The 288358-nt window shown below is 37.5% G+C and overlaps 4 protein-coding genes, 1 long non-coding RNA gene, 1 other non-coding gene and 2 pseudogenes across 10 annotated transcripts; 3 read left to right on the top strand and 5 right to left on the bottom strand.

Annotated features, from left to right (window-relative positions):
• Positions 1 to 24632: 24632 nt before the first annotated feature.
• LOC143689436 (UPF0669 protein C6orf120 homolog) lies at positions 24633 to 25186 on the bottom strand (annotated as a pseudogene).
• Positions 25187 to 31768: 6582 nt separating this feature from the next.
• On the bottom strand, positions 31769 to 31931 carry LOC143643086 (U1 spliceosomal RNA). The gene has a single exon (XR_013156126.1). It is a non-coding gene; the product is annotated as a U1 spliceosomal RNA (small nuclear RNA).
• A 64151-nt stretch (positions 31932 to 96082) lies between these two features.
• LOC143689434 (uncharacterized) lies at positions 96083 to 98140 on the top strand. Its single transcript, XR_013178785.1, has 3 exons — positions 96083 to 96253; positions 96396 to 96510; positions 97786 to 98140. It is a non-coding gene; the product is annotated as an uncharacterized LOC143689434 (long non-coding RNA).
• Positions 98141 to 157158: 59018 nt separating this feature from the next.
• On the bottom strand, positions 157159 to 157844 carry LOC143690356 (P2R1A-PPP2R2A-interacting phosphatase regulator 1-like). The gene is made up of 2 exons (XM_077168172.1): positions 157293 to 157844; positions 157159 to 157227 (listed from the first exon to the last, which is right to left on the bottom strand). Exons 1-2 carry the CDS (start codon positions 157842 to 157844, stop codon positions 157159 to 157161), a joined length of 621 nt encoding a protein of 206 aa, XP_077024287.1.
• A 21126-nt stretch (positions 157845 to 178970) lies between these two features.
• EGLN1 (egl-9 family hypoxia inducible factor 1) lies at positions 178971 to 258465 on the top strand. 3 transcript variants are annotated; one of them, XM_077168339.1, is made up of 5 exons: positions 179022 to 179988; positions 248263 to 248382; positions 252747 to 252883; positions 255488 to 255555; positions 256656 to 258465. In XM_077168339.1, the coding sequence occupies exons 1-5, from the start codon at positions 179056 to 179058 to the stop codon at positions 256718 to 256720; spliced, it is 1323 nt and encodes a 440-aa protein (XP_077024454.1). In that variant the 5' UTR covers positions 179022 to 179055; the 3' UTR covers positions 256721 to 258465. The 3 variants fall into 3 exon arrangements, with proteins under 3 accessions (XP_077024457.1, XP_077024455.1, XP_077024454.1); XM_077168342.1 differs by lacking the exon at positions 252747 to 252883 and having other exon boundaries at positions 178971 to 179988; XM_077168340.1 differs by lacking the exon at positions 255488 to 255555 and having other exon boundaries at positions 179016 to 179988.
• A 9537-nt stretch (positions 258466 to 268002) lies between these two features.
• Positions 268003 to 278740, bottom strand: SPRTN (SprT-like N-terminal domain). Its single transcript, XM_077168338.1, has 6 exons — positions 278619 to 278740; positions 277982 to 278364; positions 276842 to 276941; positions 274701 to 274829; positions 271827 to 272094; positions 268003 to 270386 (listed from the first exon to the last, which is right to left on the bottom strand). Exons 2-6 carry the CDS (start codon positions 278200 to 278202, stop codon positions 269593 to 269595), a joined length of 1512 nt encoding a protein of 503 aa, XP_077024453.1. The 5' UTR covers positions 278203 to 278364; positions 278619 to 278740; the 3' UTR covers positions 268003 to 269592.
• Positions 271626 to 271712, bottom strand: LOC143643035 (U6 spliceosomal RNA; annotated as a pseudogene).
• On the top strand, positions 278316 to 284561 carry EXOC8 (exocyst complex component 8). 3 transcript variants are annotated; one of them, XM_077168337.1, is made up of 2 exons: positions 278316 to 280666; positions 284067 to 284561. In XM_077168337.1, exons 1-2 carry the CDS (start codon positions 278867 to 278869, stop codon positions 284148 to 284150), a joined length of 1884 nt encoding a protein of 627 aa, XP_077024452.1. In that variant the 5' UTR covers positions 278316 to 278866; the 3' UTR covers positions 284151 to 284561. The 3 variants fall into 3 exon arrangements, with proteins under 3 accessions (XP_077024452.1, XP_077024451.1, XP_077024450.1); XM_077168336.1 differs by lacking the exon at positions 284067 to 284561 and adding an exon at positions 280745 to 282193 and having other exon boundaries at positions 278349 to 280666; XM_077168335.1 differs by lacking the exon at positions 284067 to 284561 and having other exon boundaries at positions 278352 to 282193.
• Positions 284562 to 288358: the final 3797 nt, after the last annotated feature.

Raw genomic sequence — 288358 nt, 5'->3', positions numbered from 1 at the left:
ATTCCCCTCCCAAATGAACTCTCTGTTGAATGCAGTATCATGATGACTCTGACAGTTGCCACAGTGGAGCAAAAGAATCACCTAGCAAATCCACAGAATAATGAAAAATATAAATTTCTGTTAGGCAGCAATAGATAACTGATACACTGGTCTTCTTTTCTTACACTTGCCCAACTTCAGTCATTTCTCCACACAGCATCCAGAGTGAGTTCATTAAAATTTACCTCAGATGATGGCATTCCTCTGCTTAAAACTCGACAAGAACTTCTCATTTCACTCAGAGTAAAAGTCAGAGTATTTCAAGGTGCTACATAGTGTGGTGCTAACCACCAACCCACTACCTTGTTCTCATGGTATTTGCTGACTGCTCCATCCTGTTTGGCCTCCTATTACTCAAAGGCCTTACCAACTGCAGTTCACTGTGCTTGGATTACTTTTCCTACAGGTTCCTGCATAGCTTTCTCCTTTCTTCCTTCAAATCTGAAATTTTCATTGAAACGTTTCATGGCAGACTAATAACCTCCCCACTCCCACCCCCAGCCCCAAACATGTCTACCTCCTATTTCTCAGAACATGTGAGTATGTTACCTTGATGGCAAAAGGGACTTTGCAGATGTGATTATTGGTTTGATTGGGGGAATTATCTTAGATTATTGGAATAGACCCACTGTAATTACAAGACTTTCATTAGTGAGAGAGGCAGGAGAGTCAGAGAAAGAGATGAGATGGTGATGATACTGATCTGAGTGCCACATTTGAGAACCACTGACATATGGTTTATAAGTACTCGTTCAAAAGCAACGTGATGTGTGCAAATATATACATTTGTATGTGTACAGACATACAAGATCCTCCTGGAATCACTGTTTATGATATTTGGAAAGTGTTTAAATGTCCATCAGTACATTAAATAAATTAAGATACACTCATACAGTGGAATACTATACTACTATACTGAATTTGAAAACAATGAGTTAAATTTTAATTTTTACATTAAAAGATACCCAAGATATACCATCAGGAGAAAAAGACAAATTGAAAAACAGTTTTCAGAATTAGATCTTATTTTATAATTTTGTTATAAATTTAACTTAGGCTACGTGTAAAAATTATAAGGGGTAATATACATCAAAATGTTAGTGGTTATCACTGTGAGTTGTGAATAGAACTTTCATTTTCTAAGGTATATATATTCCTCTAATGCTTGGATGTTGCAATAACTTTCATGATATAAAAGAAAATACAGATTTTTAATCTTGTTTAAAGACTTGAAACATGTATGTATTACATGTATGAGATTATGAGAATTTTTCTTTTTTTTCTCATTTTCCAAATTATTTATAATAAATATACATTATGTTTATAATAAGGGGGAAATGTTATTTAGAAAAATATTAACAGTATCTTTGAGTGGTGGGATATGGGATTTTTCCTATTTTCTGTATTTTCAAATTTTGTATGACAAGTTTATTGCTCAATGTATAATACCTGGGGTAAGCATTTGTTCCTTTGTTCTGCCCAGCATCCCTTCTTTGCTTGAATCATCCCTTCATAATCCAGTGATGAATTACCCTTCCACCTGTCTGGTGGGACTGCTATTTGGAGGTTCGCCAACATTCGGAGCATAGGCTTTGCTGGTCAAGAAGTGACAGTTTGGAGAAGTGCATTCACCAGGAGCACTTATTGGGCTCGTTTCTTTGGGGCTCTAAACCACTAAACCAATGGTTCTAACACAAAGCGATTTTTTCCCCCTGAGGGGACGTATAGCAATGTCTGGAGACCTTTTTATGGAGACCTTTTTGGTTGTCACAGCTGGAGGGTTGGGAGTAGGATTGCTCTGGGCACCTGTTGGAGGCTAAACATCCTACAATGCACAGGATAATAAAATACCAACATAATTGAAGTTGAGAAACCTTGCACTCATCTTTTAGTGTGTGTGTATATACATAATACATAAACACAGTGCATGGCAAATAAGTAATTAATAAATATTGAACTAATCCATACACTAATTAACCTCTACCCTCAGTAGAACGTTTATGGAGACAGTTTGATAGATCAACTTGAGACAGCCTCGCTAATAATCACAGATGAATTCTGCCTGCTGTAAGCCAAAGGAGATCTAAGAGCTTCTCTCCTACAACGTTTTGAGAACAACCTGCTTCAAACCTGGCTGACACTATAAACACCTGGGAAGGATTAAAAAAAGAAAAGCTGATGCCCAGGCCACACCCCAGATTCTGATTCTGTTGGTCCAGGGTGGGGCTCTGCACATTAAAAAATAAGAAGAAGAAAGAAAGAAAGTAACCCTGCATTAAATAAACATTCACAGAGAATGAAAACAAAACCAAAAACCTGCAAGTTGACCTTGATTATCAAGAGGAAATAGGATTGCTGTTTCACACTGGATGCTGAGGGTAGTGCAGTTGGAACACAGATCCCTAGGACTCCTGTACTACATATCATGTGCAATGTTAAGAGCATCAGTATATTTCCCCACCTGGGGAATTCCTTATATTCTCTCAAGCAATAGGGACTCCCAATTTAATAAGCCAAGCCCTTGATCTTGAGGCTTGCCCTTATGAAACTTATTTCTGTAATTGCAGAGCTAAGCCTACTTCTAATTATGTCTAAAAGTCATCCCCAGAGAACCTCTTTTGTTGTTCTCTCTCTCTCTCTAAGCCAAACTCTGCAAATAAACTTACCACCCTAACACCTACATAGGACATCACTTCCAGGGGTGTAAGTCTCCATGGCAACGTGGGACATGATTCCCAGGGACAAGCTTGCCCCTGGCATTGTGGGATTGACAATGCCTTCTTGACCAAAATGGGGAAGAGAAATGAAAGAAAATAAAGTTTTAGTGGCTAAGAGATTTCAAATAGAGTTGAAAGGTCATTCTGGAGGTTACTTGTACACAAGCTTCAGCCAGATATTGCAAATAGCCAGAGTAGGCCAAGCCCCACCCAACAGTATTCCTGAAAACCCTAGAGAATACCCTGGGCTCTATTTAAGACTCTGTAAAAGCTTTATCTATTAAGTTTATATTTTCAAAAAATTAAAGCCTCCACATGGCTCCAATGACAGGTAAGCTGTAAAACCCAGAGGTATTAGTCTTTCTAAAATCACCAACTAGTTTTATTCCTCTACCCATAATGTTAAAACTCTTTTTCAGCATGAAGAAGTTAGGATGGTCATTACCCAGATATTCCTGAAGAGTGAGAGAATGAGCAAATGAGAGGGAGGAGTTATAACTGAGAAGTTAGGATTTAATGAATGATTATGGCATTTGGCTCATTATATAGATATTTCTTTTTAGTTTTTAGTGTGTTAGAATAGCCGGAAGGGAATACCTGAAATTGTTGAACTGTAATCCAGTGGCCTTGATCTTTGGTAATGGCTATTATAACTTTTTATCTTGTGACCATGTGATTGTAAAACCTTATATCTGACACCACCTTAATTCATGGGTAGATGAATAATTAAGTTACAGTAAACTATTGCAATCCTTTACAGGATCCAAAGTCCTCAGAAATAAAAGATTTAGTTGTCCCAACATGCAAAGAACTTCAACCAATTATGGTGCTAGCCAAAGATAGGCAAAACATGCAAGAGGTGGTAGGTGAGGAAAATACCAGTTATAGACTCAAGACCAGCTGCAGAAACAAGAACTGTACGCTCTACCTCTTATTTTCTTGTTAGATGTATCATATATAAATATAAAATTCCTTTCCTTTCCTTTACCTATGCCATGTGTTTTGGATGTAATAGTGGCTGTTATATATATTGTTTATCCGCCAGTATGAAGAAGGTATTGACCAGGAACTAGGGTAGAAATGAGCTAAGAAGATTCTGAATTCAAAGCAGTGGCCCATAGTATCAGATGAGATACTCTTTATTCCTGGTCCTTTTCAAGTGGTCCCAGAATTAAATTCAAGAGAATTTCCTAACAAATCGAAACTCCCTAATGCCTAAGAATAAACATCACAAATTCTGGATGGAACAAAAGTCTTTAAATGATCTGCATAGAGAAGTTGATAGGCACAGAGAATTAAGGATCTTTCTGAGGGCTATTATAGCAACTGAAAAAAAAGTAAATGAAACCAGAGCCAACTGGGAGTATGTCTCCCTTTTGAGGAAATTATTAATAAAAAACGGATTTTACTTCATAAATTTGTTTTCCCATTTGGAGAATGGAGGAGTTGGGGTGGGGAGAGGACAGCTAAGAGCTGCATTTTCAGCATAATCCCGAAGTATGAAATCATGTAAGTAGATTTCAAGGGTTGTATTTGATTTAGGAGCCGGTCCAAAATCTGTTAATAAATTCTTTTTTTGATAAAACTAGTTAGAATGGATTCTTTAGTTGCCATGAAGAACTCTGATTGATACAGGAATTGTGTGGAATAGTCACAGGCCACTGACCCTTAAGGAAATAGTTGTTGGGCTTGGTTGGATTTGAAGACACTGGGATTCAGTGAGTGTTACTCAGATAGACCATGGCATGCAGAGGCAAAAGAGTCTTCCATTATTGCCTGTGTCAATAGAAATAAAGTATTTGTTGGAGGAAGGTTTTGGAGGACAAGCAGCTACAGCTTGGTTCCTTCTTTCTGTGCTGAAGAGCTTAAAGAAAGCTCGGCTTAAAATAACTTTTTGGCTCAGAGTTTGTCAGAAGCTGTTTAATTGTGCTAAACAAACTTTCAGGATGCTAACCTCAGAACTGAGGTAGCCTAAAATCAAACTCAAAATTTGATTCTGTGGATTGCAAAATTGCAAAGTAATTTGTATTCACAGCATTAACAAGGCTCATATAAAATTAAGACACTGATTGGAGTAGAATAGAACTCAAGAGTTGAAATTGGGGAAATAGAGGAGAATTTGGATGACGTGGGTACCCCAAATTCCACTGAGCATTCCTCACAAGCAGAAATGGAATCTCCCACCCCAACCCATCTGATGAGGCTATCCCTGCTTTGCTTAGAGATCTTACAGTTTTGCCTCAGACAGTTACCTTGTAAGAAGTAGCTTAATTCCTCATGCCCCATTTCTACCACTTCTTGTTTGCCTCTGAACCAACAACTAGAGTTAAATCCCAGAATGCTCTTAGAGGTCAACTACAAAGTTAAACTCTAAAGGAGAAGTCCCACAGAACAAAAGAATTATTGTGTTCTTTAAGTGACAAAAACCTGAAGAATATCTGTGATAATGTATTCTGAATATTAAGTTAGGGAAAGAATGATTTTAGATAGAGTTGAACTTATTGAGAGTTGCTGGCTCAAGCAGATGGGAGTTAGCTCTGTTTGCTTATTCAGTTATCTGAAACTGGGGCTCATAGGTGGCCAACATTAAATGGAGAGAAGTTGTAAGAAATACCTTTTTACTTTTTTAAAAAAGAAATAACCTTTTTATAAAGTAGAGGAGGGAGATAAAAATGTTGGAATTAATTTATCAAATACCACCTGCTCATTCATTTTATTTTATTTATTTATTTGTTTTGCATGGGCAGGCATTGGGAATTGAACCCAGGTGTCCAGCATGACAGGCAAAAACTCTGCCTGCTGAGCCACCATGCCCCGCCCTCATTCATCTTTAACTATGTTCAATAAGAGTACTCAAAATACATTTCCTGCACTACAGCATTGAGAAATAAATTATGAAGGATATTTCTGGATTTTTTAAAATGCTATTTTCAGTAGTCTGGTGTCATGGTCAGGTTCATGTGTCAACTTGACCAAGTTTGTCTGGTTGGCAAGTGCTGGCCTGTCTGTTGCTATGAGGACATTTCACAGAATTAAATCATGATCACATCAGCTGCATCCATAGCTGATTCCATTTGTGATCAGTCAATGCATCCATAGCTGATAGCTGTTTTGAACAGTGAATAAAAAAGTATTTGCAAAGCCCCCTTCAGGAATGGTGAGAAAGGGGGAAAATTCAACTTCCCCAAGTTGAATTCTTGATATTCTCACAAGCAATGTGGACAACCAAAGCTGTAGGCTGAGCCCCCAGTCTTGGGGTTTGTTCATACGAAACTTAACCCCACAAAGGATAGGACAAGCCTACTTAAAATTAGGCGTGAGAGTCACCCCCAGGAGAACCACTTTTGTTGTTCAGATGTGGCCTTTCCCTCCAGCCAACACAACAAGCAAATTCACCACCCTCCTCCTGTCTATGTGGGGCATGACTCCTGGGGGTGTGGACCTTCCTGGCAGCGTGGGACAAGGATCCTGGGGTGAGCTGAGACTCAGCATCAAGGGATTGAGAAAAACCCTAGAATGAGCTGAGAATCAGCATCAAGGGATTGAGAAAACCTTCTCGACCAAAAGGGGGAAGAGTGAAATGAGACAAAGTGTCAATGGCTGAGAGATTCCAAACAGAGTCGAGAGGTTATCCTGGAGGTTATTCTTATGCATTAAGTAGATATCACCTTGTTAATCAAGATGTAATGGAGAGGCTGGAGGGAACTGCCTGAAAATGTAGAGCTGTGTTCCAGTAGCCATGTTTCTTGAAGATGATTGTATAATGATATAGCTTTCACAATGTGACTGTGTGAATGTGAAAACCTTGTGTCTGATGCTCCTTTTATCTACGTTGTCAACAGACAAGTAGAACATATGGAATAAAAATAAATAATAGGGGGAGCAAATGTTAAAATAAATTTAGTTTGAAATGCTAGTGATCAATGAGAAGAAGGGGTAAGGGGTATGGTATGTATAGATTTTTTTTTCTGTTTTCGCTTTATTTCTTTTTCTGAATAGATACAAATGTCCCAAGAAATGATCATGATGATGAATATGCAACTATGTGATGATATTTTGAATTACTGATTATATATGTAGAACAGAATGATCAAAATAGGAATGTTTGCATTTGTTTGGCATTTTTTTGGTATTTAAAAAAATAAAATTTTATATATATATATATATCACCATTCGATTCTTCTAATCCTTTGCTTGTACGAAGCCAGGCTCTGGGGGATAATGTTTTTGACACCTTTACGGAGTTTTGTGGAAATCAGAGGTATTGAGATGCTGGCTGGTTGTTGTTAGATACACTGGATATATTAATGAGTGAAAGGGATAGGCCTAAGGCTTCAAACAAGAAGCTTAAGAACCGTCTGACAGATGTGGAATTTTCTATGAGTGTCCTAAAGGAAAATCTTATTTCCTGTAGCTGTAAACTTGAGGTCTCTGAAAATCAGCTCAATATCTTATCGTTAGAGTAGCAACTTTATAACATAAACTGAAATCTCAATCTTGCATGGTGTCTGCTATTAAAGTAAGGGCATTGATTGGAAAGGAGTGGGACCCTGAAAAATGGAATGGCAACATATGGATTGATAATGATATTGTGGGTGAGACTGAAACCCTAGGTCATGCTGAGTCTTCTAGATAACCCTGTAATAGTCTGCCCTGAGGACATAGCTGCTCGCCCTCCAGCCCACCTTGAGAAGTTGGCCACCCAACCTCTCCTGAAAGGATTAGCCCTAGAGTGATTAATCCTGTTTCACCAGATGAAACTGCAAATGAAGGCCCTGAAGCAAATGGCTTCAAAGATATTTCTAATTCTTTTCTTGGCCTACCCCCACCACTCCTCATTTCTTCCAGACCTATAACTAGACTACAGTCCCAACAGGCCCCTAAAGGTGAGGTACAAAGTATCACACATGAGGAGGTACATTATACTCCAAAAGAACTGTGTGAGTTTTCCAATTTATATAGACAGAAATCGGGAATATGTGTGGCAATGGATTTTAAGGGTGTGGGATAAAGGTGGAAGGAATACAAGGCTGGATCAGGTTAAATTTATTGATATGGGCCCACTAAGCAGAGATTCTGCATTCAAAGTTATAGCTCAAGGGGTTAGAAAGTTAGAAAAGGCATTAACAGTTTATTTGGATGGTTGGTTGAAACATGGATCAAAGGGTGGCCAACATTACCTGAGGTTGAAATGCCAGAACTGCCCTGGTATAATGTAGATGAGAGGATCCAGAAGCTTAAAGAGATTGGAATGTTAGAGTGGATTTATCATGCAAAGCCTGCCCTTTTTACCCCAGGAATGTCTGGAGAATTCACCTTTTACCACAACAGTGAGAAATAAATTTGTGAGACTAGCACCATCATCCCTGAAGAGCTCTGTAGTTGCACTTCTCTGTAGGTCAGATATTACTGTAGGAACTGCTGTCATTGAGTTGGAATCCTTAAACACAATGGGGATGACCAGGTCCCGAGTTGGCAGAAGCCAGGTGGCAGCACTTAATCACCAAAGACAGGGTGGACGTGGCTATTATAATAGACAGCAAACTCAAAGCAAGAGTCAAAATAAACTGATTTGCAGAGATTTGTGGTGTTGGCTAGTAAATAATGGGATACCTAGAAATACAATAGAAGGGCAGTCTACTAAATTCTTGTTGGAGCTGTATAAACAAGAGTTCTAGGTCAAGTGAACAGAAGTCTAACCTGAATTACAAAAACACAGAGTCATGGCCCCTTAACCAATTTCCAGGCTTGAGACAGTTTAAAGACCCAGAGCCCCTTGAATGAAGGGGAGGCCAGTTCCCTTTGGGGAGAACTCTGTTACACTGCCACAAATTTATACTGTTAATCTTACTCTAAGCCTTCCCCAAGGAGATCGATGGCCTTTTACAAGGGTTAACTGTGCATTGGGGAAAAGGAAATGATCAGCTATTTCAGGGATTATTAGACACTGGTTCAGAGTGACATTAATTCCAGGGATCCCAAAATGTCACTCTGGTCCACCAGTCAGAGTGGGGGCTTATGGAGGCCAGGTAATCAATGGAGTTTTAGCTCACGTCCATCTTACAGTGGGTCCAGTGGGGCCCCAGACCCATTCTGTAGTTATTTCCCCAGTTCCAGAATGTATAATTGGAATAGACATACTGAGCAACTGGCAGAATCCCCACACTGGCTCTCTAACTCATGCAGTGAGGACTATTATAGTGGGAAAGGCCAAGTGGAAGCCACTAGAACTGCCCCTACCTAGCAAAATAGTAAATTAGAAGCAATACCAGATTCGTGGGGGGATTGCAGAGATTACTGCCACTCTTAAGGACTTGAAGGATGCAGAAGTGGTGATTCCCACCAAATCCCCATTCAACTTTCCTATTTGGCCTGGCAGGAAACAGATGGGTCTTGGAGGATGACAGTGGAGTATTGTAAACTCAACCAGGTGGTAACTCCAATTGCAGCTGCTGTTCCAGATGTGGTATCATTGCTTGAGCAAATCAATACATCCCCTGGTACCTGGTATGCAGCTATTGATCAGGCAAATGCTTTTTTCTCAATAGCTGTTAGGACCACCAGAAACAGTTTGCTTTCAGCTGGCAAGGTCAGCAATATACTTTCACTGTCCTTTCTCAGGGGTATATAAACTATCCAGCCCTATGTCATAATGTTGTCCACAGGGATCTTGATTGTTTCTCCCTCCACAAGACATCACACTGGCCCATTATATTGATGATATCACGTTGATTGAACCTAGTAAGCAAGAAGTAGCAACTACTCTAGACTTATTGGTAAGGCATTTGTGTATCAGAGGATGGGAGATAAATTCAACAAAAATACAGGGGCCTTCCATCTCAGTGAAATTTCTAGGTGTTGAGTGGTGTGGGGCATGTTGAGATATCCCTTCTAAGGTGAAGGATGGCTGCATCTGGCCCCTCCTATGACCAAAAAAGAGGCACAATAGCTAGTTGGTCTCTTTGGATTTTGGAGACAACATATTCCTCATTTGGGTGCTACTCCGGCCCATTTATAGAATTATGAAAAAAGTTGCTAATTTTGAGTGGGGACCTGAACAAGAGGAGACTCTGCAACAGGTCCAGGCTGCTGTACAAGCTACTCTGCCATTTGGACCATATGATCCAGCAGATCCAATGGTGCTGGAAGTGTCAGTGGCAAATAGAGATGCTGTCTGGAGCCTTTGGCAGGCCCCTATAGGAGAATCACAAGGCAGACCCTTAGGATATTGGAGCAAAGCCTTAACATCTGCCGCAGATAACTACTCTCCTTTTGAGAAACAGCTTTTGGCCTGCTACTAGGCCTTAGGAGAGACTGAACACTTAACCTTGGGCCACCAAGTTACCATGAGACCTGAGTTGCCTATCATGAGCTGGGTGTTGTCTGACCCACCAAGCCATAAAGTTGCATGTGTGCAGCAGCCCTCTATCATAAAATGGAAATGGTATATACGAGATAGGGCCAGAGCAGGTCCTGAAGACACAAGTAAGTTACATGAGGAAGTGGCCCAAATGTCCATGGTCTCCACTCCTGCCAGTGAATTGACTGAGGAAGAGAAAACTTAGTTTTCTGGTTTCAGCACAATATGCAGGTACAACCCAAAATTGGACAGCTGCAGCACTGCAACCCCTTTCTGGAGTGTCCTTGAAGGACAGTGGTGAGGTGGAAATCCTCCCAGTGAACAAAACTTCTAACAGTGCACCTCATTGTTCATTTTGCTTGGAAGGAGAGCTAGCCAGAGGTGCGTTTGTATACTGACTCATGGGCTGTTGCTAATGGTTTGGCTGGATGGTCAGGGACTTGGAAAGACCATAAGTGGAAAATTGGTGGCAAAGAGGTCTGGGAAAGAGGTATGTGGATAGACATTTCTGAGTGGGCTAAAAACATGAAGATATTTGTGTCCCGTGTGAATGCACACCAGAGGGTGACTTGAGCAGAGGAAGGTTTTAATAATCAAATGGATAAGATGACCCATTCTGTGGATACCAGTCAGCCTCTTTCCCCAGCAACTTCTGTCATTGCTCAATGGGCTCATGAAAAAAGTTGTCATGGTGGTAGGGATGGAGGTTATGCATGGGCTCAGCAACATGGACTTTCGCTCACCAAGGCTGACCTGGCCACAACCACTGCTGGATGCCCAATCTGCCAGCAGCAGAGACCCACACTCAGCCTCTGATATGGTATCATTCCCCAAGGTGGCCAGCCAGCTACATGGTGGCAGGTTCATTGCACTGGACCACTCCCTTCCTGGAAGGGGCAGAGATTTGTTCTAACTGGATATGGGTTTGCTTCCCCTGCATGCAATGCTTCTGCCAAAACTACATCTGTGGGTTTACAGAGTGCCTTATTCATCATCATGCTATTCCACACAGCATTGCTTCTGATCAAGGAACACATATCACAGCAAATGAAGTGTGGGAGTGGGCACATGCTCATGGAATTCTCCGGCCCTACCATGTTCCTCATTCATCCAGAAGCAACTGAATTGATAGAACGGTGGAATGGCCTTTTGTAAACTCAATTACAGTGCCAACTAGGTGGCATTACCTTGAAGGGCTGGGGTAATGTTCTCCAGGAAGCTGTGTATGCTCTGAATCAGCATCCGCTGTATGGTGCTGTTTCTCCCATAGCCAGGATCCATGGGTCCAGGAACCAAGAGGTGGAAATGGGAGTGGCACCACTCACCATTACCCCTAGTGATCCACTAGAAAAAATTTTGCTTCCTGTCCCTCGACCCAGAGCTTTGCTTGTCTACATGTTTTAGTTCCAAAAGGGGGAATGCTTCCACCAGGAGAAACAACAATGATTCCATTGATCTGGAATCCAAGACTGCCACCCAGTCATGTTGGGCTACTCCTGCCCTGGATCAACAAACTGAGAAGGGGATTACATTATTGGCTGGGGTGATTGACCCTGACTATCAGGGAGAAATAGGACTGCAACTATACAATGGAGGTAAAGAAGCATTTTCCTGGAATATGGGCGATCCCTTAGGATGTCTTTTAGTTTTACCGTGCCCTATGATTAAAATCAATGGAAAACTGCAACAACCCAATCCAGGCAGGACTACCAATGGCTCTGAAACTTCAGGAATGAAGGTTTGGGTCACCCCATCAGGCAAAGAACCATGGCCAGCTGAAGTGCTTGCTGAGGGTAAAGGGAACTTTAGAATGGGTAGTGGAAGAAGGTAGTGATAAATATGAACTACGACCACGTGATCAGTTACAGAAATGAGGACTGTAATGCTGTTTTATTCCTGTTATACTATTTAAGTTGTAAGATATCAAGTTTAAGTATGAATATTACCCATGGACTTGCACCCTATTCTGGAGAGAGTTACTGTGTTTCCAGTTATATGCAGGGCAGTTGAGTATTGTTAGGTGAAAGAAAATATGTTTTATTGTTTTTTTATTTAGACATTGAGTATGGTTTAAGGTGATGCGTATAGCTGCCAAGTTGACAAGAGGTGGACTGTCATGGTCAGGTTCATGTGTCAACTTGGCTAAGTGGTGGTACCTGTTTGGTTGGGTGCTGGTCTGTCTGTTGCTATGAGGACATTTCATAGAATTAAATCATGATCATGTTGGCTGCATCCACAGCTAATTCCATTTGTAATCAGCCAAGGGAAATGTCTTCTGCAATGAGTGGTGCTTAATGTTCAGAAGAGAGAGGCTCTCTTCCTGATTCAGCTGGTGAGCCTCTCCTGTGGAGTTCATACAGACCCTCCATCAGAATTGTCAGCTTCACAGCCTGCCCTACAGATTTTGGACTCTATGTTTCCATGGTTACGTGAGACACTTTTATAAATTTCATATTTACGAATATGTCCTGTTGATTCTGTTTCTCTAGAGAAACCTAACTAATACATCTGGGGATGCAGAAAGGTGATTTTGCCATTGAAATAGGCTCTCTATTTTTAATGGGGGTAATGAGATCCTATGCAGCAGCCAGAAGCAGCACTTAAAAAGCAAGATGGACAGTATTATAGGAATAATAATCAGAATAGTTCTACCCACAGGGATTTTTAGCAGTGGCTAATTGGTCACACAGCCCCTAGAAACAAACTGTCCACTAGGTTTCTAGTGAATAAAGGCTTCACTTACACCTCTATGAAAGAATGTCTCTGCCATCACTTAATTCCCAACCTAAATAAATCCACCAATTTAGAGCTCCTTGATGAAAGAAATAAGATACTTTAGAAGAAGACACCAGCAATAAAATCACTAGTACTTTCTGTAAGTCATCCTCATGAACTTCCCCTAAGGGACTTGTGTTCATTTACCAACATAGTAGAGTAAAGATTAACTGGAATTCAGAAGGCTACTGTGGTCTAATGGTAGGTGTATGCGTTTATGAGGCTTAGTGATGAATAGAAATTTTATCTGAGCATCCCTTATGGCAGGCTCAATGGGAACCCTAATCAATTTCCCAGTTGTTTTCAGAATAAACAACTGTAAAGTTGGAATACAACTGGTAGCATTTTCACACCGTCTCTCTGATCTGTGAAATATATATTAAAAATGTAGGAAGGGCCAAGTGGAAGTCTTTGAAGCACTTCCTACCAAAAGGCCACACCTAAGCCATACCACATCCTTTCAAAAATCTGAGACTTGTACCAGTATCAAAGACTTGTAACAAATAGTTAGTATAATTCTTAGAACATCCTTTTTTTTTTTTTAAACATGGGCAGGCACCAGGAATCAAACCCAGTTCTCCAGCATGGCAGGCAAGAACTCTGCCTGCTGAGCCATCATGGCCTACCCAGAACATCCGTTTTTACCTTCTTTCTCTGGCCAGGGCAAAATGGGTCTTAGATAATAATAAGAGGGAATTATCATAACTGTAATAGGTGGTGGTTCGAATTGCAGCTGCTGTTCCAGATATGATCTCTTATATAAAGCACGACAAACAACCTCAAGCATCTGCAATTATAGCTGCTGCTCTGAAATGTATCTTTCTCTCCCCAAATAAGAAAAAATCACCAGAAATAGTTTATTTTCACCCCACAGGGACATCAGAACATGTTCACTTCCTTACCTCAAGACTATGTCAGCTCTCCAATTCTGTGCAGCAATTCAGTCTGCAGAGATCTTGCTCATCTCACTATCCTATGGGGCACTGCTCTCATGACTCAGTGATACACTTATGCCTATTGGACCTAAAGGAACATTTAAGATGTTTTCAGATAGATGTTAAGAGTTCCATCATCTATAATGGAGTAAATCATGGAGTTCTCTAAATATCCAACAATAAGGGAATGAACCAAATCATGGTCCACCTAAGAAGTGTAATGTGAAATAGGTATTTACTGAGTTTGAGACACATTTTCAAAATGTTTATATTACTGCGCTAATTGAATAAATGATACAATGTGGTCATATTTATATGTTTTTTCAGCTATGCTCAGAAAAAGACTAATATAATCGATGGTAAGGGTCCAGCAATACAGATACTAATATTGCTGATGCAAATGTAAATTCTATAACCTTTCTGAAAAGCAATTTCGTCAATATATTTCAAAATGTTCATATTACTTCTTCCAACAATTTCATTCCCAGAAATCTCCCCTAAAGTTATTCAGAGATGCAGATAAAGCTTTAGATACAGAAATGTTCAATGCAGAATCATTTCTATTAACCAAAACTTAGAAAAAATGTAATACTTTCACATTTGGAAACATTTGTATTAGTTAAATTATAACATAATTATGGATAAAATGGAATATTATACTCCATTTAGCTTCAAAATATTTTATAGCTTTTGAAAAACGTGATATGCTAATAAAACAAGATATAAATTTACATACAATAGATGTTACTTTATTAAGTAATGAATTTCTATAGAAAAACTGATTCAGAAACATAGGTCAGCATAGATATACGGTCAAGGATTTTTTATTGCATATCTTCTTGTAATAGTGAATAATCTGAAACAATTTAAAAATCCATTGGTAGGATTGGTTCAATAAATTATGGTATAGCCATTCAATAGAATAATATAAAGCTGTTGAAAAGAATGAGGTCAGAACTACATGTATTAACATAGAAATACTTCCAAGATACAAAGTTAAGTGGCATTAAAGTAAGACTGTATTTCAAGAAGGAACAATAGAATCCAATTTTCATTAAATTAATAATGTACATTTTAATATATACATTTTTAAAAGTGATGGAAAAATATCTCAAACTTTTAACAGTGATTATCCCTGTGAGTCTGAATTATAGGTAATTTTTGTTTATGTGGCATTTATTTCTACACTATAACCAACATATATTAAGTTTGTAATCAGAAAAAAATTTTAGTGAAAGAATGAATACACCAAATGTAAAGATTGTTTATATCTGCATGTTTATTGGTAATTTCAAAATTTATATACCGTTTGGATTGTTCCAAATTGTCTATGGTATTTTTTGATCTATTGAAGAAAATGTTATTTAGAAAAATTCTAACAGTGAATATCTTTGGTTACTAGGGCATGTGGGTTCCTCTCCCACTTTCTGAATGTTTCAGTATACCCCAAAATGAGGTTGAATTGGAATGTATTATTACAATGTGTTTCGTCTAATACAATTTTATTGTATTAAATAATATGTTGCTTCACTCTGCCCAATATCACTTCCTTGGGGCACTTGTTCTTCTCTATGACATATATAATCCTAAATCAATCGGATCCTCTTTTCCAAAATTTGACTTTGAAACAGGAACACCCCGGTAGGAAAGGTAATTTTAGCTACGTCATTTGTAAATCCATGACTTCCCAATGATGAAATCCCTGAAGCTGCACTGGTTCTTATCCTTTACAAGGACTAATTTTTCATATTTTATTTGGATGCTGCCTGCTCTCCGGAACCTCAGATTCTTTTTTCTTGCTTAAATTAGTAACAGTCAACTTCTGTTGCTTACCACATAAGAACTTTTATGATTCAGAAATGTAAGCCAAAGAGTAGATTGCAGAGAACTATGAGGAGCACAGTGTTGGTTATGAGGATAAGATGAAACAAAAAGACAGAGAATCCTGCTTTATATTCTCTGATGGGAAGTTGCAACCCATATTATATAGTGGTAAAATGTTATTACTTGTGACCATCCAGGATAATGCACCCTCTGAAAGTAAAGTTAGAAGAGATCAAGAAGGTACCGCAACAAGCTAAGGGAATAAAGAAAAGCAGGATCATGGAAGGTTGTGTGGTTGTTTTTAATGGATGTAGATAGTTTAAGAAAATAATAGGAGCACATTGTTTTCATTTGATGGAGTAAGCAATACACCTTTACTATTCTGCTGAGTATATTTAGCTCTTGTCCTTTGCCACAATGTGACTCCCTTATTATTCAGGGCAGCACACTGACTCACTGCACTATTAATAGCATGTTGGTAGGATCCAGACAGTTGGAAAAAAACAGGCATCTTAAATGGCGTGCATGACATGTATTTTCAGTAGAAGAAAACATAAAAATTCTTGAAAATACAAGGTTCTGACACATTATAGAAGTTATGCCTTTAATAGACTTAGAGTGCATCAAGATATTTTTACCGATGTTACAGAAAAGTTGTTCCATCTTTTGCCTACAGCCACAGGGAAGAGGTACAATTCTTGGTGGGCCTCTTTGAGCCCTGGTAGCAATATTTATCATTTTCTGCTCCAATCCATTCACTGAGGGACTGAGAATGACTCCAGTTCTGATTAGTGCCTAGAACAGAAAGGTTCCCTAGCTGTGCAGACTAAAATTCAAACAGTTTTGCTATGTAGCTCTTGTACCTCAACTTATGTAATGCTTCTCAGAGAATCTGAGCAAACTTGGATGCTGTAAGATGTCAGTTGCAAGTCACAACAGGAAAATCACAATGCAGGCCCTGAAGATTTTGAAACAAGGTTAAATCTCTTTTAGCAAATGACTGTTTTTCTTGAAAGCATCCCCCACTTAACTCACAAAAATTCAACCTTCTTTTATAATGTTTGAATTCAATGATATAAACTATCTTCTAAGTATCACTTTAGTTACATTTTCATACATGATCTTTCATTTCTTTCTGTCTAAGCATTTTTAAATTTCCAATATTGTTTCTTCTTTGACCTGTTTATTTTTAATGTACTTTTTCTTTTTTATTTATTTTAATGTACTTTTAAATTTCAATATGTATGTGATTTGTTTTGTTTTAGCTATCTTTTGATATTATTTTCCAAATTAATTGCAATGTGCTCAGGTGGTGTTTACTGGATCAATTCTTTAAAATTCATTGAGATTTATTTTATAACCTAATACACCTTCTGTTTTTATAAATGTTTTGTATATTTTCCAGATGTTTGGGAATAGTGTTCTACACAGTGCAGAATTCATTGCAACTAGCTTATTGATTGCTTTGTTCAAATCTTCTACATCTTTATGTTTTACTTATTTGGTTAGTTGCTTGGATGGTGTACTGGTTTGAAAGTATGTATGTATGTACCCTAGAAAAGCCATGTTTTAATCCTAATCCCATTTTGTAAAGGCAACCTTTTCCTCTAATCCCTATTTAGCACTGTATGCTTGAAACTTTAATTGGAGTATCTCCCTGGAGATGTGACTCAAACAGGAGTGATTGTTAAACTGTATCTTGTGGAGACGTGTCTCCACCCATTCCAGGTGGGTCTTGATTACTTTACTGGAATCCTATAAAAGAGAACAAGAAAGAAAGCCAGAAGAATCTGAGAGAGTAGAGAATGCCACAGAGCCACGGAGCAGAGAGTCCACCAGCCAATGACTTTCGGAGATGAAGAAAGAAAATGTCTCCCAGGGAACTGGAGAGGAAGCTAGCAGATGACACTGTGTTCACCATGTGCCTTTCCAGATGAGAGAGAAACCCTGAACTTCCTCAGCCTTCTTGAATCGAGGTATCTTTCCCTGGATGCCTTTTGAAAATTTCTATAGACTTGCTTTAATTAGGGCATTTTCTCGGCCTCAGAACTGTAAACTAGCAATTTATTAAATTCCCCTTTAAAAAAAAAGCTATTCCATTTCTGGTATATTGCATTCTGGCAGCTAGCAAACTAGAATAGATGGTTTGTCTGTTTGACATTTCAAATACCAGGAGAATTGAGGTAGAATCTTCCTCTGTGATGGTGGATATGTCATTTTATCAATTTTGTAGTTTTGTGAAATTTTATTTTATTGATTTTTAACATATGTAATTGGGTGAATTAAAAAGTAAGAACTGTTATGTTCTCTTAATGAAATGACTTTTTGTCATTACATGATATATATTAAATCATTGTATAGATGCTATTTATGCCTAGTAATTCCTTTTACCTTAAGTCTATTTTGTTCAAAATTAAAATAGCTAGAACAACTTTCTTTTGATTTCCTTAGAATATTTCTTCATCATTTACTTTCCATCTTTTCTCTATTTTTATGTTTCAAGAGTATACTTTATAAACAAACAAACAAAAAAGGAGTGGCTCTTATAACAGCAAAGAGATGGTTTTAATTTTTTAATCCAGGCTGGCCACACATGCAGTTTGTACTGGTTTGAAATGATGTATATACCCTAGAAAAGCCATGTTTAATCCCAATCCCATTTTGTAAGAGCAGCTGTTTCTTCTAATCCCATTCAGTATGGTATGTTTGAAACTGTAATTAGATCATCCCCCTGGAGTTGTGATTTAATCAAGAGTGGTTGTTAAACAGGATTAGGTGGTGTGTCTCCACCCACTTGGGTGGGTCTTGATTAGTTTCTGAAGTCCTATAAAAGAGGAAACATTTTGGAGAAAGCAAGAGATTCAGACAGAGCACTGCAAAATGACATAACCATGAGAAGCAGAGTCCACAGCCAGCGACCTTTGAAGATGAAGAAGGAAAATGCCTCCTGGGGAGCTTCATGAAATAGGAAGCCAGGAGAGGAAGCTAGCAGATGATGCTGTGTTCGCCACATGCCCTTTCAGATGAAGAGAGGAACCCTGAACTTCACTGACCTTCTTGAACCAAGGTATCTTTCCATGGATGCCTTTGATTGGACATTTCTATAGACTTGTTTTAATTGGGACATTATTTCAGCCTTAGAACTGTAAACTAGCAACTTATTAAATCCCCCTTTTTAAAAGCTGTTCTGTTTCTGGTATATTGCATTCCAGCAGCCAGCAAACTAGAACAGAATTTGTACTGGAGAGTGGGGTGCTACTGCAGTTTGCAAATACCACACATGTTGGAACGGCTTTTTAAATGGATAAGGAGAAGAATCTGGAGGAGTTGTGAGAAGCCTGATAGAGAAGACCTAGAATGCTTTGAAGAGACTGTTGGTAGAAGTGTGGACTCTAAAGCTACTTGTGATGAGGCCTTAGACAGAAATGAGGCATGTATTATTGCAGACTGGAAGGAAGGCGATCCTTGTTTTAAAATGGCAGATAATCTGGCAAAATTGACTAGTAGCTTTGGCTGGAAAGCAGATTTTAAAAGCCATGAACTTGGATATTTAGCAGAAGAGATCTCCAAATTAAATGTTGAAAGTGCAGCCTGGTTTCTTCTCATAGCTTATAGTGACATGTGACAGGAGAGAGATAAGCTGAAAACTGAATTCTTGAGTACAAAGAAACCAGAAATTGATGTCCTGGAAAATTCTGGGCTTCCAGGAAGGGAGACCCCAGAGAATAGTGCTCCATGTGAAGATTTGACCAGATGAGGAACCAGTCGGCCATTCCAGAAAAAGCCAGAATCGGACATGGAGTTTTCCAGGAAGGATTTGTGGAAACTCCTTATGTCTGATGGGCATGATTCAAGGCTACTGCATAGAAAGCCAACGAGAGTGCTGTGGGACTGTGTAAACAGAGCTGCTGCCAGTCTGGATCGAGGGGTTCAGAGAAGGGACACATTGGAGGAAAAATAACTTCAGAGGCAAAACCATGGAGGCTGAGGTCTAAAGTCAAGAAGCCTCGGGCCAGGAGAGTGGACCCACCCAAGCTCGAGGAGCGGGTGAGTTTGCCCTGAAGGCAGAGGATGGGCCTTCCATCTAGTTGCAGTAGAACAGTCATGCTGCCTCAGGCCTTGGGGAAGGTGAAGCACATTCCTTAGGGTTTGGGGAGATCCTGGCTGCCATTACATGGAGGGGTTGAATGTGTGCCCCGGAGATGGCAGAGAGCCCAGGTGCGGCCCCAATGCTTGGAGAGAGTAGAGCGGAGAGAAAGGTGGTCACCCCAGTGTCCCCCAAGGTTGCATTTGGAGAGAGGCAGGCCTCTGCATAGGCCTTGGAAAGGGTGGGACTGCCGCTTTCTAAAGCCCTGAGGATAAATGACTGTCAGACTTTGAAATCTAATGGACTTTGCCCTGCAGGTTTTCAAAACCGTATGGATCCAGTGACCCCTGTGTTCCTTCCTCCCGATGGAAATGGATATATGTATCTTACGAATGTTCCTCCTTTGTATATTGGCAGCAAATAACTCATTTTGAGTTTTTATAGGTCTAGAGCCAGAGGAGAATTTTCCCTTAGGACAGACCATACTTGTAACTAACTGAGATTTTGAACTAGTTTTACCCTTGTATTGCATTTGATTGTTACTGAAATGCTTTAAAGTTTTTTGATATTGTGATGGAATTCATGTATTTTGTATATGGGAAAAACATGTATTTTTTGGGTCCAGAGGGCGGAATGTGCTGGTTTGAAATGATGTATGTACCCTAGAAAAGCCATGTTATAATCCTAATCCCATTTTGTAAAGGCAGCCGTTTCTTCTAATTCCTATTCAGTATTGTATGTTTGAAACTGTAATTAGGTCATCTTCCTGCAGATGTGATTTAATCAAGAGTGGTTGTTAAACTGGACTAGGTGGAGGCATGTCTCCACCCATTTGGTGGGACTTGATTAGTTTCTGAAGTCCTATAAAAGGGGAAACATTTGGAGAAAGATAGAGATTCAGAAAGAGTATAGCAGAATGCTATAGCCGCGAGAAGCAGAGTCCACAGCTAGCAAACTAGAACATTTAACTGAACATTTACACCAATTAGGATTACTAATATGGCTTGTTTCTACTGTATTATTTTCTATTTGTCTGTGTGCGCATGTTACATTTGGCAGTTGAAACTTTAGAAAAAAAAGGAAGCCAATTATCTCAGAATGAAAATTTTTACATTGAAGAAGATAAGGGGAGAAAAGAAAATGGTTAAAAAGTTGATAAATAAATTAATCAAGAAAAAGGTAATTGTTGAATTATCACAGGATCAATACCCATTATAAACCACCAACAGTCAAGAAAAGAAGTATTACCAGCACTTAAAAAGCCTTACCTAGTGCCTTCTCCCAATCACAATCTTTTATCTCTAACAACTATAACTAGTAGAGTGACTTTAACACTGTAGCGTAACTTTCTAGAGTATTTTCTTCTTTTATGTATGGTTTCTGTGATGCCTTGGAGTTATGTACCCCCCAAAAGAACCATGTTCTTAAATTAATCCATTCCTATGGGAATGAATCCAGTGTAAATGGGATCTCTTGAATGAGGTCACTTCAGTTAAGGTATGGCCCAGCTGAGTTCAGATGGGTCTCAATCTAGTTATAAGACGACTTACAGAGAAGGCCACAGAAAGGGAAGGCATGCGAGCAGCCAGAAGCTGGAAGTCAACAAAACTTGGAAGAGAAAGAAGACATTGCCACGTGCCTTCCCATGTGACGGAAAAACAAGGAACACAAAAGATGTAGCCAGCTGGAAGATACTAACCCAGGGAGGAAGCAAGCCTGTTAGCCTCTGAAACCTGGAGCCAATAAATTCCTGTTGTTAAGCCAATCCATTGTATGGTATTTATTTTTAGCAACTGGGAAACTAAAACAGCTTCTTTCATTCAACACTATATTTGTGAATTTTGGCCATGTTGATGCATGGAGTCACGGTTTTTCTTTTTCATTGCTGAAAATTTGTTTAACCATTCTACCGTTAATGTAAATTTGAGCCCCATTCAATTTTTTAGCTACCACATGTAATGCTGCTGTGAACGTTCTTCCTTAAATCTCTTGGTACATGTATATAGCATGTGCCAAGAGACATATATTTTATACAGAGCATACTTTTATACAGAGTAGAATTGCTGGGTATGCATAAATTCAACTTCATCAGAAGTTTTTCAAAATTATTGGACCAAGTTACACTTCTACCCGCAATGTGTAAGAGTTCCAGTTGACTCATAACCTTACCAAACTTTGGTACTGCGCTGGTTTAAAAGGCGGTGTGAACCCTAGAAAAGCCATGTTTTAATCAAAACCCCATTTTGTAAAGGCAGACTAATCCCTATTCAATACTGTATGTTTGAAACTGTAATCAGACCATCTCCCTGGAGATGTGATTTAATCAAGAATGGTTGTTAAGCTGGATTAGATGATGACTTGTCTCCACCCATTTGGGTGGATCTTGATAAAGATCCTAAAAGAGGGAACATTTTGGAGAATGAGAGGTTCGGAGAGAGCAGAGCAGAACGACATAGCCACGAGAAGCAGAGTCCACCAGCCAGCAACCTTTGGAGATGAAGAAGGAAAATGCCTCCCAGGAAGCTTCATGAAACAGGAAGCCAGGAGAAGAAGCTGGCAGATGATGCTGTGTTCGCCATGTGCCCTTCCAAATGAGAGAGGAACACTGACTGTGTTCACCATGTGCCCTTCCACTTGAGAGAGAAACCCTGAACTTCATCGGCCTTCTTGAACCAAGATATCTTTCCCTGGATGCCTCTGATTGGGCATTTCTATAGAAGTGTAATTGGGACATTTTCTTGGCCTTAGAACTGTAAACTTGCAACTTATTAAATTCCCCTTTTTAAAAGCCATTCCGTTTCTGGTATATTGCATTCCGGCAGCTAGCAAACTAGAACGTTTTTGTCATTCTGCAAAGTGTGTAGTGGTAATTCATTATGATTATAGTCTACATTTTCCTGGTGACTAATGATGTGATATTTTTATATATTTAATGGCTGTTTGGATATCTTCTCATGTAAAGGAACTGTTCAAGTCTCTTGACCATTTTTTGTTTGTTTGTTTGTCTGTTTTTAAAGCCTTCATTTTTATACATCATCTATCTAGAAACAACAAAATGGCCACTATGTCTTTATACATTTTAAACTAGATTTCTACAAATTGAAGCAACATGACAATTCCAAACTACTTTAGCATGAACACAGAATCAAAAAGTAAATCATAGTAATTGTACTGTTTATTTTATAAAATGTTATACAAATATCTGTGTAATTGTAGAACTTATTTGCATTGTCAACACTGTAATACACCATAAAATATAGGTCCCAATAAGCTACCCAATTAATAGCTTATAGTTTTATACTAAGTCAGATCAAGTATAATGTACAATTTCTCACTGTACTATTAAGTATTTGATATGTTTTAAAGTGCTGTGTCAGTCTAGTACACTGGGACCTCAGAAAATGCTATTAGACACACAACTGCAAGTGAGCAACAGAGAAAAAGGCTGAAAATAGGCCAAATTTAGCAATGAGTTTTACATTACAATTTCTATTATTGAGCTAAGTATGACAATTAAATCTCAGACAGAATTTTTATTTTTTAAAGATCTGTGCCGTCAGATGTCATTGCTCCCTTACCCTCACCTCTGTGACTCCTGCACTGAATTTCCCATGACATGGATTAATTATTCTGTTTTTTTTTAAGGGAAGTTCATTTTTCTTTCCTTAAATTAAGGAAGTCCTTATGGTCCTTCTGATCCCAAATCCACAGGGGAATATAACTATTGTTATCCAAGGAAGGAGAGCTTAAATGGGTTTAAATTTCAGTCCTGTAAAAATAAAATTTTGTTGTATTGTAACAATTTTTTTCCTAGGTCAATGGCTTTGTGACTGTTTTCAAAGAGCTCCCCCAACACCCAGGAAAGTGGGCAGAAGGGGGAAAAACAACAAAGAAGGATAAAATAGTTTTCGACCCCAATATTGTTATATATATTTAAGTGAAATATCAGGTGCCAGTTTATATACAACATTCTCAGTTTTATGCCAATAAAACATTTTTTAAAGTAACAATGTGCTTATAATTTGCAAATTGAGTTATTTATGTGCTAAGCTGATTTTACCCTTGAAACTAATTCCAGGTAGAGAAATGGTCAACCTCCAAAAGATTTTTCTCTGTTAGTACTTTGACTAGCTCTAAAAATTCGGTGGGAATATTTAGCAACTTAATTTGAAATACTTAACCTATTCCTTCATTTTCATGAAGTTTTTCTATTTGTATTGTTGTTTCTGGCCCACCATAAGTAGCATGATGAAATTTACTTAAAGAATTTAAATGAATAGTTAGCCCAAGGTGATAAAATTACAAATGGCCTAATAAAATATGATGCATCTGGATTTAGAATTGTCATTAGCTGGCAATAGCACAGGAGTAAAAAGTAGAAGGTACCATCCCTACTTGGGATATAGGCTTGGGGTTTTCGTTGTGGCTAACAGAAATGTAAATAAATCCACCATCGCTACATTTCAGACTTGATTTAAGCAACCCTTTAAAGCTGACACATTTGAATATCATTTAGAACTTACTGACTTTTTAATCTGATCTGTGTAACTACACAAGAGGTTGCTCTATTTTGATTTCTTCCGTATAAACCTAAATTACTTAAGTAGTATTTTTTTTTTAGTCACCTGGTAAACTTCAAAATGGAATTTAAACATTTTATTTTTTTTAATGCATATTCCTTTTATAGGAATTTTGATCTTTAAAACAACAAGCAGTGTGCTTGCTGCTTTCCCTACTTTGGGCGTAACTGAGGTAACAAAACTATGTATGACTTTATACATAGTTTTGTATAAAGGTAACCAGAATCTCAGACAAGTAAAAGTAGCAAGATTCAAAGTAAACTGCAATCAAATTCACAGATTAAGGTTATTATACTCCAGAATATGTCCAATGAATCAAAAAAGAATTTCAAGTACCAATTTCAAAATACTAATTAATGTGGTCCAAAGAACGGATTCCCTATTGAGATGCATCTTCTGGGGCATATGCATGCTTCTGACTTGAAGTTGTACCATCTAAAGAAAGAGCAGAGTCTCACCAAATGGATGCTGTCCAATTGTTCTATCCTAATATTCTTTCATTTCAAATTCACTCTTGTGGAGAGTTGGATGTCCATAGACACCTACTCCCACGGGGCGTTAGAAGTATGCTGGTAAAAACACAATGTCCTGGCCATAAGTAATGAATTATAATTCAAATTCTTCAAAGCTTGGGTGAGGAGTGCTGTCAGATACACACAGGTCTACATCATTTCTTAAGCTCTGTATTTCAAGAATTATCTTTCTCTCATGATTTAATCTCAAATAGCTGTAATTCCTAGCTCCTACCTGATCCCAACATGCAGAACGATCCATTCTTCTGGAACTTCCTCCTCTTCAAAGCATTCCTTAGGGACACAGCTTGAGATGCTAGAAATATCAGAAGAGCTCTTCTTCCAAGGAGCTGCCATAATTGCTTTGTTACCTTCCTCATTCATAAATATTCTCCACTCTCTGGGCAGTATCTGGCCCAGGGCCCCGGGGCCACCTCTTGATCATTTTTAAATCAAATGTTCTATGCTTTTCCTTCTTACTCTAGGATTTTATTTTTGTATACTCTGCACACAAGATCTTTGCCAGCTATGTGTGTTGAAAGTATGTTTGCCTGCTCTTTGAATTGCATTTCCACTCTCTTAAGGGTGTCTTTTGAAGAACACAAGATCTTAGGTTTATTATAGTCAAATCCATGGTTGCTGATTTTTGTTTCACATTTAAGAAATCTTTCCCTATCACAAAGTTATGAAGTTATTTTCCCATATCATCTTCTAGAAGCTTTGTTGTTTTGCCTTTCACACTTAGAGCTACCATCCCCCTGAGATCAATTATTATGTTTTCTGGAAATGTAAAATTTCATTTTTTTCCGTTTAGGTATCCAATTAAAGCACGGTATATTTTCAAAAACATTCTTTCCCCATTGTTCTTTGGTCATCCTTGTAATAAATTATGTTTCTATATACTACTCCATCTAATTACCATAACTTTATTTTGTCTTTTTATGTACATAGCAAATGTTAAACCAAGCTTGCACTACGTAAATAAACACAAATTTGTTGTGATCCATTATCCATTTAGACACATTTGGATTTGGTTTCCTATTGTTTTGTTTTTTTAACTTTTTTATTGTATAGCATAACATATATACAAAGCAAAGAAATAAAAAAGCAATAGTTTTCAAAGCACTCTTCAACAAGTAGTTACAGAACAGATCCCAGAGTTTGTCATGGGCTACAGTATGATCATCTCAGATTTTTCCTTCCAGCTGCTACAGAATACAGGAGGATAGAAGGCTTAAATTTTTTTTTTATCATCACTTGCGACTGTTTTGTTTAAGATTTTTGCATCCATCTTTATGAGAGATTGTCCTTCAAATTTCCTTTCTTACAATGTCCTTATTGGGTTTTGGTATCAAGATGATGCTAGCCTCATAAAATAAATTGAGAAGTGGTTCTTCTTTCTTATTCTTTTTCTCTGGGAGATTTGTATAAGATTGACATTCATTTCTAGAATGCTCATGGAATTTGTCACTGAAATAATTGGTCCATAATTTGTGTGTGTGTAGGTTTTAAATTATGTATTCAATTTCTTTAATAATTATAGGACTATTGAGATCTTTACTTCTGATTTTGTGTCCATTTTTGTACACCGTATTTTTCCAGGAATTTGCCCATTTTCCAAAATTTTCAGCTATTTAGCACAAAATTCTTCATAATTAATTATCCTTTTAATGTTCATAGGATTTTTAGTGAGGTCCTCTTTTTCATTCCTGGTATTGATTGTTGAGCTTTTATTCTTTATTTCCTCATCATTCTTACTAGGGGGTTATTAATTTTATTAGTCATTCAATGTCTGGCTTTATTGATCCTCCTTATTGTATCTTTGTTTTTTATTTTATTACTTTCTATTCTTTATTATTTCCTCCCTTCTGCATTATTTTGAGTTGTTTTAATGTTCTTTTTATCTTTCTTGAAATAGATGTTTAGATTATTTACTTTTAGCCTTTCTTCTTTTCCTATAGCATTAAAGGCTATAGCATTTCCTCTAAGCATGGCTTTAGCTGCATCCCACAAATTCTGATATATAGTATTTTCGTCATTACTCAACTTAAAATATTTTTCAATTTACATTTATTTTTTCCTTTGACCAGTCAGTTATTCAAAAGTATATTTCTTAATTTCTAAACATACGAGAACTTTTTATTTTTTTTTCTTATTCTAGTTTGACAGCCTTGTAGTCAGAGAACATACTTTACATGATTTTAAAATTGGAGAGGCATTTTTTTTGACACAGCACCTGATCATTCTGTTAACATTCCTTGTATTTTTAAAAATATCTCTGTTCTGTAATTGTACATGTAATGTTTCATACATAAAAATTAGGTCAAGTTTGTTCATTGTGGTCACATTTTTGTCTGTTTATTCTACCAGTTATTGAAAGAAATATATTAAAATATCTTTCTTATATTGTGGTTTTGTCTATTTCTCCTTATAATTCTATCAACTACAAATATAATAGCTAAATAAGAAGAAAGATAGATATCTTTTTAAATTGAACCATTTTCCTTTAAGAAGGGAACTTCTTTATCTCTACTTACTCTTTTTGCTTTAAAGTCTATTTTTCTTACATTAATATAGCGCAATCAGCTTTATTTATGTTTTTTTCCTTTAACTTTTCTGTATCCTTATACTATAAATATGCTATGTATAAACAGCATATAACTCAGTTTCCTTCTTTTATTAAGTGTCTATCTTTGTATTTTAATTAGGTCAGTTAATCAGTTACATTGAATGTGATTACTGATCTATTCACCTTAAGTATATCACCTCACTATTTTCTTTTTATTCATCTTATCTGTTCCCACATTTCTCCTTTCTTGCATTCTTTTGGATTGGCTAAATATTTCCTATTCTTTTTTTCCTCTGGCCCTTCCCACATATCCTCATTTACTATTCTATTAGTGGTTACTCTAAAGATTAAAATATGCATCCTAGATTCATAAAGATCTAAAATTATTTGATACTTTTATCCACTTTTTGAACAATCCAAGTACCTTAGAATACTTTAATTCCATGTCTTCCTTCTGATTTATATGCTATTGTTATCATGTGCAAAACTGTTCTATGTATTGTAAGCCCCATGAGACATTATTATTATTACTATTAGTTTATATAATCAATATTGATTTGGACTAACTCAAAAATTCATCATTTTCATTGTTTTTTATTCCTCCCAGATGTATATGTTTTCCTGCCTGAATAACTCCATTTGGCATTTCCTTCAGTGCAGGTATCTCAGGGCAAATTCTCTCAACTTTTGTTTTAATTGACATTATTCATTGTGCTGGTTTGAAAAGAAGTATGCCCCCTAAGAAAAGCCATGTTTTGATATAAATCCCATTACTTAAAGGTAGAATAATCTGTATTCAATACTGTATGTTTGAAACTGTAATGAGATCATCTTCCTGGATGATGTGATTTAGTCAAGAGTGGTTGTTAAACTGGATTAGGTGACGACATGTCTACACCCATTTGAGTGGGTCTTGATTAGTTTCTGAAGTCCTATAAAAGAGGAAACATTTTGGAGAGAGAGATTCAGAGAGAGCAGAACGATGTAGCCATGAGATGCAGAGAGTCCACGAGCCAGCAACCTTTGGAGATGAAGAAGCAAAACGCCTCCCGGGTAGCTTCATGAAACCAGAAGCCAGGAGAGAAAACTAGCAGATGATGATGATGCCGTATTCGCCATATGCCCTTCCAGCCAAGAGAAAAGCCCTGACTATGTTCGCCATGTGCCTTCTCACTTGAGAGAGAGACCCTGAACTTCATCGGCCTTCTTGAACCAAGGGATCTTTCCCTGGATACCTTAAATTGGACATTTCTATAGACTTGTTTTAATTGGGACATTTTCTTGGTCTTAGAACTGTAAACTAGCAACTCATTACATTCTCCCTTTTAAAAGGGAGAATATTGCATTCCAGCAGCTAGCAAACTAGAACACTTGTTGAAAGATATTTTCTCTGGGCACAGAATCTGCTAGTAATTATTTTTTTCCTGCTGTTTAAAAATATTGTTTCATTGTTTCCTGGCTTGCATTGTTTTCAGTCTAATTGCCAGTCAATCTAATTACCACTCTTTATTATTTTTAACATATTTTAATAATCCTTAATTTTTGTTTCTTGTCTTTTGAATTAGATAATAGGAAAAAAGAATAATGCACGTGTTTATTCACAGTCCCTCTGTAAAACAGTGGTCTACACTAATGACAGACTTTTAGGAAAAGGAGACAGAGGGGAGACACTAGTTTAAAATGTGCTATTTTTTTTAAGGTATTACATATTTTTTTCTATTTGAAACCATTTCCAAATGGTATACAGTAAATAAAACTAATCAAGTAGAAATATCTCTCTATTGTTTATATTTCAAGAGCTGTAAGAGGTTTTCTTTATTTGTGAACCTTTTTTATTGTTATTTTTAACCACAAAACAGTGCAAAAATCATACAGTCACTTTGGAAGACAGTTTATCAGTTTCTTACAAAGCCAAACATTGTTTTGCTATGTGATCTAGCAATCACACTCCTAAGTATTTACGCAAATGAGTTGAAGGCTTCTGTGCATGCAAAAACCTGCACATGAATATTTATAACAGCTTTATTCATAATTGCAGAAAATTGGGAGCAACTAAGATATCCTTCAATAGATAAATGGATAAACAAACTGTGATGCAGCCATACAATGGATATTATTTAGCAATAAAAATAGATGAGCTATCATTCTGGAACAAGATATGAGGGGTGTGTGGTGGGGAGTGACCTTACATATTGCTAAGTTAATGAAACCAGTCCGAAAAGGCAATAAAGTGTATGATTCCAATTATATGACATTCTGGAAAAGGCACTAGGGGTTCAGGGGAAGGGAGACAGAGATGAAAAGGTGGAACACAGGGACTTTTAGGACAGGGAAATTTTATGATACTGCAATGGTAGCTACATGTCATTATGCATTTGTCAAAACCCACAGAACTATATAACCGAACGTGTAAACTGTAATGTAAACTATGGGATTTACTTAATGCATCAATGTCAGTTTAATAATTGTAACAAATGTACCACACAAATGCAAAATGTTAATAATAGGGAAATTGTAGGTGAGTGTTGGGAGGAAGAGGAGGTTATGGGAACTCTGTACTTTCTCCTCAATTTTTCTGTAAACCTTAACTGCTCTAAAAAATAAGGTCTGTTAATTTGTTTGTAAGTGTGGAATGGCTTATTTGTTGAAAAAAAAAAAAAAACACTGGATCATTTTTCCTGTAGAATTTTCCATAGTCTGGATTTTGCTGATTATCTTCCCGTGGTATGGTATATCACATTCTTCCCACTTCATATTTTCTATGAATTTGTAGTTTCTGAGATTCAGGTTCTTTTTTTTTTTTTTTTTTGGCAACACTACTTCAAAATAGGTGTTATGTTCTTCCATCAGGAGGCAATAATGTCTAATTGCCTCTTTTTGTGCAATCAGCCATTGATGATCCATTAATCTATTGCAAATGAATGATATTCTGATTCAATTATTTCTTCTTCATTTCTTAGCTGGGATGCTTCTCTAAAAAGTAACTTCCTCTCATCTACTATTTGGTTACTCGGTAGTAGGTAAGCACAGGAAAAGCAAGATAAACATTTGACTCTTAACCCTTCAGCAGTTTTCTACATGATAAGTTGGTTTACTAGCATTCTCCAATAGTGACGTATAAGGTTTTTGGGGGTGGGGGGTGGGGGAGTAATTATGAAATGTGGGTTTAAATATATTTAATATATTTCAATCCATTGCAGTTATTTTCATTAATCCTCAAATTATCCCAACTTTAACTTATCCTATTGCTTAACATTCTATTCTTCCTTAATTCTCAGGTTTCTATTACCATTTGATTAGTTTCTTCAAGCCCTCTGAATATATCTTTAAGCCCAGATGTTTCCTCAGAGTGAATTTTATTCTGTGTCTTGGTTTCTTAAAAGATTCGTTTGTTTCTTTGATCATCTAATTATAATCTGACATCTTTTTGAGACTTTCTTTTCTTTCAAGTTATTTATAAACTCCTTACAAACTATTGTTTAGTTACTTGATGCAGCTTCTATTCTTTATAGAAAGGAACATTTCCTGGAGGAAAATGGCAAAAGAGCCAATTCTAAACAAGGCAGTAAGAATCTGAGCATTTCATAAAAATCAAACCTAGGCTAAAATCCTCAAATACTTTAGTATCTAAGGATATTTTCCCATGAATTCTTTAACTCTAAGAACATCTGTCTTCACAGCCTTTAGATTTGGTAACTCCACTGTATTTCTTTTTAGTTGCTCTGCCTTGTCTTCAGAAGTGTCATCTGTTGCAGCTACCTTTTGACATAAATTTTCACAAAAATTACTTCCTTGGATATTTCAGAGATAGTCATGCCATCTTCTGAGGTGCTGATGTTTCTGAACTCACACAGCTCCAAAGAACTTGCATCTTTCAACATATACATGCCTTCTTCAGGGATTTTCATTAAAAACTTCCTCTGCCTTCTCTGGAAGCTTCTTTTTCCTCAAAACTTTTGCTGGGAAATTCATTCATTTATCATTTAAGTTCAAATTTTATTTCTTGTGTTCCACACATCTTAGAGAACTTTCACCTACAATTTTGGCAGTGGCCTGTGGGATACTTGTTTCCATTGAAGAATGTTTATGCCAAACAAAATAGAACAATTTTTGAATTATCACCCAGCCCAGCAGCCTCTTTATTATACCTACTGTGAATTGTTTTTAATTCTCTGTACTTGAATTTTGGCCATTCTGGAGTAAAACTTTGTCTCTTCCATATCCAGAACATGTAGCTACCAAAAGTGAAAGACTGATCTGGCTTTCCTCTAATATCAGCTTCAACTTGGGTCTGTGGTATGTAACATGACTGTAATCTGAAGGAGATCCTAAAATCTGAAGTACTTGAATTTTTAAATGCTTTTTTTTTTCAGAGGAGAGCATGAACACAGTCTCTGCTACCACAAATTATGCAGTCAAGTTTCCCACATTTGGGGAAATCGCAGGGGTCAGCAAACCCAGAGTGCAATGGACAAGCCTCACCCTGGGAAAACCACCTTCGTGATCATGGTGTCTCCCCTGCCAGGTAAGTATTTTTAAATGCTTTTTAATAAACTTTTTATTCTGGTAACATATACATGACCTAAAAAAATGTCCCCTTTTTAACCACATTCAAAGATACAATTCATTGGTGTGAATTACCGACATCTATACCAGAACAGCAAGGCAGCTATTTTATGGTGATACTATTCTGACTCCACAGACCTCTTCGTGGAATCTGAAGGACCAAGTATCTCTTATTACATTTTTCCAAAAACTTGTTTTTAAAATTATTATTAAAAGAAGTATATTGGTTAGAATCTGTTTCAATTTTTAATGACAGAAAATACAGTGGCTTAAATAGAATATAAATTTCTCTCACACATATATATTTAAAATATGATCTAAGAGTCTCTGTCTTTAACTGGTGAGTTTATCCCAGTTTTACTTAGTAGTATATTACAACTTATTTCCCAATCAATTCCATTTTTTCCCATTAACATCCCCCTTTTTTCCTCCTTTCCTACATTCCATTAGGTAGACCACATTATTCTATAGGTATAAAAGTTATCTATACTGTATTTTTTTCCTAACAATGGTTGCCCTTATCTTAAAAACAACTGCATTTATTTCTTAGATTTATCTATCCATATCTATATTCTCCCCTGATTAAGACAAATCCTTTAGCATGATTTGACATCCCCTTTGGTCACCCCTCTGCCAAACCCACATTAATATATATACAATTTTAGTTCTGAGGTTTTGTATATTTTTTCATCCATGCGTTTTTACTAAATTGTTTTATTGTATTTATTTTCTATATCTATTGCAGCATCGTCTTCCATTTTTTTCACTTGTATGCTTCTTTGTTAGTGTTTTTAAAATAGGTTTTTGTGTGACGAATCTTCTGAAGATCCAATCTTCTAATTTGAAGATCTGAAGTAATCTTCAGATTACTGAATGTTTGACAGTAACTTTAACATCTTTAGTCCAGACATTTAAATGATAGCTTGACTGAATATAAAATTATAGGTACAAAGTGCTTCTTCAAGGCATCAAAATATTGCACTGTTGCCTTATAGTACCCAATATTCTTGTGGAAAAAATCTGTCAATCTATGTATTCTTGTTGTTAAAAAGATGGGCTCTTTTTGTCAGGTTTTTAATGTTATGTTTGTCTTTGCTATTCTTACATTTTATTATCCTGCGTCTAAGTATTGGTTTTTCCTTACTGCCCTCTTTGGCTTTCTCTGAGCCCTTTAAATCTGGAGACTTCATCTTTAATTTTGTGAAATTTATTATCAGTAGCTTCAAATATTTCCTTCCCTCAGTTTGTTTTTGTCTTTACTTTTTGGACTCTTATTATCCAGACGTTAGCACTTCTACACTTTATTTCATCTACCTTTATTCTCATCTAGTTGAACTTCTTCACTAATTCCTGATTTGTATCCATCTGCTCTTTGTTACATGAAGCCAAAATATCTCTGCTTAAGTGCTGGCTCCACCTTAGGCAATTTACTCAACTTCCTTCTGCCTTAATTTCTTCATCTGGAAAATCGAAATAATAATAGTACCTATCTTTTGTTCTCTGTGAGAATGAAATGTATTAATATAGGAATGCATGTAGAGTATTGTCTGATACATATTAAATAATATGAAAGTGCTAACTGTGATTATCCTATTTTTTTTTCAGAGAAGTTATAAGTTTATAGAAAGAAGCATGCAGAAAATACAAAGTTTCCATATATCCCCCTATTATTAACACCTTGTATAAGTGTGGTACATTTGTTACAAATGATGAAAGAATTTTAACACAATTGCATTATTAACTATTGTCCGTGGTTTACATTAGAGTTCCTTGTTTGTGTTGTACAGTCCTATATTTTTTTAAAAAATTTCATTCTAGTAACATCATGTATACCAAGTAAGACTTCCCCTTTTAACTAAATTCAAATATATAATTCAGCACAATTAATTAAGTACACAATGTGCTACCGTCACCACTCATCCTAGAGATTTTTGCATTAATTTTGATGTTCTTAATACAATGTTTCAACCCAGCACAGCCCCAAGACCAATGACATGTTATGCCAAGAATTACCCATGAGTTTTTTTTAACATTCTTAACTTTTGATCATTCCATTCTACATATATAATCAGTAATTCACAATATCATCACATAGTTGCATATTCATCATTATGATCATTTCTTAGAACATTTGCATCAATTCAGAAAAAGAAAAAGACAACAGAGGTAGAGGGGAGGGGCCAAGATGATGGTTTAGTGAGGTGTGGGATTTAGTTTGTCCTCCAGAACAGCTACTAAATAACCAGGAACAGTACAGAACAACTGCTGGGGCCACGTCAGTGACCCCACACACAGGGTACCCCAGTCTGGACCAGCTGGATCAGCTGCAAGCCCACCCAGAACCGCGAGTTCCCCAAACCATGACAGCCGGTGCCCCTCCCCCACAGGCTGCTTCCAAGAAGGGAAAAGAAAGAGCCTTTACCAGCAGCAGGGGCTGAGTGCAACCAAACACCAATTGTGGAACTAATTCACAAATTCTGACTACTAAAAATAGGCCCCCAGCTCAGCTGAACCTTGAATAAAAGCGGAGGTCGCTAGTTTTTGCCCTGGTGAGAGGGGGCAAGGTTGGCAGAAAAAGAAGAAAAAAAAAAAACGTTTTTTTTTTTTTTTTTATCTGAAAAGGTCTGGGCCCTGCAGGAAAGGAGGGGGTACATAGGGCCTGGAGATATACAGAGCAACATATCAACTTAAGCTCTTGATTGGCAAACCTGAGGAGCAAGGTCCAGCTCTGAAAAGGACTTTTCTTTTTCTATTTTGTGGCTGTGTTTCTATGGATTGATTACTCTTTGGATATAGCTGCAGGGCTTCTCGGGCTCCACTGCCCCAGGCATAGGCAGAAACAGGCTTGTTTGCGAGCTTGTCTGGAACCTGTGCCTTCCCCAGGAGAGGGGTGGGGCCCAGCTCAGGTGGAATCCCTCCCTCAAGGAATTCAGACCCCAGGGTCTGGAAAAGGGAAATGATTAAAACCAGCCTACAACTTCTCCTCTGTCTTCACCACGCCCCCAGTAAGGAGAGTCTGCTGAAGTTAAAGGTACTGCATCACCTTATACTGGTGGGACCTGCAGGCAGGAAATCGCCACATACTGGGCAGGGTAGGAAAAATGCAGAGTCCAGAGACTACATAGGAAAACCTTTTAATCTGTTGGGTCTCACCCTCAGGAAAAATTGATGCAGATGACTCTTTCCTCCTGAGAGGACACCAGTTTGGTCAGGGAAAATCTGACTGGGGTCTATAACACCTAAGTAGACCCTCCTAAGAGGTGGGGAAGAGGTACAATACAGGCAGGGCAAGAAACAACAACAACAAAAAAACAAGAACTGAAAAATTCTGATCTATTAAAGCCTAAGCTAGAGAACTAGAATAACCTGAACTGAATGTCAAAGAACAGATAGACAACAAAGTCATCCAGCAAGAAAATCCTAGGGAAAAAAAAGTGAAAACAATCTCCAGAATAAACTAATTAAGGTAATTAAATGCCCAGATGCCAGCAAAAAGTAACAAACCACACTAGGAAAGTTGAGGAAATGGCCCAGTCAAAGGAACACATCAACAATTCAAATGAGATACAGGCATTGAAACAATTAATTCAGAATGTTCAAACAGACATGGGAAATCTCATGAAAAATCAAATCAATGGCTTGAGGGAGGATATAAAGAAGGCAAGGAATGAACAAAAAGAAGAAATTGAAACTCTGAAAAAACAAATCACAGAACTTATGGGAATGAAAGGCACAGTGGAGAGATGAAAAAAACAATGGAAACCTACAATGTCAGATTTCAAGAGGCAGAAGATAGCATTAGTGAACTGGAGGATGGAACATCTGAAATCCAACAAGCAAAAGAAAATATAGGGAAAAGAATGGAAAAATATGAGCAGGGACTCAGGGAATTGAATGACAACATGAAGCGCATGAATATACATGTTGTGGGTATCCCAGAAGGAGAAGAGAAGGGAAAAGGAGGAGAAAAACTAATGGAGGAAATTATCACTGAAAATTTCCCGACTCTTATGAAAGACTTAAAATTGCAGAACCAAGAAGTACAGCATACCCCAAAGAGAATAGATCCAAATAGACGTACTCCAAGACACTTACTAATCAGAATGTCAGATGCCAAAGAGAAAGAGAGAATCTTGAAAGCACCAAGAGAAAAACAATCCATCACATACAAGGGAAGCCCAGTAAGACTATGCATAGATTACTCAGCAGAAACCATGGAGGCAAGAAGACAGTGGGATGATATATTTAAGATACTAAATGAGAAAAACTGCCAACCAAGAACTCTATATCCAGCAAAACTGTCCTTCAAAAATGAGGGGAAAATTAAAACATTTGCAGACAAAAATTCACTGAATTTGTGACCAAGAGACTGACTCTGCAAGAAATACTAAAGGGAGCACTAGAGACAGATAAGAAAAGTTAGGAGAGAGAGGTGTGGAGAAGAGTATAGAAATGAAGGCTATCAGTAAAGGTAAAAGAAGAAAAATGAGTATGACATATAAAATCCAAAAGGCAAAATGGTAGAAGAAAGTACTGCCTGTACAGTAATAATACTAAATGTTAGTGGATTAAACTTCCCAATCAAAAGACATAGACTGACAGAAATGATTAAAAAACAGGACCATCTATATGCTGTCTACAGGAAACGCATTTTAGACCCAAGGATAAACATAGGTTGAAAGTGAAAGGTTGGGAAAAGATATTCCATGCAAATAACAATCAGAAAAGAGCAGGGATAGCTATACTAATATCCAACAAATTAGACTTCAAATGTAAAACAGTTAAAAGAGACAAAGAAGGACACTATGTATTAATAAAAGGAACAATTCAACAAGAAGATATAACAATCATAAATATTTATGTACCAAGCCAGAATGCTCCAAAATACATGAGGCAAACACTGAAAAGAGAAACAGATACATCTACCATAATAGTTGGAGACTTCAATTCCCCACTTTTATCAATGGACAGAACATCTAGACAGAGGATCAACAAAGAAACAGAGAATTTGAATAATACAATAAATGAGCTAGACTTAACATATTTATAGAACATTACACCCCAAAACAGCAGGATATACCTTTTTCTCCAGTGCTCATGGATCATTCTCAAGGATAAACCATATGCTGGGTCACAAAGCAAGTCTCAATAAATTTAAAATGATTGAAATCATACAAAACACTTTCTCAGATCTTAAAGGAATGAAGCTGGAAATCAATAATAGGCAGAGTGCCAGAAAATGCACAAATATATGGAGGCTCAATAAAACACTCTTAAACAACCAGTGGGTCAAGGAAGAAATTACAAGAGAAATCAGTAAATATCTCGAGGCAAATGAAAATAAAAGCACAACATATCAAAACTTATGGGATGCAGCAAAGGCAGTGTTAAGAGGAAAATTTATTGCCCTAAATGCCTATTTCAAAAAAGAAGAAAGAGTAAAAATCGAGGAAATAACTGTCCACTTGGAAGAACTAGAGAAAGAACAGCAAACTAATCCCAAAGCAAGCAAAAGGAAAGAAATAACAAAGATTAGCGCAGAAATAAATGAAATTGAGAATATGAAAACAGTTGAGAAAATCAACAAAACCAGAAGTTGGTTCTATGAGAAAATGAATAAGATTGATGGGCCCTTAGCAAGATTGACAAAAAGAAGAAGAGAGAGGATGCAAATAAATAAGATTAGAAATGGAAGAGGAGACATAGCCACTGACCCCACAGAAATAAAGGAAGTAATGACAGGATACTATGAACAACTTTATGCTAATAAACTCTACAATATAGATGAAATGGACAGCTTCCTAGAAAGGCATGAACAACCAAAATTGACTCGAGAAGAAATAGATGACCTCAACAGACCAGTCACAAGTAAAGAAATTGAATCAGTCATTAAGAAGCCCCCCCCCCCCCAAAAAAAAGTCCAGGACCAGATGGCTTCACATGTGAATTCTACCAAACATTCCAGAAAGAATTAGTACCAATCCTGCTCAAACTCTTCAAAAAAATTGAAGAGGAGGGAAAGCTACCTAACTCATTCTAAGAAGCTGACATCACCCTCATACCAAAGCCAGACAAAGATATTACACGATAAGAAAACTACAGACCAATCTCTCTAATGAATATAGATGCAAAAATCCTCAACAAAATTCTTGCAAATTGAATCCAGCAGCACATTAGAAAAAGGTATGCAAAGATGGTTCAACACAAGAAAATCAATTGATGTAATACACCATATCAACAAATCAAAGCAGAAAAACCACATGATCATTACGATTGATGCAGAAAAGGCATTTAACAAAATTCAACATCCTTTCTTGTTGAAAACACTTCAAAGGACAGGAATAGAAGGGAACTTCCTCAACATGATAAAGGGAATATATGAAAAGCCCACAGCTAATATCATCCTCAACAGGAAAAAAAGTCCATCTGGTCCTGGACTTTTCTTTTTGGGGAAAGAAAACTTTCCCCCCTAAGATCAGGAAGAAGACAAGGATATCCACTATCACCATTGTTATTCAACATTGTGTTGGAAGTTCTAGCCAGAACAATTAGACTAGAAAAAAAAATACAAGGCATCAAGTTTGGAAAGGAAGAAGTAAAACTCTCACTGTTTGCAGATGATATGATACTATATGTCGAAAAGCCTGAAAAATCCACAGCAAAACTACTAGAGCTAGTAAATGAGTACAGTAAAGTGACAGGTTACAAGATCAACACTCAAAAATGTGTAGTGCTTCTATACACTAATAATGAATAATCTGAGGGGGAAATCAAGAAAAAAATTCCATTTACAATTGGAACCAAAAGAATATAATATTTAGGAATAAACTTCACTAAAGATACAAAAGACCTACACAAAGAAAACTACAAGAAATTGTCAAAAGAAATCACAGAACACCTAAATAAATGGAAGGGCATACCATGTTCATGGATTGGACTAAATGTAATTAAAATGTCAATTCTACCTAAATTGATTTACAGATTTAATGCAATACTAATTAAAATCCCAACAACTTACTTTTCAGAAATAGAAAAACTAATAACCAAATTTATCTATCTGAAGGGGCAGGGTGACCCGAATAGCTAAAAATATTCTGAGAAAGAAAAAGGAAGTGGGAGGCCTCATGCTACCTCACTTTAAGGCATATTATCAAGCTACAGTGATAAAAAAGCATGGTACTGGCATAAAGATAGATATACTGACCAATGGAATCAAATAGAATGCTCAGATATAGACCCTCTCATCTATGGACAATTAATCTTTGATAAGGCAGTCAAGCCAACTCACCTGAGACAGAATAGTCTCTTCAATAAATGGTGCCTAGAGAACTAGATATCCACATGCAAAAGAATGTAAGAAGATCCATATCGCACACCCTATACAAAAATTAACTCAAAATGGATCAAAGGCCTGAACATTAGATCTAAGACCATAAAACTGTTAGAAGAAAATGTAGGGAGAAATCATATAAATCTTATAATAGGAGGCAGCTTCTTAGACCTTACAACCAAAGTATGAGCACTAAAGAAAAAAAGAAAGAAATGGGAACTCCTCAAAATTAAACATTTTTGTGCATCGAAGAACTTCATCAAGAAAGTAAAAAGACAGCCTACACATTGGGAGACAATATTTGGAAAAGATATATCAGATAAAGGTGTAGTATCCAGAATATATAAAGAGATTGTTCAACTCAACAACAAAAAGACAGACAACCCAATTACAAAATGGGCAGAAGACTTGAACAGAGACTTCTCAGAAGAGGAAATACAAATGGCTAAAAGACATATGAAAAGATGCTCAACTTCTCTGGCTATTAGGGAAATGTAAATCAAAACCACAATGAGATATCATCTCACACCCACCAGAATGGCCATTATCAATAAAACAGAAAGCAACAAGTACTGGAGAGGATGTGGAGAAAGAGGCACACTTATCCATTGTTGGTGGGAATGTCAAATGGTGCAAGGAAGGGTAAGGGCTTTGGTATGTATGAATTTTTTTCTGTTGTCTTTTTATTTCTTTTTCTAAATTGATGCAAATGTTCTAAGAAATGATCATGATGATGAATATGCAACTATATGATGATACTGTAAATTACTGATATATATGTAGAATGGAATGATCATATGTTAAGAATGTTTGTGTTTCTTTCCTGTCATATTTTTTTAATTTAAAAATTATTTTTAAAAAGGCAACAGAAAAAAATTCATACATACCATACCTCTTACCCCTCCCTTTCGTTGATCACTAGCATTTCAATCTAAATTTGTTTTAACATTTGTTCCGCCTATTATTTATTTTATTCCAGATGTTTTACTTGTCTCTTGATAAGGTAGATAAAAGGAGCATCAGACACAGGTTTTCACACTCACACAGTCACACTGTGAAAGCTCTATCATTATACAATCATCTTCAAGAAACACGGCTACAGGAGCACAGCTCTACATTTTCAGGCAGTTCCCTCCAGCTTCTCTATTACATCTTGACTAACAAGGTGATATGTATTTAATGCATAAGAGTAACCTCCAGGATAACCTCTTGACTCTGTTTGGAATCTTTCAGCCATTGATGCTTTATTTTGTCTCATTTTGCTCTTCCCCCTTTTGGTCGAGAAGGTTTTCTCAATCCCTTGATGCTGGGTCTCAGCTCATTCTAGGGGTTTTCTCCATCCCTTGATGCTGAGTCTCAGCTCATTCTAGGATTTCTGTCCCACATTGCCAGGAAGGTCCACACCCCTTGGAGTCATGTCCCACATAGACAGGGAGAGAGCAGTGAGTTTGCTGGTTGTGCTGGCTGGAGAGAGAGAGGCCACATCTGATCAACAAAAGAGATTCTCTTAGAGGGTAACTCTTATGCCTAATTTTAGGTAGGCTTGACCTATCCTTTGTGGGGTTGAGTTTCATATAAACAAACCCTAGGATTGGGGGCTCAGCCTATAGCTTTGGTTGTTCACACTGCTTGTGAGAATATGTGATTATCCTTGCATTCTTTGTTCTATTTTTCATACCTTTTTTAGCTTCTTTTTCTTACTTCATATTACTAAAATCTTTTCTCAGGATATTTTCTGCTTATTTTAAACTTCTCCTTCATGTGTAGCAATATTTCTGCTTCAGAATTCAGGTGGTGAATGCTATTCAGTTGTGCCGTTTTTCAAAAGACCAGTTTGCTCACATGTCCCTGGATCATCAGCTGCCCTGTTCGATAAGTATGTATTAGGGAAGGTCCAAACCCCAGGCCTAGTTTGTGTGCCTACTAATGGCTTCAGGACAGACAGCCCCAGGCACCACAAAACCTCTTTACACAGCCCTGTTTCTTGCCACTACACTAAGCAACTCTTTCAGTCAGGGGTTTTCCTTTAATGTCTTAGAAAGATACTGCTGCATTGGAAGAAGCAATCTTAGAATGTGATCCACAGGTCCTGATGGCTTGGCCCAGAAGGTGTAAATGTTGATGAAATTCTAATTAGCCAGGACCTGTTTTCATCAGGTCCTCACCTCACCCCAGAGTAGCCTCTGAGCTACACTGATATTATCTTGAGACATCAGCTGGCCTGGGCTATTGCTTCTGATCTCAGAAGGCAAAGATCCCTTCAAGCAGCATGGGAGAGAGGCAACATTAAGATATAAAAGCTCTTCCTGGAGTGCAAGGATAGTTCAGTGGTAGAATTCTGGCCTGCCACTGGGACACCTGGGTTTGATTCCCAGCCCATGCATTTCCAAAACACAAGCAAACAAAAAATCAAAAGCAAAAATTCAACAAATGGTGCTGCAATAACGGGATACTCACATGGAAAAAGAATGACATGTGACCCCAGCATACAAAAAAGAGGTCTTCCCTCCATTGTTCCTTTTCCTGTCCAGAGCCCAGGGCCATTCTCCTCCCAGGCTAAGGCCACCACTGGCTGTCTCCTCACTCACAGCAGTTCATGAATCCTCCAATCTGTAACAGGATTTCCCCAATTTTTTTCCCCAATTTTTATGTTGGGTTCTCAGATTCTTCTTTGCTTTCGCTTCGGATTTGAGGAGATGGAACCAAAGGCCTATACCAGTTGCCTTCTTGTCAGGCCCAGAAATGTCCTCCTCACACACACACAAATGTTCTAAGAACATTTTCCCTTCTCCAGTTTAAAAGACAAACTCAATTGTCAAGCACTGTGAGTTTCTTGGATGAAAAGGTAGTTTGAGGGTGGGTCACAGTGGCTCAATGGCAGAGTTCTCACGTGCCATGCCAGAGACCTGGGTTTGATTCCCGGTGCCTGCCCATGAAAAAAAAAAAAAAAAAGAAAGGTACTTTGAAAGATCTTAGTCATTTCAAAGCTCCACCTGATTTTACCCACCCTTCAAAGAACATCACTGAATTATGTTCTTTAAATAGGGCTTCATGGAATGAAGACCAAACTTCCCAGGGGAGATGCTTTCTCTTCTTTTTAAAGCACAGGGCCTTGCACATAATAGGCACTTAAGAAATATTTGCTGACCTACATTTAATTCTTGTTGTATGATGTTTACAAAGGAACTGATTAAACTATCTGTAATAGAATGCATCTGCTTTTCTTAATTTTAAATTGATGAAAGAGTAAGTAACTGAAAGCTGATGCAGGGTGTGTACGCTAGAGAACAACTCCTTACGTGAATAATCAAGCTACCTGACTTCAAACAAGTTTTATTTTTTTCTCTATTACTGGTAAATTGCATGGCCTATTTCTGCTTGGCTCAGATCATGTTTGATCAACGTGCTTGGCAAAGGTAAATTAGCAAATCCCTAAGTAAATCAACTTGTTTGGGCAAAACAAACAAATCTATTATGACATAAGCCAAGCAGAAATTTCCCCTGCAACTTTCTTATGACTATGATACATGTTCCATGTTTAGAAGTTCCACCCACTATTATGGGGAGGAGAGGAGTTGTCCCTGCACATTGAAATTTACATGAATTGTAAGAGTCTGTGTCATGCTTTGACTCAGAGCTGAGTGATGGACAGTTTAATGTTACTTTGACAGCAACTAATCTTAATCTCATATCTGTTTCTGGTTTTGGTGAAACTGCTGAGAACTCTGGGAAATAAAACAGAAATGCTCTATCTGGTATGTGAGATAAATGATATGTGTACCTTTAATTTTTAATACCAGTCTTTCTAAAGTACATAAATAAACCCATGAATATATGAGTTTCTGTCATTTATGTGTTTCTTTCAAATCTACAGAAAATATTCTAGTTTCTCATAATAAAGTATCTTGGTTCTCAGTGATCAGTAGATACTCGTACAAGAATAGTACCTCTTGGGTGGGCCATGGTGGCCCAGCAAGCAGAGTTCTCACCTGCCATGCTGGAGACCCGGTCCGATTTCTGGTGCCTGCCCATGTAAAAAAAAAAAAAAGTACCTCTTGAAAGTTCATATGTCAGAAATTCTATACTCAGATATGAATATTCGTAATCACTGATGGTCAAAGTATATTCCTGGATTGCATTAGGGCTTCTATTTAGAAGCAACATTGTGGAGTGGGAAAACATCATTTTTTTTTAATCTGATAGGCTTGGGTGTGAATGTTGGCTCTACCATCTAAAAGCTTCATGCTTTGAGACATGTATCAATCTGTCTGGGACTCAGTTTCCACATTGTGTAATGATGGTATTTAAGGGATATGATGTTTGGAAACTGTCTGTTACATAATAGATGTTTAAATGAGAGCTCGGATATGATGTTTGGAAACTGTTACATAACAGATGTTTAAATTAGAGCTGGGATATGATGTTTGGAAAGTGTCTGTTACATAATAGATGTTTAAATGAGAGCTGCAATTAACTATTCAAGTTACAAAATTCATTTAATAAGCATATTTTAAGATTCTGTGCTGATTTCCAAGAGAGGATAAAATAAAAATGTTTTCTCTCTTTCAAATGTGTCTATCTCAATATATATTTTAAAATGTGTGTAACATCTATGCATATTGGCCTAATATGTATAAATAAGTACATCACATACGTCCCACATAACTCTGAAAAGTTAAAAATTGAAGAGTCAATGAAATGGCATACTTCTTTCTGTCAGGGTTTGGAATGACCATAATATCAATTGAATATAAAGGTAAGTATTATATAGCTATATATTATGAATTTATCACATTCACTTGTTCAGGAATGCAATAAAATATTATTGTGGCATCTTATTTCACCACTTTTATTCATTCCCACCTGTTTAGTACTTTTAATTACAAATTTTAGATATATATATATAATAAATTGATTTAGACTTGTTTTAAATATGTATACATAAAGACTGTGGGAAGATGGTGGAGTAGGAAGCTCCAGGAATCAGTTCTCCAACAAAAGTAAGTATTGCACTGGTAGGAACTGCCTAATCAGCTATTTTAGAACTCAGGAGTCTAAAGAAATACTGTGCAACGTCCAGGAAAAAGCATGAAGACATTGGTAAATTGTGATGAATACTCATGAATTTCAACTCCCTACTTACCCTCCAAGTAGCAGCTACCATACCCCATCCCATAGCCAGATGGCAGGCAACAGTGGTCCCTGCAGTCCGAGCTCCTGGTGCAGCTGGACGATGCCAGGGTGGCTTATAAGGACCTAGTCTTTCATAACCCTTGGGAGTGGGGTCTGATTGCTGATCAGAACTTCACTGGATCAGCTACTGCAGATTGCTGAAGGCAACCATTTATCCATCCTCCTCAGAGAAAAGCATAAAGAGGCAGTGCCTAATTTTCTTTTTTTCTTCTTAGCACTTGCCATTCCCCATATGGGAGCAAAGATAGTTTGGAAAAGTCACCAATTGACAGCTCCAGTGCTCAACATCAATAACAACCAAAACCAAAACAAACCAAACAAAAAACTTTGAAATCCTAGAGGAATGGTAGAACTAGATTTCCAGAGTTACAACAACATAATACACAGAATGTCCTGTTCCCTAGGAAAACATTCTCCAAACAAAATAGAGATGGGAGTTATAAAAAAAAACCAAACAGAACTTTTGGAGCTGCAAAGTACAGCAATTTAAATGAAAAAAACCTCATTAGATGGACCAACAGCAGATTCAAACAGGCATAAAAAAAAAAGATCAGCAAATTTGATGATAAGACACTGCCAATGTGAGGAGCAGAAAGGAAAAATAATGGAGATAAATGAGCAGAGCCTGATAGAAGTGTGGAACACCATCAAGGGTACCAACATACATCGCTGGGGACCCAGAAGGAAAGGGTGGTGGGGCAGAAAAAGCATTTGAAGAAACAATGGCCGAAAACTTCCTAATCTGATGAAGACATGAATACACACATCCAGGAAGCTCCACAAATTTCAAGCATGATAGACTCTAAGAAATACACCAAGCAAAATTGTCAACATCCATAGACGAAGAGAGAATTTTGAAAACAGCAAGGTGGAAACAGCTTGTCATGTACAAGGGATCCCCAATAAAATTAACAGCAGAACTCTCACCAGAAATCACGGGAACCAAAAAAAGAGTGACTTGGTGTTTGGTTTGTTAAAGCTGCTAGAATGCAATATACCAGAAATAAGTTGGCTTTTTCAGTGGGGACTTATTAGGCTATAAGTTTACAGTTCTAGAGCCATGAAAATGTCCAAATTAAGGTATCAGGAGGAAGATAACTTCTCTGAAGAAAGGCTGCTGGAATCTAGAGTTCCTCTGTTACATGAAAAAGCACCTGGTGATGTCTACTGGTTCTTCTCTCCCAGGTTCTGTTGTTTTTAGTTTCCGTGTGTCCTTACTTACTTCTCCGGAGATGCCTCTATGAGCACTCTGTCTCCTACAGGTCTTCTGTTAGTGTCTCTGGGTCGTTCCTCTCTCTCTGCATCCCTCACTTGGTTTTAACTGTTTCTGTCTCTCTGTGTTTTCTGTCTTTATTTCTTTTCATAGAGGACTCCAGTTAAAAGATTAAGAGCCACTTTGAACTGGGTCAGTCACATCTCCATGAAACAACCTAATCAAAGGTCCCACCCACAATGGGCTTCCCCCTACACGAATGGATTTAAAGAACATAGTCTTTTCGGGGGTATATAACAGATTCAAACCAGCACACTCCATCCTCTGGACCCCCAAAATACATATTCTTCCCACATGCAAAATACATTTATTCCATCACAACATCACAAGAGCCTTAAATCATTTCAGTAACAATATTAAGTACCAAGTTTCATCAAAATCAATTACAGGTATGATCTATCCTAAGGCAAAATTCCCCTCTAGCTGTGGACTTGTAAAATTTAGAACAAGCTATCTGCTTCCAATATACAAAGGAGGAACTGGCATAGGCTAAACATTCCCATGCCATAGGGAGAAACTGAAAGGAAAGCAGGAGTCAAAGGTCCCAAACAGATCCAAAAACCTGAAGAGCAAACACCAGATTTCAAAGTCTGAGAGTCATCTACAGAAAAGATGTTTTACCCTCGGGGCATAAGAGAGCAGCAGCCCCACCCTCTCCAAGGGCTTCCATGGCAGCCCTGCTCTCTGCAAACGTGGGGTGAGAGTTCCAACATCTTCAATCATTGGATAGACCACCTTGTTCTTGGCCCCACCTCTTCAAGTATCAGGGCGGCACCCAGACTCTCTACCATCTCCAGGGCACAGGCTCAACCTGCTTAGAACAGTGGGCGGTGGCCAGGCTCCCCAATCTCTAGGGAATGTGCTCCACCTGCTCTGAGGCCTGGGGCAGCAACACAGTTCCTGAGCAGTGGAGTGGCCAAGCTCCCCTAATTCCCCAGGCATCTGGGGGCCCTGAGGCAGCAGCGCTCTTCCTGAACCACAGGGAGGAAGGCTCACCTTCTGTAAAATCCAGGGCAAATCACCCTCTCCTTGTGCATGGATGGTTCACTCTCCTGGCCTGAGGTTTCTTTTCTCCAGACCTCGGTTTATGTGGCTCTGCCTTTGAAGTAATTTTTACTTCAATTTGTCCCTTTTCTGTCCCTTTTAGTCTGGGCTGGCAGTGGCTCCATTCATACAGATCCCACAACAAACTTGTCCATTTCCCATGTAGAACACAGGAGTCTTAGCCATCAGACAATAAGACTTTCTGCAAATTCTTTCTGGATAATTCCATTTCCAACTCTTGTTTCTCCTGAAATGGTTGACAGTTTCTATATTTGGTTAAATCTTCACATGGGCACTGTTCTGTGGGGACTCATTTCCAAAAGCTCAGAATTTTCTAAACTATCAATTCTGGTTTCTTTGTACTCAAGAGTTCAGTTCTCAGCTTATCCCTTTCCTGTCCCATTTTACTATAAGCTACAAGGAGAAGCCATGTTGCATTTTGCATGTTTAGTTTGGAAATTTCCTGAGCTAAATATCCCAGCTCATCACTTTCAAATTCTTCCTTCCATCCAACAGAGTACTCAGTTTTCTCTGTCACTTTAAAACGGGGGTCACCTTCCTTCCAGATTGTAATGACACATGCATCATTCCTGTCTAAGTCCTCATCAGAAGTATCTTTAGAGTCCATATTTCTACCAACAGTCTTTTCAGAGCAATCTAAGCTTTTCCTATCAAGCTCCTCACAATTTTTCCAGAATCTTCCCCTTATCCATTTATAAAACCACTCCAGCATTTTTGGTATTTGCATTTCACACCCTTCTGATACCATTCTTCTGATATCAAACCTATTTTGGCTTGCTAAAGCTGCCAAAATGAAATATACCAGAAATGGACTGGCTTTTAACTACGGGGATTTATTAGTTTATAAATGTACAGTTCTAAGGCCATGAAGATGTCCAAATTAAGACATCAAGAGGAAGGCACCTTGAATTTGAAGAAAGTCTTTAAAGAACATCTGGGTATCCTCTGTTAAATGGGAAGGAATATGACCAACATGCTGGTCCTTTGCTCCTAGGTTCTGTGCTCTTTTTTTTTTTTTTTTTTTTTTTTTTTTTTTTAACAAAACAATTAGAAATCATTTCAATGTACATGTACAATCAGTAATTCTTAATAACATCACATAGTTGCATATTCATCATTTCTTAGTACATTTGCATCGATTTAGAAAAAGAAATAAAAAGACAACAGAATAAGAATTAAAACAATAATAGAAAGAAAAAAAAAAAAAAAAAAAAACAAAAACAAAAAACCTATACCTCACATGCAGCTTCATTCAGTGTTTTAACATAATTGCATTACAATTGGGTAGTATTGTGCTGTCCATTTCTGAGTTTTTATATCCAGTCCCGTTGTACATCTGTATCCCTTCATCTCCAATTATCCCTTCTCTTTTTTTTTTTTAATTAACAGAAAAAAAGAAATTAACCCAACATTTAGAGATCATACCATTCTACACATGCAATCATTAATTCTTAACATCATCACATAGCTGCATGATCATCATTTCTTAGTACATTTGCATTGGTTTAGAAGAACTAGCAACATAACCGAAAAAGATATAGAATGTTAATATAGAGAAAAAAATAAAAGTAATAATAGTAAAATCAAAACAAAACAACACAAAACAAAACAAAAACCTATAGCTCAGATGCAGCTTCATTCAGTGTTTTAACATGATTACTTTACAATTAGGTATTATTGTGCTGTCCATTTTTGAGTTTTTGTATCTAGTCCTGTTGCACAGTCTGTATCCCTTCAGCTTCAATTACCCATTGTCTTACCCTGTTTCTAACTCCTGCTGAACTCTGTTACCAATGACATATTTCAAGTTTATTCTCGAATGTCCGTTCACATCAGTGGGACCATACAGTATTTGTCCTTTAGTTTTTGGCTGGATTCACTCAGCATAATATTCTCTAGGTCCATCCATGTTATTACATGGTTCATAAGTTTATCTTGTCTTAAAGCTGCATAATATTCCATCATATGTATATACCACAGTTTGTTTAGCCACTCTTCTGTTGATGGAGATTTTGGCTGTTTCCATCTCTTTGCAATTGTAAATAATGCTGCTATAAACATTGGTGTGCAAATGTCCGTTTGTGTCTTTGCCCTTAAGTCCTTTGAGTAGATACCTAGCAATGGTATTGCTGGGTCGTATGGCAATTCTATATTCAGCTTTTTGAGGAACCGCCAAACTGCCTTCCACAGTGGTTGCACCCTTTGACATTCCCACCAACAGTGGATAAGTGTGCCTCTTTCTCCGCATCCTCTCCAGCACTTGTCATTTTCTGTTTTGTTGATAATGGCCATTCTGGTGGGTGTGAGATGATATCTCATTGTGGTTTTGATTTGCATTTCTCTAATGGCCAGGGACATTGAGCATCTCTTCATGTGCCTCTTGGCCATCCGTATTTCCTCTTCTGAGAGGTGTCTGTTCAAGTCTTTTTCCCATTTTGTAATTGGGTTGGCTGTCTTTTTGTTGTTGAGATGAACAATCTCTTTATAAATTCTGGATACTAGACCTTTATCTGATATATCATTTCCAAATATTGTCTCCCATTGTGAAGGCTGTCTTTCTACTTTCTTGATGAAGTTCTTTGATGCACAAAAGTGTTTAATTTTGAGGAGTTCCCATTTATTTATTTCCTTCTTCAGTGCTCTTGCTTTAGGTTTAAGGTCCATAAAACCGCCTCCAGTTGTAAGATCCATAAGATATCTCCCTACATTTTCCTCTAACTGTTTTATGGTCTTAGACCTAATGTTTAGATCTTTGATCCATTTTGAGTTAACTTTTGTATAGGGTGTGAGAGATGGGTCTTCTTTCATTCTTTTGCATATGGATATCCAGTTCTCTAGGCACCATTTATTGAAGAGACTGTTCTGTCCCAGGTGAGTTGGCTTGACTGCCTTATCAAAGATCAAATGTCCATAGATGAGAGGGTCTATATCTGAGCACTCTATTCGATTCCATTGGTCGATATATCTATCTTTATGCCAATACCATGCTGTTTTGACCACTGTGGCTTCATAATATGCCTTAAAGTCAGGCAGCGCGAGACCTCCAGCTTCGTTTTTTTTCCTCAAGATGTTTTTAGCAATTCGGGGCACCCTGCCCTTCCAGATAAATTTGCTTATTGGTTTTTCTATTTCTGAAAAATAAGTTGTTGGGATTTTGATTGGTATTGCATTGAATCTGTAAATCAATTTAGGTAGGATTGACATCTTAACTATATTTAGTCTTCCAATCCATGAACACGGTATGCCCTTCCATCTATTTAGGTCTTCTGTGATTTCTTTTAGCAGTTTTTTGTAGTTTTCTTTATATAGGTTTTTTGTTTCTTTAGTTAAATTTATTCCTAGGTATTTTATTCTTTTAGTTGCAATTGTGAATGGGATTCGTTTCTTGATTTCCCCCTCAGCTTGTTCCTTACTAGTGTATAGAAATGCTACAGATTTTTGAATGTTGATCTTGTAACCTGCTACTTTGCTGTACTCATTTATTAGCTCTAGTAGTTTTGTTGTGGATTTTTCCGGGTTTTCGACGTATAGTATCATATCGTCTGCAAACAGTGATAGTTTTACTTCTTCCTTTCCAATTTTGATGCCTTGTATTTCTTTTTCTTGTCTAATTGCTCTGGCTAGAACCTCCAACACAATGTTGAATAATAGTGGTGATAGTGGACATCCTTGTCTTGTTCCTGATCTTAGGGGGAAAGTTTTCAATTTTTCCCCATTGAGGATGATATTAGCTGTGGGTTTTTCATATATTCCCTCTATCATTTTAAGGAAGTTCCCTTGTATTCCTATCTTTTGAAGTGTTTTCAACAGGAAAGGATGTTGAATCTTGTCAAATGCCTTCTCTGCATCAATTGAGATGATCATGTGATTTTTCTGCATTGATTTGTTGATATGGTGTATTACATTAATTGATTTTCTTATGTTGAACCATCCTTGCATACCTGGGATGAATCCTACTTGGTCATGATGTATAATTCTTTTAATGTGTTGTTGGATACGATTTGCTAGAATTTTATTGAGGATTTTTGCATCTGTATTCATTAGAGAGATTGGTCTGTAGTTTTCTTTTTTTGTAATATCTTTGCCTGGTTTTGGTATGAGGGTGATGTTGGCTTCATAGAATGAATTAGGTAGTTTTCCCTCCACTTCGATTTTTTTGAAGAGTTTGAAGAGAATTGGTACTAATTCTTTCTGGAACGTTTGGTAGAATTCACATGTGAAGCCATCTGGTCCTGGACTTTTCTTTTTAGGAAGCTTTTGAATGACTAATTCAATTTCTTTACTTGTGATTGGTTTGTTGAGGTCATCTATGTCTTCTTGAGTCAAAGTTGGTTGTTCATGTCTTTCCAGGAACCCGTCCATTTCCTCTAAATTGTTGTATTTATTAGCGTAAAGTTGTTCATAGTATCCTGTTATTACCTCCTTTATTTCTGTGAGGTCAGTAGTTATGTCTCCTCTTCCATTTCTGATCTTATTTATTTGCATCCTCTCTCTTCTTCTTTTTGTCAATCTTGCTAAGGGCCCATCAATCTTATTGATTTTCTCATAGAACCAACTTCTGGCCTTATTGATTTTCTCTATTGTTTTCATGTTTTCAATTTCATTTATTTGTGCTCTAATCTTTGTTATTTCTTTCCTTTTGCTTGCTTTGGGGTTAGTTTGCTGTTCTTTCTCCAGTTCTTCCAAATGGATAGTTAATTCCTGAATTTTTGCCTTTTCTTCTTTTCTGATATAAGCATTTAGAGCAATAAATTTCCCTCTTAGCACTGCCTTTGCTGCGTCCCATAAGTTTTGATATGTTGTGTTTTCATTTTCATTCGCCTCGAGGTATTTGCTAATTTCTCTTGCAATTTCTTCTTTGACCCAGTCGTTGTTTAGGAGTGTGTTGTTGAGCCTCCACGTATTTGTGAATTTTCTGGCACTCTGCCTATTATTGATTTCCAACATCATTCCTTTATGGTCCGAGAAAGTGTTGTGTAAGATTTCAATCTTTTTAAATTTGTTAAGACTTGCTTTGTGACCCAGCATATGGTCTATCTTTGAGAATGATCCATGAGCACTTGAGAAAAAGGTGTATCCTGCTGTTGTGGGATGTAATGTCCTATAAATGTCTATTAAGTCTAGTTCATTTATAGTAATATTCAGATTCTCTATTTCTTTGTTGATCCTCTGTCTAGATGTTCTGTCCCTTGATGAGAGTGGTGAGTTGAAGTCTCCAACTATTATGGTATATGAGTCTATTTCCCTTTTCAGTGTTTGCAGTATATTCCTCACGTATTTTGGGGCATTCTGATTCGGTGCGTAAATATTTATGATTGTTATGTCTTCTTGTTTAATTGTTCCTTTTATTAGTATATAGTGTCCTTCTTTGTCTCTTTTAACTGTTTTACATTTGAAGTCTAATTTGTTGGATATTAGTATAGCCACTCCTGCTCTTTTCTGGTTGTTATTTGCATGAAATATCTTTTCCCAACCTTTCACTTTCAACCTATGTTTATCTTTGGGTCTAAGATGTGTTTCCTGTAGACAGCATATAGAAGGATCCTGTTTTTTAATCCATTCTGCCAATCTATGTCTTTTGATTGGGGAATTCAGTCCATTGACATTTAGTGTTATTACTGTTTGGATAATATTTTCCTCTAACATTTTGCCTTTTGTATTATATATATCATATCTGATTTTCCTTCTTTCTACACTCTTTTCCATATCTCTCTCTTCTGTCTTTTTGTATCTGACTCTAGTGCTCCCTTTAGTATTTCTTGCAGAGCTGGTCTCTTGGTCACAAATTCTTTCAGTGACTTTTTGTCTGAGAATGTTTTAATTTCTCCCTCATTTTTGAAGGATAATTTTGCTGGATATAGGAGTCTTGGTTGGCAGTTTTTCTCTTTTAGTATTTTAAATATATCATCCCACTGTCTTCTAGCTTCCATGGTTTCTGCTGAGAAATCTACACAAAGTCTTATTGGGTTTCCCTTGTATGTAATGGATTGTTTTTCTCTTGCTGCTTTCAAGATCTTCTCTTTCTCTTTGACCTCTGACATTCTAACTAGTAAGTGTCTTGGAGAACGCCTATTTGGGTCTAATCTCTTTGGGGTGCGCTGCACTTCTTGGATCTGTAATTTTAGGTCTTTCATAAGAGTTGGGAAATTTTCAGTGAAAATTTCTTCCATTAGTTTTTCTCCTCCTTTTCCCTTCTCTTCTCCTTCTGGGACACCCACAACACGTATATTTGTGCGGTTCATATTGTCCTTGAGTTCCCTGATACCCTGTTCAAATTTTTCCATTCTTTTCCCGATAGTTTCTGTTTCTTTTTGGGATTCAGATGTTCCATCCTCCAAATCACTAATTCTATCTTCTGTCTCTTTAAATCTATCATTGTAGCTATCCATTATTTTTTCTATGTTTGCTACTTTATCCTTCACTTCCATAAGTTCTGCGATTTGTTTTTTCAGTTTTTCTATTTCTTCTTTATGTTCAGCCCATGTCCTCTTCATGTCCTCCCTCAATTTATCGATTTCATTTTTGAAGAGGTTTTCCATTTCTGTTCGTATATTCAGCATTAGTTGTCTCAGCTCTTGTGTCTCATTTGAGCTATTGGTTTGTTCCTTTGACTGGGCCATATTCTCAATCTTTTGAGCGTGGACAGTTATCTTCTGCTGCTGGCGTCTGGGCATTTATTCAGATTTCTCTTGGTGTTGGACCCAGCAAGGTTGTAATATTTTTCTGTGAAATCTCTGGGTTCTGTTTTTCTTATCCTGCCCAGTAGGTGGCGCTCGTGGCACACGTTTGTCTGCGGGTCCCACCAGTAAAAGGTGCTGTGGGACCTTAAACTTTGGAAAACTCTTGCCGTCCGGGGGGTTCGCTAGCCGAAACGGCTTGAGCCGGCCCGGGGTCCGAACGCAGGGAGGGTTGCTGGTCGCCGCAGCCAGGGAAAGAGCCCGTCCGAATTTCCTAGTCGGCCCTGGGCAACAAGCGTGGCGGGAGGGCGCCAGCGGCAGCGGCCCGCCCGAGAGAGTGCACGTTCCCCGGGAGTCACGGGTTTGGAAGGGGCCTCCCCCACCCGTCACCGTTCTCTGCGGCCTGGGGGTTTCCGATCCAACTCTCTCAGTTGGTCTGGGGGCTGCGCGTGGTGTGGGCGCCAGCCGTCTTTGTTTCAGGGGACCGCCTCTCCAATTCTCCCAGCCGGCCCGGGAAGGGGGAAGGGAGTAACTCCGGCCGCTTGCCACCCCGCCCGGTAAGGCCCGCGCGCCTCGGCGATCTCACCCGAGCTGCTTCTCTCAGCCAGCCAGCCGTTCCAGGATGGGGTACGCTGTCTTTTTTATCTCTGTTGTGGCTTTGGGCGCTTTCTGTATCGTTTCTACTCCCCTAGTAGGTGTCCTGGAGAAGAAACTAAGATCCGCGCGTCTTACTAAGCCGCCATCTTCCAGGAAGTCAGGTTCTGTGCTCTTAACTTCTGATTCCAGTCGTCTTGTCTCTGAGTGTCTGTAGTTCCTTTTTTAGTGTCTCTGGAGCCTTTCTCCCTCTGTCTCCAAACATCTTGAGTTCTAAGCTCTCTGTGTCCTCTCATAAAGTACTACAGTAAAGGATTAAGACCACCTTGATTTGGGTGGGTCACATCTCCATGGAAACAACCTAATCAAGCTTACCACCCACAGTAGGTCTGCCCCCACAGGGATGGATTAAGAGAATATGGTTTTTTATAGGGTACGTAACAGCTTCAAACCAGCACAGATGGTATATTTAAAGTCCTTAAAGAAAAAAAGTCAATGAAGAATTCTATATTTGGCAAAATTATCTTTAAAAATGAAGGAGAAATTAAAACATTTACAGATAAACAGGTGTTCATTACCAGAAGACCTGTCCTAGAACAAACACTAAAGGGATACCTTGAGGTTAAGATAAAGGACATGAGATAGTGTTTTGGTTTGTTAAAGCTGTCAGAATGCAATATACCATAAATAGATCAGCTTTTATAAAGGTGATTTATTAAGTTACAAGTTTATAGTTCTAAGGCCTTGAAAATGTCCAAACTAAGGCATCCAGAAAAAAGACACCATGACTCCAAAGAAAGGTCAATGTCTGTCACATGGGAACACACATGGCTGGTGTCTGCTGGTCCTTTGCTCCTGAGTTTCACTGCTTTCAGGAACTGGTTCCAGTGGCATCCTCTTTGAGCTTCTGTCTGTTTCCAGACATCTCCAAACACCTGCGATTATATTAGTTTTGAACTCTTTTCCTCTCCATGAGTGCTCTTAAAGACTCTAGTAAACAAGACCCACCTTGAATGGGCAGAGCCACATCTCCATCTAATCAATCAATTGCCACAATTGGCAATTGGATGTGTCATATCTCCATGGAAACAACCTAATCAAGAGTTCACACCCTACAATATTGGATCAGGATTAAAAGACCATGGCTGCCCCCACAAGATTGGATAAAAATTAAAAGAATATGGTTTTTCTGGGGTGCATAGCAGTGTCAAACTGACATAGACAGTAACACATAGCCATAAGAAGAGATAAATAACATTGGTGAATGTGATATAAAATCTTATATTATTGTACTTTTGGTTTGTAACTGCTTTCCCCACCCCTCCAATATGACTTAATAGGCAAATGTGCAAAATGACATTATAAATTTGTGTTAATGGGCAGGCAATGTATAAAGATGTAATCTGAGAAAAAATAACAATATAATGGGGGAGGGAAGGAGATATATAGGAGTAGAGAGTTTACGTACTACTAAAGCTAGTTGGTACTAGTTGAAACTGATTGATGTTAGTTTAAGATGGTCTTCATATTTACAAAGGTAACACTAAGAAAATAACTTCAAAATATAAAGAATAGGAAAGAAGAAGGACAAAAATTTGGTATACTACAAAAAGCAGCTAAATACTAAAAAATGGCAGTAATATAGTCATTGAGGAACAAAAAAACATGAGACATAAAGAAAACAAATAGCTAAATAACAGAAGTAAATTATTTCTTCTCAAGTCATCATAAATATCAATGAATTAAACTCCCCATTGAAAGGTAGAAATTGGTAAATTGGATGAAAAAGCTTGATTCTCCTACATGCTTTCTACAGGAGACTCATTTTAAGTACAAAGACACAACGAGATTGAAAGTAAAAGAGTGGGATCAGATATTCCATGCAAACAGTAATCAAAAGAGAATAGTACTGGCTATGTTATTTCCAGACAAAATAGATTTAAAAACAAAAAATCATTACAAGAGAGAAAGGACATTATATATTTATAAAAGATTCAGTACAGCAAGAAGATATAATGATGATAAACATATATGTACCTCACCACAGAATCCAAAATATATAATGCAAAAATTGAAATATTGAAATGAGAAATAGACAGTTGTGCAATAAAAGTTGGAGGCTTCAACATTTCACTTTCAATAATTCATAGAACATTGAAACAGAAGATCAATAAGAAAATAGAGGACTTGAAGAACATTATAACCAATTACACATGATTTACATATAGAGAGCAATCCAAACAACAACGGCAGAATACACGTTCTTTTCAAAGTGCTCCTGGCATATTCTCGTGGCATATATGTTAGGCCACAAATAAAATCTTAATATATTTTAAACTATTGAAATCTGACAGTAAGTATTTTCTTGGACCATGTGCTGGTTTGAATTTGTTATGTACCCGAGAAAAGCCATGTTTTAACCCTGATCCAATCTTGTGGAGACAGCTGTTTCTTTTTATCCTGATTCAATTCTTTAGGTTGGAATAATTTGATTGGATTATCTCAATGGAGATGTAGCACGCCCAATTGTGGGTATTAACTTTTGATTAGATGGAGATGTGTCTCCACCCGTTCCTAGTGGATCCTAATTAGTTTACTAGAATCCTTTAAAGAAGGAAACATTTTGGAGAAATGACAGAAAGGACAGCACCTAGAGAAATAACAGAATCCTCAGAGCCAAGAGAAACTCGGCCACGGAGCTGACACAGTTGTGCACACATGGAGAACAGACATGGATGTTTGGAGATGCTTGGAGCCCAGCAGATGTTGCCATGAGATATTTAGCAAGCCAGAACCTTGAGAGAGCCAAGGGAAGCCAAGAGATGAAGGCCAGCTCTGGAGAAGTAAAGTGAGGAACCCCCACAGGAACAGAAGCTGAAAGCAATGGAGCCCAGGAGCTAGGGAGCAGTGTCCTTTCCAGCTGACAGAGGTGTTGCAGACACACCGGCCTTCCTTGAATAAGGTATCTTTCCCCTGGATACCTTGGTTTGGACATTTCCACAGGCTTAGTACTGTAAACTTGTAACTTATTAAATTCCCCTTTTCGAAGAGCTGTTCCCATTCTGGCATATCACATTCCAGCAGCTAGCAAACTAACAGAGAACATAGTGGAATAATGCTAGAAATCTATAACAAAGAGAAAACTAGAAAATTTGAAATATGTAGAAATTAAACAACACACTATTAAACAACAATGGGTCAAAGAAGAGATCATATGAAAAATGAGGACATTTCTTAAGATGAATGAAAAAAAAAACCCCACAATATACCACGAACCTATGGGATGCAGCAGTGCTGAGAGGGAAATTTATAGCACTACGTGCCTACATTAAAAAAAAGAAAGATCACAAATCAATTACATAACCACACACCTAAAGAAATTAGAACAGGAAGAACCAAACAATTCCAAATTTAGTAGAAAGAAGGAAATAAAGATTTGATCAGAGATAAAAGAAATAAAGAATACAAAACAATAGAGAGAATTAACAAAACCAAAAGTTGGTTTTTTGAAAATTTTAATAAAATTGACAAATCTTTAGCCAGCCTGGCAATAAAGAGAGAGAGGGTACAAATAACCAAAATCAGAATTAAATTGGGGGACATTACCATCAAACATACAGAAATAAAAAGGATTATAAGAGGGTATTATGAACAGTTATGTGTCAACAAATTAGAAAACTAGATGAAATGAACAAATGTCTTTTAATTTATTTATTTATAAAAATATTTTTATTGTAAACAACAAACATTCTTTTTTAACTTTTTTATTGTTAAATATAACATATATAAAAAGAAAAGAAAAGGAAGCAATGGTTTTCAAAGTATACTTCAATAAGTAGATATAGCACAGATTTCAGATTTTCTTATGGGTTATTATTTCACTATTTCTGATTTTTCCTTCTAGCTGCTCCAAAACACTGGAGGCTAGAAGAAATATTTGTTTCTTTTTTGAGAAAAATGACATATATACTAAAAAGCAATAAATTTCAAAGCACATCACAACATTTAGTTGTAGAACAGATTTCAGAGTTTGGTATGTGTTACAATTCCATAATTTTAGGTTTTTAGTACTAGCTACTCTAAGCTACTAGGGACTAAGAGAAATATAATGATTCAGCAATCAAACTCATTTGTTAAGCCCTACCTTCTTTGTATAACTCTAGCACCACCTTTGCTCTTTCTCCCACTCTTTAGGGGTATTTGGGCTATGTTCATTCTAACTTTTTCATGTTGGAAGGAGGTGTTGAGGGACATATCTGGAGGTTGAAGGTTTCTGGAAAATTTCTGTAGTGTATGTAAACTTTGTAGAATCTTATATAATGCCCTAGGTATACTTTAGGATTGGTAGGAATAGTTTTTTTCTTTTTTTTCTTCACAATCACACAGTCATATTGCGAAAGCTATATCATTATACAATCATCTTCAAGAAACATGGCTACTGGAACACAGCTCTACATTTCAGGCAGTTCCCTCCAGTCTCTCTGTTATACCTTAACTAAAAAGGGATACCTGTTTAATGCATAAGAATAATCTCCAGAATAACCTCTCAACTCTGTTTGGAACCTCTCAGCCATTGACACTTTATGTTGTCTCATTTCGGTCTTCCCCCTTTTGGTCAAGAAGTTTTCCTCAATCGCTTGGTGCTGAGTCCCAGCTCACTCTAGGATTCCTGTCCCATGTTGCCAGGAAGGTCCACACTGCTAGGAGCCATGTCCCATGTAGACAGGGGGAGGGCAGTGAGTTTACTTGTTGTGTTGGCTGGAGAGAGAGAGGCCACATCTGAGCAACAAAAGAGGTTCTCTTGGGGGTGACTCTTAGGCCTAATTTTAAGTAGACTTAGCCTATCCTTTGTGGGGTTAAGTTTCATATGAACAAACCCCAAGATTGGGGGCTCAGCCTATTACTTTCATTGTCCCCACTGCTTGTGAGAATATCAAAAATTCTTCATTTTGTAAAGTTGGATTTTCCCCCTTTCTCGCCATTCTCCCAAGGGAACTTTGCAAATACTTTTTAATTCAATGTTCAAATCCTTCTGGGATTTATCGAGGCATCACTCTGGACAAACCTACAAAATCTCATACCCTACTCAAGGTTCCATGTACTTATGGTGTTCAATTAAGCTGTGTACATACTTTATATTAGGAAATGCACTAGTCACAATATAAATTTTGTACCAAATAAACATTTTTTTGCTTTAGTCTCACACATAAGTTAAAGTTTTAAAATATTAATTACCATTTATTTTCAACACCCTACATTATTGACATTCCTTTGTTTTTCTTCATGCAAAACATTTTTAAATTCATACAAACATTCTTGACATACAAACGTTCTGATGCAAAAATCCTTAACACATTACTGACAAACAGAATCCAACAGTATACTAAAAGGATTATACACCATGATCAAGTGGGCTTTATTCCAGGAATACAAGGATAATTCACTATAAGACAATCAATCACATTAATAGATTAATGGGGGAAGACATGATTACCTTGATAGACGCAGAAAAAGTATTTCACAAAATCCAACATCTTTTTCTGATAAAAAAAAACACCCAGGAAATAGGAATAGAAGGAAACTTTCTCAAATTGATAAAGGGCATTTTTGCAAAAAACATAGCACATATACTTAATGGAGAAAGACTGAAAGCTTTCCCACTAAGATCAGGAACAAGGCAAGGATGCCCACTCTCACCATAGTTTTTGAACATTTTATTGGAAGTTGTAGCCAGAGCAATTACAACTTCCAATTAAGAGAAAGAAATAAAAGGCTTCAGAATTGGGGAAAAAAAAGAAGTTAAATTAACCCTATTTGCAGATGACATGATCATATATAGAGAATATCTCAAAGAATCCACAAGAAAGCTATTAGAAATGATAAACAAATTATCAAGCATGCAGGATACAAGATAAACACACAGAAGTAGTTGGGTTTCTGTTCAACAGCAATGAAAAATCTGAAAAAGGAAATCAAGAAAATAATTTCATTCACAATAGCATCTAAAAAAGTAAAATACCTGGTTATAAATTTAACCACGGGGCTAAAAGACTTGTCCACATGAAACTACAAAACATGGTAAAAGAAGTCAAAGAAGACCTAAATAAATTCCATGTGCATGGATTGGAAGACTAAATATTGTTAAGAAGTTGTTTCTAAACAAACAATTTACAGATTGAAGCAATTCCTATCAAAATTCCAATAGCCTTCTTTGCAAAAATGGGAAAGTCAATCATCAGATTTATATGGAATGGTAAGAGTCCCCAAATGTCCAAAACAATCTTGAAAATAAGAACAAAATGAAAATAAATAATAAAAAAATAAAAATAACAACAAACAAACAAACAAAAAGAACAAACTGAGAGGACTCACACGTCCCAATTTTAAAAGTTATTACAAAGCCACAGTAATTAAAACAGTACAGTACTGACACTGAGGATAGACATACAGATAAATGGAATTGTTCTTATACTGTTGAGTAGTATGATTTTTTTAGGTATATAAGATATCTAACTTTTGTCCAATGTGTGATTTCCAAATATTTTCTCCCATTGAGTTAGCTGCCTCTTCACCATTTTGACACAGTCTTTTGAGGTGCAAAAGCAGTTGATTTTGAGGCATTACCATTCATCTATTTTTTCTTTTGTTGTTTGTGCTTTGGGTGTAAAGTTTAAGACGCTACGTCCTATTACTAGGTCTTGAAGATGTTTCCCTACATGTTCTTCTAGAATTTTTATGGTACTAGTTCTTATATTTAGCTGTTTGATCCATTTCGAGTTAATTTTTGTATAGGGTGTGAGATAAGGGTCCTCTTTCATTTTTTTGGCTATTGATATCCAGTTCTCACATGCCTATTTATCGAAAAGACTATTTTGTACCAGTTCAGTGGATTTGGGGACCTTGTCAAAATCAATTAACCATAGATTTTGTGGTCTATTTCTGCACTCTTGATTCGATTCCATTGGTCAATACTTCTATCTTTCTGCTAGTACTATGTTGTTTTGACCACTGCGGTTGTATAATAAGTTTTAAAGTCAGGATGTGTTAATCCTCCCACTTTGTTCTACTTTTTTAGGATGTTTTTAGCTATTCGGGGTCTCTCCCTTCCAGATGAATTTGGTAAGTAGCTTTTCCAAGTCTTCAAAGTTGGTTGTTGGAATTTTGATTGGTACTGCATTGAATCTTTAGATCAATTTGGGTAGGATTGACATCTTAACTATATCTAATCTTCCTATCCATGAGCAGGGAATGTGTTTCCACCTATTTAGATCTTCTTTGATTTATTTTAGCAATGTCATGTAGCTTTCTGTGTACAAGTCTTTTACATCCCTAGTTAAGTTTATTCCCAGGTACTTGATTCTTCTAGTTGCTATTTTGAATGGAATTTTTTTCCTTAACTGACTCTTCAGTTAGGTCATTGCTTGTGTATAGAAACATTACTGATTTTTGCACATTAATTTTATATCCCACCACCTTGCTGAATTTGTTTATTAGCTCAGGTAACTTTGTTGTAGATTTTTCAGGATTTTCCAAGTATAGTATCATGTCATCTGCAAATAATGAGTTTCACTTCTTCCTTTCCCATTTGGATGCCTTTTATTTCTCTTTCTTACCTGATTGCTCTAGTTAGAACTTCTAGTACAATGTTGAATAATAGTGGTGACAGAGGGCATTTTTGTCTCCTTCCTGAAAAATCTACAACAAAGTTGCTTAAGCTAATAAACGTTGAATTCCCCAGACCATGCACCCCCCCCCAAAAAAAAGTCCACATTGAGATGCCATTTCACATCCACTAGAATGGCTACTATTTAAAAATTAGAAAATAACAAGTGTTGGAGAGGATATGGAGAAAAGGAACACTCATTCACTGCTTGTGGCAATGTAAAATGGTGCAGCTGCTGTGGACGACAGCTTGGCAGTTCTTCAGGAAGTTGAGTATGGAATTACCATGTGATCTGGTGATTTCACATACATGTACATGTCCAAAATGGACAATATGGATAAACTTTGAATGTTCATAGTGAAATAAGCCAGCTGCAAAAGGACAAATATTGTATGATCTAACTGATATGAAATCATTAGAATAAGAAATTCAACGAGTCAGAAACTAGAAGAGAGGCCATCAGGGGCTGGAGCGGGGGTAGGGAATAGGGAGTTAATGCTTGATTTGTACAGAGCTTAATTGTGTGATGGATATGTTTTGGTAATGAATAGTGGCGATGGTAGCACAAAATTTTGAACATAATTTACAGCACTAAATTATATATTTGAATATGATTAAAAGGAAAAATTTTAGGTTGTATATATGTTACTAGGATTAATAGTTTAAAAAACCATAATAATGTACAACATGAACAGTGAACCCTAATGTAAGCCATGGACTATAGCTAATAGTGCAATTATAACAATATTCTCTCATCAGTTTTAACAATTGTACATTTTTTGTGGGAATGTTAAAAATGGTAACGCTGATATGGAAAGCACTTTGGCATATCCTTATGCAAAGTGTTAATAAAAGAGGTGGTATAAGGGAGCTCTGTATTTTCTGCTTAATTTTTTCGTAAAACTACAACTTCCTTTGTAGTTTAAGAAAAAAAACTACAGAAAAAAAGAAAAGGAAAAACTAAAGCAAAAAATGGGTCAAGGATTTGAGTAGACATTTCTCCAAAGATGATAGTCAAGTGGACAGTAAGTATATGAAAAGATGTACATCATTAATAATTAGGAAAATGCAAATTAAAACTATGAGATACCACTTCATACACACTAGGATGGTGATTATTAAAAAACTGAATATAGCAAATGTTGGTGAGAATGTGGAAAAGCAGGAACCCTCGTATGTTGTGGGTAGGAATGTAAAATGGTGAAGCTGCTGTAGAAAACAGTTTGGCATGTGGCCCAGCAACTCCACACCTAGGTGTGTACCATACAAAACTGAAAGCGAGGATTCATACAGATCTTGGTACACTAATGTTCATCACAGCACTCTTTAGAATAACCAAGAGGTGGAAGCAACCCACGTATCCATTAACAGATGAACGGATGCACAAAAGGTATTATCTAAACAACAGAATATTAGTTGGCCATAAGAAGAAATGAAGTGGTGGAACAAGCTACAAAATGGATGAACCTCGAAGACATCATGTTGAATGAAATAAGCCAGACACAACAGAACAAATGTTGTGTGATTTCTCTTATATGAAACATTTAAAACAGTTAAAATGATTTTTTATGTTATGCATATCTTACCACAATTAAAAATAAGTTAAATATAGATACATAAGAAGGAATATTTCCAATATTTTAATAAAAGTAGTTAATATTGGTATATTATATTAAAGCTGGATAAAAGCACAAAAGAAAAGAAAAGAATTTATGGCTAATTTCACTAATAAATGGCACTGCAAAAATTGTAAGTAAAGTTATATCATATGATACCCAGTAACACATTCACCAAATAATTCATAAGTATCAGATAGAGTGCATTATAGGCACTAAGGGTTAAAGTAATATTAAATAAACATGATACACCCTATTTGTATGTTAAAACCATATGAGCTTGTGGTGGCCTTGTAATGAGTCAACCAAGTTCCACTGAATTCCCTTCCCTTCATTACAGATTAAGTCAATTGAAGTGATGAAAATATTAATACCCACAAACATGTTTGCACATGCACAACCAATGAAAACTACTTTACCTGCTCAATAGCAGTAATAAAATGTCATAAATTCTAGGACATATCTCAGCTTCAGAGGCTTTAAAATGTTAAAAAAGATGTGTCTAAGAATCAATGATTATTGTATGTGGCATTTCAAATTATTGAGGAAAAGATAGGACTATTAACACAATCAAGATAACTGACTATGCTAAAATATTTCTCTTTGACAAAAGAAAACAGCCACAAGACAAATTTCAAATTAGAGCAGCTATTTTAAAAATATGACAAAGGATTATTACCATACTGTAAAAATAATTCTTATAAATCAATTTTAAAATGATTAATATTTAAGAAATACGGGCAAAAGGCATAACCAGACAGATCCGTGAAAAAGGATATAAATGGACAACATATCAGTGACTGTGTACTTAACTTCACTATTTCATGATAGAAATGCAAATTAAAACAATATACTATTTACCCTTATCAGTATTGCCAAGAGTAAAGGGAAACAAATATTCATACATTATTATTGATGAAAATATAAATTGTACATCATTTTTTTGGAGGAGAATTCTCACAAGATATCAAAATTTAAAATATGTTCTTGGTATTACAGAAATTGATGTCAGTGATTTGTAAAATTCTCTAGAGTATTTAAACTCAAATTTATCAATCACATGCTTTTGTAGTTAAACCAGTCTAAATATAGACTGGGCCTTAAAATTTCATATAGAAATGGAAAATAACTGGCTTATAAATAGGCCTAAAGATATATACTTCATATTTTTTTAAGGTTCATGAAAAATTCCATGTCGGTATTTATGCACGTGGTTCTGCTGATCATGAGAAAAGTGCAAGTGAGTGCTATTCAGAGAAGTGGAAAGACCACAGACCTTAAGTCCAGGCATACCTGTGAACACCTCTCATCTCTATCACTTACTTCCTGTGGAACTTGAGTAAGATTTTAATGAAGGCTTGGAAAACAAGTATAACAATGCCCACCTCACAGAATAGCACAAGATAATATATATAAAGTGTGTGTAAAGTTACTGACACGCACCAAATATAAATTAAATACTGCTATTGTTTTATTGTTAACTCACAATCGTGGCTATTGATCCATTTAAAAATGCTGTCTTGTGCTTAAGTTTCTGTAGAAAATGAGGCTATTTTGAATTCAATGATTTATGTATAGTGCCTCTACTGTTGTAAGCATCCACGTGCTGTTAGGCTTGTCATAAAGTTCTGCCATATCTTCAGGCAACAATAAAGTACTGTTCCAGGTTTCTCTCTTGTTTTATGATAATGTTAATCAGGGTAGCCATGTGGAAAAATACCTTGCATTCCATGAAGGTTGAACCTCTTTGTAGACGTCAACTTGACAGAAGGGACACCTAATCCCAAAGAATGTCACAATTTGCTCATGTTGGATCCTGTCATTGTAACTCTGATACCATCTATTCATAGCAGCCCCATGCCTGGGTGGCATTACATTTGTTTTAGAAGATTATCTGAGGAAAAGCCACTTACTGTTCTTTTGAATTCAGAAAACCCCAGGTTAAATTCAGCTACACTGAAAGTTTTAAACAAACAAAAAAAATATGGCTGTAATCTGCTTGAAATAAGATAGTCAGACATATTAGAGCCAGGTATGAAGAGTGGAGATTTGAGTGAACTGGATGAAGAACTTCATTTAAACCACATAGTTGAATATTAAGTGATGTCTATCCCCAGAATGTGTCTGTGTCCACTGGTGTGTGGAAATATCCTTTTATAGGGAAGAGTGGAAGCTAATTTATAAATATGTGTATTAGATTAATTATATAAAATCAACTTAACCATAGAATATATTTTAGGCCTAAAGCAAAAGGAGAAAGTTAATTATTGCTAAGTTAATAAGTTAAGAACTGCTATGGATACTGTTCTAGTTTGCTAGCTGCAAGAATGCAATATACCAGAAACAGAATGGCTTTTAAAAAGGGGAATTTAATGAGTTGCTAGTTTACAGTTCTAAGGCTGAGAAAATGTCTAAACAAGTCTATAGAAATGTCCCATCAAAGGCTTCCAGGGAAAGATACCTTGGTTCAAGAAGGCCCATGAAGTTCAGGGTCTCTCTCAAATGAGAAGGCACATGGAGAACACAGTCATTGTTTCTCTCTCATCTGGAAAGGCATATGCTGAACATGGTCAGGATTCATCTCTCATCTGGAAGGCCACATGGCAGACCTGGCATCATCTGCTAGCTTCTTCTCTTGGCTTCCGGTTTCATGAAGCTCCCCGGGAGGCATTTTCCTTCTTCATCACCAAAGGTCACTGGCTCATGGACTCTCTGCTTCGTGGTGCTGTAGCATTCTATGCTCTCTCTGAATCTCTCATTCTCCAAAATGTTTCTTCTTTTATAAGACTCCAGAAACTTCTCAAGACCCACCCAAATGTCATCACCTAATCCAGCTTAACAAGCACTCTTGATTAAATCACATCTCCAGGGAGATGAACTAATTACAGTTTCAAACATGCAGTACTGAATAGGGATTAGAAGAAACAGCTGCCTTTGCAAAATGGTATTAGGATTAAAACATGGCTTTTCTAGGGGACATACATCCTTTCAAGCCAGCACAGACTCCAAACTCTGAAATATGTTCTCCAACTAATTGTGCTGTGCTTTGAAATTTATTGCTTTTTCATATACATGTTATTTTACACAAAAAAGAAAAAAAAAGTTAATTGTGATGATAAAGAGAATATTTATTCCTTCCAGCCTCCAATGTTCTGGAGCAGCTAGAAGGAAAAATCTGAGATGATGGTGTGGGAGATCTGCCCTGTAACTACTTGTTGAAGAGTGCTTTGAAAACTATTGCTTTTTTCTTCATTTGCTTTGTATGTATGTTGTATTATACAATTAAAAAAAGTTTTAAAAAACTGCTATGGAGTAATTGGAATGAATATAGCTAAATGGAGAAGGCATGACTGAGAAGGGGTGGTGAGCATCAGAGAGGCAAACATAAGGGGACCACATCTGGCACTGTCTAGAGTAAATTTATGAGACACACACTCACACAATGAAGCAGCTTTTGTACTGATTGCATGCTGTATCTGAAAGATGCTCCTCGTTGCAGGTAACAAGCATCTCAAACTGGCTTAAATTAAGGAAAGGTATTATTTCATAGAACAGGATGTCTAAATGTAGGACAGACTCCAGGTACAGCATAGGCTGTTTCATTATTATTTTCTTGGCTTCGTCCTGTGTGTGTGGGCTGTTTTCCACCACTATTACAAGATGGTTAACAGCAGTAACTGAACCAGAGAGAGAGGGGACTTTCCCATCAGTCTGATTAAGCTAGTAGAGGTTATGTGCCCACCATAGGATCAAATTATTACTGCCATGGAAATGCCATGTGCTGATTGGCTTAAACATCTGTCCCTAAATCAGCTATTTGACAAGAGGAGGGAATTATTGTGGTTGGTTTAGACCAAATAGAACCTATTTCCCAATTTTAGGTTGGTGTCAACTTATTTACATCGTTGCATGTGAACAATACTGGAATTCTATTAGGAAGAATATGATGTGGGCTGGATGGGAAATGAATGCCAGATTGGCAGCTAGCAGATAAAACTGGGTATACTCAACAAACCATCTTCTGACCATAAATCAAAATTAGAAAATTCACTGTCCACAGGGCACAAACATCTGATCGCTTTGCCAGCTGTACTTTTTTGTAAGTTAATGTGTTGCCATCTAGGTTTCTATTGTTATCTCTCATGATCACCAAGGGATCCATATTTGATATGTTAGCAAAACCAAGCATCTGCGCCTGCAGGGCTGAGAACCACCCACAGCACAGAACATAATATTTCACCAAGGTAATGCCACCATTATGAAGCTTTCATTGACCTTTCACTGATGATTCCCTCCTTGTCATATTCCATTGCTTTTTTCATTCATATTTTATATGTCATCATTTCATATTTCATCCACTTTCAGTATTTGTTCTAAATGCATCATTAAGAGCATTCTAAGTCTATCCTCAAACCTGTATGGCTACAAGTCCAAAACGCTTTCCCTTTCTCTCCATTTATTATGTTCTTTTAATTCTTACATATTAATATATATATAATGCTTATTTGTTTATTATATTGCATCCACTGGAATAAGCAAAATGAGGACAGAGACCTTGTCTATTTCATTCACTAATATATCTCAGGGCCTAAGCTAATGTCAGGCATATAGCTGACATTTAATAAATTACAGGAAGTCCTTGCTTTGCAGTGTAGTAAAGGACTATAAAAGTGATGGGGTTTTGCATGGCTTCTACAAAGTGATATTATTAACCATGGGAAAAATTACAATTGTTCCATAACCTTTAAAAATTTTTTTCAGAACACTAAAAATTCATGTAACTGTTTAAAAAGTTGATGTTGATCAGATATTGAGTTAAGACATGAATGAAGCTGATCTGGATAGGACAAAAGTGTATCAGAAGACTGGGTAAAGGACAATAACGTCCATGTTTTAAAACTTCAACTTCTGTGTGAGACAAAAGGAGAAATGTTAATTTGGTGCAAAATTTATATTTTGGGTTGTGCATTTTCTAATTTAACTTATTTATGGTCAGTTTAGTTAATACCATAAGTATATGGAATCTTGAATAAGGCATGAGATTTTGTTGGTTTTTCCAGATTGGTATGATACCCAATAAATCCCAGAGACATTTGGACAGTGAATAAAGAAATATTTGCAAAGTCCCCTTGGGGGACTGTGGAGAAAGGGGGCAATATTCAACTTCCCCATTTAGAGAATTCCTGATATTCTTGCAAGCAGTGGGGACAACCAAATCAATAGGTTGAGCCTTCAATCTTGGGTGCTGCCCCGATGAAACTTATTCCTGCAAAGGATAGGCCAAGCCTACTTAAAATTAGGCCTAAGAGTCACCCCCAGAGAAACTCTTTTGTTGCTCAGATGTGGCCTCTCTCTCTAAGCCAACATGCATTTGGACAAATACTGAAAGTGGATGAAATATGAAATGATGAAATATAAAATATGAATGAAAAAAGCAATGGAATTTCTTTTTTATTTCTTTTTCTGGAGAGATGCAAATGTTCCAAAAATGATCACAGTAACGAATGCACAACTATATGATGATATTGTAAGCCATTGATTGTACACCATGTATATATGTTAAGAATGTTTGTATGTTTGTATGTTGTTTTATCAACAGAAATATATTTTTAAAAAACTCTCCTGTATTGGTTATAAATGTGTAATGAAATGAAAAAATAGTAAATCAAATATTTAGTTCACTGTAATTTAAAAATAAGAAATGTTGAGAATTAAAGTGTTGTATTTCTTTGTGAGAAATGTTATCAAGAGTTATTGAAGAGTGCTTGCCTTCTTCTTCTTGTAGTAACTAACAAAATATTGTGAGCACTTTTTCTATACCTTGGCAAATTGTGCTCCTTTCTAAGTTTGGATCAGCTTTCAACGTTTTATCCTTTGAGCTTTCAATGCAGTGAGATATCTCTGAGAGTTCCTTTAATGTGAAGTGGTTTTTTTTTGTTTCTGTTTTTTGCTAGTATCACTTCCTCTGGGACATCTTCATCCTTTTCAACGCAACCATTTTCTTGATTTTTGTCAAAAAGTTCACCTTAACTAAGTCACCCTGCCAGCATACCTAGAGTCCCTCAAATAGCGGTCATGTCAACATACTTGTGGTCAGTTACCTCTTCTAATTTCATTTATGCATAATTCACATTTCATTTCCAGTATTAATCACTTTTCTTTCTTTGCTACACTTTTATCTTTGTTGGCCAATTCCCTCTTTCAGCTCTTCAGTTTGGTAAAATGCCATGTGGATTTATCACTGGGAGATAGGAGGCAATACAACTGTACACTTTGGTAGCTATATGACTTGAATTAGATGCACAGTGACCAACGTGACCAGTCACTGAGAACTGAAGAGCTAGCAGCAAAATTTGTATTTTATGCAATTACTCACAATTAATATGCTGTGGTAATTGAAATTTGAACCATTTTATTGAAGGACTGTTATTATTTAACTAAACAATGGTAACTGAAATTTGTGCAATTTGGGACTGTGCAAAGGGAGGACTTGCCTGTAGTATAAGGAAAAAATGAATGGATGAACTACCTTTTGGTTATAGGGAAATACTTGTGTGCTGGTTTGAAGTGATGTATGGACCCTAGAAAAGCCATGTTTTAATCCTAATTCCATTTTGTAAAGGCAGCCACTTCTTCTAATCCCTATTCAGTATTGTATGTTTGAAACTGTAATCAGGTCATCTCCCTGGAGATGTGATTTAATCAAGAATGGTTGTTAAGACGGATTAGGTGAGGACATGTCTCCACCCATTTGGTTGGGTCTTGATTACTTTATTGGAATCCTATAAAAGAGGAAACATTTTGGAGAATGAAGGAGATTCGGAGAGAGCAGAGAATGCTGCAGCACCATGAAGCAGAGAGTGCACGAGCCAGCAAACTTTGGCGATGAAGAAGGAAAATGCCTCCCAGGAAGCTTCATGAAACCGGAAGCCAGGAGAGAAAGCTAGCAGATGATGTTGTGTTCGCCATGTGCCCTTCCAGCTGTGAGAGGGCCCTGACTGTGTTCACCATGTGCCTTCTCACTTGAGAGAGAGACCCTGAACTTGATCAGCCTTCTTGAACCAAGGTATCTTTCCCTGGATGCCTGTGATTGGACATTTCTATAGACGTGTTTTAATTGGGACATTTTCCTGGCCTTAGAACTGTAAACTAGCAACTTATTAAATTCCCCTTTTTAAAAGCCATTCCATTTCTGGTATATTGCATTCCGGCAGCTAGCAAACTAGAACAACTTGTTACATAGATACTAAAGACTATAATATAGAGAGAAGTTAATATATGCAAAGTAGATATTAGAATAATATGGAAAGCAAAATGGAGATGATTTTGGCCCTCTGGAGCTTACATTTTAATTGGTAGATACAGGCAATTAGGCAATCACAATATAGCATGATAAGCATTACAGGAGGGAAATTCAGAAAGCTTTGAAAGCACACGGGAGGAACACTTAATCCTCTTTGGAATGGTCTGAGAAAAAGTTCCCGGGCAGTATCATTGTCCTCTGGGATGTGGGAGGAAATCAAATGAAGAGGGCAGGGGTAAGAGTAATTCAGGACCCAGAGGTGAGAGGGAACTTGGAGATTTCATGGAACTGAAAGAAATTTCTTTTGCCTAAGGCATAGAGAAGGGAGAAAGAGTGGCAAAAAATGAGACTATAATGCCCATACCTAGCTGGAAGGGTCACAGTGATGAGACTTCAATGAAAAATAAGAAATATTCAAGTGCTCAGAATGGATGGAGGTACCTTTTATGTGACAAAGCTTATTTCCCTTTATAAAAGTCCAGGCGTATATTTTTTTTTCCCAAAAGTTCCATCATAACACATGATAGCAAATGACCTACTAGCAGTTATCCCCAGTGGGATTTTATCTTTTCTATAATGGAAATTGCATCACATCAATTAACATATCAAATTCAAATATCATATATTTTCCATAGAAAATTGGTCTATCCCTCCCAACAGATGAAAATAAATTCTGTGTATTTGCGCAAAAATATTGCAAATCAATTTGTCCTTGAGAGACTCATCTAAAAGTTCTCATCCTTTTAGAAAAAAATGAGAATGATAAGGCAACTTCACAGTCATACCAAGAGTATTCTTATGACTTAAAATACTTGAGTAAAACATGGAATTGTTTTTTCTTAAGAATTATCAATTTCACAGTGAAAATAATCATCAACTGTTAATAGTGATCACACTTTTATCTCCTCTCCCTCTTTATTCTCCAATAAATTAAGTGTAATATTAAAGTAATAAAATATTGCTAATGAAATAATACTCTGTAAACGTATTACAGGAATAGAGATAGTAGCAAAAAAAGTCTTCAATAATTTTTTAGAAACTGCAAAATGAATGTAAGAGTGGGACCTGATTTAGCATGGTAGACAAAGAAAATTTATTGTATGTGCAGAGAATGTTGTAAAAAAGATGCATACTGACCTATCCAGCAAAACTATGGAGAGACTCAGGACTTAACAACAAAGTTAAGGCTGTGGTGTGGTAGTGAAAACAGGAAGATGGGTTGGAAGTGTGGATAAAAGACCAGTCAATGCCCTCATTTCCCTACCCCTTGACATATGTACCATAATGCAGAACCCATAGGAAGAGCATTGAAGGTTTACACTCTGAGGAATTTGAATAGGAATCAAGTCACAGGGATACCAGATCGAGTGGACAGTAATACAGTAATGGCATACTGAATTGCCTTCTAGCCAGATCAGATCAGATCATGGTTTCGATTTGGGTGGAATTGAATTTAATGACTCTGCTCCAATTGATTTCTCTTGTATAACTCCATAGGGTAATATCCCTAGTAAAATGTTGAATAGTAGAGGAAATAAGGGGCATCCTAGCTTTGCTCTCGATCGTAGTGGAAACACCTCTTGTGTTTCCACATTAGAACAGATACTGCTAAAGGATGAGGCATATATATCATTTTAAGAACATATCTCTGAGTTCCTTGAGTGTTTATATTATGAAAGGATGTTGACTTTCGTTAAATGCTTTTCCAGCATTGATGGAATTAATCATGTTTTTCCCCTTTAGATTTAATAACATAGGGTAGGATATTAATAGATTTCCTAATATCAAACTTTAACCTCTTGGAATAAAATTCACTTGACCATGGTGTAGTATTTTCTTAATGTAATGTTAGATTGTGTTAGTTTACATTTTGTTTAGAATTTTTATTGATATTCATGAATGATATAGACCTATCCTTATTTTTTCTTTAGTACTGTCTGTATCTGGTTTAGGTATCAATGTACAACTGCTTCATAAAAAGAATTTAGAAGATTTCCTTCCTTTTCAATGCCCTAGAATAATTATATAGAATTAAAACTATCTGATTTTTGAAGATTTGGTAGAATTCATTTGTGAACCTTCTGGATCTGGTGTTTTATGGAGTGGTTTCTTAATAACTGTCCCCATTTCTTCTGTGGAAATTGGATATGTTTTCTAACTCTAATGGGATCAATTTTGTAATGTTAATTTCCCTAAGGAATAATTATTTCATCTAGATTTTCCAATTTATATGCATAGAGGTCAGAAAAGTAGTCTTTTATGATTTTTAAATTTTCAGTTGTTTGAATTATTACTTCCCCCTTACTGTTTCTTATTTTCTGTATTTATGCTATTCCCCACCCTCTTTTTAAAAATTAGTTAGTGGCATCTCCATTTCATTAATTTTTTTAAAAAAACAATTTTGATTTATTAATTAGAGTTATTGTTTTTCTACTCTCTACTTAATTTTTGTTTTGATTTGTATTATTTTCTTCCTTTGGGTTTATATATTATTCTTTTGCTAGGTTTCCAAGCTGAGAATTTAATTAATAATTTTGTTTTTTCACTTTTTAAATAAAATTTTATTGAGATACATTCACATACTACATAATCATCCAAAATAATAAAATCAGTGGCTCATAGTATCATCATAAAGTTGTGCATTCATCACCTCAATCAATTTTAGAATTGATTTAGAGTGATTTTCAACACTCCAACAAAAATAAAAATAAAAAAGAACACCAAAAATGTCCCATTCCCCTTATCTCCCCTATTATTTATTTATATATCTTTATTTCCTTACTCATCTGTCCATACATTTGATAAAGGGAGTGTCAGTCACAAGGTTTTTACAATCACATGGTCACACCATGAAAGCTATATAGTTGTACAGTCATCAAGGCTACTGGATTACTGTTCAACAGTTTCAAGTATTTCCTTCTAGCTATGCTAATACACTAGAAACTAAAGAGGAATATCTATATAATGCATAAGAATAACCTCCAGAATCACCTCTCAACTCTATTTGAAATCTCTTATCCACTGAAACTCTGTTTTGTTTAATTTCTTTTCCCCCTTTTGGTCAAGAAGGCTTTCTCAATCCCACAATGTCAGGGCCAGCATCATCCGTAGGAGTCATTTCCCATGTAGCAAGGAGGGTAGTGAGTTTATCTGCAGAGTTGGCGTAGACAGAGAGAGGCCACATCTGACAACAGAAGAGGTTCTCTGGGGGTGACTCTTAGGCATAATTATAAGTAGGCTTAGCTTTTTTTCAGGAATAAGTTTCACAAGAGCAAACCCTAAGATCAAGGGCTTGTCTTATTAAAATGGTAGTCCCTAATGCTTGAGAGAATATCAAGAATTACCAAGGTGGGGAAGTTCAATATTTCCACATCACTCCCCAGTCCCTCAAGGGAACTTTGCAAATAGTTTTTAATCTTCTGCTCAGATTACTCTGGGATGTGTCGGGGCATCACACCAACCTGTACCTACCAACAAGATCTCACTCCCTATTCAAGGTTCCATGTAATTATGTTGTTTGAATAGACTGATCATAAGGGTTAAATATAGTGTGTAGATAGTGTGCTACAGAAAATATAAATTCTGCACCAAATAAACATCTCTTCCTTTGGTCTCACACAGAAGTTGAAAGTTTTAAAATATAGTCAATATAATCTTTTACTGTGTTTTCTGATTTACCGTAATCATAGCCAGATCAAAGTCTGATCTCTCTTTTGACATCTTTAACAGTTGCTATATGGGATAATGCTGACTTTCAGAGCTGCAGAACTTTAACTCTGAGCCTCAGGTGTCAAATAGATACCCAAAGTTCCAGGTAACTACCAGATTATGCACAAAGAGCTCAGTGTCTCAAATTTGGAAATAACACTTAAAACTCAGAAATGGATGTGACTGCTGTAAGAGCTTACAATCTAGGAACCTTTACGCTAAGTCTTATTGAACATTTTGTACTCCTTTATTGTTGATTGCCCAATTTCAGCCCAAATTCTATCTCCTGATAACCTATGCTCTTGAATTCAATTCTCAGAGTTTGCACATTATAGTTATTCCATATTCATGAGACCTTACAATATTTTTCTTGTCACTTCTGGCTTATTTCACTCAAGACATTATGAGCCTCAACATGGCTCATATGTTCTGTCATTTTTAATGAAAAATTATTCAGTGTAATGAGTTTCTCTCTAATCACAACTTCAAATGTGTCCCACAGATTTAGATAGATAGTGATTTCATTGTTTATCTGATAAAAATTATGAAATTTTAGTTTGTATTTCTCCTTTTAGCCAGCAGTTGTTTAATAAAAGCTGTTGGGTTTTAGTTTTTGTTTTTACATTTCTAGGTAGAATTCTACTTTGTATGATATCAAAATCACTACACTTGCCCTCTTTTTCTTTCTCTTTTCCTGGTGTACTTTGCTCATTTCTTTATTTTTAGCCTCTGAATCACTTTGTTTTAGGTGTGCCTCCAGCATACACATGTAGTTGAGTTTTGTTTTGTGAGCCAAATTAAAGATCTTTTCCTTTTACTTCGTGAGTTAAGCTCATTCACATCTATTGTTATGATTGATATGTTTTATATTAATTCTGTCATAATATTTTATTTCATTTTGTTTTATTTCCTGTTTCTCTATGGGAATATATTCATCACTACTTTATTTTCAATTATTTTAGGAAGGTTTATATTTTTTGTTCCAGTGGTTACTTTTGTTTTTATACCTTTTAAAATGTCCTTGGTCCCCTGTTTTGTTAATGAGCTTTTATTATCTGGTTTATCAGGCTTTTTTTTTTTCAACATCTTTTAATAATCACTGTCTGATTATTAGAGTGGTAATAATCTGTATTATTATATATAAACTGATTATCTGTCTACCAATGAGCTTTCTCTGTTTAGCTTTTTCCCTGTTCTTTAACCTTCCCATTTTTAGGATTCATTATTTATACATTGGCGTAACATATAATATTTGCATATTAATGTTCTGTCCTCATCTCCACATTTGTTTTAGTTTTATAAATACATTTCCAGATTTCAAGATGCTCACCATCAGTACTTTTGCTGAACTTTGCCCAATCACTAGTTAGCTGGACAAAATTCAGCCTCTGGTAGATTCCACAAGTGGGACTTATTGATGCAGGATTCCCTTCATTTTTTATGCTGAAAATGTTCTATAGCCTTGATATTTGAAAAACAACTTGGCTGAATATGAAATATTTGATACCCACTTTTTCAGTAAGTGCTTTTAAAATGCTTCTCAATTGGTGTCTTGCTTTGTACATTTGTGAGTTTTTAAACTTTTTGTTTTGAAAAATTTTTAAATTTTGCAGGACAACTACAAAAATAATACAAACCCCATACAGAGACTCCAGTGTAACTCTGCCCTCAGTTCTGAATGCACAAATTTTAACATATTGCCACATTTGCCCTTCTTTTCTTCCTCCCTCGCTTCTTTCCCTCCATCTCTCCCTCCCTCCTTCCTTCCTTCCCCTTTCATCCTTCTTTCCATCTATTCTTCTGCCTATTTGTCAATCCATTTAATAAACACTTGAGTGTAGATTATATACATCATGCTCCTAGAGCACTCAACACTGCCATGAACATTTCTAAGAACATAATATTCACTTATGTAACCACCTTAAGGGCAGCTCTCCATTGTAGGAAATAAAACAGTGATATAAAGCTTATAGTCTGTATTCCAATTCTTCATATGTTCCAACAATGTCCCTTTGAGCCTTTTCTCCTCCCTTACTAGATCCCACCCAGGATCATGTATTTCCTTAAATTTCCGTTGTCTCTTTAGTTGCTGTTTTTTAAAAAAAAATGTGGTAGCATATAGACAACATAAACTTCCCCATCTCAAGCACTCATAAGCATACCATTCAACGAGATTAATCACATTTGCAATATTGCATTACGCTTACCACCTTTCATTACTAAAACTTTCCAATCTCCCAAACAGAAACCCTGCACCCATTATAAGTTAAATTTTCATTCCCCCTAGCCCCTGACCCTAGCAAACTATACAGTAATTTCTGCCCTCTATGAGCTTAAATACTCTCTGGTATTTTCTTTGTAGTTACCTTGGGGCTTAAATTTGATATTATAAATCTATAACAGTCTTGTTTGCTTTAATAACAATTTAACTTCAGCAGTATATGCAAACTATGTCCTATACCCTCTACCCCCTGCCTTTATGTGATTTTTGTCACAAATACGTTATGAGTCCAAAAGGCACTGATTTATGGTTACATTTTATGCATTTGCTTTTTAGATCCTGTAGGAAGTAAAAATTGAAGTTACCCATGTCATTATGCTCACTAAAGACCTTTATTTCTCATGCAGCTTTGATCTATTATCTAGAGTCTTTTCTGACTGAAGAACGTTCTTTAGCATCTCTTGTAGGGCCAATCTAGTGGTGATGAAGTCCCTCAGGTTTTGTTTATCTTGGAATGTCCTAATCTTTCCCTCATTTTTGAAAGAGAGTTTTTGCTAGACATAGAATTCTTGGCTGACAATTTTTTGTTTTCTTTACATATGTCATTCCACTGCCTTCTTGCCACCCTAATTTCCCTTGAGAAATCAGCACTTAATCTCTCTGAGGCTCCTTTATATATGACACAGTGTGCCTTTCAGAATTCTTTCTTTATATTTGGCATTCAACAGTTTGATTATAATATGCCATGGTGAGAATGTATTTGAGTTTATCTTATTTGGAGTTTGCTGAAAACCTTGCAAGTGTATATTCAGGTCTTGTTAAATTTGGGAACTTTTCAGCCGTTATTTCTCTGAATATACCTTCTGCTCCTTTCTCTATTTCTTCTTCTGGGATTCCCATAATGTGTATATTAGTGCATTTGATGGAGGCCCACATATTCCTCAAGTTCAGTTCACTTTTCTTCATTTTCTCCTCTTTTTGCTTCTAAGATTGAATGATTTCAATCATCTTATATTTTAAGTTCTCTGATTCTTTCTTCTGCCAGCTCCAATCTACCATTGAACCCTCTAAGGAATTTTTAATTTCTGTTACTATGGTATTCAATTCTGTTTGATTTCATTCACACTTTCCATCTTTCTGTTGATTTTCTCTGTGTTCATCTATTATTTTCCTGATTTCGTGTAGTTCTTTGTTCATGTTTTCCTTTAGCAATTTGAGCATATTTAGGACTTTGTCAAGTATGTCCCAGTTCTGTTCCTCCTCATAGAGAGTTTCTAATGCTTTAATCTTCTTTTTTGCATGGGCCATCATCTTTTATTTCTTTGCATATCTTGTAAACTTTTGTCAAAACCTGGAACATTTTGATATTTTGATTTTTTCCTAGAATTTAAATTCTGATATGTAAATTCCTTAAGCATGTATCCAAGTATTGTTATGATAGAACATCCCTTGAAAACCAGTTACTAACAGAAAAAGAGGAAAGAAAAAAAAGAAAAGACATTTCCCAGCCTTTACAAATTGACCTGCACAATTGCTCACCTTCACAGCTTAGCCATTATCTCAGTTTGTTAAAGGTGCCAGAATGCAGTATAACAGAAATGGACTGGCTTTTACAAAGGGAATTTATTAGGCTAAAAATTTATAATTCTAAGGCCATGAAATGCCTGACTTGAGGCATCAAGAGGGAGATAACTTCTTTGGAGAAATGGTGCTGCATCCAGGGTGCTTGGTCACAAGGGGAGGCACATGGCAATGTCTGCTGGTCCTCTCAAAAATGCTTCTGTGCCTCTGTAAGTTCTTGCCTGTTTCTTCTGGAGGCATTTCTGTTTCTCTGCATCCTTCACTTGGTTTCATCTCTCTGCTCTCTATTCCTCTGGGTTTTCTGTCTCTATTCTCTTCACAGAGGACTCCAGTAAAAGGATTAAGACTGAACATGAATTGGATGATTCACATCTCCATGGAAACAATATACTAAAAAATTTCTACCCACAATATGTCCTTACCCACAAGAATGGATTAGAAGGACATGGTCTCTGTGAGGTATATAACAGATTCAAACTGGCATGTTCCACCCTCTGGACTCCAAAAAGGCATGTTCTTTCCTTAAGCAAATTGCATTCATTAAATCACAATATAACAAAGCTTAAATCATTTCAGTAATGATAAGTAAGTTTAAAGTCTTATCAAAATCTGTTACAGGTATGGTTTACCCTAAGGCAAAATTCTCCTCTGCCTGTGGACTTTTGAAACTCAGAACAAGTTATCTGCTTCCAATATACAAAGAAGGGACAGTTATAGGATAATCTCCCATCCCATAGGGAGAAATTGGAAGGAAAACAGGGGTCAAAGTTCCCAAATAGTTCTGAAAATCTGCAGGGCAAATCCCACTAGATTTTCTTTTCTTTTCTTTTTTTCACATGGGTAGGCACCAGGAATCGAACCCGGGTCCTCAGGCATGGCAGGCAAGCATTCTCACCTGCTGAGCCACCGTGGCCCACCCCCACTAGATTTCAAAGTCTGAAAGTCCTCTACAGAAAGATGTTTTATCCATAGGGCTTGAGAGAGCAGCAGTCCCAACCTCTCCAAGGGCTTACACAGTGGCTCTGCACTCCCCAAACACTGAAGTGAGGGTTTTAAAATATCCAACTATTGGAGAGACCACCTTGTCCTTGGCCTCATGCTCTTCAAGCTTTGGAGCGGCACCTAGACTCTTTGCCATCTCTGGAGTACAGGCTCAACCACTTCAGAAAAATGGAGTAGTGGCCATGCTGTCCCCAATCCCTGGGGAATATTCTCCACACTCTGAATCCTGGCATAGCAAAAGTCTTGCTGAACAATGGTGCAGCCAGGCTTCTTTCTCTAGATTCCAAGGCAAACTCACCCTTTCAACATGCATGGATGGGTCCACTTTCCTGGCCTGAAGTATCTTGGCTCCAGATCTTGGCTTCAATTTTCTACTTTTAAAGTCATTTTTCCTTCAATCTAGGCTGGCAGTGGATCCATTTATACAAACCCCACAACAAATTTATTGGTTTTTCATGCAGCATACAGGGATCTCAGCCATCAGACAGTAGGACTTTCCAAATATCCTTTCTGGATAATTCCATTTTCAATCTTTGTTTTCCTGTAATGGCTGACTGGTTCCATGTTAGGATAATCCTCACATGGGGCTGCAATATACCTGAAATAGGTTGACTTTTATAAAATAAATTTATTAAGTTACAAGTTTATAGTTCTAAGGCCATAAAAATGTCTAAATTAAAGCACCCAGGAGGAGAAAGGTTGATTTGGTAAAGCACATGGCTGGCATCTGCTGATCCTTTGGCTTCTTCTTCTTTCAAACAGCTTCATTGGGGGCATTTCTTTCTGCAACTCCAAAAAACTGGGTCTGATGTTGGCTCTGAAGCTCTTTTCAAAATGGTTCCTTTTAAAGGACTCCAATAAGTGACCCACTTTGAATGGGTGGAGACAAATCTCCATGGAGACCACCTAATCAAAAGATCCCACCCACAATTGGGTGGCTCATTCTCCATGGAAACAACTTAATCAAAAATATTATAACCAACAACATTGAATCAGAATTAAAGAACATGTTTTTTTGGAGGATTACAGAACAGTCTCAAATGGACCATCTTCAGACTAACTTACTAAAAGCTCAGAATTTTGCAAACTATCAATTTCTGGTTTCTTTGAACCCAAAAGTTCAGTTCTCAGCTCATCCCTTTCTTCTCACATTTTACTATGTGGTGCAAGGAGAAGCCACGCTGCATTTTCCACATTTAGTATGGATGTTTCTCAGCTAGATATCCCAGTTCATCACTGTTCTAGTTTGCTAGCTGCCAGAATGCAATATACTAGAAACAGAATGGCTTTTAAAAAGGGGAATTTAAGAAGTTACAAGTTTACAGTTCTAAGGCTGAGAAAATGTCCTAATTAAAACAAGTCTATAGAAATGTTCAATTTAAGGCATCCAGGGAAACATACCTTGCTTCAAGAAGGCCAATGACATTCAGGGTTTCTCTCTCAAGTGAGAAGGCACATGGTGAACACAGTAAGTGTTTCTCTCTCACCTGGAAGGGCACATGGCGAACATGGTGGCATCTGCTGGCTTTCTCATGGCTCTACCAAAAGGAACTCTCTCCAAGATGTTTCCTCTTTTAAAGGACTCCAGTAAGCAACTCCACCTTCAATGGGTGGAGACACACCTCCATGGAAATCATCTAATAAAAAGTTACCACCCACAATTATGTGGGTCACATCTTCATGGAATCAAAATGCTCCCACCCAGCAATACTGAATGAGGATTAAAGGACATGGCTTTTCTGGCATCAACCATAGATTCAAGCTGGCACAATCACTTTCAAATTCTCACTTCTATCCAACACCAGTACTCAATTTTGCCAAATTCTCTGCCATTTTAAAACAAGCATTGTCTTCCTTCAAGCTTGCAATGACACATTCATCAGCTCTGTCTAAGGCCTCATCAGAAGTATCTTTAAAGACCACATTTCTACCAACAATCTCTTCAGGTCAATTCAGTTTCACAAGAATCTGACAATTCTTCCAGAATCTTCCCCTTATCCATTTATAAACCTTTTTCAGCATTTTTGGTATTTACATCTCACAGCATCCCAATTCTCTGGTACCAATATCTATTTCAGTTTGTTAAAGCTGCCAGAATGCAATATCCCAGAAATGGACTGGTTTTTACAAGGGGACTTATTATGTTACAAATTTACAGCTCTACATCCATGAAAATGTCTTAATTAAGGCAGCAAAAGGAAGATACATTCTTTGGGGAAAGGCTGCTGGCATCCAGGGTTCCTCTGTCACAGGCAAGTCATATGGTGACATCTGCTGGCTCTTCTCTCCTGGTTGGTTTCAAAATGGTTCTCTCAGCTCCTGTTGGTCCTTCTGCCCTCTCTAAGCAACTATGGGTCATTTCTTAGCTTCTACAGGGCAAACTCTGGATCTCATCTCTTAGCTTAGCATTTTCTGTCTCCAAGCATCTGTCATTTCTCTGCTCTCTGTATTGGCTCTGAGCTCTCTCTGTTATCTGACCTTAATTCTTGTCATAGAGCACTCCAGTAAAAGGATTAAGATTCACCTTGAATTTAAAATGCTGTATATCCATGGAAACAACCTAATCAAAAGTTTCCATCCATGATAGGTCTGCACCACAAGGTTGGATTAGAAGAATATGGCTTTTCTTGGGGTACATAACAGATTCAAACTAGCACATTCCACCTTCTGGACCTCCAAAACACATGTTCTTTCCATAAGCAAAAGACATTAATTCCATCACAATATCACAAAAACCTTAAACCATTTCAATAACAATACAAATACAATACAAAGTCAAAAACAGTACAGAGGCAGGGCAATAGGCAGGATTGTATGGAACTACTGCTGGGGGTGGGGAGGACATCAGTGACAAGACACACAGTGTACACCAGTCTGGAACAGGTGGAACAGCTGAGATCCCACACTGAACTATAAGTATCCCAAACAACAGAGGTTGGCACCCCTCCCCAAAAGGCATGGTAGACTTTTTCCCTGAGGGGAAAGGAAACAGACTTTACTAATAGCAAGGGCTTAGCTTAACCAAGATGCAATTGTGGAATTAATTAACAAATTCTGACTACTGAAAATAGGCCCTGAGTACAAATAAACCTGGAATAAGCACTAAAGGAACCAGGAGTTTTACCCTGGCAGAGGGGATGGGCTGACAGAAAAAAAGAAGTAGAGGATTTTTGACTTGGACAGCACAAAATACTGGAAAAGAGCTGGACCCAAAGAAAAGAGAGCACATACAGCCTGGGGATACATAAAGCCCCATACCAACTCAAGCTCTTGATTGACAAACCCAGGGAGCAGGGTTCCAGCTCTGAAAATGTTTCTTGCTTTTTTTTTTTTTAACCTCTTAGCAGCTCATTAGATAGAACTGTGAATACTCACAGGCTCCAGCACTGCCTCAGGCAAGGGCAGAATTACCGCATGTCTGAAAGACAGAGTAACTAATAGGGTTAATTCCCTAAGGGGCATATTTCCCCCCCCAAGAAAAGAATGGCAAGGCCCAGCTCAAGGGGAGGTCCTCCTTCAGTGAATTCAGGCCACAGGGGCTGAAAACAGAAGCAATCGAAGCCCACCTACTACTCTAGCCTATGTCTCAAGCATGCCTCTGTCAGGGAGAATCTGCTGAAATTAAAGGCACCAAATCACTTTATGCTGGAGGGAAGCTGAAGGCAGACAAATACTATATGCTAGGCAAGATAGAAAAACCACAGGGTCTACAGTCATTATACAAAAGTCTGACAACCTGCTGGGTCTCACCCTCAAGGAAAACTGATCCTAGCTACTCTCTTCTCCTGAGACATGGATGTGTTCAGTCTGGGAAAACCTGACTGGGGTCAATAGTATTTGAGGAGACACTCCTCAAAGAAATATAGGCTCCATATAGGCAGGGCAAGAAACAGAAAAACAAGAACTGAAAAGTTCTGATCAGTTAAACAGAACCTAGAGGTCTAGAATCAGTTGAACTGAATGTCAAAGAACATGTAGAAAGCAAAACCATCCAACAAGAAAACCCGAGGTAAAAGAGTGAAGACAACTTCCAGAATAAACTAATTAAGGAAATCCAGCAGAAAATAATGAGACATACAAGGAAAATCAAAGATATGGCCCATTCGACAGAACAAACCAACACTTCAAATGAGATACAGGAGTTGAAACAACTAATTAATGATGTTTGAACAGATACACAAAATTTTATCAAAAATTAAATCAATGAGTTGAGGGAAGATATAAAGAAGACATTGGGTGAACATAAAGAAGAACTCAAAAATTTGAAAAAACAAATTGCAGAATTTATGGGAATGAAAAGCACAATTGAAGAGATGAAAAACAAAGGAAACCTACAACAATAGATTTGACGAGGCAGAGGAAAGGATTAGTGAACTAGAGATCTGAAATCTGACACACAAAATAAAATATTGGGAAAATATGAGCAGGGCCTCAGGGAATTGAGTGACAAAACAGAATGCACGAACATACATGTTGTCAGTGACCAGAAGGAGAAGAGAGGGAAAGGAGCAGAAAGACTTATGGAGGAAACAATCACTGAAAATTTCATATCTCTTATGAAAGATATAAAATTACTGATCCAAGCAGTGCAATGCACCCCAAACAGAAAAGACCCAAATAGACCTATTCCAAGACACTTACTAATCAGATTGGCAAATGTCATAGACATAGAGAATTCTGAAAGCAGCAAGAGAAAAAGCAATCCATAATATATAAGGGAAGCTCAGTAAGACTATGTGTGGATTTCTCAGCAGAAATCATGGAGGTGAGAATGCAATGGTATAATATATTTAAGATTCTGAAAGAGAAAAACTGCTAAGAACTATACTCAGCAAAACTGCCCTTCAAAAACTAAGGAGAGGACAGGCCACGGCGGCTCAGTAGCACAGCCCTCGCCTGCCATGTCAGAGACCCGCATTCAATTCCTGGTGCCTACCCATGGGAAAAAAATAAATAAATAAGGGAGATTAAAATATTTTCAGATAAACAGTCTCTGAGAGAATTTGTGACCAAGAGACCAGCTCTACAAGAAATACTATAGGGGGCACTACAGGCAGATAGGAAAAGGCAGGAGAAAAAGGTCTGAAGAAGAGTGTAGAAATGAAGACTATCAACAAAGGTAAAAAGAGAAAGAAATATAGATATAACATATAAAATCCCAAAGACAAAATAATAGGAGAAAGTACTGCCTTTACATTAAATAACATTAAATGTTAATGGGTTAAACTCCCCAAGCAAAAGATATAGACTGGCAAAATGGATTAAAAAATAGGACCCATCTATATGTTTTCTACAGAAGACTCACTTTAAACCCAAGGACAAAAATAGGTTAAAAGTGAAAGGTTGGGAAAAGATATTTCATACAAACAACAACCAAAAAAGAGCAAGGATAGCTGTAGAATATCTGACAAATTAGACTTCAAATGTAAAACAATTAAAAGAGACAAACAAGGACCCTATAAATTAATAAAAGGAACAATTCAACAAAAAGACATAACAATCATAAATATTTATGCACCAAGCCAGAGTGCTCCAAAATACATTAGGCAAACTGTGACAACACTGAAAAGAGAAGTAGACACCTCTACCATAATAGTTGGAGACTTCAATTCCCCACTTTCATCAATGAATAGAACATTGAGAAAGAGGCTCAATAAGGAAACAGAGATTTTGAATAATATGATTAATGAACTAGACATAGACATTTACAGAACATAACACTATACAAAAGCAGGATACACATTTTTCTCAAGTGCTCATGGATCATTCTCAAGGATAGACTATATGCTGGGTCACAAAGCAAGTCTCAATAAATTTAAAAAGATTGAAATTACACCAAACACTTTCTTGAATCATAATGGAATGAAGTTGGAAATTAATAAGAGGTAGAGGGCCAGAAAATTCACAAATATATGGAGGCTAAACAACACACTCAAACAACCAGAGGGTCAAGGAGGAAGTTAAAAGAGAAATCAGTAAATATCTCAAACAAATGAAAATGAAAACACAACATATCAAAATTAATGGGATGCAGCAAAGGCAGTGCTGTGAGGTAAATCTATTGCCTTAAATACCTATATTTAAAAAGAAGAAATAGCAAAAATTGAGGAATTATCTGTTTACTTGGAAGAACTAGAGAAAGAACAGAAAACTAACCCCAAAGCAAAGAAAAGGAAAGAAATAATGATGATTACAACAGAAATAAATGAAACTGAGAACATGAAAAAAATTGAGAAAACCAACAAAACCAGAAGTTGGTTTTTTGAAAAAAATCAATAAAATTGATGGATCCTTAGCTAGGCTGATGAGAGAGAGAGAGAAAGGGGAGGGGGTGAGGACACAAATAAATGAAATCAGAAATGGAAGACAGGACATAACCACAGACCCCACAGAAATAAAGGAAGTAATGAGAGGATACTATAAGCAACTATATACTAATAAACTAGACAATGTGGATGAAAGGACAACGTCCCAGAAAGCGTGAAAAACCAAGCTTGAATGGAGAAGAATTAGAAGACCTCAACAAACCAATCACAAGTAAAGAGATTTAATCAGTCATCAAGAAGCTCTCAAGTAAGAAAAATCCAGGACCAGATGGCTTCACATCTTGTGAAATCTATCAAGCATTCAAGAAAGAATTCACACTAATTCTGCTCAAACTCTTCAAAAAAATTGAAGAGAAGGGAAAGCCACCCAACTTAATCTATGAAGCCAATATCATCCTAATACCACAGCAGACAAAGACACTACAAGAAAAGAAAATTGCAGACCAATCTCTCTAATGACTATAATGCAAAAGTCCTCAACAAAATACTTACTAATTGAATCCAGCAGCACATTAAAAGAAATATACACAATAACCAGGTTGGATTTATTCCAGGTATGCAAAACTGGTTCAACACAAGAAAATCAATTAATGTAATGCACCATATCTATAAGTCAAAGTGGAAAAACCACATTATCATCTCAATTAATGCTGAAAAGGCATTTGACAAAATTCCACATTCTTTTCTGATGAAAACACTTCAGAGGATAAGAATGAAAGGGAACTTCCTCAGCATGATAAAAGGAATATATGAAAAACCCACAGCTAACATCATCCTCAATAAGGAAAAACTGAAAACTTTCCCTTTAATATCAGAAATAAGACAAGGATGCCCACTGTCACCACTGTTATTCAACTTTGTTCTGGAAATTCTAGCCAGAGCAATTAGACATAAAAAGGAAATGAAAGGCATCCAAATTTGAAAGGAAGAAGTAAAACTCTCACTGTTTGCAGATGACATGATACTATATGTCGAAAATCCCCAAAATATCTACAGCAAAGCTACTAGAGTTAAAAAATGAGTATATCAAAGTGACAGGGTACAGGATCGGCACTCAAAACTCAATAATGTTTCTAAGCACTAGTGATGAACAATCTGAGGAGAAAATCAAGAAAAAAATCCATTTACAATAGCAACAAAAAGAATCAAATACTTAGGAATAAATTTAATTAAGCATTCAAAAGACCTATACACAGAAAACTAAAAGAAATTACTAAAAGAAAACATGGAAGGCCTAAACAAATAGAAGGGCATACTGTGTTCATGGATTGGAAGATTAAATATAGTTAAGATATCAATTCTATCCAAATTGATTTATAGATTCAATGCAATACCAATTAAAATTGCAACAGTTTACTTTGCAGAAATAGAAAAACCAATAACCAAATTTATTTGGAAGGGCAGGATGCCCTGAATAGCTAAAAATATCTTAAGAAAAAAAAAATGAAGTGGGAAGTATCATACTGCCTGACTTAAAGGCATATTACAAAGCTGCAGTGGTCAAAACAGCATGGTATTGGCATAAATAGATATATATATACTAAACAATGTAATAGAATTGTTCAGAAATAGACCCTCTCATTTATGGACAATTGATTTCTGAAAAAACAGTCAAGCCAACCCACCTAGGACAGAGCAGCCTCTTCAATAAGTGGTGTTTGGAGAACTGGATATTCATATACAAAAGAATGAAAGGATCCAAATCTTACACTCTATACAAAAATTAACTCAAAGCTGATCAAAGACCTAAACATTAGAGTTAGCACCATAAAACTTTTAGAAGAAAATGTAGGGGAATTTACAATAAAACTTGTAATAGGAGGCAGTTTCCTAGATCTTACACCCAAAGCATGAGCATTGAAAAAAGAAATAGATAAATAGAATTCCTAAAAATTAAACACTCTTGTGCATCATAGAACTTTGTTAGGAAAATAAAAAGGCAGCCTACACAATGGGAGGCAATATTTGAAAACCACATATCAGATAAGGGTTTCGTATCCAGAATATATGAAAAGATTCTTTAACTCAACAACAAAAAGACAAACAACCCAATTTTAAAAAGGACAAATGACATGAACAGACACATTTCAGAAGAGAAAATACAATGGCTATAAGGCACATAAAATGATGCTCAACTTCACTGGCTATTAGAGCAATGAAAATCAACCGCAAGGAGATATCATCTCACAGGCATTAGAATGGCCATTAGAAGAAAAAAAAAAAACCCAGAAAACAACAAGTGCTGGAGAGGATGTGGAGAAAGAGGCACGCTTATCCACTGTTTATGAAAATGTGAAATGTTACAACTGTTCCAGAAGATTGTAACAGTTTGGTGGCCCCTCAGGAAGCTAAATATAGAATTGCCATATGATCCAGCAATCCCATTACTACATGTGCTGGTTTGAAAGGATTATGTACCCTAGAAAGGCCATGTTTTAATACTGATCCAATCTTGTGGGAACTGTTTCTTTTAATCCCTATTCAATAATGTAGGTTGGAAACTTGAATTAAATTATCTCCATGGAGATATGAAACACCCGATTGAGGGTATTAACTTTTGATTAGATGGAGATGTGACTCCACCCATTCCAGGTTGGATTTCATTAGTTTACTGGAATCCTTCAACAGAGGAAACATTTTTGGAGAGAGTGGCAGAGAAAGATGAGAGAGCCATGAAAACCATGAGAGCCCATGCAGCCAGAGACCTTTGGAGATGAAGAAGGAATATGTCCCTCAGGGAGCTTCATGCAAGATTCTTGGAGAGAAAGCTCGCAGATGTCCCCATGTTCACCACATGCCTTTCCAGTTGAGAGAGAAACTCTGAACTTCATTGGCCTTTCTTGAGTGAAGGTAACCTCTTAATGGTGCCTTAATTTGGACATTTTTATAGACTTGCTTTAATTTGGAGATTTTCACAGCCTTAGAACTGTAAACTAGCAACTTAATAAATTCCTGGTTTTAAAAGCTGTTCCATTTCTGGCATATTGCATTCTGACAGGTAACAAACTAGAAAGCTAGATATATATTCATAGGAACTGAAGACAAGGACACAAACTGACATTTGCACACCGATGTTTATAGCCGCATTATTTATGATTGCTGTTCTAGTTTGCTAGATTTCAGAATGCAATATACCAGAAACAGAATGGCTTTGAAAAAGGGGAATTTAATGAGTTGCTAGTTTACAGTTCTATGGCCAAGAAAATGTCCCAATTAAACACGTCTATAGAAATATCCAATCACAGGCATCCAGAGAAAGATACTTTGATTCAAGAAAGCTGATGAAGTTCGAGGTCTCTCTCTCAAGTGAGAAGGCACATGGTGAACACAGTCAGAGCTTCTCTGTCAGCTGGAAGTGCACATGGTGAACACAGCATCATCTGCGAGCTTTCTTTCCTGGCTTCTGGTTTCATGAAGCTCCCTGAGAGGCATTTTCCTTCTTCATTGCCAAAGGTCGCTGGCTCATGCACTCTCTGCTTCGTGATGCTGCAGCATTCTCTGCTCTTTCTGAATCTCCTTCATTCTCCAAAATGCTTTCTCTTTTATAGGACTCCAGAAACTTATCAAGACCCACCCAAATGGGTGGAAACATGTCGTCCACTTCATCCAGCTTAACTCTTGATGGAATCACATATCTAATTACAGTTTCAAACATAATAGGGATTATTCTGAATGAGATTTTGATTAAAACATGGCTTTTCTAGGGTCCATCAATTGCCAAGAAGTGGAAACAGCTGAAATGTCCATCATCAGACGAGTGGCTAAATAAGCTGTGGTATATACGTATGATGGAATATTACACAGCTGAAGACAGAATAAAGCTATGAAGCATGTAACAATGTAGATGAACCTTGAGGACATTAATCTGAGTGAATTAGCCAGAAACAAAAGGACAACTGCTGTATGGTCTCACTTACATGAGCTAACATTAATAAGTGAATTTTGAGAGTTGAAGTTAAGAACACAGGTTATCAGGAGATAGAAATAGTGTAGGGATTGGACATTTGATGCTGAAGTAGTACAGATTGTGCAATAGGACTGACTAAAAATTCTGAAATGGAGAGCACAATACCACATGATGGTAGCACAATATTATTACTACACTGAATAAAGCTGTAAGTGAGTATGATTGAGGGAGAAGTGCTGGAGGCATGTATGAAACCAGAAGGAAAAGTAGAGGATAAAGATTATGACAGTATAACTTAGGAATGCCCAGAGTGAACAGTGATCATGATTAAATGTACAAATACAAAAACATTTTTGCATGAGGTAGAACAAATGAATGTCAACATTGCAAGGTGTTGAAAATGAATGGTTTACACTAAAAAGCACAATCAATGCAAGTTAGGGTCTATAGTCAACAGTAATGTTGCAATATGCTTCCACTGAATGTAACAAAGGCATTACACCAAAACTAAATGTCAACAAGCGGGAGGCATGGGGAAGGGATATGGCTTCTTTGCAGAAGAAAAGAAAATGTCTTCATATAGATTATGGTGGTGAACACATGTGTACTTAGGTTGGATTATATGGTGTGTGAATAAAACCTTTTGAAAATGAACAGAGAGAAACAAATGGTAGAGAAAATATGGAGAAAGAAATATACCTGTTCACTGTTGGTAGGGAAGCCAAGAGGTGCAGCCCCACCAGAGGACAGCATGGTGTTTCCACAGGAGACTGGGGGTGGGGTTGCCGTATGATGATCCTGCAATGCTGTTGTTAGGTATACCCCTGGAGGAACTGAGAGTGAGGACAGGAATGAACATTTGCACACTGGTGTTTATGGCAGCAGTAGATGGAGTGGCCTGAGGGTACAAAGACTGAGGGAAGGAAGAGGGAACAGTAATGTATACATACAACGGACTACTGAGTGGCTGCAAGAAGGAATGAAGTGAGGCACACAACTAGGCAAATGAAGCTTAAGGACAGTATGTTGAATGAAATGCCAAGAAACAAAAAGACAAATATTACCATGGCTCACTTAATGTACAAACTCAGAGAACTGAACTTGAGAGCATGGGTTATCAGGTTGGGGCCTATTGTATCAGTCACATATATACAGGAACTGTAATTGTTATTTCTCAATTCTTAGGTACCGAGATGTTGGTATATAACTTGGTCATCCCCAGAAATTTTGGGTATTTTTGTGACACCTGAGACTCAGAGACAGAGCTCTGAAGCTATGAAACTCAGCATTATCCCATGCTACAATGTTTAAAAAAAGTTGTAAAAGTGATCACACTTTAACTAGAGATAAGAATGAAGCAGATCTGGATAGGATTAAGGTAAATCTGAGTGCAGGGTAAAGGATGATATAATCCATATTTTTAAACTTCAGCTTCTGTATGAGACTAAAGGGAGAGATGTTTATTTGGTGCAAAATTTATGTTTTGGGTAGTGCATTACCTAATTTAACTTGTATGATCAGTTTAGTTGAACACCATAAGTACATGGAATCTTGACTAGGGCATGACATCTTGTTAGTTTGTACAGGTTAGTGTGATGCCCCAATATATCCCAGAGTAATTTGGGCAGAGAATTAAGAAGTATTTGCCAAGTTCCCTTGGGGGACTGGGAGAAAGAAGGAAATGGTCAACTTCCCCATTTGAGGAATTCCTGATATTCTCACAAGCAGTGGGGACAACCAATTCAATAGGTCGAGCCTTAATCTTGGGGTTTGCCCCTATGAAACTTATTCCTGCAAAGGAGAAGCTAACCCTGCTTATAATTATGCTAAAAATCACCCCCAGAGAACTTCTTTTGTTGCTCAGATGTGGCCTCTTTCTCTAAGCCAACCTGGCAGGTGAACTCACTGCCCTCCCCACTATGTGGGACATGATTCCCAGGGGTGTAAATCTCCCTTGCAACATGGGACAGAACTCTTGGAATTTGCTGGCACCCAGCATCACAGGATTGAGAAAACTGTCTTGACCAAAAGGGAGAACAGAGAAATGAGAAAAAATAAAGTTTCAGTGGCTGAGAGATTTCAAATAGAATCAAGAGGTTATTCTAGAGGTTATTCTTATGCATTATATAGCTATCTCTTTTTGGCTTATGGCATATTGGAGTGGCTAGAGGGAAGTACCTGAAACTATTGAACTGTGTTCCAATAGCCTTGATTTTTAAAGACAATTGTATAATAATATAGCTTTTCCAATGTGACTGTGTGATTGTAAAAACCTTGTGTCTGATGCTCTTTTTATCCAAGGTATGGACAAATGAGTAAAAAAAATAAGGGTAATAAATAAATAAATAATAGGGGAATAAAGGGTTAAAAATTGGGTAGATGGAAATTCTAGTGGTCAATGAGCAGGAGGGATAAGAGGCCTGGGATATATGATTTTTTTTCTTTTTATTTCTTTTTCTGGAGTGATGCAAATGTTCTAAAAATGATCATGTGGTGAAATATACAGCTATGTGATAATCCTATGAGCCACTGATTGTATACCATGTATGGACTGCTTGTGTGTGAAGATTTCACAATTAAAAAAAAAAAAACAGTACAAAATCTCATGAAAGTCAGTTACAGCCATGGTCTGTCCTAAGGCAAAAATCTTATCTGGCCGAGGACCTGTGAAACAAGTTGTCTGTTGCCAATACACAAAGGAGGGACAGTCATAGCATAAACATTCCCATTGCCATAGGAAGAAATTGGAAGGAAAACAGGAGTTACCTGATACAAAAAATTCCAAAAACCTGCAGGGCATACTTTATTAGGTTTCAAAGTCTGAGAGTCCTGTATAGAATGATGTTTCATCCTTGGGGCTTGAGAGAGCAGCAGTCCCACCCTTTCCACGGGCTTACACAAACTTGGAAGTACTGGAATTAGATTTGCAACATTGGGAAGACCACCTTGCTCTTTCCTTCACCTTCCTCAAGCATCTGGGTGGCACCTGGACTCTCTGCCATCTCTGGGTCATCTACTCATATACCCTTCAGAATAATGAAGTAGTGGCCAGCTCTCCCCAATCCCACAGAAATGTGCTCCCCACCCTGTCTGAGTCCTGAGGTGGCAACATTTTTCTGCCTACAGTCTTTTTCTAGGGTAAACTCATGCTCTTCACATGCATGGATGGACCCACTCTCCTGGCTTGAGATTTTCTGGCTTCAGACCTTAGATTCCAAGGTTCTGCCTCTGACGTCATTTATTTCCTCAATTTGTCCCTTTTCTGTCCCTTTTAGTCCAGACTGGCAGTGGTTCCACTTATACAGATTCTACAACACTCTTGTCAGTTTTCCATGCAGTATGCAGGAATAAAATCATCAGACAATAGGACTTTTCACAAATTCTTCCTGTATAACTCCATCTCCAATCCTGGCTGTACTCAGATGGCTAACTGTTTTCATGTTTCATTAAAACTTCGTGTGGGGCACTATGCTGTGGGGACTCATTTTCCAAAAGCTCAGAATTTTCCAGACTATCAATTTCTGTTTTCTTTTTTCTTCTTTGTAACCAAGACTTCAGTACTCAACTTACCCTTTCCTCTCACATGCACTATAAGTTGCAAGGAGAACCCAGGCTGCACTTTTCACATTTAGTTTGAGAATCTCTTCAGCTAAGTATCCCAGTGCCTCAATTTCAATTCCACCTTCCATCCAACATCAGTACTCAATTTTACCAAATTCTCTGCACTTTAGCACAAAGGTAACCTTCCTCCCAGTTTGCAACAACATCATTTCTATCTAAGGCCTTATTGGAAGTATCTTTAGAGTCAATATTTCTTGCAAATATCTCTTCAAAACAAAAGCTTTTTCAATAAAACTCCTCAAAATTCTTCCTAAAATTTCCCCTTATCCATTTATAATGCCATTTCAGCATTTTTGGTATTTGCATGTCACAGCACCCCAATTCTCTGGTACCAAAATCTGTTTTGGCTTGCGAATGCTACTAGAATGCAATATACTAGAAATTGATTGCCTTTTATAAAGGGAATTTAGTAAGTTACAAATACAGTTCTAAGGCCATGAAAATGTCCAAATTAAAGCACTAACAGGAGTATACCTTCACTCAAGAAAGGCCATTCACATCCAAGCTTTCTCTGTCACATGGGAAACACATGATGACATCTGCTGGCTCTTGTCTCCTGGGTTGGTTTCAAAATGGCTCTCTCAGCTCCTGTGGTCCTTCTGGTCTCTCCTGGGGTGTTTTCCCACTCTAAGTGTCTGTGGATCCTCTCTTAGCTTCTCTGGGGCAAACTCTGGATCTCATCTCTTAGCTTAGCATCTCCAAGGGCATTTTCCATCTCCAAGTGTCTGTCATCTCTTTGCTATCTGTATCAGCTCTAAGCTCTCTCTGTTTTCTGTCTTTTATTCTTGTCATATAGGACTCCAGCAAAAGGATTAAGACCCACCTTGAATTGGAAGGGTCACATCTCCATGGGAACAACCTAATGAAAAGTTCCCACCCACAATAAGTCTGCACCACCCGATTGGATTAGAAGAACCTGGCCTTTCTAGGGTACATAACAGTTTCAAATCAGCACACTTCTATTCTTCAAAATTCCACAGTTATGAAAGACAAAGAAGGGCCAAGAAGAGATTCAGATTAAAGGAGACAAAAATAAGATGATAGCTTAATTCAACACTTGATACCGTACCTGGGAAAACATTTTTTTCCTTTGCTATAAAAGGACATTACTAGGAAAACTAGTTAAATTTTAATAAGGACTATAAATTTAAGAATAGTATTGTGTCAGTGTTCTAGTTTGCTAGCTGCCAAAATGTGATATACTGGAAATGGAACAGCTTGTAAAATGGGGAATTTAATAAGTCACATGTTTATAGTCCTAAAGCCATGAAAATGTCCCAATTAAAGCAAGGGTAGAGAAAGGCCCAATATAAGGCATCCAGGGACAGATACTTTAGTTCAATAAGGTTGATGACATTCAAAGTTTCTTTCTCAACTGGTGAACATAGCGATGTCTGCTAGCTTTCTCTCCAGGCTTCTTGTTTCATGAAGCTCTCCCAGGGGCGTTTTCTTTCTTCATCTCCAAAGGTTTCCAGTTGCATGGGCTCTCATGGTTCCTGTGGCTCTCTCACAGCTCTGTCGCTCTCTCCAAAATGCTTCCTCTTTTAAAGGATTCCATTAAACTAATCAAGACCCACCTTGAATGGGTGGGGTCACATCTCCATGGAGATAATCTAAGTTTCCAAACTAAAATACTGAATAGGGATTAAAAGAAACAACTGCCTTCACAAGATGGATCAGGAGTAAAACATGGATTTTCTGGGGTGCATAATCCTTTCAAACTGGTACAGTCAGTACACATTTTCTGGTTTTGATCGTTATACTGTAGTTGTGTAAGAGAATGTCCTTGCTTTTAGTAAATACCCAACTAAGGATTTAAGAATTAACAAGGGGGCAGGCCGTGGTGGCTCAGCAGGTAAGAGTGCTTGCCTGCCATGCCCGAGGACCCGGGTTCAATTCCCGGTGCCTGCTCATGTTAAAAAAAAAAAAGAATTAACAAGGTATCACATGTACAACTCATTCAAACAGCTTTGAACAAAACAGTAAGTATAGATAGAGATAATGAAAATACTAATACTTAGAGAATCTGTGTGAAGGATACATAGGAACGTTTTGTACTACTATTGAAACTTTTTTGATATTATTTCAAAAAAGAAGTTTTAAGTAAATGAAGGTTAACTGCACAGCACAGTGAACTGTGAGTTAAACCATGGACTATGTGGTACAATTATGAAAATGTGCTTTCATCGTTTGTAACAAATGTACCACACCAATGGAAGGTGTTATAATAATAGGGGTAGGGGGTGCAAGGGAAGTTCAGGGGTAGAATTCTTGCCTAACATGCAGGAGACCTGGGTTTGGTTCTTGGACCATGCACTCCCCCCCTCCACCAAAAAAATCAACAAATGGTGCTGTAATAGTGGGATACTCACATGGAAACAGAATGAAATGTGACTCCCACCATATAGCATACAAAATAAATAAATAATAGAGATGTATATGGGAATCCTGCAGTTTATGTATGATTGTTCTATAAACCCATAACTTCTCTATTAAAAATAAACACATTTTTTTTAAAAAGAGATAATTTAACCCAAAATAACTATAAGGAAGGAAATGATAAAGAAAAGAGTGGAAATCAGTAAAATTAAGAACAGAAAAAGAACAGAGAAGATCAGTTAAACCAAAAGCTGGTTCATTAAAAAAAAAAATGACGGTAGCTTGATAGAAGGGATAAAGGAAAAGTTTGAGATTACTGAACTATGGAGAAATGTTTAAAAATACCCCCAAATCAGGGGAAACTATGAACTAAGCACTACGAAGACAGAGTATATGGCCCAGCTGTGGCAAAGATAAAAATGCAGCTTGAATGTGCAAGGCTGACTGTGCTGTGTTAGAATAATTTGTATTCTGCTGCTGTTACTTGGTGACATGAAACATTAACAGGCAGGGAGAAGAGCTGTGTGTGAATCGTTGCTACTTCTGCATTCGCCGTAATCATTTCTTGTTTACTAATTATATATGGACTAATTTGCATTACAGAAGCAGAAAAATAGCATGACAGACTGTATCTTTTATTCCATTTACAGATCATGAACTGAAGTTTAGAAAAGATGAGAAACTTAGAGAAGACCATATAGTTGACAGGTAGCCAAGGTGGTTTTGGAAGCAGTAATGAGTTGTTTACTAAAGACTCATGCTTTCTTCGCTTTCGTAGAATGGAGCTGTTGTTGGGAAGTGGCTACCTCTCCAGCAACTGTATATACCAGGTACCTTTGCTTCTAGAAATTAGTCATGTGCCTAAATTCTAATAGAATGTGGAAAAGTAATGCACATCTGCGCCTAAACTGATCTTAAACACTTCTTCATAATTGTCTGTTCCCTCTTTCTTTCACAATTCACCTCCTGCAGAGAAAGAAGTCCAAGGACCTAGAGGAGGATGAGAGCCATAGGAGAGATAATAGGGGTACTGGGTCCCTGAATGACCACAGGGCAAGCTGCCCAACCAGGAACGTTAGACCATTATGTGAGTGAGAAATAAGCATTATTGTTGTAAAACCTCTGCTATATGTAATAGCAGCTAATGTTCTCTGTTAAAAAAAAACTTCTCCTAGCAACATATATACACATCAGAATTTCCCATTTTAACCACATTTGAGAGTACAATTCAATTGTATTAATTGCACTTAGCATATTGTGCTGCCATCACCAACATCCATTAGCCCAATTTTTTTCATCACCTCAAACAGAAATTCTGCATCATTAAGCAATAAGTAGCTCTCCCCTATCCTGTCCCAGCCCCTAGTAATATATAATTTATTATCTATCTGTTTAAAATTTGCTTCTTTAGGTATTCTATATAAGCGAGATGATACAATATTTGTTCTTTTGTGTCTCACTTGACTCAACCTGATGTCTTCAATGTTCATCCATGTTGTTGCACGTATCAGACTTCATTCCTTTTTATGACTGTATAATATTCTGCTATAGGCATACACCACATTTTTTCTGGCATTCATCTGTTGATGGACACTTGGGTTGTTTTCACATTTTGGCCATTGTGAATAATAGTGATATGGACATTGGTGTCTAATGTTAGTTTAACTGATACACTGGTATTGATACTTGAAGCAACTGAGTCAGCCTGACTCAAAGATTCATACTTTTAGCTACAATTCTATACTGTATCCAACAATAAAAATCCCAAGTAAATATTTATGGAAAAAATAATTATCTGAATCATTTAGTGTGATGTAGGTTCTGGCGTCAACTTAACCAAGTAATGATGTCCAGTTGTCTGGTTAGGCAAGCACTTGCCTGACTGTTACTGCAAAGATATTTCATGGCTGGGTGATAAACCACAAGATTGGTGTATTAAATCATCAGTCAGTTGATTGCATCAGTGGCTGATTACATTTCCAATCAACTAAGGCATGACTCCCACTATGAGATAATCCAATCAGTGGAAGACTTTTAAGGAAGGTGAGAGACTCCTTCACTGTTTCTTCAGCCAGTGAGCCTCTTCCATGGAGTTCATTCAGACCCTTCATCAGAGCCACCAGCTTCACAGCCTGCCCTATGGATTAAGGATCTTCCATTCCCACAATTGCTTGAGACACCTTTATAAATCCCATATTTACAGATATCTCTTGTTGGTTCTGTTTCTCTACAGAACCCTAACACACTTTGTCTATAGGATTATGTAGCAACAGGTTTCACATTTAACTTAACTACATTCTTTCTGGAAGCCTGAAAGTGTACATGTCTACACAACAAATGTCTGCCATTCTCTGTATTCTAGGAGTGGGAACTGTGGACCCCTCAGTTTGTCTATGAAAAAGTGACTTCTCCCAAGATCCCTTCTGCTCACAGTTGATCCTATTATAATAGATGCAAGCCTAACTCCTGAACACCAGATTAACACCATCTGCCCCTGCACATCCCGAGTAGAAACCCACTGGAGAGGATGCATGAGAATATCAAATTCCTGCTCTCTTGTCACTCAACCTCTTCATGCAGTCACTCAGGTAATAATTTGTTGGCAATTGAACACATTTCTTGAGTAACACTCCTAAACTACTCTCTACAAACCTGCCATTTCAGATTCCATACCAGGGACTTTTTTTCTCAATAAACTACTCTTAAGAGGTTTCCTTTTGTGGATGTCTCAAATCATTAACTACAACTTCTCTGGCTTTGAGTACATTGCCAGGTCAAAATAAAAGTAAAACCCAAATCTTGATAATAAGAATTACTATTGTGCTGGTTTTTAAAGGATGTATGTACCCTTGATAAACCATGTTTTAATCAAAATCCCATTTCATAAAGGCAGAATAATCCCTATTCAATACTGTATATAATTAGATCATCTCCCTGGAGATGTAACCCAATCAAGAGTGGTTGTTAAACTGGATTAGGGGAGGTGTGTCTCTACCCATTTGGGTGGGTCTTGATTGGTTTACTGGAATCCTATAAAAGAGGAAACATTTTGGAGAATGGAAGATTCAGAGAGAGCAGAGAATGCTGCAGCACCACAAAGCAGAGAATCCATCAGCCGGCGCTTTGGAGATGAAGAAGGAAGGCACCTCCTGGGGAGCTTTCATGAAACAGGAAACCAGGAGAGAAAGTTAGCAGATGATGCTGTGCTCACCATATGCCCTTCCAGCCAATGGAGAAACCGTGATTGTGTTCACCATGTGCCTTCTCAGGTGAGAGAGAAACCCTGAACTTCATTGGCCTTCTTGAGCCAAGGTATCTTTCCCTGGATGCCTTTGATTGGACATTTCTATAGACTTACTTTAACTGGGACATTTTCTTGGCCTTAGAACTGTAAACAAGATTCATTCAATCCCCCTTTTTAAAAGCCATTCCATTTCCAGTATATTGCATTCTGGCAGCTAGCAAACTAGAACAACCATAATATATTATTCCCACACATCAAACTTCCCATGATTTTCTTGTTCATAAAGTTGCATTAAATCTGACATTCTAAAATTCAGAAGCCACACACAGTAGTAGAAAAGGCACCAGACAGGAGTCAAACCTTTTGCAATCCAATTTTGCTTTTGCTCTAAATAGCTGTATGACCTTGGGCATATCACTTAAACTGCACATTCCTTATCCATGAAGCAAGAATATATAAGCTCTCTCTAATAGAAGGTTGTGAGAGATCAAATGCAAGATTCCAGTAAGTCGTAAAGCATACCATTTTGGCCTGAGGCCTACATGAGGGTTAGTATCTTTACGTTGCCATGCCCATCATTGTGGGACACTGCAGATTAGTAAGAATCTAACTAAATAAATGTATGAATTGTGTTGATTGCTTATGAATTCTGTGTTCTAATTTTGAAAAATGTCTGCTTTTTTCTTTTGCTGTGATAGCACAGTATGGTCAGAACCAGTTACATACTCTACAGAGCCCAGTACAAAATAAAAATACAGGACCTCTTGTTAAAAAATTATTAAAAATGTAAAGTGGCAAATGCAGAGCATTAAACTAAGCTCAGCTCTCTCTAAGTGCTGGGCCCATATGAGACTGCACAGGTCACATGCCCATGGAACTGGCCCTGACATAAAACAGACTCTGGAGCTAGATTGCTTGGGTTCAAATCCTGGCTTTCCCGCTTGTTAACCACATGATCTTGTACAAGTTGTTTAATTGCTCTGTGCCCCAGTTTCATTATCTTCTCAAGAATAATTGATTACCCATTTTATAGGGTTATGCAAAATTAATGAATCATTTTCATAACCTGTTTACCATTGAAGTAGAGCACTCACTAGCAGGTAACATTATTTTTTATATTGAACCCTATGAAATAGTTGTTATTATTATTCCACTGGAGAATAGAAACCATATGTGTCTTGTTCATTAATGGGTCCCCAGGGCCTAGCACAGGAGCTGGTACATTTAATTGTATTGAGCCACTGAAAAGTTGAGGTTTATCTGTAATGGCAACTAATATTAACTTTAATACACTGGTACTAGTATTTAAAGCTGTGTCAGACTGACTCAAAAGTCTATTTTTAAGCTACTATGCTATATTGCTTCCAACATTAAACACCCAAAGTAAAAAGGTATAGGGTGGAGGTAGGGCGTTATTTATATAGCAGTAGTTTTCACACTTAACTGTACTCTCCCTGGAAGACTTAGAGTGTACAGATCTACATGATGCATGCCTCCCATTCTTTGTTCTGGGAGTGGACTTATTTGCCTAAGAAAAAGTGACTTCACCCAAGAGTCCTCCTCTTCACAACACCCATTCCCCAACTGGTTAAGTACATGAGTGAATAAATAAATGAATCCTCAATTTATTTATGAGAAAACTGAGGTTTAGAAGGGTTCACTAGCCTGGCCTAAATTCACATACCTAGTAAGTAGTCAAGTCAGGATTTGACATTTGACCACTTAGAGCTTATAACCTTTTCTACTCTATTATATTGCCTCCCAAGCACATTCTTTCCCCACCCCACCCAACCCCCACCCCCAGTTGCTTCTGCAATAGGCAGAGATCTTGATGAACTGTAGCAAAAGCATAATTTAGGGCATGGAGATAGGCTAGTTTCTAGCTTTTCTCTTCCCTACTCTGGTAACATTTTGTTCCATCCAACTATTATCAGGATGGAACCTAGATATTCATTTGGAACATGGTTTTGAAAAAACAAAGAACACTATGTATTGCTTACTCTTGTTTGGAGAGCTCATTTTTTTTTAATTCATTCTGATTGATGCAAATATTTAATCATTTTAAAGTAGCCATCTTAATGAAAATCAAATCATGATTTTGGAAAGACACAATGAGGTGTATGACAATTGCAGTAAAACTTTCCACCAGAAGAAAGATCTGCTTACAGTTCTGTTATATAATGCATGTTCCTGAAAAATGTGACTCTGTTATAGTGAGGGCATCACTCTTAGCTTTGGTTGTAATGTTACCAGCCCTGCATAACAATAGCTACATCAAATTTATAAAGTGGGAATTCTGCTGTAGACATTTCTCACTAGTTTTCCAAACAAAGATAATATGGTAGAAATATAGCCTCCTTTGTCAATTATTATTTTACATGTCAATGGATTAAACTCCCTTATTGAAAGGCAGATATTGGTAGATTGGGAGAAAAACAATGATTCCTTGAAATGCTAAAGAGACTCACTTTAGGTACAAAGACATAAGGTGATTGAAAGTAAAAAGGATGGAAAAAGATATTTCATACAAACAGTTAATCAAAAGAGATTAGAAGTTGTAAACCCTAAAGAATACCCAGAGTTCTAGCTGAGACTCTATATATGTTTCACTCACTAAGTTTATTTTTCAGAAACCTAAAACCTCTAGATGGTTCTTAGGCCAGATAAGCCCTGAAACCCAGAACTACCGGTCTCTCTAAGAGCATCAACCAGTTGCATCCTCCTACTCCATATTGTCAAATCCCTTTTCAAGATGAAGAAGGTCATTGTACAAATATCCCTAAATAGTAAGAGAAGGATCAGAGGAGAAGGAGGAGTCGTAACAGAAAAAAACTAGGATTTAACAAATAAGTATGACTACTGAATCATTACATGGATATTTCTTTTTAGTCTCCAGTGACATCGAGCAGTTAGAAGAAAATACCTGAAATTGTGGAACTGTAATCCATACCATGTTTTGAAATTTGTTCTGTAACTACTTGTTAAAATGTACTTTGAAATGTATCACTTTTCTGTATATATGTTATATTTCACAATAAAGAATGTTTAAAAAGAGAAGTGGCTATATTATTCTCAGACAAAATATATTCTAAGCCAGAAAAAGATTACAAGAGACAAAGAAAGATATTATATGTTAATAAAAGGTTGAATCAAAAAAATGCAATGATTATAAATGTATATGCACCTCACAACAGAGTCCCAAAATATATGAAGGAAAAATTGACTGCATTGAAATGAGAAATAGATAATTGTACAATAATAGTTGGAGACATCAACACACTTTTCAATAATTCATAATACATATAAACAGAAGTACAGTAAGGAAATAGAGGACTTGAAGAACTCTATTAACCAAACACATCTAATGGGCATCAATAGAACACTCCAATCAACAACAGCAGAATATACATTCTTCTCAAGTGCACATGACACATTTTTCAGGACAGACCATATGTTAGGCCACAAATCAAATTTAATAAAATTTAAAAGTATTAAATTTATACAAAATATCTTGGACCACACAGGAATAATGCTAGAAATCAATAATGGAAGGAAAACTGGAAAATTTACAAATATGTGGAAATTAAATAACACACTATTAAAAACCAATGTGTCAGGTAAGTCCTGAAATCTAGAGGGCCCAGACTCTCCAGAATATCAGATAGTTCCATCTCCCTACCCCATATTAGTGGCAGACCCTTCCAGAATGAAAAAAGTTAGAATGGCCATAGCCCAAACACCCCTAAAGAGAGGGATAGAAAGATTAAAGGTGATGATGGAGTTATACAGAGAAGACAGGATTAACAAATGAATATAATAATGAGTCATTAAATTGATATCTCTTTTAGTCTCCAGTATCTTAGAGCAGCTAGAAGTACAAATGTAAAATTGTGCAATTGTAACACATGTCAAACTCTGAAATATGTTCTACAACTAATTTTGGTGCTATGCTTTGAAATTTATTAAATGTATATATGTTATTCTTCACACAAAAAAAAGAAAAAACTCAATTGTGCGGTGATTAAAAAAATAAAGCCTTTTAGACTTCCGGGTCAAGATGGCGGCTTAACAACGTGCGCGTTTTAGTTCGTCCTCCAGTACAACTACTAAATAACCAGAAACAGTACAGAACAGCTCCTGGGGCCACATCAGTGACCAGACACACAGCGTACCCCAGTCTGGACCAGCTGGACCGGCTGCGAGCACCCCCCCCAACCATGAGTTCCCAAAGCTGTGGCAGCCAGCACCCCTCCCCCACAGGCTGTTTCCCAGAGGGGAAAGGAAAGGACTTTACCAGCAGCAGGGACTGGGCACAACCAAAGCCAATTGTGGAACTAATTAACAAATTCAGACTACTAAAAATAGACCCCCAACTTAGGTGAACGTGATCAAAGCAGAGGATGCCTATTTTTGCCCCAGTGCCAAGGAGGCAGGACTGACAGAAAAAGGGGGGGAAAAAAGAAGGAAACAGAGGTTTTTGTGGCTGTGTATCTACAAAGGCTTGACTGCCTCCGGATACAGCAGCAGGACTTTTCAGGCTACAACTGCCCCAGGCATAAGCAGAAGTGAGCTCTTTTGGGGACTTGTCTGGAGCTTGTGCCTTCCCCAGGGGAGGGGTGAAGCCCAACTCAGGTGGGATCCCTCCATCAAGGAATTCAGACCCCAGGGCTTGGTAATTTGAAGCCATTAAAACCAGCCTACAACCTCTCCTCTGTCTCCACCACACTTCCAGCAGGGAGAGTCTGCCAAAGTTAAAGGTACCGCATCATCTTATGCTGGTGGGACCTGCAGTCAGTCAAGTGCCACACACAGGGCAGGATAAGAAAATGGAGTCCAGAGATTTCACAGGAAAGTCTTTCAACCTGCTGGGTCTCACCCTCAGGGAAAACCGACTCAGGTGACTCTTTCCTCCTGATAGGAGGCCAGTTTGGTCTGGAAAAATCTGGCTTGGGTATATAATATCTAAGTAGACCCTCCTAAGTGTGGGGGTGGGGGAAGGCACCACACAAGCAGGGCAAGAAACAAGAAAACAAGAACTGAAAAATTCTCCTCTGTTAAACAAAACGTAAGCTAAAGGTCCAGATAAAGCTGAACGAAATGTCAAAGAACAGATAGACAACAAATTCATCCAGCAAGAAAACCCTAGATAAAAGAAGTGAAAGCAATCTCCAGAATAAACTAATTAAGGTAATTAAATGCCTAGACACCAGCAAAAAATAACAAAACACACTAGGAAAATTGAAGATATGGCCCAGTCAAAGGAACAAACCAACAATTCAAATGACATACAGGAGCTGAAACAATTAATTCAGAATGTACGAACAGACATGGAAAACCTCATCAAAAACCAAATCAATGAATTGAGGGAGGATATAAAGAAGGCAAGGAAAGAACAAAAAGAAGAAACTGAAAGTCTGAAAAAACAAATCACAGAACTTATGGGAATGAAAGACACAGTAGAAGAGATGAAAAAAACAATGGAAACCTACAATGGTAGATTTCAAGAGACAGAACATAGGATTTCGAAACTGGGGGGAGGAAACATCTGAAATCCAACAAGAAACAGAAACTATAGGAAAAAAATGGAAAAATATGAGCAGGGACTCAGGGAATTGAAAGACAATATGAAGCGCATGAATATACGTGTTGTGGGTGTCCCAGAAGGAGAAGAGAAGAGAAAAGGAGGAGAAAAACTAATGGAGGAAATTATCACTGAAAATTTCCCAACTCTTATGAAAGACTTAAAATTATAGATCCAGGAAGTGCAGCATACCCCAAAGAGAATAGATCCAAATACACATACTCCAAGACATTTAATAATCAGAATGTCAGAGGTCAAAGAGAAAGAGGGGATCTTGAAAGCAGCAAGAGAAAAGCAATCCATCACATACAAGGGAAGCCCAATAAGACTATGTGCAGATCTCTCAGCAGAAACCATGGAGGCGAGAAGACAGTGGGATAATATATTTAAATTATTAAAAGAGAAAAACTGCCAACCAAGAATTCTATATCCAGCAAAACTGTCCTTCAAAAATGAGGGAGAAATTAAAACATTTTCAGACAAAAAATCACTTAGAGAATTTGTGACCAAGAGACCAGTTCTGCAAGAAATACTAAAGGGAACACTAGAGACAGATACGAAGACAGAAGAGAGAGGTGTGGAGAAGAGTGTAGAAAGGAAGACTATGAGTAAAGGTAAAAAGAAGGAAAATTAGATAGGACATATAAAATCCAGAAGGCAAAATAGTAGAAGAAAGTACTACCCATGCAGTAATAACACTGAATGTTAATGGATTAAACTCTCCAATCAAAAGACATAGTCTGGCAGAATGGATTAAAAAACAGGACCCATCTATGTGCTGTTTCTACTCAAAGGACACGAGGCCAAGGACATAAATGGACATTTACACACCAATGTTTATAGCAGCATTATTAACAATTACCAAGAGATGGAAACAGCCAAAATGTCCATCAACAGACAGTTGACTAAACAATCTGTGACATTTACATAAGATGGAATATTATGCAGCTGTAAGACAGAATAAAGTTATGAAGTATGTAACAACATGAATGGACCTTAAGGACATTATGCTGAGTGTGATTAGCCAGAAACAAAAGGACAAATACTGTATGGTCTCAACAATATGAACTGACATTAGTGAATAAACTTGGAATATTTCCTTGGTAACAGAGACCATCAGGAGATAGAAATAGGGTGAGATATTGGGTAATTGGAGCTGAAGGGATACAGATTGTGCAACAGGACTGAATATAAAAACTTAGAAATGGACAGCACAATACTACCTAACTGTAATACAATTATGTTAAAACACTGAATGAAGCTGCATGTGAGAATGATAGAGGGAGGAGGGCTGGGGACATAAATGAAATTAGAAAGAAAGATAGATGGTAAAGATCGAGATGGTATAATCTAGGAATGCCTAGAGTGTATAATAATAGTGAAATGTACAATGTACAAATTTTAAAAATGTTTTTGCATGAGGAAGAACAAAGGAATGTCATTATTGCAGGGTGCTGGAAATAGATGATAATTAATACTTTAAAATGTCTCCTTATGTGTGAGACTAAAGCAAAAAATGTTTATTTGTTACAAAATTTATATTTTGACTAGAGCATTTCCTAATATAACTCATGTAGATAGTTTGATTGAATGTCATAAGTACTTGGAATCTCAGGTAGGACATGAGATTTTGTTGGTTTGTCCAGAGTGATGCCCCGATGAATCCCAGAGTGATTTGATCAGTGACTGGAAAAGTATTTGCAAGCCCCCTTCGGGGAATGGTGAGAGTGGGGAGAAATTCAACTTCCCCAAATTGAATTCTTGATATTCTCACAAGCAGTGTGGACAACCAAAGCTATAGGCTGAGCCCCCAGTCTTGGGGTTTGTTCATATGAAACTTAACCCTACAAAGGATAGGCCAAGTCTACTTAAAATTTAGGCCTAAGAGTCACCCCCAAGAGAGCCTCTTTTGTTGCTCAGATGTGGCCTCTCTCTCCAGCCAACATGATGAGCAATCTCACCACCCTCCCCCTCTCTGCGTGGGACATGACTCCCAGGGGTGTGAACCTTCCTGGCAACGTGGGACAGAGATCCTGGAACGAGCTGAGACTCAGCATTAAGGGACTGAGAAAAACCCTAGAATGAGCTAAGAATTAACATCAAGGGATTGAGAGAAACTTCTCGACCAAAGGGGGAAGAGTGAAATGAGACTAAGTGTCAATGGCTGAGAGATTCCAAACAGAGTTGAGAGGTTATCCTGGAGGTTATGCTTATGCATTAAGTAGATATCACCTTGTTATCCAAGATGTAATGGAGAGGCTGGAGGGAACTGCCTGAAAATGTAGAGCTGTGTTCCAGTAGCCATGTTTCTTGAAGATGATTGTATAATGATATAGCTTTCACAATGTGACTGTGTGATTGTGAAAACCTTGTGTCTGATGCTCCTCTTATCTACCTTATCAACAAATGAGTAAAACATATGGAATTAAAATAAATAATAGGGGGAACAAATGTTAAAATAAACTTAGATTGAAACGCTAGTGATTGATGAAGGGGAGGGGTATGGGGTATGGTATGTATGAATTTTTTTCTTTGTCTTTTTATTTCTTTTCCTGAATTGAGGCAAACGTTCTAAGAAATGATCATGATGATGAATATGCAACTATGTGATGATATTGTGAATTACTGATTAAATATGTAGAATGGAATGATCACATGTTAAGAATGTTTGTGTTTCTTTCTTGTCACATCTAAAAATTTTTTTTAATTAATTTAAAAAATTTAAAAAAAGAAAAACTTACTGGATACAGCAAAGGCAGTGTCCAGAGGGAAATGTTTAAAACTAAATGCTCATCAAACAAGAGGAAAGATCACAAATCAGTAACCTAACTTCACACCTAAAAAAATTAGAACAAGAACATAATAAACCCAAACTTAGTAGAAGGGAAGAAATAGTAAAGAATATAGCAGACATAAATGAAACAGACAATAGAAAAACAATAGAGAGAATCAACAAAATCAGAAATAAAAGCAAAGACATTAATATTGTCCTTAAAGTAATAAAAGGATTATAAGAGGTATTATGAACAATTACATGTAAACAAATTAGAAAACCTGGATGAAATGGACAAATTCCTTAAAACATACATATTATCTAACCTGACATAAGAAGAAATAGAAAATCTCAACAGACATGTAACAAGTAAAAAGATTGAACCAGTATTTTAAAACCTCCCAATAAAGAAGGATCCCATACCAGATGATGTTACTGCTGAATTTTACCAAACATTTAAAGTTGTAACACCAGTTTTTCTCAATCTTTTCAAAAAAAAAGAGTAGAAGAGAAGGGATTATTTCCTAACTCAGTCTACAAGGCCAGAACTACTCTAATACCAGAGCCAGATAAAGACAACACAAGGGGAAAAAAACCCACAAATCAATATCCCTTATGAATGCAGATGCAAAATTCCTCAACAGATTACTGGCAAATGGAACCCATCAGTATATTAAATGGATTATACGTGCTCAAGTAGGATTTATTACAGAATGCAAGGATGGTTTAACATAAGAACATCAATCAATATAATATACCACGTTAATAGAATAAAGGAAAAACAAACATTTTTGAACCTATTTGTTTGAAAACATGCAACATCCACACATGACAAAAATACTCAAAAAACTAGGAATAGAAGGAAACTTTCTCAACGTAATAAATGACATTTATGAGACAACCACAGAACATACCATACTCAATGGTGAAAAACTGAAAGCTTTCCACTAAGATCAGGATCAAGACAAGGATGCCCACTGTTTTTTGTTTTGTTTTGTTTTGTTTTTAATTTTATATTAATTTTAAAAGAATATTAGAAGAAAGAAACACAAACATTCTTAACATATGCTCATTCCATTCTACATATATAATCAGTAATTCACAATATCATCACATAGTTGCATATTCATCATCATGATCATTTCTTAGAACATTTGCATCACTTCAGAAAAAGAAATAAAAAAGACAACAGAAAAATAAAATGAAAATGGAGAAAAAAAATTTACATACCATACCCCTTTCATTGATCACTAGCATTTCAAACTAAATTTATTTCAACATTTGTTCCCCCTATCATTTATTTTTATTCCATATGTTCTACTTCTCTGTTGACAAGGTAGATCAAAGGAGCATCAGACACAAGGTTTTCACAATCACACAGTCACATTGTGAAAGCTATATCATTATACAATCATCTTCAAGAAACATGGCTACTGGAACACAGCTCTACATTTTCAGGCAGTTCCCTCCAGCCTTTCCATTACATCTTAACTAACAAGGTGATATCTACTTAATGCATAAGAATAACCTCCAGGATAACCTCTCGTCTCTGTTTGGAATCTCTCAGCCATTGACACTTTGTCTCGTTTCACTCTTCCCCCTTTCGATCAAGAAGGTTTACTCAATCCCTTGATGCTGAGTCTCAGCTCATTCCAGAATTTCTGTCCCATGTTGCCAGGAAGGTCCATACCCCTGGGAGTCATGTCTCACATAGACAGGGAGAGGGCGGTGAGTTTGCTTGTTGTGTTGGCTGGAGAGAGAGGCCACATCTGAGCAATAAAAATGTTCTCTTGGGGGCGACTCTTAGGCCTATTTTTAAGTAGGCTTGACCTAGCCTTTGTGGGATTAAGTCTCATATGAAGAAGCCTCAAGACTGGGGGCTCAGCTTATAGCTTTGGTTGTCCCCACTACTTGTGAGAATATCAAGAATTCAACCTGGGGAGGTTGAATTTTCCCCCGTTCTCACCATTCCCCGAAGGGGACTTTGCAAATACATCTCCACTCACTGATCCAATCACTCTGGGATTCATTGGGAAGAATGCCCACTGTAATTTAACATTGCACTGGAAGCTCTAGTTAGAGCAATGAGGCAAGAGAAATAAAGAAAAGGAATCCAAATAGGAAAAGAAGAAGTCAAATAATCCCTACTTGCAGATGACATATTCCTGAATAGAGAAAACCCCAATAAATCCTCAAGATAGCTACTAGAACTGATAAGTGAATTCAGCAAAGTTGCAGGATACAAGAAAAACATGCAGAAGTCAGTTGGGTTCAAATACATCAATAGTGAACAATCTGAAGAAGAAATTAATAAAAACAATTCCATTTATAGTAGCATCTAAAAGAATAAAATATCTAGAAATAAATAAAACCAAGGAGGTGAAAGATTTGTACACTGAAAACTACAAAACATTGCTGGAAGAAAATAAATACTTAGCTAAATGGAAAGCCTCCTTTGTTTATGTATTGGAAGACTTAATATGCTGCCTAAAGCAATCTACAAATTCAATTCAATCTTTGTCACAATTCCAACAGCCTTTTTTTCAGAAATGGAAAATCTTATCTTCAAATTTATATGGAATTGCAAGGAGTCTGAATAGCCAAAACAATCTTGACAAAGAAGAAAAAAGTTGGAAAACTCACACTTCCTAATTTCAAAATTTACCACAAAGCTGAAGTAATTAAAACAATGGCATAAGGCTAGACATATAGACAAGTGAAACAGAATTGAGAATCCTGAGAGAAATCTACACTTATACAGCCAGTTGACTTTCAACAAGGGTGCCAAGTCCATCCATGGGGCAAAAATAGTCTCTTCAACATAAGTGCTGGCACAACTGGAAATTCACATGCAAAAGGATGAATATGGACTTCTACCTCTCACCATATATAAAAATTAATTCAAAATGGATCAATGACCTAAATACAAGAGCAAATACTATTAAACTCTTACAAGAAAACATAGGGAAATATCTTCAGGGCTTTGTAGTAGGTAGTGGATTTTTATATTTTACACCATACACATGTACAACGAAAGAAAAAAATGGATTACGTTGATTTCATCAAAATTAAAAAATTTTGTGCAGAGGATATTATCAGGAAAGTGAAGGCAATCTACAAGATGGTTGAAAATATTTGGAAATTATATATCTGATAAGGGTTAATACCAGAATACCTAAAGAACACTTACAAGTCAACAACAAAGACAAGCAACCATAGGTAAATGAGCCTAGGATTTGAATAGATATTTCTCCAAAGATGATATTCAAACAGCCATTAAGTATATGAAAAGATGTTCAGCATTATTATCCATTAGAGAAATACAGATGAAAACTGCAATGAGATACCACTTCACACCCACAAGGATTGCTATTATTTTTTAAAAAACTGCAAATAATAAGTTTTTGCAAATATACAGAGAAATAGGAACACCCGTACATTGTTGGTAAGAATGCAAAATGCTGCAGCCACTCTGGAAAATAGTTTGGCAGTTCCTCCGAAAGTTAAGCGTAGAGTAACCGCATGCTCCGTCAATCCCACTCCTAGATGTATACCCCACATAATTGAAAGCAGGGGCTCAGACAGTTATTTGTATGGCGATGTTCATTGCAGCATTGACTACAATAGTCAAAAGGTGGAAGCAGCAGATGAATGGATAAACAAAATGTGGTACAGCCATAGAATGGAATATTAGTCAGCTGTAGTTAGCTATAAATATGAGTCAGCTGTAAAAAGAAGTTAAATGCTGGTACATGCTGCAATATAGATGAACTGTGAAGACATCATGTTGAGTGAAATAAGCCACACACAAAAGGACAAATACTGTATGATTTCTCTTTTATGAAAAACTTAGAATAAGCAAATTCATAAAAACACAAAGGAAGATAGTGGTTACTAGGGGTAGAGGATGGGGCAAATAGTGAAATATTGCTAAATGAATATGAGTTTTGGTTTAAGATGAGAAAATAGCCTGGAAATAGTGGTGAAAATGGCACAGTAATGGAAATGAACTTAATGTCAAAGAATTGCCCACTTTAAAAGGGTAAAGTGATGTTTATATTATGCATATTTTGCCATAATTCAAATCATAAATTATTTTAAAAATATATTGAAATTATTTTGTGATTTTTTTCCCTGAAGATATCATATATTTTATTGGTGGGAAAAGGATCACACATGGTCATCAGTGATATGTCCAATTACTATCAAATAATTCTGAGAAAAATTGGGAGAAGAACCAATTTTTGTTTGTCTGATGCACAACCCATAAATCACATTGAGCTATAAGATGTTATTAATTAATTATAAGAATATATGACTCATTAAAACAGCTTATATGTCCATTGAAATGAACTCCATATCCAATTAATCTAAACCTTTTTCAAGATACACTTACATTTCTTCCTTCTTTGTATTATGGACTTAGAGTGAAATTCTTAATTCTGCTTATGACACTGTACAAGAGAATTAATTCAACTCCAGGCCTCTTAGCAACTTTGAACACATCTGATTACTCCCTCCTTGTGCCACTGTCAACTTCAAGAGTATGACACTCTGTTTCCCTTCTTCCTTACTGGCAATGGCATTTCAATATTCTTTCCTGGTCTTTCTCCTCTATTAATCTCTAACATTTCTAGTTCATTTAGACTCTGTACTCAATAATCTATTCCTTTCTGTATATACTTCCTCTTAAGTGATCTCTTCCATTCCATAGCTTTCAAATTACAATATTTAATTTTTAATTTTAATTAAAAATTTTAAATTGAGAAATTCTGAGAGGGAAATGGTACAAATCTGATGTTGTGCAAAATGTTCAAACATGAATTAGATAAATACTCAAAGCTGTGTAGTGCAGGAGGAAGTTTAATCATTTGAACCACAGGATGTAACAAGATAGTGAGATTTACTATCTCCTGAATAAAGAGGGGACCACTTTGGTGGATGAATGTGACTGATTAGTTGAGTGTAAATGTGTCCATCAATAGCAGGGAGAAATATGATAATTTATTTTTCATGCAGGTAGCTTGATGTTTTAGAATAAGGGCTGTGTATCTGCACATGCTCATTGAAAATATTCACAATGACAGCTTTCTTCTATAGATGGTCTCTAAGGTAAAGAACATTCCAGCTCAAAATTAAATAATTTGGTGACTTTCTTATACAGAAAACAATTTTATCAAGATTTGCGTGGGGTGTCCATCCTCGCTTCCCAGCCTCCACCCCTGATTTCATAACAATATTTTGTGAGTGGGTAGACAGAAGACATTTTCATTTTGGACTGATGGAAGAAGGGAGAATTTTTGTACCCATACACTGGGCTGAGAAACAAAGCCAAGAAAAAATATGGGAGAGACTGGCTTCGGTACCTTATAAGTGCACAGCAGCCACTCCAGAGAGGAGACCAGGCATATCACTGAGCAGGTTCAAGGGCATTGCTGAAATCAGATCTCAAAGAGGCAGCTGGAGCAGATAGACACGACAAGGTGTTACCTGAAGACACGTAAGATATACCTGGGTCTCTGCCTCTGGGAGGGGTAGGGGGACAATGACTAATGGGCTAGTGAAACATGGTTGTTAATATTAGTATTATCTCAGTAAAATGCACAGGCTACTGAGATAAGGCTCCTCTGAGAGGGTGGTATTTGAGCAGAGATTTAAAGGTGAGGGAGGGAACCATGTGGATACATGGGGGAAGAGCATTCCAGGTTGAATGCAGGTTAAGTTGGAGCATGCTGAGTGTATTCAAGGAATAGCAAGGAGGTCAGCATTTCCAGAGTGACACAAGGGAGGGTAAGAGCATTAGGAAATGAGATAGTGTGATGGGGGTTGGAAGGTGGATCACAATGAGCGTTGGAGACCATGGTAAGTATTTAGATTTTTTTCTGAAAGAGATGGGAGTCCATGGAAGGGCTTTACACAAAGGAATAACATTTTGGAATGGCTCTCTTTGGCTGTTCTTTGGAGGATAGACTGTAGGGGGTAACAGTAGCAGCTGGGAGACCAATCAGGATGCTATTGTAATGGTCTTGGCAAGAGGTAATTGTGCCTTGCACTATTGGAAAAAGCAGTAGAGGCGGTGAGAAGTGTTAAGATTTTAGAATAAGTTCCCAAGTAAAGTTAACAGAACATACTAGTGTGTATGGTATGACTTTCAGGTCATTATTATTAACTTGTATTTTATAAGATGGAAGGAAAGAAGAGGAGCAGGTTTCAGGGAGGCAGAATGAAGACTTTGATTTTGAAAATGCTAAATTTGAAGTGCCTACTAGATATCTAAACAGAAACAGAGTGAATTGTTGGGTATCGGAGACTAAAGTTTAAGGGAGAGATTCAGGCTAAAGATATAATTTGGGGATGGTAATTAAAGCCGTGGGAACTACAAGAGATACTCTAGGCAGAGTGTAGGCAGACTGACTGCTTACTACTTGGTTAGTAGGCAACTTTCAGTTATAATCACAAATTTTTGCTCCCACTACTTGACTTGTAAATATATCCAGAATCATTAACTTGAATCTGTTCCCAAGCCTATATATGTCAATTGATTTATTTGTGCAATTATAAAAGTTAAGTGAATATTAGAAAAATTGCTAACTAGTTTAAAATAAGACCCATCTCTTTAAAAACTAAGTTAAAGTTTCTATAAACACTCAAGAATGGCAAATTGTTAAAAATTAAATCTGTAAAATTAACTATGAGCAGGACAACTATAAGAGGTCATGGAAAAATAAAAAACTGGATAAATTCCTGTACTTAGAATGCTTTGTGTCAAAAGCGTCTTTTGTTTCTTATTACAGTTTAAAGAAATAAAACCAAAATTAAAAAATGTTGAATTATACCATAAAAACAGAAAGGAGATTAGAGAATACCAAGAGCCAGGAGGAGTGGGGAATGCAGAGTCATTGCTTAATGGGTATAGTTTCTGTTTGGGGTGATGAATAAGTTTTGTTAATGATGGTGGTTCAATAGCAAGGCATTGTGAAATTCAATTAATGCCACTGAATTATACACTTAAAAATGATTAAGTGGGAAATTTTATGTTATGTTTATGTTACTACAAAGCATTTTAAAAAGAAAAAAAGATTAATTATGGATGAGAAGAAAGATGCATGTAATTCCAACCAGTTGAGTATACTCAAAGAAAAAGACTTGATCTTAAGTCAATAACTGATATGCTATCCCCACTGCTTTTCTGGGATAAAAAGAAAGCTAATAGCAAACTATTGGAGAGTTTCACCCGTTCACCCCTACCTGGTTGTCTCAGTTTGCAGGTGATAGAAGAGCAAAACACAAGGCAATGTCACATATATCCAGGAGTTGTAACTGGTTATTTCTAAATTCTGAGACACTGAGCTGTTTGTATATAACCTGGTCATTCCCAGAAGCTTTGGGTATTTATGTAACACCTCAGACTCAGAGTTAGAGCTCTGAAGCTATAAAAGTAGCACTACCCTATACAGGAAATGTTTAAAAAGTTGAAAAAGGGATCAGACTTCAGCTAGAGATATGAATGAAGCTGATCTGAATAGGACTAGGGTAGATCAGAATACAGGTTAAGGATGATATTGTCCATATTTTAAAACTTCAATTTCTGTGTGAGACCAAAGGGAGAGATGTTTATTTGGTGCAAAATTTATATTTTGGGTATTGCATTACCTAATTTAACTTGTATGGTTGGTTTAATTGAACACTATAAGTGCATGGAATCTTGACTAGTGTGTGAGAAGTTATTGGTTTGTACAGGTTAGTGTGAAGCCCCAATATATCCCAGAGTGATTTGGGCACAGAATAAAAAAAATTGCAAAGTCCCCTTAAGGAACTTGGGAGAAAGGAAGAAATATTTAGCTTCTTCATTTGGAGAATTCCTGATATTTTCACAAGAATTAGGGACAACAAATTCAATAGGCTTAGCCCTCAATCTTGGGGTTTGCTCCTATGAAACTTATTCATGCAAAGGATAGGCTAGGCTTACTTATAATTATGCCTAACAGTCACCCCCAGAGAACCTCTTTTGTTGCTCAGATGTGACCTCTCTCTCTCATCCAATTTAGCAAGTAAACTCACTGCCCTCCCCACTATGTGGGACATGACTCCCAAGAGTGTAAATCTCCTTGGCAGCGTGGGACAGAACTCTTGGGATGAGCCAGGATCCAGCATCATGGGATTGAGAAAGCTTTCTTGAACAAAAGGGGTAAGGAAAGATGAGACAAAATAAAGTTTCAGTGGCTGAGAGATTTCAAACAGAGTCAAGAGGTTGTCCTGGAGGTTATTGTTATGCATTATGTAGATACCCCATTTTAGTTTGTGTTGTATCAGTGTGGCTAGAGGGAAGTACCCGAAACTGTTGAGCTGTGTTCTGGTAGCCTTGATTCTTGAAGATGATTGTATAACAATATAGCTTTCACAATATGACTGGGTGATTGTGAAAACCTTGTGTCTGATTAACCTTTTATCAAGAGTATGGTCAGATGAGTAAAAAAATATGGATAAAAATAAATAAATAATAGGGGGATAAAGGGTAAATTAATTGGGCATATTGAAATACTAGTGGTCAATGAGAGGGTGGGGTAAAGGGTCTGGCATGTATGAGTTTTTTTTTTTTTTTTCTTTTTTATTTCTTTTTCTGGAGTGATACAAATGTTCTAAAAATGATCATGGTGATGCATACACAACTATGTGATGTTATTGTAAGTTATTGATTATACACCATGTTTGGACTGTATGTGTGTGAATATTTGTGAAATATATATATATATTAAAAATTTTCAGGACAATGTTAATGCTACTTAAAACTCTAGCAGCTTGTGACAGGAGAGGTGACTCAGGAATACACAGATGGAAGGACAATGGAGCCAGACACGCTCTCCTACTGGATCTCCTCTGTGCCTGGTACAGAGGGCACAGCAGGCAGCCTTCTGGGAATTGGTGAGCTACTGGGCAATGTTAAATACCTGCACTTGAGCAAACAGAAAAAGACCGACAGGAGCTGATGTAGGCAGCTCGTTTATTTCATCATTTGCAGATGGATTTATGTCTTTTACTTTGGCTTGTCTTTGAATACATTTTTAATATAGTCTAATCAGAGGGAATTAATATTTTAAATTTTAGTTAATCCTAACCTCAGCACGTATACAATATAATTTCAAGTCTTCTAATATACACATTTTCTCCTAACAATGTCACTGGTTATCCCTGAGGATGTTAATTTATATTCATTACAAAATTCTACCATCACCTGCTAAGGGCTAGCTGGTAACCAAATTTAGCAAATCCCCAAGAACACTACTGAAATTTAGCAAAATACTCTCATGATTATAATCTTTATGTTTATAAGTTTTAAACATAAACCATTATTATTTGTTATTTTGTATAATTTGAGTGATTGAGTTTGAAGGGACCTTAGGTTATCTGGCCCAATTCTCTCATATTTCAGATGTGGAAACTAATAACTAGCAGGTTTTAGTGGAAAAGGTCTCACAATTAGTTTGTGGCAGAATATAGACTAGAACCCAAGATGATTAGAATTAAAACATGGCTTTTCTAGGGTACATAACCCTTTTCAAACCAGCACAGTGGGTCACATCTCCATGGAAACAAAAAAGAATGCACCCAGCAATATTGAATGAGGATTAAAGATTGGCTTTTCTGAGGTACATAATAGCTTTTCTGGGGCACATTCCATCCTTTGGACCCCCAAAAGACATGCTCTTTCGAAATGCAAAATACATTCATTCCATAAAAATATCAGAAAGAACCATTTCAGCAACAATACAAATACAATACAAAGTCAGAAACAGTGCAAAATCTCCTCAAAGTTAGCTATAGGCATGGTCTGTCCTAAGGCAAAATTTTCCTTTGGCTCTGGACCTGTAAAACCTCAGAACAAGTTATCTCCTGCCAATATGCAAAGGAGGGACAATCATAGGATGCATAGTCCTATTTCCATAGGGACAAATTGGAAGGAACACAGGGTCCTGGGTCCAGTGACCCAAACAGTTTTGAAAACCTGCAGGTCAAACTTGATTAGATTTCAAAGTCTGAGAGTCATTTGTCCTCAGGGTTCTATAAAGCAGCAGTCCCACCTTTCCAAGAGCCTATGCAGTGGCCTGGCTCTTTCCAAATGCTGGGGTGAGAACTGCAACCTTGAAGGACATTGGGAAAACCACCTTTTTGTCAGCTCCACCCTCTCCAGAAATTGGGCTGCACCCAAGCTCTCTGACCATCTCCAGAGCACATGCTCAACCTCTTCAGAATAATGTGGCTCTACCCTCTCCAAAGCCTAGGGCACAACTCTTCTAGAACATTGAGGTGGAAGGCCTGCCCTCTGCCTTTGGGGCAAACTCAACCTCTCCAAGTGCTTGGGTGGGTCCACTCTCCCTGCCCAAACTTTCTTGACTTCAGACCTGAGCTTCCATGGTTCTGCCTCTGAAGATATTTTTTCCTTCCATTTGCATGTCCTTTTTCTGTCGTTTTTAGTCCAGACTGGCAGTGGTTCCACTTATACAGATCCCACAGCTCTCTTGGATCATAACCACCAGATGATAGGACTTTCCACAAATCCTTCCTAGATAACTCCATCTCAAATCCTTGCATGTCCTGTGATGGCTGACTGCTTCCATATTTGGTCAAATCCTCATGTGGGGCACTATTCTCTGGGGTCTCATTTTCTGGAAGTCCAGAATTTTTCAGCCATCAGTTTCCAGTTTCTTTGAACCCAAGAACTCAGTTCTCAACTTATCTTTTTCCTGTCACGTTTCACTATAAGCTGCAGAGAGAAACCAGGCTGCACTTTCTACATTTAATTTGGAAATCTCTTCTGCTAAATATTCAAGTTTCTGGCTTTTGAAATCTGCCTTCCATCCAAAGCCAGTCAATTTTTCCAGATTCTTTGCTACTTTAAAACAAAGATCACCTTCCTTCCAGTTTGCAATAACACATGCATCATTTCTGTCTAAGGCCTTTAGAGTTCACATTTCTACCAACAGTCTCTTCAAAGCATTCTAGGCCTTCTCTATCAAGTATATTGCAAGTCTTCCACAACCTTTTCCTTAGCCATTTATGAAGCCAGTCCAACATGTTTGGTATTTGCAAACTGCAGCAGCACCTCACTTTTCTGGTGCCAAAATCTGTTTTAGTTTGTAAGCTGCTAGAATGCTATATACCAAAAACAGAATGGCTTTTAAAAAGGGGAATTTATCAAGTTACAATTTAAAGTTCTAAGGCCATGAAAATGTCCAAACTAAGTCATCCAGGGAAAGATAACTTGATTTAAGAAAGGCCGATGGGTCCAAAATGCCTCTGTCAACTGGAAAGGAACATGGCAATATCTGCTAGCTTTCTTTCCTGGTTTCTCATTTCATAATGAATCCATGAGGGTATTCTCCTTTACATCTCTAAAGATCTCTGGCTGTGTGGGCTCTGTTGGTTATCTCCAAAATGGTTCCCTCTTAAAGGGCTCCAGTAAGCAACCCCACCTTAAATGGGTGGAGACACATCTAAAAGGAAACCATCTAAACAAAAGTTACCACCCACAATTGGGTGGGCCATACCTCTATGGAAGCAATAAAAATGGTCTCATCCAGCAATTCTGAATAAGGATTTAAGGACTGGCTTTTCTGGGGTATGTAATAGCTTCAAACTGGCACAATTCTGTTTATAAATATCTATCTCTTTATTAAGATTCTCATATTGCACATCAATAGTTTTCCTAATATCCTTTAGTTTTTTCTCTGTATTTACCTCAAGTATTTTTAAGATCATTAAAAAAAAAATCTTTGTTAGTGTTTTCTGAATTTTCATCCTCTTCCTTTTGATGGGCTATCATTTCCTCTTTCTTTGTCTTGCACTCTTTTGTTACATGCTGTACATTTTAATACTTTAAAATGTTTACCCTGGTGTGTCTGTTTCTTGTGTTTGTAACCAGCCTGCAATGAAAGTCTGTGATGGGAGCTGGTAACCACCACATGGAAAAATCAATTTACTATTCTTCACTGTACTTTACCAGCCTCTCCCTCCCACCTTTCCTGGAACGCTGTACAGTGCTGTACTGGAATCCAGAGTTTCGAAAGCATAGCTCCAAACAGTTCCTGCCTATTAAGAGTAGTTCTACTGGGGAGATTTGATCTTGAAACTTGCTACTCTGCCATCTTCCCACAATTGCCATAGTGATTAAGAATGTTCTCTGCGTATGTGGCATGCTAGCTGGTAATCTTTTGGCAAAATTGTTGTATGTTTGGCATGGACAGCACATAGGTTGGTGTCTTCAAAAAGGCCATCCAGATCAGCCTCACTTGCCTCCTGCAAAGAATCAATAGCTGTGCTCTGGAGGTGCAGATCTATTTTGAAGTTCTGAGCAATTTCTCACATCAGAGAAATTTGTGAATCAGAAGTTCAGAGGACTTCTGATAACATCTAATTTCATGGAATACCACAGTACCAGGTTTTAAACTATATGTTTTCTTCACCCCTCCAGTAGAGGGTACAGCCTTGCCAGTGGCTTTTGTAGTCAGTTGCTTTCTGGGTGAACGACCACATACGGATTTGCAGGTACTCTGCTTTGTACAAGCAACCATAGTATAAAATCACATTACTTTACCCTCTTCTCCTTCTCCTGCCAGCTAGAGGCAGCTAAGCAAATGTCCAAGCCTCTTAACTCTTCATGCAGAGAGTTTACTATCACACGGGTCCACATGATAGTCATATATATCACCTCTTTTGCTTGAACCTAAAAATTATTAAATGTAACCTTACATTCTCCCAATTACTGTCTTACTTGATGTTTTGAAAAACTGGGCAAAAGTGTATTAACTATCCTTATAGAGAGTTAACTAGCAAAAGTAAAATGTACTTGCTTTCCCAAGACTAGCTTTAGAATCATAATCAAAACTTCCCCAAAGCAGATATGCAACCAAAAACAGCTTTGTGACCATGGCTCTTCATTATGGCAAATGCTCAAGAGGAATACTAAATTCTAAACTTGCATTGGGTGTCAAGTGGAGTCGTGCTGGAGCTGGCTCATAACAGCTCAGTAGAGCTGATATTACACATCCCTTGCCAATTTTCTGAGTTTCAGGAATGGCATATTGGGAGCTTGAAATCAGCCATGCTGGAAGTATTTACACCACAAAAACTGGCAAAAGTTGCAAGCACCCCTCCTCCTTCCTAGAGAGGCAGTTGTTAAGCATTTACCAGCACACCATTGTTGTGGATGGGCAGCAAATTATAGAATCAAGCTTATAACCAATAAATCTTAGTCATTTCCTCATATTAAGCAAATCATTTATCCTTATTATACTCATTTACTCAGATGTAAAAAGAACAACAAAAATATAATTTCAATGTTGTGTTAAACTAACTTGTTGTGCCAGTTTGAAACGGTTGTGTACCCCCAGAAAAGCCATATTCTTGAATCCTCATTCAATATCGTTCCTAGTGGGATCTTTTTTGTTAAGTTGTTTCCATGGAGATGTGCCCCATCTGGTTATTGATGGGATCTTTTGATTAGATGGTGTGCCAGTTTGAACGTATTATGTATCCCCAGAAAAGCCATGTTTTAATCCTGATCTTAACTTGTGGGGGCAGCCATTTCTTTTAATCCTAATTCAACATTGTAGAGTGGAACTTTTGATTAGATTATCTCCATGGAGATGTGACATTCCCAATTGTGAGTATGACCTATTGATCAGATGGAGATGTGACTCTACCTATTCGAGGTGGGTCTTGATTAGTTTATTGGAGTCCTTTTTCAAAGGAAACATTTTGGAGAGAGCTCAGAGCTGCCAGGCAGAGCTGATGTAGACATTTGGAGATCGAGACGAGATAGCCTGGGTTCTATGCAGGACTCACAGAAATAGTCAGAATATGAAAAGAAGGAATATCTGGACCCAGCATATACTAAGCTAAGAATGAAACCGAGAGTTTTGTCCCAGAGCAGTGAAGTGAATGCCCACAGATGTTTAGAAAGGAAAGCACTGGCATCAGAATTTGGAAGCAATGAAATGAAACAAGGACCAGTAGTCACCAGCCACAGCCCTTCCCAAAGTATCTTTCTCTGGATGCATAGTCAGAACATATTTTTGGTCTTAGAACTGTAAACTTGTAACATTAAATTCCCTTTTTAAAAGCCATTCCATTTCTGGTATATTGCATTGTGGGAGCTTAACAAACTAATACATATGGTTCCCATGGAGACTGTGTCCCCACCCATTCAAGGTGGGGTTGCTTACTAGAGTCCTTTAAATGGACACCATTTTGGAAAGAGCCGACAGGCAGAGATGTTTGGTGATGAAGGAAGAAAATGCCCCCAGGGAAGCTGTTTGAAACAAGAAGCGAAAGACCCCAGAAGATGCCAGCCACATGCCTTCCCAGCTGTCAGAGGTGTTCCGGAGCCATCAGCCTTTCTTGATGCAATGTATCTTTACCTAAATGCCTTAGTTTTGACATTTTTATAGCCTTAGGATTGTAAACTTGCAATTTAATATATTTTCTTTTTAAAAGCCATTCTATTTCTGGTATATTGCATTCTGGCAGCTTTAGCAAACCAAAACACTTGTTAAGCAAGGGTCCAAGAGGAGGCCCAAACTTTATACTTTCCTGGTACACAGATTCAATTTAAATGAAATGTAAGTCTCTTCAACAAACAGAAGGCCAACAAATATAGCATAGGGAGAGTAGGAAACTGACTCTCAGGAGCACAGAATTTACACACCAAGGGCACAGACTCATTATCTGAGGTAAGGGACATTTTGGGGCATGACATAAATCATGTCCACTCAAATACCTGTTTATAGAGCCCAAGAGAAATTACAAGGATATTTAAGAATGTGATAATGCTTTCAGAGTTTCTTAAGATCATTGTAATACAGGTGGAGAGAGATCCTGATGAAAGTTGTGGGAGGAGATATAACATCATCAGAGTGGGTAGAGTAAGGTTAGTCTCTGAGACAGAAGAAACAGCCACAAACTAAGTTCTTCTGGGGGTAAAACGCCAAGAAAACTGTAATGTAGCCATTAAAACTTGCAAGTTACTTGGGCAAAACTAGATAAGAAAATACAGTATCTGGAATGGAGTCAGATCCCAGTGATCCTGCTGGATGTGTAGAGTCCAAACCAAGCATTCCTTGTTGTTGTTTTTTTTAACCAATGCAGTTGTTACCTTTATCTTTGTTTACTCTACCAGAATGTGAAGTTTAGGAAACCAAGCATTATAATTGTTAAGGAGATGGTAGATGACATTATGATATTTGATGGCCTCTTATACAAGAATATAAATGTCCTTTCTTCTCACCCTCAATATTTTAACTCCTATTGATTATCTTTTGTAATGTCTTTTAAATATGGTACCTGGAATATGGTTGGCCCCTACTTATTATTTAATGAATTAATTAGTCCATTAATTTATTTCCATTCCCACCATCACTAATTAAGATCAGAAACATATGAACCTATGCTTAGTATTCATGATTTTCCAGGTATTGTTTTAGAATTAAAAAAATAAGTTGTAGTTCTTCCCCTCAAGGAACTCAAAGTCATTAAAAGGAAATAAAAATACTAGAGCCATGGCCCCATAAAGGTCTACACTTTTTTGGACTTTCTACTCCAACCCATACAAAATGTGCTAATAATTTCATCCTCCCAAAATACTCATCTCATCACATCACCCAATCATCTAAAATTGCCCATGTCTCTGCTACATGATCCTCTATTCCATCCAAAATAATATAATCATTGTTCACTGAATATACCCTTTTGCTTCTTCTACTCCTTGAAAATATTTTTCTTCCCCTACAAGTGACCTCCTTATCCATTGTTCTAGTTTGCTAGCTGCCAGTATGCAATATCCCAGAAATAAATGGTTTTTAAAAAGGGGAATTTAATAAGTTGCAAGTTTACAATTCTAAGGCCATGAAAATGTCCCAATTAAAGCAAGTCTATAGAAATGTCAAATCTAAGACATCCAGGGAAAGATACCTTGGTTCAAGAAGGCCAATGACGTTCAGCATTTGCCTTTCAGCTGGAAAGGCACATGGCGAACAGGGCAGCATCTGCTAGTTTTCTCTCCAGGCCTCTTGCTTTATGAAGCTCCCCAGGAAGCATTTTCCTTCTTAATCTCCAAAGGTCGCTGGCTGGTGGGCTCTGGTTTTCTCATGCTTCTGTCTCTGGCCCTCCCCTTGTTCTCAAAAGGCACTCTCTCCAAAATGTCTCCTCTTTTATAGGATTCCAGTAAACTAATCAAGACCCATGTAGAATGGGTGGAGACATGTCTCTATCTAATCAAGTTTAATACCCATGATCGATTGAGTCATATCTCCGTGGAGATAACCTAATCAAGTTTCCAACCTATAGTACTGAATAGGGATTAGAAGAAACCATTGCTACCACAAAATTGATTAGGATTAAAACATGGCTTTTCTAAGGTACATAAATCCTTTCAAACCAGCACATCCATTTTACATATCCAAATCCATTTGGCCTTTCAAAATCCTGTTCAAATCCAATCTTTTCCACAGAGCCTCCTCTCTACCTGATAAGTAAGGTTCATTCTTTCATTCAACAATACATAATAATTGAGTGCGTCTTCAGTGCAAAGGACTATACTCCAGTGCCAGAGATACATTCCTTTTTTATGAACATTTTAAAATCTGCTTTTAACCATAATATGCATTTAATAGTAATTATGTGTTGCCTTATGCCATCAATTTTATTGTCTTATTTTAAAACAGAAATTGTGCTAATAAAGGATCCTATATAATACCTGGAACTGTACCTTACATGTAATAAATTCTTAAATAATTATACACTGGATATGAAATAGAATTTCTTGTCCTATTAAATCTTGTTCTCATCCAATGAATGTCTACAGACCCATTAAGAAGTTAATAATGAAATGATTGAAACCTCTCAAATTAGAGAATCTTATATTTCTGTCTTATTTTGATAATTCAAGGAAAAAATAGTTTTCATGTCTGTGTAAATAACTGATATCTGCTCTTTTCCCAAAGAGAACAATATATTTTTTAGGGTGAAAAAGTCTATTCTTGCCTTCACAGTAGCCAATTTGAAGTTCTTAAAGCACAAATTTGACCACCATACTATAACCTGTTCTAATAGCTCATAGTACTTCATGTCTGGTGATCCTTGTATTTGATAATTCATGTTAAAAATGAATATGGTTCAGTTATTTTCAGAATTTACTTATTTGATTAGAAGGCAAATCCACGATAAAATTTTTGAAAGCATTCTATACATGTACAGTTGGTCTGCAAATATCATCCATGCTGCAAATCATACGGACAGAGAAACTGTTTTCTCAGTAACTGATTTGGTCTTCCTCACGTGCCCCTATTCTTTGGAAAGCAGAAGAGAAAACTTAAATTTTTGCCCAATATGGTAATCATTGTCTGATGCAATAATTTAAAGAGTCTCTTGTCACAAAACTTCATTTCTTTAGATAAAAATAACCAGTCTCAGATTTCCTTTCTGCCCTTCTCTGCTTCTCTCCAAGGAAGGAAAAGGTGTGGCTTACTGTGACCTCGTGGACAGAAGTTGTAGGAAAAGCACAGTGCTCATGCATTGTGCTTTTTCCTCTGGCCTTTGTGGTGGTTACTGTACCTTCCTGGTCACATCTTGTCCTCTCAACAGCCTGGGATGAGTTCTGAAGTTAGTATAATTTACAGTTGGGATCTCTCAGCTTTGTCAGAGGCTGGTGGAGCTCCTTGTGTAAATTGTCCTCACTGGTAATGAAAATCCTTTTGCATTTTTACCATCTTTATGTCCTGGCCTAGGTGCTCCAACTCTCAGCTCTGACTTTTTATCACATATTAGGCAAGCCCATAGCAGGAGCAGGAGCTGCAAACTCAGCTGCCTGTCATATACCAGCTACCTGCTTCTATTAGTGGTTGGAGGAACTCCTGCGTCCTTCTTAAGACATCCAGGAGCTAAGAGTAGCTGAAGAAAGTTCAATAGCTGCCCTTCACCTGCCTTACCACACCCCTCCACCAATTTCAATCTGATGAAGCTCTGACCAGGTTGGTGTGGAAGACGGTATGTCAATACCTATCATTTCCCTATCTCTGGCTCGCTCCTTCTCTCCACAAGACCAAAGGGGCAGGCTTTCCCCTCTTCTACTTCCTCACATGCAGGGATCTCCCTTTCTAAAACTCTAGGGTGGGGTGGGCCATGGTGGCCCAGCAGGCAAGGATGCTTGCCTGCCATGCGAGAGGACTCAGGTTCGATTCCCGGTGCCTGCCCATGTTAAAATAAATAAATAAAATAAAATTCTAGGGTTTCTTTCCTTCAGACATGGAAGAGACTATGGAATTTTTAAAATCCTCTATCTTGATAAAGCCTGTCTTGCAAGATTACTGCCTTTGTACAAAATTGCATTTTTAAAGTCACAAGCTGAATAGTAACTGCTTGTTTTCTTTTTGCATTTCTTATATTATAATTCTTATTTGCATTCCCTGACTTCCTGTAGATTGCTGTTTTGACAAACTAAGGAGAAGGTCATGACTGCAAAAATCTAAGCAAAAAAGCACATTAATATCTTTCAAACTACTGTCCCTATTAGTACATGTATTACTATAAATTAATAGTGTAAATTAATTTAAATTTTTTTAATTTAAATTTAAAATTTTTAAAAATTAATATATTATAAAATATGCTAGATATTTTATTGTAAATTAAATATTGCAAGTAAGATAGAGTTCTGAATCTGGGTGGGTGATACTGACTGCAGAAAACATTTTATATGCTAATCCATGCTACTGCAGAGTCCACATGAGGAAATGCAATCTGGATCAAATACCACTTGAGAAATTTAAAAAAGTAAGACTTTTTTCTGACAGTCTCACTGGTGTTATCAGTTATTTTTCAGGTTCAGAAATATGGGCTTACGGAGTCATATCCTCAACATGTGATGTAAGATATCCCCTGAAAAAACCTTCCCAGAGATTCAATGAATAAAAGGACAAATCTCACTCGCTTAAAGCTCTGGAGGACTGGAGAAGGACTACATAAATACTAAAGCAAAGAGAAAGAAAAATACCAAGTAAGAAATTGCCATCCCAAGATGCCAGTCCCACTGCCTCCCTTTACTTGGTCCTGCAAAGCTTGGGAATCCCTCAGAGACAGATGCTGGGATCCTTTCTTCCCACCACAGACACTACCTTAGAGCCACTCGCAGGAGCATGTTTGAACCCCACGCATATCCAGGTACCGTGCACCAAGTCTGCAGTGATCCAGGACAGAGCACAAGCTACTTGAGAGTGCCCCATGCATAAAGGTGCCCCATGCACTCACTCAATCCAGTTTCTGTTGGCTGGACCAGCAAAAGGCAAAATGGACATTTTTGGCATGACCTACCTTTCTGGATTGTTACCCTAACTGGCTCCCGGGGTAGGATATGTTAACAGGGAAGAAACTAGAGGCAAAAAAAAGCCTCAGCGAGAGAGAAAAAAAGCAGGGGGCGGGGAGTGTTTGAATTGAACTGCTGTAAGACAGGATGTTCTCAGAACTGAAAAGTGAGAGGAAAATGGGGCACTGAGTAAGGGAGAGAATTTAAACATATCATAGGATTTGGGGAGATAATTTTGCACAATAATAAATACCAAATCAGGATTCCTGGAGAAAGAAGGGAGGAAAAGAAGCTTTCTCTTGGAAGTGAAACATTTGCACAAAAAGTGCAATCTCAAAAATTGTACTGCACATTCAGGGCAAGAATCAGATGAAGAAGAGCTAAAAAAATCTGATCGTTTAAACTTGGGCCATTCTAAAGGCATAAAATAAGGTGGACTAAACAGCAAAGAAAAGCTTCAACACAAAGCCAAACAACATTAAAACCCTAAGGAAGATAAATTGAATAAACTCATCAAGGTAATCAGATGCCTAGACATCAGCAAAAAATGGCAAGCCAAATTAAGAAACACAAAATATAGCCCAGTCAAGGAAATAAATTAAAACTTCAGAGGAGACACAGAATTTGGAACTACTTATCAAAAAAGATCAAACAAATATCCTTAATCAATACAAGGACATAAAGGAAAACAAGGCTAAAAAGATAAAGGACATTAGGAAGACATTGTGTGAGCATAAAGAACTATTTGAAAAACAAATAGAAAAATAACAGAAATTATGGGGATGAAAGGCATGACAGAAGAGATTAAAAATACACTAGAGGCATACAACAGCAGATTTGAACATGCAGAAGAAACAATCAGTGAGCCAGAAGATAGGAAGATCTAAATATTATAGACAGAAGAACAGATAGAGAAAGAATATTAAAAATTGGGCAGAGAAAAATGTTTTATTTGGTACAAAATTTATATTTTAACTAGTGCATTTCCTAATATAACTTATGTAGACAGCTTAATTGAGCACCATAAGTACATGGAACCTTGTGTAGGGCATGAGATTGTGTTGGTTTGTCCAGAGTGATGCCCTGATAAATCCCAAAGTGATTTGAACAGTGAATAAAAAAGTATTTGCAAAGTCCCCTTTGGGGAATGGGGAGAAAGGGGGAAAATGCAACTTCCCCAAGTTGAATTCTCGATATTCTCACGAGCAGTGCAGACAACCAAAGCTATAGGCTGAGCCCCCAATCTTGGGGTTTGTTTACATGAAACTTAACCCTACAAAGGATAGGTCAAGCCTACTTCAAATTAGGCCTAAGAGTCACCCCCAAGAAAACCTCTTTTGTTGCTCAGATGTGACCTCTCTCTCCAGCCAACACAACAAGCAAACTCACCTCCCTCCCCCTGACTACATGGGGCATGACTCCCAGGGGTGTGGACCTTCCTGGCAATATGGGACAGAAATCCTAGAATGAGCTGAGATTCAGCATCAAGGGATTGAGAAAACCTTCTTGACCAAAAGAGGGAAGAGTGAAATGAGACCAAAAAAAGTGTCAATGGCTGAGAGATTCCAAACAGAGTCGAGAGGTATCCAGGAGGTTATTCTTACGCATTAAATAGATATCACCTTGTTATTCAAGATGTAATGGAGAGGCTGGAGGGAACTGCCTGAAAATGTTGAGCTGTGTTCCAGTAGCCATGTTTCTTAAAGATGATTATATAATGATATAGCTTTCACAGTGTGAGTATGTGATTGTGAAAACCTTGTGTCTGATACTCCTTTTGACTACCTTATCAAAAGATGAGTAAAACATATGGATTAAAAATAAATAATAGGGGGGACAAATGTTAAAATAAATTTAGATTGAAATGCTAGTGATCAATGAAAGGGAGGGATAAGAGGTATGATATGTATGAATTTTTTTCTGTTGTCTTTTTATTTCTTTTTCTGAATAGATGCACATGTTCTAAGAAATGATCATGAAGGTGAACATGCAATTATGTGATGATATTGTGAATTACTGATTATATATGTAGAATTGAATGATCAAAAGTTAAGAATGTTTGCATTTGTTTGTTGTTATATATTTTTTTAATTAAAAAATTAAAAAAAAACTTGAACAGGGGGCAGTGCAATGGTGGCTTAGTGACAGAATTCTCGCCTGCCATGCCAGAGACCTGGGTTCGATTCCTGGAGCCCGCCCATGCCAAAAAAAAAATAAAGAAATTGAACAGGATCTCAAGAATCTGGGTGGTAGCATGAAGTGCAGAAACATGCATATCATGGGTGACTCAGAAGGAAAAAAGAAAGGAAAATGGGCAGAAAGAATATTTGAGGGAAAAAAGCTGAAAAATTCCTAACTCTTATGAAATATATAAATATTCATGTCCAAGAAGTGCAAGATACTCCAAACAGAATAAATCCTAATAGATCTACCCCAAGATACATATTTATTCTTATGAGAATGTCAAATGCCAAATATAGAGAAAATTCTAAAAGCAACAAGAGAGAAGTGATTTCTCATATACAGGGGATCTGCAATAAGACTTAGTGCAGATTACTCATCAGAAACCATGGAGGTGGAGGGCAGTGGTATGATATATTTAAGGTACTGAAAGAGAAAAACTACCAGCCAAAAATTCTTTATCCAGCAAAATTGTCCTTCAAAAATGAGGTGAAGTTTAAAATATTCACAGATATACAGAAATAGAGAGTTCATCAACAGGAGACCTGCCCTACAAGAAATACTAAAGGGAGTTCCACAGGTTGCAGGGTAAAGACAGAAAAGAGTTGCATGAATAGTGTGAAGAAATGAAGATTATCAGTAAATGTAACTAAAGGGTTAAAAAAAGAGATAAAGAGTATGACATATAAAACCAAAAGATAAAATGGCTGAAGTAAGTACTGTCTTTAAAGTAATACTACTGAATGCTAATGGATAAAACCCCCAATCAAAAGAAAGAGATTGGCAGAATGGATGAAAAAGCATGATCCAACCATATGTTGTTTACAAGAGACTTATGTTAGATCCAAAGACACAAATTGGTTGAAAGTTAAAGGGTGGAAAAAGATATTCCATGCAAATAGTAACAAAAAAAAGAGATGGGGTAGCTATACTAATTTTAGGCAAAATAGACTTTAAGTGCAAAATTGTTATGAGACAAAGAAGAACACTGTGTATTAATAAAAGAGGGAATCCACAAGAAGAGAGAGCAATCAACTATTTATGCACCTAACAATGGCAGCCCAAAATACCATGAGGCAAACCTGAAAGGAGAAATACACATCTCTACAACGGTAGTTGGAAATTTCATTACAGCACTCTCATCAATAGAGAGAATATCTAGGCAGAGGACCATAATGAAACAGAGAACAGGAATAATATGATAAATGAGCTAGACCTAACAGACATGTACCTAACATTGTATCCCAAAGCAACAGCATGGTTTTTTCTCAAGTATTCATGGATCATTCTCCAGGATAGATCACATGTTGGGTCACAAAACTAGTCTTGATAAACATTAACAGATTGAAATTAAACAAAGCACTCTCTCTGACCATAATGCAATGAAGCTAAAAATCAGCAACAGGCAGGGAACTGGTAAATTCACAAATATATGGAAGTCAAATGCACACTCTTTAACAACCAGCGTTCATAGAAGAAATTGCAAGGGAAATCAGTATAAATCTGAAGATGAGTGAAAACAAGAACACAACATATCAAAACTTATGGGATGCAGCAAAAGCAGTGTTGAACAAGAAGGAAATTAATAGCCTTAAAGGCTTACATGAAAAAAGAAGATAGAGCTAAAATCAAAGACCTAACTGCACACCTGGAGGATCTAGAAAAAGAACAGCAAACTAATCCCAAACAAGCTAAAGGAAAGAACTAAAGATTAGACCAGAGTTAAATGAAATTGAGAATAAAAATACAATAGAGATAATTATGAAAACTAAACCTCAATTCTTTGAGAGGATCAATAAAATTGACAAACCCTTAGCTAGACTGACAAAGAAAAAAGAGAGACAATGCAAATAAATAAAATAAAAAATTAGAGAGGAAAATCACCTCAGGAAGATGGCGGAATAGGATAGATGGAATTTACTCCCGCTCCAGAGAACAGCTAGAGAAGGGATGGGAGGATAACTGAGATGGTGATTCCAAGGTGTAATGACCTGGGAGGATCTTCTACACCACAACCCTCTTTGCAAAATCTAAAGAACTGAGAAGCAGAGAACCAGAGATCATCCTGCTGGGGGCAAACAGCCTAACCGGAAGCCTGGAACCCTCAGGAGTGCATGGACAGGGAGACGGGGGCTAGGAAGTAAGCCAACCCACGTTCCTTGAATGCGCTACCATCACCAATGCAGCCCAGTTACCCATGACCCACCCCACACCCCGTCACCCACCCCCCTCCAAATGCTCTAGGAGCCCCCACTCTGCCAACCCTCCTGTGAATACCTGCCCACAGCACACCTGCCCCAGCCCAATGCACTTCTCACAGTCTTGCCCTGCCCCTCCAGAGCCCTACTCCCCCACACTGCCCCCCCGAAGGCGGTTGCCAGCGCATAAAGGCTGCAGGCACTTACCTCCATACCCAGACTACACCTGCCCCCAGCTCATACAGTTATGCAACTCCACCCCCTGCACACGTGTACCTCAGTTTACAGGCCTCCCATTTGTGCAGCTCCCAGTCACATAGCCCCAGTTCTGGGAAAGCACTGACCTGTGCAGCAGGGCCGCATCCACCCCCAGCCCACGCAGGCACAACACTGATCCACTGCCCTGAGCTCTGCAAATGCACAAAAGGGATGCTGTGCCCTAGACCAGCACAGACCAGGGCCCTGCCCCCCAGACCTCTGCACCAGCACGGCCGCATTCTCCTCCACCCCCCACCCCACCCATGCTCGCAGGCACCAGCTTAGCATCCCCAACCTGTGCATATACCTATGCTGTAATGCCTCACTCCACTGTTGTACCCCACCCCATGCCCTGCATCCTGCTCCACATCCATCCCACAAATACAAGGCTTTAGACTATTGAAGGAAATCAATTTCCAAAGTAAACCAATCAAAATATTTATATGCCCCAAAGATAGCAGAAGATCGCTAAGCATATCATGATGCAGACCTATATAGCCCAGCCTAAAGACCAAATTTAAACACCATAGGAGACACAGACATTGGAACAACTAATCAAAGATGTTCATGACTCTACTGAATAAAATAAATGGGATGGCTAATGACATAAAGGAGATCAAGAAGAGACTAGAAGAACATAAAGAGGAATTTGAAAGAATAAACAGAAAAATAGCAGATATTATAGAGATTAAAGATGCTGTAGCAAACTAGAGGACAGGACAACCAATTTCAAACACTCAAAACAGCAAATGCCAAAAAAAAAAAAAGGAAAAATTTTAGTTGGATCTCAGGGAAATGATGGGCAAAACAAAGCGCACAAATATAAGAATCACTGGGGCCCCGGAAGGAGAAGAGAAGAGTAAAGGGCTAGGAAGATTAGTTGAGAATATAATGTGGAAAACTTTTCAACCCTTATAAAGGACATAAATATACAAGTCAACAACGCTCAATGAACTCCAAATAGTATAAATCCAAATAGGCCTTCCCCAAGACACATACTAATCAACCTTTCAAATGTTGAAGACAAACAGAAAATCCTGACAACTGCAAGAGAAAAACAGTCTACTACATACAAGGGAAATCAAATAAGACTGAGTTCAGACTACTCAACTAACACCCTGGAGGCAAGAAGGCAGTGGTATGGTATGTTTAAGATCCTGAAAGAGAAAGGCTTCCAGTCAAGTACTCTGTACCCAGCCAAATTGACCTTCAAAACTGAGGGAGAGATTAAAATTTTCACAGACAAACCTCCCAAAAGAATTTGTCAACAAAGGACCGGCCCTACAAGAAATACTAAAGGGAATTCTGCCAGTTGAAAAAACAAGACAGGAGAGGGAGGTCTGGAAGAGGGCACAGAATTGAAAAGCACCAGTAAGGGTAACTTAAAGGATAAAAAGAGAAAGAATTAAAGAATATATAGATCTGACAAATGAAATCCAAAATATAAGATGGTGGATTCAAGAAGTTAGAGGGACATTACCAATTACTCCAAAGAAATAAAGAGGATCATAACAGGATGCTGTGAACAACCGTATGCCAAAAAATTAGGCAATCCAGATAAGATGGACAAATCCCTGGAACCCAAGAACAACCTACACTGACTCTAGAAACAGAAGACCTCAACAGACCAATTACAAGCAAAAAGATTGAATCAGTCATCAAAAACTTCCCCACAACTTTGGGTATTTGTGTGCCATCTGACACTGAAAGCTAGAGTTCTCCAACTATGAAAGTCAGCCTTACCCCATACAGCAACTGTTACAAACACTGAACAAGTGATCAGACTTCTTTAAGGATATGAAGAAGTTGATATGGGTAGGACTAAGGTGAATCAGACTAAAGGGTAAAAGATGATATTGATTGTATCTAGGAACTTGAACTTCTGTGTGTGACCAAAGGAAGAGATGTTTATTTGATGCAAAATTTATATTTTTGGTTTCACACTATCTAATTTAACTTGTATGGTCAGCTTATTCAAACACCATAATAATGTGGAACCTTGAATAGGGAGTAAGATTTTGTTGGTTTATACAGGTTGGTGTGATGCCCCGATACATCCCAGAGTAATCTGGGCAGAAGTTAAAAAAAACATTTGCAAAGCCTCCTTGAGGGACTGGGGAAAAAGATGGAAATACTAAACTTCCCCACCTGGGGAAGACCTGATATTCTCGCAAGCATGGGAGATTGCCAATTTGATGGGCCAGCCCCTTGATCTTGCGGCTTGCCTGTATGAAACTTATTCCTGAAAAAGAGAAGCTAAACCTACTTATGATTATGCCTAAGAGTCACCTCCAGAGAACCTTTTTTGTACAAGGCAGGGACACAAATAGAAAGCAGGGAATCTAATGGACATTTGTACACTGATGCTTATGGTGGCATTATTCTTGAGTGCCAATGGATGCAGGCAGCCCAAGAGTCCACGACTGATGAGTGGAGGGTCTAACTGTGGTGTACACATACAATGGAATATTGTGCACCTGCAGGAAGGAATAAAGTTGTGATGCATGCAAGGATGCGAATGAAATTTGAAGACATGTTGAGCAAAAGAGGCCAGAAACAAAAGGAAAAATATTGTATGGTCTCACTAGTATGAACTAACTATAATGAACAAATTCTGAGTTAAATTTGAGAGCATAAGTTATCAGGAGATAGAAAGAGGAGATCACAATATTGTGTGATGGTAACACAGCATTGTAAGTGTATTTAACAAAGCTGAATGTGAAAATGGCTGAAAGAGGAAGATTAGGGTCATGGATGTCAGCAGAAAGCAGGCTAGAGAATAAAAACTGGGATTGTATGACTTAGCAAAACCTAAAGTGGATGATCACAGTGTTTGATTGTACAAATACAAGAAAATTTTTACATGAATTAGAACTAATGTATGCCACTATTACAGGTTATTAATAAAAAGGTAGTATATGGGAAGAATACAATAATGCAAACTAAGATCTATAGTTAACATTACCATTGTAATGTTCTTACATTAATTGTAACAAAGGCACTATACTACAGCCAAATGTCAATAACAGGAAGATGTAAAGGAGGGGTATTGGATTTTTTCCCGTTCTTTTCATAAGAAATGGGAATGTCCTCATATAGACTTGTAGTGGTGACTGAATAACTATGTGATTATGCCAAGACCACACCTTGGATGGATGGTATGGTGTGCGGATAAAACTGTTTTTAAAAAATGTACTATTATAAAAAGTGCTGTCATTAACTTTAAAAAATTCTCCACACTAATGCAAGTTGTTAGTAGTGGAGTTGTGTATGAAAATCCTGCATTTTATGCATGATTGTTTTGTAAACACACAACTTCTCTAATTAAAAAGCTAAAGAGTTAAAAAATATATATATATGGGCTGTCGGTTATAAGGGATAAGTAAGTAAGAAATGCAAAATAAGATACGATAGATTTCAATAAAAAATATTATCTTATAATGTGCAATTAATTCTCACTGTTTTGTAAGTGGATTTTCATTTCGTGAATGACCTGAAGTAATCCACGGTCACTTTTCCTCATTATGAGTTTCTCCCAATCCAGGCTGTTTTTCATCTATGCCCTCCAATCTCTATGTAACAATTTCAAATTTTGGACTATTAAGAGAAAGACAAAGACAAGACTGTTGTTTTAATCATACACACACCCCAAAATTAGTTGGCATGGTGGGGGAAGGGGATGGGGAAGATGTCTGCCAAAATTTCAAAGTTAGATATCAGTTATTTAATATTGGCTCATTAATATATCCATACTTCACTTAATAAACATTTTAAAACACTTGTCATATACTAAGCATAGTGCCAGGTCCTAGAGAAACATGGATGAATAAAGCATAGGGAACTCACAGTCTGGTGAGAAAGACATACTTATAAAGTAATATTTTTAGAAAGATTATTCTGATAGTATGCATGATGGATGGGAAAGGAAAACCTAGAAGCAGGGCCTTATATAGGAGGATATTATAATAATTCCAATTCAGAAATAATGAGGACTTAAACTAGAATTTATAAGCTTAACACTAGTGATGAGAGAGAGGAGGGCATTTATTTGAGGGGACTTTCTAAAGCGCAACCAGAGCTGGATTAAGATGTGCACCAGCAGGACAGTCCCCACCATCCCCAACCTATAAAGAATTACTATAACATCACTGGAAAAAATTAGAACTGTTGTGTCAATTCTTTACATAACTGGCAAAATATAAACTAGTATTGCTCTTATCAAAGTAGATGGCTCCCTTGAGAAAAGCATTCCAGAAGATCTCTTGCCTGTGCAAGCCTAACTCTATTGAGTATCTCTACAATAAATACAGGCCAAACTTACAGAATTACTATTTGTCTGGCTGCCAATTTCAAAACCAATCACCTGGTGGTCACATGACCTTGGCAAATTACACTCATAATCAGAAATTCTAGAACCAAATAATACCTGAAGTAATCCTATCACTAGGAATGAGACATTTATTTCCTATAAAATTTGAATGTGTATTAATCCTAAAATATTATCTGGTGTCTAAAAATTATATATAGAATGTGTATAAATATTTTCTTCCCAGCTATGCTAAATAACTATTGTGCAATACTTAGATGATATCAGCTAAATTGGCAACAAATTGTTAGATTGCTAGGATACTCAGATATCTTAATCTAGTCACAGAAAGACCAACAGGCCTTGAAGACTGAGCAAGGAAAACAAGGAAGAAGACTTAAGACGACATATAATTTTGCCTTGAACTTATTAACCTGTAAAACCATTGATGAAGAGCACAGCATCCCAGCCTAGTCTAATTGACAGATCATGATCTCCTTAATAAGATACTGTATATCCTGAGTTTTCAATTTTGAAATGTAGTTCATTATTTTCAAACATATGAAACCACTATGTTATGAATGCCTTCAAGGACCCACATTCCATTTAAACATAGAAATTCTAAGGCAGGGATTTTTTACCACATTAGTTCATGGACCCCCTTGATAATCTAAGGAATGTTATGGAGCCTTTCCCAAGAAAAATGCAAATTCATTCCTGTTGTGTATACTCTTTTTAGGGAACTTATGAATCCCATTCAGGATCCCAAGTTAAATCCCATGCTACATTATGTTTTATTTCCAGGCAATTCAGTCTTAACAGACTCCCGCAAGTGGGATATCTGTTGTATTTGTCCTCCAAGCATCCCTCCTCCCACCTCTTCTGACATATTCAGGTAATGCTTTGTAGTTTAAAAGCATACATATAAAATTAATAAAATCTACAGTGTGCTTTGTCAGTATCATCATGAATATTTTTGCTCAGGGAAGTGTTGATAAAATTTATTTACTAAGGACTTACTTTCAACCATTTTAGGGTATGTTACTGAATTTTAAGTAGAATACAGTTCTCATGGTGCACCACCATGCATAAATAGGATTTAAAAATGTTTTTTGTTTGTTCACAAAACATCATTTATAACAGAGAAAACCGGAAGCCAATTGTTATGGGTTGAATTGAATCCCTTCAAAAGATGTGTTGAATACCGAACCTGAGAATGTGACCTCATTTTAAAATAAAATCTTTGCAGGTGTAATCAAGCTGAGGTCATGCCAGCTAGGGTAGGTTCTAAATCCAATGACTGGTATTTTTATTAGAAGAGCAAGATTTGGAGACAGGCATAAATGCACAGGGAAGAAACCCATGTGAAGGCAGCGGTAGAGATTGAAGTTTTAAAAATATACAAAAGTTTAAATAAAAAAATAAAATAAAATAAAAATACATACTTCTTTTTCCTGTTGGAGTATAGAAAGCCACTAGAAACAATTGCTCTCACCCTAACAACTGAAATGAGAGATAAGGTATAAGATAATATTTTTAAAAAACTCATCAGAGAGCTAAGGATGCAAACAAACCTAAGTGAACTAAACCTCGGAGAGCAGAGTCCTTCACAGAAGAGAAAAGACCTGTGGCTGCTCATATCCCTGGTTGAACAGTAGGACGGAGAGGGATCTGCCTTACCTGGTGGGGAAGGAGAAGCCAACCAAACCTTGAACAAAATTAACAGCCGTATGTGGGCAGGCATGAAAGAATAATTTAAAGGAGTCCCAGCAACATAATAAATTTGTACCTATCTACCAACCTAGCAACTCTTTTAATAAGTGTTCACAGAATGTTTGAAGATATTGAGAGAGTAAACTTCTCAGGAGGGCAAGATTACTCCTATGTGCAAGGCAGCTGTACTCGGAATAAGGAGTAAGGGGGATAACAGGAAAGTGAGAGAAATCCAACCTAAAAACCTATGCCTTTCAGTTCCAAAGGCTGGGGGAAGAGGAAAAGACTAAGAAAATCCCTTCTCAAGCAATCTGGGTCTTCACAGAATGAAAGATCACTTTCCTGCAAAGATTGGCAGCAGGACAGCAGGATACTTGAAGATCTCCTGAGGTATGGAAAAGAAAGCTGGAGAACAAAGAAAACTTCTCAGCAACACAAATTTGGCAACCAAGCTGTAAAGCAAAAAGGGTTGTCCATGGTTCATAGAACTGATAGCTCAGCTGTAAAGTACAAAGAGATCTCTGGAAGTTTGCCATTGCTGAAATCTTAAACCCTACGGAGAGGAAAGTACTGATTTCACCATCAAAATATTTGGACACAATGGTGCATATATATAACCACAGATAACTTTGCTAAACTTTATGCCATGGCATAACAAGAGTCTCCTTTCCTCTAGCTTCCAATATTTTCCTGCCTTTCTTTTAAAGCTTTCCCCAATGGCCTCTGTGGTAGTTTGGTTCAGGTGTCAACTTGGCCAGGTGATGACGCCCCATTGTTCTGTTTTCGTGGACTTAAATCACCAGTATGTGAAATTCATCTATGGCTGATGATAACTGTGGTCACCTAAGGGGAGTGCCTTCTGCAATGAGTGAGGTTTAACTTAGTTAGCTGGAAGCTTAAAAGAGAGAGGTCAAAAGAGAGCGCAGCAGCTCAGCATACCTCATCTCAGCACTCACAGGCTCAGCCCAGATATTCGGATATGCAGAAAGGAATCTCTCTGGAGAAAGCCATTGGAACCCAGAAGCCAGGAGAGGCCAGCAGACGTGGCTGTGTGCCTTCCCATGTGACAGAGAAACTCAGATAAAAGCTAGCTACTTTTCCTCTGAAGAACTATAAATTTTTAACTAAATAAATCCCCTTATTAAAAGTTGATCCATCTCCGGTGTGTTGCATTCTGACAGCTTTAGCAAACTAAAACAGTCTCCTTGAAGGCTGTCAGGCTTCAGCTGGCAGTCCCTTCAAGGACATTCCAACTTCTTCACATCACCTGCTTTCAAAGTCACCACCGTGTTTTGTTCTAACAGTAACCCTCTTGCTGTTACCAAAGTCTGTTTCACTTATAAACTGTATAGTCAATCGCCCTAAATCTTAATGGCTTAAAACAACAATTATTGTTTTATTATTATTGCTGTGTAATAATCAACAATATTATTATTTTCTCCTAGTTGAGGGTGTTGAATGAACTTAGGAGGCTCTCACCCAGGAGCTCTCCTACAGTCAGAAACTGTTGAGGTTAGAGTCATCTCAAAGCCTTCCTCACTCATTGAGGAAATTGATGCTGGCTGTTAGTCTACAGTCTGTCCCTTTTCTATTCTTTTTCATCCAATCTGACAATGGTTCCATTCAGTCAGATCACACAGAAAAAAAAACCTGTCAGTATTGCACGTTGTACAAAGGAGTCCAAACCACTAAAGAGCAGAACTTTCCACAAACCCTTTCTGGGTAACTGCATCTTCAGTCCTGACTTGCACTAAAATGGCTGACTGGTTCCATGTTCAGTTAAACCTCACATGGAGACCTGTTCTCTGGGGACTCACTATCTGAAAACTCAGAATTTAACAAACCATCAATTTCTGATTTCTTTTTGCCCAGGAGTTCAGTCCTCAGCTTATCACTTTTTCTCTTGTATTTTTCTCTAAGCTGCAAGGAGAAATTAGGCTGCACTTTCTATATCTAGTTTGGAATTATCCTCAAACATCCAAGCTCTTCACTTTCAAATTCTGCCTTCCATCTAACATCAGAACTCAACTTTGCCAAATTCTCTGCCACTTTAAAACAAGAATCATCTTTCTTCCAGTTTCCAACAAGGTAATCATCATTTTATTCTAAGGCCTCATCAGAAGTCCTGCTAGCAACCGTATTTCTACAGTCTCTTCAAAGCAATCTAGGCTTTTTCTATCGAGTACCTCACAATTCTTCCAGCCTCTACCCACTACCCAATGTCAAAGCCATTTCCACATATAGGTATTTGCAGTAGCAGCACCCCATTCTCTTCTTACCAAATCTGTTTTAGTTTCCTAGACTACTGAAAACAGATACTGTGAAATAGCCTGGCCTAAACAATAGGAATTTCTTAGATTACAGTTCAAAGACAGGAAAATGTCAAAATCAAGACATCATCAAGATATTAACAAGATGGCAGACTAATGAGGTGTGGAATTTAGTTCCTCCTCCTGCACGGCTAGTAAATAGCTGTGCTGGTTTGAAAGTATTATGTACTCCAGAAATGCCATGTTTTAATTCTGATCAAATTTTTTGGGGTAGTCATTTATTTTAACCCAGACTCAATACTGTAGATTGGAAACTTTTGATTAGATTGCCTCCATGAGATTTGACATGCCCAGTTGTGGGTGTGACCTATGATTATTAGAAGGAGATGTAATGCCACCCATTCCAGGTGGGTCTTGATTAGTTTACTGGAATCCTTTAAAACAGGAAACATTTTGAGGAAATCCCAGAAATGACAGAGCCTAAAAAAATGACAGGAGCCTCAGAGCCAACAGAAAATTCTCAGCAGAGCTGACACAGATGCAGACATGTGGAGAACAGAGACATGGATGTTTGGCGATGCTTGGAGCCCACCAGACATTGTCATGAGATGTTAAGCCAGCCAGAACCTGGAGTGTGCCAAGTGAAGACAAGAGATGAAGGTCAGCTCTGGAGAAGTAAAGTGAGGAACCTCCACAGGAACAGAGGCTGAAAGCTACAAAGCTCAGGAGCAAGGGACCAGCAGATGCCAGCCACATGACTAGCCAGCTGACAGAGGTGTTCCAGACCCATTGGCCATTTCAAGTGAAGATAACCTCTTGTAGTACCTTAATTTGGACACTCTCATTTCCTTAGAACTGTAAATTTGTAACTTATTAGAGTCCCTTTTTGGGGAGCCCTTCCAGTTCTGTTGTGTCACATTCTGGCAGCTTGCAAATTAGCACAATAGCCAAGAATGGTACAGAACAACTGCTGGGGGAACATTAGTGACCAGGCACACAATGCACATCAGTCCGGACCAGGTGGAATGGCCGAGATCCCACACAGAACTGAATTCGTTTGCAGCAACATGGCAAAATGCAATATGACGTTTGGAAGCAATGGTAAATGCTGGATCTGTTACAGCACCTTCCTCAGAAAAATGGTGATGCAATCAGCCAGCACACCAAGCAAACTTGAGGAGACAAGCTATGGGGATCTTGTACTTTCTGATTCCCATAGGAAAACAGCTAGTGATGCCTGGACATACAGCACCCCCTCTGCAGTCACAATAAAGTCCGCTACCAGGAGATTGAAGGAATTGAAAGTGGGAGCTCCAAAATCTGAAACATCTCTGGCCTAACCTAAGTGGGTTAACTTATGTAACTTATGTAAAAAAAAAAAAAAAAATTAATAAAATTGTTGATGAAAACTAAAAAAAAAAAAAAAAAAAAGACATCAAGATGATGACTTCTTGCTGAAGACCAGCTACCAGAAATCCTTGGTTCCTCTGCCACATGTCAGCAACTGGTCGTCTCTCCCTTCTCTTCCAGGTTTTCTGGCTTTCAGCTTCTTGCTTCCATGACTTTCTCCCTCTCTTTCCATATCATTCCATTCATAAAGGACTCAGGTAACAGGATTATGTCCTATTCTGAATGAGGTGGGTCAAACCTTAACTGAAGTAGCTTCGTCAAAAAATCCTGCTTACGATGGATTTACACCTACAAGAATGGATTAGTTTTAAGAATATGTTTTTCTGGGGTACACACAAACCACTACAGGAATAAAAGTTAGGTTTGATTTCTGAGCTCTTAATTTGATTCCATTGGCCTATGTGTCTGTCCTTGTGCCAGTGCCATGCTGTTTTGATTCCTGTGGCTTTGAGGTAAGGTTTAAGATTGGGAAATGTGAGTCCTCCAACTTTATTCTTTTTCAAGATGGCTTTAGCTATTCAGGGCCATTTACTCTTCCATATAAATTTGATAATTGGCTTTTCTGTTTCTGCAAAGAAGGTTGTTAGAATTTTTATTGGAACAGTGTTGAATCTATAAATTGCTATAAATTTAGCCTCCCAATCACTGGACACAAATTATCCTTCCATTAATTAGGTCTTCTTTGACTTATCTTAGCAATGTTTTATAGTTCCCTGTGTCCAAGTCCTTTACACCCTTGGTTAGATTTATTCCTGGGTATTTGATTCTTTTATTTGCTACTTTAAATGGAATTTTTTTCTTGATTTTTTTTCTTCTAATTGTTCACTGCCTGTGTATGGAAACACTACTGATTCTGGGATGTTGATCTTGTACCTGACCACTTTGCTGAATTCATTTATTAGTTCTGGGAGCTTTGTTGTGAGATTTTCAAGATTTTCTGTATATAGGATCATGTCATCTGCAAATAAAAAAAGTTTTACTTGTTCTTTTCCAATTTGTATGCCTTTTATTGTTATTTTTTTCCTAAATGCTGTGGCAAGAACTTTCAGTATAATGTTGAATAACAGTGGTGACAGTAGGCATCCTTGTCTTGTTCCTGATCTTAGAGGGAAGGCTTCCAGTTGTCACCATTTGAAGAATATTAGCTGAGGACTTTTCTAAAATGCCCTTTATCATGTTGAAATTTCTTTCTATTCCCAGTTTTTAAAGAGTTTTTATCAAGAAATGGTGATGGGTTTTGTCAAATGCCTTTTCTGGATCAACTAAGATGATCAGGTGTTTTATTTTCCTTCACTGTGTTAACATGGTGAATTACATTAATTGATTTTATGTTGAAATATTCTTGCACATCAGGGATAAAGTTCTGGTGTATAGTTCTTTTCATATGCTGTTAGATTCAGTGTGCTAGCATTTTATTGAGAGTTTTGCATTGATATTAATCTGTACTTTTCTTGTGCTGTGTTTATCTGGGTTTGGTATGAGGGTGATGTTGGCCTCATGGGATGAATTAGGAAATGGACCCTCCTCTTCAATTTTTTTGGATGTATTTCAACAGAATTGGAGTTAAGTCTTCTTGGGATGTTTGGTAGACTTCCCCTGTGAAGCCATCTGTTCCTGGACCTTTCTTTCTTGGGAGATTTTTGATGACTGATTCAATCTCTTTAGTAGCAATTGGTTTGTTGAGATGTATTTCTTCTTGAGTCGATGTAGGTGGTTTCTGTGTTTCTGAGAATTTGTCCATTTCTCCCAGGTTATCTAATTTGTTGGTGTACAGTTGTTCATAATATCCTTTCATGGTCCTTTTTATTTCAGTGGTGTCAGTAATAATGTCCCCCTTTTCATTTTTGATTTTTGTTACCTTCATCCTTTCTTTTTTTTCTTCATAGTCTAACTGAAGGTTTGTCAGTTTTATTGATCTTTTCGAAGAATTATATTTGGTCTTGTTCATTCTCTCAATTGTTTTTTTGTGTATGTGTGTCGTGAATTTAAAATGCATCTCCTGAAAAACAGCCTTTAGTTGAGTTATTTTTAATCTATACTGCCAATCTCTGTCTTTTTAATGCAAATTTATTGAGATATATTATATATTTCCATACCATATAATCATCCAAAGTGTACAATCAGTGGTTCACAGTATCATCATATAGTTGTGTGTTCATTGTCACAATAGATTTTTCAACATTGTCAATACTCAAAAAAATAAAAGTAAAATAAAAGCAAAAAAGAACACCCAAAACATACCATCTCCCCCATCCCCCCTTCAACATTTATTTATTGTCTTTTCTTTTTTTCACTCATCTGTCCATACACTGGATAAAGGGAGTGTCATTCACAAGGTTTTCACATTCACGTGGTCACATTGTAAAAGCTGTATTCAATAATCTCCAGGAATCAGGGTTACTGGATTACATTTCAACAGTTTCAGGTATTTTCCTCTAGCTATTCCAGTACACCAAAAACTGAAGTGGAACTTCATATACTGCATATCCAAAATAACTGCTTGACTCTATCTGAAATCTCTAAGCCACTGAAACTTTAGTTTATTTCATTTCTCTTCTTTTGTGGTCAAGAAGTCTTTCTCAATCCCACAATGCCATGACCAGGCTTATCCCCATGAATCATGTCCTGCATTGCCAGGGAGATTTACACCTCTAGGAATCATATCCTATGTAGGGGGAAGACAGTGAGTTCCCCTGTAGAGTTGGCTTCAATCTTTGCCTTTTGACTGGAGAGTTTAATCTATTTACATTGAAAGTAACCACTGATCATACATCACTGTTGTGCTGGTTTGAAAGGATGTATGGACCCTTGAAAAGCCATGGTTTAATCAAAATCCCATTTCATAAAGGAAGAATAATCCCTATTCAATACTGTATGTTTGAATCTGTAATTAGATCATCTCCCTGGAGATGTAACCCAATCAAGAGTGGTTGTTAAGATGGATTAGGGCATATGTGTCTCCACCCGTTTGGGTGGGCCTTGATTGGATTACCAGAGTCTTATAAAAGAGGAAACATTTTGGAGAATGGGAGATCTCTGAGAGAGCAGGGAATGACATAGCCACTAGAAGCAGAGTCTATCACCCAGTGAACCTTGGAGATGAAGAAGGAAAGCACCTCCCAGGTTGCTTCATGAAACAGGAACCCAGGAGAGAAAGCTAGCAGATGATGCCATCTTTGCCATGTGCCCTTCCAGCTGAGAGAGAAACCCTATGTTCACCATGTGCCTTCTTACTTGAGAGAGAAACCCTGAATGTCATCAGCCTTCTTGAACCAAAGTATGTTTCTCTGAATGTGTTTGATTGGACATTTCTATAGATTTGCTTTAATTGGGACATTTTCTTGGCCTTAGAACTGTAAAATAGAAACTTATTAAATTCCCCTTTTAAAAGGCCATTCCATTTCTGGTATATTGCATTCCAGCAGCTAGCGAACTAGAACAACTTTCTTCTGCCATTTTGTTATTTGGTCTTTGTAAGTTTTATGCTTTTTCCCCCTTAAATCTTCCATTAATTCCTGTATTCATATTTATTTGATTCTTTGTTTTTGTACAATTTGGGTCCCTTCTCATTTTTTTCTGCATATATTTTTCATATATTTTCTTTGTGGTTACCATGTTACTTTCATTTAACATTTATATCTATAACAGTCACATTTTATTTGATACCAGCAGTATATACAAACACTATTCTTATACCTTTGTGCCCCTACTTTTTGTTGTACTTGTTAAAAATTACATTCTTATATATTATATCTCCAAAACCATAGATTTATCATTACTTTTTTATGCATTTGCATTTTAGAACCTGTAGGGAGTAACCAGTGGAGTTTCATACCAAAAAAATACAACACAACAGTATTAGCATTTATAATTACCAGTATGGTTATCTTTACCAGAGGTCTTTATTTCTTTATGCACCTTTTATCTACTGTCTAGTGTCCTTTCATTTCAGACTGAAGAATTCCATTAGTATTGCTTGCGAAGTAGGTATAGGTGTGATGAACTCCCTCAGCTTTTGTGTATCTGGGAAAGTCTTACTCTCTCCCTCAGTTTTGAAAGACAGTCTTGCTCAATTTAAAATTATTTGTTGCAATTATATTCTTTCAACAATTTAAATATTTGATTCCATTGCCTTCTTCCCTCCATGAGAAACTGAAACTTAATCTAATTGGGACTCCCTTACACATAACACTTTGCTTTTTTCTTGCAGATTTCAGAGCTTTCTTTTTGTCCTGGCATTTGACAATCTGACAACTCTATGTCTGGGCATGGTTCTCTTTGAGTTTATCCAATTAGCAGTTTGTTGGGCCTCCTGAATGAGCATATTCATGCCTTTCATTAAATTTGGAAGTTTGCTGGCATTATTTCTTTGAATTTTTCTTTTGCCCCTCTATCTATTTCATCTCTTACTGGGAGCCCATTGTGTGTGTATTGGTAAGCTGTACATTCTTCTATAGGTCTCTTAGTTCTGTCTGCTCTTTGTAATTCTTTTTCTTTTTGTCCTTAGGTGAATCACTTCAATTGTCTTGTCTTTGTGTTCATTGATTCTTTCTTCTGCCAGCACCAGTCAACTGTTGAAAGACTACAGGAAATTTTTCATTTCAGTTATTGTGGTCTTCAATTCCAGTACTTCTGTTTGGTTCCTTTCTAAAATTTCTATCTCTATTGATGTTCTTGTATTTTTCATGTATCATTTTCCTGGTGTCCTTTACTTCTTTCTCCATAATTTCCTTTACCTTCTTAAGTATACTGGGGATCATTTTTTTTTAATCTTTGTTCAGTGTGTTCATGGTCTGGCCCTCTTCTTTGTGATTTCTGGATTTTTATCTTGTTTCTTAGGATCATTACCTGTTTATTTATTTGTCTTCTAATTTTTTTTTGCACAGTGTATATTTTAGTGTTAACTTTGGATTTAGTCATTGCGCTGTCTGTTCAATAAGTTTGTATCCAACAATTCCTGTGAAGGAGATTTCCTTGAGCAAAAGATGCTAAAATAAACAAGTCAAAGCAAAAAACATCTTTCTCAATCTTTGCAAGTTGGCCCTTCTTTGGATGCATGCACAAACTGTTTCAGAGTTTAACACTCCTATCAAAAAGATCACCCCACCCCACCCCACCCCAAAAAAATATCAGTGAATACGGAGGGCTTGCTTCTGAGTCTGAATCTTTTCTGGGCTTGTGCTCGTTTGTAACTTCAGAAATTCCCTCATTTATAGGAATTTGAATGCCTTCTCTACTCCCTATGAAATGCATTTTCTCCCCCCTCCTGGGTGTTCTACTGTATAATACAATGCATGCAATCTTCTGTTCCAGGCTGCTTTGACTTCATTGTTTCTTACATTGCTTTGGCTAACCTCAACATGCTTCTGCCTGCATGGCAAATTCTGGGAGAGTGAGACAAAGAAGAGTTTCCAGTTTTAGTCTGTTAGGCTGCCATGTGATAGTGTCACGGGGTCACCCCAGTATACTCATAGGAGTTACCCTGGTCCCTCTGGAACCCACAAAGACAGTGCAGGTTTCCTTCATACCGTGCCAGGAAGGGGTTGGGGGAGGGTCTATCAAGGGCCCCTGGAGTCGCACCTACCATTTTTAAAGCTGTGTTTTCTTGATTTGGCACTTGCCCAGTCACTGCAACTTTAATTTTTTCCCCAGAGTTTTGATAAATAAAACTCTGCCAGTTTTTGCTAGGTGTTCAAAGATTCTTGGTCAACTGGAATCTTGAATGGGATACTTCGATCAGTGTTCCAAAATGATGTAGCATCAAGGCCTAATCCTGAGGCTGAGTTTTATCTGCAGATCAGGGCCTGGAAAGCTATGGCCTGAGAATCAAAGACAGCCCACCATCTGTTTTTGTAAATAAAGGTTTGAAACACAACCACAACCTTTCATCTGTGTATTGTGTATTGCTCATTTTCATGCTACGTTGGTAGAGGTGAGTAATTGTAACAGAGACCACATGGCTTGTGATGCCCAACATAATTACTATCTGGCTCCTTACAGAAATAGTTTGCTGACTCCTGAGATATTTTGCTCATATTTCACCATAGAAATGGCTGAATGTCCATTCTTATTCCTACTCTCAGAATCACTGCTGTCTCAACTCTTTGATTAAAGCCCACTGCGTGATGGCTGATAGAGTATTCCACCACTCAGAGGCAGAAGGGTGGTGGACATATTGGCCACCAAGCACTGGTAAAGCTAAACAGAGTACAGATCAGAGGTAGATGTTTATATAGATATTTCTCAAAGCTTCTCAGACTAGGTGGAGTCCTATCCACAGTTTGCAGATCACTTCCTGACACATCTATTTAGTGGAAAGTGGATGAGAGGACCTCCCTGGCAATGTGGGACAGAAATCCTAGGATGACCTGGGACTTGGCCTCAAGGGTTTAAGTAAACCTTCTTGACCAAAAAGGGGAAGAGAGAAATGAGACAAAAGAAAGTGTCAGTTGCTGAGAGATTCCAAACAGAGTCGAGAGGTTGTCCTGGACGTTATCCTTACACATTATATAAATATCCCCTTTTTAAGTTATGGTGTATTAGAGCAGCTAGAGGGAAATGCCTGAAACTGTAGGGCTGTGTTCCAGTAGCCATGTTTCTTGAAGAAGATTGTATAATGATATAGCTTTTGCAATATGACTGTGTGATTGTGAAAACCTTGTGTCTAATGCTCCTTTTATCTCCAGTATGGACAGATGAGTAAAAATTATGGATAAGAAATAAACAAATAAAAACGGGAACAAAGGTTGAAATAAATGTTGTAGATTGAAATACTAGTGGTCAATGAGAGGGAGGGGTAAGGGGTATGGCATGTATGAGTTTTTTCTTTTTAATTTCTTTTGCTGGAGAGATGCAAATCTTCAAAAAAAAATGACCATGGTGATGAATACACAACTATGTGATGCAATCGTGAACCACTGATTGTAACCATGTCAAGAATGTTTATCAAGAATGTTTGTATGTTGTTTACAATAAAAAAAATTTTTTAAGTGAGAGAATGCTTGCCTGCCATTGCGGGAGTCCTAGGTTCAATTCCTGTCCCATGCACAAAACAAACAACAACAAAAAAACCCAAGCAGATGAGAGGGTTAATGAGGCAGTCTTTAAGGGGGGTGGGATAAGCTGACACATGTGTGAGACAAAAGAATCATCTTACCTGACTTCCTAGAGGAATTTGGTGATCAGGTCTTCCCTATCACCCATCTTTAGGCATTGTTATCCTTTGGTTTTCTTTCTAATGTTGTTACTTTTTTCTTCTCTTCCATCAGGGCTCTTTCATTAGCATAAGCAGACAGTCAGTTATCATGGGCACTCGCATAATAATAGGAACCTGCTATTCACTGAAACTCTGTTTTCTGAAATCCATCCTCCATTTCTTGAATTCTTTGCCTCTGTATTTTTTGTTTTCCTTACATCTGACCATTTCTGTACTCCTTACATTATTCCTAAATCAATTTCTTTTGAGGAACAACATTCATTTATCTTCAGAGTTCTTTAAGAGTCTTTGTTTTCAGTTAGAAGACTTTGCATCCATTTTTTAGTTCTGCCAGTATGTTGCAGTGATCAAAAGTCAAGCAGTAACATTTTTGTTGATGATCTCCCCAGTTATGCCTCGCTAACAGCCTATCACTCATTTTAGAGTCCAGTTGATATAGTTTCTGCAAACAGGACTTAAATCATCTCTCTTTTCTAATGTTTTTATCCTCATTTCAATAATTTACTAGTTGCCCAATAACTAATTTACACCTTTCATTTTCTCTTCCATTACATTGTATTTGCCCTCTGAATTCAGAATGAAGATCTAGCTATTTCATTTATACCATCAGTGATTCAAATTTTCAGTTTCCCTTTCCTTGTAAACAAAAGTTCTTCCATGTCGTTCTGAAACTTCCAAATGAATTGGGTTTGTTCTCTCAGTTCAGAATGTTCCTTATCCCAGGTTGCTCCTTCCTCCTTCAAGTTCCTGTTTTCTTCTTCAGCAGGAAGTAGGAGTTCAAACTTTTGCCTTCATTCATTGACTTATCTTAGTTAGAAATAATTTTATATTTTAGAAAGTTTTGTATAATTACTAAATGCTTCCAATATCATATCCCATGTCTTTATAAAATATTCTGTCTTGATTTCAACAAGAGAAACAGATATTTCACCATATTTTGACTGATTTCTCCAAGTCTATGGATTGTATCTTAAATCCCAGTCCCTTCATTGCAGATATTTATATTTATTGTTGTTTACCTGTGTCTTCAATTATTTACTCTTTTAAAAAAAATTTTTAGAGAAGTTGTGGGTTTAAAAATATTAATTTTTAATATCACATTTTTTTAAAGTTTTATTTGTTTTTGTTTTCCTTCAGCGCTTTAATTGAACCCCCAGATCTTCAAATATTATGGAGTCCAAAATTATCTTCACTGTGTCCAGGTTGTTCATCTTTAAAGAAGTGAAGTTTTTGTCCAGGGTATTTTCCACATTGCTGACTAGACTCTCCCTCTAAACCACGTCTGACTTTGGCTCTATGCATGACTTTAACCAGGAGGAATGCTGAGACACAATATAATTTTTTAAATTGTGGTTACATACCTATAACACAAAATTTGCCATTTTAAGTATAAATTCAGTGGCATTAATTACTCTTTCAACGTTGTGCTACCATCACCACCTTCCACTATTAAAGCTTTTCTCATCACCCAAAACAGAAACTCTTTACCCTTTTAACAGTAACTCCTCCCCTAGCCCCATACTCTTGAATTGACCTGCAGTCCATTTGTAGGCAAGGTATGTCTATATTATAAGCAATTGTTTCATGTTATTATTTTATTTTTACCCAGTGAGACGGAATAATCAGATTACATTTAAGTTTCTTTGAAACTGCTGATTTTGTCTGTCTATGGATTTCTTCAAGTCCTCATGGCATGCTTAGTAGAATTCTATCTTAGGCTCTCAGTAAGGTTGATATTTTTATTTTGTTTTCCTTGGGGTCTTTATTTTTTTACACTCTGAAATTCCTCAATTTAATTATTAAATATTTCTCTCTCTATCTTTCTTTCAGGCAGAAAAGTAGTGAAGAGTCCCAGGCAGAAGAAAGAATGTAACCAAAGAAATGGGCATGAGAGAACTGTATTTTTTTGTGTGGGAAAACCAATGTGGGTATAATTGGAGAGGTAGCAAGAACTGATGTTGAAAAGGCAAAATGGAGTCAACATAGGAGGGTCCATTATGACACCCTAAGAAGACTGGACATTATCATATGGTAGCGAATGGGGAACCACCCAAGATTTTTGCCAGAAGACCGTGTGTAATTTTTGTGTTGAAAAACATAATTCTGGAATAGTACCTTTGTAAGGTGGATTGAAAGTGGGACAGATATTGGAGGCAAGGAGACCAGACCAGAGACAGATAACATGAATAGTCTAGGGAGAAATGGGAAGGTCAGTTGTGTCTCAGACTACACAGCATCTTTAAAACATTGAGCAGGAAAGCTCCAGAGATCCACATATGAATGTCTCAACCTAAAGACTACCAATGTGGAAGCAGGGGAAGGCATTGTAAAGAACTAAACGTGGATAGAACTCTTGAGTACCTGACTGTTCTTCCAGACTATGCTGAGTAGATCAGATCCTCTGGAACTAGACATATCTGTAGCCTTTTGATCTTGTTACCAGCCACTGCTACCACTCTACACTGTTTTTTGTTTGTTTGTTTATTTTGCATGGGCAGGCACCGGAAATTGAACCCGGGTCTCTGTCATGGCATGCGAGCATTCTGCCTGCTGAGCCACTGTGGCCCCCCCTGCACTCTGTTTTTAAATCACAGTTACATTCCCCTTATGTATTAACTGGAACTGACTAAAAACAACTTCCCAATTTCCCTCTGTACACCAGGTACAAAAAGTAGTAATGGAGAAATACAGGAAGAGACTTTGAGATCCCTTCCATTAATAGAACTGGTAGGATTTGCTTGACAACTAAATGGATGTGGAAGATCAACAAAAGGAAGAAGCCAAGGATGGCTCTAATATGCCCAATTCAGACAACTGTATAATTAGCAAAGATTTGCAACAAGAGAGGGTGCTAGGAGGAAAGATGAGTTATTTTGAACTTTTTGAGTTTGAAGTGCCTGCAGGATATTGGTATAGATGCCTAGCCAAGAGAACTGGAAGTACTGATACAGTCTTGCCCATTTGAAACTCTTTAAATGGAGCCAAAATGCCCTTATGTTGTGGCACAGATTATATGAAAAAGCCTAGCCATAAGCTTCCTGTCTAACATACTTACAGAGAATACTAGTGTGTGGTGCCCTCTGTTCTCTGTTCTGGTCTTTCCAGCATGTCAACCCTTCAGCGTCATACTCCAGCTCTTGGTATCTCCTTCACGACTACTTGTTCTGTCAGCCTGTTGATACCCTTTTCTCTAATTTACAGGCTACCCTGCTCTATTGTCAAATTTATCCTTATCTTTCCATAAGAATGATAGTAAAATTGTACCTTTCCTGCTTACCTCAATGAAGCTGTTGTAAGAATTAACTGAAATAAGTTGATGAAAATAGTTTAACTGTGTATTTCACATACATAAATAATTTTTGACTTTTTAAATATAGGCTGATGGTGACCTTTCAGATATTTGTCTTCAGTCATATTGCCTTTGGCATAATAGCAAATTATTATGCCTGTGTGCATAATATATAAAAATGAAATGGCCGTGACTATGCATTTTATTTATATTTATACCCCACTGCAATGCTTGAACATGCTCTAGGACAACATGGAGATTAGTGGCCTAGTCTAACATGCATCCTTTAATGTTTATGCTGGAAGTAATGAAAGAACGCAGGTAGAGAGAAAGTACAACTTATTGGCCCAGATATAAAAGACAGAATTTAACTTGCTCATCAGTCTGAAAGGGAAGAGATCTATACTCTGCTTCTGGTATCTCTTTTCCAGAAGACCTCCCATGGCCATTGCAAAGTGACTCTTCTGCATGATCATAAGAGTAAGTTCACACTTCATTCTAGCATTCCTTCCATGTACTGCCACTGCTTGTTAGCTTATCTGTAACTGTGCTAGAGGATAAGCTTCTTCAGGGCAGCGACTATGTTTTTTAACTTTGTGTCCCTTATGCCTAGATCATTGCCAAACTTAAATCGATAGCCCACCAAAAGTCTATTTACTAAATGAACTAGAATGAAAGTAAGTGTGCATTACCAATGATAGCAGTAACAACACAGAGCCTCAGAAAGAATGATAGGCTGGATTCTGGAGAGCAAGAAAGCTCTCCAGAAATAATTTTAATAGGATTTAAGGGAATTTCAGATTGAAAAGTCTAAGTCACAAAGGAAATATGCAAATTTAATATTTACACACAGGAAAAGTAATTGTATGTTGATTTTAATATATTATGACTCTTTCTTTTTGGATACTAGGTAGGAAAATTGCTTGAGTTTTCTCTTCCAACTTTCTTTGAATCTTTTTGCCTATACCCGCATTCTTTTCCCCAACCCCTTTTAAGACCAGATTTGCATAACTCATTCTCCAAGTGCAGTAGGTTAGAGAACATTGCCCTAGAGTGGATGCCAGGTTTCTGGAGATTCCAGGAAAGTATTCCAGCTTGTGTGGTCTTTGTGAGAATCCAGCTGCTTGTTATTTTGATGTTCCAAATTGTTTGAGGATAGGTGAATGTACATTCTTAGGGAAAGAAATGGTAGTCATTGATAGATAACACTGTTTAGCATTTGTCTGGAATAATATTCAAATTAGATATACCAAGATTTTTCATATAAATTTAGATGTAGGGCGAATGCTGAGTGAAGGAAGAAGCTGAATAAAAAATTATTGATTACAGAAAAAAGACTAATGTCAGAAGTACAAAACATCAGTACTTTTTGCTAATCTTATGGCATGCTTAGTTTTTACTTTTTTATTCTGTATATCCCTCATATGTCCGTAATTAAAATGTCAACAAACTGACATTTATCCTCATATAATGTTATGCACAGAGTAGCCACTAAATAAATATACAATGGATTCAGGGTAAAGTGGCTTATTTTTTAAGTTCCATTTTCGAGTACATATTACAGGATAGTTACAAAAATAATACAAACCTCATACTGATAATTCCAACATACTCCTACCTGCACCAGATACCCAGCTCCACCAATGTAATATTTTGCCACATTTGCTGTTTCATTCTATCAACCCATTTTTCTGAACACTTGAGTGGAGGCTGTGTACATCATGAACACTTAATACCACCATGCACATTTCCCAAGAACAATATATTCACTTATATAACCACTGCAAGTGCAGTTTTCAAGTTCAAGAAATTTAACATTGATTTAACATTTAACATTGATACAAAGGTTACAGTCTATATTCAAATTTTTAATATGTCCCAATAATGACCTTTGGATCCTTTTCTCCTCCTTTATTGAAAGATCCCATCTGGGTGATTTGATCAGTGAGTGGAAAAGTATTTGCAAAATCCCCTTCAGGGAATGGTGACAACGGGGAGAAATTCAACTTCCTCAAGTTGAATTCTTGATCTTTTCACAAGCAGTGTGGACAACCAGAGCTATAGGCTAAGTCCCCAATCTTGGGATTTGTTCATATGAAACTTAACCACACAAAGGATAGGTCAAGTCTACTTAAAATTTAGGCCTGGGCAGGCTACGGTGGCTCAGCAGGCAAGAATGCTCACCTGCCATGCCGGAGGACCCAGGTTCAATTCCCAGTGCCTGTCCATGTAAAAAAAAAGAGAGAATTTAGGCCTAAGAGTCACCCCCAAGAAAGCCTCTTTTGTTGCTCTCTTTTTGCCAACACAACAAGCAAATTCACCACCCTCCCCTTGTCTATGTGGGACATGACTCCCAGGGGTGTGGACCTTCCTGGCAACGTGGGACAGAAATCCCAGAATGAGCTGAGACCCAGTATCAAGGGATTGAGAAAACCTTCTCGACCAAAAGGGGGAAAAGGGAAATGAGACAAAGTGTCAATGGCTGAGAGATTCCAAACAGAGTCAAGAGGTTATCCTGGAGGTTCTTCTTACGCATTAAATAGATATCACCTTGTTATTCAAGATGTAATGGAGAGGCTGGAGGGAACTGCCTGAACATGTAGAGCTGTGTTCTCATAGCCATGCTTCTTGAAGATGATTGTATAATGATATAGCTTTCAGAATGTGACTGTGTGATTGTGAACATCTTGTGTCTGATGCTCCCTTTATGTACCTTGTCAACAGACGAGTAGAACAAATGGAATAAAAATAAATAATAGGGAGAACAAATGTTAAAATAAATTTAGTTTGAAATGCTAATGATCAATGAAAGGGAGGGGTAAGGGGTATGGTATGTATAAATTTTTTTTCTGTTTTCATTTTATTTCTTTTTCTGAATAGATGCAAATGTTCCAAGAAATGAGTATGATGATGAATATGCAACTATGTGATAATATTGTGAATAACTGATTACATATGTAGAATGGAATGATCAAAATAGGAATGTTTACATTTGTTTTGTGTTTTTTGGTATTTAAAAAAATAAAATAAAATAAATTTAAAAAGAGTGCTTTGAAAACTATTGCTTTTTTCTTTCTTTGCTTTATATATATGTTATATTATACAATAAAAATAGTTTTAAAAAATCCCATCTGGGATATGTATTGCTTTTTTTTAAATATTCAATTTCACTTATTCATAGATAAAAAGAATCCTCCCCCACATATATATCCATTCTAATCAATTTCACCAGGTACCACAGTATGGAAACACACCTACAACAGATTTCCATCATTCTGATGATATCCAGTAACAAGAGAAAATTTTTTTTAAATACTTGGGATAAACTGTTCATATTTCATCAGCTGAGGCAATTTAAACCAATCCTCAACTTCGTTTGTGAGGATACATTTCTATTTTTTCAAAATGCTAATAATAACCCAAATTACTTAAAGCTCTTTAGATTTTAAAAATTTAACATGTAATTTTTCTTATTAAAAAATTACCTAAATAATTTATAAGATTCCACAAGGGTCCTATGCACTAGAGTAACTTTGCAGAAACCTAAAACCTCCAGATGGGTCCCTGGACCAGATAAACCCTGAAACCTAGAGGATCCAGCCTCTCCAGAACACCAGATAATTTCATCTCCCTATCCTTATTATTGACAGCCCCTTCCAACATGAAAAAGTTAGAATGGCCAAAGCCCACACACCCCTAAAGAGTGGGATGGAAAGATCAAAGGTGATGACGGAGTTATACAGAGAAGGTAGGGTTTAACAAATGAATATGACTGCTGAATCATTAAATTGATAGCTCTTTTTTGGTCTCCATATCTTAGAGCAGCTAGAAGTAAAAACCTAAAATTGCGGAATTGTAACCCATGCCAAACTCTGAAATTCGTTTTACAATTAATTGTGGTGCTGTGCTTTGAAAATTATTGCTTTTTTGTATATGTTATTTTTCACAAAAAAGAAAAAAAAAGTCAATTGTGATGATAAAAAATATTTATTCCTCCTAGCCTCCTATATTCTGGAGCAGCTAGAAGAAAAAATCTGGGATGATCAATTCTGGGATCTGTTCTGTAACTACTTGTTGAAGAGTGCTTTGAAAATTATTGCTTTTTTCTTTCTTTGCTTTGTATATATGTTATATTATATAATAAAAAGGTGAAAAAAATTGCTTACAGAAATTGGAAGGTGGTGAGGGTGCGGCAAATTTGCAAATGAGCGGTATGCTTGGGAGTTGTTGAGATGGGAAAGTTAATGTGGTATATATGTTCCCACACTGTAAAATAAAAGAGGGAAACTAAAGAGACAATGGTAATTAAATACAATACATATTCCTGGGTGGCATCTAACAAGGGAGGAGAAAAGGCTCAGAGGAACAAAAGTGGAATATATGAAAAACTGGAATGTAGACTGTAAGCTTTACATCAATGTTAGATTTCTTGAACTGTTTGATAAATGCACTTGAGGTGGTTACATAAGTGGTTATCTTCGTTCTTAGGAAATGTACATGACAGTAATAAGTGTTCGAGGGGCATGATATATACAAACTACATTCACATGTTTAGAAAACGGATTGATAGAGAGTTATATGGACAGATAGTGGATAGAGTTATACGGATAAATAGTGGATAGACAGATAGCTAGAATAATAGGACAAATGTGGCAAAATGTCAAAATTGGTGGATCCGGGTATCTGAGGATGGGGAGGTAGGGGAATTACCAGTATGGGGTCTGAATTATTTTTGTAACAGTCCTGTAAGTTTGAAGGTATTTCAAAATAAAAAGTGAAAAAAATCTCTTAAGACTTTTGAACAGAAAATTTGGTTTAAGCAAACATGTATAACCCCTAGGGAGCAACTGGAAGCACATGATTCTTACAGAAAAGTCCCTGACTTATTAAGTCTTATTTAATCAAATCAGTAGTCATGATCATGAATAAAAGGTAATTCACAAATGAATAGAACCACGATTTATCAACATTTTCCTCACTTAATTAGAATATAAAATTGATCAAGGATAATGGAGTTGAGTTCAAATTGAGTAAAGTCCCAATTACATATTTTCCTGCTATTCGCCTTGCTTTTATTCATTTTCTTCTTTCCCTACCTACACCTTCCTAACAAATTAAACATCCAAGGATTTATGTGCAAAATAGGTAACCCATGGCTCAGTATGATATAATTAGCTTATTTTTTCCATATAGTCCATGGTTTAATTTAGGGTTCATTGTGTTGTACAGTTCCATGAATTTATTTTTTTAATTGCTTTCTAATACATACATATACAACCTAAAATCGCCCCCTTTTAACCACATTCAAATATATAATTCAGTGCTGTTAATTACCTTCACAATGTTGTGCTACCGTCACCATCATCCATTACCAAAATTTTTCCCTCATCCCAATCCTCTGGTCAGTGTGGTATAACTAGCTTACTTTCAAAAACTGCTTTTGATAAGTGACTTTTTCTTACCAAATGGAAAAGAGCAATTACTGAAAATATCATTAAGAACTAAAATGGACGTTCAGTACATAATTTTAAGAAATCATTTTACCTTATTAATTAATTGAAAAATTGCATTTCATCAGAAATTATTATTCCCATAAACAGAGCTCTCAATTACTAAAAAAGTCAAGTGGTGACATGTTTCTAGACATCAGCAGTTTAAAGATGTATGATTGTATCTTCAACATAGTTCTTATTTGGAAAACATCTTTGAAAATATTACTACATTGAATTTAAAGGCTTACACAGGAATTGGACATGCAAGTTCTGTAGAAAAACAGAATTTTTTTTTTTAGAGAAGGAAGAAAAGATAAATAGGAAATAATCTAAATTGTATCATATAGCTCTGCTATGGATCCAACTTGGGTTTTTTTGTTTGCTTGTTTGCTTTCTTGCTTCTCCTTTGGTGGGAAAATATTGGGATGGGTAAATTAATTAGTTGCAAGTTCTTCACACATTCATATCTGACAGTTTAGTGGTGTCAGAAGTAAGCATGTTGGTAGTGCCCTGGAAAAATCTCTTTCATTGATCACGTTCCATTTTTCCTTCCCAATCCCCTTGGTAGAGGAAAGTTTTGGGGATACTGGGATTGACACCATGTACTTTGAAGAGGATGATTTCTTTGACTCATTGTCACTCAGGTTCAAACTTTCTTTCCAAGATTGATTTATCTGTATTACACTTTGTATTGTAATACAATACAAAACCCTTTCACGCATTGTTTCTCTGTTTATCAAATCCATGCCTTCTTCCTGCTTGGTTAGATGAAGGCGACTGGTGGCAGCTTGAATGGGAGGAAGTGGCAATAAGAGGCAGCGTTGGTTCATAAGGGTTGCTCTGTGTCTTCTAGTTCTTAAAGTGTCATCTTGGGACACCTGTGAATTATCAGCAAGCCCATTGATCAACGGGGTGCTGTTAGATCTCTTCGGGACATTGTCATCTGTGGTGACTGAATTCAGCAGCAGCTCCAGGTCTGCTTCCATGTTGTTCTGGGTCATGGAGGTGTTGAGGAAAAAGCCACTGCTTGGTTTGAAATTCTCAAGGCTTTCAGGTTCCCGTTCATATAAGGACAAGTCTGTTGTATGGGAGGAAAAGGAGGGAAAGAAGAGAGGAGGAAGACGAGTGGGGATGCTCATCTTGCAGCCCTAACATCCCTAACATACCAGTCTGTGCATTGCTTTTAATTGTCATTATCTCTTTAGTTGCTCTTTATTTTTATTTTTATTTTTTCAGTTGTGGGAGCATAAATATGACAAAAACTAAAGTGGTTTTTGAAGAATAATTTATACCACAGAATCTTTTTCTTTGCTCTCCAGGTCAAATACAACCATCACATCTTTTTCTTCATGCTCCCCTACCTGCTCATTCCATCCATTCCTTCCTGATCTTACTTTTGCTATAATGCCATTTTGAACCTTCATTGTCATAGAGCTTGTATTCTTCTGACTTTGACCCTCAAGCTCTTCTTCTTCCAAAACTTTTTCCCAGCTGCTTCATATCCATATAATAACCTTCCTTACCTGTCTTGACATATTATATCTCCTCTCTCTCTTTTTTTTTAAATAATACTGCAAAGCCTATTTCTTACAAGGAGATGTTAAAATCAGTTCTATCTATCTTTCTAACTATTACCAAAGTCAGGAATAATAAATGATTCTCTCTCTTCCCTTGTCCCTTCTCTAGCTCATTTTCCTCCACTTTACCCTCACCATTTTTATTCCTACTTTGTTCGGATGGCTTCAAATTTCTCAAATACCCCATGCCCTCTCTGGATCCCAGGCCTTCACACAAGCTTCTTTCTTCTCTGTTAGAAGCTCTCTTCTTTGTCTCTTTCTTATATGGACAACTCCTACTCATCCTTCATGTATCAGACAGGGTTTAGTTGCCAGCAAAAGTAAATTAAAACAAATGAAAAGGTATTTATTGGCAGGATACTGGGGATAGACAAACTCAATAGAAAGTTGGGCTGGGCTTGAAAACTAAGCAGGAAAAAGGATTTCCCTCCTCCTCAGTATGGCAGGACAGCAAGACTAGACAGCTCTGCAGCTATAGTGTTGATTTTGGCCTCCAGCTCTCCCCAGCTGCTTGAACCCACATTTGCTCCAGATTCAAAGTCTCAGAAGAGAATGTGCATTTGACTGACTGTAAAGCATGTTTCTGTTCTCTGACTGTACTGGGCCAGGAAATAGTGGATTTGGGCCTTGAAGCTTCCATATGGAAAATGATCACAACCTCTGACAAAGACAACACAATACTGCCAATTCCCCTAAGGAGGTCCAGATGTTAATATAAATGTCCACTGCATGGAATTATCATCTCTAGACTCAAGCCTTTTTACTTCCTCAGGGTCTCTAATATTAAGCATCTTTAATCTTGTCATATGGTACCATAGGGCCCTTTCATAAAATGCCCAGCTCTCTTAATTATTTGTTTAATATCTTTCTTCAGCAGACTGAAGCTCTTTGAGAGCAGGACAATCCATTAAAAAAATGGATATATCTTTAAAATATTTCTTAAATCCACGTATTCTACTAACTCCATTGCTATCACCCTATACTAAAGTACCACTTATTCTAGACTATGCACTACCCTGTTTACCTCCTGACTTCTACTCTTGCTCCTTTGCAGTCTAGGTGTGTCTCCATTCATTCAAGGCAGGTCTTAATCTACTTATTAGAGTCCTTAAAGAGGGAACCATTTTGGAAAAAAGCTAGAGACGATATAGAGACCTCTAGAGATGCAGAAAGACAGGGGAAGCTGCTTGAAACCAGAATCCAAAGGACAAACAGATACCAACCACATGACTTCCCAGCTGACAGAGGTGTTCTAGACACCATTGGCCTTTCTTGAGTCAAGGTATCTTTCTCTGGATGCCTTAGTTTGAACATTTTTATAGTCTTAGAATTGTAAACTTTTAGCTTAATAAATCCCTTGTATAAAAGTCAACCCATTACTGGTATATTGCATTCTGGCAACATTAGCAAACTAAAAGAATGACCAAATGACAATGAAATACCATTTCACATCCACTAGAATGGCTACTATTAAAAAAAATAGAAAATAATGAGTGTTGGAGAGGATGTGGAGAAATAGAAACACTCATTCATTGTTGGTGGAAATGTAAAATGGTGCAGCTGCTGTAGAAGATGGCTTGGTAGTTCCTCAGGAAGCTAACTATAGAACTGCCTTATGATATGGCAATCCCACTGCTAGGTATATACCTCAAAGAATTGAAAAACAGGGACTCAAACAGATATTTGCACACCTGTGTTCATTATGGCATTATTCATATTCGCGAAAAGATGGAAACAACCAAAGTTTCCATCAACTGATGAATGGATAAACAAAAAGTGGTATATATGCATAATGGAACATCACGCAGCCTTTAAAAGGAATGAAGTTCTGGTGCATGCAACAACATGGATGAACACTGACGACACCATGTTGAGTGAAATAAGTCAGACGTAAAAGGACAAATGTTGTGTGAACTCACTTACATGAAATCAATAGAATATGCAAATTCCTCGAGTTAGAAACTAGAATATCATCCAGAATACCAGGGGCCAGATGACGGTTGGACTAAGGCTTAATTGGTACAGAGATCTGGTTTGGGGGTGATAGAAGTCTTTTTAATGGCTGATAGTGATGATGGCCCAACACTGAGAATGCAATTAACACGACTGAATTGTGTATTTGAAGGTGGATAAAACAGGACATTTTAGATTGTACATATATATATATATGCAATCTAGAATAAAATGTTTTTTAAAATCCATAGGACTATACAGCACAAAAAGTGAATCTTAATGTAAACTATGGACTATAGTTAATAGTACAATTACAATAACAGTGTTTCATTAATTGTAACAAAGGCACCACACCAATAGAAAATGTTAATAATAAGGAAAACTGTGTATATTTGTGGGGGCATATATGGGAACTCTGTACTTTCTGCATGACTTTTCTATAAACCTACAACTACTCTAATAAAAATAAATAAATAAATAAATAATACATACTTCATATATAGTCAAAGTTATATCCATTAGTAAGTAGGCTTAATAAGAAAGTAGAATTACAAAAATTATTAGGAGACACTTGCACAAATATTCATTAAAATAACTATCCTCACATCTGATTCCAGATCTAATCACACTTAAGGGGTAAAGTTAAAGGATAATAAGTTGCTTTATGTCCTGCCTAGCAAATTCTCAAAATTATAATATCAGGATATTAATATAATCTCATAGACTGTAAAATGTCATTTTTATTTCCTTCTTCATGTAAGTTAAACATGAGAATGCATATCATGCCAAGAAACAATTTTGTTTGATGAAGCTGATTTTCCTCTTTCAATTTAAGATTCACCTAATATAAAATTACATTATTTTTACAAATCACTTAAATGTTATACAGATAAATTTTACAAAATATTTCTAAACCAAGATCATTTCACTGTTACAGTGTTGGTCATGCATTAGTTGAGATACAATTGATGTAACAAATAAGGCATCAGTGGGTGAGAGAGTTCAGTAGAGTTGAGAGGCTACTCTGGAGGTCAGTCTTATGCAAGCTTCAGTTAGATATTGCTACCTACCATAACTTGCCAAAATCCAACCAAAACCATTACTGCCAAGCCTAAATAACACCTATGGCATTATATAAGATTCTACAAAGGTTCTGTGCACTAGGGTAACTTTCCAGAAACCTGCAACCTCCAGATGGGTCCCTGGGCCAGATAAGTCCTGAAATGCAGAAGGGCCAGCTTCTCCAGAACATCAACTAGTTCCATCCCCTTATCCCATATCATCGACAGATACTTCAACATGAAAAAACTGGAATGGGAACAGCCCAAATACTCCTAAAGAGTGGGCAAAAGATCAAAGGTGATGTGGAGTTATATATAGAAGGTAGGGTTTATCAAATCAAATGATTGCCAAATCATTATATTGATATTTCTTTAAGTCTCCAGTATCTTAGGGTAGCTACAATTCCATATATAATAACTGTTTTTGTCCCTCATGAAAAATTTTTGTCTTAAAGTTTATTTTGTCTGATACTAGTATAGCTACCCCAGCTCTCTTAGTTCCTACTTGCATGATATATTTCTTCCATTCTTTCACATTCAACCTACTTATGTCTTTGAATTTAAGGTAAGTCTCTTGGAAACAGCAAATAGATGAGTCATGCTTTTTATCACTTAGCCACTCTTGACTTTTGACTGGGGAATTGTATCCATTTACCTATAATGTCATTACTGATAATGCAGGAATTTCCTTCATCATTTTGCTATTTAGTCTTTGTAAGTCTTATACCATTCTTGTGTCTCAATTCTTCCATTAATGCCTATTTTTGTATTTACTTGATTTTCTGTATTGTCCAGTTGCTGCCTTTTCATTTCTATCTGGATATATTTTTCATCTATTTTCCTTGTAATTACTATGGGTTTAAATTTAACATCCTAAATATATGAAAATCATATTTGATTTGATATCAACTGTACTTCAATAGCGTATACATACAATGTTCCTCTACCTCTCTATCCCCTTGCTTTTTTTTGTATTTGTACAAATTATCTTTGTACATTGTATGTCTATAGTCATAGATTTATCATTACTTTTTATGCATTGCATTTTAGCACCTATAGGAAGTAAAAAGTGGAGTTACATATATAAAGATACAATCCAATAGTACTGGCATTTATAATTACCTAAATGGTTACTTTTAGTGGAGGTCTTCATTTCTTCATAACTTTGAATCATGGTCTAGTGTCCTTTCTTTTTAGTCTGAAGAACTCCCTTTAATATTGCTTGTATGGAAATTTATATTTGGACTAGTGCATTTCCTAATATAACTTATGTAGACAGCTTAATTGAACATCATAAGTACATGGAACCTTGAGTAGGGCATGAGATTTTGTTAGTTTGTCTAGAGTGATGCCCCAATAAATCCCAGAGTGATTTGAACAGTGAATGAAAAAGTATTTGCAAAGTCCCCTTCAGGGAATGGTAAGAATGGGGAGAAATTCAACTTCCCCAAGTTGAATTCTTGATGTTCTCACAAGCAGTGGGGACAACCAAAGCAAAAGGCTGAGCCCCCAATCTTGGGGTTTGTTTATATGAAACTTAATCCCACAAAGGATAGGTCAAGCTACTTAAAATTAGGCCTAAGAGTCAACCCCAAGAGAATCTCTTTGTTGCTCAGATGTGGCCTCACTACCCAGCAACACGACAAGCAAACTCACTGCCCTCCCCCTGTGTATGTGGGACATGACTCCCAGGGGTGTGGACCTTCATGGCACAGGGACAGAAATCCTAGAATGAGCTGAGACTCAGTATCAAGGGATTGAGAAAACCTTCTTGACCAAAAGGGGAAAGAGTGAAATGAGAAAAAATAAAGTGTCAATGGGTGAGAGATTCCAAACAGAGTTGAGAGGTTATCCTGGATGTTATTCTTACACATTAAATAGATAGCACCTTGTGAGTCAAGATGTAACGAGAGGTGTGTGGCCAAGATGGCGGCTTAGCAATGTGCGCATTTTAGTTCGTCCTCCAGAACAACTTCTAAATAACCAGAAACAGTACAGAACAGCTCCTGGAGCCACGTCAGTTACTGGACACACAGCATACCCCTGTCTGGACCAGCTGCACCAGCTGCGAGCCTCCCCAGAACCCTGAGTTCCCCAAGCCACGGCGGCCGGCACCCCTCCCCCACAGGCTGCTTCCCAGAGGGGAAAGGAAAGGAAGTTTACCAGCAGCATGGACTGAGCACAATTAAATGCCTATTGTGGCATTAATTAACAAATTCTGACTACTAAAAATAGGCCCCCAGCTCAGGTGAACCTGATCAAGGCAAAGGTCGCTCATTGGGCTAACAGAAAAAGAGGAAAGGGGAGGAAACGGAGGGTTTTGTAGCTGTTTCAATGGAGGCTTGGCTGCCTCTAGATTCAGCAGTGGGACTTCTCAGGCTGCAACTGCCCCAGGCATAGGCAGAAATGGACTGCTTTCAGGGCTGTCTCCTACCTGTGCCTTCCCCAGGGGAGGGGTGAAGCCCAACTCAGGTGGAATCCCTCCCTCAAGGAATTCAGACCCCAGGGCTTGGTAATTTGAAGCCATTAAAACCAGCCTACAACCTCTCCTCTGTCTCCACCACACCCCCAGCAGGGAGAGTCTGCCAAAATTAAAGGTGCCAAAACATCTTTTGCTGGTGGGACCTGCAGGCAGACAAACGTCATACACTGGGCAGGATAAGAAAAACAGAGCCCAGAGGCTTCACAGGAAGGTCTTTTAACCTGCTGGGTCTCATCCTCAGGGAAAACTGATGCAGATGACTCCTTCCCCCTGATAGGAGGCCAGTTTAGTACGGGAAACCTCGGCTGGAGTCTATAATACCTACGTAGACCCTCCTAAGGGTGGGGAGGGAAAAGGCACCACACAAGCAGGGCAAGAAACAAGAAAACAAGAACTGAAAAATTCTTCTCTGTTAAACAAAACCTAAGCTAGAGGTCCAGAAAAAGCTGAACTGAAAGTCAAAGAACAGATAGACAACAAATTCATCTAGTAAGAAAACCCTACGTAAGAGAAGTGAAAGCAATCTCCAGGATAAACTAATTAAGGTAATTAAATGTCTAGACACCACCAAAAAATAACAAATCATACCAGGAAAATTGAAGATATGGCCCAGTCAAAGGCAGAAACCAATAGTTCAAATGAGATGTAGGAGCTGAAACAATTAATTCAGAATATACAAACAGACATGGAAAACCTGATCACAAACAAAATCAATGAATTGAGGGAGGATATGAAGAAGGCAAGGAATGAACAAAAAGAAGAAATGGAAAGTCTGAAAAAACAAATCACAGAACTTATGGGAATGAAAGGTACAGTAGAAGAGATGAAAAAAACAACAGAAACCTACAATGGTAGATTTCAAGAGACAGAGCTTAGGATTAGTGTACTGGAGGATGGAACATCTGAAATCCGACAAGAAACAGAAACTATAGGGAAAAAATGGAAAAATATGAGCAGGGACTCAGGGAATTGAATGATAATATGAAGCACACAAATATACATGTTGTGGGTGTCCCAGAAGGAGAAGAGAAGGGAAAAGGAGGAGAAAAACTAATGGAAGAAATTATCACTGAGAATTTCCCAACTCTTATGAAAGACCTAAAATTACAGATCCAGAAGTGCAGCGTACCCCAAACAGAATAGATCCAAATAGACGTTCTGCAAGACACTTACTAGTCAGAATGTCAGAGGTCAAAGAGAAAGAGAGGATCTTGAAAGCAGCAAGAGAAAACCAATCTATCACATACAAAGGAAACCCAATAAGACTACGTGTAGATTTCTCAGCAGAAACCACGGAGGCAAGAAGACAGTGGGATGATATTTTTAAATTACTAAAAGAGAAAAACTGCCAACCAAGAATTCTATATCCAGCAAAATTGTCCTTCAAAAAACTGAGGGAGAAATTAAAACATTTTCAGACAAAAAATAACTAAGAGAATTTGTGACCAAGAGACCAGCTCTGCAAGAAATACTAAAGGGAGCACTAGAGACAGGTATGAAAACACAAAAGAAAGAGGTGTGGAGAAGAGTGTAGAAAGAAGGAAAATTAGATATGACATATAAAATCCAAAAGGCAAAATGGTAGAAGAAAGTACTGCCCGTATAGTAATAACACTAAATGTTAATAGATTGAACTCCCCAATCAAAATTGCAGAATGGATTAAAAACCAGGATCCTTCTATATGCTGTCTATAGGAAACACATCTTAGACCCAAAGATAAACATAGGTTGAAAGTGAAAGGTTGGGAAAAGATATTTCATGCAAATAACCAGAAAAGAGCAGGAGTAGCTATACTAATATCCAACAAATTAGACTTCAAATGTGAAACAGTTAAAAGAGACAAAGAAGGATACTATGTACTAATAAAAGGAACAATTCAACATGAAGACATAACAATCATAAATATTTATGCACCAAACCAGAATGCCCCAAAATACATGAGGCAAACACTGCAAACACTGAAAAGGGAACTAGACACATCTACCATAATAGCTGGAGACTTCAATTCCCCACTCTCATCAATGGACAGAACATCTAGGCAGAGGATCAATAAAGAAACAGAGAATTTGAATAATACAATAAACGAGCTAGACTTAACAGATATTTATAGGACATTACACCCCACAACAGCAGGATACACCTTTTTCTCAAGTGTTCATGGATCATTCTCAAAGATAGACCATATGCTGGGTCACAAGTCTCAACAAATTAAAAAAGATAGAAATCATACAAAACACTTTCTCAGATCATAAAGGAATGAAGTTGGAAATCAATAATAGGCAGAGCGCCAGAAAATTCACAAATATGTAGAGGCTCAACAACACACTCTTAAACAACCAGCGGGTCAAGGAAAAAATTACAAGAGAAATCAGTAAATATCTCGAGGCAAATGAAAATGAAAACACAACATATCAAAACTTATGGGATGCGGCAAAGGCAGTGCTAAGAGGAAAATGTATTGCCCTAAATGCCTATATCAAAAAAGAATAAAGGGCAGAAATTCAGGAATTAACTGTCCACTTGGAAGAACTGGAGAAAGAATAGCAAACTAACCCCAAAGCAAGCAAAAGGAAAGAAATAACAAAGATTAGAGCAGAAATAAATGAAATTGAGAACATGAAAACAATTGAGAAAATCAATAAAACCAGAAGCTGGTTCTATGAGAAAATCAATAAGATTGATGGGCCCTTAACAAGATTGACAAAAAGAAGAAGAGAGAGGATGCAAATAAATAAGATCAGAAATGGAAGAGGAGACATAACTACTGACCTCACAGAAATAAAGGAGGTAATAACAGGATACTATGAACAACTTTACGCTAATAAATACAACAATTTAGAGGAAATGGACGGGTTCCTGGAAAGACATGAACAACCAACTTTGACTCAAGAAGAAATAGGTGACCTCAACAAACCAATCACAAGTAAAGAAATTGAATTAGTCATTCAAAAGCTTCCTAAAAAGAAAATTCCAGGACCAGACGGCTTCACATCTGAATTCTATCAAACATTCCAGAAAGAATTAGTACCAATTCTCCTCAAACTCTTCAAAAAAATCGAAGTGGAGGGAAAACTGCCTAATTCATTCTATGAAGCCAACATCACCCTCATACCAAAACCAGGCAAAGATATTACAAAAAAAGGAAACTACAGGCCAATCTCTCTAATGAATATAGATGCAAAAATCCTCAACAAAATTCTAGCAAATCGAATCCAGCAACACATTAAAAGAATTATACATCATGACCAAGTAGGATTCATCCCAGGTATGCAAGGATGGTTCAACATAAGACTATCAATTAATGTAATACATCATATCAACAAATCAAAGCAGAAAAATCACATGATCATCTCAATTGATGCAGAGAAGGCATTTGACAAGATTCAACATTCTTTCCTGTTGAAAACACTTCAAAGGATAGGAATACAAGGGAACTTCCTTAAAATTATAAAGGGAATATATGAAAAACCCACAGCTAATATCATCCTCAATGGGGAAAAACTGAAAACTTTCCCCCTAAGATCAGGAACAAGACAAGGATGTCCACTATCACCACTGTTATTCAACATTGTGTTGGAAGTTCTAGCCAGAGCAATTAGACAAGAAAAAGAAATACAAGGCATCAAAATTGGAAAGGAAGAAGTAAAACTCTCACTGTTTGCAGATGATATGATACTATATGTCAAAACCCTTGAAAAATCCACAGCAAAACTACTAGAGCTAATAAATGAGTACAACAAAGTGGCAGGTTACAAGATCAACACTCAAAAATCTGTAGTGTTTCAAGCCCCCTTCAGGGAATGGTGAGAACGGGGAGAAATTCAACTTCCCCAAGTTGAATTCTTGATATTCTCACAAGCAGTGTGGACAACCAAAGCTATAGGCTGAGCCCCCAGTCTTGGGGTTTGTTCATACAAAACTTAACCCCAAAAAGGATAGGTCAAGTCTACTTAAAATTTAGGCCTAAGAGTCACCCCCAAGAGAGCCTCTTTTGTTGCTCAGATGTGGCCTCTCTCTCCAGCCAACATGACGAGCAGTCTCACCACCCTCCCCCTCTCTGTGTGGGACATGACTCCCAGGGGTTGTCGACCTTCCTGGCAACATGGGACAGAGAGCCTGGAATGAGCTGAGACTCAGCATCAAGGGATTGAGAGAACCTTCTCAACCAAAAGGGGGAAGAGTGAAATGAGACAAAGTGTCAATGGCTGAGAGATTCCAAACAGAGTCGAGAGGTTATCCTGGAGGTTATTCTTACGCATTAAGTAGATAACACCTTGTTGTTCAAGATGTAGCAGAGAGGCTGGAGGGAGCTGCCTGAAAATATAGAGCTGTGTTCCAGTAGCCATGTTTCTTGATGATGATTGAACAATGATATAGCTTTCACAATGCCTGTGATCGTGAAAACCTTGTGTCTGATGCTCCTTTTATCTACCATATCAACAGACAAGTAGAACATATGGAATGAAAATAAATAATGGAGGAAGAAATGTTAAAATAAATTTAGTTTGAAATGCTAGTGATAAATGAAAGTGAGGGGTAAGGGGTATGGTATGTATAATTTTTTTTTCTGTTATTGTTTTATTTCTTTTTCTGTTGTCTTTTTATTTCTCTTTCTAAATCGATGCAAATGTTCTAAGAAATGATGAATATGCAACTATGTGATGATATTAAGAATTACTGATTATATATGTAGAATGGAATGATATGTTAATATTTTTGTTTGTTGTTAATTTTTTTAATTAATAAATTTAAAAAAAGATGTAATGGAGAGGCTGGAGGGAACTGCCTGAAAATGTAGACCTGTGTTCCAGTAGCCATGTTTCTTGAAGATGATTGTCTAATGATATAGTTTTTACAATGTGACTGTGTGATTGTGAAAACCTTGTGTCTGATGCTCCTTTTATCTACCTTATCAACAGATGAGTAAAACATATGGGATAAAAATAAATAATAGGGGGAACAAATGTTTAAATAAATTTAGTAGACTGAAATGCTAGTGACCAATGAAAGGTGGAGTAAGGGGTATGGTATGTATGAATTTTTTTCTGTTGTCTTTTTATTTCTTTTTCTGAATGGATGCAAATGTTCTAAGAAATTATCATGATGATGAATATGCAACTACTTGATGATATTGTGAATTACTGATTGTATATGTAGAATGGAATGATCATAAGTTAAAAATGCTTGTGTTTGCTTTTATTTTTTTTATTTAAAAATTAATAAAAAAAGGAAAAAATATTGCTTGTATGGGAGATGTAGTGCTGATGAATTCCCTCAGCTTTTGTTTATCTGGGAAATTAAGAAAAAAAATCCATTAACAATAGCAACTAAACAAATGAAACATCTAGGAATAAATCTAGCCAGGGATATAAAGGTATTATATACAGAAAACAACAAAGCATTCTAAAAGACATCAAAAAAGACCTAAGTTAATGGAATGACATTCTGGGTTCTTTGATTGGAAAATTAAATATTGTTAAGATGTCAATATCTCCTTCATTTTTGAAAAAAGTCTCTTCAGATAAAAAATTCTTCATGGGCAATTGTTTTCTTTCAGCACTTTAAATATTTCAACACATTGCCTTCTTGCCTCCATGGTTTCTGATGAGAAATTGATTGGAAGAATAAATATTGTTAAGATACCAATTCTACCCAATGAAATTCAACACAATCCCAATAAAAATTTCAACAACCTTCTTGCAGAGATGTAAAAGCCAATCATCAAATTTATATGGAGGGAAATAAAAGATAAAACATAACAAACAAACAAATGAAAAACCCACAAATTTATATGGTGGAGTACGGGGCCCTGAATAGTCAAAGCCATCTTGAAAAATTACTCAGTAATTATAATTGTTAGGTTGACATGTTGAACGTACCCCTTCATCAATATTTGACTGTTTTTGTCCCTCATAAGAATTTTTGTCTTAAAGTCTATTTTGTCTGATACTAGTATAGCTACCCCAGCTCTCTTAGTTTCTACTTTCATGATATATTTCTTTCATCCTCTCACATTCAATCTACTTATGTCTTTGGGATCACTTCCTGATCTTAAAATTTATTACAAAGCTACAATAATCAAAACAACATGGCACTGGCAGAAGGACAGACATATAGACCAATGGACTCAAACTGAGACTTCAGAAATCGACCTTCATATTTATTGGCCAATTGATTTTGGGTAAGAAGGTAAAGACCACTCAATTTGGAAATAATAGTCTCTTCAACAAATGGTGCTGTGAAAACTATAAATTCGTAAGCAGAAGAATGAAGGTGGCCCTTCCCCTTCCAAACACCATACAAAAAAAATGAATTCAAAATGACTCAACGAGCTATATATAAGAGCCAGAACTATTAAACTGCTATAACAAAACACAGGAAAGCATCTTTAGGACCTTATGTCAGGTGATGGTTTCTTAGACTTTATACCAAAAGCATAAGCAACAAAGAAAGAAAATAGATGAATGGAATCTAATTGAAATTTTAAAATTTGGGGCATCAAAATTTTATCATGAAAGGAAAATGACAACCTACATAATGGGAGCAAATGTTTAGAAACCACATATCTGATAATGGTTTAATATCCAAAAAATACAAAGAAATCCTTCAATTCAACAACAAAAAGGCAAACAACCCAATTAAAAATGGGCCAAAGGCTTGAATAGATCATCTCTCCAAAGAAGATAAAGAAATGGCCAAAAAAGCACAGGAAAAGATACTCAGGATCATTAGCCATCAGGGAAATGGAAATCAAAACCACAATGAGATGCTATTTCACACCCACAAAAATGACTACTATTTTTTTATAAAGGAAAATACCTAGGTTAGGAAAGGATGCTGAGAAATAGGAATACTGTACACGTTGGGTAGGAATGTAAAATAATTCAGCCACTGTGGAAGGCAGTTGGCAGTTCTTCAGAAAGTAGATTATAGAATTACCATTTGACCCAGCAATCCCATTCCATAAGAATTGAAAGCAAGTTCTTGAACAGATATTTGTTCGCAGATATTGCCGTTATTCACAATTGCCAAAAGATGGAAGTAACCCAAATGTCCATGAACTGAGGAGGGGATAAACAAAATGTGATATATACAAGCAAGGAATATTATTCAGCCATAAAAAGGAATGAAGTTCTGACACACGTGACAAAATAGATGAACCCTGAAGACATCATTTTGAGTGAAATAAGCCAAACAAAATGAAAAATATTGTGTGATAACACTGATATGAAATAATTAGAATAAACAAACTCACAGAATCAGAGTCTAGAATATAAGTTACCAAGAGACAAGGTGAGCATAAGGAATATGGAGTTAAGGCTTAAAATGTAAAGAGTTGCCGGCTGACATGTTGGAAAAGTTTTGGTAAAGGATGGCGGTGAGGGTAACACAGCATTGTGAACAGTAATTAACAGCACTGAAATAAATAGCTGAATGTAGTTAGAACAGAAAATGTTAGTTTGTATATATGTAATATATGCTACCAGAACAAATATTTTAAAAAACCATAGGACTGTACAACATGAACAGTGAACCCTAAATTAAACCATGGACTAAACGTAATACAATTATAAAAATGTGCTTTCATCAATTGTAATAAGTGTACTATATCAATGGAAGGTGTTAATAATAGGGTGGTGTATGGGAACCCTGTATTTTATTTATGATTTTTCTATAAACTCGCAACATCTCTAACAAAAAAGAAAAGAAACACAATAAAATCTTAAACTGCATTCAGTAGCCTTGTTGGTCATAGTAACTTTGTTATTATATACCAATTGTGAAACTATTATCGGTATTCTGTAGGATAAAGTATGTAGCATGTAAATGACATCGGAAGACAAGATTTTGAGTGAAAGAGAAAAAAAGACACAAATATAGAATCAAAGAAATTAAGTTAAAATCCTGTAATATTAAGTTTGAACTGAATATCAACATGGCTTCAAGGTTGTTTTTTTTCTCTGAAAAAATTACCTATTTCCTGACTCTGTCCATTGGAAAGACAGAAGCAGCAATGAGTACTCCTAATTGGGGTCTCTAACTAGCATTTCCTACTAAAAGGAACAAGGACTCTTTAGACAAATGATTGCTTCCAGATTAGGGATAGAAAATGGACAAGATAAGCCTGGGCCACCTTGTACCTGAAACCAAGAAAATATCAAAGATGATTGTGATTACATCTAAAATACATAGAAACCAATTTTAAGAAGTTCTTACTGACCAGAGATGGGAAATACTGAGCAACAAAAATTTTAAAATGACTCAATGATGAAAGACTGAGAGCTTTCCCCTTAAAATCTGGAACAAGGGTGGTGCAATGGTGGCTCAGTGGCAGAATTCTTGCCTGCCATGCCGAAGACCCAGGTTCGATTTCCAGTGCCTGCTCGTGCAAAAAAAAAAAAAAATCTGGAACGAGACAAGGATGTCCACTTTCACCACTGCTATTCAACATTGCAATGGAAGTTGTAGTTAGAGCAGATACACCATAAAAATAAGGAACAGGTATCCAAATTTGAAAGGAAAAAGTAAAACTATCTCTATTCACAGATAACATATTCATATGTATATTAAGCTGAAACATGAATTCAGTTAAGTTGTGGAGTACAGGATCAACAAGCAAAAACCAGTTATAAATCTATACAACAACAGTGAACATTCCAAAAAGGAAATAAAGAAAAAATTCCATTCACAATGTATCTAAAATAATAAAATACCTAGGAATAAGTTTAACCAAGAATGCAAAAGACTTGTACACAGAAAACTACATACTATTGCTGAAAGAAATTAAAGACCTAAATAAATGGGAAAAACATCCCATGTTCATGGATTGGAAGACTTACTATTTTAAGATAGCAATATTACTCAAAGTATATTATAATTATGTTCAAAATTCCAGCAAGCTTTTTGGAAGACTGAAAAAGCCAATAAGCAAATCAGTATGGAATGGTAAGGGGCCCCCACTAGCCAAAACCGTCTTGAAAAGAAGAAGAAAGTTGGTAGACTCACACTTTCAGATTTCAAAATCTACTACAAAGCTGCAGTAGTTAATCCAGTGTGGTACTAGTATGAGATCCAAGAGCAGAACAATGGAATAAAACTGTGTGTTGAGAAATAAATCCATATGTCTATGGGCAACCAATTTTCAACAAGGGTGCCAAGACCACTCAATGGTAAAAGGAAAGTCTCTTCCACAAAATGATACTGCAAATATTGTACATGTACATGAAAAAGAATGAAATTAGACCTGTACTTTACAAAATATTAGAAAAAAAACTAACTCAGAATGGATCAATGATCTAAATATAAGTGCTAAAACCATAAAACAGAAAAACATAGGGGAAAATCTGCAGTGCCTTGTACTAAGCAATGGGTTTTTAGATATGATACTGAAAACATGTGCAACAAAAGAAAAGTATAGATAAATTGGACTTCATCAAACTTAAAATGTCTTGTACATCAAAAAAACATCATTGAGAAAGTGAAAAGGGAACCTCCAGAATGGACAAAAAATATTTGGAAACCACATTTCTGATAAGGGTTTAATATCCAGGATACATAAAGAACTCCCTAAACTCAACATCTAAAAGACAAACAACTCAACTTAAAAATAGAAGACATTTATTTACAGAAGTCAGCCAATGGCCAATCAGCACATGAAAAGGCGCTTAACATCATTAATCTTGAGGGAAATGCAAATCAAAGTAACAATGAGATGCTACTTCACACCATGATGTTCGTTGTTAAAAAAAAACAAAACAGGAAAATAACAAGTGTGGTGAGGGTGTGGAAAATTAGAAGCCCTCATACGTTGTTGGTGGAAATGTAAAATGGTGAGCCACTATGGAAAACAGTTTGTCAGTTCCTCAGAAAAGTAAGCATAGAACCACCCTGTTACCCAGCGATTCCACTTCTAGTGTATACCCAGAGAAAGCAGGACTCAGATATTTGCACACCAATATTCATAGACTATTATTCATAATAGCAAAAGGCTGAAACAATTCATGTTCATCAACAAACGAATGGATAAACAAAATATTACATATACATACAATGGAATATTATTCGGCTGTAAAAATAAAATTCTGACATATCCTACAGCATGGATGAACCCTGAAGACATCACGTTGAGTGAAATAAGTCAGAAAAAAAAGGACAGATAGTGCATGATTTCTCTTACACGAAATACCTAGAAGAAGCAAATTCATAGAGAAAGAAAGCAGATTAGAGGTTACTAAGGGCTGGGCTGGGGATGGGAGAATGAGAAGTTATTGGCTAATGGGTACGGAGTTTATGTTTAGGGTGATGAAAAATGTTTGAGTAAGGGATGGTGGTGATAGCACAATTTTGTGACTGTAACTAATATCACTGAATTCTACTAATGAAAGTAGTTTAAAATGGAAAATGTGTTGCATGCATGTTACCACAATAAAAATTTAATAAAAACTTTTAAGAATGTGTTTAAAAACTTCAAATATATGAAAATCTATGTATTCACATTAATTTTTTAAAAATCTGACTTCTCTGAATTGGAGGTTGCTAGGTTACCAACTCATAATTCTGAAAATTGATAAAGATACAAACATTGATCCTACCTCTCATCTATAAATTTTGTTTCAAGATAACCAAAGAAGAAATAGAAGTAGAATTTAAGCTAATAAATTAAGAAAGAATGATCGAATTAGGAATTCAGTATTTTGCAATCTTTAACAAAATATTGGGTCTGAAACACAAACATCAGGGGATGCTAAAACAATAGCATGAAAGGTTGAAGAGAAATTTTGTAATGTAGTAATCTAACTGGCACTACCTGAACCTATGAATGATATTTCATCATTAAAAATGAAACTAACAAACATTATATGTCTCATGATGTGATGTCATAGGAAGTGCACTTCAAGTACCTATAAAGTATTCTTACCAGAAAAATAAAATGTGAGGTTACTTGTCCTTTTATGCCTTTTTTTTCTGCCTGGGTAAAGTTTTCCACAAATTACAGAAGAAAAAAAAAAATGATTTAGCTGTCTCCAACCTGGGTTGTCATTTTAAGTTATTGATTGGGATTACCCTAAAAGTTGTTTCCACATTGAGGGAATGTTTGTGCGTGGTTTTTTTTTTTTAATTTCTTTTTTAAAAAGTTTTTGAATCATTATATTACCACATAATATATAGTGCCCCATGTTTATGAGTAATTAAAAAAACTTACCATAGTGAGTATTGATCGTAAAGTTTTACATTTCTTGAGGTGAGATGATAAATATTTAACTGGATTGAGGGGTAATTTTAAAATCATAAACTGATAGAGTTGGGTAATAAATAATTTTCTTGGATATATGGAAAGCCCATTTTACTATTTTCTTTCCCTAAGAAAACAACCTTAGTAGAAAGTAAAGCTGTACCCATGTACATGTCTGCATCTGGCAGAACCCCCAGTACAAAGAAGAGCAGGTGCTATTTTCCAGTGACACCTACTTGTGTGTCCTATACTATAGTTAGAAAATGGCTCAGATTTTTAGTTGCTTTTCCCAGAACTCAAAGATCGTCTTCCTGTTTATCTTGGTGGAATGCCTATGTTATACTTGTAATTTTTCTGTTCTCTGAAACGTATTAAAACAAGATTGTCACAGATGGGGAAACACGAGGTCATTAGTTATTAACTATCATAAGTTTGATTCCCTGAGTAGAAAAGATATTCCGTTGTGAAATTTAAAAAACTTATTTTTAAAGGAGGAATAGGGTGGTCCCTAGAAGGTAAGTTCTACTTATCGGGCTTTCCTCAAGACTCATTTCTAAATTATTTTCCTCACTTAACTCTGTCCTTTGCACTTAACCTCAGCTTTTCTCTTTCTTTTGTCAGTTTACAGTGGTTATTACTTTGTAACTTACGTAAGCACTACCGAAAAAGCAAAGGAAAGCTAAATAGGGGGTAAATTAGCTTTGGTTACAGTTGGTGTGATTTGGTAGTACTTCTTACCTTAACTAATCTTTTGGTTTCTAGAATCTTTATTAGACTGGGGTCAGGAAAAAAATTGTAGTAATTCCTGTCTTTGGAAGACATCCTAGAGTGTTTTTTCTCCACCCCGAGAGTATTAGGTTATCCACCAAGTGGTACTAATCATATAATGTTAAGGATTGGAAGGGATACTCATTTTCTCTCTATGTATCTCAGTTTTACTTTCTGTAAAATGGACATAATAATAGTGCCCACTTCATGCCATTGTTATAAGGTTAAATGAACTAATATTTATAAAATATTTAAAGCAGAGACTGGCACATAATAACAAGTATCATATGAATTTTATTAAATAAATTCCTGTTATTACACAGTGAATCTTCTCTATAACATTTGAATAAATGGTAACAGTGTCAATCTGATAGAATTCCAGTCATGTTAGCCAACTTATCTTACAATGACTTTTGCATTACCAGCAGAAAGTACAGTGAAACTTTATTAAATTAGAATTAGTTCACAAATTATTGAACTTGAATAAGTGAACATTCTAAAATCATGGTTCTTCAGAGATATCGTAAATCAATATTTTATATTTTTCCATTCATGAAAATTTTGGATTGTCAAATAAATCTTAAATAGTTTTATTTAAATATTTTCAGGATATACATGTTTAATTTGTGATTTTGTATACTTAATTGGAACTAAATAAAAGTTAATAAAAGTTTTTATATGGACATATATTTGATTCTTTTAAATAAATTTCAATGAATACATAAAAACATTAGAGATGTCAATACATTTGTTTGCCTGCCACAGCTCTAAACAGTAATTTTAAAAGAAATGGTAGGACAACTGTTAATACCTACCAATAACTAAATTGAGAAGAATCAAGTATTTTTGTGGAATGTATATTTCTTAGCCAAGTTCCTGCCCCTGTGAAAAGTTAAGACTCATTTACAATTACATAGCAAAGGAAGATCTGAGAAGTATTAGATTTTACTTGTATTTAAGCTATATTTTAATCTCTGTTTATACAGTTTTGCTTTCTTAAGCCATTAAATAGCTCCTTTACCTTTTTAGAAATGTTTGAATGAATTTGCTTGGAATTTTGATTACTGCAAAGGGCAGAGTTAGCAATTCCTTTATCTGTGTTTCCATCCCTTCCTGTCCATCCCTCTTTTCGGGAGCTAGACACTCAAGGTTGTAATTACTACTTGTCTACATGTCTTCCTCTTGCACTGTGTGCCTCCTGGGCATAGTGTAACCAATTCACCTATGTGCTAAGGATAGTCTGGCAACATAGTATGCTGTTAATACACTTGTTCAACAGCCGAATTAGTATCGTCTGAAGAAAAAAAGTGATATTCTCTTATATTTAATAAACTCTGGGAAAGCTGGATACACATCTAAGAGAGATCCAGGTCTTACTTCTTTACAGAAAAATAGATTTTCAGTTTGTTTAGGAATTTGAAGCTCTGAGTATATTTATTTCAGTTTCCCAAAGAACAAACTAATTGGGATAATTTTCCTCTACCAGCAAATTAGATCCTCAGGATACTGTTTATTTATGTAGCAGAATTTAAAAACAGCTTAAAATTCTGTATAATTGATTAAAAGATTTTGTTTCTGGATTCAGAGGAATTAAAAAAAAAATTCCTCTACAAAGTGACTTACAGTCATTTCCTTTATTCTTCTGCTTTTTTCCTAGACATTTTAGGTCTTGTGTGGCAAGTCTGGAGAGCTATTAATTGCAAGACTGCTGATATCACTTGCAGTCTATTCAGATAACACAAACCCTAGCACAGCATTTTCCACATTAGTAGGTATTCAATAAAGAGTGTGGAAATCTAAATCACAGCCCTTTTCGTTTTAAGATAAATAGTAAATGGGAAGAAACGCCCTTGCCTTATTTCTGACGAAGTTTTTATGTTGGATCAAAGAACTGTATTCATCGAGGTAGCCTACATTCTATTAATAAAAGATTTTTTTAATTAAAAAATCGTCAATTTAGTAATACTCATTGAACACCAAAAACCACTTCTCAGGAGATCTGATAGGTTGGATTTAACTGCCTGAATACAGTAACTGGAATGAGCATTGATTACCTTTTTAACCTGCTAGCCAAAAAATGCTCGGGGTTCTTAAACTGGGCATAATTTCAGAGTTTAAAAATACATCAAATGTTAATATCTTCAATCCAGGGGCTTGGGTTAATTTATTTCTGTTTTTAACCACTTCGGCCCTTCCTGAAACAGAGGCTGCATGGTGTAATGGAAAAAGCAGCTTTGGAATCTGACAGTCTGATTCCTGGACTCAGTCCCAGTTCTGCGTGACCTTGGGCAAGTTACTTTACTTCTCTGAATTTCCGTTTCCTCATGAAAAACGAGGATTGCAACAGCCACCTTGCAGCCTGCGTAGAACTGCGCCTAGAACCTACCCAAGAGGTCCGAAACAAATAGCAGCCATCGTTATCACTCGGCCCCGCTCCGCAGCCGTTTCGCTTCCGGCGCTCTTCCCCGGAGCAGGTGTAGGCACCGTCTGGGTGGCAGGGCCGCTGGCCCAGCCTCTCGGGCTCTCGCCGGCCTGCTCCTAGGGGCGCCCCGCGGAACGCTCGCAACGCCCGGGCCGCTCGGCGTTCCAGCCCGCCTGGGGCGGGGCCGTGGAGCAGGGCAAGGAGGGACGCCGGCGTCCCGGGCTCGCAGGCCCAGCCCCGCGGTCGTTCGTGGGCGCGCGGAGGCGGCCGCCTGAAGCCGCCGCCCCGCAGCCTGGGCGTGTGCGCGCGCTCGCCGCCCTCCCGCCTCTCCTTCCCCTCCCATCTTCCCTCCCTCCGCCTCCCTCCGCCCTCTGGCGCGCCCGCCCGCCCGCCGGGTCGCGGCGGGGCCGTGGTGTACGTGCAAAGCGCGCAGAGCGAGTGGCGCCCGCACGCCCTCCGCTCTCCCGAACAGGCTGGGCCGGGTCGGCAGGGACGCAGAGGCGGCGGCTACGGCGCAGCGGCGAGGGCCGGTCTCGCGCGCCCGGGGCCCACGCGCCGCCGGGGCCCAAGTTACCCTCCGCCGACCAGGCCGCGCTTCTTCCGTCCGCGGCGGCGGCGATGAGGCGCTGAGGCGGCGGCTGCCGACTCGGCGCGGCGCGGCCCAGACCGGGAGGACGAAGAACGGCCGGGGCCGAGGCGCGGCGGGGGACACCGGCCTCCCTGAGGCGAGGGGAGGGCGGGCGGGTGCATGGCGCAGTAACAGCCTGAGTCGCTCGCCTTCTCTCCCTTTGGCCCCGGGCGAGGCCGTCTGGCCGCCACCGTCTTCTGCTTGGCCGTCGCCGCTGCCGCCGCCATGGCCAATGACAGCGGCGGGCCCGGCGGGCTGAGCCCGAGCGAACGAGACCGACAGTACTGCGAGCTGTGTGGGAAGATGGAGAACCTGCTGCGCTGCAGCCGCTGCCGGAGCTCGTTCTACTGCAGTAAGGAGCACCAGCGCCAGGACTGGAAGAAGCACAAGCTCGTCTGCCAAGGCAGCGAGGGCACCGCGGAGCTCCGGAACGCCCACGGCGCGGGTCCCCACCAGCACCATCTCAACTCCGCGCAGCCGGCGGCCACGACGCCGCCCAAGTCCGGCGGGGCCAAGGAGGCCAAGAAGGCACCGCCACGCCGGGACGCGACGGCCGGGGAGCCTCCGGGCCGGTCGGCGGCGGGGGATGCGGCGGCGGCCAAGGCAAAGGCGAAGCCTGCGGCGGATCCCGCGGCGGCGGCGCCCTTGCCTCACGTTGCCACCGGCAGTCAGGGCTTGGCGGCGACCGAGGCGGAGCCCGGGAAGGAAGAGCAGCTGGCCCGCTCGCAGTTGTACCAAGAGAAGTCGAACATGTACCCGCCGAGCAACACCCCCGGCGAGGGGCTGAGCCACAGCGGCGGCCTGCGGCCCAACGGGCAGACGAAGCCGCTGCCGGCGCTGAAGCTGGCGCTGGAGTACATTGTGCCGTGCATGAACAAGCACGGCATCTGTGTGGTGGACGACTTCCTGGGCAAGGAGACCGGGCAGCAGATCGGCGAGGAGGTGCGGGCCCTGCACGACACCGGCAAGTTCACCGACGGCCAGCTGGTCAGCCAGAAAAGCGACTCGTCCAAGGACATCCGAGGCGATAAGATCACTTGGATCGAGGGCAAGGAGCCCGGCTGCGAAACCATTGGGCTGCTCATGAGCAGCATGGACGACCTGATCCGCCACTGTAACGGGAAGCTGGGCAACTACAAAATCAATGGCCGGACGAAAGTAAGTGTGTGTGTGTGTGGTTTGCGCTGGACGTCCCTTCCTCCGCCGGCAGTCCCCCTTCCCGCGACGCGAACCGCTTAGCGGGAGAAACCTGGATTGCTCTGGTTTCTCTGAACAAAAATGATTTCCTTCTTGTGTGGCAGGAACCCATAAAGAAGATGACTCTGGTCCGTAGGAAAGTGTTTGTCTAGTTAGCACCCCCACCGCCGCGCACACACAGCGTGTCTGCTATTTTTCATTTAAAGTGTGCTTACAAACTGCCCTTTCTGGCTGAACTTAGGCACTACGCTCTCCTTTAACTTTGCCCATTTTCTTTCCTTCCTAATACTCTGAATCAAAATTTAAGCCACGCTGGAGTTTTAGCCCCCCAAAGCGAGGCGTTCGAGTACTGTTCAGAGCAAGTGCAGCGCTGGTTTTGCGTCTGCCTTGTGTTTGCTTACGCTCTTATTCCCTGTGGTGCTGGAACCCTTCTTCAGATTCTCCTGGGCAGAGTAGTTAGGGCTCGGCCAGCTTACCACATAAAGGTGCATTTAAAATCAGCATTTAGTCCGAAAACGACGCGTATTCGGGAAGGGCTTGGCCGCTCCCCTCCCCCCGCACAGTTCTTGCCTTGTCCCTTCTGTTTTGAAACCCACTGCAAAACGGGGGAAAGAAGCATTTCCGTTTCTGATCTCTCAGAGTAGGTAGGTTACATTTTTAGCATAGGTTTCCTTGATTTGCTTTGTTAATATAATCCCTTGTTGAAAAAGAACTGTTCTGTAGCTTCCTGGAAAAAATACACAGAATTGGAGCAGGAGGGTTCACTTTAACGGCTCAGTTTGAGTTCTATTTGTTTTCTCCTTACTATTGCTGTTTTTCCGCTGCAGATTCTTCACTTCATACCTAATCTAGTCCCGCTTTCTCCCTGAGTTTGGGAAACAGAAGACTCTTTACTCTTTAATACTCTCCTGCAGCCCTTTTTCATTTTACTTCCCAGATCTTAATCTTTTCTTTGTAACCCAGCTCCTCCCCGCCCCGCCCTCCTCCACCATCAATCTCTGTCTGATTTTGTGAGGTTTGAGAGATTGTCTTTCAGGATCATCGCACGTACGTGTTTGTACACACACGTAACTCTTCCCATTAGTTCTTTTGGGCATATTTTAACAATCACAGTGCCTCTCGGACTGCAGGGAAGACTGAGCATAGGCAGTGAGGAAAGTTCTAAACAAGACAACTTTGTGGGGGAAAATACGGTGTGAGGTCTAATTTTAATGTATTGCCACTACAGTGCTGGACGAAGGCAAATGCCCTAATATCATGTCTCTAAAAGTGAATAGTTGTTAATATTAAATTGGAAGAATTGGTCTTTACTGAGATTTTCATTTATATAAAAAATACTTCTTTAACAAATCAAATCTGAATGTGGTCATGAACGCAAGAGCAGGAAAGGAGCTAGTTTGAGGGAAGGTATTATAGGGCTATGAAGACAGACCAAAGTACATAGTTGGAGCATAAGCTTAAGATGAAGCCTGAAAGAAGATAACGTCCTAAATCTTCCTTGATCTTCTTTCCTTTGTTAATTTAGCTATCCAAATTAGGATGAGTCCTCTTCTCTCCTATCTTCCTGGTTCTGCCTGTCCTTCTCAGGGAAGAGACAGCAGTCAGCCTGGCTCGTAGAGCTGTTGCTTCTCAGGTGTAGGCTGTTAAAAAATAGCCACCTCCTTCCTTAGGAATCCTAGTGACTCTAGGGCATGGTAGTTGAGGTTTCAAGTCATCTGACTGCACATATCGTTGGTAGAGGACTGGTTTAAAGGAAGGGTGAATTTTAAACTCTTTAGATGTGCTCTTATGCTCACCTTACTTTTAGGTACACAATTTCAGCATCTGTGAATTTCTTTCATTGTATGTCTTGGCTGAAAGAATTTTTGGTAATCAAGTTTGGCCCTGTAATTTAAGTATTCGCAAAAAGACCCAGGGTGCTAGCTTCCGGTAAGTGGAAAGGCAAAATACCAGCCGCCATGTATTAAAATAACCACGGTGGGCAAGGCACTGGATTAGGCTCAATACAGACGTGATGACAATAACCTTAATCCTCCATTGAAGTAGGTAGTATTACTCTAATTTACATTTGAGGAAATTTCAGTTCAGACTTGACTAACCCCACCACTTATGATAACCTAGTTAGGATTCAAACAGGCCAGCCACAGTCACATAGGTCAAGCCCCATGCTTTTTCTACTGTTAGGTATAGATAGGTAGTATAAATGAGATGTAGATTACTTAGCATACTACATTTTATGTTGATAGTGGGCGAATAGCATTATTTTTTATGTGAAAAATTACATTCTGTGGTTGGCTTGTATAAACTTTTTTGTGAGGTGATTAGGCAAGTTAATTTCAGATAATGGCTTAAAAAACCACTTTGTATTTGTATTCCACCTGAATCATGCCCATTTAAGTGTGACTCTTAAGAAATGGTAGAATATGGGTGTTCTGTATGATTGCAGAGAGGGTCTTTAAGAATTGTATTATTCTTCATAGCATAATGACTGAAAAAGTTACTTGCTCAAATGTATAGTATTTTTCTAACTTAGATTTTAACAACAACCCTGGGATACATAGTTAGGTAGTTTGTGTATTAGCCGTATTTCCAGGTTAGGAGAGTTGAGGCTAAGGAAAGTTAGTTTACTTGTTGGAGATCATGCAGTATAACAGTGATTTAAATTCAGGTTTTCTGACCAAGAATCTGATCTTCTTTTTCATCTACTTTATATATATTTTATGGTGATTATGTATGTCAGGGCTTGATAATCAGGTAATGTATAATTGGCTGTGGTTCATTCTGTATAGGCATTGATTTTCCCCAAGTTTCTACTTCTGATGTGCTTATCTGGTCACTGTTTGTCCAGCTACTTTAAAGGAGGAACTATTAGAGAAGGATAAAATAATACAGGAGAAAAGAGGGACCACAATTATAGCCACTGATTAAATTTAGCTCCAGTTTCCGTTTTCTCTTGTTTTTTGGGGGGAGGGATTTTTTCCCCCTCTTTTGCCCTTAAACTGCCTTGAGCCTTTGTCCTGTCTCGCACCCTTTATTTTTTTTCCATGAAGAAGATCTGCAATGATGTAAATAAAAAGGAACCATGGTCTGCCGTTTTGTGAAGACTGTGGTGTGCGGACTGTAAGAAATCATAGTTGCATTGTCTTGGGGGGTAGAGGAAGAAAATTTAGAGGTGTGAGGGTTATGAAAAAATGTTGAAATTTTCTGTTGGAGCTTCTTAGCTAGTCTGAAGAGACAAAAAATGCCCATTAAAATGAAAGTATTAGAATCATATGCCTATCATTTTTGGAATTTAATCCAAAACTTAATCTGTTCTGTTAAAAGGACATGAAGAGGGCGGGCCCCAGTGGCTCAGCAAGCAGAGTTCTCGCCTGCCATGCCGGAGACTTGGGTTCGTTGCCTATGGAAAGAAAAAAAAAAAAGGAGGGGGGACATAAAGAAAAGGAGTAATAAAACAGGTTGAGATCAAGAAGCAGCGGATTATATTTTTAAGATTTTTCACCAGTACTGCAGTTAGCTCTGGCTGATTACAGTTTTTGGAGCAAAGACTGTGATGAGGAAAATCCTTTTGCTCTGTTATCACTATCATAGAAATATGTAGACAGTCCTTTAAGATGTTGAAAACAAACCAAACAAAAATTCCTTCTCTTACTACCTCTGCCATTTTTTTCTGTACTCTTGGCATCCAAGGTATAAAAACTGAAGCAGCTTTCGTGGTTTAATAGTACATCAGAATTCAAGATCAAAGTCAGTTATTCTGTCTGCAGAAGGACTGGAACTATTGCAGCTGCAATAGCTCTCAGCTATAAAGAGAGTACATGTGGGTTGAAAGGGTCTTAATTGATTGCAAGGGAACCAAGTTCACCTTCCAAGGATAACATTTTGTATAGCTAAGTTAGTTTAGCTGTAAACTAACTCCTTTAATCCTAAAGGAGTTTTATTTTAAATTAAAATATTTTGTGCATGTTTTAGATTTATAACTTTTTACTTATTTATTACCTAACAAGCCACAGAAATATTTTGCAGAAACTTAATCACATAAGAGGAGGGCAGTTTAGAGTAGAAGGATAACGACCCTGAGATGCTTTGAAATCTGAATTAGATCCTGCGTCTGCTGTTGTTTCTGTATCCTTGGGCCAGTAGCTTCCCTCAGTTGCTCCATTTGTAAAATGGTGTTAAGTGACACCTGTCTGTCCTGCCTTTCAGCCTCTTAGGCTTGTTGGGAGGAGTGCATAGAATCATGCATGTTAAAGTTTTTTTTTTTAGTTGTAAAGCACTTTGTAAAAATGTTGTTACAGTTAAGCATCTCATTTTTTTAGTTTTCTTTTGTGATTCTTTCCTGAAGAGGAGCTTTCCCTCTTTTTCCCCCATTATTGCTAGGAGAAAAAAGACTTAGAACAATCATTGCTTTTTTAGTCTAACCAACCCCGCTCCCATACACATACTTTTTTTTTTTAACAGAGAAATGAGTCTCAAAAAAGGTTAAGTGACTTGTTTGAGATCATAGAGCTGGTAAGCGACAAAATTCAGTGTACTTTTACATCTGCAACTCAGCGTGATATCTCATGTAAATACATACATATTCCTACTTAATTAATTTTGGTGTATTTTATGCCATTTTTGAGAATCTACTGGAACATTTGTGACTTCCTTTTCCTTTTTCCCCTTGTATTTCTATATTTTTATACTTTGGTTCGTCTTACATTTTCCTGCATTAGCTAGTCCTCCCCTCTCTTGTTTCCTTAGTCCAAATTGTCTTTTCCTTCTGTGTTTCTGATTTACCTGTTCGTTCTCTGTTTTCCTTTCCTTTTTTTTTTTTTCCCTCTGTCAAGCTTGAAATGTATGGTTCATCTTCTCCCATGTTTTTTGAAGCCTTGTGCCTTTCTGGTATGTCTTTGATGTTATGAGCTTAGTTGTTTTTATTTTTTCACTTTAGGTCTTTAAAGCTATACTTTCAGCCTCCCTTTCATTCTAGGACATTCTTTGACAGTTTTCATAGATGCATTTTTACTACTGTGCTTGCATTCTATCTCCTTTTCCACTAAACCCTTGTTTCCACACTTGAAACATTGCTGTGACTACAAGACTGCATTTAGGTAATTTGAGCCATGTCAATAACTTGTCTTTAATTTTTATTCTAACTAAACCTCTTTTATTTTAAAAAACAAAATAAGACCAAAAAACCTGATAAAAGGTTAACTAAAATCTTCTCTGACCAGTTTATTTCACACCTGGGTTTCCTAGCATAAGTCTGAACTGTTCTGCTATTTTTATTGGGATGTTTTATACTTCATAATTACATCTTTCAGAACCAAGTCACATCAGTTTTATTTTTGAAGAGCATGGGTGGTATCTATAGTCCCTGTTTGCTCATTGAAAACGCAATAAAATTTTCATGAGAAAATTCATTCTCCTTATTCAGTATCCCAGATCCCGTTTTCTCCTGAAATATCATATATTCTTGCTTCCTCCTTGTTCTATTATCTGAATCCGATTTTGGTAATCTTTTAATTCATTTGTTCATTCAACAAATATTAAATGAATACTTCCATGTTTCAGATACTGTTCTAGGAGTTACAGATACCTAAATAACAAAAACAAAAAGTCTTTTCTTTGTTCTCATGGAGCTTAAATTCTGCTTGAAGTAGGTGAGGGGTAGAGAGAGAGAGACAATCAATAAACATGTCAGAAAATACATGTTAGGTGGTAAATATTAAGGACAAAAATAAAGCAAGGTAAGGTGGCAGAGTAACCAGAGACTTTTCTTTTGGTAGGATTGATAATGTAATAATAAAGTAGAGACTTAAAAAAAGATATAACTGAAGTGAGAGGGTGAGTTATGTGGATATTTGGAAGAAGTGTATTTTAAGTAGAGATATAAAATAGTAACTCCAAAGGCCCTGATGTGAATGTGTATGGTGTATTAAAAAATAGTGAGATGGAAGACAAAAAAATAGCGAGATGGCTATTGTCGTTATAGCAGAGGGAGTGAGGGAGTGTGATAGGAGATGTGATCGGTGAAGTACTGGGATAGTAAATAAAGTCAGACATGTAGAGCTTTGTAAGCCGTGGCAGAGACTCTGGGTTTTATCCTCCGTGATAGGGAAAGCTATTGAAGAGTTTCTTTTAAACTATATCTGTGGCTGCTTTGTAAAAATAAACTGTAGGGGGAGCAAGAATGGAAGTAGGAAAAATTCTTGCGGTAGTCTAGGCCCTAGATGATGAGGGCTTAAATTAGAGCAGTAACTGTGGAGATGAGAATTGGTTGAATCCTGGATATGTTTTTTAAAGTAGAGTCAGTGAGATTTGCTGATGGATTAGTTGTGCGGTATTAGAGGAAGGGAGAAGTCAAGACTGAGTCCAAGGTTTTGGGCTTGAGCAAGTGGAAGGATATAATTATTTTATCTTGCCCTAACTAACTCTTAGGCGTTTTGTCTTTTGCCCTACTTTTTCAGAGTTTTCATTTATAGTTGATTACCGATGCTTATTTCCTGACCAAAGCCACAGGAAAAAAGTTCCCTGCTCTGCATTTCCACATTCCTTCAGACTGGCTGTTCTTGCTGCCAAAGCTGTTGGCCTTTCAGCCCTGTCCACTCTTTCTCCAAAGGCTTCATGGCTCTTTTTGCACACGATGCTCTCATCAGCTCTACCGTTTGCTCTGCCTACAAGAATTACTGCAGGAAATCTTGAAGCACTGGTATTGTCAACATGTATGTCTATACCTTCTTGCATGAACTACTAAATATAAATCCATGTGAAAAAATATGCAGATTGTGAAATTTAGGGAAACATTGGAGAAGAGTGAATGGCTCAGTATGAAGCAAACAGATTTAGATACACTGAAAATAAAGTGAGAAATAAAATGTCTTCATTTAAACATGTAGTTGAAAGTAAGACTAGCACGAAATTTGGGAAGACCACAAAATATCATAAATAGTTCATTAACTTATGGATACAAATGACTGTTACAGTTTTCTGAAGTAGGAAGAAAAGAAGGGGAATGTTTAAGCATAATATTTGATGTCTGAGAAGATATCACAGAACTATGAGACTTTCATTCCATTGATGCGGAGCCTGAAACTGGAATTACAAGTGTCTAATGAGACCTGATAGTAATAAAATTATAATATAGTATCCTGGACTTTTAGCATAGGAAGTCCTGCTTTTGACTACAAGGTCAGGGACAGTCACAAATTTATGGGTAAACACTGAATTACAGTATGAAATGATTTTAAAAATTAAAGCCTAAAATATCAAAATGGACACTGGAATCCAGAAACCTGTAATCTCATCTTAATTCAAACAATCTCAGTTTAAGACTGATTTTTGTGTAAGACAATCTAGATAGGAAACCTCAGTCTAACCAGTAAATTAAAGAGAAATGAGGAATTAAAACATTGAATTTTTTCTCATAAACATTGATGCTTTCAAGTCTCTTCTGTAAATGGTGACAAGAAGCTTTGATTCTATAGTTTTGTCATACAGTTATCCTCTGAGGATTTTTTTACCTATTATTTCTTCCATTGACTTCTCTTAGCATTACCCCTCTGAAATAGCGGTATTGAAAATTATTTATTAATTACAAACTAGGAAATTTTTTCCTAAATTCCCTATGCTAAGACCTCAGCTAGGTCTTCTTGCTGCGTAAAAACCACTTTGACCACCTCGCCTGTAAGTCTTGGCTCCTCATTTACTAATTTGTGTTCTAGGCTTTTAATTATTTTTCCTCATTATATTTTTCAGAATTTTCCTTCTTTTCTCAGCTTCTAACTATTTATTTCTTAAAGCTCAGTTTTTAGTTTTCTGCTCTTTACTGTCAGAAAACACGCATCTAGGGAGAACTTGAAAAATCTTTATTTCTAGGCTTTTTTTCGGCTTGTAATAGTTATCTATTGCTGTGTAACTAAGAATCACAAAATTTGGTGGCTTAAAGCAAATCACGTTTATTATCTTGCTGTTCTGTAGACCAGGAATCTGGGCATAGCTTGGTCGGCCCTCTGCCTCACAGTCTCTTGTGAAGGGATTGTCAGGGTGTGCAAAGGCTTGAATGGGGGAAGATCTGTTTCCAGGCTTACTCAGGGATTAATTGGCAGCATTTACTTCCTTGTGGGTTGTTGTACTGGGCTGAGGATTTTAGGTACTTACTATGTGAGCCTTTCTGAGACAGCGTGCTTCATCACAGTGTACAAACCAAAAGGTAATGGAGACACAATTCCCAATCTTTTGTAACCCAATCACAGAAGAGACATTCTCCTATCACCTCTGCTGTATTCTTTTGCTTAGAAGCAAGTCACTAGGCTCACCCCCCACTCTAGGGGAGGAGATTACACAAGGGCATCAATAGCAGGAGACAGGATCATTGGGGGCCATCTTAGAAGTCTGCCAACCACACAGTTCAGATGCTACGTTTTCATTTGATTGCTAGATAACTTCCACTTGTCTTGCTGTATGTTCACCCTGTCCACCACAATATTATGTAATAGAACTTTTTGTGATGATGGGAATTTTCTGTTTCCTTACAGATCACTAGTCTCATGAATCTTTGAAATATGGCCAGTGTGACTTGAGAAACTGAATTTATCTTATTTAATTTTAATTATGTGAAACGAAATTGAAATAGCCACACTTGAGGGAGGAGGGCAGCAGTTGCACACACATGCTCGGACAGCATAAATCTAAAATAGTGAATCCATAAAGACTTTCTCCTTTTCTCACTTTTTCCCCATAGAAGGCCTGCTCCTTTTACTTTCTCTTTTTTTAGTTATGTTCATTCTCCTTAACACTTGTACTTGAAACCTGGAAGTTATCTTTGAATCCACTGTTTTCTTTACTCACTTCTTAAGTTGGTTCTTCCTTTGGAGTGTCTGCCCCTTAAAAGCTAACTATTCTTTATGGTCTGTGATTTTTCTTCTCTTTTTACCTTTTTCTGTTTTTTTTTTTTATCCCTGGATAATCTCACATACTTGTGGAAGTGTGGGTTCTTAAATTAGTGTGATTGTGCTCTAACAAAGCATCAGCCTCCTCATCAGTAATATAAAGGTTTGTTTGAGCATTGGTGGGATACTACATCAACAGTGCTCAGCAGATAATTAGTGCTTAGCTGATTGTTAGCTGTAGTGTACTCCTAGCAGTAGTAGTGGTAACAGTAGGTGCTGCATGACTTCAGCTGGATCAAGGAGGCATCAGCAAATCCTCTCTCTTACCTTGGCTTCTATAGAGGGCTGATGGACCCTTCCACCTGGATGTCCTGCAAATTCAGGATGGTTAAGGCTCAAGTTTCCCTTTGGTGAAAGATCTCAGGGCTGGGAAAACTGTCTAGTGGGGAAATGGGGGAACAGGTTTCAATTTGATCCTTCACCTCTCTGTGAACTGTATTTATCCAACAGCCTTTTGCAGTGTGCCTAATATATGCCATGGTCTTTGTGTTTTGAGGATATCACAGCACCCAGGTCAGACGAAGTAATTCTCCCTGCTCTTCAGAAATCTTATTGTCTGAGGGGAAAACCATTGAACCTGTAATTAAAAGTATGATGAATGTTTATGAGATATGCAGGATGCTATTTGAGAAATTAGAGGAGACTTAACTCAGTCTTCAGGTCAGGAAAGATTTCCTTGTAATAGCAGTTATTTAGGTTGCGACTCCTGAAGAGTGAATTGGAATAAGTCCATTGAAAGTCTCCCAGTCTGAAAAGAGCATGTAGATTTAGAGGAACACATACTTCAACAGGTCTTAAAAATTTTACTCATTTAGGATTTATTTCATAATCTTTTTCTTGTTCCTCATCTTTATTGATACTCTTCTCTTGAAACCCATGTTCATTTCTGAGCTGGATTATTACAAAAGCCCCATTTTTTTTCCTTCTCGTATGTTTCCTTTCCAGGATATTCTACTCATGGCCCCTGGTGTTCTCTTTCCAAAATACAGATCTGATCATGCCATTTCCCTGATTAGAAATGTTTGTTGCACCCAAAGCCATGATATGCTATACAAGTTTTTTTTAAAGAACATTTCATTTCCTGTCATGCACTTGTACTCAAGCTGGAGGAACCTAATTGGATATTCTTTGAACCTGTCTTAATTTTCTACCTCTTGCATCCCTGATTCTTTCTGTATGGGAGGGTGGTAGGAAGGTTTCTTTAACTTTCTTCTTGCCTTAATCCTTCTAAACAGAATTACAACTCGGGCCTTAATCTGTTTCTGTGGCACATCCTGTCATTGATAGAACATTTTCCTGACAATGATGGGTTTTCTCCCTCATTTCTGCTACTAATTGTAACCCACTTGAGGGTAGGAAACTGTTTTACTCATGTTGGTATGCTCAGCTTCATGCATGGGGCACTCAGTAACTTTTGTATTTGATTTTTCTACTGCACTACTCTAACTGATATTTTAATCACTTTATATCTGGGTTGTTACAAAATGTTTTTTTTTCTTAATTCATTCTTCTCTGTGTACCACTCATATCCATTGTAATATAGATTTACCAACATTTAAAGATGTTATTCAAAACTTCACAGATTTATTCAAAGGATGCAATATAATTCTTATGCCTTTAATGCTTGCCGCCTGGATAAACCTACACCACATATCCATTCTTTCTACTCTTTGAAGTACAACCACTATTTCAGCCAGACTGTTTCTCCCCTCTTAACTCCCCCAACATGTCTGTGAATTTTCTTGGCCTTGGTTACCCCTCCTACACACCTGCCCCAGCAATTCAAATCATATACATACTTGAGGATCTTGCTTAAATCCTATTCTCACATACTCCCCAAATTCTGAACCTCTGTTGTTTTCTCTTTTCTCAAAAACATTTTACATCTTACTCCTGAAGTGTCTTCCCCAGGAAGTTATAAGGGCAGGATTGTGGCTTTACTATTCTGTCTTTTGTTATGTGCTATTCATATAACATTTGTTGAATTGCCCTCAGCTGATCTTCTGCCCTATACTTCACGTCTGCTTGACCACTTTTCCATCTGGCAATTTCTAAAGCTACAGTGAAACTTTTTCAAAGTCTGTGAGGATTTTTGTCCTATTGTGGTCAACCCTTCTTTCTATGTTTACTAGGCTGTTTCTTGTCCATATTTTCTGGACAAAAATAACCCCAGGCCAACATGGCCTAAGCTATTTTTAACTCCAAGTACTGGGAGAATGATCTTCTCTGAAGGTGAAATAAAGTTTTTATGTCATTACTGAAGCCAAAGTCAGTCCATCAGGTTATGAATTGTGGTAGAATATGAGCAGGAATCTCATTGGGAGAAGCCCTGCATGTCTCACTCACCTTCCTCACACCCTTCAATTACTAGAGAACCGTGGGGAACATGTGTCATTTCAAACAAAGCATCTTTATAGACATGATGTTGAAAGTGACCTATTATAGACTCTTCTCCATGCCCTATAAGAGGAAAGCTTGTGCCTAGCAAGCACACACAGACCTGAACATTTGTATCATATCATGAGTGTGCAAAGTAAAATTTTCAGCATCAAAATTTAAACTTTTAAAATTATAGCTTTGATTTCGTTTTAGAAATGTAATATATTTTAAATTTCAGGTAACAAAAAGGGATTAAGAATTAGGTTTAGCAAAAGAGAATATGGGTTTAAAAAGATGAGAAATATTTTTATGATAAGAAAACTTTTTGGCTTTAACCACATTTCTAGATTCAAGGATTTAATCACTTTGGGGAGGGAACCAGTTGATTTAACTAAATTAAAAGAGGGGCTTGGTAGTGCAGGTGATAGAAAACTGACCAGTGCAAAGGTAATTTGAATTTGGCTTTGAAATGCATTCCATATTTTTATCCTTAAAAAAGCTACACTCTCTCAGTTTTGATATTTAAAATATTTTCATTCCTTGGGTACAGAGTTTTTAAATTGGTAAGGAAAATGGCTTAAGATTTATAATTTACCGCACATTATTTATGTGTAAGAATTATTTAGACGTTTTGGGTGGTTATGCTCAAAGTACTTTGAAATTAGATTTCTTGAGTAAGTAGTCATTTTGGCTAAAAATTGGCCAACTTGACTAAAAATTATGTGTGATGTTAAATAGCAACCCCATGCCTCCCATAGTTTTAAGTTTGTTTTCAAGGCAATAATATGAACTAGTGGTTTTTAGGTGTTTTTGTTTTGTTTTGTTTTGCTTATAATAAAGCCAACCCATAGACCCTAAGTTAAAGAGTTTTTATAGAGTTCTTCCAAAAAAAAAATTTTTAATCATTTTGTATCAAGCTATGGTAGAATGAGGTTTATGAATATGTTCAGTTGCTATTCTTGCCCCCAGGTCTATAGAATTATGCTTTTAGTTTTTTTCTCCTCCATAGCGGCAGCCAATTTGTTATAAAGACTCAGTCAAAAGAATATAAATTTTAATTTATTGCTAGTGATATCTGCACAGATTTCTCAAAGGTGTTAGCCTTATATATCTGGTTATTGAGTGAAACAAAATTAAGTGGTATGTGCTGGGATGGGAAACACGACCTTAGTGATAATGTCTTCCCTCTAAGTTATACCTCCTCAGACACATTTGCTGGGTTAATCCTTGCTTTAAAATTCTGTATGTACAATTTTATCTAAGCGATTGAGAGCCTTTGTTGCTAAAATTAAATTGTGATTCTGTTTTTCTTCTTGTTATTTACACTGTTCCTGCCTCCTGATCCCATTGTGTGTGTGTGTATGTTGTTTTTGTTTTTGCTTGTAACTGGCAGTCAGTAAGATTAACCTGAAATCTAAAAAATAAAAACCTTAGTAATGATACTGAGTACCAGGGTGATGGAAAGGGTTACCCTTATTTTTTTATTTTTTATTTTTTTTTACATGGGCAGGCACCGGGAATTGAACCTGGGTCCTCAGGCATGGCAGGCAAGCACTCTTACCTGCTGAGCCACCATGGCCCGCCCAGGGTTACCCTTATTAACAGAAATGAAACTAGAATTTATATTGGTATGGATGGTTTTGTTTACATTAAAAATAGTTCCTGTAATTGTTAAATTGGAAGCATCTTTCTTGGTAGTTTGGTGGAAAGTATCATTTATATAAATAAGAACAGTTTGTTCAGATTGCCAGTTTTTAGGAACCAATTTGTGCTTTGACATATAGTAATTCTTAGGTTTTTATTTAATGTGTACCTACTCTAAAAATTCTTGCACGTGTCTCTGTATCTTGGAATTCTCTGTGGAAATGGAGAATGGTGGGTGGGTGGGTGGGGTGATTATTAACAGAAACCAGGCCTAATAGGTTTGGGTTCCTATCATCTGGTTCTCTTAGCACTGAGCAAATCACTCAGGACCCTCCCCAGTCTCTTCATCTGTGAAATGGATATATTGTGCTGACCTAATTAACAGAAGAGATGTTACATAAATGATTATTGTAAGAAATCTAGGAATAAAGTGAGTATATTTTTTAGCACACAGCAGATGCCTTTTCAGATGAATTAGGACTCCACTGTAACTAAGCATGTACCTCCTGCTCATGATATTGGTTAATACTGGCATCACAGGTTAAGTTCAGTTTTAGCCTCAGACTTCTTGACTTGTTTTGCTGGGATATTAGAACCTTATTTTTAATGAAAATCAGTCTCTTATTGTTAAGGCTGTTGGCACATTAGCTTTGACACTGTGAGAAAGGAAACTGTGGTCAGTTAATAAGGGCATCTTAAACTGAGTTTTCAGATGGTTCTGTTACGTCATGGGTAATGAAACAACTCACGCTGAGCAACACCTTCATCAAAGGTCCTTTCTTTATGCGCCTGCTTTCTTAGCAAAATGAAGTCATATGGCAATAAATATTTGATTTATAATCATTAGTTTAAGTACTTAAACTGCATTTTAAAAATTAAAACCCCTAGGCATTAATTTTAAAAGCTAGTCATGCATACAGATAAGCTAGTGTTTGTGAAATGATTGGGATCAAGTTTCACACAAAGATGTTTATGCTTATTTTATAATTCTTGTTGATCTCAGCATAGATTATATTGTTTTATAATTTATTAATATTATTTAGTATTTCTTTTACTTTACCATTAGTCTAGAACCCAATAGATGACTTTAAAAACAAAGTTCTAAGTTATTTCTTTCTTCCCTCAAAAAAAGGAGGAGAATTTGGGGACTTTCCCTATTTTTCTGTTATTCTTTTGGCTTCTTTACCTTTAATGTCTTCCTGTAGCTGTTATCAATTTGTAAAATTGCTTAAATGTCTGCACTTTTGTATTTGACACATCAGTTGTGTTCAAAGTGAAAAATGCATTTGGAAACCTCATGTTGCCCTTGATTAAGAAATTGCTTGTAGTTTCCACATTTTTTTCCTAAAATTGATCCTCCTTAATATTTTTAGCAGTTGAAACGTGAGACCCTAAGATGCAAACAATGCTACTTATATATTATAGGAAGTTGCTTTTTTAGTATTAACAGTAGATAAAATTATTTTAGTCATTTACAAAAAAATAAAGCTTATTTGAAAATAAGAAATTGATGAGAAAACTGTACCCGTATCTGTGTTTATCTTACAGAGATATATGCTGTAGATTTAATAAAATTGCTTTGAATTATACACTTTGAGTAATAACTCAGTACAGCTTTAAATTTTGGTAATTTTAACATTTTGCTATCTTTTCAGTTTTCAGAAGTGTATATATATATTTTAATTATAAAAATCTTACATATCAAAGAAAAGATTGCTGCCTTGTTTTTGACTTTATATGTTTACCAATTATAATATACATGGTGCTCCAAAATACATGAAGCAAAAAAGTAACAGAATGGAAAGGAATAATAGACAAACCAACAATTATGGCTGGAGATTTAATAATTCTTTCTCAGTAATTATTAAAACAGACAGAAAACCAAGGTTATAGAAGACATGGACATTATGAACCACCTTGACCTAATTGACATCTGTCGAACACTCCACAAAATAACCACATAAAACAGATTCTTTGCAAACGTACGTGAAACGTTCATCAGAATAGACAATATGCTGGGCCAAAGTCACAATAAACTTAAAAGGATTGAAAACACAGAATATGTTTTCCAGCCACAATGAAATAAATTAGAAGTGAAAAACAGAAAGAAATCTTGAAAATTTCATATTTGTGGAAATTAAACTATTCAAATCTAAATAATGCATGGGTCAAAGAAGAAAGATAAAGACATATAAATAAATGCAACAGAATTGAGAGACCAGAAGTAGACCCACCCTCCCAAGACTGGTTGATTTAAAAAAAAAAAAAAAAAAAAGTGCCAAGATATTCAATTAGGGAAAGCACAGTCTTTTTCAATAATTAGAATTGGACTACAAAGGGGAAAATAAACCTCCTTGACCCCTGCCTCACATCATATACAAAATGAATTCAAAATGGATCGTAGACCTAAGTGTAGGAGCTAAACCCATAAAACTTTTAGAAGTAAACATAAAAAAATTTATAACCTTGATATAGGCAAAGATTTCTTCAGACACAGAAAGATTTCTTAGGACACTTTCCCTTCTTTCCAAACGGAAACCCTTTCCCTTCTTTCCAAACGGAAACCAATATATATAAAAAAATATATTGATAATTGGTCTTTATTAAAATTAAAACCTTTCGCGTATCAAAAGATAGTTAAAATGAAAAGACAAACCATGGATTGAGAGAAAATATTCAAAACATTTATCTGACAAAAGACTTTATATAAAGAATTCTCAAAACAATGAGAAGAGAAGGTTTGAACAGATAATTCAAAAAAGAAGTTATACAAATGGCTAAAAAGCACCTGTAAAGGTTCTTGATATCATTAGTTATTGGGGAAATGCAAATTAAGACCACAGTGAGATATCACTGCATGTACACTAGAATGCCTAAAATTTAAAATATTGACAATAATTAGTTTTGGCAAGGATGTGGAGCAAATGGAATACTCACTCATTGCTTCAGTAATGCAAAATGGTGCAGTTACTTTGGAAAACAAGCTGGCCCTTCATCAAAAAGTTAAATATAGATATCATATGACCCAACAATTCCACTTCTGAATATCTGTCCAAGAGAAATGAAAATATATGTCCACACATAAGCTTGTGTGTGAATATTCTTAGCATCATTATTTATAATAGCCAAAAATAGGAAACAATCCAAATGTCCATTACTGGTGAATAGATAAACAAAATGTGGTATAGCTATACAATGGGATATTATTCAGAAATAAAATGAAATAAAGTACTCTTTCATGCAGCAACATGGATGAATCTCATGCTAAGAATTCAGATTCAAAAGAATCTAGGCTCAAAAGATTACATACTGAATGAGTCCCTTTATATGAAAATCCAGAAAAGGTAAACTTGAAGGGGCAGAAAGCAGAATAAATGGTTGTCTCGGTCCTGGGTAAGATGGTGAGTATTGACTGAAAAGGAGCATGAGGAAAGTTCTGGGGGTAATAGAAGTGCTCTAAAACTTAATTGTGATAGGTTGGATGACTCTATTCATTTACCGAAACTGTCAACTTAAAATGAGTGAATGGGTTTATTAAGCAAGCTTCTAAGACTGTGCATTTATAGCTGCCTTTTTTTTTTTCACTTTTTTTTTAAAATACTTTCAAACTTACATAGGTACAAAAATAATACAAACCACATACCAAGAACTTCGGCATACCTTCCCATACCTAAATCAACCAGTTTACGCATTTTGCCACATTTGCCATATTGTTCCATATATCAGTCCGTTTTCCAAACACTTGAGTGTAGGTTGTATACATTATGCTCCCTGAATACTTAATATTGCTATATACATTTCCTAAGAACAAGGATATTCACTTAGGTAACCAGCTTAAATGCAGTTACCAAATTTAAGAAATTTAACATTGATATAAAGCTCACAGTCTATTCCAGTTCTTTTCGTATGTCCCAATAAAGTCCCTTTAAGCCTTTTCTCCTCCCTTGATAGAGCCCATCCAGGATCATATAGTACCTTTAATTGTCATTGTCTCTTCAATTGCTCTTTTTTTTTTTTTTTTTTAATTTTGGGACTCTGTATAACAAAATAAACTTAACTATTCCAACATCTCCCAAGCATACCATTCAGTAAAATTAATCACATTTACATTATTGTGGTATCCTCACCACTTTCCAGTACTAAACCTTTTCCATCTGCCCAAACAGGTAGACCCATTTTGCATTAACTCCTCTTTCCGCCTGACATCCCTGGCAACCTATACTCTGATTTCTGCCTCTATAAGTTTGTTTATTCTCTATTATTTTCTTTGTAGTTACCATAATACTTAAATTTTACAGTTCTGTTTTCTTTGATACCAACTTAACTTCAGTAGTATTCAAAACTATTTCTTTTACTCCTGCAGCGCCCTGCCTTCTGTAGTTGTGGCCACAGTTTACATATGTGTACACTGAGTCCAAACCATTGAATTATCATTACATTTTGTGTACTTGTCTCTTAGATACTGTAGAAAGTAAAAAGTGAAGTTAAAAAACAAAAATAATATTGACATTAATTTCTTCATATGGCTTTGACTCCCTATCTGTTGTCCTTTCCTTTCAACCTGAAAAATTCTCCTTAGCATCTCTTATAGGGCCAGTCTATGTGGTAACAACATCCCTCAGCTTTTATCTTGGAATGCCTTAATATGTCCGTCATTTTTGAAAGATGTTTTGCTGAAAACACAGTTCTTGGTTGGCATTTTTTTTGCTCGCAGCACATCCACTCCCTTCTTGCCTCCATGGTCTCAAATGAAAAATTGGCACTTAATCTTGTTGAAGCTCCCTTGTATGTGACACATTGTTTCTCTTATGGCTTTCAGAATCCTCTCTTATCTGTGATATTTGACAGTTTAATTATGATATATTTCAGAGTGGGTCTATTTGGGTTTATTCTTATTGGAGTTTGTTGAGTATCTTGGATGTGTATATTCATATCTTTTGTTAAATTTCAGAAGTTCTCAGCCATTATTTCTTTGGATATTTTCTCTACTACTTTCTTTTCCTAGGAGTCCCACAATGCATATATTGGTATATTTAATGATGTGTCCTACAGGTTTCCTCAAGCTCTGTTCACTTTTCTGTATTCTTTCTTCTTTCTCCTCAGATGGAATGGTTTCAGTTATCTTCAAATTCTTTACATTCTCTGGCTCCAATTTGCTGTTGAACCCTCTAGGGAATTTCTGTTACTGTGGTTTTCAACTCTGTTGGGTTCCTTCTCATAATTTCCATCTCTCTGTTGATATTTTCATTGTGTTCACCTGTCATTTCCTTAATTTTGTTTAGTTCTCTGTCCATGTTTTACTTTAGCTCTTTGAACATATTTAGGACTGCTTTTTTTTACATCTTTGTCTGGTTATGTCCCAAGTCCTGACCTCCTAATTGATGGGTTCTAAAGTTTAAACTTCTCCTTTGCTTGGGCCATCGCTTCCTGTTCCCTTGTATGTTTTGTAAATTTTTTTGAAACTTGGACATTTTGATATTTCAATATATTATTGCTGGAATTTAGACTCTGAAGCATCTGTTCCTTAAGGTTGTTTCCAACTAGTATGATGATAGAGCTTTCTTTGAATGCCTTGAGCTAACAAAAAAAAGAAAAACACCTTTACTACTTTTTGCAAATTAAGTTGTGCAAGTGTCCTCCTTCAGGACGTATCCATACAGTGAGTTTGGAGAATAGCTCAAGGGCAAAGTGTAGGGGCCTCCCCGTTCCTTTCTGTGCACATGTCTTGTCTTAGACGTGCACGTGTGACCCTAGGAATTTTTGCCCCTTTACAGGGTTCTGAAACAGTTTCCTCATGGTTCATGGCACTGGAATGTATGTCCTATAGCCACCAATCCCTTGCCCCAGGCAGCATAACACAAGTGCTCTCCCATAGCGTTCTGTAGGAGCGTCAGTGAGCCACCTTCTACACACAGGGCAAGTTCCGGGATGGTGATTCCCTCAGGCCACCACCAGACATACTGGGCCAGACACGTACATGAGGGTTCCTCTGTTCCCCCTAGAACTGAGTCAAGAGATCTGCACTGGAAGAAGAGACTGGCTCTGTGCTGAGCTGGTGAGGTGTAGGGGAAGAATCAGCCAGTGTACCACAAGAATCTATCCCTTTAATTTTTTTGTATGGGCAGGCATTGGGAATCGAAGTCTCCGGCATGGCAGGTGAAAATTCTGCCACTGAGCCACCATCACACCACCCGAGAGCCTATCACATTTAAGTGTCCTTTTTCTTGTTTTGGTGCTTGCTTACCCTGTTACTGCAGTCCTCTGTTTTCTAGAGCTGTGAGAAACATGTTTCTGCCGGTTCTTACTAGATGTTGAATGTTTCTGTGAGGGGACAGAGCCCTGAAACATCTCAGTTAGCCATCTTGATCAGTGCTCTCTCTTATTTTTTGTTTGCATAATATTCAGCTGTGTGAGTGGTTTGTATAATAAATTATATTTAACCTATTGTGGTGGAAATTTGAGTTATTTCTAATTTTTTGCTATTAAAAATAATTCTGCATTAGGTATTCTTGAAGGTAGATCATTGTACACTTTAACAAGTTTTTCTATTAGAAAAGTTTCTAGAAGTAAATTTGCTGGGTTTTTTTATTTTTTAATTGTGAAATATATATACAAAAAAGCAATAAATTTCAAACTACACTTGAATAAGTTGTTTCAGAACAAATTTTAAAGTATGAAATGGGCTACAGTCCACCATTTCAGGTGTTTCCTTCTAGCTGCTCTAAGACACTGGAGACTAAAAAGAGATATCAATATAATGATTCAGTAGTAGGTAGAAGAAGAAATCCTGTCTTCTCTGATACAACTCCTTCTCCTTTGATCCTTCTCCCAGTCTTTAGGGATATTTGGGTAATGGCCATTGTAACGTCTTCATGTTAAAAAGGGGTGTTGACATTATGGGGTAGGGGTTGATGCTCTTGGAGAGACTGGTAACTCCAGGTTTCAGGGCTTATCTGGCCTAGGAACCATCTGGAGGTTATAGGTTTCTGAAAAATAAACATAATGAGCCAAACTTTTATGGAGTCTCAAATAGAGCCCTGGGTATTCTTTAGGGTTTACAGGAATTCTGTTGGTTGGGGCTTAGCATACCATAACAATTAGCAATATCTAGCTGAAACTTACACAAGAGTAACTTCCAGAATAGCCTCTCAACTCTATGTGAAATCTCTCAGCCACTTGTATTAATTTATTAAAGCTGCTAGAATGCAATATACCAAAACCAGAATGGTTTTTAAAGAGATAAATGTATTAAATTGCAAGTTTACAATTCTAAGGCAGTGAAAATGTCCAAACTAGGACATCTAGGGAGGGAGGCTGATGGGTCCAGAATACCTTTGTCAGCTGGAAAGGGACATGGCAAAGTCTGCTAGCTTTCTCTTCTCATTTCATAAGGGTTCCCCCAGGACATTTTTCTTCTGCATCTGCAAGTCTCTGGCTGTGTGGACTCTGTCAACTCTGAGCTCTTTCCAAAATGGTTCTCTCTTAAGGAGCTCCAGTAAGCAACCCCACCTTGAATGGGTAGAGACACATCTCCATGGAAACCATCTAATCAAAAGTTACCACCCACAATTGGGTGGGCCACATTTCCATGGAAACAATCAAAAGCTCCTACCCAGCAAAATTGAATGAGGATTAAAGGACACGGCATTTCTGGGGTACATGACAGCTTCAGACCAGCACACCACAGATAACTTTCCCTCTTTTGATCAGGTAGGCATTGTCAGTCCCACTGTACCAGGGCCAGGCTTATCCCTGGGAGTCATGTCCCACATTGCCAGGGAGACTTACATCCCTGGACATCACGTCCTTACGTAGTGGGGAGAATTACTGTTTTAAAGAAATTCTTATATACCCATATTGCTAACATTTATGAAATGCTTATTGTGTACCAAGTACTATTATAAGTGATCTTATTTAATTTCACAACAATTATATGAAGTGGTTAAAACTTATTTTCAAAGGGGGAAGAGTGAAATGAGACAAAGTGGCAATGGCTGAGAGATTCCAAACAGAGTCAAGAGGTTATCCTGAAGGTTATTCTTACGCATTAAGTAGATATCACCTTGTTAGTGAAGAGGTAATGGAGAGGCTGGAGGGAACTGCGTGAAAATGTAGAGCTCTGTTCTAGTAGCCATGTTTCTTGAGGATGATTGAATAATGATACAGCTTTCACAATGTGACTGTGTGATTGTGAAAACCTTGTGTCTGATGCTCCTTTTATCTACGTTGTCAACAGACGAGTAGAACATTTGAAATAAAAATGAATAATAGGGGAACAAAAAAAACTATTATTTTCCTCATTTTACAGTTGAGGAAACTAAGACACAGAGAAATTAAGCAATTTTGTCTCAAATCACACAGCTAGGAAGTTAAACAAAGTATGACACAAACCATATATGTAGAATCATATATGTCTGATTCTAGAGTTTGACCTCTTGGGTAAGACGTTTATTTCTATATACTTGTTTAGGTGAGTGTTTTATTTATTTTCAGTCCTCCTACTTGATGTTGCTGTATGTGTTGGAGGTGTTTCTTAATCTTAAAAAGTTGGGGATAAGTCATATATTTATCAAATGAGTCTTTATCCATCCTAATTGAAACAATTTCAGAAATATACAGTGAGACTGTTGCTTAGTTTCAGCGTGGATTAAATCACATTCTCTTAAAAGAAAATCCTTCTTTTTATAGTATATATATTATACAAAATAGTCTTTGAGCAGGTTAAGGTATTGGTCAAATAGTAAAGTAAGTGTTAACCTTTAATACTTACAATTATTCAGATAACTCAGGCAGAAGCTGTCAAACATAATTCCTTTAAGTGTGTAAGCTTTGCATCACAATCACATCTATGTCAGTCCCACTAGAGACCCTCTGAATCAGAAATTCTGAATCCTGGATGAAGGCCAGACAGCTTCAGTTGAATTAGAATTATTTCACAGGTGATTCTAATTTACATTTGGTAGTGAGAAAACTGGTATAGGACATCTCTTAATAGATAAGGCACATAGAGAATGCTGCATTCGATATCTCACGTACACAAAGAACATTTATTGAATAACTCTTCAGAATATCTCACAACCAATAAGTTTGTACAAGAAAAAAAAAAGCCTTTGTTAACCAGAACAACCAGTTTATATTCTCTTGAGTATATTAAGTCTCTTAAGTTACTATTCCTTGGCCTTTTCCCCTGAGGCTTCTAGAAGTAGGTGATATTATCTGCTTTTACTTGATAATCACTTATTCATTCCTTGATATGACTTGTGTTTCCCAGAGCTTTTCTGAAACTAATCTTTTAAAAGGTATTATTCCTCTCTTCATAAGACAATCTTTCCTTTTCTTCCCCCTCCTTGAGTACTTTGTACCATGGACATCAAGGTGGTATAGTATGTTTATTGAAAGTATAGGATTTGGAGTCACTCTGCCTGAGTTCAAAACTCAGCTTTCCCATTTGCTAGTTCAGTGATCCTAGCAAGTTTTCTTTGTTTTCCCATTTGTTTCATGGGCTCGCAGTAATACATATGTCATAGCTGTAGACAGGATTAGGTGAACTAATTTATGTAAACCACTGTTCCTGGAACATAATAAACTTTCAAAACTTATCACCTATTATTCATATGTACACCTCTTTTTAAATTTTTTTCCCCTTGGCTTGTATGATACTGCACAGCCTTGGCTTTCTGTGATCTCCTGAACCCTTCCTTCGCTAATTTAGTATATTTCCCTCTGGTTTTGGTGTTAGCATTCTTTTCTTTATGTGTACTATAGAGATAAAACATTGGTGTTGGCACCTAGTAGATATGGGTTTGAATTCTAACACTGCCACATTAGCTACATCACCTTGGAATTCAACTGGAATCCTTTCCAAACTCAGATTTCTGGCCTGTAACATAGGAATAATTCCTTTATTCCAAGATTGTTGGGAGGATTAGAGATGAAGTGCCTGGTGCAGAGTCTGATATGCAGTAGTGGCTGAGGAAATGGGATCTACTCCTCCTGCTATCGTTTGTAGCTTGTTGATCTCATCCTCATCTGTATCTTCATGCACCTTCATTGAATTGTTGATTCTTAACTCTGTTTTTCTTAAGGTATATTTTAAACTGCCATTAGATATTGTTTGTACACCTTGTTGGCATTTTAGGATTTTCGTATCTGGTATCTAACCACTTATCCCCTATCGTCTTTGCTGTGGAACCTGCTGTTTATCATGTGTTCCATGTGTTATGTTCTTGACATACTTCCAGTCGTAGTACCTTAGTATTACATTGGTTCATTCATAGGCTTGTTTCACTTTGTCTCTGGTCTCCCTCTCCATTCTCACCTGCATCAGGGCTCAAACGGCCAATTTTTAAAAAATATAACATATATACAGAAAAGCAATATATTTCAAAGTACATTGTAACAAGGAGTTACAGAACAGATTTCAGAGTTTGGTATGGGTTACAGTTCCACAATTTAAGCTTTTTCTTTCTAGCTACTCTAAGACACCGGAGGCTAAACGAAATAGCAATATGATGACTCAGCAGTCGTGTACATTTTTGTGTGTGTGACCCACTTGTTTTTTTTTTGTTTTTTTAATTGTGAAAAATAATATATATACAAAAAAGCAATAAATTTCAAAGTGTTCTTTAACAATTATAGAACAGATTTCAGAGTTTGGTAGGGGTTACAGTTCCACAAGTTTAGGTTTTTCCTTCTAGCTGCTCTAAGTCACTGGAGACTAAAAGAAATATAATGATTCATCAGTTGTACTCCTTTGTTAAATCCCATAGTTGATTTTTTTCCTTCTTTTTTTTGTGAAAAATAACATATATATACAAAAAAAGCTATAAATTTCAAAACACAGCAACACAATTAGTTGTAGAACATATTTCAGAGTTTGGCATGGATTACAATTTCACAATTTTAGGTTTTTACTTCTAGCTGCTCTAAAATACTGGAGACTAAAAGAGATAACAGTTTAACAATTATCTGATGCTCTGGAGAGGCTGGGTTAGGTTTCAGGACTTAACTGGACCAGGGACCCATCTGGAGGTGGTAGGTTTCTGAAAAGTTATTCTAGTGCATGGAACCCTTGTGGAATCTTATATATTGCCCTAGGTGTTCTTTAGGATTGCCTGGAATGGTCCTGGTTGGGGGTTGGTAGGTTGTGATAGGTAGCAAGGTATGACTGAAGCTCAAACAGCCATTTTTTACTTTTAGCTCTCACTGGGCAGTTTAGACTCTTACTACCTTCTGTGTGTTTTTCCCCAGTAGCCGTGAATATCATCTGTCTCCAGTATTCTTGGTCCTCCCTAATATATCCTTTAGATCCTTCTTTCTCTTATCAAAGTCATTGTTCTAAAGTCTAGGAATCAACAGGACTAGATAGTAAATATTTTAGGCTTTGCAGACCATCTAGTCTCTGTTGGAACTATTTAACTCTGCTGTTGCAGTGTGAAAGTAGCCCTGGACAATACGCAAATGCATGAGTGTGACTTTGTTCCAGGAAACCTTTTTTACAAAAGCTGGTGGTAGGCCAGATTTGGCCCACAGGTCATAGTTTGCTGACCCTTATCCTGAGGAAGTGCTCAGATTTTATCACTATCTGCTTACTTGACTTCAGGCATTCCAGAGCTAGAAAAATGGAATCTAAATCCCTTGGCATAGCATTAAGGTCTTTTGTTATGCAGCCTCAATTTACCTTTTCAGTTTTACCCTTCTTTAGTTCTTATCATGCATTCTGCAATAAGTAGAACCTCCTATTCCTAGAACGTGCCTTTCTTTATTACGGAATCTCATGGATCTTTCGCTGGTTAAGGTCTTAGGGTAAATAGGATTTATATAATTTAAATTTTTCCCCCTCCTCCTTCCTTTGCCTCCTTTCTTTCATTACCACTCTGTATAATGTTTCTTGAATTAATTCTGTATTTCAGAATAGACTATGGAAAATAGAGTAACCTTCCTAGCTACCTGATTATTACTGTAATCTAAAAATCTTTTGGTTTTAAGTGGTTCATCTGAAGAATGTAGGTATGTAATACAAAAGTTCCAGAAGTACTAGTTCTCATAATAATAGCTAAGAGATATTTCTTAGATACTACTAGATGCATTTGTTTGTGATGTAGCGCTGTACTGAGGTCTTTTGGGAAGGTAGCCTTAGTTTTGATGGGCTTGTATGTTTATTTAGATCCTGCTTTTAACAAATGTATAGTAGTGTTCCATATCATCTGTATTAGTTTGCTAGGTGCCGGAATGCAATATAACAGAACTGAAATGGCTTTTATGAAAGGAGAATTTAATAAGTTGCAAGTTTACAGTTCTAAGGCCGTGAAAATGTCCAGATTAAGGCGAGGATATAAAAATAACCAATCTAAGGCATTCAGGGAAAGATACCTTAGCTCAAGAAGGCCAGTGACATTTGGGGTTTCCCTCTCAGATGGAATGGTACTTGGAGACTTCTGCTAGCTTTCTCTCCAGGCTTCTTCAACAGCTTCCGCCATGCTCTGTCCATTCTGTTGGCTCTGTGGCTTCTGGTAGCTCTCAAATTTTTTCCACACTGGTTCCCTCTTAAAAGGAACCCACTCCACCTTGAGTGGGTAGAACTGCATTGCATCTCCATGAAAACAATCTAATCAAAAGTTACTGCCCACAATTGGGTGGGTCACATCTCCATGGAAACAATAAAAAGCATATCACCTATCACATCTCAACCTTTCAGATTTCACTGAGTGATAAAGGAATATCTCAATTGGCCCCTCTATACTCTTCTTTAGAGTTTTGGGACATTTTCTATGCATTTGTACCCTAAGAAAACTTCTAGCACCATTCTAATTCATTAAATATTTTTGAGTGTCTTCACAAAAGCAAGCTTCAAGATCAAGGGCTTGGCCTATTCATTTGGGTGTCCCTAATGTTTGGCACAGTATCCAGGGTTTCCCTGGTGGTAAAGTTTAACAGTTTCATAATTTTCTCCTATCTTTCAAGGGGCTTTGCCAATACTTTTTTTTTTTGCCAATACTATTTAATTATCTGTTTAATATACTCTGGGATGTATCCAGGCATAACCTTAACCTGTACAGGATTAAAGGCTCTGATTCTTATTCTGGGTTCGCTGTGCTTAGATTTTTTAATGATCTATCCAGACAGGTTGAGTTAGATTATGTGCTACACAAATTCTAGGTTCTGGACATAAAACTTTCATCCTTTGGTCTCAAAGGGTAGGTAAGTTCTAAAATACATGCAAAATTAAGTTAATCCTGACCCAATTCGATTCATTCTTATCTCTGAATACCAGGTTATAGCATATATAAAACGGCCCCTCAGAACCCAGAAATAACTATTACCACTCCGGACTAAATGTGACAGCTACAGGAGCTTACAATCTAGGCCCCTGTTTTCTAATAAGCATTTTCTAAAAGAGGTTATAGAATAATTGCTCTTTTGTTTCGCTTATTCTTTCTTCTCCCTCTTCAAATCTGCTGTTGTGTGTCTCGAGTGTGTCTTTCATTTGGTCTGCAGCATCTTCAGCCTCTATGATATCTGCTATTTTTCTGTTTATTCTTTCAGATTCCCCTTTATGCTCTTCTAGTGTCTTGATCTCCTTCATGTCATTAGCTATCTCATTTATTTTATTTACTAGAATTATATGAACATCTTTGATTAGTTTCTCCAAAGTCCATGTCTCCTCTAGTGTTTTAATTTGGTCGTTAGGCTAGACTGTATCTGTCTGCATTGTGGTATGCTTAGTGATCTCCTGTTGTCTTTGCTGCATGCAAATATCTTGATAATTTTACTCTGGAAGTTGATGCTTTCAGTAGTCTAAAGCTTTGTATTTGCTGGATGGGTGTGGAGCAGGATGTAGGGCACAGGGTAGTGCAGTGCACAATACAGTCATGCATTGCAGCACAGGTATAGGCACAGGTTGGGGACTTTACACTGGTGCCTGTGAGCATGGGGTGCTGGTTGCGGGGGTGCAGTGCAGGAGCTGAGGGTATGGGGTACAGCTCAGACAGACCTTGGAGTGCAGGAGCAGGGTGCTGCATGGGGAATACAGGTAGAGCATGGTGGGAGGCAAGTGGAGAGGCTGAGTGGATGCACGGGGCTGGTGTACAGGTGGGATGTGGGTGGGAGCGTGGAGTGTGGGGGTCATGGGTATCAGGATATAGGATAGGTGGCATGGAGAGGGGAAGGGGTGCAGGTGTGGCCTTGCATGGGGGTGGGGTGGGTTCCAGAGGGCCCTGGATGAAAAAGTGGGAGTATATAGGGGCGGGCACAGGTCACCGGGATTGCGGAACGTGTGTTGGGGTGTGTGGCGTTGGGTGGGCGGTACCCTGGTGCAGGTAAGCACATGTGGATGGGGTTAGAGCAGGTGTCCATGCATGTGCAGGGCAAGGGCTGTGTAGCACAGATTCACCCATAAGCACCTGTCAGGTGTGGGGGCAGGGTGCTTGTACCAGGAGGTAGAGCAAGTATGCATATTTGTGGGGCAGGGTTTTGAGGTGTGGGTGTCAAGTAGTCAGTGTACAAATGCAAGGGTACCTGGTGGTGGGAAGGATGTGATTGTGTGGGTGTGCAGGTCTGGGGGGTTGGGTCCCTGTCTGTGCGCTTGTCTAGGTAGTGGGCCGTTATGTACACATGCACAGAGCTCAGGGGCAGCAGGCTAGTGTTGCATCTGCGTGGGCTGGCAGCAGGTGTGGCCTGGCTATGCAGGTCAGCTCTTGCCCAGAGCTGGGTGGCATGACTGGGGGGCTGTGTGTGTGTGTGTGTGTGTGGATCTAAGAGTGCCGTAAACTGATGTACACGTGCGCAGAACTCAGTGGGGGCAGGGTGGGGTTGCATGACTGTATGGGCTGGGGCAAGTATAGCCTGGGCATGAAGTTAAGTGCTCCCCCACCCCCCTGCCTTTTTGTGCTTGCAATGGCCTGCAGGGGACAGGGAGTGGGAGGGGGGTCTCAGGAGGGGTGGGGCAAGACTGCACTTACACAGGAGAGGTAGGTTGGGCTGGGGTAGGCATGTGCATGACTGGGGTGGGGTTGTGGGGTGGGCATGCACCGAGGATGGGGGTGGGACGTGGTGTGGCTGAGGTGCTTGGAGCATGATGTACAGTGGTGGGGGGGTGATGGGATTCAGGTGTGTATAGGGGGTGTCGCAAGGCAGGGGTGGCATGAGTGAGGATAGTGGGTTCAAGGAACGTGGTTTGGCTTACTTCCTAGTCCCCATTTCCCTGTCCATGCATTCCTGAGGGCTCCGAGCTTCCCTTTCCAAAGGATTGTTAGACTATTTGCATATTTGCACCAGCCAGTCTCCCATTCTCTGTGTCTCAGTTCTTCAACTTTTGCAACCAGGGCCTCCCTGTGTGGTGTAGAAGACCCTCCCAGGTCACTTAAACCCTGGAATCACCATCTTACTTGCTTTCCCATCCCTTTTGTAGCTGTTCCTTGGAGCGGGGATGAACTCAAGCTATCCTCTTCTGCCATCTTCCTGGTAATTGCCAAACTCGGGTCTCCAGCATGGCAGGCAAGAACTCTGCCTGCTGAGCCCCTGTGGCCCGCCCTCGCCGTTTTAATCCATTCCTGTGGGGTTAGACCTGTTGTAGGTGGGGCCTCTTGGTTAGCGTGTTTCAATTTGAGGTGTGAACCCTGTTCAGGATGAGTCTTAATCCTTTTACTGGAGTCCTTTATGAGAGGATAAAGGACAGAAAAGGCCGAGAGTGCTCAGAGTGAAGCACCTAGAGAGATTTTGGAGAGAAAAGCCGTGAAGCAAGCCAGCAGGGACCTTAAGAGGCTGAAAGAGCCACTGAAGCTAGAATTTGAAGGCAGGGAAGTGAGGAGAAGGACCAGCAGATGACGCAGACGCCAGCCATGTGCCTTGCTGTCTGACAGAGGAACCCTGGATGCCGATGACTTTCCTCTAAGAAGGTGTGTCCTCTTGATGCCTTTATTTTGTCATTTTCATGACCTTAGAACTGTAAATTGTCAGTTAATAAGTCCCCACTGTAAAAGCCAACCCAGTTCTGGTATATTGCATTCCACCACCTTTAACACACTAAAAAACTTGAATAGACATTTTTTCAAAGAAGATGAAGTGACTGTTAAACACATAAAAAGATGTCTAACATCATTAGGTATTAGGAAAATACAAATCAAATCCACAATGAGATGGTATTTCACACCCACTAGGATGGCTGTTGAAAAATGAAAAAGAAGCGTTGACAGGGATATGGAGAAATCGGGACCCTTGTATATTGCTGGTAGGAATGTAAATTGGTTCAGATGCTATGTAAAACAGTTTGAGCAGTTACTAAAAATTTAAACAAGAGAATTATCATGTGACCCAGCAATAGCTAAAAGAATCAAAAGTGGAGACTCAAATAGATATATGCAGGCCAACACTTATAGCAGCATTTTTCACAATAGCCAAAGGGTATAAAGGGCCCAATTGTTCATCAGCAGATGAGTAAATAAACAAAATATATATGTAATAGAATATTATGCACCCGTAAAAAGGAATGGAGTTATGATACATATAACATGGAAGAACTTTGAAGACATGCCAGAGTAAAAGGACAAATATTTTATGATTCTGCTTATATTAGATATCTAGAATAAATAAATTCACAGAGACGAAAAGTAGATTAGAGGTTCCATGTCCTGGGGGATTGAAGGAATGTGGAGTCATGTTTGATGGTTATAGAGTTTCTATTTGGGATAATGAAGCAGTTTTGGTAATGATGGTGGTGATAACACAACCTCATGACTGTGATGAATACCACTGTACCTCTGGAATGTAATTAATACATTTAAAAGTGGTGAAAATGAGAAGTTTTGTGTTTATAGATGTTACTACAATACAGAATAAAAACAGTTGTTAAAATGGCAAATTTTATATTATTTATCAAATTTGAAAAACAAACACATCCAAAACAGGTGGCTGACCAGAAGATTTGGCCTGCGAACTATAGTTTGCCAATCTCTGCTTTATGCTGCAGAATATTTGAAATCACAAGTTAAACAGTATTATCTTCCTTGAATGTTAGTTTTACTTAAAGTTATCTAGAAATTTAACTGGTAATTTAAAACATCCTTTTAATAACATAAGTTCTATTCTATGAACTTATATAGGTATATTCTATACCTATGGAATAGAATGTAAAGCTGAAATTATTTAAGATAAAACTGAGCTTTACAAGAAATGTCATGTTTGTAGTGAATAACTTAGGTGTGTGTCTGCAGACTCTTCTGCCACTTGTTGGAAAAATTTGAGAAGCGCTTCTAGGCATTGGGAGCCATTGAAAGATTTAGAGTAGGACAAGGACAGTGACATTTGGAAGCTAATTTGGTTGGAGTGTGGAGAATGGTTTGGAGTAGTGCACACCCATCCTGGTGGCAGGAAGAAGATTTCCTGTTACAAGTATCTAAGCAAAAAATAAGGATCTCCTTTATGATAGAGGTGAAAGGTATGGAGAGATTCAGACAGATTGAAGAGATAGAAAGGATGTTTGGTTTGATTGATTGTATAGGGCAAAGGAAATGAAGGATGACCCACGAGTGAGTTTTAAGTTTCACTAGGGAAATTGGTAAGCAAGGATGCCATTCAGTAAAGGAAGGAATATATGAAGAAGAGCAGCTTGGGGAGCGGGGCAACAGACAGTGAGTTGTTTGGCACTTCTGAGTTTAATGTGTTTTCATACAGACAAGTGGAAATGGCTTTATAGGTCCAAGGCTCCAGAGAGCAATTTCAACTATGGTGTTAAGTGTGTAGATAGTAGTTGAAACTACAGAATTGAATGCAGTCTTTGGGAAGAGAGTTTTGCATATCAAAAGTAATGCAATGAGGGAAGTTTTGGGGAAAAGACAACCTCTGTACTGGTGGAAGAAGTAGAAGGGGATACAAGTGTATTGAAAGAAAAAGATGAAAGCCAAAAGACAATGGTGTTTTAGAAACCAAAGAAGAAAAGAGGTTCAAGAAGAACATCAATAGTATTTGAACACTACAGAGAGAGTTAATTAGGATGAAAACTGAAAGGCCTTTATTAGTGTAACTTTGGACTTTACTTGGGGTAATATCATTGGAGTTGTGGGAGCAAAATCCTGAAAGCAGTGAGTTGAATATGAGTGATAGGTGAGGAGATGTAGACAGGGACTGTAGAGCAGTAGTTCTCAAGCTTTAATGTATGTCTATAGTCACTTGGAAATTTTGTTAAAAAGGAGATTCTGAATCACTAGGTCAGGGATTTAGTTCTGAGATTGCATGTGTAGCAACTTCCCAATCAATAGGGATACAGCTATTCTGAAAGCTACCTGAACTACACTTCCCAAATTTAAAGTTGAGGAACCCCAGAGTACCATAGCAAACTCACAAGGGTGTTGTGGCATGTTTTAAATTTTCAAGGGGATTACAGCAACATTTATTGACACCTTGTGAGCTACTAGTTTTGAGGTAATTCACACTTTGAATATTAGATTGCTGTATTCCTTTTGATGATGCCATATGTTTGTAAAACTGGTTTTTCAGTGCTTGCTCTGAAAAATACTGCCTGAAAATTAATGGAAAAGAAAATCAGAGTGTCATTTCCATCCAGTTCTAAATTTGAAAAGTTATATATGCAGTGCTCAAAAGGCACTAAGTTGTTAAGACCTAAATACTGACTAAGTGGTATTTCATGGCATAGGAGTGCCATGAAAAAATTACTCAAACTCTTAAGTGTTCTGTGAAAAGAAAGTTTGGGAATTTTGACATAACTAGTCTTTATAGAAATTTGGCTGTAGAGCTAAGGAGGTGAAAAGACTGGGTGGTATCTAAAAGAGAAGCAGGAGGGTTTATTTTAAAATAGAAAAAAATAGGTATGTTCTGTGTGGGGCAGGGGCAGCTAACAGAGAAGCAGATACAGAAGATAAAGGTGCTGAGTAAAAGGTCTCTGAGGAGGTAAGAGAGAAGGGAATCTAGACCTTTGGTATAGTAAATGTAGCCCTCAAACCAGCAGCATTGTTTTGTTGAGTGAAATATAGAATCACGTGCCCCACTCCTAGCCTACTGAATCTGAGTATGCATTTTTAAAGAACATCCCCAGGTCAGAATCACTGTAGAAAGGAGGATTAGCTTTAAATAGGATAAGGAACCTCTCTGTTTATTCTATCAGTATAGTGTGTAATTTCTGCACACCAGACATTCTAACTGAGGGAAGTGAGGGGGGATTATAGATTTAGATACATTTAGAAACCTGGGGGCAAGAAATTGAGGAATTCCACTTAATGCCTCAGTTATCGCAGGTAAATAGGAAGCATCTCTTATTAGGTAAATTAGAAAGTTGGGGTTGAAGTAGTGAAGGTAGGCAATGGAGGGTTGTGGAGTATAGAATACAGGATTACAGAAATTACCAAGCAGTACTGAAGATCCAGTTGAGGTTGGAGACAACTTTTAGTGGTGCTGATCTGCATGGTTAGAACTTTTTTCAGTGGTACTAAGTAGCTTGGATGTAGCAGTTGCAAAGGTTGGAGTGATCCAAATTGGTTAGTTTGCAGGGTGAGGTTAAGGCAAAAAATAAAAGTACTAGCAAGAAATCTGTTCTGGCAGTGGAAAAAATGAAGGCCACATGGAGAATGAGATGAGAAAAGGAGAGGTAGGAGGATTGAAGTTCTCCTTAAAAGCCAAGGAATAGATCAGACATCTAGAATTAGAGAAATCCTACCCTTGTTCGTTTTGACCATGGAGAGGGAAGCTCTTTGCTGCCTGGATACAGAGATTTAACAGGACTGACTTAGTGATAGATTATATAACAGGGAAGAAGTCACAGTCTAGGATGACTCCTCTGTTTCTGGCATTAGAGACTAATTGGAACATAGTATTATTAATCAATGAGGAATATAAGAAGCAGGGTTTTTATGGGGGAGGGGCAAAGGGGGATGTATTGGTTTGCTAAATGCTGCCAGAATGCAAAATACTGGAAATAGGACAACTTTTATAAAGGGATTTGCTAAGTTGCAAGTTTATAGTTCTAAGGCCTTAAAAATATCCAAACTAGGGCATGCAGTTAAAGATACTTTGACTCAAGAAAGGCCATTATCTGTCACATGGGAAGGCACTTGACTGGTGTCTGCTGGTCCTTGCTCATGGTTCTGTTGCTTCCAGCTTCTGATGCCAGTGTTTTCCTCCCTAAGCATCTGTAGGCCTCACTTAGTTCCTCCGGAACTAAACATTGGATTCTGGCTTGCATAGCATCTCATGTGAAGACTCTTAGTGACGTCTCCTGGGCTCTGCATCTCCAAATGTCTGTCTAGGCATCTGCTCTCTCTTTTGGCACACCAAGCAGTTCCAAATGTCTGTATCTCTGTCAACTCCAAAGCAATTCCAAAATGTTTCCCCTTGTAAAGCACTCCAGTAAACAAATCAAGACCCACCTTAAATGGGTGGAGTCACACCTCCATCTCATCAAAAGGCCACACCCACAATTGGGCGTGCCATGTGTCCATGGAAGTAATCTAATCAAAAAGTCATACCCAATACTGTGAGGCAGTGATTGTATACCTCAGATGATTTGTATAGTATGTAAAGATATCACAATACAATTGCATTAAAAATAATAAAAAAAAAAAAGTCATGCCCACAGTTGGGTGTGTCACATTTCTGTGGAAACAATCCAGTTAAAGTTTCCACCCTACAATATTGAATCAGAATTAAAGGACATGGCTTTTCAGGGGTACACACCTTCGAAACAGCCCAGGGGTGATAGGAAAGTGTGAAGGCAGGATAAGATGAGGTTTGGAAATGTTGAATTTGAGACCGGTTAGAGGAATATCCAGGTGAAAATGGCTCTTTAGACCATTGAAAATACAGAAATGGAAAGTAAGCAAGTATAGGTGTGAATATAAATTTGTAAGTCAGTTAAGAGTATCTACTAATTGAGTGTTTATTCATTGTTAGGCAGAAAACCAAGCACTTTATATGCATTATCACATTTGTATTGGTTTGTTAAGCTACCAGAATACAATATACCAGAAATGGAACGGCTTTTATAAAGGGAGTTTTAATAAGTTACAAGTTTACAGTTCTAAGGCTGAGAAAATATCCAGCCTAAGGCACCAACAAGAAGTTAATTACCTTCACTTAAGAAAGGGTGATGCCATCTGGGACACCTCTGTCAGTTGTGAAGGTACGTGGCTGGCATCTCTTGGTCCCTTGTTCCAGGGCTCTGTTGCTTTCAGCCTCTGTTTCCTCTAGGGGTTCCTCACTTGGATATGTGGGCCTTCACTTAGCTCCTCTGGGACACAGCTCCGGGTTCTGGCCTGCTAAGTAATTCATGGGAAGGAACATGATGACATCTGCTGGGCCCTGGGTCTCATGTTGGCTCTGAAGCAACTGTTCACATCTCCATCTAATCAAAAGGTCATATCCACAATTGGGCACGCCATACCTCCATGGAGATAATCTAATCAGAAGCAGATTAAAACATGGCTTTTCTGGGGTACGTAATAGTTTCAAACCAGTGCAGTATTTACCCTCTTATCAATGCTTTGAGGTACATATTAAACTATTTTACAGAGCAAAAAGTAGACTTAGACAAATTGCCTACACTACACAGCTATTAAATGGTAGAACCAGGATTAGAAAACAGATTCCAAAATCTCTGTCCTTAACTATTAGGCTGAGGTATACCCTGGGTCATTAGCTTTTGAGTAGTGATTGACACTCTAGGTTGTGTTAAATCTTCTCGGATGCAAATGACCAAAATAAAACGAAAAGTCTCTCAAATGAATTTAAGCAAGCCAAAAAAGAAATTTGAACAGTACCATCAAAACTTGATCTGTTATCTCTCAACTCTTCTTTGTTACTCTCTTATAAGCTCTCCTTATGTGATAGCAAGATGGCACCCAATGGTTTCAGACTTAGATCCTGGAACTGTACTTAGAAAGAGAGCTTCCCTTTACTGAATGTGCCAGCTTGAAGCTACTTGATGCTTGTGGTAGTGGGCCGTGGGACAAGGGTGTGAGAGAAATACTGGATGTCAGTAATTACGGTTAAAATGCCTGTAAGTTAACTGATGAGTATAAGGGTTTAGAGAAATTGAGTTCTTAGTAATTGTTAGGAAACTCTTGTATTCCATTTAGTCTGTTTTTCTAAAACTCAGTGGATTTACTTGAACAGTCTTAAAAATAAGCTGGATCTATAACCAAAACAAAATTACATGTCAATGAATGAAAACCAGTCTGTAGACATAATTTAGTAAATCTACCTCTTTATTTTTTGGTTCCTGTTTTTGTGTATGTGTTATTTTTAGCATCCTGTACAAGTGCAATATGAAATTATTTTCTTGATGAAGAATTGGAGATGTTGGCCGTTCGCCCTTCCCTAGTTTTCCCCCAAGTCAGAAGATTCCTGAAGCTTTTCGACCCAGACTAGGATCACTACTATTTCCATCAGCAAAAATCAAATCAGCACGTATCTTTTCTAGCTCTGTGCTAAAGGTCGAGTAGATAATTCAGCATTTAGCAGGTGCAAATATTTATCTTCAAGTAATTTTTCAGTCTAGCCAGGAAGATAAGAATTAAATAATTGCATTCAAATCATGGAAAGTTTATATAATTACTTTCTAAACAGTGGAGATGCTAACTCAAGGCCTACTTGCCTACCGTGTTTATTTATTGTCTGTATAGTTCTATAAAAGTTCAGAGGAATAGAATCATCCAGCCAGGTGAGAAAGTACTATGGAAAACTGGGGATGGGTGCTATAAGTAAAGCTTGGTAAAGAAAATTAGGGTTAAGCTGGGAATTTTAGAGGAATTTTCATGAAGAAGTTATTCTAAGTTAATGTTCTGAGCAAAATTGGGGATGAACAAAAGAGAAGGCTTATTTGACTAATAAGCTAGTTTGATAGACTAGAAAATTCAAAAAGTCAAGTTGGAATGGTAGCTTGGGCCTAGGTAAGACAGACTTGACATTCTAGGATAGAGTTTGGTTTTTATTCCGTGGGTTATGGCAGCTTTGCTTTTGAGCAGATTTGTAATAGGCTTTATGCTAAAGATCACATGCAGAGTAGGTTGGAGGGTAAAAGACAGGGAGCAAAGAAATGTTAGATGCTAAGACCCAGCATCAAGAGATTGAGAAAACCTTCTTGATCAAAGAGCAAAGAGAGAAATGAGAAAAAATAAAGTGTAAGTGGCTGAGAGATTTCAAACAGGGTCGAGAGGTTATCCTGGAGGTTATTCTTATGCATTATATTGATATCCCTTTTTAGTTTTATGGTTATTGGAGCAGCTAGAAGGAAGTACCTGAAGCTGTAGAGCTGTGTTTCAGTAGACTTGTTTGTTGTTTTTTGAAGATGATTGTATGATGATATAGCTTTTACAGTGTGACTGTGTGATTGTGAAAACCTTGTGTCTGATGCTCCTTTTATCTCGGGTATGGACAGATGAGTAAAAAATATAGATGAAAAAATAATAGGGGGACAAAGGTTAAAATAAATTGGGTAGATGGAAAAAAAATGTTAAACATTGGAGTAGTCACAACAGTAGGACTACTGTTGAACTAGCTTGTTTATAAGAGTCAAAAAAATTGACAGTGGTGAAGGAACTAGATGTGAGAACAACAGAGAAGGGTAATTGAAGACGCCTAGATGTGAGCCCTGAAGATCGATTCTATGTTTAGAAAAATGAGAGGGAGAGCTGTAGATGGAAACTCCTCACACTCCACCAACCGTATGGATTTCTTGTGTCAGCTCCTGGCCCATTTATATTCTGCACTATTGCGTTTAGTACTCTGTTTTAGGATGTTAGTATCCATCCTTTAGATTGTATAAATATCTTGACTTTGGTGCTCTTAAATACTTAATGTTTTAACTTGCAAAGTTCCTCTCATTAATCTGACTGCCTAGTAAATCTCTAGGCTCTCTCAACAATAGAGGGCATCCATACTAACAGACTATGCAGGATAAATCCATAAAATATTGGACCAAGACTTTGCGCGTGGGAAGTTTTGAACTTTGATTTATTTCTCATAATTCAACAACTCTTCCACCAACCTTTAGCATGACTATTTTAAAACTACAGGTATCTGTTTGTGTGACACACATATCCTCTTTTTCTCTCTCTGAAGTGAGCCATTAATTGCCTTATTCAACAGATATTTGTATCCCTGTATTTGGCACTAGGGATATAAAGATGAACAAGACTTGGTTTATCCTCTGTAGGAGTCTAAGTCTGGTTGGGGAAACCCAGGAAACAAATATTACTAGAGTATCTAGAAATGGCAATTTGTAAATAATTAAGGAACATATGAAAAAGAAAAGAACATTAAATTCAAAATGAATCAGTACCATCATTATTTTCTAAGACTGGATCTGGTCCTTAGAATAAATTGGCTACCCAGCCATGGTATTGATGGGCAGATTAAACACTTCAGCTCTTACAGTGAGATCCAGATAGATTTATTTGTAAAATGAAGATAGCCATGTTCCTGCATACCTCATGGAGTTATTGCAGGAATGGAATGAAATGCTGTATATACTAGTTTTGTAAAAACTGATAAGAGTTCTACAAATAAACTTGTACTCTTACAAAATGTATGACTTGAATCTGTGTCAATTATGCCACAAAAACTTTTCAGACATCATTGGTTATCTGCCTACAAAGGGAGTTAGGTCATTACTATTGAAAATTAGCAGCTCCATATTATTGGAGTTAGTCATTTGTTGCAGATCTGAATTACATGTTTTATGCCCAGTCTTATCATCTCAGGTGTTCTGACCTATTAAGTCTTAAATTGAAACTTTCCATTCAATAAGATTTTAGTGATTATCTCTTCAAGTGGTAAGGCTGGAGCTCAGGTTAAACTGTTAGGTACTGCAATTGTGAATTATTTAATGCATTCATTTTGAGAATTTTTTTAAACTGCCCCCTTTTTTCACATTGGTTTTTAGTATAGGAAATTAAATTTAAACAAATCTTTTATCCCTTACAAAGTAACACAGTTGGGTGGGCCACGATGGCTTAGCAGGCAGAGTTCTCCCCTGCCATGCGAGACCTGGGTTGGTGTCCCCTGCCTGCCCATGCAAAAAAAAAGAAAAGAAAAGTAACACTATGTATTCAATTCCTAGAGCCTGCACATGTTAAAAAAAAAGTAACACAGAAGAGGAATTAGATAGCTCTTTACCAGCTTTAATAAGAAAAGCAGACCCATTACTTTGTAACTGTACTTTAAAAATGGTTCCACTCAATCTGATCATCTACTTAAATGCTTATAAATTTACAGATTTGACTGTTACTTCCTTGCTCATAAATCTTAAGTGGCTCCCTGTTACCACAAGATAAAGTCCAAGTTTAATGATCAGGGCGCACTTCCCAAAAAGGGGCTTTAGGTAGGTCCAACCTCGTTTGTTACCATTTTTTACCTCGTACTTAAAGCTCCCCTTGTTTGCAGTTTACATATTACACCTGCACACACATACCATGCAGTTTCTTGTCTTTGTTTATGATCTTCCCTCTTCCTGAAACGTGATCCCCCTCCTGCTTTGCCTGATTCATATTCTTCCTTCAAGACCTGTTTTCAGGAAGCCTTCCCTGATCCCAATTCTCCCCAGTGGAATGATACTCACTTAGGTTATAGTCTGGTTATTGCCTTGTCCTGAAATACTTTTCCCTTCTGTTCAGTGGAAACCTGAGTTCTTCAAGAGCAGGAACTGTCTTCCTAGCACTGTGCCTTACACAAACTGAAACTGAACATGTTCAAAACCAAACTCCTGATTCCTCCTGCTTCCCCTTCCTTCACATGTAGGTTGTATCATTTGCTGCCTTTGTTAGTCGGTAATAATTACATTTTTCCAGCTGCTTGCAAGACCAAAAATCTTTTGGCTGTCTTTTCTTTCATATCCAATAGTATTCTTTCTGAAAATCCTGTTATTTTGCATTAAAAATAGACTGAGTCTCCAACCACTTCCATTCACCTCCATTGCTACCACTGTGGTCCAATTAGTAATTGCATCTTACCTGGTTTACTGCAGTAACTTTCTAACTATTTTCTTTCTTCCACCCAAATTTGCCATCTCTCCCAGTTTGAAAGGATGTATATACCCTAGAAAAGCCATGTTTTAATCTTAATCCCATTTTGTAAAGGCAGCTGTTTCTTCTAATCCCTATTCAGTACTATATATTTGAAACCGTAATTAGGTCATCTCCCTGGAGATGTGACTCAATCAAGAGTGGTTGTTAAGTTGGATTAGGTAGAGACGTGTCTTCACCCATTTGGGTGGATCTTGATTAGTTTACTAGAATCCTAGAAAAGAACGACAAGAGAGAAAGCCAGAGGATTCAGAGAGAGCAGAGAATGCTGCAGTACCATGAAACAGAAAGTCCACCAGCCAGTGCTTTGGAGATGAAGAAGGGAAATACCTCCCAGAGAGCTTCATGGACCAGGAAGCCAGGAGAGAAAGCTAGCACGTGATGCTGTGTTCACCATGTGCCCTTCCAGCTGAGAGAGAAACCCTGACTGTGTTTGCCATGTGCCTTCTCACTTGAGAGAGAAACCCTGAACTTCATCGGCCTTCTTGAGCCAAGGTGTCTTTCCCTGGATGCCTTAGATTGGACATTTCTATAGCCTTGTTTTAATTGGGACATTTTCTTGGCCTTAGAACTGTAAATAAGCAACTTATTAAATTCCCCTTTTTAAAAGCCATTCCATTTCTGGTATATTGCATTCCAGCAGCTAGCAAACTAGAAAAAAAGACTGCTGTCTTTTTTCTGCATCAGCGGTTGGCAAACTTTCCATAACATGCCAGATAATAAAAATTTTAGACCTTGTGGGCCAGATTCTGTTGCAGTTATCCATCTCTGCTGTTGTGCAAGAGCAGCCTTGGACAATATGTAAATGAATGAGTATGGCTATGTTCCAACCCAGCTTCATTTACAGAAGTAGGCAGTGGGCTGTGCTTTCACAGACCATTGTTCTGTATGGCAGCCAGACTACTCAGAATTCTTCAGAGACTGCCCCTCTTACTTAAAGTCCTACAATATTTGTGCCCCTCTAACCTCATCTACTACTCTCCTCTGATTAGCTCTCTCTTTTCCAGCCACACTGACTCCTCTTTTCCTCAGACCTGCCAGACATACTTCGGCCTGAGAGTCTTTGAACTGCCTGGAACATTCACTTCCTCACTCTCAGGTCTGTTCAGATGTCCACTTCCCTATGAGGTCTACCCTGATTGTCTATTTATAATTACATCCCCAGCATTGCAGTCACTATTCCCTACTTTATTTTTTTTCTGTAACATCTTCTAACATACTGTATAATTGACTTAATTCTTTTGTTTTTCCTTTCCTCTACTGCTAGAATATATGTTCCTTGAAAGTAATCATTTTTTGTCTGATTTGTTCTCTGTTGTATCTCCGAGATCTAGAACAGTGCCTGACATGTTTAGTAGGTGCACAGTAAATATTTGTTGAATGAGTGAACATATAGTGGATACTCATTAAGGTTTATTTAAGAAGAAAAAAATTGTTCCTTCTCTTTCACCACCACTGAATCCTATCAGTTTGCATTTTTTTTTTTTTTTTTTTTTAAACATTTTCTTGTTTTATTGTATTTTGTTTGTTTGTTTGTTTTTTACATGGGCTGGGGCCGGGAATCGAACCGAGGTCCTCCGGCATGGCAGGCAAGCACTTTGCCCGCTGAGCCACCGCGGCCCGCCCCCTCAGTTTGCATTTTTAATTTTGTTTAAATCATCCTGTCCTCTCCATTCCTTCTACCTTTCCTCCAAGCTCTCTTCCCTTACCTGTATGTCAGTAATCTCTAATCCTGTATCATCCAGTCCATTCTCCACAAGAGCCTGAGTGTAGTTCATAAAGTTAGAATATGATTATTTTACTGTTATTCAAAACCCTTTGCTTAAGCTCTTTTTCTATATCTCTGGATTACACTGCCTTAAACAAGTTAGTTTTTAAATGTGTATTTAAGTTTTTCCCTTGGGCTAGAATTAAGACCCAATAAAAATTATTGTCAAGCTTAATTTAGATAAGTTTGTCTGGTGTTAAACAGTCCATCATTCTTGGCCCATTTGGGGAGTGTGTGAGAGCAATGCTATTTATTAATCCTTTTTTCTTTCCTCATTTTTCACATTCCTATCAGTGTAGACAGGAAGCTCTTAGACTTTTAAACTTTTATATTGATTATTGATACAGTTACAGTATGCCTTCTCACACAAATAAGTAGCTTGCAATAAAGCATTCTGTAGGAGCAGAGTAAAAATGTTGAAATTGTTGTATCATGTGATAAGTTAACAGTGAAAGAGCTCTTAAAAATCAATAAAGGACAAATAACCCAGTAAAAAAAAGTGGAACAAAGGATATGAATAAGCAATTAACAAAAGAATTAAATGGCCATATTTCACAAATATAAGATATAAATTTGAAAATTAATAAGGTAAAATTTATCTATCACATTGAGCAATTTTTTAAAACAAAATTTACTATCCAAGATTAGCATATGATTGGAAAGCTGGGTACATCTCTACAAAGCTGGAGGACACAGTGAATGTAATCATTCTAGAGGATACTTTGGTAATAATTTTTTTATTTTTTTTATGTTTCTAATAGAAATTTAATTTTAGTATGTATCAAGGATGTTAACAAAGATAGAGCTCAGAACTGTTGTTGGTCATGATATTTTAATGGCAAATATTTTTTCAGACAATTAAAATTAAAAAAAGATTGATTCCGGACAAAAGCAGTGGATTTTCTGCCTGATGTGCTCAAATGACCGACTCCTGAGACCCTGGAGTTTCAAAAAGAGAAAGAAGGAGAATGTCTTGTAGGAAGCAGGAGACTGTCACATGGCCTATGAGCCCAAAAATTTGATTCCCCAAACTACAGTAATTTTGATAGTTTTATAGTGTCAAAAGATAGGCAGGTTTTAGGATAATGAGCACAATGGCTCCAGATGATACAATTAGAGGTAGTCTAATTATTGAGCATGTGCAGAGTGATTACATGCTTAGTCACAGAATGTATGTAGGAAAATGGAGGCCTTAAATTGATGGTGGGCATAATTTTTAGTATTATTATGAGATATAGGTAACTTCTAGGTTAAGGTCTAAACTACTGTGCTTGTCACGCAGGCCCATTTTGTTATCAAAATGTTATCAAGATAACTTTGGACTGGGGATGTGTTAGTTCTGGGCTCACCCAAGACTCTTCATTAATAAAAACATTAGGGGCTGTCTTTAATGATCAACAAATTGAATAAAACAGGTACAAGTGAAGGTCAGTCACAAAGGTACAAGATAAAGGCTATACAGTCATCATTAGAGATGGAAACAACTGAATTGCAGTTCAGAGAGTTCATGTATTTCCGTCTGTCCACTCTAATATACCAGAAAGTAAAGGAATACCTATATAATAATTCAGTAATCATAATTATCCCATAAATCCTAACTTCTTGGTTACAGAAACAACCTAAATGTCCTTCTAAGCCCTGTTTTTATGTGTTTATCATTTACAGTTAGTCAACTTTGACAACTTAGTTACTTGCACATTTTTCCTCTGATCAGGAAAGTAGCAAAGTTTAATTCTTATTCTAAACAAGTTTATTCCATAAGAATCTGGCCTTTGTTCTCTTCTTTTCTCCCTATACTCTCTTTCTTGGCAATCTTTCACAGTTATTTGGCTTCAGCTATCACATATGAAAATGACTCGTCAATCTCCGTCTTCGATCATGACCTCTTTTTAGAGTTCCACACTTGCATTTCCAACTACCTTTTAAACATCTTCACCAGGATGGCCTACCAGTATGGCTCTGTTTCCTACAGCTGGTGTTGGCAAGCTAATTGAGTTGGAAGATTAAATGCAGGCACTAGTTAGGATTCATCCTCTTCTTCTTTCTTCCTATCTCTTCATTTTTCAGTGTCCCTGTCACCAGAGCAGAATTAAAGAGTCCTAGGGAACATCAGATAAGACTAAAATGTTAATACCCTCTCTTCAATAACACATTAAATGGAAGTAATTGAGCTATATCAAAGATTGTACAACTTAATCAACAGAACTGCTTAAGACTTTTTAAATTAGATCTTTTAGATGGGCAATGGTGGCTCAGCAGGCAGAGTTCTCGCCTGCTATGCTGTAGACCCGGGTTCAATTCCGGGTGCCTGCTTGTGTAAAAAAAATAAATAAATAAACTAGATCTTTCGTTTTTTCATGAATTTTCACTTGGAATTCAAATACAGGAAACAAAAGCTGCCTCTAGTTAAGGGTTTGGTAAAACCTACTTATTTGGCCTCTTCTCATTTCCCAGTTTGTCTCCCTCCAGCCCCAGCCCCAACCCCAGGTACCTCCCTGGAATGTTAGGGCTCCAAAGAAAGCAGGTCAGAATTGACTGATACACATAGATCCTATGTTAGGGCAAAATGCTGGTGTTCAACTTTTTTCTGTTCTGAGTCCTTTGGCTAATGATGAAAGTTGCTCAGAAACTTGCCCTGTGTATATTGTTAAACTGTACTTTGACATATTATTTCCCATTTTAGTAAATGGTAACTTCATCCATTCAATAACATAGCCTGAATCATCCTTGACTCTCTTATTCTCTCCACTTTCAGTCCACCCACTTCCAAATCCATTAGCAAACCTTTATCTTCAAAACACATCCCAAATCCAACCACTTTGCCCCCTAGTCCCACTCAGCCTCCCTTGTTTGTCTCCTACTGCCTGCAATGACCAACTGTCTTCTTTTTTCAGTCTTTCCTGCTGTATATTAGTTTGCTAACCCTGCTGGAAAGCAGTATCCAGAAATAGAATGGCTTTTAAAAAGGGAATTTAATAAGTTGCAAGATTATAGTTCTAGCCTTAAAAAATGTCCAAACTTAATCATCCAGGTAAAGATAACTTAATTGAAGAAAGGTCAATAGGTTTGGAAGAATTCTCTCAGCTAGGAGGGCACATGGCTGGCATCTACTGAGTCTTTGACTTCTGGTTTCAAGCGGCTTCCCTGAGGGCGTTTTCTTTCTTCATCTCCAGAGGTCCTCTGACTGTGTGGGCTCTGTCATTTCTGCCCTCCAAGCATCTATATCTGAGGTTTCTTCAGAATTTTTCCCTTTTAAAGGGCTTCAAAAAACTAAGCAAGATGCACCCTGAATGGTGCACATCTCAATCTAATTAAAAGGTCATACCCACAATTGGGCAGGTCACATCTCCATGGAGATCAAAAGTTTCTGCCCTACAAAATTGAATCAGGATTAAAACATGGCTTTTCAGGGGGTAAATAATACTTTCAAACTGGCATACACTGCAATCTAGTAGAGAGGTTAATTAAGGATTTTAGAAGCATACCTCGGGTCATACCTGGTTCTACTGCCATGTGGCTTTGAGAACATTAACCTTTTTTGCGCTCAGTGTCTTTAAGTGAGAATGATGATGATGATACTATTTCCTTTACCAGATTGTGTCAGATTAAATAGTATACATAAATTACTTTATAGTGCTTGGGAAATCAAAAACATCCAGTAAATGTTGTATGCTGAGTGATGCTGATGTTATTATAATGTTATGTTTTATAACTTTTATTTTGAAATACTTTCAAATCTTCAGGACATTTACAAAAATAATATAAACCCTATACAAAAACATTGTATACCAGCCCCCCCAACCCAGCTACCCATATCTATCAACTTTTAATGTTTTGCTACATTTGCAAATATCTTTCTATTTTTCTGTCTCTCTATGTAAACATTTGATAGTAAGCTGTATACACCCTGGTCCTTGAACACTTGATAATTCCATGTATAGTCTAAGAACAAGGATATCAGTTATGTAATCATCTTAAATACAGTTATCAGATTCACAAAACTTAAACTTGATACAAAGTTTATAGTCTGTGGTAGTTTGGAGGCTCTGTGTACCCCAAAAAGGATTGTGTTCTTTTATTCCATTCCTGTAGGTATAGTCCTGTTGTGGGTGGGACCTTTTGATTAAGTTATTTCAGTTTTGGTGCCTTAATTAGGACATTTTCTCAGCCTTAAACTGTAAATTTGTAAACTATTACGTCCCCATTGTTTAAAAGTCAATCCATTTCTTATATATTGCATTTCATCAGCTTTTATTAGCAAACCAAAACACAGTCTATACTTCAGTTTTTTTGTGTGTCCCACAGATGTCCTTTGGGGTTTGTGTTAGTTTGCTAAATGCTGTTGGAATGCAATATACCAGAAATAGAACAACTTTTAAAAAGGGAATTTGTCAAGTTTCAAGTTTATACTTCTACGGCCATAAAAATGTCTACACTGAGGCATTCAGAGAAAGATATCTAGACTCGAAATAGCTTCCCCGGGGGCCTCTTCTTTCTGCATCTCCAGATGTCTCTTTCTGTGTCAGCTCTGAAGCATCTCCAAATTGTTTCCCTTTTTGAAGGACTCCAGCAAACTAATCAAGACCCACCTTGAATGGGCAGAGTCATATCTCCATCTAATCAAAAGTCCACCCAGTACACCATTGGTGTGTCATTTTCTATGGAATAATCCGATCAAAGTTTCCACCCTACAATTTTGAATCTGGATTAAAGGACGTGGCTTTTCTGTGGAACATGACAGCCATACTGGCACATTTCACATTTTGGACCCCCAAACGATGTGTTCTTTCCATATACAAAATACAGTCTTTCCATCACACTATTACACAAGCCTTAAACCATTTCAGTAACAAAAGCAATACCAAGTGAGAAACAGTGCCAAATCTCATCAAAGTCAGTTACAGACATGGTCTATTCTAAGGCAAAAAAAAATTCTTTTCTGGCTGTTAATCTGTGATAACTCAGAACAAGTTGTCTGCTTCCAATACACAAAGGAGGAATAGTCATAGGATACATGTTCCCATTCAAGGAGAACTGAAAAGTAAACAGAGGTCACTGGACCCAAACAGTTCCAAAAACCTGCAGGGCAAACTCCATTAGATTTCAAAGTCTGAGAGTCATTTATAGAATGATGTGTCATCATCCTCAGGGCTTCAGAGAGCAACAGTCTCATCCTCAAGACAGCGGCCCTGTTCTCTCCAAATGGTGGGGTGAGGGTTGCAAGATTGTGGTGCACTAGAGTGACCACCTTTCTCTCGACTCCACCCTCTCCAAGCATCAAGACAGCACATGGGCTTTCGACTACCTTCAGGGCACATGCTCAAACCCCTCAAAACAACAGGGCAATTGCCGAGATCCCCTCCCCAATCCTCAGGGAATGCGCTCCAGCCTCTCCAAACTCTTCCTAAACACTGAGGCGGAAGGCCCACCCTCTGCTTCCAAGGCAAGCTCACCTCACCAGATGTATGAGTGGGTTCACTCTCTTGGCTCAAGATTTCTTGGCTTCAAACCTTAGGTTCCATGATTATGCCTTTGAAAACATTTTTCTTTTAATATGTTCCTTTTCTGTTCCTTTTAGTTCATACTGGCAGTGGTTCTGTTCATATATATTTTGCAAGAAATTTGTTGGTTTTCCATGCAATATAAATGGATCATAGCCTTCAGACAATAGGATTTTCCACAAATCCTTTTGAAGATAACTCTGTATTCAATCCTTACTTGCCCTGTAATGGCTAACTGCTTCCATGTTTAGTTAAATCCTCACCTGGGGCCCTATTCACTGAGGTCTCACTTTCTGGAAACCCAAAATTTTCCAGATCATCAGTTTCTGTTTTCTTTGTACCCAAGAGTTCAGTTCTCAACTTATCTCTAACCTGTTGCCTTTTTGTATAAGCTGCAAGAAACAACCAGGCTACATTTTCTACATTTAGTTTGGAAATCTCTTCTGCTAAATGTCTAAGTTAATCACCCTCAAATTCTGCTTTCCATCCAATACCAGCACTTAATTTTGTCAAAATCTCTGCCATTTGAAAATAAGAATCGCCTTCCTTCCAGTTTGCAACATATTTATCATTTCCATCTAAAGCCTCATTGCAGGTATGTTTAGAGTCCACATATCTAACAACAGTCTCTTCAAAGCATTCTAGGCCTTCTATTTCAAAAGCCTTACAATTCTTCCAAAATCTTCCCCTTATCCATTTAAAAAGCCATTCCAACATGCTTGCTGTTTGCAAACAGCACAACCCCACTTCTCTGGTACCAAAATCTGTTTTAATTAAATGCTGTTGGAATGCAATATAGCAGAAGTAGAACAGCTTTTCTTTTCTTTGCATGGCCAGGCACCAGAAATCGAACCCGGGTCTCTGGCATGGCAGGCGAGAACTTTGCCTGCTGAGCCACTGTGACCTGCCCTAGAACAGCTTTTAAAAATGAAATTTAACAAGTTACAAATTTCTACTTCTAGGGCCATAATGTCCAAACTAAGGCATCCAGAGAAGGATACCTAGATTCAAGAAAGTCTGATGGTGTCCATACACCTCCATCAGTTGGGAAGGCACGTGGCTGGTGTGTGCTAGTCCTTTGGCTTCGGGTTACAAACAGCTTCCCTGGGGCAGGGGAGGGGGCATACATTTTCTTTCTGCATCTCCAAATGTCTCTGTGTTAGCTCTGAAGGAACTCCAAAATATTTCCCCTTTTAAAGGACTCCAGAAAACTAATCAAGACCCACCTGGAATGGGTGAAGTCACTTCTCCATTTAATCAAAAGGCCACATACACAATTTAGCATGCCATATCTCCATGGAAAAAATCCAATTTAAATTTCCAAGCTAAATTATTAAATTAGGATTAAAGGACATGGTTTCCCCTGACAAGATTGGATCAGGAAAAAGGGCATGGCTTTTCTGGGGTTCCTAACAGCTTCAAACCAGCACAAGGTTTTTTCCCCTCCGTTATAGATCCCATCCAATATCAGTTATTACATTTAATTGTCATTGTCTCTTTAGTTGCTCATTCTTTTTTTTTTAGTTTTTTTAATTGTGGGAACATATATTCAACATAAACTTGTCCTTCTCATCCACACCCAAGCATACCATTTCTATTACTCAGGGTTCTCTAGAGAAACAGAATCAACAAGAGATATCTGTAAATATGAGATTTATTAAGGTGTCTCACACAACCATGAGAATGGAAGAGTCCAAAATCCGTGGGGCAGGCTGTAAAGTTGGCAGCTCCATGAAGGGTTTGGATGAACTTTACAGTAGAGGCTCACTGGCTAAAGAAGCAATGAAAAAGTCTCTCTTCTTCCTTAAAAGTCTTCAATTGATTGAATTGTTGCATTTGTGGAAGACACTCCTTTAGTTGATCACAGATGTAATCAGCCACAGATGCAATCAACTGACTGATGATTTAATACCCAAGCCTTCCAGTTTATCAACCAGTCACAAAATATCCTTGCAGAAACAGTCAGGCCAGTGCTTGCCTGACCAGACAACTGGGCATCATTACCTGGCCAGATTGACACTAGAACCTAACTGTTCTAGGTTGCTGGAATGTGGTATACCAGAAACGGAATGGCTTTTTAAAAGGGGAATTTAATAAGTTGCTACTTTGGCTGTAGACTTGCTTAAAGCAAGTCTATAAAAATGTCCAAAATTCAGGCACCAACAAGAGGTTACCTTCACTCAAGAAAGGCCTGTGAAGTTCAGGGTTTCTCTCAACTGAAAAGGCACATGGAGAACATGGTGATGTCTGCTAGCTTTCTCTCCAGGCTTCTCTTTCATGGTGCTTCCCCAGGGGCGTTTTCCTTCTTAATCTCCAGAGGTCTCTGGCTGCATGGGCTTTTGTGGAACTTGTGTCTGGCGCATTTCTGGTTGCTCTCTCCAAAATGTTTCCTTTTTTAAAGAATTCCATTAAACTAATCAAGACCCATCTGGAATGGGTGAGGTCACAACTCCATGGAAGCCATCTAATCAAAAGTTACCACCCACAGTTGGAAACAATAAAAAAGCAGTATTGAATGAGGATTAAAGGACATGGCTTTTCTGGGGTCCACCACAGGTTCAAACCAGCATACTAACCATCACAACATTCAGTGGAATTAATCATGTTCACAATATTATACCACCTTCCATTATTAAACTTTTCCATCTCTGCAATCAGAAACCCTGTACCCATTATGCACTACTCCCCATTCCCCTGACCCCTGTCCCCTGACAACCTGTACTGTAATTTCTGTTTCTGTGAGCTGGCATTTCTCTAATATTTTGTTTGTAGTTACTGTGGGTCTTAAATTTAACATCCTAAATCTGTAAGTCTGTTTGCTTTGATACCAACTTAACTTTAGTAGTCTGCAAAAGCTATTTTCCTATGCCCCTCCCCTCCCAACTTTATGTAGTTTTTGTCACAAATTACATTTATACATTGTGAGTCTGAACCATTGATTTATCATGACATTTTATGCATTTGCCCTTTAGATCCTTTAGAAAGTGAAAAGTGGAGTTAAAAAAATAAATAAAAATAATAATATTGGCATTTATATTTACCCATATGGTTACCCTTACCAAAAATCTTTATTTCTTCATATGACTTTGATCCTCTGTCTGTTATCTTTTTCTTTCAACCTGCAGGACTCTCTTTAGCATCTCTTACAGGGCCAGTCTAGTGGTAACAGTATCCCACAGCTTTTATCTTGGAATGTCTTAATCTAATCCTCATTTTTGAAAGATAGTTTTTCTGAGTACACAATTCTTTCTTGGTAGTTTTTTGTTTTCAGTACTTTAAATATTTCACTGGCTTCTCGCCTCTGTGGTTTCCCATGAGAAATTAACAATCTTATTGTGTCTCCCTTGTATGTGACACATTACTTTTCTCTTGCAGTTTTCAGAATTCTCTCTTTAACTTTGCTGTTTGACAATTTGATATAGCTCGGTGTGTTTCTATTTGGGTTTATCCTGTTTGGAGTTCAAGCATCTTTTTTTTTTTTAACTTTTTATTGTATAATATAACATATATATAAAGCAAAGATACAAAAAAGCAGTAGTTTTCAAAGCACTGTTCAACAAGTAGTTACAGGACAGATCCCAGAGGTTGTCATGGACTACCATACGATCTTCTCAGATTTTTCCTTCTAGCTGCTCCAGAATGTAGGAGGCTAGAGGACTTACATATTTTTTATCATCACCATAACTTTTTTTCCTTTTTTTTTTTGTGAAAAATAACACATATATGAAAAAGCTGTAAATTTGAAAGCACAGCACCACAGTTAGTTGTAGAACATATTTCAGAGTTTGGCATGGGTTACAATTCCACAACTTTAGGTTTTTAGTTCTAACTTCTCTAGAACACTGTAGACTAAAAGAGATTTGATTATTCAGCATTCATATTCATTTGTTAAATCCTGTCTTCTCTGTATAACTTCACCATCACCTTTGATCTTTCTGTCCCTCTCTCTAAGGGTATTTGGGCTATGGCCATTCTAAATTTTTCATATTGGAAGGGTCTGTCACTAATATGGGATAGGAAAGTGGAACTATCTGATGTTCTGGAGAGGCTGGGCTAGCTTTTAGGACTTATTTGGACCAGGGACCCATCTCTAGTGCATGGAACCCTTGTGGAATCTTATATACTGCCCTACGTATTCTTTAGGATTGGCTGGAATGGTCCTAGTTGGGGGTTGGCAGGTTATAATAGGTAGCAAGGTCTACCTGAAGCTTACATAAGAGCAACCTCCAGAGTAGCCTCTCAACTCTATTTGAACTCTCCCTGCCAGAGAGAGTTTTTTTATTAATTATATTTCTTTTCCCCATTTTGGTCAGGATGGAATTGTTCATCCCATGATGCCAGGTCAGGATTCATTCCTGGGAGTCATCTCCCACGTTGCTAGGGAGACTTTCACCCCTGGATGTCATGTCCCATGTAGAGGGGAGGGGGCAATGATTTCACTTCATTGTGCATCTTGAATGACACGTTCAGATCTTTCGTTATATTTGGGAAGTTTTCAGACATTCTTTCTTTGAATATCCTCTCAGCTCTTCTCTCTTTCTTCTCCTTCTAGGGCTCCACAGTACATGTATTGGTGTGCTTGATCATGTCACACAGGTTCCTCAGGCTTAGTTCATTTCTCTTTTTTTTTTTTTTACTCTGTTGCTCCTCAGATTGGAGGATTTCAGAAGTCTTAGCTTCAGGTACTCTGATTCTTATTCTGCCAGCACCAGCTGCTATTGTACCCCTCTAGAGAGTTAATATTTTTACTGAGGTCTTTATCTCTGTTTGGTTCCTTTACATAATTTCTATCTCCCTACTGATACTCTCTTTGTGTTCATCTATCATATTCCTGATTTCCTTTAGTTCTTCTCCATGTTTTCCTTTATCTCTTTGAACATAGTTAGGACAGATTTTTTTTTTTTTCTGTAAGTCTTTGTCTGGTATGTTCCAGGTCTGGTGTTCTCATTTTTGGTTTCTAATGCTTTAATTTTCTCCTTTGCCTGGGCCATCACTTCCTGTTTCTTTGTTTGCTTTGTAATATTTTGTTGAAATCTGGACATTTTATTTTAGTCTTTTATTGCTGTCATTTACTCTGAGATGGCTGTTCCTTAAGCTTGTTTCCAGCTAGTGCTATGACAGAGCTTTCCTGGAATGCCAGAGGCTAATAGAAAAAAAAAAGAAGGGAAAAAAAAAAACAGTTCTGATTCTTTTCAGATTGACTTGAAGTGCTTTCCTTCAGGGCTTATCTGTACAGTGAGTTTAGAGAATAGCTCAAGGCCTAAGTATAGGAGCCTCTGTGATTCTTTCTGTCCATTGGGTATGTGTGCATGGCCCTAGGACTTCCGCAGCTTATGTGGTTCTGAATGTCCCCTCCTCCCTGGGGACAGTTTCTTCTTGGACAGGCACTTTACTATATGTTCTACAGCTAACAATCTTTTGCCCTAAGCAGCATGACTTGACTGCTCTCCCACAGCTTTCTGAAGGAAAGCTCTGCAAACTGACCACCACACTCATGGTATGTTCTGGAACAGCAAGTCACTTAAACCTCCACCGGACAGATTTGGGCAGATTATATGCTCCCAGTACATCCACAAGGGTTACTCTGTTCCCTCTGGAACCGGACCAGAAATTCACTCTGGGAGTGTAGCTGGCTCTGCACTGAGCTGGTAAGGGTGGGAGGTAGGCTTCCAGAGCCCCCTAATATCCTGCTGCTTTTAAGTATCCTTTTTCTTGATTTGGTACTGTCTGTTACTATAGTCCTTTAACTGTTTTTGAAGCTATGAGGAAGATGTTTCTTCCAAGCCTTGCTGATTGTTCAAAGCTTCTGTGGAGTGACAGGCCTAAGGTATCTTGCTCTGCCATCTTGATCAGGGCAGGGCCATTTATTTTTTTATACACAATTAAAACTAATCTTAAAACAGTGATCATGTGTTCTCCAATAGCTTCCCAGCACTTTTAGAAAAATATCCAACGTCCTTATTGTGGCTCTGGCATACGTTATCTTGTTAACTCTTGGGACTTTTTTTTTTTTTTTGTATATTTTTGAAGGCCCTTGGGACTCTAAAAAAATATGTTTTAGAGAACAGCAAGAGAGAAAGCCACAGCAGAATGCTGCAGAGCCATGGAGCCAGTGACTTTTGGAGATGAAGAAGAAAAATGCCTCCCGGGGAACTTCATGCAATGAGAAGCTGAGAGACTCTGGCACGTGCCCTTCCAGCTGGAAGAGGAACTCTGAACTTCATCAGCCTTTCTTGAGTAAAGACACTCAACAACTGGATTGAGGACATGAGGAACTAGAAGAACGGGGGCCAGTTGAATTGGTTAATCCATCATGATTTAGATTTGATACACAAAAGGGGAAGGAAAGTGAAGACTAGAGAGATACAAGAACTTGTTTAAAACTGCACTGCTGAGAGGTGAAGAAAATTCCTTGAGCACAATCTGATAAAGTTTAGCTCATTTTTCAAAAAAAAAAATATAACATATACATAACATAGAATTTGCCTTTTAAACCATTTTTAAGTGTATAATTCAGTGGCATCAGTCATCCCAACCAGAAACTCTGAACCTATTAAGTAGTAACTCTCCATTTCCCCATGTCCGTGTGTCTCTTCTAATGTGTCTCTATGAATTTCTTATTCTAGATACTTTTTTAAATTATGAAATATAACATATATACAAAGAAAAGAAAGAAAAAGCAGTAATTTTCAAAGTACAACTTCAACAAGTAGTTACAGAACAGATTTCAGAGTTTGTTCTGGGTTACCATTCCACTATTTCCGATTTTTCCTTCTAGCTGCTCCAAAACACTAGAGGCTAGAAGAAATATCAGTATGATGATTCAGCAGTCGTACTCTTTTGTTAAATCCTATTTTCTGAATTATAAGTCCTCCTTCTCCTCTGATCTTTCTCCCAATCTATAGGGATTTTTGAACAATATCCAGTCTGACTTTTTCATGTTGAGAAGGAGTGATGACAATGAAGGATAGGGAGTTGTAATTAGTTGATAATGTTGGAGAGGCTGGTCCCTCTGAATTTCAGGATTTATCCGATCTAGGAACCGTGAAAGTTATAGATTTCGGGAAAGGAAATTTAGTGCATGAAACATTTATAGTTTCAATTAGAGCCCCAGGTGTTCTTAAGAGTTAGCAGGAGTGGTGTTGTTTGGGGTTTGGCAAACAATGGCAATTAGCAATATCTAGCTGAAGCTTGCATAAGAGCAGCCTCCAGAACAGCATCTCAGCTCTATTTGATCTCTCGTAGCCATTGATCTCTTATTGTATTATACTTCCTTTCCTCCTTTTGGTCAGGAAAGCATTGTCAATCTCACAGCATCAGGGCCATACTTATCTCTGGGAGTCATGTTCCACATTGTCAGGGAGACTTTCACCCCACAAATGTCATATCGTGTGTAGGGGGAGGGTAATCATTTTTCTTGCAGATTTGGGGTTAGAGAGAAAGGCCACATCTGAGCAACAAAAGATATTTGTTGGAAACAACTCTTAGGCCTCATTATAGGTAATCTAATCTTCTTCACTATAGAAATAAGTTTCTTAAGGATAAGCCTCAAAATCAAAGGCTTGGTGTATTTTCTTGGGAGTTCCAGTGTTTGAGAGGGTACCATCTGAGGTTTACAGGTGGGAAAGTTTAATACTTCCATATTCTTCCTCTACCAGTACTTTTTAATTATCAGCCCACCATAGTCTGGGATGTGTCCTGGTATTTTACATTAAGCTATACAGAATTTTAAGGCCTCATTCCTGTTCTTGGCTCCATGAGTTTGGATTTGAGTTTAATTGAGCTACCCAGACAGGTTGATTTAGATTGTGTGCTACAGAAAATGTAGGTTCTAGACACAATAAACCTCTCTACCTTTGGTCTCATACAGTAGGAGAAGCTCTAGAGTATATACACTATTATTTTTTACCTTATATTCTGATTTCCCTTACTCCCAGCCATATTGGCTTCGTTTTTATCTCTAATTGAAGCCTGATCTCTTAGCTGTTACTGTATGTACCTGCTAACTTTCAGGGCTGCAGAACTCCTCTCTGAATCTTAGGTGTCACAGAGCTACTCAGAGTTCTAGGGGAATACCATCTTATACACATACAGCTCATTGTTTCAGAATCTAGAAGTACACTTAAAACTTCAGGCGAAATGTGGCTGCTATAAGAGCTTAACAAAAGAGAGACCATAGCGTATGTGTTCTTTTGTTTCTGGCTTATTTTACACAGCACATTGTCCTCAAGGTTCACTCAGTTCATTGTGTGCCTCACAATGACATTCCTTTTTGTAGCTGCACAATATTACATCATACATATATATCATGGTTTGCCATTCTACTTCTCAGGCATTATACCCTTCGGGCCACTCCATCTATTGGGCATCATCGGTAATTACCAAAATGAAAAGACCGTGTCTTACAGTATCCTCACTTGGTTGTACAATTAGCAGCACTCTCAGTTTTAAACAGTTTTCATTGGTCCATAGAGACAAAGAACCAATAAGCACAGCTTTTCCAAATATGAAATCAGTGCTTCCCCTTATCTCTTGTCTGTCCTCTCCCTTGTCCCCCGCCTCTGCTCCATTATGTACCACTAATAGTGCTGTGGTACTGTTGATATCTTCCTGTTAACTATTGGCCATAGCATGGAATTTTAGCTTTCCCCCATACCCCTCTATTATTGACTCTTTGAACAGCATCAAACCTTTGAAGTAGATCTTGCAAGAACTTATTTATAATTATAGAGTTAATTTGTGGGATACATGGCACTATACATCCCCTTTCAATCATATTCACCTTCAGTATGGCAGTGTTCCTTATAACCCCACTAATTATTACCATCACTTCTATATGTTCCTTTGCATTAAGTTCAGCCTTATTTGGTATCCTTTTCCCTGTGTCTAACTTCTGTGTACCTTTATGTCAGCTACAATCTGCAGCATAAATCTCTGGAATTACTTTTACCAAGTCATAATAGCAAAATAATGCAGTATCTGTCCTTTATTGTATGACATTCCATTCAGCATTGTGTCCTCAGGGTTTGTCAACATTGTCATATGCTTCAGGACCTCGTTTTGTCTTTCTGCTGCACAGTATTCTATCATGTGTGTATGTATATGTATTTATATATGTCACCTCATCTTGTTCATCTACTTGTCTATTGGGCACTTGGGTTGTTTCCGTCTTTTGGCAATTGAGAATAGTGCCACTGTGAACATCAATGTGAAAATGTCTATTCATGTCACTGCTTTTAGCTCTTTTGGATATATACCAAATATTGGTATTGCTGGGTCATAGGGCAACTCAGTGTTGGGTTTTCTGAGGAATTGCCAAACTGTTTTCCAGCAGCAGCTGCACCATTGTACATTTCCACCAACAGTGACTAAGTGTTCCAATTCCTCACATTCACTCCGACATTTGTAGTTTTCTGTTCGTTCAGGACCAACCATTCTTATAGCTGTGAGTTGATATCTCATTGTCATTTTGAGTTGCATTTCTCTTGCAGTTAATGAAAATTAGTGTCTCTTCATGTGCTTTTTAGCCATCTGTATTTGCTTTTCAGAAAAGTATCTATTCATACCTTCTGCCCGTTTTATAATTGGGTTGGTTGTTCTTTTGTTGTTGAACTGTATAACTTCTTTAGATACATAGGATATAAAGCCTTTATCTGATACATGGTTCCAGATGTTTTCTTTCATTGAGTTGGTTGCATCTTCACCTTTTTGACAAAGTTCTTTTGAGGCACAGAAGTTTTTTATTTTAAGAGTTCCCATTTATCTATTTTTCTTTTGTTGCTTGTGCTTTGGGTGTAAAGTTTAAGAAGCTGCCTTCTGTTAGTAGGTCTTGAAGGTGTTTCCCTATATTTTCTCCTAGGAGTTTTATGGTACTGGCATATGGTATTTAGGTCTTTAATCCATTTTGAATTAATTTTGTGTAGGGTGTAAGGTAGGGGTCCTCTTTCATTCTTTTAGGAGAACTGATGTCCAGTTCTCCCATGCCCATTTATTGAAAAGACTATTTTGTTCCAGTTCAGTGAATTTGGGGGCCTTATCAAAGATCAGTTGTCTCTAGATTTGTTGGTCTATGTCTCCACTCTCTATTTTATTCCATTAGTCAATACTTCTATTTTTCTGCCAATACCATGCTGTTTTGACCACTGTGGCTTTATAGTAAGCTTTACAGTCAGGAAGTGTTAGTCCTGCCACTTTGCCCTTCCTTTTTTAGGATATCTTTAGCTATTCGAATTTTCTTTCCCTTCCAAATAAATTTGATAGCTTTTCCAAGTCTTCAAAGTAGGTGGTTGAGATTTTGATTGATATTGCATTGAATCTGTAGATCAGTTTGGGTAGAACTGACATCTTAATGATGTTCATCTTTCTTACCGATGAGCATGGAATGTCTTTCCATCCACTTAGGTCTTTTTTTTATTGCTTTTAGCAGTGTTTTGTAGTTTTCTATGTACAAGCCATTCACATCCCTGGTTAAGCTTATTCCTAGATAACTGATTCTTTCTATTGCTATTTTGAATGGAATTTTTTCCCTTAATTATCTCCTCAGATAGGTCATTCCTCATGTATATAGACACATTACTGATTTTTGTACATTAATCTTGTATCTGTTCACTTTGCTGAATTTGTTTATTGAATTAAGTAGCTTTCTCATGGCTTTCTCAGGGTTTTCCAAGTACAGGATCATGACACCTGCAGATAATGAAAATATTACTTCTTCCTTTCCTATTTGGATGCCTTTTATTTCTTTTTCTTTCCTAAGTACTCATGTTAGGACTTCTAGAACAATATTGAATAATACCGGTGACAGTGGGCATCCTTGTCTCATTCCCAGTCTTGCAGGGAATGCTTTCAATCTCTTACTGCTAGGAATGATGCTGCTATGTTTTTTTTACATATGCCCTTTATGATACTGAGGAAGTTTCCTTCAATTCCTACCTTTGGAAGCATTCAGGGAAGGATGCTGACTTTTGTTTAATGCTTTTTCAGCATTAATTGATATGATCATGTGATTTTCCCCCTTTGATTTGTGAATGTGCTCTATTACATTGATTTTCTTGTGTTGAACTACCCTTGCATCTCTGGAATAAACCCCACTTTGGTGTGATATGGAATTCTTTTAGTGCATCATTAGATTACATTTGATAGTATTTTGTTGAGAATTTTTCATCTATGTTCATTGGGGGGATTGGTCTGTAGTTTTCCTTTCTTGTAGCTTCTATATCCAGTTTTGGTATCAGAGTGATATTGGCTTCATAAAATGAGTTAAATAGCATTCCATTTTCCTCAGTTTTTCTGGAAGTGTTTTGAGCAGGATTAGAGTTCATTCTTTTGTAATATTTGATAAAATTCCCCTGTGATGTTGTCTGGTACTGGTCTTTTCTTTGTAGGAAGATTTTTGATGACTGATTGAACCTCCTTACTTATAATTGGTTTATTGAAATCTTCTATTTCTTCCTGAGTCAGTATAGGTAGTTTCTGTATTTCTAGGAATTTTTCCATTTCCTATAAGTTGTCTTGTTTGTTGGTATATAGTTGATAATTCTGTGGTTTTTTAAATTCAGGATCTGTGGTAATGACCCCCCTCTCATTTCTAGTTTTGTTTCTTTGTGTTCATCTTTCTTTTTTTCTTTGTCAGTCTAGCTAGGGGTCTGTCCATTTTATTGATTTTCTCAAGAAACCAACTTTTGGTTGTGCTGATTTTTTCTGTTGTTGTTGTCCTGTTCGTTTATTTCTGCTTTAATCTCTGGTGTTTTTCTTCTCTTATTTGTTTTGAGGTTAGTTTGCTGTTCCTTCTTTAGTTTCTGCACATCCTTGATTTTTGCTTGTTCTTGTTTTTTAATAGCATTTTTGGTTTTTTTGTTTGTTTATTTGGCATGGGCAGGCTCCGGGAATTAAACCCTGATCTCTGGTATGGCAGGCTAGAATTCTGCCACTGAGCCACTGTTGCACTGCCCTTGCTCTTGTTTTTTAATATAGGCGTTTTGGGCAATAAATTTCCCTCTCAGCACTGCCTTTGCCACATCCCATAATTTCTGATAGGTTGTATTCTATTACCATTTGTCTATTACCAATTTCTCTACCAGTATCTTCCTTGACTCAATTATTTATGAGTGTGTTGTTTAATCTCCATATACTTGTGAAAGTTCTGGTTCTCTGGTGATTATTAATTTCTAGCTCCGTTCTGTTGTGGTCAGAGATGGTGCTTTGGATGATTTCAGTCTTACTAAATTTATAAACACCTGTTTTGTGTCCCAACATATACTCTATTTTGGAATGTAATAATCTATATGTCTATTAAGTCTAATTCATTTATCAAATTGTTTAGGTTCACCATTTCCCTGTTGATCCTCTGTGTGGTTGTTCCATCTATAGTGAAGAGTGGTGTACTGAAGTATCCCACTATTATTGTTAAAACATCTATCGGTCCCTTTAGTTTTGCCAGTGTTTGCCTCATGTACTTTGGAGCTCCTTGGTTGGGAACATAAACATTTATGATTGTAATTTCTTCTTGGTGAATTGTCTGTTTTATTAATATATAGTGTCCTTTGTCTCTTATGACATCTTTACGTTTAAAGTATATTTTATCTGACGTAGATACTCCTACTTTCTTTTGGTTACAGCTTGCACAGAATATCTTTTTCCATCCTTTCACCTTCGGTCTGTTTTGTATTCTGGGTCCAAGATGCATCTCTTGTAAACAGCAAATTGATGGATTACAGTTTTTATCCATTCTGCCAATCTTTATCTTGTAATTAGTGAGCTTAGTCCGTTAATGTTCAAAGTTATTACTGTAGAAGTATTTCTTAAATCTGCCATCTTATCCTTTAGTTTTTATTTGTCAGATTTTTGTATTCTTTTCCCTCTCTTCCCTCACTCTCTTTTTATCCTTTTAGTTACCATTACTGATACTCTTCAATTCTGTGCTCTCTTCCAGACCTCCCTCTTCTGTTTGTTTGGGTTTTTTTCCAGCTGACAGGAATCCCTTTGGTATTTCTTGTAGGACAGGATCTCTTTTTGACTAATTCTCTCAGTCTTTGTTTGACTTTGAAGATTTTAATCTCTCCCTTGGTTTTGAAGGACAACTTGACTGGATAAAGAATTCTTGGCTAGAAACCTTTCTCATTCAGGATCTTAAATATATCATACCACTGCTTTTTTGCCTCCATGGTCCCCGTTGAGTAGTCTCAATTCAGTCTTACATGGTTTTTCTTGTATGTAGTAGATCACTTTTCTCTTGCTGCTTTCAGGACTTACTGCTTCTCTTCAACATTTGACAGTCTAATATATGTCTTGGAGTAGGCCTATTTGGATTTTTTCTATTTGGGGTTCATTGGGCCTCTTTGATTTGCATATTGATATCTCTTATAAGGGCTGGGGACTTTTCCTTATTATACCTTCAACTAAACTTCCTAGCCCTTTACTCTCCACTTCTCCTTCTGGGACAAGAGTGATTCTTATATTTGCTTGCTTTTTGTTGTCCATTATTTTCCTGAGTTCCAGTTCCATTTTTTTTTCCATCTTTCTTGCCATTTGTTCTTTTTCATGCTGTAGTTCACTTGTTCTGTCTTCTAGCTCACTTATTCTTCTGTCTGCTTCTTAAAATCTGCTCTCATGTGTCTCTAGTCTTTTTCTAATTTGGTCTACAGTATCTTTCATCTCTGGCATGTCTGCTCCTTCTCTTTACTCTTTCATGTTCTCCTTGACGCTCTTCTGGTGTCTTCTATAAGACACTAGATAGGATATCCTTTATTTCTTCATAGATACCCTTGATGAGTTGTTCCAAATTCTGTATCCCCTCTGGTGTTTTGGTTTGGTTGTTTATCTGGGCCATTTCTGCCTGGATCTTCATGCGTTTTCTGTTGTGTTCCAGGACATTTGTTTATCTTAATAAAGTTATTTTGTAAGCTGGTTTCCTTCATTCATCTAAAGTTTTGTATTTACTTGGCTTTGTGTTGAAGGTCCCCTTTTGCACTTGATCTGTCAGTAATTCTCCCCAAACCAAGGCCCAGGTCTCATATAGGAGCACAATTCTCCTTGAGGGTCTATTAAAAGCTAGGCGGGGGTGGATGGGTGGGTTAATGGCGTTAACACCCACCTGCCATGTGAAAGACCTGGGCTGTACTCCCAGCCCATGTATCACCATCCCAAAATTTAAAAAAACATAGTAGGCCTTGAACCCCAAGATGTATTGGGAATGAATTCAGACTGGTGCCCATGGAAGAAAAGGAAAGGAAAAAGAAAAAGACAAAAAGGAAAATAAATAAATGAAATGAAATGAAAAAAAAAATTAGATCTCAGCAAATAGGGAGTTTGCCAGATTGCACTTACCACTTCTTTCCAGCCTATCTCACACATAAGTCACTTCTTTCCCCTGGGCCCACCTTTCCCTGACTGTGGTGGCTGGCTGGGCAAGATGGTTTGTGCGGCAACAGCTGGTCCCAGCGAGTACAACAGAGCAGCTGACCGTAACACCCAGTTGATCGTGGTTTCTGGTGGCTAAGCAGACCTCTCTCCTCCCCCATGGGTTCCACTGGTTGCAGAGCTGCATGAGGAGGGCTTCCCAGCTACCTGCTGTGGCAGGCTGGAACAGAAGGTCTGTTTGCTCCCTCAGATCCGCACTTTGCTGCACACTGCTTCTGCCCCCAATGGGGTCACAGACAAACAGATTCACCCTCCTCACCCCATCCCTGTCTTCCTGCCTCTCTCACCCAGGACCTCCCTATGGAATGCTGAAGTCCCTCTTCAATCCCTCATCCCCTGGGAATGCAGTCGCAATGGTTTTCTGTCCCTGTCTTCTTGTTCCATGGAGCAGGGGTGAACCCAGCCTATCCTGCTCATGTAATTCACCATAATTATCTCAACTAACCATCAATGGATTAATGGCATTGTTAAATTAGTACCTTCTTGTAGGTTATTGTTCAAGGTCTGCTATATAAGCCTTTCCTTGGCATCTTGTGACAAGGAAATTAGATTGGTTTATCTTATGTTGAGTATTCTTAAACCCATGCAAATCCCCTATTGTTACCAACTTCAAGTCCCTAAGGAAGGAATTTTTTTAGTCTGCTATTTTTAGGAAAAATAGAGGCGTATAATAATGTTCACAAAAATTTTGTTTCTTAAAAAGAGGAGCAGGTCCTTCATGTCCTAGAAAATGTGATTTTTTTTAAGAAGTCCGCTTTAAAATGTTTTCTAGTCTCTCAGAAATGAAAACTTGAATTACTTTTTCAGTAGTTAATTGAATATAAATTTTTTAATTAGCATGTCACAATCTTAAATGATAGTAGAGCAATCTTTTTCTTCATAAATCCTGTGATTTTAAAAGAATTACCCTTAACATGTTTCATTTATTGTATACTACATTCCTAGAGAATGTAAGTTATTTGGTGCTTTTTATTTTTAGCCTCTCTTTCATGCTTATTAATATCAGTTGTTTGGAGTTGGAATGGAGTCATATTAGGCTACCAAGCAATCTTCTGAAGTACATCTTATTATAATCTGAGGAGAAAAATGACTTTCTGTCATATGTTGCCAGGGCTCCTACAACAGATACCACAAGATTGGGTGACTTCAATAATAGAAATGTGTTGTCTCACAGTTTTGGAGCTGGAAGTTTAGAATCAAGGTATTATCAGAGCATGCTTTCTCCAAAGCCTGCCTTAGTCATATGGTGATCTTTCTCCTTTCTCTTATTCTCTCTCCTACTACTTTGTGCAAACACTCTTTGTTTATAAGAACTCTAATCATATTGGATTAAGGCTCACCCTGATTCAGTTTGGCCTCATATTAATAGAATTTTCAAAGATCCCATTTAAAAATGTGTTCGCATCCCCAGAATAGGGATTAGAACTTGAACATTTCTTTGTGGGTGACATGATTCCATCTGTAGCACTTTCCTTCTGATTTGAAGAGAATTAGTCATATGCTAATTTTTTATATCCCCTTTTTAAAATGTAAATCACTGGCATTAAATGAGTTAATGTTTGGAGTTGACATCTAAATTATGCCTATCCACGCTGGTATCATTCAGAGAGAGTATCAGACTGGGTTTTTGATTCAGGCAGGTCTATCTGTCTGATGGTAAAGTTTAATTTACTAGGAATAGCAATCTCCTATGGAGCAAAAGAAAAACTTACTTGATCTTGATTATCAGTATGTATTAAAATAATGAATATGGGGACTCAATCCTTTTGACTTTGGGTTTTGAAGCAGAGGCAACTGGCTTGCTAATCACACTCAGCATAATGTCCTTAAGGTCCATCCATGTTGTTACATACTTCATAACTTTATTCTGTCTTACAGCTTCATAATATTCCATCGCATGTATATGCCGCAGTTTAGCCACCCGCCTGTTGATGGACATTTTGGCTTTTTCCATCTCTTGGTAATTGTAAATAATGCTACTATAACCATTGGTGTGCAAGTGTCCGTTTGTGTCCTTGCCCTCATGTCCTTTCAGTATAGACAGCATATAGATGGGTCCTGTTTTTTAATCCATTCTACCAGTCTATGTCTTTTGATTGGGGAGTTTAATCCATTAACATTTAGTGTTATTACTGTACAGGTAGTACTTTCTTCTACCATTTTGCCTTTTGGATTTTATATGTCACATCTAATGTTCCTTCTTTTTACCTTTACTCATAGTCTTCCTTTCTACATTCTTCTCCACACCTCTCTCTTCATATCTGTCTCTAGTGCTCCCTTTAGTATTTCTTGAAGAGCCAGTCTCTTGGTCACAAATTCTCTCAGTGATTTTTTTGTCTGAAAACGTTTTAATTTCTCCTTCATTTTTGAAGGACAATTTTGCTGGATATTGAATTCTCGGTTGGCAGTTTTTCTCTTTTAATAATTTAAATATATCTTCCCACTGTCTTCTCATCTCCATGCTTTCTGCTGAGAGAGCTACCCATGGTCTTATTGGGCTTCCCTTGTATGTGATGGATTGCTTTCTCTTGCTGCTTTCAAGATTCTCTCTTTCTCTTTGACCTCTGACATTCTGATTAGTAAATGTCTTGGAGTACGTCTATTTGGATCTATCCTGTTTGGGGTATGCTGAACTTCTTGGATCTGTAATTTTAAGTCTTTCATAAGAGTTGGGAAATTTTCAGTGATAATTTCTTCCATTCATTTTTCTCCTCCTTTTCACTTCTCTTCTCCTTCTGGGACACCCACAACACGTATATTCGTGCACTTCATATTGTCTTTCAATTCTCTGAGTCTCTGCTCATATTTTTCCATTTTTGTCCCTATATTTTCTTTTTCTTGCCAGATTTCAGATGTCCTGTCCTCCAGTTCACTAATCCTATGTTCGGTCTCTTGAAATCTACCATTGTAGGTTTCCATTGTTTTTTTCATCTCTTCTGCCATGCCCTTCATTCCCATAAGTTCTGTGATTTGTTTTTTCAGACTTTCGATTTCTTCCTTTTGTTCATTCCTTGCCTTCTTTATATCCTCCCTCAGTTCATTCATTTGGTTTTTGATGAGGTTTTCCATGTCTGTTCGTATATTCTGAATTAATTATTTCAGCTCCTGTATCTCATTTGAATTGTTGATTTGTTCCTTTGACTGGGCCATATCTTCAATTTTCCTGGTGTGATTTGTTATTTTTTGCTGGCGTCTAGACATTTAATTACCTTAATTAGTTTATTCTGGAGATTGCTTTCACTTCTTTTGCTTAGGATTTTCTTACTGGATGAATTTGTTGTCTCGCTGTTCTTTGACATTCAGTTCAGCTTTATCTGGACCTCTAGCTTAAGTTTTGTTTACCAGAGAATTTTCCAGTTTTTGTTTTCTTGTTTCTTGCCCTGCTTGTATGGTGCCTTTTCTCCCCCACCCTTAGGAGGGTCTACTTAGGTATTATAGACCCCAGCCAGATTTTCCCAGACCAAACTGGCCTCCTATCAGGAGGAAAGAGTCACCTGTGTCGGTTTTCCCTGAGGGTGAGACCCAGCAGGTTGACAGACTTTCCTGTGAAGTCTCTGGACTCTGTTTTTCTTATCCTACCCAGTACGTGGTGCTTGTCTGCCTGCAGGTCCCACCAGCATAAGATAATGTGGTACCTTTAACTTTGGCAGACTCTCCCTGCTGGGGGCGTGGTGGAAACAGAGGAGAGGTTGTAGGTTGGTTTTAATGGCTTCAAATCACCAATCCCTGGTGTCTGAATTCCTTGAGGAAGGGGTTCCAGCTGAGTTGGGCTTCACCCCTCCCCTGGGGAAGGCACGGGGTCTAGATAAGCCCTCAAATGACCTTGTTTCTGCCTATGCCTGGGGCAGTTGCAGCCTGAGAAGCCCTCCGCTGTATCCAGAGACAGTCAAGCCTTTGTAGAAACACAGCCACAAAAATCTGTTTCCTTCTTTTTTTTTTCCCCATCTGCCCTGCCCCCTTAGCGCCTCTGCTTTGACCAGGTTCACCTGAGCTGGGGCCTATTTTTAGTAGTCGAAATTTGTTAATTAATTCCACAATTGGCATTTGGTTGGTCTCAGCCCCTGCTGCCGGTAAAGTCTCTTTCCTTTCCCCTTTGGGAAGCGGCCTGTGGGGGAGGGGTGCCAGCCACTGCAGCTTTGGGAACCCACGGTTCTGGGGGGTGCTCACACCCGGTCCAGCTGGTCCAGACTGGGGTATGCTGTGTGTCTGGTCACTGACGTGGCCCCAGGAGCTGTTCCGTACTGTTTCTGGTTATTTAGTAGTTGTTCTGGAGGACGAACTAAAATGTGCACGTTGTTAAACCACCATCTTGGCCCGGAAAGAGCAACTGGCTTGCGACAACCAAAAGTTCATAGCAGGGATGCCTTTTGATCCTTTGATGTTGACTTTTCCTGTGTTTGTGAAGCAAAATTCACAAAGCCTTGTTCACCACCCACCCTTGTTTCCATGTATTCTTTTTTTTTAATTAAAATATTTTTATTGAGACATCTTTACACGCATACAATCAATCCAAAGTGTACAATCAATGGCTCACAATATCACCACATAATTGTATATTCATTACCATGATCATTTTTAGAACATTTGCATCTCTCCAGAAAAAGAAATAAAAAAGAAAAACTCATACATCCCATACCCCTTACCATTCCCTCTCATTGACCACTAGTATTTACCCAAATTTTTTTTCCTCCTTACCCCCCATTTATTTAATGTTTATCCTTTTTTTTTTTTTTTTACTCATCTGTCCACACCCTGGATAAAAGGAGCACTAGATATGAGGTTTTCACAATCACGCAATCACATTGTAAAAGTTATATAGTTAGACATCCATCTTTAAGAATCAAGGGTATTGGAACACAGCTGCACAGTTTCAGGGACTTCCCTCCAACCGTTTCAATATACCATAAACTAAAAGGATATCTATATAATGTGTAAGAATAACCTCCAGGATAACCTCTCAACTCTGTTTGAAATCTTTTAGTCACTGAAACTCTGTCTTGTCTCATTTCTCTCTTCCCCCTTTTGGTCAAGAAGACTTTCTCATTCCCATGATGCTGAGTGGGTTAGAGAAGCCACATCTGAGCAACAAAAGACACTCTGGGGATGACGGTTAGGCTTAACTATCAGTAGGCTTATCTTCTCCTTTGTAGTTTCATAGGGGCAGGCCCCAAGATTGAGGGCTCAGCCTGTTGAATTGGAGATTATCAGGAATTTCCCAGATGAGGAAGTTGAATATTTCCTCCTTTCTCCCCAGTCCCCCAAGAGGACTTTGCAAATATTTATTTTATCCTCTGTCCATATTACTCTGGGATATATTGGAACATTACACTAACCCATACAAATGAACAAGATCTCAAGCCCTATTCAAGATTCTGTGTAATTATGGTGTTTGAATAAACTTGACCATACAGGTTAAGTTAGATACTGCACTGCACAAAATATGAATTTTGCACCAAATAAACATCTCTTCCTTTGGTCTCAACAGAATTTGAAGCTTTAAAATATGGACCATATCATCCTTTACCCTGTATTCCGAGTTACCTTAGTCCTATCCATATCAGCTTCATTCATATCTCTAGTCGAAGTCTGATCATTTTTTCAACATGACTTTCATAGCTTCAGGGCTCTAACTCTGAGTCTCTTGTGTCACTTAAATGCCCAAAGTTCCAGGGAATGACCAGATCATACACAAATAGCTCAGTATCTCATAATTTAGAAATAACAATTACAACTCCAGGATAGGTGTGACTGCTGTAAAAGCTTAAAAATCTAGGAACCTTTATAATAGCCCCCAACCTGATATAACCCATGCTCTCGACTTCAATTCTGTGAGGATGCACATTATAGTTAGTCCATATGTGTGAGGAATGATAATACGTCTTTTTGTTTCTGAAATTTCATTCAACATACTGTCCTCAAGGTTCATTCACTTAGTTGCATGCCTCACTTCATTCCTTCTTGTAGCCACAGTTGTATCTATAGACCACAGTTCCCCCTTCCATTCCTCAGTCCTTGTACGTTGTACCGTTAGGCCACCTCTATTCATTGTGAATCATGAACACTGCCGCCATAAACACCTGTGTGTGAATGTCCTTTCATGTCTCCATCTTCAGTTCCTTCAGGTATAGACTTTCTAATTCATCTAGTTTCAGTATTCTCTCATTCCTGATTTCCCTATGCCTGTTGTCTCAGTGCCTGGAGTCTCACAGGTAAAATTTCTCCAGTGGATAAACCTCAAGTGAGAGAAGTGGAGGAGAAGTCTCTCCTTATTGAGTGGTTGTTCCTTATGCAAACTTTAAACCAATCTCACTGTTTTCAGTCCTTCCATTCTCCTTGGATTCAAATAAAATCACCTTCCTTCTTCCCACTCTGACTAGGTAGTATTTCCTTGTTCTGCGTGTTTGTTAGAACCCGTTGACTTCAGGGATTTCTGAATGATGACTGCATTTTCAATGTCTTACATATTACCCAAAACTTTATGGCTTAAAAAACATTTATTATCTCACAGTGTCTGTGTGTCAGAAATCCATGAGCAACTTAGCTGGCTTCTCTGCTTTAGGGTCTCACAGGCTGTGATTAAGGTGCTAGATGGGGCTATAGACATCTCAGGTCTCACTTGGGAAAATATCTGGCTCCAATGCATGTGACTGTTGGAAGGATCCAGTTCCTTGGTGGCAGTGGGCTAGAGGCCACCCTCAGATTATTTCCATGTGGATCTCTCTATTGGGCAGTTCACAACATCGTACCTTGCTTACAGTTGCTTCTCAGTTCCATTCTTCCTAGAAGTATCCTCTTTTATTATTTCCTTTCTGCTTTCTAGACTGTTTATTTTAGCCACATGTACCTTAAAATTGAGATGCCTGCAGGTCATCCATGGAGCATAATGAAACCGGCTGTGGGCTGGAGGAGTCTGGAGTTCCAAGAGGTCTCAGATGGAAATGGGATTGTGGCTATCATGAAAACACAACTTAATTTAAAATGTGGGGTTGGATGAGATTATCTAGGTAGTATAGAGGCCAGAGAAAGGAACTGTGCCTTCAAAGAATCCAGTCTTCAGAAATCAGTTGGGTGGGAGAGTAGGATCTGGGGTCAGGTAAGGGATTGGGTGAGTTCAAACAAGCTGGCCCAACCTGGGGTCCTGGAAAACACTTGTGCCAGGCCGTAATGTCACAGGCGCTTCCTGGTAACCACCTGGGGTGACCTGAGGTGTCCCTGGGTAAGGAGAAGACCTGATGAAGGGCTCCCGGCAGAGACAGCAAGGTCAGCCAGGCAGTGGGAGGGGCAGGAGGGGAAAGGCAAAGTGGGGGAGGGAGGGCTATGGAGCAAGGAGAGATGTGGAGTAGCAGGAAGAATAGGGAGTGGAGGGGGGGAGGAGAGGGAAGGGCAGAAGGGAAGAAGGAGAAGAGGGCATGAATGGAACGTCTTCATCTCTTCTCAGCTACAAAATTTTACTTTTATTAGAATAACTTAAGTATAAGCCAGAGTAGTAAAAATCAGAGATCTGTTTTATAAGCTGCTTTATTCATAAATATGGACTTTAAAAATTATTATTATTATTACAGGCCATGGTTGCTTGTTACCCAGGCAATGGAACAGGCTATGTGCGTCACGTGGATAATCCACACGGAGATGGAAGATGTGTGACATGTATATATTATCTTAATAAAGACTGGGATGCCAAGGTATGCAACTTAATTGGGCATTTATTTTTTTTCTTTAATAGGTATTTGGGGTATTTATTGCATGTATTTTTCTTACACGTATTAAGACTGATACTCCTTATAGGAGAGAGTGTCCTTAACATATAGAACAGTTAAAAAATTTCTCTGTTAGATTTGTTACCTGAGATATGTCTCAGTTATTGAGACTGGATCTTTGTAAAGCAAAATAAATTCTAATGCATCTCAAAGAGTAGTTTCCCTTATTTTTCACATATTGACACCTTTATCCAAAATTTCACTAACTTTTACAAAAAGTAAACTTAACAAATCTTCCTTTCAGTAGTTTTTTTAAAAGGTACTTTTGGGAACTAATTATTTTATAATGATTTTTGAGAAAAATATACATAAAAATTTCATAAATTAGTGCTACTTACTCCTGCATTTTATTCTTTTCATTGTTGAAGAGATGTTATCTGGCATTGGATTGCAGGATTGAAGTTGGAGGCAGGAGTCCTTTTCCTAACTATAGAAAAATTAGAAGCTTATCAACACTGACAAGTCCTGTAAAACCAATTAGTAAATAGTATATTTAATTTATATATATATATTTCCTTAAAATTATATTACTATAAATATAATATACTACTATAATAATATAATGTAATTATTATTATATTGTGTTATATTTTCTTAATATATTGGCCTCTGTTTCACTTAAATGCTTTGTGAAAATAGATTATCTACTACAATTGGAGGTTGTCTAGACTGATTTTTTGGGTTGGTTTTTTAAAAGTCTTTTTTTAAATATATTTTTTATTGAAGTAGAACATTCAAATAGAAAAGTGAACACAGTATACAACTCAATGAATTTTCACACCATGAACACAACCTGTATAACCAGAGTGATTCTTCAAAAATCAAATAATCTTAACACTACCTACCCTCCATTACAAAACCTAGTCTTACACTAAAAGTTGTTTTAAATTTAAGATATGCTCATAATGTTCCAGTAATCTTTCAGTACAATGCTGATTTAAAGAGTTTCCTCTATCCTAGTCCAGGTTCAAAAAAGAGGTAAGTTTTACTGCTAAGCAGATTCTGAAATGTTACATCAATAGACAAGCATGATTTGCAAAGTCCCCTTGGGGGAATGGCGAGAAAGGGGGAGAGGTCAACTTCCCCATGTGGAGAATCCCTGTTATTCTGCAAGCAGTAGGGACAACCAAATCGATAGTCAAGCCCTCAGTCTTGGCTTTTGTTCATATGAAACTTATCCCTGCAAAGGATAGACTAAGCCTACTTGGAATCGGGCCTAGGAGTCACCTCCAGAAAACCTCCTTTGTGCTCAGATATGGCCTATCTCTCTCTCAGCCAGCATGGCAGACCAACTCACTGCCCTCCCCCTCTCTGCATGGGACATGACTCCCAGGGGTGTAAATCTCCCTGGCAGTGTGGGACAGAAATCCCAGAATAAGCTGGGACTCAGCATCAAAGGATTTAGAAAACTTTCTCGACTGAAAGGGGGAAGAGAGAGATGAGACAAAGTGTCAGTGGCTGAGAGATTTCAAACAGAGTCGAAAAGTTATCCTGGAGGTTATTCTTACACATTATATAGATATCCCCTTCTTAGTTTAAGGTGTTTTAGAGAGGCTAGAGGGAAGTGCCTGAAAATGTAGAGCTGTGTTCCAGTAGCCATGTTTCTTGAAGATGATATAGCTTTTGCGGTGTATCTATGTGAGTGTCAAAACCTCGTGTCTGATGTTCCTTTTATCTACGATATTGACAGATGAGTAAAAAATATGGATTAAAAATAAAAAAATAATAGGGGGAACAAATGTTAAAATAAACTGAGTAGATTGAAATACTAGTGAACTATGAAAGGGAGTAGTGAGGAGTATAGAAAAAAATAGGGGGAACAAACGTTAAAATCTATTGAGTAGATGGAAATACAAGTGGTCAATGAGAGGGAGGGATAAGTGGTGTGGTATGTGTGACTTTTTCTTTTTTCTTTTCATTTTTCTGGAGTGATGCAAATATTCTAAAAAATGATCATGGTGAAGAATATACTACTGTGACGATATTGTGAGCCATTGACTGTACACCATACAGAAATGTTTGTATGTGTTTTGGTTTGATAATCCAAAATAAATTAAATTAAAAAAAGAAAATCAAAAGAAAAAAAAACCATGCTTGTCTGTAATGGCTTTCGAAGCTTAAAATACAAGAATAAATTTGTTAATTCGCCTTGAGCCCAAGGTACAAAACAGATTGGTATGACTTTGGTTAAAACTTAAAAATAGATTTTTTTCTGGTTTTATGAATATTTAGAAAACTAGAAATATGTTTAACTCCTAACTTCTAAATTTTGTTAGGCTCTTTCTAGATTGGTCTTTTAATGTTGATATGACCTACCCAAGGTCATTAACAAATAAATAAATAAGGCAGGGAAAAGTCTATAGAATTTTTATAGGTAGAACTGAAAACTTCCAGTGCAAGTATACCAGTCATTGTTCTGGGTGCTGGGGATAGAGCAGAAATGGAAATAGCTCTCTTAGAGCTTTGAATCTATTAAAGGTTACAAATCAGTAGATTGACAGTTACAGTTGATCATGCCAAGTTTATGATAGATTACTATTGTAGCAAAAGAGGGCTCTAATTCAGAGGTCAGGTAAAGTGTCCCAGAGGAAGATTTAAAACTTTAGCTACCTGTTCTCTTTAGACATTTTCAGTAGATCTCCTGTGATATTCCCAATAATTGCAATCAAAGGAAAGGGAGCAGAAAATTTTTTTAAAAGATGTCATGTTCTCAGAATCTGGAGGTTCTTTGAATGTTTACATGATTACCTTGGAAATCACTCTGAACAACTTGGAACCTTGGCTAGCAAGGGTACCAAATAGCCTGAATCTACCTATAGGTGAGGAAGAGTCTGATAACGGTTTCTCTAACTATAAATTTTAGATAAAGGATCAAGCTCCATGATGTCTTTATTAGATATTAGAGTTCCTTTTGCTTTTTTTTAACAACCAAATTCATATGGGAGGATAACCCTGAGCCCTGCAAAACCTGACATGCAGCCCAGCCTGCCCCACCTTTTCACTCTTGTAAGGGTCCCTGCCCTGCAGGGAAGAGGCAGAGTGAGAGCTGGATACCTGAATGCTTCTCTGTGCTGAAGGCAGTCATTTAGCCCTACCTTTTAACCAGCATGAGATTTGAAAAGGTCAAAAGAAAGGGACCTTAGAGCCATCCACAAAGAAGGAATGTTTGATGTCAAGTCTACAAAATCCAAAGCAAAGAATTAGTTTGTAATCATTCGGTAAACTGAGCTCAGAAAATAGCTAAGGGATATTTTTCTTTGGTGAAGGGGAGCAATCAAGTTTAGGCCCTCAATCCAGATTATAGGAACTCTTGACTCTGTTCTCCTATTCAGTTGCACAGACAGAGCCCAAATGCGTGTTTCTTTGACTGTATGGAAAACCACTGGAGTGACGTGTGTACACTCCTACATCCAAGAAGTTCCTTTTGATTTTAAGGGCCTACCTGCTTGGGAGTTTAGTTATTCTAGGGTAAAGACCTACTTCATTGGGTGGGTTTTGCCTACCTTTAATGCATACCAGATTATAAATACCATGAGGACAAGGTATTTCTGTATTATTCCCTGCTTTAAACCTAAGGCCTACCACAGTTTTTGGTAAAGTAAAAATGCTCAGTCAGTATTGTAATGAATAAATGAATCCATCTTAATACCAAACAGAGAGTGATATGGATGATGGATTTATGGGTAGAATCAAGTTTCATGAATAAGTAGTTACCAGTGTTCAGGTCAAGTCTGGAAAGGGAAAGCTATAGTTTCTATTAATGACCACAATGATACAGATAAGTGATGACAGTTTCTACTGATATATGAATTCTTTAAATAACAAGGCATTACATTTGTAACTGCTATAAATTTTCTATTGAATTTTAAAGTATGAAATAGTCTGATGTAAAAATAGCCATTTGTAGTAAGTGTGATTATTTGAATTGTATACATTTTAAGAGTAAGTTAAGCAAGTCTTTAGCATATATAAATAAGAAATATTTTACTTTGAAGCATCATTTTAGGACTTTTGAATTCTGACAGTATTCATCTGTTTCATCAAGTATTTACAAAATTCCTAAAACAAGAAATGAATTTTTCCTTGCATCAGTGCATGTACTTAGCATCTCAGTTCACCTTCATGCCTTGTTAGTTAAGATGTATTTGTGAATAATCCACCTTACAATTTTTGATTCATTTAAATTGTCCTTTTTTCCCCTTCATTTGATTTTGTAGTATTCCTGGTTACTCATAGTTACATTTTTTGTAAATAAAATAAATAGAAATAAAGTTATATTCTTTTCTTAGGTAAGTGGAGGTATACTTCGAATTTTTCCGGAAGGCAAAGCCCAGTTTGCTGATATTGAACCCAAATTTGATAGACTGCTGTTTTTCTGGTCTGACCGTCGCAACCCTCATGAAGTCCAACCAGCATATGCTACAAGGTAGTATTCCTTTTAAGAAAAAATTGGTAAAGAGCATGGTAGGACAGAAGGCGATAGGTAGAATAAATTTGAAAGTTTTCTAATGGTTATCTTTCTGTTTTTCAGATACTTTTAGAACATTTCACAATCATAACTTTTAATTTGGAAAATTTTATGAAATTTATTCACATTTAGTGCTAAATGTTTGTGTGTCTTTCTTTGTACAGCTACTCTGTGTATGGTGTAAGAAAAGGGAACACAGGCCCTCCTGTCTTCCTAGCCTCATCTCCTTGCTTTGTGCATCTTTTAAGTGCTACTCATTCTTAGATTCTGTGAGAGAATTTCTCTTGGGGAATAAAAAGATTGGATAGAGAAGTTTTCAAAGCATATCTTGAGGAAGGAAAAAGAGAAGGATATGGGGGTAAATATGAATACACAGTAGAAAAATAAAAGGTAAGCAGATAATAGAAGTGAAGAAAAAAATAGAAGAACAGTAGAGGAAAGGGAATTAATGTTAGAAAAATAATCCTTTGGCATTAAAAATAAGCATCTGTTTCATTATACTCATTTTCTACAAAATGTACTATTTCAAATCTATTATATTAATCTGTTTTTATTCTAAATATTTTTTTCCATGACTCAATTACTTTCCATGACTGTTAAAGACATGAAGATAAATATTTATAGATAAACTGAACTTTTATCTTTTTCTTATTATACAAAGGACTTTGAGCATTATGATAGTGAATCACAGGAATTCAGTGCTGTATCTGGCCTAGGAAATGCTGTGAGATGAGACATGATGAGGAGACACCTTTAGATATGCTACAAGAGTTGGCTTTTAACACTACACACTGGTGCAGGGAGACCAGGGAGGATCCTGTCATATAACATGATAGTGTCTTCCTCTGTCTCTCATCTCTCCTTTCAGCATCTCAGTGTCCCCTAAGAACTTCTCTACTGCTTCTTTAAAACTTTTTACCCTAGCAAACGCTTCACAGACATTCCTTTTTATGGACTCTTGGACAAGTGTGGTTTGGTTGCATCCTTTCTAGGTGAAAAATAATGATCATTTTGGGGTAGTAAATAAATGTCAGATGACTGTGGAAGACAAGTTCTGGGGATGTTCAGAGGAGAGAGAAAGCATCTGGAGTATATAGAGAAAGTGTCCCAGTGAAATTAAAAGTTCAGCTGGACCTAGAATTAGAAGAAGCAAGGGAGTACAGTAGTTTAGCAAAGCCTGGGGAGAAGAGGGCAGCATTGGTCATGTTCTAGTGTGGAGACTAATGTTAGGAAAAGGATGCTTTAAATAGATCAATGTGAGATAAGATTGGAAAGATAGAATGACATATAGTAATTTACAGTTGTTTTCTGATAAGCACTTAGGGGAGTTGATCCAGATACTAGAACTCTGATTAGTACGTAATTAAAAGTTTGGGGGCATGGATAGCAAAAGATATTTAAAAACTGTAAAACTACATATCTGTGCCCCTTTTCCATTACCAAGGCCGCCCTGAGAAGTAGAGGAGGCTCCATGGCAAAAAAGATGGTGGAACTCTAGAATGAGCAGAGTCTGGAAGTCAGAAGTCCTAGCATCAGCTGAATGATTTGTGGGTCTCAGTTTCCCCAGTTATCCGAACTCCCAGACTCTGTGACCTGACTTGCCATTTGACTCTCACCTCAAAATATGCTACATGATTTAATTCTGTAGCATTTACTGGTTCTTCATTTGACCAGTGTTGCTTTTTCCCCATAATCAGTAGCCAGAATCTGCAAGATATTTTAGCTAGTTGCTGTGTTCTGTTCCACTAGGGAAATGATTTATAGCATGCTTTTACTTCCTATAATGTGCATTCAGTTTCCTAATTATAAGTACCAAAAGGTGTAACTATGTTCTTTGTAGTATTTCAATAAGCCAAAGATGTCTCATTGATTTGTGGGATGAGATATTCCAAATAAGTGAAATTTTCAGAAAAATGAAGTTTAGCTAAATGTTAAGCTTCAAAACACAGTATAATTATTTTGATGAAAATCCTAAAAAATTCTTAGTATAATGATACAATACTAATCTTGATGAGTCAAGATTATTATTGTAAACATCCACATTAATCTTTGCTATAATATAGGGATATTCTCAGAGGCTACCCAGAACATTTGCCCATCCTTTCACTAATAGGCCCCAGGCTTTTATGCCCTGAGTGCTTTATCTGTTTTTCTATTTTATGCCTTGAGTGCTTTATCTGTTTTTCTCTTTTATAAGCACTTTTGCTATTGAAAAAGCTAGTGTGCTTTTCCTGTGACAGCCATTCTTTTATATTCTTATTGTCTGCTTCTGATCTGTTGTGAGCTTGCAAAAAAAGATATCAAGAATGTTAAATTAGATATTAAAAGTCATAAAACTTATCAACTTTGTGACATCAATTTTGACCATTCCTGGCTCTCTACTATATTCTTCAGCATTGAGGTTACTGGATAAGTGAGTTGTTACTATACTCATTTATCCTTTGATATAATTCCAATTTAGGCATAATTTTGGCATTACAATTTTTAATATACCATTGCAACACCGTACCACTTTCCCCCCCCATTGTGATCATTCTTACCCTATTCTAAATTTTCTTTTAGGTACGCAATAACTGTTTGGTATTTTGATGCAGATGAGAGAGCACGAGCTAAAGTAAAATATCTAACAGGTAATCATCATTTTGGGCCAGGATATATTGGAAAAAAAAAAAAATGTACCCTGCTATCATGTGGTGCTTTCAGTGAGCTTAAGCATGGTCTTTAGTAATGCCATGAATACTTTGTCCTTGCCTTGTTAGATTTCTTCACTCCTTTGTTTAAAAATGGACTTCTCTTAAGTTATCTTCATTATTATGATTAACCAACAAAATTATCCAAAGAAAAAGAAAGTTTGAGGCAAACAAGTCTGAGTAAATTATTGAAATTCAAGCTGAGTTTTTCTGTGATGATCCTTTCAGTCACAAAGATGTTTAATTCTTAGTAACTGCCCTCTGGCTTCCTCTTAATTTACTCTTAGAAGTAAGTTAATATCCTTTCCTTTTTAAAATTACATAGTTGAGAGAATCTCTCAGGTCTGCCATGTTGAATATGGATATGAGAAAATTAATACAAAGCGGATGAATTGAAATGCCAAAATCAAAAAGTCAGACAGGCATGTAGATTCCATGTAGTGTACAAAGGTCAAGACACATGTACTAAATCTGATACTTCAGTATGCCAACCTCTTGGTTTTGAACTGTTTATCCTAGAGCAGTAGGTCTTAGTTTTCCCTCTGATTGACCACTTACCTGTCTTTTCTTTAACCCTACCTTACATCTCCAGAAGTCTGCTCATTTTCACGTTACTGATTAACTAGCTGCATTTTTATGAGCCATGGATAATCCCACGACCCTTTATAAAAATATGAAAATTTGATGTACAAGCATTTTCTGTGTATTTTAAAAACCATTATTTGTGGCAGAAGCCCCATAGTGTGCTGTCAGTGAAGCTCACACTTTATAATTTTATTGTAATCCGAATTACTTTTAGAATAAAAAAATACAAAAGCATTTTCTCTGTGTAGAGTATGTTTTTTGCCTTTGAACTTTTACTAATTCTAAGTAACACATTCATCACAGTAGAATGCTGAGGGTAGCATTTGGAAGAGCTGTGATAGTTCTCAGATGATCTTTGCAAAGATGCCCATAATGTTAGAAGGAATTAAATAGGAAGCAGAAGCAGAGGCTCTCTGGTTCTTAATGAATAATTTATTTTTTATTCCCCCTTGCAGGTGAAAAAGGTGTGAGGACTGAACTCAATAAACCTTCTGATTCAATCAGTAAAGACGTTTTATAGAGCCTTTGATCCAGCAATACCCCACTTCACCTACAATAATTGTTGATGCCGTTTGTTAACTTGTGAATACAAATAAATGGGATAAAGAAAAATAGCCAACCAGGTGGCATTTTAATAAGGAAAAAGAAACAACTTTTTTGTGTTGCACCAAACAGAAGATCTTGACTGCTATGGCTTTGTACTGCATGATTGACTTCAGATCTGTGATTGCTTATGGGAAGGATATAAGCTGTCAGCTGAAAATGGTATTAACATCCGGACATGAAAATAAGTGCCCTGTGTAGAATTATTCATTCTTATATTTTGCCAGATCTGTCAGCTGAATTCATTTCATTTCTCCCTTTTTTATATAGTCAAGTTTGGATTTGGGCTAATTTTTGTATGATTAGGTACAATTTATCAAAAAATAGAGAAAGAATTACAATATTCCCCAAAATAGCATCAATCTATTTTTGTAAAACTCTTCATACTATTAAATTTTGCCCTAAAAGACCTCTTATGATGATTATTGCCAGTGACTGATGATTAATTTCTTTTTCCTTAAAGTAAGAAAAGGAGCACTTTAATAACCAACTGAAATATCAGATTGTTTTGTTGTCATATCTTACACTAATTTGAACTGTTTTTAAAGATTGCTGCTGTTATTTTTAGGACATTGTTATTAATGAAACATGACAGTAAAAAGTCACTACTTTAAATAACCTTTAGTTAATATTTTATGAGAAAAAATACACAGTAAGAAGGGTTTATCTTTTGGCTTAGTTTTTTGTTTTGTTTTGTTTTTATTGAAGTGACTGGCACTAAATGAACTTGAAGTTATCCTTAGCATCAAGTTCCTAAAATAAAGGGCTTTCTTAGGCTTTCAGGTGTATCCTATAGATTTAGAAATTAATATCCCCATTCCTAAGACTTTTCCTTTTGCTTCCCTTCAAGGTGATTGTAATTCCAAATTTTCTATAATGTTTTTTTCCTACTACTATGACCTGTCTGTAGATCAAAACCTTGTTTCTGTTGAATGGTATCAAGGGGAGATTATATATGCAGTGAGACTGAAATGTCTCATTACTGGCTTAATGCTTAGTGACTCCTGTTGAGGCATTCTCCAAATATGATGCTGGCCTTTTATCAGTACTGAAAGATGTTTATTTAGTTTATTAAAGAAACAAAAACAAAACCAGATACTTTTTTTTTAAGGTTTTCTTGTTTACCTTTCAAAAAAGTGGAAATATTACAAAATCACACAAGACCTCCCAGACTACTGTAATGTAAAGAATGAATTGTGATAGTTATCTTAGATTTCAATTACTTAGGCTCTTTAACAAAGCCCAAAAAGTGGAATCCTTATTTTACATGAATTATGGGTATAAGATCTTGCCCACTTAAATTTTCTATCTGTATCCTTGTTCATCTTTGCCAAAATAATGTGATTGTACAGAAATATTTCTGTATATTTCAGTTTATGACAGTTTTAGCATCTTTATAGTTTGTATTCAACTAGAGAAATTTTCTATGGGAAGGTCAGTAATTTTTATTAAAAGATTGCTATTGTTCATGCAAAACATGAAAAAATTGTTTAGTGAAACTGACAGTGTGAACTTAGCATGGGAGTAAATATTCAGTATTGTGATCTCACTTAGGAGAACTTGCAGGAAGAAATTAATAGTGTATTTTCCTTGCCCATATTCAATTTTGTTCCACTTCCTTTCCTTCGTTCCAGATAATAAATTTTAACATCTCTACGGTAAGTGCCTCTGCCAGCCTGACCCAGGAGTGCAAGTTGTCTTTGCTATCTGGTCTGCAGTGCAGTACATCGCATTAAGCCACAACTCAGAAGTGCTATCATTTTTTGTGTTTAATAGAAATTGTACTATGTTGATGGAAGGTTTGTTTGATTTTCAAAATGAACAAAACAGCCTTTTAATTTGGGAGCCCCTGTGTCATTCAAATGTGTACTATATTTGTACAAAATATCAGACTCTGCTATCTCGGTGGGTTGTGCTTGCCAGACAGGTCTTAAATTGTGTTGTTTTTTTTTAAGTTTATATAATTTCTAGGAGATCATTGTGAAAGGGTAAAGAAATCAGAATAGCCATTTCTTTAATAACCATTTGAAATCTATTCATTTAATATTAGTGGGACCATTAACTTGTCACCAATTAGGACTCTTTTACTTAAAACAAAATTTAAAACTGTTTGTGACCTATGTGTGCTTAATCCTGGGTAAAGATACGGTTTCAGAATGCTGTTTTTATCCAACACAGTGACCAGCTGTAAGACACAGACCTTTATCAATAGCAGGCAAAGAATTCTGGGATTCATATACAGATAGCCTATAAAGTCATGTAATTTGAAAAGCAGTGTTTCATTATGAAAGAACTCTCAAGTTGCTTGTAAAGCTAATCTAATTAAAAAGATGTATAAATGTTCTTGAAAAAAATATGGTTGTACTTCCAGCTGTGTTTTTGTTTTTAGATCCTTTATCATGGCTCTCTTAATGGCCTTTCATCGGGCAATGTGCTTTTCTGTCACATCTCTGTCTTAGTCCAGAACATTTGGGACTGCTTTTCGTAAATAATCACAAGGGAAAGAATTGTAAACATAGGGTCCAGCAATTTTAGAAACATCCTGGAGGCAATTGGACTCTAGTGGGATATATGAGCTCTGTGTTTGATGCTTAACAAATAGGATTTTCAAAATCATTTTAACACTCACAGTTACTGAGCGTATCTGTATCATCTCTGCCACAAAAAGGAAGGGGCATTAAGCATTTATCTCTAATTGTCATAGCTGTTGTGTGTGTATGCAAGAAAGTTTAATCTGTGTGGTCACAGACTAAAACATAAGAGTACTTATAATGTGAGATCAATATAAGTGTTCATAAAAGTGTTCACCTGCCTCTTATTTTAAGTTTTTAGTGTGGGTCTTGTTATTTTCAGGCTATCTTAGGGAATTGGAGAATTCTGCTGAAATATATCTGGATTATAGGACAGGGCAGATGAGTTAGAGAATAACACTAATCAAATTAGGTCACGTTGTAAAAAGAGCACAAACAGGATAACAAATCTCTGTTTAGCTCTGGCTTGATTACTTCATTATGTGACCTCTGAGTCGTTTTCATCTGAAAATAAGCGCACTTATCTCCAAATTCACAGTCATGTGAGACTAAATGAAGTAGTGTGTAAAAGTAACTTACAATGCGTTGAACATAGTCAGCCTTCAACAAATATTCCCTTCTCCTTTAACAGATAACGTAATTGCAGAAGGAGAAAATTGGGTTATTGAGCTTTGAGTAACTATAATTTTATCAGTTGTAAATATGAATCATTTGGAAGCAGGAGTGTGTTGTTTTCCTTATCCTGATAGGTCTTTAGTTTATACTTTAGATTTAAATTAAATCACTGTTGTAAGGCAATTTGTCAGATTTCCCGAGATGCACATGGTCCAAGAAAGAGAGCTCTCTATTTTAGGCATGGCCTGCAATGATGTTTATATTTATACTGTGTATCTGATAATATAATTGTGTTTTGAAATTTTTTCAATTAGTTTATAAGTATGCAAAAGTAAATATCCTGTCTCCACTGCTTCAAGGATAATTTTTTGGACTCCTAAGGACATGAGTCCATCCCTCAGATTCTGTTTTTCACTTTTATGCACATTCTTTTCATAATTTCAAGCAAAGTTCCTCTGAAATCAGTGATGATCATGTGTATACCGTTGAAGCATTAAGATTGATAGAGGGAATGGCCTCATAAACTGGAAATAGTGCCACAAGTAGAAAACATTTATATACAAAACACTTCAGAAGATAGGAAGAGCCTAACATTTAGGTACTAAAGCTCTATTTATTGAATGGGCAATTTTTGAACTCTGAACAAGTAATCAAAGGTCAAAGAGTTATTGGAAAAGTTCTTTTCCGTCATTGAGCTTAGAACTGCTAAATTTATTATATTCCTGTGGTGTTCTATAAAATATCTTTACATGTTTTTATCTCAGAAGAGACATAAAATAGAGCGAAGTTGATCTCCATTTATAATTGAAGCAGGATAAGAGAAGTATCTTGCTCTGTCACATAGCTAAAGGGATAGAGAGCCAGGATTTGAACAGATTTTCCTTTTTGTTGTTGTTGATTGTTTTTTTAACTCAAAGTCAAATGCACAAAAAGATAAATCAAAATTTTCTGTGTTGTTCAAAAAAAAATAGCCCCATATATTCTTCCCCTGAGAAAACAAATTTCAACTCTTTTATATGATTCTTTGGATTTTTGCCCCATTAGTTCTAAGTAACTTAGTTGTATTGCAGCATCTTGGTTTTTTAGTATTAGGCATTATCTACTAAATTCTCTATATGAAAATTTCCAACCCTCTTCCACCATGCATATGAAGCGCACTTCATCCCCTGATCTTCCTTATACGGTTCTATTGTAATTTGGATCAGATTAATATTATGTTTCTATTACAACTCTTTGTTATTTAAAGCTGAGGCAAATAGTAAATTATGACGATTTTATTTTCTTCCACAACTTTTTAATGCAATTTTATTGATATATATATTCACATGCCATATAACAATCCAAATTGTACAATCAGTGGCTCACAGTATCATTGTATAGCTGTGCATTTGTCATCACAGTCAATATTTGAACAGTTTCATTACCCCCAAAAATACAATAAAAAGAACACCCCAAACATCCCATACCACCCCCCACCATTATTTTTGTCTTTTTTTTTCTTACTCATCTGTCCATACTCTGAATAAAAGGAGTGTAGTCACAAGGTTTTCACAATCACACAGTCACACCTTAAAAGCTCTATAGTTTTCAGTCATCTTCAAGAATCAAGGCTAATGGATTATAGTTCAGCAGTTTCAGATATTTCCCTCTAGCTACTCCAGTACACCAAAAACTGAAAATGGGTGCAAGAATAACCTCCAGAATGACCTCTCGACTCTATTTGAAACTTTATTTTCATTTCTCTTCCCCCTTCTGGCCAGGAAGTCTTTATCAGGCTCATCCCCGGGAGTAATGTTCCACATTGCCAGTCCACACCCTACTTTTTCCCTTAATGTCTTGATTTTTCATTTGTTCTCTGTAGCTTCTCACCTCCCCCAGTGGAGACTGGTTGCCCTTTCTGCCTGTATACACACCTGTTTTCCTTGGATCTCCCTCCCTTCACCACTGTTCTGGAGTTCCCTTTACCACCCTCTTGTGTTGGATCTTCTGTTTGCTGTCTCTCATGTCTTCCTATTTCTTGGTTCAATCTATCATTTTGGCGGGACATATCATAATTCCTATGAGAGTGGTATGGGTGGTAAATTTCCTGAGGCCAACATCTTTCTTTTACCTTCACATTTAATAACCAGGCTGAGTTTAGAATCTTATTTTGGAAATAATTTTTCTTCAGAATTTTTAAGCCATTGCCTCACTACCTCTAGATTCCACCATGACTGCAAAAATCTGAAACCATTATTATCCCTAATTCTTTATATCTAACCAATCTTTTCTTTTTAGAAACGTATACTCTGTCCCAATGCTTTGTAATTTGATGTGTGAATTAACAACAGGCGTGTACCTGTTTTCAGGTACCACATTTAAACATTCAGGCTAAATTAATGCCCACAGTTCCAGAAAATTTCCTTAAATATTTGATTATTTTCTCTTTTCTCTCTGGCACTCCTGTTTGTCAGACAGTGGACCTATGAGTTTAATTGTGCTATTTGCCTTTTTGTTTTACTTTGGGGACAGTCTTTATTTTCCAGTGCCTCTATTGAATATTTCATTGCTACTATCATGCTTTTATTTTAAGAACTCTCTTTTGATCTCTAAATTTCATTAAAAAACCTATTCTTTTTAATGGATGCAGTATTGAATCTCTTTTCTAGTTTTAATGTATCTTTCATGTTAGAAGTTTTTCTCAAATATCTAGTCATAGTCTCCCACAAACTATGTATCAGGGAGAGCAAATAAAGTTAGTCATCACCCATGCCTGCAGCATAACTAAGAAAAAAAGCTAATGTGTAAGCAGAGAAATAATCATTTGAAACCAGAGCTATGTAGCAAAGAGAAGAAACAATGCAAAGAAGAGAGGTCAATGGCAGAACATGGAAAAAATCAAAGACCCCCACCCCAAGTAATGAAAATAATGCTAAGACTGACATTGATGCATGAAAGCACTAGCCACTGGGGAATCAAAAAGGGTTTTGAAAATTGATGAGATTGAACATCGCTGTTTGGGGAGAGATGTCTCTTGGAGGTTTGATGATAAAGTGAAAGAAGAAAGCAAGGGTCCTGCAGGGAAAAGAGAAATTCAGAAGATTCCAACTCCTCCCACCTATCTTACAACACACTAAAGTGCCATCTATTTTACATTTCATTATACCAACAGAAGAGGAACACTTGAATGAAGAGACACAAATCCCTCACCCCTGCTTACATAGGATTAACTGTCAAAAAAATTTCAAAATGAGAAAAAGTAGACAACATCCAAAACAGCTACTTTAAGGAGAAACAAAACAAAATGAGAATCTCACATAAAATGAATATTCTCCCCTGAGCCATAAGGCAGAAAAGTAATCACACCTCAATCTGAACTAAATATCTATAAGTAGGTCTTTGCAGATATAAAAACACTGTAAGTTAGAAATTCAAAACCCTCAGAAAAGAAATGGACCAAAAAAACAATCACAGAAGGAAGCTGTGAAGAGTTGATATAACTCAGACTGAAACAGACAAAATTAAGTCAAATTAAGATTAAGCCACAGGGAGAAAAAAATATGAAACTATTAAATTTTACCACTGGGGAAACCCCTGATACTGTGTCAGACATTAGGGCAGCCAAATTAATAGGCCAAGCCCTTGATCTTGAGGTGTTCTCTTGTGAAGCTTATGTATGTAGCAGAAAAGTGGAGCCTACCTTTAGGTATGCTTAAGGGTTACTTCTGGAGGACCTCTTGTTGCTCAGATGTAGCTTCTCTCTAAGCCCACTCAGCAAGTGAAACCATTGCCCTCCCTTCTGTGGAGCAAGACATCCAAGAATGAAATGTCTGGCATGGGAGATGACTCCCAGGGATGAGCCTGGCCCTGGCAATGTTGGATCAACAATGCTACCCTGACCAAAAGGGGGAAAACAAGTGTAACAAGTATGGTATCAGAGGCTGAGAGAGTTCAAATAGAGTCAAGAGGTTTCTCTGGAGGTCACTCTTAGCAAGCTTGTTAAATGTTGCTACCTACCATAATTTACCAAAACTATTCCTGCCAATCCTAAAGAACGCCTAGGGCATTATTTACAATTCTACAAAGATTCCATGCCCTAGGCTAAATTTCCAGAAACCTACAACCTCCAGATGGGTCCCTGGGCCAGATTAGTCCCATCTGGACTTGTGATTGCGGAGTCATCTTTATATTTCTTTTAGTCTCCAGTATCTTAGAGCAGCTAGAAGTAAAAATTTTTAATTATGGGATTGTAGCCTATACAAAACTCTGAAATCTATTCTACAACTCATTGTTGAGATGTACTTTGAAATTTATTGAGTTTTTGTAAATATGTTATTTTCACACACACACAAAGATTTAAACTACAAAGTACACAAGGAAGAATGGATTCAACTGAAAATATAATGAAGGACTTCGGAAAAAAGTAGGAAAACAGCCAAAAGGACACACAAAATAGTTTTCAAGGGTTACATTAGTAGATTCACACACACGAATTATATACTTTTAAACAATGAAATTGTGCAGCAATGAGAATGAACAACCTACAAATGCATGCAACAGTACAGATAATGCTCACAGATATGCTGTTAAGAAAAACTAGACTCCATTCTCCTCTTGTCAACCCTACAGAGTATCTTACTTTATGAGTTATGTGAAACATGTATAAATCATGTATGTGTGTGTGTTATGTTTGTGTCTACACACATTTATAATCTATTGAATTACTTTAAATGTATTCAAATTCATGAAGGAATTCTTTGAGGAGATTTTTGTAAAAGCCAATTACTTTCCCAGGTTCTTTTATGTAACTCTAGATATCTGTATAGTTTGCAAGGAATGCTTACGGCCTGGAAATTATGTGGGACTTAAAACTATTCTAGCTTGAAAATACATGTAACCTTTGTTTCTTCAGAGACGTATGGAGAAGAATCAGTATTCTAAAGCGTTTTTGCAAAGGCATAAAACACTCAGACTTGAGAAATGCCTAGCCATTACATTCGCTCAACACCAAGAATTTAAAAATTGTTGGTTAGATTAAGACCTCTCATGTAGGGGTGAAGACATAACTTGTGTCCTAGGAAGCTTTCATGCTAATCTCGATGAGGTAGATCAGAGGTAAGTGTTAGATACATTCAAAGGAGTAGTACTATAATTTTAAAAATAGTAGAAAAGTAAAGGTCTTGCCTTGTCTGGAAGCCTCTCTGTGGTGCCCCATGTTTTGCCAGATTTGGGTACTGGTTTCTTGCGGTAAAAGATGGAGGTGTTCAGTGTAAAAAGTGAGATGAAAATCATTTTAGAGAGGTTAGGGTGCCCTGTGGATCAGCCCTTGCTTGTTTGAGCAAGCACACATTTTTCACCTGCTTTGTTGCACCGTAACCTGTTCTTTCCTTTCCATGAATCAGAACTGGCAATTTCAGTTTTTGGCAAGTTTTTCTCTTGTCCCTTTGGCTTAATTTTGCTCCCCTCCACCCCCTCACCCTGAGAAGTTTAGCGTATCAAAAGCACCACCTAGTGTCGACCAATATGAGGATAAACTTGGTAGTTTTAACACCAAGATGGAAGAACGCAAACAGCCTCTTGATTCCGTGCTACAGTATACAACACGGCAAATTTTTAATGATATGGTTCCAGTCACTTAGGATCTTCAAATCTCTTTTCATTTCAAACTATATGTGAGAACTCAGAAGTAATCATATTTTCAAAAGATGCCAGAGCTAATCACATCTTATCCTTTTCTAATTTCAACTCCTTAATCAATTTACTTTGTAATAATGGTCATATTAGTGTTTTACTTCACTTAGTGGATAAGCTGCTAATCAACAACAAATTGCTAAAAAGGCAACAAATAGCTCCAAGGTCAAAAAATGGAGATAATAAAAGGAAACTATTGGCCCCTCAATAAGTAATAGAATAAACAAATTATCAAGTGTTCAGTTTTGTGACCCCAGCCAGATACTAGTTTTCAGGAAGATACTTCAGCTGTTTCACTTTTAATTTACATTTTAAATCCTGAAATTTTGAAAATAATATTGTGGTAGTTAGGTTCAGGTGTCAACTTGGCCAGGTGAAGGCACCTAGTTCTGTTGCTGTGGACATGAGCCAATGGTATGCGAACTTCATCTGTTGCTGATTGCATCTGTGGTTGGCTAGGAGGCGTGCCTGCTGCAATGAATGATGTTTGATTTAATTGGCTGGTGCTTACATGAGAGGTCAACGCAGCTCAACACCCAAACAGCTCAGCATACCTCACCTCAGCACTAGCAGCTCAGCCCAGGCCTTTGGAGATGCAGAAAGAAATCACCCAGGGAAAATTGTTGGAACCCAGAGGCCTGGAGAGAAGGCCAGCAGAGATCGCCCTGTGCCTTCTCATGTAAGAAAGAACCTCAGTTGAAAGTTAGCTGCCTTTCCTCTGAAGAACTAACAAAACAAATCCCCTTTTATTAAAAGCCAGTCCGTCTCTGGTGTGTTGCATTCCAGCAGCTAGCAAACTAGAACAAATATAATCTCAGGGTTTTGAGACAATGAGATAAATGGGTATTACGAAGTTTTTTGTCATGGTATTTTCCCCGTCACCTTAGAATTTCCATTTTAGATGTACACTTATACTCTACGCTAGCAAAAAAAAAGAAAAAAACTTTCTAACTTTAAAAAGTTATTTTGATAATGTGTAACCTTAACTTTTAAAAACACCTGAGTTTTTATAGAAATAGTCTAACCCTCTTTCCCCCCTCAACACTTCTCCCCAAAATGAGGATAATCATTTAAAGGTTGAATTGGAATTACCAGCTCTGCTGTTAAGGTAGGAATTTGCTTTAAAAGGGAAAATGTAAACCAAACCAAAAGAAGAAAAAACTATTCCTTTGATATAATAGAGATGACTTAGGTATGGGGGAGAACAGAATACTTGGCATGTTTTCTCAAAAGTTTTCTTAAACTTTTAATTTTGAAATAACTTCAAACAGTTGCAAAAATAATACAATGGGGTTTAAAATAGCCCGCATTCATAGGTGCACAGGTGATTCAGTGGTAGAATAATGGCCTTCCAGGCAAGAGACCTGGCTTCGATTCCTGGAACCATGCACTCCCCACCAAAAAAAAAAAAAACGAAAAAAACATTCAGAGAACTCCAACCTACCCCATCCCCAGATACCAAGATCCACCAATTTTAGCATCTTGATTGGGTAAGGCCTCTCAAGTTTTTTTTCATGAAGTAAAGGCTTATTTAATCCCAACTTAAAATTTTCCATTTTAAGCAGCTAACAAATATTCCCATCATCCCCTAGAAATAACCACCATCTCCTCCTGATTTCACCACCTAAATATTTCTCAACCCATCCTCTACTCTCCATCCCTGCCACTGCCCTTGTTCCTCCTAGAAATGTATCCTGTCCCCAGAATAATCAACCAAAGCTCATCTAAACATCTTCTTGCCTGGTTTGAAAACCTTTACGAGCCCCACTGCACTACCCCACACTCCAGTCAACACACTTATCCTCAGGCACTATACAAACTGGACATACAGTGAAGAATATAATAATACGATCTCTGCCCTCAAAATTCTTAGCTAGGTATATCCTCTTCGCAATCTTAATTCTTTTGCCATTTTATACTCTATTCATCAGCTTTATCGTTCCCCCAGTACATACCTTTTTGGTGCCTTTTCGTATCACTTTTCTTTGCAACACCCTTTCCACCCTTCTATACCAAGTTAACTCTACTCACCCTGGAAGATTCAACTTGGATGTTTTCTCCTCCAAGAAACATCCCCTGAAGCCCTAGACTATGCTAACTGTTCTCAGTTGAATTCGAAAAGCACTAAGTAGAAACCCTAGCAGAGCACTTACCAAATGATATTTAATTAACCACCTGCTTTTGTCCCACTCCTCAACAAGGCTATAACAAGTTCCTTGAGGAATGGACTGTCTTACCTTCACTGCCCCCAGTTTTGTTGCAGTTTTGTGCTCAAAAAAGGTTGAACTACACATAATTTGTTTAACTGAATTAGAGAAAATTATCCTCCATGGAAGTAAAACTACGTATATACAACATAACACACATTTAAAAAGCCATTTATCTATAAATAAATATTTATTAAATACCATTTTTAAACTTCATGTTTAAAAAATTTTTAAACTTCACGTTTAAAAAATATCAAAACTTGTGAACACCCAACAAGATAAGCTAGAATCAATTAAAAGTACTGAAAACAGAATTAAAATACTGAACATTGCTGGTAGGAGTGTAAACTGGCAGTATTTACTAAAACTAAACATAAATATCTCCTACAACCCAGCAATTCCGTTATTGGGTTTATACCCAACAGAAATGAATACTTTTGCCCCTTCCCCCCGCAAACAACATTACGAGAATGTTCTCAGCAGCACTGTTTGTTATAGTCTCAAACTGCAAACAATTCAAATGTCCATTAACAGAATGGATGAATAAATTCATGTACACAGAAATATTACAGAGCAATGAAAAATCAGAAACTTCTACTACACTTAGGAGAAAATTCTACTTCATGAAGTTCAAAAACATGCTTAACTCATTTATGGTCCTAGAGATCAAAATCGTGCTTCCCTTTGGTGGTGGTGGGTACTGACTGGAAAGAGGCACCTGCGAGGGAGGTAACACCCTCGGTAGTAGTCACGCAGGTGAACACTGTAAAAGTTACTCTATCTGTACACGTAACATGTGTGCACCTTACAGCATGTACAAGTTATATCACAATAACGTAAAATGAAACATGTGAGCAACTAAGGTCTTGGGAATATGCCAACATGCCGGAGGTGGAGCTGGCAGACAGAAAAAAAAAGCTAATAAAGTATCTTCAGAGTTATATGGAAAAGAACATTTTAAAAAAGAATTATATTTTTGAAATGCACAAATGGTATTCCTTTTATCACAACAGGAATTTGGTTTAAGGTTCATAATACAGTTTCCAGATAACTTTCCAATGTTACATAAATTAGGCATCTTTTCTATATTAAATATACCAGTTATACTAATCAGTGCTGAGTTTTAACCACCCAATTTGCCAACTTTTGAGAAAACAACTAAACTCAGTTTAAGATCTGACCTACAGGATTACAGTGACTATGTTACCAGTAATATATCAACAGAAATTTCCTCATCTACTTTAACCTGAAATCTGCTGCCACTTTTCAGTAAAAAATGGAACAGAGAAATAAAATTCCTTAAAATTTAGAAAATATATTTTCTGTCAAGATTTTTTGGGAAAAGTTGAGTACCCTAAAACAACTAAGACTGTGTTTTGGGTCACCCTGATACTATGAAAATTAACATTTGTTCTGGGAATGAGATTTTATAAAGAGATATTCACTTTAACCCAATACATGACAGGATTCATCACAGTAATGTTTTGAGGAGATAACGTACATAAATTAAAAAGACGAACATATTTAAAAACCTTTAAGGACAAGAAAGAATAAAAACCGAAAAAATAATAAATAAAGAGGTAAAACAACCCTGGGCTACACTTTATATAAGGCAGGAGTGAATACAGTATTCTGAGACTTTTTTTTTACTTAGTCTCAAATATATAACACTTTCTAATGACTGTGATAACATTATAACCTACAGATCTTAGTAGGTTACAACCTACAGATGGTAGGTGAGTTCCATTCATTTTTCAAAGATGTTTTCAGTTTTTGACTGTGAGGCACCAGTCCAAGTGCTCATTAATCTGAGACTCCAAAACTTCATTCTCACAAACAGGACAATTAACCATTTTGTTCTGGCTGGATAAACTGCTAGAATTTTGAGTAGAGGTTGCAGGAAATGAACTATATTGTGGATCATTGCTACCACTCTGCATTGGCTCTTCCTTGATAAAAAAATTGGCAAAAACAGTCTTGTCTTCTAGCCTGGGTCGTTTATTTGGCAATTTATCTTCAGACCCATCAGACCCACTCATATCCTGCCTGGGTCGTTTATTTGGCAATGTATCTTCAGACCCACTCATCTCCTGGGATGCAGTCGTCGATGTCGATTCCATTGCTTTTAAAGAATTTCTTAGAGGTATCTTAGAAGATGAAACCCTTCTCTGAGAACTAAAAGGGATTGAGTTTTTAGTGATATCACCGGTTGTTACATTTTCTGTTGGAGATCCGTTCACACTCCTGAAAGCCTTTTGGTTTGCAACTGATACTCTAGGAAAGTAGTTGCTTAGAACATTTTGGTGACTGGTATTAAGAACAGGGGAGACCAGATGAGAAGTTTTTTTACTTGACCCATTCTGTTCAAATTTCACCTCAGTTTTAGAATTTGGTCTTAGAGGAGTTGTTGAATGGTCTTGATTTAAAAGATCTTGTGTTTTATTAATGGCATGTGAGGGGATAAATTTCCCAGATGAAGGCACATTGCTTGTATCTCCTAGAACATATCCTTTCCCGCTAAAAGGGATTAATAGCTGTGTCTCACCTCTGCTTGGTTTATCTGCAAAACAAGCAAATAAGATTTTTTTCTTGACTCAATACAGTAGCAAATAGTAACTCTTTCAAAATGCTATTTTATTCTAACTGAAATCCATGTACTAACTACTTATTAATCAGTGAACAATTTTCAGAAGTCAGAGCTCCAGTATAAAATAATCTCATATTTAGATAAGAAGTTTTATCATGCCAAAGACCAAAAGCAAAAATTTTTTACTTTAGAAACAGTTTAGTATCTTTTAGTTTCAAATGGAAAAAATCTCTACCACATTCATATCTTTCCTCCCACTCAGAAAACTGATACACTATCTCCAGAAAGATTTTTTGAAAGCTCTGTGACTTATTTAGCATATTAGATTGGAAAAACAGAACTTATTTTCCTGGATCATATGACGTCAAACCAATAAGTTCACAAGGGAAGAAGAATCAACTTCAGTAACCTGGTTACCTCCTGAAAAGGCAGTAACTGAACTTCATGGGAAAGGGATAAATCTTAAAGATGAAGCACTGACAAATGTCATATCCTTTTCCCATTCTTCTCCCAACAAAAATACATACATCAATAGCAGAAGTCACTTGGACAGAATCCAACCGATAGGAAGGGGTGTGGTTAGGACTTACATTCCGGGTATTGTTATTTGAATTATGTTTTTATTTTGACAATCTTTTTGCCTTCTGTTTCCCATTAACTCAGTGAAAGTGAAAACAGGGAAAGGAACCTCACCTTAAATATTATCACTGGAAACTAATTCTACTTTTATCATTTATTTACAGAGAAAAGTATATTTTCCTACCATCATTTCATGTACAATAGGATTTTTTCTTAAATCCACACTTGAAAATTTCTACACTAAAACCCACATTTATTTTTTTTTTCAAAGAGAGAGTTTTACTAGGCGTGTAGTAGGAGAGCAGATGGCCAGTGGCCCAAAATCTGCCTCCTTGCACTCCAGTAGTTCTGATAGTTTTATTAGAGAAAAAAATGGGCAGGGTTTAGGATAATGAACACAGCGGCCTCAGAAGCTGTAATTAGAGGGGATCTGATTATTGAGCATGTGCAGATTGATTACATGCTTAGTCACAGAATCCGTGTAAGAAAATGGCGGAGAGGTATAGGTGACTTGTACATTAAATTATGAGCTACTGCTCATGTCATACAGGTCCATTTTGGTTAGATCCAGTTTTGGTTTCAAGATGATTTGGGGTGGGTTAATTCTGGGCTGACCTAAGACCTTTCATTAATAAAAATACAGGACACTTCAGGAACTTGCATGTCATCCTCGCAACAAGGGCCATGCTAATCTTCTCTGCATCGTTCTGAAACAAGCACCCATCTTCACTCTTTCTTAATAGCTGCTTTAATAGCAGCTCCCTAAAAAATAGTACTGTCTTCAAATTTAACAGCTATGTCATGAAAAAGTTGCAAGAATATACATCAAAGTACCTTTATTCTCTGTTGCTGATAATGGGTGCTTTCCTAGTTTTGTCTTTCCTTTGCCTTTTTTTGCATAGTTCTCTGGTTCCTTGATTTTTATGTAAGTGCCTCCACAAGTTTTCTGGTGCTCAGCCCACCAGTAGTCATGAGCAGAAGGTGCTCTGTTAGTAGCACGTTTTACATAGCCAAAATAAGGTGTTTTGTATTGACAGGGTCCATTGCAGCGCCACCAGTGTCGACGATATTCATCCACTTCATCATGAAAAGTATGGTATACCTGAGTTGACAGAACAGTTTTAACATTCAGTAAGCAGATTAACAATTTAAATAAAACACTTTATATGAGCAGCCTTTTTGTTGGTTTTTTTTTTTTTAAAACTTTCCCATTTCCTAGAACTTTCTCAAAAAGTATTCTGGATAAAAGACAGCAACTATATTTAGCTTCTTCCAAAGCTTCATATGAATGGGAAACAGCAGCTGTTAATATCTCTTAAATTATGTAAAGGTAAAAAAATATGACATTAGAAGACAAAAACTTAAAAAAAAAATCAAGATAAAAAAATCTATGAATGCTAACAGTTACAAAAACCAAATTTAAAGTGATCAAAAATTAGGATAAAGACAAATTTTATATAACACCATAATAAATAAGAATCATTTGCATTGCTATACTGAAATCTTCCCTATAAAAAATAATACCAAAGGGCTCTAAAGGACTAAACTATTTCCTATAACTATAACCCCAACAATGCAAATGTTCTTGTCTCTGTAACAACCCTAATTAGTAAACATTTTATCTGTTCATAAATGTGTTTCTCTTACCAGACTGAAAAGCTCCCCAGGATTCATTCATCTTTGTCTCCTTAATGGCTAATACAGTGCTTGGCATAGTGAAGATGCTCAATAAGGATCTGCTGACTGAGTGAATGAAAAGCTTCATTTGCTGAGTCAAATACAATTCTTTGTAAGGAAGCTTTTCAACCTTTAAGCAGGATGCTTTTTTAACCCTTCTAATGAAATCTTACCTAGAAGCTAAGCAGCAACAGATAAACAAAGAGTTTTTCCAACAAAGGGAGGGCCAGCGTCCCATTATGGTGACCCTGAGGATCACAGAGCACCACTTAAACATAGCTACTTTCAAATGACCTTTTTCTTCTCCCCTCAATGGAACATTACTATTTGTATAAGACAAAGAGCACCTAGAACAGATGATGGTTCTTCATTAACTATCTCTCCATCACAAACAAAACATTTCTATTACTTGGCAAGCATGCAAATAATGGACTTTCCATTAGATGCTAAAAAGAATGAAGGAAAAAGGTTTGGGGCCAAAGAGGCATGAGATCCTGCCCTCTCTACTTATGTTCATAACTGGCTTAATAATTCAAGGGCAAAAAAAGGACAGGGAATTGGATTTGTTTTGTGGCTTGGAAATGTGACACCAAACAATGTAGTCACTAAAATAAAATTGCTCTACAATGTGAAACTGGATACCCTGTGGAGTTCGTTATAACAGGATGCAACCTGTAAAAGCAAGGGGTATTCACTGCATAAAACCTCCCCTAAATAAAACACACACACAACCAAGATAAAAGAATCTATCCTCTCCCAACTGAACAGTAGGAAGTACACAAGGGATTTGATTAAAGCATAAATTCTGATGAAGAAACTACAAAATTTTTACACATCATAATTTTTTTTGCTAATCTGGATTTTATGTCTGATTATTTTTAATGCAGGCCACTTTTCTGATATTGAAGTAACTGTGCATCCAATAATTAAATCCAGAATATTAAAGAAAAGAGTAATAAATGGAGGGTGAGTACTTTACATTTTATTGCCTTTCGATGGAAGCACATACCCAATTACACTACAGAATATAATCATGTAGAAATTAATAATTCTATTTGGCCCCATTCAACTCTGTATTTGTTAAACTCTTGTAAGGATACTAAATTATACATCTTGCTTCAAAAAAAAAGACTAGACTTCAGAGATATGCAAGTAGAATACAGAATTGCAAGAGGTTAAACATCTGCTAGGAAATTCAAAGGAGGGCGAAGTCATATCCAATTGGAAAGAAAAAGGGCATTTGGACAGAAAACAGAAGAAATGGGATATATGAGGAAAGGCATGGAGGTAAAAAGTTCAGTTAGACAGGAACATAGAACACACGCAGGGGAGTTGTGAGAGGTGGGAAAAAAGAAACAATAAGATTATCTTATAAAATTAAAACTAATAATAAAAACAACTACTATTTAATTAGTGCTCAAAGTGTGCTAAAATGTTCCTTTAGTTCTCATAAGGAACCAATAGATAGGTATTGTTATCCCCATTTTAAAAGTGAGTTAAATGAGGCACAGAAGAGTTAGGTTAGTAACTGGTGGATCTAGGATTTGAACATAGGCAATCTGCTTCCTCATGCTTCTTTAACCCCAGGCTAACGCTGCCTCCTATAATACTATGCTGAGATGTTTGTTCTTAATTCCATCGTCAATGTGGAATCAAAGAAGGCTTCTGACGAAAAGACTGACATATGAAATGGGAGAATATAGGATGGTTTGAAGGAGACCATAATAAGTAAACAAAGTTAAGAGACAATTGACATAGTTCAAGCTTATGTAATTAGACATAATTACAAGCCTAAATTAACTACATGTAAGATGTTAACCTGGATGATGTCAGAGGCCTCAGATAAAATTCTGGCTTTGCTGCCATTCGATTCTGGGGTCCTAGATAAGTCAATCAGCTTCTCCAAGCCTCTAGTTTGCAGGTGAAAATGGTCAAAGATGTTTGGTACTACCAATTTTCTATTTTTAATTAAATCCCACGAGTTATCTCAAGAAATAAATACAAAGTATCATTAAGTATGTCTTAATATACCGTTATATTGGCTCCTGTCAGGCGGTTGATGCGATGCATATGTTTACAAAACTCTGGACCATGCCCTTCCCGGTCCTTATCATTATTAGTGACAAATAAGTAAGCATGTATCATTTCATGCAAGAGGGTCTGAAACAGAAAACAAAAGAATTTGAAACGGCACTTTTAAAATAAAAATGTATATCTGCATTTTCTTATTCTACCTGGAGGTCTTAATTTTATCTGAATCACAGGCTCCTTTCAGAAACATAAAAGTCATGAACCATCTTGCCAGAAAAATTACATACACATACATTTACAAAACTTTGCAAATGATATCCAAAGCTCTGCAGAACACAGGTTAAGACTCTCTGTTCCAAAAAGGCCTTTTAAATTCTTAATCAAAATCCAGAATAAAAATCTGATGAACTCAACTACACAAAAACTTTAAAATTTCATATGGGGAAAAAAATCATAAGGAGAGTAAAAAAAACATATGTGTAACTGAGTCAGACTATTAATATCCTATTACATAAAGAGCTAAAGTCAAAAGGGAAATGACCAACAACCCAACTTTAAAATTGGCGAAGATCATGGATAGTTCACAGAAAAAGAAATATAAATGACACATAAATATCAAAAGATGTTCAAACTCATAAGAGAAATGCAAATTAATACTACTATAGGATACCATTTCTTGCTTATCAAGACTGATTAAAGCTACTAAAGTTTGACACTGTTAGTAATGCTATGGGAAAATAAACATTCCCATATATCACTGGTGGGAGTTCAAAATGCTACAACCCCTAAAAAGAACTTGGTAACATCTGACAAAATTTAAAATTCATGCATACTTTGGCCCAGTGATACCTAAATTGATATGAAAGATCATTTGTACAAGGTGTATTCATTTTGGCATTATTCATAATGACAAAAGACTGGATATATTCTAAGCGTTTAGAAAGCGGGGACTGGCTGACTGTACTATGGAATATCCACATCACAGAATTCTGTGTAGGTATAAAAAAGAAAGAAAATGATGGCTATGAAAAAGGCAAAGAATGTTAAGAGCGTACATAACACATTTTGTGTAAGTGTGCAGTGTGGCAGAGACAGGGAAGAAGTGAATATAAATATTTGCAAAACAGAACAAGGAAAAAATATGAAACTAGTACCAACAGTTCCCTATAGTGGGTGGGAAGGTCAAATTGGGAGGACGACAAGAGAACAAGATTTCTGTGTATAACTTACTAGAGTTCTGAACCACATAAAATGAATCACGTAAAATTTTAAAATAAAAAAACTCATTATGCATACCACTTCTTAATGAAAATCACAAAAGTCTTCAAAAGTGTAGCATTTTTATAATCCTCTTTTATTAAACAAAGAAGTTTCATCAGAAGAACTAGGCTGGCATTAATTTAATTAAATTTTTAGTCTTATAAAATTATGCTGAACAGAAAAATAGGAGAATCAAAGATTTTAAGTTGGTCATCATAAAAATATCTCTTTTTAAGTTATCAGTTGTCTCTCTCAAAACGAACTTGATTTTTCAAGTCACTCTATCAAGACCCATTCTACATTTCAAAAGTTTCTCAACTTTTCATAATAATGTTAAACAACTATTTCTATACTTTGTGCTGCTAGTTCAGTTAAGTGTCCTGGGATGACAACACTGTGGCAGTTGAATAAAATGTGCATGTCAAAGCAGGAAAACTTTGTTCCTAAGCTTTTTTTCCCTTGTGCTTCTAATTATGTAACTTAATCACTTAATTCTCTGAACTTTAATTTCCTCATTTATAAAAATGAGGATAACATACACTGAACATCAAAAGGATTGCTGTAAAGATCAAGTGGGATAATATATCTGAAAGCCTTTTATAGCTCTGAAGCACTATACAAAATATAAGGCAACTACTATTATTATTTAACCCACAGATAAAAATATAAAGGGAAGGGTGGGCCATGGTGGCTCAGCAGGCAGAGTTCTTGCCTGCCATGTCAGAGACCCAGGTTCGATTCCCAGTGACTGCCCATGCAAAAAAAAAAAAAAGAAAGAAAAAGTAAAGGGAGAAGTGATTTTTTAAAAATGCACAGTACTCTAAATCACTGTAAGCATATCTAAATTACTGAGCTAAAAATTGTATGGATGCAAAGATTACCTCTACAAGATCCTTTCGGGGTCTCAATTTTAAAAGGGGTTCACTGAGACGAATGGAACACATTCCACCTCTCCCTTCATAGCTGCATACCCCAGCACACCTGGAAAACAACCACAAAAATTTGTTACATCACTAAATGCACACCAAAAGGGAAACAGATGAAAGAGCAAATCCTTATACATTCCTGGGCAGCTCACACTAAGAAAATTCTACTGGCAGATGTCTTTCTTGAAAGTATACTCTCTTTGTTATGAGATATTTACACGTCACCCCAGCTAGGGAGATAAGTCAACAGAAATGGCTTCCCTACCCTAGCCAGGCTACAACTGGTCAAAGAAGATAATCCTGTTCATCTACTCCCAGTCTACTCCCTACAAGTTGTAATCAGCCGCTGGTGGTATTAGGCACACACCTACTCCAGTAGCACATCTCCAAAATTATAGTAGGTTATATGAAGGAGAGTTGTACTTTAAGCACAACTTGATATCATATCCTATCTGTAGGTTATGTTTGTTAACAATTCAAAAACATGCATGCTGATATGCAAACTGCATCATACACTTGTTAACCCCTTTCATGCGCAGGAATAGATGATTCTTTCAAATGTGGATTTCTCAATTCTTAAGTGCAGAAAGAAATCCTTTTATGGGCGCCACTGAAGATCCCCTGGGTCCAGATAAAGACAAATGTCAACTCCTTCTTCATTCTAACACATGCCATCACTACTTAGCGAAGGTATCTTACTGAGTAGAGAAGAGGATAACCCACAACACACACCCTTTGGAGGCTTCTGTGCTTCCTCAGCACTTTTAACTAGGGTCAGACTTTGGTTGTTCCCTCCTCCTAGATCCTAAAGCGCTACCATAAGACAAATCAGAAATATGTTCATTTATTATCAAGCGAAGTGAGTTTCAAAAAAAAAGTTCTTTTCTCTTATTTCCCTTATTGTGAGCCGTAACACAGCGTTGTTTGAGCGAGAGACTGGGCAAGAAAGGGACAAATACACTAAGGAGCTACTTGGTCCAGAACCAGACCCCCTCGATTAACGTGCCCCGAGACCATCAAGGCTGAGAAAGCAGAGTCCCAAGGCCCGAAGCAGCAGACCTCCGAGACCCGCCCACCCAGGGGCTCCTGACTCACAGGGTCATGCGCATGCTCCACTTCACCTCCACGGCCTCCAGTTGGCCCCAGAAGAAACGATCGTTGAACTGAACAAACAGGGCCTGCAAATCTGGGGTGGGGTCCACCAGCTCCCACGACGCGTCCACCAACGACAGGGGCTCCTGGGCCTTATCGCGCCCTGCGGTCTGCAAGTCCCATTCCTCCTGCAGCTGTAGCGCCAACACTAAGTCCTCGTCCATCGCTGCCCGGAACTCAAAGCACAAACCCGGGGGAAGCTGCTCCCAGACTCGGCGGCGAGTCACAAATGCTCGCAGGGCCCTAGTCGAACTCCTAGGAGATAGCGGCTCCCAGGCTGCTCTCGTGTTATCCCGCCACAATCGCGAGAATTCGGGGAAAACTGGCTTTAGAACGAGAACGAGAGTTAAGCTGGGACCAAACGTCGTAGCCAAGATTTGGGGGTTTTTTAAAAAAAACAACTAGCATGACACCTCCTACTTGGCGCAAAACTTGGATTTTCAGGGTTCGGCCCAGAGAAAGGTTTCAGGAAGCTGGTTTTGCCTTTCCAGTCCCCGGACTTGCCTCTAACTTCGAACATCTCACGTCACACAGACCTCCGCGCAGTACCTATATCCCTCCGCCTCCGCCCTCCACTCACTTCCGCAACAGCTGACTCGGCGCAGGCACCTCAACAGCTGGCTTTTCTGCGCAGGCGCACTGTCTGTGTGCCGCCACCACCACCCCCCCTTGCGCAGGCGCATTGTTTGGAGCTCAAACCCGGGCGCAGGCGCACACGTCTCGTTTCCGCCCGGCTTACGCAGCCCCGGGCCTCTGTCCGGATTGGGTGGGTCTTGATTGTGGTGTCGGCGGTGATAGTGACAGTGACTGCTTGAGACCCGAACGGAAATGGCCATGGCGATGTCGGACAGTGGGGCAAGCCGTTTGCGGCGGCAGCTGGAGTCAGGTGGCTTTGAGGCGAGTCTGTACGTGAAGCAACTCTCGCAGCAGTCGGACGGGGACCGGGACCTGCAGGAGCACCGGCAGCGCATCCAGGCGCTGGCAGAGGAGACGGCGCAGAACCTAAAGCGCAACGTATACCAGAACTACCGGCAATTCATCGAGACGGCCCGCGAGATCTCCTACTTGGAGAGCGAGATGTATCAACTTAGTCATCTGCTTACCGAGCAGAAGAGCAGCCTGGAGAGCATCCCGCTTACCCTGCTTCCCGCCGCCGCCGCCGCCGCGGTCGCTGGGGCCGCCTCGGCCTCCGGAGGGGAGGAGGGAGCAGGGGGGCCGGGCAGCCGAGACCACCTCCGAGGCCAGGCTGGCTTTTTTCCCACCCCGGGAGGCGCCTCCCGGGACGGTTCAAGTTTGGGTGAGGAAGGGAAGCAGCGCACGCTCACCACCCTGCTTGAGAAGGTGGAAGGCTGCCGGCACCTGCTGGAGACACCGGGCCAATACCTGGTGTACAACGGAGATCTGGTGGAATACGAGGCGGACCACATGGCCCAGCTGCAGCGAGTGCATGGCTTTCTCATGAACGACTGTTTGCTGGTGGCCACCTGGCTGCCGCAGCGGCGGGGAATGTATCGCTACAACGCTCTCTATCCCCTAGATGGCCTGGCTGTGGTCAATGTCAAGGATAACCCACCCATGAAGGACATGTTCAAGTTGCTCATGTTCCCCGAGAGCCGTATCTTTCAGGCGGAAAATGCTAAAATCAAGCGGGAGTGGCTGGAAGTGCTGGAGGAAACCAAGAGGGCCCTCAGTGAGAAAAGACGTAGGGAGCAAGAGGAGGCAGCGGCCCCTCGAGGGCCACCCCAAGTGACTTCCAAGGCCAGCAACCCATTTGAGGAGGATGAAGAAGAAGAACTAACTGTTCCGGAGGTAGAGGAAGAGAGGGTGGACCTCTCAGTGGAATGGATCCAGGAGTTACCTGAAGACCTGGATGTCTGTATTGCCCAGAGGGACTTCGAAGGGGCCGTTGATCTGCTGGATAAATTGAACCACTACCTGGAAGATAAGCCCAGTCCCCCGCCTGTAAAAGAACTAAGGGCCAAAGTGGATGAGCGCGTTCGTCAGCTCACGGAGGTATTAGTTTTTGAACTCTCTCCCGATCGTTCCCTGAGAGGTGGTCCCAAGGCTACTCGTAGGGCAGTTTCTCAACTAATCCGGCTTGGCCAGTGCACCAAGGCTTGTGAACTGTTTTTGAGAAACAGGGCAGCAGCTGTACATACTGCCATACGTCAGCTGCGCATCGAAGGTGCCACTTTACTCTATATTCATAAGCTATGCCATGTCTTCTTTAACAGCCTTCTTGAGACTGCAAGGGAGTTTGAGACAGATTTTGCAGGCACTGACAGTGGCTGCTGCTCCGCCTTTGTGGTCTGGGCACGGTCAGCCATGGGCATGTTTGTGGATGCTTTTAGCAAGCAAGTGTTTGATAGCAAAGAGAGCCTCTCAACAGCAGCTGAGTGTGTAAAGGTGGCTAAGGATCAGTGTCAGCTACTGGGTGATAAGGGACTAGACCTGACCTTCATCATCCATGCCCTTCTCGTGAAAGATATTCAAGGGGCCTTGCACAGTTACAAAGAAATCATAATCGAAGCCACTAAACATCGCAACTCTGAAGAGATGTGGAGGAGAATGAACTTGATGACTCCAGAGGCCCTGGGTAAACTCAAAGAAGAGATGAAAAGTTGTGGGGTAAGTAATTTTGAGCAGTACACTGGGGATGACTGTTGGGTGAACCTAAGTTACACCGTGGTTGCTTTCACCAAACAGACCATGGGTTTTCTGGAAGAGGCGCTGAAGCTGTACTTCCCAGAGCTGCACATGGTCCTTTTGGAGAGTCTGGTGGAAATTATTTTGGTTGCCGTCCAGCATGTGGATTATAGTCTTCGGTGTGAGCAGGATCCAGAGAAGAAGGCCTTTATCAGGCAGAATGCATCCTTCCTGTATGAAACTGTCCTCCCTGTAGTGGAGAAAAGGTTTGAAGAAGGTGTGGGGAAACCAGCCAAGCAACTCCAAGACCTGAGGAATGCATCCAGACTCATCCGTGTGAATCCCGAAAGTACAACATCAGTAGTCTGATGCTTGGATCTGTTTATACATATGTATATAACTTACTTGTGTATTATTTATATTTATATTACGTTACATTAGCATATCTTTATTGGCCTCAACATAGCTTAAAAATTGATGTTCTCTCAGAAATACCAAATCAAAAGAAAAAAAGAAGTTAAGCAAAAATAACAAAAACAATGGAATTATTAAAACATAAAATATTCTTTCCTTTTAAAATATGCTAATTCTCTATGGCCACACTATAGTATTTCACGTTATCCTTTGAATCAACATACACTTTCTCACAGTATATGTTATGTAACACAGAGAAATAATATCTGTAAATACATAGAGTTTAAAGTATATTGTGAAAAGTTTCCCACTTCACTAAAATGTTAGGTTTCTTGAAGTACTTACGGGGTACAATGCCATATAAAACACCCTGCCTCATGTACTTCCCCACCTTAGTATATGAATGAACAAGTTGGGGGAAAACAGGAGTTGGAAGAAGTGATGTTAGGGTAAATTATAGTCAAAAAAATTCTTTCCTGAAACTGGTTAGTGTATGGACTTAGATCCTCCAGTCTCACAGAATAAAAGAGGAAGCCTTCATGAGACAGTTCAGCTTACACTTCCAGTATAATTTGAATGATTATTTTCAGCTGCTAATTAGCAGCTTCACACTACTTGATTTGAGAGCATTAGTTACCTGAGAATCTTAAGAACGGTGAAAAGGTAATTTTTTTCAGTGTATTCCAGAATTGTGTGAATTTCCAACTCGAGTTTTCATTTTTGTTATGTTACAATAATAATAGTACTAATAAAATTCAAAGGACACACCGAGGAAACTGGCAGTAGTCAGTGCTTTTTAGCTGCCCCTATTTCACTGTGGGCTATGTAGTGCCACAGATTTCGTGCAAATAGGAGAAAATTTTCATTGAAACATTGGTTTAGATTTGGATAGAGGGAAATGGAAAAATATCATATGCAAATCACATAGTGTTCTCTTGGACTACTTTGAGCAGAGACTTGTTTTTGTTTTTGTAACAAAGTAAAAAACTGAGGTGAGACAATGTACTCAAAGCTAAGGGAGAAAGAGAACTTTTTATGACTCCTACTGAAATACTGCATGCCACCTTGTTATTTTCCTTGCTTTGTTTTTAAAAGTGAATATAATCTTTGTTATTTCAGATATTTTAGTAAAACTAAAATAACTGAAGAAATTTGGACTTCCCAGGGTTTCTAAACCATTGCTTCTGCTGCTTATTGATTATGTAACATTCCTCCTACTTTCAGAGTTATTGTTCTTCTGAGATCCATTTCTCCTCCTCACTTCTAGTTGTGATTCTTGTCTATAAGTGCCATTTTTGATGCCAAAAATGGACTTGAAAAGATCATTTCTTTTATCAAGTAAAAATGGTAAGACTGGAAATTATTTAAAACCTAAAATAGATTCTAAATAGTGGATAGGGTTATAAAATGCCTTCACTTAATTGCTCATATGCCAGATCAGCCTTTTATTTTATTTTGTTTTTAGCAATGCATATTTAAAAGTATGAAAATCATCAAAGTTACAGATTTTATTTGACCAATTTCTCCTACACCTTTAAGATTTTCTAGATAATAAGCATAACTGGAGATGTCAGTTGAACAAAGTTATAATTTCGTTTTTAAGATCACTGGAAATTTAAATTTGATAAAATTTTGTGATTAGGATGATTTTGTGCCATTTAAGGTCTGTACAATTATATTGTATGAAAAACATATGTGTAAAATTTTATGCTGGTCCAGAACATAATGCTTCTCAAATGGAAACTTATCCTAAGGCATGATGTTGTAAAAACTTAAATGTGTATACTTGGGTAATTAAGTATTTGCTTCATCGCGAAGCTGTCTGCTTTTTAAAACTGGAAGTTCAGAATTTTCTTCTGTTAAATTTGTTTCTTAATCAGAGTTGTAGCTGAAGGAAATTTTTTTTTTTTTGGTGAATCGTTTAGTGTGGGACATTGATTAAAAATCAACAATATTATAATGTACCTTTGTGCCAAGACAGAGCAATTAAGTTGCTTTTCTCAAAGTGAAGTCAGAGCTTGTCTCTCTGATTCTTTTGTTTCTTTCAACTCTAAAACAACTTCTAAAAATTGAATGCAGTTATAGTTTTTCCAAAAATATAGTACATATTAAGAGATTGCCATTTCTTGTTTGCTTCAATCATAACATTATCACTTAAGCTTGAAATCACAGACTTAATTGGTTTGGTTGCTATTGAAAGTAGACACCCTGTGCAATTAAGTCTCTTTGATTAAAGCCTCATTTCATTTAAGTGCTGAAACCTCACTTACGTTGTTTAAAATACTACCTGTAGTTTAATTGTCGGCCCTAGTATTTTGCACCTCAGTATGTTACCTAGGATTGGGAATTTAGGGCTTAATATGTAATATAAAATCAATATACATGTGCATTTTGCTTACTGATATGATGTGATATGAGGGACTTTTGAAATGTTTATCAAAATAAAGCCTGAAAATTTTCTTACACTGAATAAAATTGCTTGATATTACAATGTATAGCTAATTCTCTGAAATCTTTGATTACAACTTAATATTCTTATCCTCATGCTAATTTCATTACTGAAATATTCTTTGGAGAGCCAAGGTTAGTGGGTTTTTATTGGTATGGGGGAGTAGATAGAAAGCTGTTAGCTAATGTAATTACATGTTCCACATACTGTCAGAATTGTAAATAAGTCAGATCTGAATTTTTTTAAGAGTCCCTTGAATGGGATATTTCCATATAATCTAAATTTGAATTTACCCTGAAAAAATGGGTTTTATATCACCCACGCGTACCAAAATGAAGAAAAGATAATATAGTTAGGAACTAAATGACAATATTCTGTTTTCTTACAGTAATATATATACTGAGGGAATTATCAAATAAAATTGATTAAAAGGTATTTATTGAATTCTTATGCCTAACACTGTCTGTATTGTGGGAGGGATAGTACAAAATAAATTTAGGCATGCTTTCTTCTCTCCAGTTGCTTAAACTGTGGGAAAACTCAGCAAATGTTGAAGTGCAAGCTGTGTGTTTCAGTACACTTTCCATACAGTGGAAATACTGAGAAGGAAGAGACCAGAGTAGGGTTTGGGAACGTTCTCATGGAAACGCTGGCACTTGAGCTGGCCATTGAAGAATGGACACGATTTAGATTCGCAAAGAAAAGGGAAGAGCACGACATGAGCAAAAACACAGAAGTGGGAATATGTGCGACATACTTGAAGAGATCTGCTGTAACGGATTGCAGAAAGCAGGTTGGACAGTTCTGTGAAATATATTGTATAGAGGTTATAAGCCCATTATGAAGGGTTTTGAAAATCAACTATCAGAATTCAGACTTGACATAGTACTGTCACAGAGCCATTGCAGATTTTTTTTTAATAAGTGGAAAAAATGTAAAAGTAACATATGCTTTCTAAGAAAGCTTCACGCTCTGCAAAAGTGGAAAATTGAAGTTCTCATCCTCACCCAAACTCCCTAACTGCTGCTGAGTTTCTCAATTTTTTTTTCCAGAAACTGGATCATACTATACATTTTGTTCTGCATCTTAATTTTTTTTTTACTTGATTCAATATTTTTAAAACATATCTTTGAGACTTATTCCTATGGCTGTACCTGTTTTCATGTGGTTGAATAATGTTCAATCTCATCGAATGGATGCATCATAATTTTGCATTTTTCGATTCGCCACCCCCACCCCACCCCCCAAAAAATAATTAGCAAGTTGTAACAATGATTTTGAACCATGCTTTTCCCCCACTTTCTTTGAAATACCGTTTTAGTAATATATCACATTCATATTAGATGTGTATCTGGTACATTTTTAGACTATTTTCTGTATCTATGCCAGTATGAAGTTGTTTTAAGTTATTGTAGATTTATAGTACAATTTAACAGTCGGTGGTGCTGGTCTTATTACTATGCTCTTTCAGAATTTCCTACATATTCTCAATGTTTTTATTCAAGCTCTATTTAATCATTTTATGGCATTCTTTACCACTCCTCAAAAGATTTTGGACCTGTATAGCAATCATAGTGCATTTATAGATTAACTTAGGGAGAAGTGACGTATTTATGATTTTTAATCTTCCTCTCATTTTTCCAAGTCTTTTTCAGCAGAATTTTAAAATTTACTTTAGGTGGATCTTTTTAAAAAAAAATATTTTAATTGCGATATCTTCACATATATACAGTGCATCCGTACTATACGATCAACGGCTCACAATATCATCACCGTGGTCATTTTTAGAACATTTGCATCACTCCAGAAAAAGAAAAAAAAAAAGGAAAAACTCGTAATCCCATACCCCTTGCCCTTACCTCTCATTGACCACTAGTATTTCAGGCTACCAATTTATTTTACCCTTTGTCCCCTCTATTATTTAAATATTTATTGATCCATATTTTTTTACTCATCTGTCCATACTCTGGATTAAAGGAGCATCCGACACAAGGTTTTCACAATCACGCAGTCACACTGTTAAAGCTGTATTGTTAAATAATCGTCTTCAAGAATCAAGGCTACTGGAACACAGCGCAACACTTTCAGGTACTTCCATCTAGCCACTCAATACACCATAAACTAAAAAAGGATGTCTATATAATGCATAAGAATAACCTCCAGGATAACCTCTTAACTGAAATCTCTCAGCCACTGAAGTTTTATATTGTCTCATTTCTCTCTTCCCCTTTTGGTCAAGAAGGTTTCTCAATCCGATGATGCCGGATCCTGGCGCCTCCTGGGAGTCCTGTCCCACGTTGCCAGGGGTATATATTCCCTTTGGAGTACTTCAAGTGGATCTTGTGCGTTTCTTGGTGAGTTTATTCCTTCATCTGCAAGGCTGTCGTGAATGGAAACTTTACCTCCCGTGTGTTTTCTGATCATGTAGGAAACATACTTATTTTAATTATAAATATCGTAACCAGTGCCTTATATAATTATTTTCTGTATTTTAATAGTTGTCTGGTTGTTTCTTTGGAGTTTTCAAAAATGCAATCATATCACTTACAAATAAAGATCGTAATCCTCGTCATTTTCCATACCTCATATAGTTCTCTTTTCAATTCTAAGTTGAACATCGAAGACTATGTTAAACACTTTTTTTTTTTTTTTTTGCTTGAGATTGACAGGAATGCTTTTCCTACTTTTCCTTGAAGCATAATGCTGGCTCTTGGTCATTATGTTAAGGAAGAATTGTGTTCCTTTTTAGGTCAGAGATGCATGTTGAATTTTTATCAAATGACTCTCAGCATCTGTTCAGCTATTCAGCTAATCATGATTTTCCTCCTTTATCACATTAATTTCGTGGGTTTTAAAATGGATTTCCTAACACCAAACCACACTTACATTCTATGAATTAATTAATGCTTGGTTTAGTATATTATTCTTTTAATATGTTGCCTGGCTTCTAATTCATATTTCATTAGGATTTTTGTATTGATATTCATAGTAATATTGTTCTGTAGTTTTGTGTGTATGTGCTATCTTTGTCATGTTTTTTGTATCAATTTAGCTAACATTATATAAAATGGATTTGGAAGTTTTATTTCTATATTTAAAAAACTTGTCCAAATCAATTTATATGCATACCCATTACAGTTTATGCATACTCACAAATGTGTGCATGTGCGCACATACATACACAGACGATATTTGCATTTAATTTTTTCCCAAAAATCAGCTTTCTTGGACCAATGTTTGGCATAGCATGGATAATTGATAATGCTTATTGAGTGCATTGCTGTAATCAGTAATGACAGTTTTCATTTATTAAGTGCCTAGTTTGCACCAGGCACTCTACATGATTTATCTCATTTAATCCTCACAATAACCCTGGAAAATAGGTATTGTTATGCTTATTTTAAAAATAAGGAACAAGACTCAAAGAGATGACAATTTATCCAAGAGGCCAACATTCAAAGCCCAGGCTCTTGCCACTCTATCTTCAACCATACCGTTATTTAATGTATTACTTACATTCTGAATCATTTCAAGTTCATGTTTCTTAGTGTAAACCAATATTTTCTTGACATTTGAATCTCAATCAGTAGGAACCAGAATATTTGTCATGAAAAAAATCCAAGAACGTCGAGAAATGGGTGTTCCTTCATTTGGGGACCATCAATCAATGATTACTATGTGGTAAGCACTTTTATCAGGTGATTTTATTTAATCCTCACATTCCTTTGAAGGAATTGAGCTTTCGTGAAGTTAAATAATTTGCAAGTAATCCATTTTGCAAAAGGTCCCATGAGATAAAATTTGAACTTAGACTTTTTCTAGACCTAATATTCTTAGCCTCTGAGCTGTATCACTGGATATATCTGATGTTGCATATGGGTTGCTCTGTTTCAAAGGCATATCCGCCGCTAATTTCAGTTTCCCCCTTAAAATTATAGATACTACATTCTCATGCATCAGAAGAGATTATTATTTGTGATTTCCTTTTTTAAAAAGTAGAATTGAATTTATGATTTCCATTAACTCCAGACTGTATGTTAACTGAATTCTGAGGAATCAGCAATATCAGACAGACTCTCAGACTTGCAGAAACTTCAATGGGCATGAAGATAGTGTAACTTAGCTCCCTGCAATAGGTGGGAGAAGCTCCCAAGCTGTTACATGGGTATCATTTAAATAGGAATGTTGCAGGAAAAAGACATGTTTTTCTCACGTTTGATAGTGTTGCCTGAAAACCTGGCTCTATTAGTTTACCTAGCCAAACACGTTAAACAAAGTTGTTTAAGTCAAGTTAACATTGGTAAGTCTATTTAAAATTTGTGTGTGTTCTCTCACACATTGCTAGTCAGAATTACTGTAAAATGGTACACCTCTTGTGAACAGCAATTTGGCAACATTTGTTAAAATTACAGAATGTACACAATTATACAAATCCTTTAACCCAGAAATCTACTGGTAATTTATCCTACAGATATATCAACATATTTCCTAAACGGAATATACACATTAAAGAAGTTGCATCTGCTTTATGAACAACATGTTTTATTGCAGAATTTTTTGTAATAGCAAAATATTGGAAACTTCACTAAGGCTTATCTAGGGTATTGATTTAATAAATTTTGGTGAGTAAATACAATGCAATACTTTGCATCTTAAAAATGAATGCCCTCTCTACACAGGCTTCTGCTAGACATTGCTACCTATCATAACTCGCCACACCACAACCAAAACCATTCCAGCCAATCCTAAAGAATACCTACAGCAATATATAAGATTCTACAAAGGTTCCATGTACTAGGGCCAATCCTAAA

This window comes from Tamandua tetradactyla, chromosome 7 (assembly GCF_023851605.1).
Source record: "Tamandua tetradactyla isolate mTamTet1 chromosome 7, mTamTet1.pri, whole genome shotgun sequence".
Classification (NCBI taxonomy): domain Eukaryota; kingdom Metazoa; phylum Chordata; class Mammalia; order Pilosa; family Myrmecophagidae; genus Tamandua; species Tamandua tetradactyla.
Note: the sequence above shows the minus strand (reverse complement) of the source record. Positions and strands in the feature narration are given on the sequence as shown.

What these genes read in the sequence shown, in the direction of transcription:
- LOC143690356 (XM_077168172.1), bottom strand. Translation starts at nt 157,844, where the DNA reads ATGAGCATCCCCACTCGTCTTCCTCCTCTCTTCTTTCCCTCCTTTTCC. An exon ending in AGTACATGGTGTCAATCCCA is followed by an intron (nt 157,228 to 157,292) that starts GTATCCCCAAAA and finishes GATCAATGAAAG; the next exon opens with AGATTTTTCCAGGGCACTAC.
- EGLN1 (XM_077168339.1), top strand. Translation starts at nt 179,056, where the DNA reads ATGGCCAATGACAGCGGCGGGCCCGGCGGGCTGAGCCCGAGCGAACGA. An exon ending in ATAAAGACTGGGATGCCAAG is followed by an intron (nt 248,383 to 252,746) that starts GTATGCAACTTA and finishes TTCTTTTCTTAG; the next exon opens with GTAAGTGGAGGTATACTTCG. An exon ending in CAACCAGCATATGCTACAAG is followed by an intron (nt 252,884 to 255,487) that starts GTAGTATTCCTT and finishes ATTTTCTTTTAG; the next exon opens with GTACGCAATAACTGTTTGGT.
- SPRTN (XM_077168338.1), bottom strand. Translation starts at nt 278,202, where the DNA reads ATGGACGAGGACTTAGTGTTGGCGCTACAGCTGCAGGAGGAATGGGAC. An exon ending in TGGAGCATGCGCATGACCCT is followed by an intron (nt 276,942 to 277,981) that starts GTGAGTCAGGAG and finishes GTTGTTTTCCAG; the next exon opens with GTGTGCTGGGGTATGCAGCT. An exon ending in CCCGAAAGGATCTTGTAGAG is followed by an intron (nt 274,830 to 276,841) that starts GTAATCTTTGCA and finishes TTTCTGTTTCAG; the next exon opens with ACCCTCTTGCATGAAATGAT.
- EXOC8 (XM_077168335.1), top strand. Translation starts at nt 278,867, where the DNA reads ATGGCCATGGCGATGTCGGACAGTGGGGCAAGCCGTTTGCGGCGGCAG.